This window comes from Engystomops pustulosus, chromosome 2 (genome assembly GCF_040894005.1).
Source record: "Engystomops pustulosus chromosome 2, aEngPut4.maternal, whole genome shotgun sequence".
NCBI lineage: Eukaryota > Metazoa > Chordata > Amphibia > Anura > Leptodactylidae > Engystomops > Engystomops pustulosus.
Genome location: NC_092412.1, coordinates 4,109,076 through 4,397,433, shown reverse-complemented (window position 1 = coordinate 4,397,433; position 288,358 = coordinate 4,109,076). Strand labels below are relative to the sequence as shown.

The 288,358-nt window shown below is 48.2% G+C and overlaps 1 long non-coding RNA gene across 1 annotated transcript; it reads right to left on the bottom strand.

Annotated features, from left to right (window-relative positions):
* Positions 1 to 30,050: 30,050 nt before the first annotated feature.
* LOC140116384 (uncharacterized) lies at positions 30,051 to 31,946 on the bottom strand. The gene is made up of 2 exons (XR_011852745.1): positions 31,661 to 31,946; positions 30,051 to 30,366 (listed from the first exon to the last, which is right to left on the bottom strand). It is a non-coding gene; the product is annotated as an uncharacterized lncRNA (long non-coding RNA).
* Between the last annotated feature and the right edge of the window lie 256,412 nt (positions 31,947 to 288,358).

Here is a 288,358-nt window from a genome sequence, read left to right as displayed (position 1 = left end):
TAATGACTTGGGGGGTGAACACATGGAGACATCATTGTCCCTGCAGATGAATGAGGTTCTACATGGTAATGACTGGGGGCTGGACACATGGAGACATCATTGTCCCTGCAGATGAAGGAGGTCCTACATGGTAATGACTTGGGGCTGGACACATGGAGACATCATTGTCCCTGCAGATGGAGGAGGTCCTACATGGTAATGACTTGGGGCTGGACACATGGAGACATCATTGTCCCTGCAGAAAAAGGAGGTCCTACATGGTAATGACTGGGAGCTGGACACATGGAGACATCATTGTCCCTGCAGATGATGGAGGTCCTACATGGTAATGACTTGGGGCTGGACACATGGAGACATCATTGTCCCTGCAGATGAAGGAGGTCCTACATGGTAATGACTTGGGGCTGGACACATGGAGACATCATTGTCCCTGCAGATGAAGGAGGTCCTACATGGTAATGACTTGGGGCTGGACACATGGAGACATCATTGTCCCTGCAGATGGAGGAGGTCCTACATGGTAATGACTTGTGGCTGGACACATGGAGACATCATTGTCCCTGCAGAAAAAAGAGGTCCTACATGGTAATGACTTGGAGCTGGACACATGGAGACATCATTGTCCCTGCAGATGATGGAGGTCCTACATGGTAATGACTTGGGGCTGGACACATGGAGACATCATTGTCCCTGCAGATGATGGAGGTCCTACATGGTAATGACTTGGGGCTGGACACATGGAGACATCATTGTCCCTGCAGATAAAGGAGGTCCTACATGGTAATGACTTGGAGCTGGACACATGGAGACATCATTGTCCCTGCAGATGAAGGAGGTCCTACATGGTAATGACTTGGGGGTGGACACATGGAGACATCACTGTCCCTGCAGATGAAGGAGGTCCTACATGGTAATGACTTCGGGGGTGAACACATGGAGACATCATTGTCCCTGCAGATGAATGAGGTTCTACATGGTAATGACTGGGGGCTGGACACATGGAGACATCATTGTCCCTGCAGATGAAGGAGGTCCTACATGGTAATGACTTGGGGCTGGACACATGGAGACATCATTGTCCCTGCAGATGGAGGAGGTCCTACATGGTAATGACTTGGGGCTGGACACATGGAGACATCATTGTCCCTGCAGAAAAAGGAGGTCCTACATGGTAATGACTGGGAGCTGGACACATGGAGACATCATTGTCCCTGCAGATGATGGAGGTCCTACATGGTAATGACTTGGGGCTGGACACATGGAGACATCATTGTCCCTGCAGATGAAGGAGGTCCTACATGGTAATGACTTGGGGCTGGACACATGGAGACATCATTGTCCCTGCAGATGAAGGAGGTCCTACATGGTAATGACTTGGGGCTGGACACATGGAGACATCATTGTCCCTGCAGATGGAGGAGGTCCTACATGGTAATGACTTGTGGCTGGACACATGGAGACATCATTGTCCCTGCAGAAAAAAGAGGTCCTACATGGTAATGACTTGGAGCTGGACACATGGAGACATCATTGTCCCTGCAGATGATGGAGGTCCTACATGGTAATGACTTGGGGCTGGACACATGGAGACATCATTGTCCCTGCAGATGATGGAGGTCCTACATGGTAATGACTTGGGGCTGGACACATGGAGACATCATTGTCCCTGCAGATAAAGGAGGTCCTACATGGTAATGACTTGGAGCTGGACACATGGAGACATCATTGTCCCTGCAGATGAAGGAGGTCCTACATGGTAATGACTTGGGGCTGGACACATGGAGACATCATTGTCCCTGCAGATGAAGGAGGTCCTACATGGTAATGACTTGGGGCTGGACACATGGAGACATCACAAGGCTTGTTTTATTGATTTGGTGAAGTTTATATCATTCTCTTTGTGACATAAAATATCAGTGCGGCTCCATGTGTAGGAGTCATACAACTTGTTCTTCTGGTTTAGGATGTGAGATTCCTGATGTCCTAAACTTTAGAGATTTGGAGAATGTGCGACGCATCATATAAAGACAAATTCTCTGTTCTGTTCAGTGATTGGTTTTATTTGGGTCATTCCATGTAAAGTTCCTGATCTCCGGATACACAGGATTCTCACTGCTCTGCAGGATCCATCACCTGAAAGAGAGAAGATAGGGATTCCAGATTTATTACCACGACGTGAGGAGCCCAGATCCCTGCACTTACACACAGAGGAGCCCAGATCCCTGCACTTACACACAGAGGGGCCCAGATCCCTGCACTTACACACAGAGGAGCCCAGATCCCTGCACTTACACACAGAGGAGCCCAGATCCCTGCACTTACACACAGAGGGGCCCAGATCCCTGCACTTACACACAGAGGAGCCCAGATCCCTGCACTTACACACAGAGGAGCCCAGATCCCTGCACTTACACACAGAGGAGCCCAGATCCCTGCACTTACACACAGAGGAGCCCAGATCCCTGCACTTACAAACAGAGAAGCCCAGATCCCTGCACTTACACACAGAGGGGCCCAGATCCCTGCACTTACACACAGAGGAGCCCAGATCCCTGCACTTACACACAGAGGAGCCCAGATCCCTGCACTTACACACAGAGGGGCCCAGATCCCTGCACTTACACACAGAGGGGCCCAGATCCCTGCACTTACACACAGAGGGGCCCAGATCCCTGCACTTACACACAGAGGAGCCCAGATCCCTGCACTTACACACAGAGGAGCCCAGATCCCTGCACTTACACACAGAGGGGCCCAGATCCCTGCACTTACACACAGAGGAGCCCAGATCCCTGCACTTACACACAGAGGAGCCCAGATCCCTGCACTTACACACAGAGGAGCCCAGATCCCTGCACTTACACACAGAGGAGCCCAGATCCCTGCACTTACACACAGAGGAGCCCAGATCCCTGCACTTACACACAGAGGAGCCCAGATCCCTGCACTTACACACAGAGGGGCCCAGATCCCTGCACTTACACACAGAGGGGCCCAGATCCCTGCACTTACACACAGAGGAGCCCAGATCCCTGCACTTACACACAGAGGGGCCCAGATCCCTGCACTTACACACAGAGGAGCCCAGATCCCTGCACTTACACACAGAGGAGCCCAGATCCCTGCACTTACACACAGAGGAGCCCAGATCCCTGCACTTACACACAGAGGGGCCCAGATCCCTGCACTTACACACAGAGGGGCCCAGATCCCTGCACTTACACACAGAGGAGCCCAGATCCCTGCACTTACACACAGAGGAGCCCAGATCCCTGCACTTACACACAGAGGAGCCCAGATCCCTGCACTTACACACAGAGGAGCCCAGATCCCTGCACTTACACACAGAGGAGCCCAGATCCCTGCACTTACACACAGAGGAGCCCAGATCCCTGCACTTACACACAGAGGGGCCCAGATCCCTGCACTTACACACAGAGGGGCCCAGATCCCTGCACTTACACACAGAGGAGCCCAGATCCCTGCACTTACACACAGAGGAGCCCAGATCCCTGCACTTACACACAGAGGAGCCCAGATCCCTGCACTTACACACAGAAGAGCCCAGATCCCTGCACTTACACACAGAGGAGCCCAGATCCCTGCACTTACACACAGAGGAGCCCAGATCCCTGCACTTACACACAGAGGGGCCCAGATCCCTGCACTTACACACAGAGGGGCCCAGATCCCTGCACTTACACACAGAGGAGCCCAGATCCCTGCACTTACACACAGAGGAGCCCAGGTCCCTGCACTTACACACAGAGGGGCCCAGATCCCTGCACTTACACATAGAGGGGCCCAGATCCCTGCACTTACACACAGAGGAGCCCCGATCCCTGCACTTACACACAGAGGGGCCCAGATCCCTGCACTTACACACAGAGGAGCCCAGATCCCTGCACTTACACACAGAGGAGCCCAGATCCCTGCACTTACACACAGAGGAGCCCAGATCCCTGCACTTACACACAGAGGGGCCCAGATCCCTGCACTTACACACAGAGGAGCCCAGATCCCTGCACTTACACACAGAGGAGCCCAGATCCCTGCACTTACACACAGAGGAGCGCAGATCCCTGCACTTACACACAGAGGAGCCCAGATCCCTGCACTTACACACAGAGGAGCCCAGATCCCTGCACTTACACACAGAGGGCCCCAGATCCCTGCACTTACACACAGAGGGCCCCAGATCCCTGCACTTACACACAGAGGAGCCCAGATCCCTGCACTTACACACAGAGGAGCCCAGATCCCTGCACTTACACACAGAGGAGCCCAGATCCCTGCACTTACACACAGAGGAGCCCAGATCCCTGCACTTACACACAGAGAAGCCCAGATCCCTGCACTTACACACAGAGGAGCCCAGGTCCCTGCACTTACACACAGAGGGGCCCAGATCCCTGCACTTACACATAGAGGGGCCCAGATCCCTGCACTTACACACAGAGGAGCCCAGATCCCTGCACTTACACACAGAGGAGCCCAGATCCCTGCACTTACACACAGAGGAGCCCAGATCCCTGCACTTACACACAGAGGGGCCCAGATCCCTGCACTTACACACAGAGGAGCCCAGATCCCTGCACTTACACACAGAGGAGCCCAGATCCCTGCACTTACACACAGAGGGGCCCAGATCCCTGCACTTACACACAGAGGGGCCCAGATCCCTGCACTTACACACAGAAGAGCCCAGATCCCTGCACTTACACACAGAGGAGCCCAGATCCCTGCACTTACACACAGAGGAGCCCAGATCCCTGCACTTACACACAGAGGAGCCCAGATCCCTGCACTTACACACAGAGGGGCCCAGATCCCTGCACTTACACACAGAGGAGCCCAGATCCCTGCACTTACACACAGAGGAGCCCAGATCCCTGCACTTACACACAGAGGGGCCCAGATCCCTGCACTTACACACAGAGGGGCCCAGATCCCTGCACTTACACACAGAGGGGCCCAGATCCCTGCACTTACACACAGAGGAGCCCAGATCCCTGCACTTACACACAGAGGAGCCCAGATCCCTGCACTTACACACAGAGGAGCCCAGATCCCTGCACTTACACACAGAGGAGCCCAGATCCCTGCACTTACACACAGAGGAGCCCAGGTCCCTGCACTTACACACAGAGGGGCCCAGATCCCTGCACTTACACATAGAGGGGCCCAGATCCCTGCACTTACACACAGAGGAGCCCAGATCCCTGCACTTACACACAGAGGAGCCCAGATCCCTGCACTTACACACAGAGGAGCCCAGATCCCTGCACTTACACACAGAGGGGCCCAGATCCCTGCACTTACACACAGAGGAGCCCAGATCCCTGCACTTACACACAGAGGAGCCCAGATCCCTGCACTTACACACAGAGGGGCCCAGATCCCTGCACTTACACACAGAGGGGCCCAGATCCCTGCACTTACACACAGAGGAGCCCAGATCCCTGCACTTACACACAGAGGGCCCCAGATCCCTGCACTTACACACAGAGGGCCCCAGATCCCTGCACTTACACACAGAGGAGCCCAGATCCCTGCACTTACACACAGAGGAGCCCAGATCCCTGCACTTACACACAGAGGAGCCCAGATCCCTGCACTTACACACAGAGGAGCCCAGATCCCTGCACTTACACACAGAGGAGCCCAGATCCCTGCACTTACACACAGAGGAGCCCAGATCCCTGCACTTACACACAGAGGAGCCCAGATCCCTGCACTTACACACAGAGGAGCCCAGATCCCTGCACTTACACACAGAGGAGCCCAGATCCCTGCACTTACACACAGAGGAGCCCAGATCCCTGCACTTACACACAGAGGAGCCCAGATCCCTGCACTTACACACAGAGGAGCCCAGATCCCTGCACTTACACACAGAGGGGCCCAGATCCCTGCACTTACACACAGAGGAGCCCAGATCCCTGCACTTACACACAGAGGAGCCCAGATCCCTGCACTTACACACAGAGGAGCCCAGATCCCTGCACTTACACACAGAGGGGCCCAGATCCCTGCACTTACACACAGAGGAGCCCAGATCCCTGCACTTACACACAGAGGAGCCCAGATCCCTGCACTTACACACAGAGGAGCCCAGATCCCTGCACTTACACACAGAGGAGCCCAGATCCCTGCACTTACACACAGAGGAGCCCAGATCCCTGCACTTACACACAGAGGAGCCCAGATCCCTGCACTTACACACAGAGGGGCCCAGATCCCTGCACTTACACACAGAGGGGCCCAGATCCCTGCACTTACACACAGAGGAGCCCAGATCCCTGCACTTACACACAGAGGAGCCCAGATCCCTGCACTTACACACAGAGGAGCCCAGATCCCTGCACTTACACACAGAGGGGCCCAGATCCCTGCACTTACACACAGAGGGGCCCAGATCCCTGCACTTACACACAGAGGAGCCCAGATCCCTGCACTTACACACAGAGGAGCCCAGATCCCTGCACTTACACACAGAGGAGCCCAGATCCCTGCACTTACACACAGAAGAGCCCAGATCCCTGCACTTACACACAGAGGAGCCCAGATCCCTGCACTTACACACAGAGGAGCCCAGATCCCTGCACTTACACACAGAGGGGCCCAGATCCCTGCACTTACACACAGAGGGGCCCAGATCCCTGCACTTACACACAGAGGAGCCCAGATCCCTGCACTTACACACAGAGGAGCCCAGGTCCCTGCACTTACACACAGAGGGGCCCAGATCCCTGCACTTACACATAGAGGGGCCCAGATCCCTGCACTTACACACAGAGGAGCCCCGATCCCTGCACTTACACACAGAGGGGCCCAGATCCCTGCACTTACACACAGAGGAGCCCAGATCCCTGCACTTACACACAGAGGAGCCCAGATCCCTGCACTTACACACAGAGGAGCCCAGATCCCTGCACTTACACACAGAGGGGCCCAGATCCCTGCACTTACACACAGAGGAGCCCAGATCCCTGCACTTACACACAGAGGAGCCCAGATCCCTGCACTTACACACAGAGGAGCGCAGATCCCTGCACTTACACACAGAGGAGCCCAGGACTGCAGGGATTAACAAACCCAAACCTTAAATTTGGTACTTGCCCCTGTACCTTGATAAACCATCCAACCGTTTGGTACTTGACCTTGTACTTTGATAAACCATCCAACCATTTGGAACTTGACCTTGTACTTTGATAAACCTTCCAACCGTTTGGAACTTGACCTTGTACTTTGATAAACCTTCCATCCGTCTGGTACTTGACCGTGTACCTAGACTAACCACCCAACCGTCTTGTACTTGACCGTGTACCTAGACTAACCACCCAACCGTCTGGTACTTGACCGTGTACCTAGACTAACCACCCATCAACAGACCGGGAAACTAAATGTTTGGGTAATGTGGGAAGGCCACAGCGTTTATTAACAACTAAGATAAATTATTAAATAACGTTATAAATTAAAACATTTCCCAACTTGCTAGGCCCGCTTGTCATCTTAAAATCTTGATAACCAACTTCGCCCGAAATGTCGGCTGCGTCCCTGCAGCCGGCATGTGGGCATCTTCCAGCGCCTTAGAGCCTGTGTAACTTCCGCCTTCGCTGTGACGTCTGTAGGAAAACAGAAGGAAACAGCCAGAACCAAGGAAAGAAAAGCTGAAAAGAAATAATTCTGAGGGCAGGGTGGGAGGGTGACTTCTCGCCTCTTCGGTCCAGGGGGCAGAAGGAAAGAGGCCCCCCCACGTGCTCTCGGACTTTATAAAACCACCGGGCGGGTCCTTACCCGCCCCCAAACACCACCTCCGGTGACCTCACACGGGAGGGGTAAAGGGGCAAGCCCCACCAGCCTACCAGAAGGCTTGAAACCACCCCCTACAGTCCTCAGCCCCTTCGCTATTTGCTTTGGGGCTTGTTAGACTGCAGGGATTAACAAACCCAAACCTTAAATTTGGTACTTGCCCCTGTACCTTGATAAACCATCCAACCGTTTGGTACTTGACCTTGTACTTTGATAAACCATCCAACCGTTTGGAACTTGACCTTGTACTTTGATAAACCTTCCAACCGTTTGGAACTTGACCTTGTACTTTGATAAACCTTCCATCCGTCTGGTACCTGACCGTGTACCTAGACTAACCACCCAACCGTCTGGTACTTGACCGTGTACCTAGACTAACCACCCAACCGTCTGGTACTTGACCGTGTACCTAGACTAACCACCCAACCGTCTGGTACTTGACCGTGTACCTAGACTAACCACCCATCAACAGACCGGGAAACTAAATGTTTGGGTAATGTGGGAAGGCCACAGCGTTTATTAACAACTAAGATAAATTATTAAATAACGTTATAAATTAAAACATTTCCCAACTTGCTAGGCCCGCTTGTCATCTTAAAATCTTGAGAACCAACTTCGCCCGAAATGGCGGCTGCGTCCCTGCAGCCGGCATGTGGGCATCTTCCAGCGCCTTAGGGCCTGTGTAACTTCCGCCACGGAGCAGCCTCCTCCCTCCTACCACCGGCTGCGACCCCCCACACGGACCAAGGCCATGGACCTCTCAGCCTGCTTCCGCAGGCCGAGAAGGAAAATATTCTAAAATATTAACCTCAATGGCATTGAGATGGACCCCGTCGCATTATAAGAGATGGTGGTTATCCTATACGCCAATCCTCCCAGGGACATCAGGTATTTTTGATAATCAGGACTTTCCTTGCTCTCTTTATAGCAGCTGTGAATAGGATGCCTGACCCATTAACTGCTCGAAGACATGCCTGCAAAACCCACAAGACTTCCTTCAAGGGACTAGTTATCCGGGGTGGGATGTGCCTTTTTGTGCTACCCAGGATTATCCTTTACCGACTTTAAGTTACTGCATTCACCCAAAACCGGGGACCGAAACCGCAAAAGCTTGCAACTAGTTATGGAAAGTTTGGAGACTTCCATTTTTCTCTGCACTAAGTCAACCGCCCTATTAAAGGAGACGAACGTAACCGCCACAACCTCCTATATAGCGTCATTGACCGAGGGACCCTTGGGAAAAGACAGGTGGACGATTAATCTGAACTTTCCGGGCTCCTTTTGGTAACTAAGCCTGGCGGTTCTATAAGGGACCGGCCGACCTACCGGGGGAAACCTCATTCCCGACCTTCTCCAGTGCTAATACTGGATTGAACGAAATTAAACTACCGCATTTAACCAACATTGCGGTGGGCTGGTGGCTAACCTGATGCAGTGGATGGGGTGAGAAGTGCCTTTTGTGCTGCCCAGGATTATCCTTCACTGACATTAACCCCTTAACGCCAAAGCCACTTTTCCCCTTACTGACACGGCCCAGTTTTTCAAATCTGCCCTGTGTCACTATAAGTGGTTATAACTTTGAAACGCTTTAACAGATCCAAGTGATTTTAAAATTGTTTTCTCGTGACCCCTTGTACTTCATGTTAGTTGAAAAATTTTGGTGTTATGTTTTGCATCTATTTAGGAGAAAATCAGATATTTGGTGAAATTTGGAAAAATTCTCGATTTTCGAACTTCAAAATGTTCTACTTTTACCATACATGGTCATAACAGCAAAACAAACTTAGTAACTAACATAACCGAATGTCTTCTTTATGACTCAGTGGGTTTTATGCATATTCTTATTTTTGTAGGATGTTCTGGGCCTTAGAACGTAGAACGGGTGCGATTTTTCACATTTTCATAAAAACCGCAAAATCCTGAGGGACCTGCTCTGGTTTCAAATCACTAAATAAAGGAAAACCCCATAAATTACCCCATTATAGAAACTACACCCCTCAATGTATGTGAAACAACTTTTATGAAGTTTGTTAACCCTTTAATTGTTTTACGGGGGTTAAAACAAAATCGGATACAATTATGAAAGTACATATTTTTGGCTAAATTAATGTGATTTTCAAAAAATGAACAAATTCTCAGTGGAGCAGATTATGCATTGTCCCTTTTTATTGGCTATACAATCTTTATTTTAATTTTTTTTTTTTTTTTTTTTGGCAATTTGGACATATAAGGGCTTATTTATTGCGACATGCGATGCACTTTACAAATAAAAAATTATTCTGACTGGGATTTGAACCTAGAACCCGCAGTGTCCATGAACAATAATGACGCAGCGTCTAAACCAACTGAGCTATAACTTCCGTGCTACATTTTAGTGGGTCATTGGCTTATTGATGGGATTTTATTAACTCTTGAATGTATGGGTGAAAGGAAAATTGTCAATTTTGGTTCCTTTTTTTGTGTTTTTTTTTTTTTTTTTTTTTTTTTGGAGGGGGTCGTACACCGAACACTAACAATACTATATTATCTATAACGTACAGATCACTATGATTACGGTGATACCTCATTTATATAGTTTTTCATTTATATTTACAATTTTACTGGAAAAAACTAATATAGAGGAAATCTCATTTGTTTTTGCATCGCCATCTTTTCTGAGACATAACTATAATATTTTTTGGTTGGCAGAGCTAGTTTAGGGCTTATTTTTTACATGTTGAGTTGTCTTTTCCATTGATACCATTTTGGTGCTCTTTTTTTTTTCTTTTTTGATCACGTATTAGAACATTTTTGTGAAGAGATTATATGAAAATTTTACATTTTTTTCGAGTTTTTCGGGTTTGTTTTTACGGCGTTCAGCAAGCGGGTCCAATAATGTTACTAAGTTATTGCCTGTTCAAGATATTCTACACCTTACACAGTGTAATACAGATGTATTCACTGTGTAATGCTCAGTGTGTTACGCATGCTCAGTGTTACAGTCGGGTCCTGCCAGAAGGCACGGACCCGGCTCCCGGAAGGATGATCGCGCAGCCCCAGGCACTGGCAGTCCCTGGGCTGCGATCCCTAAATGTGTTACCCTGTCCTGCGTTAGCTAAATTCCTTAAGCCCACAGGTGTATCCTGACTGGCTTGTAATTGTGTGAGTAGTGATCTAATGGATGTGATGACCTCTGTGTTCTTGTGTGATGAGATAATGGATGTGATGACCTCTGTTCTTGTGTGATGACCTCTGTGTTCTTGTGTGATGAGATAATAGGCGTGATGACCTCTGTTCTTGTGTGATGACCTCTGTGTTCTTGTGTGATGAGATAATGGATGTGATGACCTCTGTGTTCTTGTGTGATGAGATAATGGATGTGATGACCTCTGTGCTCTTGTGTGAGGTGGTAATGGACGTGATGACCTCTGTGCTCTTGTGTGAGGTGGTAATGGACGTGATGACCTCTGTGTTCTTGTGTGATGAGGTAATGGCCGACCACGAGGGGAGGCCACTGAACTCACCGGATGAAGTCTTCGCTGGTGGAGCTGGCGTGTCCTGATGAGAAGACCGTGCTTTGTCCTGTTCAGATGGTTGGTGGTGTTCGGAAGCTGAAGTGATGCGTTGAGGTGGTTTCTTGATGATGTCAGAGCTGCGAGGTGGAGCTTGAGAACCTTGGCTGCCATGACGGGATGACCTCTGGAACTGCAGTGGCTGTAGATGAGCTGAGGATCTGTTTTCGGATTCCTGGCGAGTTGTTGGATGCTCTGATGTCCGCCTGGAGCGCTTGGTCAGGCGGTGAGGGAAGTCTCTGCGGCGTTGTCGGTAGTCTCGGTGCCGGGTGCGTGAGTGCGCCACCTCGCGGCCACTGGAACCCGGTGACGATGGGCTGTTGTAGTGTCTGCGACGTCCTCCGTGATGTCTGGGAGACCATTCTGCTGTGCCGTTGCTGCTCGTTGGACGGGGATCTGTGGCTCCTGTCTCTGTGGTGCATCGTGGGCATAGAGGTCTCTACCGCATCAAGGGTATGCAGAGAGGACTCAGGGGAATAGGAGAAGGGAAAGGGAGCTGCCCAGGGATCCAGGGCTGAGGTGTTGGCTGGGCCGGGGGGCATGGTGGGGGGGGGGGGAGAGGGCCGGGACGCAGGCTGGTGATAGCGCTGCTGGCGGCTGTGTTGGTGGTGGTGGGGGGGGGGGGGGCTGGCTGGGGAGTAGGCCCGAGGCCTAATGTAGGGCCTGGGTGAGGAGCAGGCCTGAGGCCTTGTATGGGGCCTGGGGCTGCATAGGGGGGTAGGCCAGAGGCCTAGTGTAGCAGGCCTGAGGCCTTGTATGGGGCCTGGGGCTGCATAGGGGGGTAGGCCAGAGGCCTAGTGTTGGGCCTGGGGCTGCATGGAGATGAAACAAGGCCTGGGGCTGGCTGACATGTGGGGGAATAGGCCTGAGGCCTAGATTAAGGCCCAGGGCTGTATGCGGCATAGGCCTGAAGCCTGCCGCGCCGAGGAGAGTGCTGGGGGAGGGGGTGGCATTGAGAGGAGGATAGCCTGGGGCTGCCGGTGGGATGCGGAGGCACCGCACGACGGTATGAGTGGGAGCCATGAGGAGAAGGCCTTGTGTCCCCTGTTGGCTGCCGGGTGGGCCGGGCCGCAGCGCTGGATGCTGCTCCCGGCTGGAAACCACGCCGGAGCTGAGGTGAGCGTGGGGGGGGGGGGAGCGGGAGGGGGCGCGGGCTGGCTGGCAGGGGATCGCGGCCTGCATGGATGGCGCTGGGAGGCATGGCCGCAGGGCTGGAAGCGGGAACCGGCTGGAGGACACGCCGGAGCGGAGGAGAGCGCGGAGGTGAGCGCGGAGGTGAGCGCGGAGGTGAGCGCGGGGGGGGGGGGGGGGGCGGCGGTGATCGGGGAGGTGCGGGCTGGCTGGCAGGAGAGCGCGGCCTGCTTGGATGGCGCTGGGAGGCATGGCCGCAGGGCTGGAAGCGGGCACCGGCTGGGGGACCCGCCGGAGCGGAGGTGAGTGCGGGGGGGTGGTCGGGGGGCGGTGCGGGCTGGCACCGGCTGGGTGATTCGCAGAAGCGGTGGAGAGTGGAGGCGTTGACAGGCAGGGGGACGCGGCCTGCTGGGTGAACACAGGGTGGGTGCGGGGCGCAGCGCTTGGATGCCGGGTGGGGGAGCGCGCAGGAGGCAAACACTTACCCTTTAAGGCCTCCTTCCGATCTGTCCCCCGACGATCCGCTGCACTGGCTGCAGCATGGGTCCCACGTGGTCTGGGCGACGCCATCTTTTTTCTGGCCCGGGCCGCGCTACCTGGTTGGTGCAGGCGATCCAGGGCTCAAACTGACAGGAGGCCTGATCTTCCGGATGGGCCTTCCTCTATCTTCTGCCAGCTGCTCCTCAGGCACTGCACTGGAGACGCTGCACACGTGGAGGAGGTGAGGAGCACTGGGTGGGTGGTGGGGACAGGGTGGCGGGCCGCCGGGCAGGGGGTGGTGGCTGTACCCTCCAGGGTGGAAGCCACTGCAGAAGGATTCGGTCCTAGGAGATGGGTGTCCTCTTCAGGGACGTCCGCTTCTTGGACCGACCCCGCAGCAGAGCGCTGCAGGAGGGTATCCAGCCAGGCTGAACCATCCAGGGCCACTTGCTAGAGTACTAGATCTTCTAGGGAAGACATGCTGGGTATTTGCAGAGGTGTCTCTGACTTCTCGCCTCTTCGGTCCAGGGGGCAGAAGGAAAGAGGCCCCCACACGTGCTCTCGGACTTTATAAAACCACCGGGCGGGTCCTTACCCGCCCCCAAACACCACCTCCGGTGACCTCACACGGGAGGGGTAAAGCCCCCTTCGCTATTTGCTTTGGGGCTTGTTAAGCCCTGCACTTACACACAGAGGAGCCCAGATCCCTGCACTTACACACAGAGGAGCCCAGATCCCTGCACTTACACACAGAGGAGCCCAGATCCCTGCACTTACACACAGAGGAGCCCAGATCCCTGCACTTACACACAGAGGAGCCCAGATCCCTGCACTTACACACAGAGGGGCCCAGATCCCTGCACTTACACACAGAGGGGCCCAGATCCCTGCACTTACACACAGAGGAGCCCAGATCCCTGCACTTACACACAGAGGAGCCCAGATCCCTGCACTTACACACAGAGGGGCCCAGATCCCTGCACTTACACACAGAGGGGCCCAGATCCCTGCACTTACACAGAGAGGGGCCCAGATCCCTGCACTTACACACAGAGGAGCCCAGATCCCTGCACTTACACACAGAGGAGCCCAGATCCCTGCACTTACACACAGAGGAGCCCAGATCCCTGCACTTACACACAGAGGAGCCCAGATCCCTGCACTTACACACAGAGGGGCCCAGATCCCTGCACTTACACACAGAGGGGCCCAGATCCCTGCACTTACACACAGAGGGGCCCAGATCCCTGCACTTACACACAGAGGAGCCCAGATCCCTGCACTTACACACAGAGGAGCCCAGATCCCTGCACTTACACACAGAGGAGCCCAGATCCCTGCACTTACACACAGAGGAGCCCAGATCCCTGCACTTACACACAGAGGAGCCCAGATCCCTGCACTTACACACAGAGGAGCCCAGATCCCTGCACTTACACACATATAGGGGAATATTTATCATACGCTGCTGCTCTTGCGCTGGGAGGTTGAAGCCTCTTGATGCAGCCGACGGGGCCTCGCGCAGCGCTTATTTCTATGCCAGAAAAATGATGGTGCCATTTCCAGATCATTTGGGGGGGGAGTGCATATAATGGAGAATGGGCGACAGTATTTAGAGATCTGCTGCTCCCTGCACTTGCAGTCTGCCTCACTTTTGATAAATCTGGGTCCATGACTTTTTTTGCTTCACCTACATCTCCAGGGCTAGATTGCACCTGAGCCGCAAAGGTCTTCTCTCCTCGCACCATCCAAGGACAAGGTCTACAGGGAGAGCCCTAGGAGAACAATCTGACAACTGCTACAGGTATGTGACTCTCCACCGTGTGCAAAAAGAATGGGAGAACCTACAGGTCACAATGACAAGTCCAGTAACCCCCAACCTCTTACCTGCGCTGCCGGTTGCTAATAACAAATTTGCTTATTTTTTTCTTCATTCAATTTAATCTAAACAGACTCCATGTAAAATCAGATCTGAGGGATTCATTCTGCCTACTTAACTGTCCTGTCTTCTACTCACCAGAATTTTCCTGTTTCGTCCATCCAATAGTTTGTATCTTTTGAAAACTTGACCATGCCACTATCGATGGCTATGAGGGAGCGGTTTTTGGGTACGCGCAGGTTATGGCACAGCAGCTCCTCCGTGGTCCCATGCTTAAGTGTGATGGTCATATAGAGGTCTCCCTGACCCTCGATTTCTGACACCTCTCTGGGGGAGCATCTGGTATACTGGATCCTGGTGTCAGCTTTTGGCTGCAAATGCAGTGGTTTTCCAGCTTTCAGAGTGGCTTCCACATCATTATCTTTCACTCCCCCCTTTATTGTAGTATCTGAGCTTATGTCAACAGAAATGTCATCTATATGCAGTTTCATTGACTGGAAGTAGATTCGGATCTCTCCGGTGCACGCGTTGGCGATGTGGGTGCTTTCATTCCCCATTTCTACAAACAAAAAACTAAATAAAAAGAAAAACATAAAACAGTTGTGGGCTTGAAGAATTAAGGTCATTATGATAGATCTGCAGTCCAAAGAGGCACAAAACATCTGATGATACACAGGGGACACAATAAACTGATGCAGGAAAGTTGACCTCTGAGGAAGCCAGACGCTGGCGGAACGCGTGGGGAGCTGAGCCCCTATCCCTTGCTATTGGACATGGTGACATTCTACCTTTCATATACTAAGAATCATTTTCTAGTTGTGCTGCTGTCATGACATTGGTCTTATTGAGTTTAGAACACCTTCATAACTGATTAGATACTCTATCATTTACTCTCACATCATCCACAGCTAGCATTAGATAACACCACCAATAGGCAAACCGGGGGATAGGTAGCCAAAGCATGTAACTGCAGACAACCCCAGCAGTTCATGCCCTGGTACAAGCACATATGTACTGTGCTTTTTAAAGTGTTTTTAAATGTTTGTCAAGTGTGTTATTGTTGGAGATAATAAACATTCATTTTATGGCATTACCACTATCTGGTCATCTTTAGCCATTTAGATGCAATTCCCCTCTTTCTCCTTGTTATTTATGCAGGAAAGTTAAAGTGGCCAAAATCATGAGATGTGCAGGAAGTTGAGAGAACAACCCCTGAAGGCACAACTGTAGATCGAGGATCATTTTACATATTGGCTAAAATTGGCTTAGGGTAGGGGGCCCTCGGTATACTACAATGTGGAAGCACAACAGTCTGTCATGGGGTGGAGAACCATCTGTCTGTCAAAGGGTGGTGGATTATCAGTCCGTCACATGATAGAGGACAATTAGTCCATGACATGGTAGAGGACCATCTTCCAGCCCTGTGTATACATCACCAGCCCTGTGTATACATCACCCAGCTCTGTATATACATCACCAGCCCTGTATATACATCACCAGCCCTGTGTATACATCAACAGCCCTGTATATACATCACCAGCCCTGTATATACATCACCAGGCCTGTATATACATCACCCAGCCCTGTATATACATCACCAGCCCTGTATATACATCACCAGCCCTGTATATACATCACCAGCCCTGTATATACATCACCAGTCCTGTATATACATCACCAGCCCTGTGTATACATCACCAGCACTGTGTATACATCACCAGCCCTGTGTATACATCACCAGCCCTGTATATACATTACCAGCCCTGTATATATACATCACCAGCCCTGTATATACATCACCAGCCCTGTATATACATCACCAGCCCTGTGTATACATCACCAGCCCTGTATATACATCACCAGCCCTGTATATACATCACCAGCCCTGTATATACATCACCAGCCCTGTGTATACATCACCAGCCCTGTATATACATCACCAGCCCTGTATATACATCACCCAGCCCTGTGTATACATCACCAGCCCTGTATATACATCACCAGCCCTGTATATACATCAGCAGCCCTGTATATATACATCACCAGCCCTGTATATACATCACCAGCCCTGTATATACATCACCAGCCCTGTGTATATATCACCAGCCCTGTGTATACATCACCAGCCCTGTATATACATCACCAGCCCTGTATATACATCAGCAGCCCTGTATATACATCACCCAGCCCTGTGTATACATCACCAGCCCTGTATATACATCACCAGCCCTGTATATACATCACCAGCCCTGTATATATACATCACCAGCCCTGTATATACATCACCAGCCCTGTATATACATCACCAGCCCTGTGTATATATCACCAGCCCTGTATATACATCACCAGCCCTGTATATACATCACCAGCCCTGTATATACATCACCAGCCCTGTGTATACATCACCAGCCCTGTGTATACATCACCAGCCCTGTATATACATCACCAGCCCTGTATATATATCACCAGCCCTGTATATACATCACCAGTCCTGTGTATACATCACCAGCCCTGTATACACATCACCAGTCCTGTATATACATCACCCAGCCCTGTGTATACATCACCAGCCCTGTGTATACATCACCATCCCTGTATATACATCACCAGCCCTGTATATACATCACCAGCCCTGTGTATACATCACCAGCCCTGTGTATACATCACCAGCCCTGTGTATACATCACCAGCCCTGTATATACATCACCAGCCCTGTGTATACATCACCAGCCCTGTATATACATCACCAGCCCTGTGTATACATCACCAGCCCTGTATATACATCACCAGCCCTGTGTATACATCACCAGCCCTGTATATACATTACCAGCCCTGTGTATACATCACCAGCCCTGTATATACATCACCAGCCCTGTATATACATCACCAGCCCTGTATACACATCACCAGCCCTGTATATACATCACCAGCCCTGTATATACATCACCAGCCCTGTGTATACATCACCAGCCCTGTATATACATCACCAGTCCTGTATATACATCACCAGCCCTGTATATACACCACCAGCCCTGTATATACATCACCAGCCCTGTATATACATCACCCGCCCTGTGTATACATCACCAGCCCTGTGTATACATCACCAGCCCTGTATATACATCACCAGCCCTGTGTATACATCACCAGCCCTGTATATACATCACCAGCCCTGTGTATACATCACCAGCCCTGTGTATACATCACCAGCCCTGTATATACATCACCAGCCCTGTGTATACATCACCAGCCCTGTGTATACATCACCAGCCCTGTATATACATCACCAGCCCTGTGTATACATCACCAGCCCTGTATATACATCACCAGCCCTGTGTATACATCACCAGCCCTGTATATACATTACCAGCCCTGTATATACATCACCAGCCCTGTGTATACATCACCAGCCCTGTATATACATCACCAGCCCTGTGTATACATCACCAGCCCTGTGTATACATCACCAGCCCTGTATATACATCACCAGCCCTGTGTATACATCACCAGCCCTGTGTATACATCACCAGCCCTGTATATACATCACCAGCCCTGTATATACATCACCAGCCCTGTGTATACATCACCAGCCCTGTATATACATCACCAGCCCTGTGTATACATCACCAGCCCTGTATATACATCACCAGCCCTGTGTATACATCACCAGCCCTGTATATACATTACCAGCCCTGTGTATACATCACCAGCCCTGTATATACATCACCAGCCCTGTGTATACATCACCAGCCCTGTATATACATCACCAGTCCTGTATATACATCACCAGCCCTGTGTATACATCACCAGCCCTGTATATACATCACCAGCCCTGTATATACATCACCAGCCCAGTGTATACATCATCAGCCCTGTATATACATCACCAGCCCTGTGTATACATCACCAGCCCTGTATATACATCACCAGCCCTGTGTATACATCACCAGCCCTGTATATACATCACCAGCCCTGTGTATACATCACCAACCCTGTATATACATCACCAGCCCTGTGTATACATCACCAGCCCTGTGTATACATCACCAGCCCTGTATATACATCACCAGCCCTGTGTATACATCACCAGCCCTGTATATACATCACCAGCCCTGTGTATACATCACCAGCCCTGTATATACATTACCAGCCCTGTGTATACATCACCAGCCCTGTATATACATCACCAGCCCTGTGTATACATCACCAGCCCTGTATATACATCACCAGTCCTGTGTATACATCACCAGCCCTGTGTATACATCACCAGCCCTGTATATACATCACCAGTCCTGTGTATACATCACCAGCCCTGTGTATACATCACCAGCCCTGTATATACATCACCAGCCCTGTGTATACATCACCAGCCCTGTATATACATCACCAGCCCTGTGTATACATCACCAGCCCTGTATATACATCACCAGCCCTGTATATACATCACCAGCCCTGTGTATACATCACCAGCCCTGTATATACATCCCCCAGCCCTGTATATACATCACCAGCCCTGTATATACATCATCAGCCCTGTGTATACATCACCAGCCCTGTATATACATCACCAGCCCTGTGTATACATCACCAGCCCTGTATATACATCACCAGCCCTGTATATACATCACCAGCCCTGTGTATACATCACCAGCCCTGTATATACATCCCCCAGCCCTGTATATACATCACCAGCCCTGTGTATACATCATCAGCCCTGTGTATACATCACCAGCCCTGTGTATACATCACCAGCCCTGTATATACATCACCAGCCCTGTGTATACATCACCAGCCCTGTGTATACATCACCAGCCCTGTATATACATCACCAGCCCTGTATATACACCACCAGCCCTGTATATACAACACCAGCCCTGTGTATACATCACCAGCCCTGTATATACATCACCAGCCCTGTATATAGAGACCTCCAGCCTCTGCACTATCCGGGGGGCTGCACATACATATCTCCCCCCCTCCTTGATGCCATGAGACCCCTTGCTGCCCCTGATGTGTGAGTATATACAGTATATACAGCCTGGAGAGCAGTGAGTGTCACCTTACAATGTACATGATCCGTGTCATACACATACATGTCACATACATGGAGCACTTACCTGCAGCCTCCTGACTATCTCCAGGTGTAAGTGATGCTCCTGCCCGGGGTGGTATATATATGTATACTCAGTGTAAGCCTCGCCCCATCTCCTGAGCTGTGTGGGCTGTGAGGAATGACATCTGTATCCTCCCAAATCTAGTCATGTGTGTAGGTGGTTATATGCAGGAACTGATTGTATAGAAGGGCAGCTCATCTACTGGAGGACCTGTCCCATCTGGTCTATACATGGACACCACACTGTGTTCCTATAGTATATGTATATAGTATATATTGTATAGAAGGGCGGCTCATCTACTGGAGGACCTGTCCCATCTGGTCTATACATGGACACCACACTGTGCTCCTATAGTATATGTATATAGTATATATTGTATAGAAGGGCTGCTCATCTCCTGGAGGACCTGTCCTATCTGGTCTATACATGGACACCACACTGTGCTCCTATAGTATATGTATATAGTATATATTGTATAGAAGGGCGGCTCATCTACTGGAGGACCTGTCCCCTCTGGTCTATACATGGACACCACACTGTGCTCCTATAGTATATGTATATAGTATATATTGTATAGACAGGCGGCTCATCTACTGGAGGACCTGTCCTATCTGGTCTATACATGGACACCACACTGTGCTCCTATAGTATATGTATATAGTATATATTGTATAGATGGGCGGCTCATCTACTGGAGGACCTGTCCCCTCTGGTCTATACATGGACACCACACTGTGCTCCTATAGTATATGTATATAGTATATATTGTATAGAAGGGCTGCTCACCTCCTGGAGGACCTGTCCCATCTGGACTATACATGGACACCACACTGTGTTCCTATAGTATATGTATATAGTATATATTGTACAGAAGGGCTGCTCACCTCCTGGAGGACCTGTCCAATCTGGACTATACATGGACACCACACTGTGTTCCTATAGTATATGTATATAGTATATATTGTATAGAAGGGCGGCTCATCTACTGGAGGACCTGTCCCATCTGGTCTATACATGGACACCACACTGTGCTCCTATAGTATATGTATATAGTATATATTGTATAGAAGGGCGTCTCATCTACTAGAGGACCTTTCCCATCTGGACTATACATGGACACCACACTGTGCTCCTATAGTATATGTATATAGTATATATTGTATAGAAGGACTGCTCATCTACTGGAGGACCTGTCCCATCTGGTCTAAGTATACATCATCAGCCCTATGTATACATCACCAGCCCTGTGTATACATCACCAGCCCTGTGTATACATCACCAGCCCTGTATATACATCACCACCCCTGTGTATACATCACCCTGCCCTGTATATACATCACCAGCCCTGTGTATACATCACCAGCCCTGTATATACATTACCAGGCCAGTGTATACATCACCAGCCCTGTGTATACATCACCAGCCCTGTGTATACATCACCAGCCCTGTATATACATCACCAGCCCTGTGTATACATCACCAGCCCTGTATATACATCACCAGCCCTGTGTATACATCACCAGCCCTGTATATACATTACCAGGCCAGTGTATACATCACCAGCCCTGTGTATACATCACCAGCCCTGTGTATACATCACCAGCCCTGTAAATACATCACCAGCCCTGTATATACATCACCAGCCCTGTATATACATCACCAGCCCTGTATATATATCACCAGCCCTGTGTATACATCACCAGCCCTGTATATACATCACCAGCCCTGTATATACATCATCAGCCCAGTGTATACATCACCAGCCCTGTGTATACATCACCCAGCCCTGCGTATAAATCACCAGCCCTGTATATACATCACCAGTCCTGTGTATACATCACCAGCCCTGTATATACATCACCAGCTCTGTATATACATCACCAGCCCTGTATATACATCACCAGCCCTGTGTATACATCACCAGCCCTGTATATACATCACCAGCCCAGTGTATACATCACCAGCCCTGTGTATACATCACCAGCCCTGTATATACATCACCAGCCCTGTATATACATCACCAGCCCTGTGTATACATCACCCAGCCCTACGTATACATCACCAGCCCTGTATATACATCACCAGTCCTGTATATACATCACCAGCCCTGTATATACATCACCAGCCCTGTGTATACATCACCCAGCCCTGCGTATACATCACCAGCCCTGTATATACATCACCAGTCCTGTGTATACATCACCAGCCCTGTATATACATCACCAGCTCTGTATATACATCACCAGCCCTGTATGTACATCACAAGCCCTGTAAATACATCACCAGCCCTGTATGTACATCACAAGCCCTGTAAATACATCACCAGCCCTGTAAATACATCACCAGCCCTGTATATACATCACCAGTCCTGTGTATACATCACCAGCCCTGTATATATATCACCAGCCCTGTATATACATCACCAGCCCTGTGTATACATCACCAGCCCTGTATATACATTACCAGCCCAGTGTATACATCACCAGCCCTGTGTATACATCACCCAGCCCTGTATATACATCACCCAGCCCTGCGTATAAATCACCAGCCCTGTATATACATCACCAGTCCTGTGTATACATCACCATCCCTGTATATACATCACCAGCTCTGTATATACATCACCAGCCCTGTATATACATCACCAGCCCTGTGTATACATCACCAGCCCTGTGTATACATCACCAGCCCTGTATATACATCACCAGCCCAGTGTATACATCACCAGCCCTGTGTATACATCACCCAGCCCTGTGTATACATCACCCAGCCCTGCGTATACATCACCAGCCCTGTATATACATCACCAGTCCTGTGTATACATCACCAGCCCTGTATATACATCACCAGCTCTGTATATACATCACCAGCCCTGTATGTACATCACAAGTCCTGTGTATACATCACCAGCCCTGTGTATACATCACCAGCCCTGTGTATACATCACCAGCCCTGTATATAGAGACCTCCAGCCTCTCCAATATCCGGGGGGCTGCACATACATATCTCCCCCCCCTCCATGATGCCATGAGACCCCCTGCTGCCCCTGATGTGTGAGTATATACAGTATATACAGCCTGGAGAGCAGTGAGTGTCACCTTACAATGTACATGATCCGTGTCATACACATACATGTCACATACATGGAGCACTTACCTGCAGCCTCCTGACTATTTCCAGGTGTAAGTGATGCTGCTGCCCGGGGTTGTATATATATGTATACTCAGTGTAAGCCTCGCCCCATCTCCTGAGCTGTGTGGGCTGTGAGGAATGACATCTGTATCCTCCCAAATCTAGTCATGTGTGTAGGTGGTTATATGCAGGAACTGATTGTATAGAAGGGCGGATCATCTACTGGAGGACCTGTCCTATCTGGTCTATACATGGACACCACACTGTGCTCCTGTAGTATATGTATATAGTATATATTGTATAGAAGGGCGGCTCATCTACTGGAGGACATCTCCCATGTGGTCTATACATGGACACCACACTGTGCTCGTGTAGTATATGTATATAGTATATATTGTATAGAAGGGCGGCTCATCTACTGGAGGACCTGTCCCATTTGGTCTATACATGGACACCACACTGTGCTCCTATAGTATATGTATATAGTATATATTGTATAGAAGGGCTTATCTTCTGGAGGACCTGTCCCATCTGGTCTATACATGGACACCACACTGTGCTCCTATAGTATATGTATATAGTATATATTGTATAGAAGGGCTGCTCATCTACTTGAGGACCTGTCCCATCTGGTCTATACATGGACACCACACTGTGTTCCTTTATTATATGTATATAGCATATATTGTATAGAAGGGCGGCTCATCTACTGGAGGAGCTGTCCCATCTGGTCTATACATGGACACCACACTGTGCTCCTATAGTATATGTATATAGCATATATTGTATAGAAGGGCGGCTCATCTACTGGAGGAGCTGTCCCATCTGGTCTATACATGGACACCACACTGTGTTCCTTTAGTATATGTATATAGCATATATTGTATAGAAGGGCGGCTCATCTACTGGAGGACCTGTCCCATCTGGACCATACATGGACACCACACTGTGTTCCTATAGTATATGTATATAGTATATATTGTATAGAAGAGCAGCTCATCTACTGGAGGACCTGTCCCATCTGGACTATACATGGACACCACACTGTGCTCCTATAGTATATGTATATAGTATGTATTGTATAAAAGGGCGACTCATCTACCGGAGGACCTGTCCCATCTGGTCTATACACGGACATCACACTGTGCTCCTATAATATATGTATATAGTATGTATTGTATAAAAGGGCGACTCATCTACCGGAGGACCTGTCCCATCTGGTCTATACATGGACACCACACTGTGTTCCTATAGTATATGTATATAGTATATATTGTATAGAAGGGTGGCTCATCTACTGGAGGACCTGTCCTATCTGGTCTATACATGGACATCACACTGTCTTCCTATAGTATATGTATATAGTATATATTGTATAGAAGGGCGGCTCATCTACTGGAGGACCTGTCCCATCTGGTCTATACATGGATACCACACTGTGCCCCTATAGTATATGTATATAGTGTATATTGTATAGAAGGGCGGCTAATCTCCTGGAGGACTTGTCCCATCTGGTCTATACATGGACACCACACTGTGCTCCTATAGTATATGTATATTGTATATATTGTATAGAAGGGCGTCCCATCTATTGGAAGACCTGTCCCATCTGGTCTATATATGACAATACACTGTTAAGGTCATTTCCTAAGGGTCCGATTCACACATTTTCATCGGGTTTCCCGTATTTTTCCGATTTGCACCTCTTTTTCCTGAATTGTCCCGGCATTTTGGAGCATCAGATTGTGGCGCATCGGCGCAGCGCCGGCTTCCAAACGACGCAAATCGGGGGTTGTGGCTGTCGTTAAACCCGACTGATTCGGCAAAACCGCGGAATTTAAAAAAAAAAAATGTCGCTTGACACGTTATCATAGACTGTAAGCTCTTGTGTCCCCCCTCATCCTCATAGACTGTAAGCTCTTGTGTCCCCCCTCATCCTCATAGATTGTAAGCTCTTGTGTCCCCCCTCATCCTCATAGACTGTAAGCTATTGTGTCATCCCCTTATTCTCATAGACTGTAAGCTCTTATGTCACCCCTCATCCTCATAGACTGTAAGCTCTTGTGTCCTCCCCTCATTCTCATAGGCTGTAAGCTCTTGTGCCCCCCTCATCCTCATAGACTGTAAGCTCTTGTGTCCCCCCTCATCCTCATAGATTGTAAGCTCTTGTGTCCCCCCTCATCCTCATAGACTGTAAGCTCTTGTGTCATCCCCTTATTCTCATAGACTGTAAGCTCTTATGTCACCCCTCATCCTCATAGACTGTAAGCTCTTGTGTCCTCCCCTCATTCTCATAGGCTGTAAGCTCTTGTGCCCCCCTTATCCTCATAGATGCTTTCAAAGTAGTTAGTAATTTAGTTATCTGCATATTCCTTGTATGACTCTATCTTGTCTCTGTGTTGTACTTTATATGCAGTTATCATCTTCTCCACTAAATAACAATATGCAGGTGTATTATATAAATTGGCTTGTGGGATTGTTAGAAATAAACAGACACCATGGATGTTTCCAGATGTGGGAGTTTAGTACTTAATTTGGAACACAATTGCTGATATTGAGAGATTTATGTGGCCAAAGACTTCTTGGGAATGGATAAACTATTCTAGTAAAATCAGGATCCAGATGGTCTGTTTGTATTTCCAGTTTTAGGTCTAATAATAATTAAATGAACTTTAGCTGAATTTCTATGACATACATTTGACATATGTGGCAATTAAGTTTCCAATAGGCTATTGTGTGTGATTATATAACTGTCATTTCTAATGATACCACCCAAAAACATTTACACATGAACCATGAACTCTCCTAGATCGAAAGGGTATAAAATAAAGATATAGCAGCCAACAATTCAAAAATATACACAAATGTATTTACCATCAACAATTCATAGCTTAGCAGCACCGAGGTAATTTATAAAATCTCAAATTTATTACAAATTTTCTAAAAATTAGCAACTACTCACTAAGGAACGAGATGCGTTATGTCTTCTTATTTGACACCGCTAATTTACAGAGTCAAAGAGATACATACAGATAGACAAAAGAGTGAACAAAATACGGCTAACAACAAAACAGGTATGTATATATGGGCACAAATATGCTAGGTCAACACCTTGTGTGAACACACGGCTCTACCGAGGGATGAAGGCACTCCTTCCTGTAAATTAGCAGTGTCAAATAAGAAGACATAACGCATCTCGCTCCTTAGTGAGTAGTTGCTAATTTTTATAAAATAAAGATACACTAAGGTCCAGACCAGATCTCCATGGATACAACAACATCTTGGTTGCGTCTATGATATTGGCCGATGCATTAATTTAATTAATTATTCTCTGCCTGATGATTGAAGTACTCTGACAGTTTTGGAGGCCCCAGCGAGATCCTCAAACCTATTCTGAGGACTAAACCTTGAAGGAGCAGACTCTCGGTCGAGGAAGACTGATCCTAAGTAAGTGAGCCATTGACTGCTTTCTGAGGCTGAGTGGTGCATTCTTGATCAGTACAAATTTCAGGTTCCAAGCATAATTGTAGGTAGATTGTGGTTGATTGTTATTTATGCTATTGCTTTTTGTTTTTTTTTAATGCAGAATTTTTCGATGGGATAAATTTATGATTTGCACTATATATACTATAGAAAGGCATATGAAAGAGAATGTCTGTGTTGTCTATGATCTATGCTTGACAGTTTGATGTGTTTTGAGTCTCCTTCAGTGGTTTAAGTGAATATATATGAGGGTTAACTAAGTAAAACTCTTATTGTTATGAAGGAGTTCGACTAAATTAATATGTAATTATTTGGAATGAAGAAAAAGTTTAGGTGAGATCTGTAAAACACCCAGTACTGTTACCCGATCAGAATAAGAACATTCCAAATTGTCCGTTGTCTTATAATGTGTGTTGTAAGAGAAATGGTTGTGCTTTGATGCCTTCAGATCAAGTATTTCTTTATTTTGTGAAGAAGCTGTTCATAAGTCCACATTTGTTGTAAAATGTATTTTATAATTGCATAATGTTGTGCGTAGATACATTCTTTATTCCCAAGAGGAAAAATGGGGGAAGAATATAGAGGATAAATGTTATTTAGATGTTTAGTATTCATTCTGTCTGCTAATGATCAGAAATATAGAAATGGACCATCTGTCTATGGGTTTAGATTAGTAAGTAAGTCATGCATTGAGTGTGGTTAGTAAGGTAAATATAATTTATTTATGGTCATAGACTGTAAGCTCTTGTGTCAACCCTCATCCTCATACACTGTAAGATCCTGTGTCACCCCTTCATCCTCATAGACTGTAAGTTCTTGTGTCCTCCCCTCATCCTCATAGACTGTAAGCTCTTGTGTCCCCCCTCATCCTCATAGACTGTAAGCTCTTGTGTCACCCCCTCATCCTCATAGACTGTAAGCTCTTGTGTCACCCCTTCATCCTCTTAGACTGTAAGCTCTTGTGTCCTCCTTCATTCTCATAGCCTGTAAGCTCTTGTGTCCCTCCTCATAGACTGTAAGCTCTTGTGTCTTCCCCTCATCCTCATAGACAGTAAGCTCTTGTGCCCACCGCTCACCATTAAAGACAGTAATTCCTGTGTCATCCATTTCTCCTAATAGACTGTAAGCTCTTATACCCCCCTTTATCCTCATAGACTTTAAGCTCTTGTGTCCTTCCCCTCATAGTTTCTTTCAAAGTAGTTAGTAATTTAGTTATCTGCATATTCCTTATATGACTCTATCTTGTCCGTGCGTTGTACTTTATATGAACTTATCATCTTCTCCAATAAATAACAATATGCAGGTGTATTATATAATTTGGTATATTATATAAGTTGGCTTGTGGGAGGCTTCCACTGGCCTTGTATCATTGTTAGAAATAAACAGACACCATGGAGGTTTCCAGATGTGGGAGTTTGGTACATAATTTGGAATACAATGGTTGATATTGAGAGATTTATGTGGCCAAAGACTTCTTGGAAATGGATAAATTCATGGTAAAGTCAGGATCCAGATGGTCTGTATGTATAACCAGTTTTAGCTCCAATAATAATAAAAGCAACTTTAGCTGAATTCCTATGACATACATTTGACAGATGTGGCAATGATGTTTCCAATAGGCTATTGTGTGGGATTATATAACTGTTATTTCTAATGTTACTACCCAAAATCATTTATGCCCGAACGTGAACCCTTCTAGATTGAAAGGGTGACAGTTTTGGAGGCCCCAGCAAGATCCTGAAGACTAATCTAAAGACTGAACCTAGAAGGAGCAGAACCTCAGACGAGGAAGGCTGATCCTAGGTAAGTGATCTATTGACTCACTGCTTTCATAGGCTGAGGGGTGATTTCTGGATCAGTCCAGATTTCAGACATTGTAAAAGAATCAAAGCCTTTGTCCTTCGTCCGAAGATTCTAAGATTTTAAGATCGTAACAGTTTGAAATGTCTTTTTGGGATGATTCCTTCTCCCCCCTTCAGAATGGCACAATGGTATATCTGCTAGGCTTGCCAATGTTAAATGTCTCTATTGTTCTATGTATTGTCCTAGACTGTATCCCACCACTGAGGCATCCTAGACTGTATCCCACCACTGAGGCATCCTAGATTGTATCCCACCACTGAGGTGTCCTACACTGTATCCCACCACTGAGGTGTCCTAGACTGTATCCCACCACCGAGGTGTCCTAGACTGCATCCCACCACTGAGGTGTCCTAGACTGTATCCCACCACTGAGGTGTCCTAGACTGTATCCCACCACTGAGGTGTCCTAGACTGTATCCCACCACTGAGGTGTCCTAGACTGTATCCCACCACTGAGGTGCCCTAGACTGTATCCACCACTGAGATGTCCTAGACTGTATCCCACCACTGAGGTGTCCTAGACTGTATTCCACCACTGAGGTGTCCTAGACTGTATCCCACCACTGAGGTGTCCTAGACTGTATCCCACCACTGAGGTGTCCTAGACTGTATCCACCACTGAGGTGTCCTAGACTGTATCCACCACTGAGGTGTCCTAGACTGTATCCACCACTGAGGTGTCCTAGACTGTATCCCACCACTAACTGTATCCCACCACTAGTGAGATGTTACTCTAATAATGATAATCTGGTATGTTCGGAGTCTGATGAGTGTTATATCTACAGCAAGTACATTAGACCTTCCAACCTCCTGCCTTTAGATGTGCAAAGAAAAATAGAGGAACCTGTAATCTCTAAATGTGCAAATACTAAATTTATTTATTTATCTAATCAACTTATTTATTAACTTATATATCTATTTTTCTATTATATGTATTACATTTATCTAGATGATTTAATGTGATATCTGACTACAAACGAACCTGAATGAACCCTGGTCCATCTATTAGTATTTATACTGTCAGAATGAGATATTATTGTATAAATGAATAGACATGGATGTTATTTACTGTTTTACTGTATCTATTGAAGATGATGAATGCACCAATCACACAACTATTTTTAGGTTTTTTACTGACAACGTTATTTAGATATTTATTTGAATATATATATATATATATATATATATATATATATATATATATGAATGTCTTTTACATAAGTTTCTCTGACATATACATATTTTGTACTATTAATTTTAGTTACAACAACTGGATCTGATGAAGGGAATAGTTCACTACCGAAACGCGTTGTCCTAACTTCTGTATATCATCAATAAAGAAGCCTTCATCTGAGCAGCGCAGCTTGTATGGTCTGTTTTTTGTTACTGTAACCAAATACCAGAGAGGCATCATTGTCCCTGCAGATGAAGGAGGTCCTACATGGTAATGACTTGGGGGTGAATATATGGAGACATCATTGTCCCTGCAGATGAAGGAGGTCCTACATGGTAATGACTTGGGGGGTGAGTACATGGAGACATCATTGTCCCTGCAGATGAAGGAGGTCCTACATGGTAATGACTTGGGGCTGGACAAATGGAGACATCATAAGGCTTGTTTTATTGATTTGCTGAAGTTTATATCATTCTCTTTGTGTTTCTGCATCACATAAAATATCAGTGATGTGCGGCTCCATGTGTAGGAGTCATACAACTTGTTCTTCTGGTTTAGGATATGAGATTTCTGGCCGTGACGTCCTAAACTTTTGAGGACTTCAGAGATATGGAGAATGTGTGATGCATCATATAAAGACAAATTATCTGTCCTGTTCAGTGATTGGTTTTATTCCGGTCATTCCTTGTAAAGTTCCTGATCTCCGGATACACAGGATTCTCACTGCTCTGCAGGATCCATCACCTGAAAGAGAGAAGATAGGGATTCCAGATTTATCTTCCCGGACATGAGGAGCCAAGATTCCTGCACTTACACACAGAGGAGCCCAGATCCCTGCACTTACACACAGAGGAGCCCAGATCCCTGCACTTACACACAGAGGAGCCCAGATCCCTGCACTTACACACAGAGGAGCCCAGATCCCTGCACTTACACACAGAGGAGCCCAGATCCCTGCACTTACACACAGAGGAGCCCCGATCCCTGCACTTACACACAGAGGAGCCCCGATCCCTGCACTTACACACAGAGGGGCCCAGATCCCTGCACTTACACACAGAGGGGCCCAGATCCCTGCACTTACACACAGAGGAGCCCAGATCCCTGCACTTACATACAGAGGGGCCCAGATCCCTGCACTTACACACAGAGGGGCCCAGATCCCTGCACTTACACACAGAGGAGCCCAGATCCCTGCACTTACACACAGAGGAGCCCAGATCCCTGCACTTACACACAGAGGGGCCCAGATCCCTGCACTTACACACAGAGGGGCCCAGATCCCTGCACTTACACACAGAGGGGCCCAGATCCCTGCACTTACACACAGAGGAGCCCAGATCCCTGCACTTACACACAGAGGAGCCCAGATCCCTGCACTTACACACAGAGGGGCCCAGATCCCTGCACTTACACACAGAGGGGCCCAGATCCCTGCACTTACACACAGAGGAGCCCAGATCCCTGCACTTACACTCATATAGGGGAATATTTATCATACGCTGCTGCTCTTGCGCTGGGAGGTAGAAGTCTCTGGACGCAGCCGACGGGGCCTCGCGCATCGCTTATTTCTATGACAGAAAAATGATGGTGCCATTTCCAGATCATTTGGGGGGGGGGGGGTATGCACATAATGGAGAATGGGCGACAGTATTTAGAGATCTGATGCTCCCTGCACTTGCAGTCTGCCTCACTTTTGATAAATCTGGGTCCATGCCTTTTTTGCTTCACCTACATCTCCAGGGCTAGATTGCACCTGAGCCGCAAAGGTCTTCTCTCCTCGCACCATCCAAGGACAAGGTCTACAGAGAGAGCCCTAGGAGAACAATCTGACACCTGCTACAGGTATGTGACTCTCCACCATGTGCAAAAAGAATGGGAGAGCCTACAGGTCACAATGACAAGTCCAGTAACCCCCAACCTCTTACCTGCGCTGCCGGTTGCTAATAACAAATTCAATTTAATCTAAACAGACTCCATGTAAAATCAGATCTGAGGGATTCATTCTGCCTACTTAACTGTCCTGTCTTCTACTCACCAGAATTTTCCTGCTTCGTCCATCCAATAGTTTGAATCTTTTGAAAACTTGACCATGCCACTGTCGATGGCTATGAGGGAGCGGTTTTTGGGTACACGCAGGTTATGGCACAGCAGCTCCTCCGTGGTCCCATGCTTAAGTGTGATGGTCATATAGAGGTCTCCCTGACCCTCGATTTCTGACACCTCTCTGGGGGAGCATCTGGTATACTGGATCCTGGTGTCAGCTTTTGGCTGCAAATGCAGTGTTGTTCCAGCGTTCAGATGGGCATCCACATCCTTATTGCTTACTTTCCCCCCAGCATCTGAGGTTATGTCAACAGAAATGTCATCTATATGCAGTTTCATTGACTGGAAGTAGATTCGGATCTCTCCGGTGCACGCGTTGGCGATGTGGGTGCTTTCATTCCCCATTTCTACAAACAAAAAACTAAATAAAAAGAAAAACATGAAACAGTTGTGGGCTTGAAGAATTATAGTCATGATAGATCTGCAGTCCAAAGAGGCACAAAACATCTGATGATACACAGGGGACACAATAAACTGATGCAGGAAAGTTAATGTCACAGTTCTTTGTTTCCAAATTCCTAGATGCAGGGGTGGGGGTAGGTGCAGAGGAGAGGTGACCAAATGGCTTTTGAGGTCACCAGAGAACATTCTGCAGGTCAGAGTTTATCAGGTTGTAAGGATGTCCAGGATGTTGTAAATGAGGCCTGGACGCTTCAATGGATGCCATATATTTCTACAAAGTTTGTAATTGCCCAATAGTTCAACAAATCTTACACATTCAAGAATAATATTTCCTTGACACCTCCCCTTTTTTGATTGTGCCTAGGAGATTGGCTCACTTGCCATCTTCTTGGCGCACTTCTACCTCTGGCTCCCCCTGGCGAGACAGGCCGTCTGCATTCCCATGCTCACTACCTTTCTTGTGTTGAATTGTGAAATCATATTGCTGCAAGACCAGGCTCCATCTGAGCAGCTTCCCATTGTCTCCAGCCACCCTATTAAGCCAGCTAAGTGGATTATGATCTGTGATCACAGTAAAGTTACGCCCATACAGATATGGCTGCAGTTTTTGCAGAGCCCACACAATTGCCAGACACTCTTTTTCAATTGTGGCATATGCAACCTCCCGGGGCAACAGTTTCCTACTTAGGTAAAGTAATGGGTGCTCTTCTCCTTTCGGGTTTACCTGACTAAGGACTGCACCTAGTCCGTATGTGCTGGCGTCAGTTTGTACCAAAAATCTGCGGGTGAAATCTGGGGCCTGGAGAACAGGTGAACTGGCCAATACAGCTTTCAAGGCTGAAAATGATTCCTCACACTGATTGGTCCATGCAACAATTTGGGGGAGTTTTTTCTTGGTTAAGTCTGTCAAGGGTTTAGCCAGCGCACTGTAGTTTGGCACAAATTTCCTATAATAGCCGGCTGTCCCTAGGAAAGACATGACTTGTTTCTTAGTTCTAGGGGTGGGCCATGTGGTTATGGCATCTACTTTCCCCGGTTCAGGCCGTAGCACCCCACCTCCGACACAGTGTCCCAGATATTGCACTTCTGACATTGCTATCTGACATTTCTCCGGTTTGACAGTCAAACCTGCCCTTTTGAGTCTTTCCAGCACCTGTGTCAGATGTTGCAGGTGTTCCCCCCATGAGTTGCTGAAAATGGCTATGTCATCAAGGTATGCAACTGCAAAGCTATCCAGTCCCTCCAGGAGTTGGTTGACCAACCTTTGGAAGGTGGCAGGGGCATTTTTCATACCAAATGGCATGACCAAAAATTCGTACAGCCCAAAGGGAGTTATGAAGGCAGACCTTTCCTGAGCGTCCTTTGTCATAGGGATTTGCCAGTACCCCCTACTTAGATCCATGATGGTAAGGTAGGAAGCACTAGCCAGCTGATCTAATAATTCATCTATTCTTGGCATGGGGTAAGCATCAAATGTGGTAATTAGGTTTAGCTTCCTGTAATCCACACAGAACCGTGTGGTTCTGTCCTTCTTTGGCACAAGGACTACAGGGGAGATTTTTGTATTACGCCCAGGGCCAACATCTCTTCTATTTGATCCTTCATATTAGATTTGACCTCAGTTGAAACCCGATAAGCAGATTGCCTTATTGGCAGGTGATTGCCAGTGTCCACCCTGTGAATAGCTAGATGAGTTCTCCCAGGCTTCTGGGTGAAGGTATCTGTGAAGGCATTGAGTACCTCCCTGAGCTCACACTTCTGAGTATGGGAGAGTTGGGGGTTGAATTGTGCAGTCTCAAGGGACCATTTGCTTTGTGGCTCAGAGACAAGGTCTAATAGGGGATCCCCCTCCCCCTCCTCTGGCAAACTGCAAACAGGCATCACACAAGCTCCCCTGTCATGATGTGCTTTTAACATGTTAACATGAAATACCTTTTGGCGTTTATTTGCCTCATCGAGGGCCACAACATAGTTAACATCATTTAACCGTTTGCATATAGTATAGGGGCCCTCCCATGCAGCCTGTAGTTTGTTTTGCAACATGGGAACCAGCACCCAGACCTTCTGACCTTCTTCATATATCCTCTGTCTAGCATTTCGGTCATACCAAAGTTTCTGATTGGTCTGGGTTATGGACATATTCTCATGCACTAAGTTACTCAAAGTCTGCATCTTCTCCCTGAGTCTCAGTACATATTCTACAACAGAGACTCCTTGTGTCCCTACGTTACCTTCCCAAGTGTCCTTAATCAGATCAAGAGGCCCCCTTACTCTTCTCCCATAAATAAGCTCAAATGGGGAGAAACCAGTGGATGCTTGTGGTACTTCCCGGTAAGCAAACAAGAGATGGGGAAGGTACCGCTCCCAGTCTCTTCCTACAGTCTCAATGAGCATTTTAAGCATTTGTTTCAGGGTCCCATTAAAACGTTCACACAAACCATTAGTCTGAGGGTGATAGGGGGTGGCTACCAAATGTTCTACCTGCATTTTCTTACAGAGGCTTTGCATTAAATTAGACATGAACTGTGTACCTTGATCAGTCAACATTTCCCTGGGAAACCCAACACGAGAGAAAACAGTCAATAATGCATCTGCTACCTTATCTGCACGTACGGAAGACAGGGCTACAGCTTCTGGGTATCTAGTGGCATAGTCCACTACTGTAAGAATAAATTTCTTTCCTGAGCTGCTAGGTATTTTAAGGGGTCCAATGATATCTACAGCCACCCGCTGGAAAGGCTCATCAATTACTGGTAGAGGAATCAGTGGAGCCTTATGAATATTCCCAGTTTTTCCCACCCTTTGGCAAACTGTGCAAGACCGACAGTAATTAGCAATGTCAGTGCCCATCTTGGGCCAATAAAAATTGTGTGTCAAGCGAGCTTTGGTTTTTTGTATCCCTAGGTGCCCAGCTAGAGGGATTTCATGGGCAACCTTCAGCAATCTTTCTCTGAACTGATAGGGAACAACTAGGCGTTTCTCACAATCCCAGAATTTTTGTTTATCAGTGGGAATACCCTCCATATAGAGCTTTCCTTCTTCCCAGAACACCCGTTCTTTGTCAGACTCGGTAGGAGTTTTACCTACAAGAAGTTTTAACTTCTCCAATGTAGTATCTGTCTGCAGTGCCTGCATAAAGCTCTGACTATCAATATGGAAGTCAAGGCCTGATGCAAGCGCTGGACCAGAGCTAGAGTCTTGATTCTCTGGGTGTACTAGCTGAACCCCAGGCAGAAGGTTACACGATTCATCCTCTTCTCCTGTGGACACCACAGTTTGAGGATTAAATTCGCATTGACTGCGAGTCACAGCTGCAACATATGAAGATTCCCCAGCATCCTCTACAGGCAAGTCTAGTATAGCAGTTGGAGGGGAATCTGATCTTAGCCCTCCCTTCACATCATTACATTTCTCAAATTCATTACAATCTACTTGAGGAGAGCAGTGCTCCTCAATTGTTATCAAGTGGTTAGTAGGAACATATTGAGATACCATTCTGCCAAGGTCAGTGCCTAATAACACATTAGTTGGAATAGTGTTGGATACGCCCACAGTCCTCAAACCCCTTCCTGCCCCCCAGTCTAGATACACGTGGGCCATTGGTACAGCAGGGCTAGCTCCCCCAACCCCTATTACAGACAATGTTTTTCCTGGAATAATGTCATTTGAGTCCACCATTTCTGGACGTACAAGGGTCACTTCTGCTCCAGTGTCTCTTAATCCAACGGTGACCCTATTGCCCACGGTAACAGACTGAAGATTATCATTGTTTTTCCCCACTTTTCCAGCCACAAATAAAACAGAGGGTGATGATCCAGACAGTGTTCTGGGAGTATTCTTCCTGTTGGGACATGCAACACTAAGATGTCCCACTTGGTTACAGGTAAAACATTTGCGATTGTCAATAACAGTTTTAGTCCCTGGAGCACCAGAAAAGGGTCGCCCTGGTGGTTGGTTTGCAGAAAAAGGGGAATTCCCCACCGGCTTACCTCCATTCCAGCTGTTTGCAACAGCCTTTCGCGGTTCTGACATCCTGTTGGCGGCATAGGTGTCCGCAATCTGCGCAGCTTCATCCGCAGTTTTAGGCTCCCTGTCACAAACAAACTGTCGTACATCCACAGGACAAATGTGCAAAAACTGATCTTTTATCATGAGATCCTCCAGGTCCTCACGGCTGTTGACAGAAAGTCCTCGGGTCCACTGTAAAAAGGTAGTCCGTAAGTTGCCTACTGCATCAGCGTAGCTGTCAGTTGGTCCTCGCTTTACGCTCCGGAATTTCTTGCGGTACACCTCTGGAGTTAGGTTGTACTTTTTAATCAAAGCAGCTTTTATAGCGTCATAGTCCTCATCAAGCTCAAGAGGAAGGTCAGCAAATACTTCCAGGGCTTTGCCTCTTAGCCCTGGGCTTAAATACTGTGCCCACTGCTCACGGGGCAGATGGTATTGTCTGCAGGTCTTCTCAAAAGACCGCAAAAAAATGTCCAAGTCCCCATCCTTGTCCAGTACTGGAAAACGTTCTTGACGAGGTCTTTTGGGGTCTACATCCTGGGATTGGGGTTGCACAGAATTGATACCCCTTTCAATACGCGCCATTTCCAGCCTGAATTCTCTATCAGCCTGGCGCTCTGCGGCTGCTCTCTCCTTTTCTCTCTCTGCGGCCGCTCTCTCCTTCTCTCTCTCTGCGGCCGCTCTCTCCTTCTCTCTCTCTGCGGCCGCTCTCTCCTTCTCTCGCTCTGCGGCCGCTCTCTCCTTCTCTCGCTCTGCGGCCGCTCTCTCCTTCTCTCGCTCTGCGGCCGCTCTCTCCTCTCGCGCTGCGGCCGCCTGATTAAATTGAAGGATAAGCTGCAGTCGCAGGCTAGGATCACATTCACCTAGCTGCTGTAGGGCCATTTGTAAAGACACATCCATGCCTTCCTGAGGGCTCCTGCTGTGGGTAGCCTCAGGGGAAACTCTTCCAGGATTAATGTCCATATCTTGGCTCCCTTGAGCCGTGCCAGATCCTTGCTCTGCATCTTGCTCCATCAAAGCACAAACCAGCAGCTCTTTGGACTTGTCAGCCGGGTCGATACCTCTCTGCTCACAGAGGTGGACTAGAGCCTCCTTGCTCTGTCTCTTGTAGATGGTTGCCATCACTGAGTGCAACCTTTGCCAAATAAAAGGTAGAAAAGAAAAACGGGGAAGGGAAACTGTTTGCACGTGTGTCTTAGAACAGCACTGATTTGGTCCGTGTAAAACTAGGGTACTCCTCGCAAGGATTCCACTAGTCCTTAAGTGCAGGGGTTAGTTACTTAATCCCAACACTTAATGCTCTGACAAAAATGAATTTATCCCACCGCTGCCAACCAATTTGTCACGGCGAGGGCGCCGCCGCCTCGTCACGTGACGTGGGGTGCAACTGTACGGGTTAATTTAGCCTACTCAAACTTGCGCTCACCTTTCACTCAGGACACAAATTGAGCCTAAATCACACCTCATACAGCTCCAGCACCAGACCAGACCCGCTGCCACCACTTATTGCATTTATACTGGGACCAATAAGTATCCCACTCTACATCAATTCTTGCTCTCAAGCAGTCACTTTGTCACACCACTAGACATGCACACTCAGCACTCCAGCAGTCACACAGTTAACAAGGCTATGAGTTCGCAGAGCATACAGGGACCAAAATTAAAGTGAAAAGCTTTAATTACAAAAAGTTGATCAGTGCATAAAAAGATATTAAAAACAAAAGAATTACAAAATAAAATGACACACAACACGGCAAAACAGTTATAAAATAAAAAGGGAGAAAAATAACAGAAACTTACAAACTTAAAGTAAATCCTGATCCCTGGAGGTGGGAGAAATAAGGGACACATTCAGCTTGTCAAGCAGCCCCCAAAATGTGAACACCAATTCCTGGATTTCATATTGTTTTATATCTTTACAGTTTGGTTCAGATTTCAGAACCTCCCATTCATTAATTAGTCCAGAGGGTCATTCACAATTGGGCAAAGTGTTAATGAGGGGGGAGAGTCCAGGAATATTTAAACAGTTCTTTGTTTCCAAATTCCTAGATGCAGGGGTGGGGGTAGGTGCAGAGGAGAGGTGACCAAATGGCTTTTGAGGTCACCAGAGAACATTCTGCAGGTCAGAGTTTATCAGGTTGTAAGGATGTCCAGGATGTTGTAAATGAGGCCTGGACGCTTCAATGGATGCCATATATTTCTACAAAGTTTGTAATTGCCCAATAGTTCAACAAATCTTACACATTCAAGAATAATATTTCCTTGACAGTTAAAGTGGCCAAAATCATGAGATGTGCAGGAAGTTGAGAGGACAACCCCTGAAGGCACAACTGTAGATCGAGGCTCATTTTACATATTGGCTAAAATTGGCTTAGGGTAGGGGACCCTCGGTATGCTACAATTTGGAAGCTCAACAGTCTGTCATGGGATGGAGAACCATCTGTCTGTCAAGGGGTGGTGGATTATCAGTCCATCACAGGGTGGAGGATTCTCAGTGCATCACATGGTAGAGGACCATCAGTGCATCGCGTGGTAGAAGACCATTACACGGCAGATGACCATCCGTCCATGACATGGTAGAGGACCATCAGTCCAAGATATGGTAGAGGGCCACCAGTCCATCACGAGATAGATGACAATCAGTCCATGACATGCTAGAGGACCATCAGTTTATCAAATGGTAGAGGACCATCATCCAGCCCTGTGTATACATCACCAGCCCTAAGTATACACCACCGGCCCTGTATATACATCACCAGCCCTGTGTATATTTCAGCAGCCTTGTATATACATCACCAGCCCTGTATATACATCACCTGCCCTGTGTATACATCACCTGGCCTGTGTATACATCACCAGCCCTGTATATACATCACCAGCCCTGAGTATACATCACCAGCCCTGTATATACATCACCAGCTCTGTATATACATCACCAGCCCTGTATATACATCACCAGCCCTGTGTATACATCACCAGCCCTGTATATACATCACCAGTCCTGTGTATACATCACCAGCCCTGTGTATACATCCCCAGCCCTGTATATACATCACCAGCCCTGTATATACATCACCAGCCCTGTGTATACATCACCAGCCCTGTGTATACATCACCAGCCCTGTATATACATCACCAGCCCTGTGTATACATCACCAGCCCATTATATACATCACCAGCCCTGTGTATAAATCACCAGCCCTGTGTATACATCACCAGCCCTGTATATACATCACCAGCCCTGTGTATACATCACCAGCCCTGTATATACATCACAAGCCCTGTGTATACATCACCATCTCTGTATATACATCACCAGCCCTGTGTATACATCACCAGCCCATTATATACATCACCAGCCCTGTGTATAAATCACAAGCCCTGTGTATACATCACCAGCCCTGTATATACATCACCCAGCCCTGTGTATACATCACCAGCCCTGTGTATACATCACCAGCCCTGTGTATACATCACCAGCCCTGTATATACATCACCAGCCCTGTGTATACATCACCAGCCCTGTGTATACATCACCAGCCCTGTATATACATCACCAGCCCTGTATATACATCACCAGCCCTGTGTATACATCACCAGCCCTGTATATACATCACCAGCCCTGTGTATACATCACCAGCCCTGTGTATACATCACCAGCCCTGTATATACATCACCAGCCCTGTGTATACATCACCAGCCCTATATATACATCTCCAGCCCTGTGTATACATCACCAGCCCTGTGTATACATCACCAGCCTTGTGTATACATCACCAGCCCTGTATATACATCACCAGCCCTGTATATACATCACCAGTCCTGTATATACATCAGCAGCCCTGTGTATACATCATCCAGCCCTGTATATACATCAGCAGCCCTGTGTATACATCACCAGCCCTGTATATACATCACCAGTCCTGTATATACATCAGCAGCCCTGTGTATACATCATCCAGCCCTGTATATACATCAGCAGCCCTGTGTATACATCACCAGCCCTGTATATACATCACCTGCCCTGTGTATACATCACCAGCCCTGTATATACATCACCTGCCCTGTGTATATATCACCTGCCCTGTGTATACATCACCTGCCCTGTGTATATATCACCTGCCCTGTGTATACATCACCTGCCCTGTATATACATCACAAGCCCTGTGTATACATCAGCATCTCTGTATATACATCACCAGCCCTGTGTATACATTACCCAGCCCAGTATATACATCACCAGCCCTGTATATACGTCACCAGCCATGTGTATACATCACCTGCCCTGTGTATACATCACCTGCTCTGTGTATACATCACCAGCCCTGTATATACATCACCAGCCCTGTATATACATCACCAGCCCTGTGTATACATCACCAGCCCTGTATATACATCACCAGCCCTGTGTATAAATCACCAGCCCTGTGTATACATCACCAGCCCTGTATATACATCACCAGCCCTGTATATACATCACCAGCCCTGTATATACATCACCCAGCCCTGTGTATACATCACCAGCCCTGTGTATACATCACCAGCCATGTATATACATCACCAGCCCTGTATATACATCACCAGCCCTGAGTATACATCACCAGCCCTGTATATACATCACCAGCCCTGTATATACATCACCCGCCCTGTATACATATCACCAGCCCTGTATATACATTACCAGCCCTGTGTATACATCACCAGCCCTGTATATACATCACCAGCCCTGTATATACATCACCAGCCCTGTATATACATCACCAGCCCTGTGTATACATCACCAGCCCTGTATATACATCACCAGCCCTGTATATACATCACCAGTCCTGTGTATACATCACCAGCCCTGTGTATACATCACCAGCCCTGTATATACATCATTAGCCCTGTATATACATCACCCAGCCCTGCGTATACATCACCAGCCCTGTATATACATCACCAGCCCTGTGTATACATCACCTGCCCTGTGTATACTTCACCAGCCCTGTATATACATCACCAGCCCTGTGTATACATCACCAGCCCTGTGTATACATCACCAGCCCTGTATTTACATCACCCAGCCCTGTATATACATCACCTGCCCTGTATATACATCACCAGCCCTGTATATACATCACCAGCCCTGTGTATGCATCACCAGCCCTATATATACATCACCAGCCCTGTATATATATCACCAGCCCTGTGTATACATCATCAGCCCTGTATATACATCACCAGCCCTGTGTATACATCACCAGCCCTGTATATACATCACCAGCCCTGTGTATACATCACCAGCCCTGTATATACATCACCAGCCCTGTATATACATCATCAGCCCTGTATATACATCACCAGCCCTGTGTATACATCACCAGCCCTGTATATACATCACCAGCCCTGTATATACATCATCAGTCCTGTATATACATCACCAGCCCTGTGTATACATCATCAGCCCTGTATATACATCACCAGCCCTGTATATACATCACCAGCCCTGTGTATACATCACCAGCCATGTATATACATCACCAAACCTGTATATACATCACCAGCCCTGTATATACATCACCAGCCCTGTATATACATCACCAGCCATGTATATACATCACCAGCCCTGTATATACATCACCAGCCCTGTATATACATCACCAGCCCTGTGTGTACATTACCAGCCATGTATATATATCACCAGTCCTGTATATACATCACCAGCCCTGTATATCCATCACCAGCCCTGTGTATACATCACCAGCCCTGTGTATACATCACCCAGCCCTGTATATACATCACCAGCCCTGTGTATACATCACCAGCCCTGTATATACATCACCAGCCCTGTGTATACATCACCAGCCCTGTATATACATCACCAGCCCTGTATATACATCACCAGCTCTGTATATACATCACCAGCCCTGTATATACATCACCCAGCCCTGTGTGATGCCCCTGATGTGTGAGTATATACAGTATATACAGCCTGGAGAGCAGTGAGTGTCACCTTACAATGTACATGATCCGTGTCATACACATATATGTCACATACATGGAGCACTTACCTGCAGCCTCCTGACTATTTCCAGGTGTAAGTGATGCTCCTGCCCGGGGGAGTATATATATGTATACTCAGTGTAAGCCTCGCCCCATCTCCTGAGCTGTGTGGGCTGTGAGGAATGACATCTGTATCCTCCCAAATCTAGTCATGTGTGTAGGTGGTTATATGCAGGAACTGATTGTATAGAAGAGCAGCTCATCTACTGGAGGACCTGTCCCATCTGGTCCATACATGGACACCACACTGTGCTCCTATAGTATATGTATATAGTATATATTGTATAGAAGGGCGGCTTATCTACTGGAGGACCTGTCCCATCTGGTCTATACATGGACACCACACTGTGCTCCTATAGTATATGTATATAGTATATTTTGTATAGAAGGGCTGCTCATCTACTGGAGGACGTGTGCTATCTGGTCTATACATGGACTCCACACTGTGTTCCTATAGTGTATGTATATAGTATATATTGTATAGAAGGGCGACTCATCTCCTGGAGGACCTGTCCCATCTGGTGTATACATGGACACCACACTGTGTTCCTATAGTATATGTATATAGTATATATTGTATAGAAGGGCGGCTCATCAACTGGGGGACCTGTCCCATCTGGACTATACATGGACACCACACTGTGCTCCTATAGTATATGTATATAGTATATTTTGTATAGAAGGGCGGCTCATCTACTGGAGGACGTGTCCTATCTGGTCTATACATGGACACCACACTGTGTTCCTATAGTATATGTATATAGTATACATTGTATAAAAGGGCGACTCATCTACTGGAGGACCTGTCCCATCTGGACAATACATGGACACCACACTGTGCTCCTATAGTATATGTATATAGTATATATTGTATAGAAGGGCTGCTCATCTACTGGAGGACGTGTGCTATCTGGTCTATACATGGACACCACACTGTGTTCCTATAGTGTATGTATATAGTATATATTGTATAGAAGGGCGACTCATCTCCTGGAGGACCTGTCCCATCTGGTGTATACATGGACACCACACTGTGCTCCTATTGTATATGTATATAGTATATATTGTATAAAAGGGCGGCTCATCTACTGGAGGAACTGTCCCATCTGGACTATACATGGAAACCACACTGTGCTCCTATTGTATATGTATATAGTATATATTGTATAGAAGGGCGGCTCATCTACTGGAGGACCTGTCCCATCTGGTCTATACATGGATACCACACTGTGTCCCTATAGATTATGTATATAGTATATATTGTATAGAAGGGTGGCTCATCTACTGGAACACCTGTCCCATCTGGTCTATACATGGACACCACACTGTGTTCCTATAGTATATGTATATAGTATATATTGTATAGAAGGGCGGCTCATCTACTGGAGGACCTGTCCCATCTGGTCTATACATGGACACCACACTGTGTTCCTATAGTATATGTATATAGCATATATTGTATAGAAGGGCGAATTGTCTACTAGAGGACCTGTCCCATCTGGACTATACATGGACACCACATTGTGTTCCTATAGTATATGTATATAGTATATATTATATAGAAGGGCAACTTATCTACTGGAGCACCTGTCCCATCTGGATTATACATGGACACCACACAGAGCTCCTATTGTTTATGTATATAGTATATATTGTATAGAAGGGCGGCTCATCTACTGGAGGACCTGTCCCATCTGGTCTATACATGGACACCACACTGTGTTCCTATAGTATATGTATATAGTATATATTGTATAGAAGGCCGGCTCATTTACTGGAGGACCGGTCCCTTCTGGGCTATACATGGACACCACAATGTGTTCCAATAATATATGTATATAGTATATATTGTATAGAAGGGCAGCTCATCTACTGAAGGACCTGTCCCATCTGTTGTATACATGGACACCACACTGTGTTCCTATAGTATATGTATATAGCATATATTGTATAGAAGGGCGGCTTATCTACTGGACGACCTGTCCAACTGGTCTATACATGGACTTCACACTGTGCTCCTATAGTGTATGTATATAGCATATATTGTATAGGAGGGCGATATATCTACTGGAGGACCTGTCCCATCTGGACTATACATGGACACCACACTGTGTTCCTATAGTATATGTATATAGTATATATTGTATAGAAGGGAGGCTCATCTCCTGGAGGACTTGTCCCATGTGGTCTATACATGGACACCACACTGTGCTCCTATAGTATATGAATATAGCATATATTGTATAGAAGGGCGGTTCATCTACAAGAGGACCTGTCCCATCTGGACTATACATGGATACCACACTGTGCTCCTATAGTATATGTATATAGTATATATTGTATAGAAGGGTGGCTTTTTTACTGGAGGACCTGTCCCATCTGGTCTATACATGGACACCACACTGTGCTCCTTTATTATATGTGTATAGTATATATTGTATAGAAGGGCGACATATCTACTGGATGACCTGTCCCATCAGGACTATACATGGACACAACACTGTGTTCCTATAGTATATGTTTATAGTATATATTGTAGAGAAGGTTAGCTCATCTACTGGAGGACCTGTCCCATCTGGTCTATACATGGACACCACACTGTGCTCCTATAGTATATGTATATAGTATATATTGTTTAGAAGGGCGGCTCAACTCCTTTAGGACTTGTCGCATCTGGACTATATATGGACACCACACTGTGCTCCTATAGTAAATGTATATATTACATATTGCATAGAAGGGTGGCTCATTTACTGGAGGACCTGTCCCATCTGGTCTATACATGGACACCACACTGTGCTCCAATAGTATATGTATATAGTATATATTGTACAGAAGGGCAGCTCATCTACTGGAGGACCTGTCCCATCTGGTCTATACATGGACACCACACTGTGCTCCCATAGTATATGTATATAGTATATATTGTATAGACGGGCGGCTCATCTACTGGAGGACCTGTCCAATCTGGTCTATACATGGACACCACACTCTGTTCCTATAGTATATGTATATAGTATATATTGTATATAAATGCGGATCATCTACTAGAGGACCTGTCCCATCTGGACTATACATGGACACCAAACTGTGCTCCTATAGCATATGTATATAGTATGTATTGTATAGAAGGGCGGCTCATCTACTGGAGGACCTGTCCCATCTGGTCTATACATGGACACCACACTGTGCTCCTATAGTATATGTATATAGTATATATTGTATAGAAGGGTAGCTCATCTACTGGAGGACCTGACCCATGTGGACTGTACATGGACATCACACTGTGTTCCTGTAGTATATGTATATAGTATATATTGTATAGAAGGGCGGCTCATCTACTGGAGGACCTACTTTATAACCCTGCGTCAGCATGGGTTTATGAGAGATCGTTCCTGTCAGACTAATCTGATTGGTTTCTATGAGGAGGTAAGTTCAAGACTGGATCTGGGGGACGCTGTGGATGTTGTATATCTGGACTTTTCAAAGGCATTTGACACCGAGTCGCATAAAAGGTTGGTATAGAAAATGAGACTGCTGGGACTAGGGGAAAATCTGTGTATTTGGGTAAGTAATTGGCTTGGTGATAGAAAACAGAGGGTGGTCATTAATGGCACATTATCAGATTGGGTTGATGTTACCAGTGGAGTGCCACAGGGGTCAGAATTGGGGCCACTTATTTTTAATATTTTTATTAATGACCTTGTAGTGGGTTTACACAGTCAAGTTTCTATATTTGCAGATGATACTAAGCTATGTAAAGTAATAAATACTTGAGGATACTTGGGATTTGTAGAAGCTTGAGGAGTGGGCAGAGAAATGGTTGATGAGGTTTAATGTAGATAAATGTAAAGTTATGCACTAGGGCCATGGAAACAAAAAGTATAATTATGTTCTAAACGGTCAATTACTTGGTAAAACTGGAGCTGAAAAGGACTTGGGGGTATTGGTGGATGGTAAACTTAATTTTAGTGACTAGAGCCAAGCGGCTGCTGCTAAAGCAAATATAATTATGGGATGTATCAAGAGAGGAATAGATTCTCATGATAAAGACATAGTTCTGCCCTTATACAAATCCCTGGTCAGACCACACATGGAATATTGTGGACAGTTTTGGGCACCAGTGTATAAAAAGGATATAGTAGAGCTGGAACGGGTGCAGAGGAGAGCAACCAGGATTATTAGGGGAATAGGGGGATTAGAATACACTGACAGATTACAAAATTTGGGATTATTCAGTTTAAAAAAAAGACGACTGAGGGGAGACCTCATTACAATGTACAAATACCTGAACGGACAGTACAAGGATCTCTCCAAAGATCTTTTTATACCTCGGCCTGTGACCAGGACAAGGGGGCATCCTCTACGCCTAGAGGAGAGGAGGTTCTACCATCACCATAGACAGGGGGCATCCTCTACACCTGGAGGAGAGGCGATTTTTCCAACACCATAGACAGGGGCATTCTCTACACCTAGAGGAGATGAGGTTCTACCATCACCATAGACAGGTGGCATCCTCTACACCTAGAGGAGAGGAGGTTCTACCATCACCATAAACAGGGGCATCCTCTACACCTAGAGGAGAGGAGGTTCTACCATCACCATAAACAGGGGAATCCTCTACACCTAGAGGAGAGGAGGTTCTACCATCATCATAGACAGGGGGCATACTCTACACCTAGAGGAGAGGAGGTTCTACCATCACCATAGACAGGGGACATCCTCTACACCTAGAGGAGAGGAGGTTCTACCATCACCATAGACAGGGGCCATCCTCTACACCTAGAGGAGAGGCGATTCTACATCACCATAGACTGGGGCACCCTCTACACCTAGAGGAGAGGAGGTTCTACCATCACCATAGCCAGGGGGCATCCTCTACACCTAGAGGAGAGGAGGTTCTATCAGCACCATAGACAGGGGGCATCCTCTACACCTGGAGGAGAGGCGATTTTACCATCACCATAGACAGGGGCATCCTCTACACCTAGAGGAGAGGAGGTTCTACCATCACCATAGACAGGTGGCATCCTCTACACCTAGAGGAGAGGAGGTTCTACCATCACCATAGACAGGGGCCATCCTCTACACCTAGAGGAGAGGCGATTCTACATCACCATAGACTGGGGCACCCTCTACACCTAGAGGAGAGGAGGTTCTATCAGCACCATAGACAGGGGGCATCCTCTACACCTGGAGTAGAGGCGATTTTACCATCACCATAGACAGGGGCATCCTCTACACCTTGAGGAGAGGAGGTTCTACCATCACCATAGACAGGGGACATCCTCTACACCTAGAGGAAAGGAGGTTCTACCATCACCATAGACAGGGGCCATCCTCTACACCTAGAGGAGAGGCGATTCTACATCACCATAGACTGGGGCACCCTCTACACCTAGAGGAGAGGAGGTTCTATCAGCACCATAGACAGGGGGCATCCTCTACACCTGGAGGAGAGGCGATTTTACCATCACCATAGACAGGGGCATCCTCTACACCTAGATTAGAGGAGGTTCTACCATCACCATAGACAGGGGCATCCTCTACACCTAGAGGAGAGGAGGTTCTACCATCACCATAGACAGGGGCCATCCTCTACACCTAGAGGAGAGGAGGATCTACCATCACCATAGACAGGGGCATCATCTACACCTAGAGGAGAGGAGGTTTTGCCATCACCATAGAAAGGGAGCATCATCTACACCTACAGGAGAGGAGGTTCTACCATCACCATAGACAGGGGGCATCCTCTACACCTAGAGGAGAGGAGGTTCTACCATCACCATAGACAGGGGGCATCCTCTACACCTAGAGGAGAGGAGGTTCTACCATCACCATAGACAGGGGGCATCCTCTACACCTAGAGAAGAGGAGGTTCTACCATCACTATAGACAGGGACATCCCCTACACCTAGAGGAGTGGAGGTTCTACATCACCATAGACTGGGGCACCCTCTACACCTAGAGGAGAGGAGGTTCTATCAGCACCATAGACAGGGGGCATCCTCTACACCTGGAGGAGAGGCGATTTTACCATCACCATAGACAGGGGGCATCCTCTACACCTAGAGGAGAGGAGGTTCTACCATCACCATAGACAGGGGCATCCTCTACACCTAGAGGAGAGGAGGTTCTACCATCACCATAGACAGATGGCATCCTCTACACCTAGAGGAGAGGAGGTTTCTACCATCACCATAGACAGGGGACATCCTCTACACCTAGAGGAAAGGAGGTTCTACCATCACCATAGACAGGGGCCATCCTCTACACCTAGAGGAGAGGCGATTCTACATCACCATAGACTGGGGCACCCTCTACACCTAGAGGAGAGGAGGTTCTATCAGCACCATAGACAGGGGGCATCCTCTACACCTGGAGGAGAGGCGATTTTACCATCACCATAGACAGGGGCATCCTCTACACCTAGATTAGAGGAGGTTCTACCATCACCATAGACAGGTGGCATCCTCTACACCTAGAGGAGAGGAGGTTCTACCATCACCATAGACAGGGGCCATCCTCTACACCTAGAGGAGAGGAGGTTCTATCAGCACCATAGACAGGGGCACCCTCTACAGCTAGAGGAGAGGCGGTTCTACCATCACCATAGACAGGGGGCATCCTCTACACCTAGAGGAGAGGAGGATCTACCATCACCATAGACAGGGGCATCATCTACACCTAGAGGAGAGGAGGTTTTGCCATCACCATAGAAAGGGAGCATCATCTACACCTACAGGAGAGGAGGTTCTACCATCACCATAGACAGGGGGCATCCTCTACACCTAGAGGAGAGGAGGTTCTACCATCACCATAGACAGGGGGCATCCTCTACACCTAGAGGAGAGGAGGTTCTACCATCACCATAGACAGGGGGCATCCTCTACACCTAGAGAAGAGGAGGTTCTACCATCACTATAGACAGGGACATCCCCTACACCTAGAGGAGAGGAGGTTCTACCATCACCATAGACAGGGGGCATCCTCTACACCTAGAGGAGTGGAGGTTCTACATCACCATAGACTGGGGCACCCTCTACACCTAGAGGAGAGGAGGTTCTATCAGCACCATAGACAGGGGGCATCCTCTACACCTGGAGGAGAGGCGATTTTACCATCACCATAGACAGGGGGCATCCTCTACACCTAGAGGAGAGGAGGTTCTACCATCACCATAGACAGGGGCATCCTCTACACCTAGAGGAGAGGAGGTTCTACCATCACCATAGACAGATGGCATCCTCTACACCTAGAGGAGAGGAGGTTTCTACCATCACCATAGACAGGGGACATCCTCTACACCTAGAGGAGAGGAGGTTTTACCATCACCATAGACAGGGGCATCCTCTACACCTAGAGGAGAGGAGGATCTACCATCACCATAGACAGGGGGCATCCTCTACACCTAGAGGAGAGGCGATTCTACTATCACCATAGACAGGGGGGCATCCTCTACACCTAGAGGAGAGGAGGTTCTACCGCCACCATAGACAGGGGCATCCTCTACACCTAGAGGAGAGGAGGTTTTACCATCACCATAGACTGGAGGCATCCACTACACCTAGAGGAGAGGAGGTTCTACCATCACCATAGACAGGGGGCATCCTCTACCCCTGGAGGCAGGAGGTTCTACCATCACCATAGACAGGGGCATCCTCTACACCTAGAGGAGAGGAGGTTTTACCATCACCATAGACAGGGGCATCCTCTACACCTAGAGGAGAGGGGGTTCTATCAGCACCATAGACAGGGGCACCCTCTACACCTAGAGGAGAGGAGGTTCTATCAGCACCATAGACAGGGGGCATCCTCTACACCTGGAGGAGAGGCGATTTTACCATCACCATAGACAAAGGTTCTTTACTGTAAGAGCAGTGAGACTGTGGAACTCTCTGCCGGAGGAGGTTGTTATGGTGGACTCTATGTACATGTTCAAGAGAGGCCTGGATGCCTTTCTGGAGAGAGAAAATATCACGGGTTATGGGGATAAAACATTATTTAATTCTTAAAGGTTGGACTTGATGGACTTGCGTCTTTTTCCAGCCTTATATACTATGATACTATGATACTATGACCTGTCCCATCTGGTCTATAAATGGATACCACACTGTGTTCCTAAAGTTCATGTATATATTATATATTGTATAGAAGGGCGACTCATCTACTGGAGGACCTGTCCCATCTGGTCTATACATGGACACCACACTGTGCTCCTATAGTATATGTATATAGTATATATTGTATAGAAGGGCGGCTCATCTACTGGAGGACCTGTCCCATCTGGTCTATACATGGATACCACACTGTGTTCCTATGGTATATGTATATAGTATATATTGTATAGAAGGGCGGCTCATCTACTGGAGGACCTGTCCCATCTGGTCTATACATGGATACCACACTGTGTTCCTATAGTATATGTATATAGTATATATTATATAGAAGGGCGGCTCATCTACTGGAGGACCTGTCCCATCTGGTCTATACATGGATACCACACTGTGTTCCTATAGTATATGTATATAGTATATATTGTATAGAAGGGCGGCTCATCTACTGGAGGGCCTGTCCCATCTGGTCTATACATGGACACCACACTGTGTTCCTATAGTATATGTATATAGTATATATTGTATAGAAAGGCGGCTCAACTTCTGGAGGACCTGTCCTATTTAGACTATACATGGACACCACACTGTGTGGGTCATTTACTAAGGGCCCGATTCACGTTTTACCCGAATATTTCCGATTTGCGACGATTTCCCCTGTATTGCCCCGGGATTTTGGCGCACGCGATCGGATTGTGGCGCATCGGCCCCGGGATGCACGTGACAGAAATCGGGGGCGTGGCTGAACGAAAACCCGATGGATTCGGAAAAACCGAAGCATTTAAAAAAAAAAAAGTGTCGCGAAAATTGCACTTACCTTCACTCAGCCCAGCTCGGTGTATTCCAGTGCGTTCCGATGCTCTTCAGCGCAGAAGCGCCACCTGGTGGACGGCGGAGGAACTACCTTAGTGAATCCCGGCCGGACCCGAATCCAGCGCAGAGAACGCACCGCTGGATCGCGAATGGGCCGGGTAAGTAAATCTGCCCCACTGTGTTCCTAACATATATTTGTAGCCACACCCAGTTTCTTCAGAGTAATTATGGAAAGCTGGGTGGTTCTTTATTTAGCTCCAGGCTGTAACTGCTGGGGTTGAGTGATCAGGTCCTGTCCAGTCATCTGTTGTGGGGGCATCCTAGGGCTGCATATTCGGCTGCTCCTCAGGTGTCTTAGGGCAGAATATTATACTTGTTATTGGACAAGCCTGTGATCATATCAGCTTTACCTGTGACCCTGAACTCTATTCCTGCCGGTAGCGCTGGACTCGCTTGTGTCCCGCCAGCAGGAAAACATGTACATGGCTCATTCTGCACATACAGAGGACGTGTCCACCCATTGTGTGATCAGTCTGTCACTCCAGTGTGTATCCTGGTGGCAGCGCTGGTCATCCATCAGGCTGGCGTCAGGCGTATCATGTGACCCCTCAGAGTGTGGCCCCTTCTTCAGACCTGATCAGTGACTGTCCCACCACCAATACATGTACAATGGCCAATAGTAAAAGACACAAAATACAAATGTTACAAACTGTAAGCGCTGAACAGTGTCCGGTTCTGAACAAAGTCCCTTTATTGCTTTTATTTCCTAAGTATTTATAACAAGCAACGTTTAGTCTCCAATGATGATATTCCTAGTGCTTAAACAAACGCCGCAGTGTTAGAATGACCGGAAACCTCTGATAACACCACCTAACACTGCGGCGGAGTACAATGTAATCGCCGGACCACTCTCTAAGTGGTCCGATTTATTCATGAGGGGGCGGTCCTGGACCTCACTGCTCAATTCATAGGCTGGCGGTGACTGCTGCACGACGTTTGTTTAAGCACTAGGAGCTGCTTACTTTACTAACATCTCCTAGTGCCCGATTTATAAGTGACAGGTTCTCTTTCAGAAGTGTCCGTGCCACATAGTACACCCCCTGCACATAGTACACACCCTGCACATAGTACACACCCTACACATAGTACACCCCCTTCACATAGTACACCCCCTGCACATAGTACACCCCCTGCACATAGTACACCCCCTGCACATAGTACACACCATGCAAATAGTACCGCCCTGCACATAGTACACAGGACCCTGCACATAGTACACAGGACACTGCACATAGTACACCCCCAGCACATAGTACACCCCCTGCACATAGTAAACACTGCACATAGTAACCCCCTGCACATAGTACACACCCTGCACATAGTACCGCCCAGCACATATTACACACCCTGCACATAGTACACACCCTGCACATAGTACACACCCCATGCACATAGTACACACCCCCTGCACATAGTACACCCTGCACATAGTACCGCCCTGCACATAGTACACACCCTGCACATAGTACACACCCTGCATATAGTACACACCCTGCACATAGTACACCCCCTGCACATAGTACACACCCCCTGCACATAGTACGCACCCTGCACATAGTACACACCCTGCACATAGTACACACCCTGCACATAGTACACCCTGCACATTGTACACCCGCTGCACATAGTACATCCGCTGCACATAGTACACCCCCTGCACATAGTACACACACCATGCACATAGTACACACCCTGCACATAATACCCACTGTACATAGTACACACCCTGCACATTGTAAACCCCCTGCACATAATACGCCCCTTGCACAGAGTACACATTGCACATAGTACACCCCTGCACATAGTACACCCCTGCACATAGTACACACCCTGCACATAGCACACACCCTGCACATAGTACACCCTGCACATAGTACACACTGCATATAGTACACACCCTGCACAAAGTACACACCCTGCACAAAGTACACCCCCTGCACATAGTACACACCCTGCACATAGTACACCCCCTGCACAAAGTACACACCCTGCACAAAGTACACCCCCTGCACATAGTACACACCCTGCACATAGTAAACCCCCTGCACAAAGTACACCCCTTGCACATAGTACACCCCTTGCACATAGTACACCCCCTGCACATAGAACATCTCCCGCAAATAATACACCCCCTGCACATAGTACACCCCCTGCACATAGTACACCGCCTGCACATAGTACACCCTCTGCAAATAGTACACACCCTCCACATAGTACATCCCCTTCACTTAGTACACCCCCTGCACATAGTACACCCCCTGCACATAGAACATCCCCTGCAAATAGTACACCGCCTGCACATAGTACACCCCCTGCACATAGTACAACGCCTGCACATAGTAAACCCCCTGCACATAGTACACCGCCTGCACATAGTACACCCCCTTCAAATAGTACACACCCTGCACATAGTACACACCGCACATAGTACAGCCCCTGCACATAGAGTACAGCCCCTGCAAATAGTACACCCCCTGTACATAGTACACACCCTGCACATAGTACACACACCCTGCACATAGTACACACTGCACATAGTACACAGCCTGCACATAGTACACATCCAGCACATAGTACACCCCCTGCACATAGTACACCCCCTGCACATAGTACACACTGCACATAGTACATCCCCTGCACATAGTACACCCTGCACAAAGTAGACCCCCTGCACATAGTACACTGCCTGAACATAGTACACACCAAGCACATAGTACACACCCTGCACATAGTACACAACCTGCACATAGTACACTCCCTGCACATAGTACACAGGACACAGCACATTGTACACCCTGCACATAGTACAAACCCTGAACATAATACATCCTGCACATAGTACACCCCCTGCACATAGTACACCCCCTGCACATAGTACATACCCTGCACATAATACACACCCCCTGCACATAGTACACCTCCTGCACATAGTACAAACCCCCTGCACATAGTACACACCCTGAACATAGTACACTCCCTACACATAGTACACAGGAAACTGCACATTGTACCCTCTGCACATAGTACACCCCCTGCACACAGTACACCCCCTGCACATAGTACACCCCCTGCACATAGTACACACACTGCACATAGAACACACCCTGCACATAGTACACCCCATGCACATAGTACAAAATGCACATTGTACATCCCCTGCACATAGTACACAACCTGCACATAGTACACAGGACACTGCACATTGTACACCCTGCAAAAAGTACACCCCCTGCACATAGTACACGCTGCACATAGTATACACCCTGCACATAGTACACCCCCTGCACACAGTACACCCCCTGCACATAGTACACCCCCTGCACATAGTACATCCCCTGGACATAGTACACCCACTGCACATAGTACACACCCTGCACATAGCATACACTTCACATAGTACACCCCCTGCACATAGTAAACCCCATGTACATAGTACACACTGCACATAGTACACCCCCTGCACATAGTACACACTGCACATAGTACACACTGCACATAGTGCACACCCTGCACATAGTACACGTCCTCTACACAAAGTACACATCCTGCACAAAGTACACCTGCTGCACATAGTACACCCCCTTCACATAGTACACCCCCTGCACATAGTACACACCCTGCACATAGTACACACACTGCACATAGTACGCAACCTGTACATAGTACACACAATCAACATAGTACACACCCTGCTTATAGTACACAGGACATTGCACATTGTACACCCTGCAAAAAGTACACCCCCTGCACATAGTACACGCAGCACATAGTACACACCCTGCACATAGTACACACCCTGCACACAGTACACCCCCTGCACATAGTACACACCCTGCACATAGTACACACCCTGCACATAGTACACACCCTGCACATAGTACACCCCCTGCACATAGTACACACCCACTGCACATAGTACACTTCCTGCACATAGTACACAACCTGCACATAGTACACACTGCACATAGTACACCCCCTGCACAAAGTACACACTGCACATAGTACACACTGCACATAGTGCACACCCTGCACATAGCACACCCCATGCACATAGTACAAATCCCTTGCACAAAGTACACATCCTGCACAAAGTACACCTGCTGCACATAGTACACCTGCTGCACATAGTACACCCCCTGCACATAGTAAACCCCCTGCACATAGTACACACACTGCACATAGTACACACACTGCACATAGTACACACTACGAATAGTACAGCCCCTGCACATAGTACAAAGCCTGCGCATAGTACACACACTGCATATAGTACACATGCTGCACATAGTACACACCCTGCACATACTACACAATGCACATAGTAACCACTACACATAGTACACACTGCACTTAGTACACCCCTGCACATAGTACACAATGCACACAGTAAACAATGCACATAGTACACACTGCACTTAGTACACCCCCTGCACATAGTACACCCTACACATAGTACACACGGCACATAGTACACAATGCACACAGTACACACCCTGCACATAGTACACCCTGCACATAGTACACACCCTGCACTTAGTACACACCCTGCACATAGTACACACCCTGTACATAGTGCACACCCTGCACATAGTACACACTGCATATAGTACACACTGCACATAGTACACCCCCTGCACATAGTACACCCCCTGCACAAAGTTCACGTCCCCTGCACATAGTAAACACGCTGCACATAGTACACACACTGCACATAGTACACACTACAAATAGTACAGCCCCAGCACATAGTACATACTACCTGCACATAGTACACACCCCCTGCACATAGTACACACACTGTACGTATTACACACCCTGCACATAGTACACACCCTGCACATAGTACACACCCTTCACATATTACACACCCTTTACATAGTACACACCCTGCACATCGTACACACCCTGCACATAGGACACAATGCACGTAGTACACACTGCACATAGTACACACTGCACATAGCACACATACTGCACATAGTACACACTGCACATAGTACACATACTGCACATAGTACACACGGCACATAGTACACAATGCACACAGTACACACCCTGCACATAGTACACCCTGCACATAGTACACACCCTGCACATAGTACACACCCTGTACATAGTGCACACCCTGCACATAGTACACACTGCATATAGTACACACTGCACATAGTACACCCCCTGCACATAGTACACCCCCTGCACAAAGTTCACGTCCCCTGCACATAGTAAACCCGCTGCACATAGTACACACACTGCACATAGTACACACTACAAATAGTACAGCCCCAGCACATAGTACATACTACCTGCACATAGTACACACCCCCTGCACATAGTACACACACTGTACATATTACACACCCTGCACATAGTACACACCCTGCACATAGTACACACCCTTCACATAGTACACACGCTTTACATAGTACACACCCTGCACATCGTACACACCCTGCACATAGGACACAATGCACGTAGTACACACTGCACATAGTACACACTGCACATAGCACACATACTGCACATAGTACACACTCTGCACATAATACACCCCCTGCACATATTTCACACCCTGCACATAGTACACACCCTGCACATAATACACCCCCTGCACATAATACACCCCCTGCACATAATATACCCCCTGCACATAATACACCCCCTGCACATAGTAAACCCCCTGCACATAGTAAACCCCCTGCACATAGTACATAGTACACTCTGCACATAGTACACTCTACACATAGTACACCCCCTGCACAAAGTACACCCCCTGCACATAGTACACCCCCTGCACATAATACACCCCCTGCACATATTACACACCCTGCACATAGTACACACCCTGCACATAGTACACACCCTTCACATAGTACACAGCCTTTACATAGTACACACCCTGCACATCGTACACACCCTGCACATAGGACACACTGCACGTAGTACACACTGCACATAGTACACACTGCACAGTACAATTGACACTGCATATAGTACACACTGTTCATATTACAAACTGCACATAGTACACAGGGCACTACACATTGTACACACCATGCACATAGCACACCCCCTGCACATAGTACACACTGCACATAGTACACAGGACACTGCACATAGTATAAACCCTGCACATAGTACACACCCCCTGCACATAGTACACACACCCTGCACATAGTACACACACCCTGCACATAGTACACACACCCTGCACATAGTACACACCCTGCACAAAGTACACACCCTGCACATAGTACACACCCCCTGCACATAGCACACCCCCTGCATATAGTACACACTGCACATAGTACACCCCCCTGTTCATAGTACACACTGCACATAATACACACTGCACATAGTACACACCTTGCACATAGTACAATGGACACTGCATATAGTACACACTGTTCATATTACAAACTGCACATAGTACACAGGACACTACACATAGTACACATTGCACATAGTACACAGGACACTGCACATAGTACACAGGACATTGCCCTTAGTACAAACTGCACATAGTACACAGGACACTGCACATAGTACACCCTGTACATAGTACACCCCCTGGACATAGTACACACTGCACATAGTACACCCCCTGCACACAGTATACACCCTGCACATATTCCACACCCTGCACATAGTACACACCCTGCACATAGTACACCCCCTTCACATAGTACACACCCACTGCACATAGTACACTTCCTGCACATAGTACACAACCTGCACATAGTACACACTGCACATAGTACACCCCCTGTACATAGTTCACACCCTGCACATATTACACCCTGAAAAAAGTACACCCCTGCACATAGTACACCCCCTGCACATAGTACACCCCCTGCACATAGTGCACCCCCTGCACATGGTACACCCCCTGCACATAGTACATTAACTGCACATAGTACACACCTTGTACATAGTACACACTGCACATAGTACACCTCCTGCACATAGTACACACTGCATATAGTACACACTGCACATAGTACACCCCCTGCACATAGTACACCTCCTGCACATAGTACACCCTGCACATAGTACAACCCCTGCACATAGTACACCCCCTGCACATAGTACACACCCTGCACATAGTACACACTGCACATAGTACACAGGACACTGCACATAGTATAAACCCTGCACATAGTACAACCCCTGCACTTAGTACACACTAGAGATGAGCGAGCATTAAAATGCTCGGGTACTCGTTACTCGAGCCGAACATTTCCTGATGCTCGAGTGCTCGTTTCGAGTAACGAGCCCCATTGAAATCAATGGGAGACCCGAGCATTTTTTAGTAAAATTAAAAACTGAACGAGCACTGTGAAAGAACACAGTGCAGAACAGATTGCAGATGTTCGGGAACATCTGCGATCTGTTCCGGAGACACGCGTGCAGAACGATGTTCTCTGCAATAGTATTTGAAGAACAATATGTGTGAAGAACAACTTGCAGATGTTTGGAAACATCTGCAAGTTGCACATAGTACACACCCTGCACATAGTACATGCCTCCTGCACAAAGTACACACCGCCTGCACATAGTACACACACTGCACATAGTACACACTGCACATAGTACACAATTCCATCAGTGCTAACTACATGCCCCAGGTATTTCACACTAGACTGCAACAGATGGCACTTGGACTGCATAACCTTCAGCCCATGCTGGGTCAGGATTTGGAAGACTTCAGCCATATGTTGGAGGTGATCCCCATACGTCTTGGAGTAGATGATGATATTGTCCAAGTATCGTAGGATAGTCTCAAAGTTTCAATGTCTCAAACATCTCTCTATTAACCGCTGGGATGTGCCCGGGGCATTGCATAGGCCGACGGCCATGTTGTTGAACTTGAACAGGCCTATTGGGGTGGTGAAGACTGTCTTCTCTCTATTGTCAGGCGCCATGGCCACTTGCCATTAAGCTCGGACGAGTATACTCGCTCATCACTAGTACACACTGCACATAGAACACACTGCACATAGTACACCCCCTGCACATAGTACACACTCTGCACATAGTACACACTACACATAGTACAGCCCCTGCACATAGTACATACCCTCTGCACATAGTTCACACCCCCTGCACATAGTAAACACCCTGCACTTAGCACGCCCCCTGCACGTAGTACACACTGCACATAGTACACCCCCCTGCACATAGTACACACTGCACATAGTACACACTGCACATAGTACACCCATTGCATATAGTATTCACCCTGCACATAGTATACACCCTGCACATAGTACACACTGCACATAGTACACCCCCTGCACATAGTACACACTGTAAATAGTACACAGGACCCTGCACATAGTACACCCTGCACATAGTACACACCCTGCACATAGTACACACACTGCACATAGTACACACTACACACAGTACAGCCCCTGCACATAGTACATGCCCCCTGCACATAGTACACACCCCTGCATATAATACATACCCTGCACATAGTACACACCGCACATAGTACACACCGCACATAGTACACCCCCTGCACATAGTACACCCCCTGCACATAGTACACACCCCCCTGCACATAGTACACCCCCCTGCACATAGTACACCCTGCACATTGTACACCTCCTGCACATAGTACACACTGCACATAGTACACCCCTTGCACATAGTACACCCCTTGCACATAGTACACCATGCACATTGTACACACCCTGCACATAGTACACACACTGCACATAGTACACACCGCACATAGCACACCCTCTGCACATAGTACACACTGCACATAGTACACATGCTGCACATAGTACACACCCTGCACATAGTACATGCCTCCTGCACAAAGTACACACCGCCTGCACATAGTACACACACTGCACATAGTACACACTGCACATAGTACACAATTCCATCAGTGCTAACTACATGCCCCAGGTATTTCACACTAGACTGCAACAGATGGCACTTGGACGGCATAACCTTCAGCCCATGCTGGGTCAGGATTTGGAAGACTTCAGCCATATGTTGGAGGTGATCCCCATACGTCTTGGAGTAGATGATGATATTGTCCAAGTATCGTAGGATAGTCTCAAAGTTTCAATGTCTCAAACATCTCTCTATTAACCGCTGGGATGTGCCCGGGGCATTGCATAGGCCGACGGCCATGTTGTTGAACTTGAACAGGCCTATTGGGGTGGTGAAGACTGTCTTCTCTCTATTGTCAGGCGCCATGGCCACTTGCCATTAAGCTCGGACGAGTATACTCGCTCATCACTAGTACACACTGCACATAGAACACACTGCACATAGTACACCCCCTGCACATAGTACACACTCTGCACATAGTACACACTACACATAGTACAGCCCCTGCACATAGTACATACCCTCTGCACATAGTTCACACCCCCTGCACATAGTAAACACCCTGCACTTAGCACGCCCCCTGCACGTAGTACACACTGCACATAGTACACCCCCCTGCACATAGTACACACTGCACATAGTACACACTGCACATAGTACACCCATTGCATATAGTATTCACCCTGCACATAGTATACACCCTGCACATAGTACACACTGCACATAGTACACCCCCTGCACATAGTACACACTGTAAATAGTACACAGGACCCTGCACATAGTACACCCTGCACATAGTACACACCCTGCACATAGTACACACACTGCACATAGTACACACTACACACAGTACAGCCCCTGCACATAGTACATGCCCCCTGCACATAGTACACACCCCTGCATATAATACATACCCTGCACATAGTACACACCGCACATAGTACACACCGCACATAGTACACCCCCTGCACATAGTACACCCCCTGCACATAGTACACACCCCCCTGCACATAGTACACCCCCCTGCACATAGTACACCCTGCACATTGTACACCTCCTGCACATAGTACACACTGCACATAGTACACCCCTTGCACATAGTACACCCCTTGCACATAGTACACCCTGCACATTGTACACACCCTGCACATAGTACACACACTGCACATAGTACACACCGCACATAGCACACCCTCTGCACATAGTACACACTGCACATAGTACACATGCTGCACATAGTACACACCCTGCACATAGTACATGCCTCCTGCACAAAGTACACACCGCCTGCACATAGTACACACACTGCACATAGTACACACTGCACATAGTACACAATTCCATCAGTGCTAACTACATGCCCCAGGTATTTCACACTAGACTGCAACAGATGGCACTTGGACGGCATAACCTTCAGCCCATGCTGGGTCAGGATTTGGAAGACTTCAGCCATATGTTGGAGGTGATCCCCATACGTCTTGGAGTAGATGATGATATTGTCCAAGTATCGTAGGATAGTCTCAAAGTTTCAATGTCTCAAACATCTCTCTATTAACCGCTGGGATGTGCCCGGGGCATTGCATAGGCCGACGGCCATGTTGTTGAACTTGAACAGGCCCATTGGGGGGGTGAAGACTGTCTTCTCTCTATCTTCAGGCGCCATGGCCACTTGCCAGTAGCCACTGGTCAGATCCAGGGTGGAGAAGAAGGCAGCCAACCCTAAGGCTGCGTGGGATTCCTCGATTTGAGGCAGCGGATAGGCGTCCAGGGGCAGCATGCATGGATGCCTCTGAGGCTGCTTAATTGTACCATTATGCCAAAATTATGGGCAACAGCATGGCCATGACAGAGTGACCGAATGAGGCTAGATAGCATCTAAAACATGCAATAATTGACCCTGACACTATAGGGGACGGCATGTGACTTCTGGTTCCGGCGCGGGGATGTGAAGAAGCACCTCAAGGAGCTCCCGCGAACTGACCCCACCCAGGGGGGCAAAGCGACGCTGCCCGATCAGGCCCCCACAGCAGTGGAACACGCTGCGGTACACCCGGTGGCAGCAGAGTCTGTGACAACCACCCCGGAAAGGACAGACAGCCGACCCGGATCCACAGCGCAGCCGTGACTGAAAGTGGGCACACACTACAGCCGGGGATCCCCTGAACGGAACTACCGGCAACCGAGAACAAGCGGTAGGAGAGGGGGGGAAGACACAGGTGTCCGCGGTGGGGATTGATCGCCCGCAGCAGCAGTGCTGAGCAGGCATGAAACGAGGAGCTGAAAGGAAGCACCATATTGGCTATAACATCAGCATGTGCAGCAACACGTGGAGGCTGGGAGACGGGCCAGGCACAAAGCACTGCCGCAGCACCAGACCCCACAGGCGCCACTGAAAAGCACCAACCCAAAACACAACCAGACTGGCCAGAAGTCTAATATATTTCAAAACACAGTAGCATTTGGAAGCTCAAAGTATTAAATAGGAGAGCTAGTCAAGTACCAGAGTCCTTGAGTGTATGGAGCGATATCTCCTTCCCAGCAGTCATAAGACTAAATCTGGCAACGCTACTCCCACAGAACCTGCTTCACAAACAAATCTAGAACCTATGAGAATGAGCACTCAGCAAACTTAAATACCGGCAGATGAGGAAATAGGAGCCTGCTCCCCCACACCGCCAGACCCCGAGATGCTGGTCACCCAGTTCTCTCAAGATTCTACGCCTCAGATAGACTATCAATCACTGGCGGCAGAAGTGATGGCGAAATTGGCGCCTGACATACAAAAGGCCCTAGAGTCGTCAATGCAAAAAGCTCTACAGTCATTGCGCACTGACATAACGAAACAAGGGAGCAGAATAACGGAGGTGGAACGAAGAATCTCACTCACAGAAGACTCACAGGTTGATCTAAAGAGACAACTAGAAGTGGTCACGCTGGAAACTAAGCGGCTGTCGGGAAAACGGGATGACATCGAAAATCGATCAAGGAGAAATAATCTCCGCATAGTGGGCCTGCCGGAATCGGTCCACCCAGGTGACCTGCAGTTGTTCTGTGAACTGGACCTGCCAAAGGTACTAGGGCTCAAAGGCAGGTGCCAGGTGGAAAGGGCGCATCGATTGGGACCAGACCCGAGAGCAACAGAATCCCAGACGTCAAGAACAAACCAGGACATGAGCAGGCCGAGACAAGTAATAATGCGCTATCTGGACTACAATGATAAGACAGACATAATCAGAGCCTTCAGAAGAAGAACACATCCGCTAATGTTTAGGGGCTCCAAAATATTGTTATTTGAGGACTACTCAGCGGAAGTTACCAAGAAAAGAAGAGCCTTCAGCAATATTTGTACAGCTCTGATAGAAAGGAAAATCCGATTCCAATTAGTGTTCCCGGCTACCCTTCGGGTGTTCTATGGAGATGGCTCTATGGGCATCTATGTCAACCCAAAGGAAGCAGAAGAGGCTCTCAAACGTCATCACGTCCTGCCAACTGACCACCAATCAAGAGACAGCAGAAAGCGAATGACCTCACCACAACCTCAAAGGCGCCCACGACGCAGATTCCACAGTCAGGAGTCCAGCACCTCCTCACCAGACCGAGACTTGAGGTTCCCAAGACCCGGCAGAGAACCCTGAACTTGGCACCTGAGGGTAGGGTAAGGGAGCATAGCTCCACAAAATGTAACAACGCAGTTGGTTAAGTCAAGTTGATTTATTTTATGTTATGCTACCATAGAGGGACCTAAACAGTAAGAGACACTCATGCAAGGGACTGTTTTGATTGATAGAACAACCAATCAAGGAAACAAAGGGCACACACAGTTAGAGCAATTTCCCGCAATGAGTTAGCACGAAGTGCCCCCCTGGTGGACACTTCTGGACACAAGGTCGGATTAATGAGGTGCTCTTTATACTCCTGAAAAAAGTGAAGTCCATAAGCCCAGATGAGGACGGTCTGACGGCCCATCTCCTGGCTTCTAAGAATTCTAATGTTGTTATGTTTTTTTTTCTGGGGGGAGAGGGATTTCTGTTATGTAATGCTATTGGCAAACAACAATTATATGCTAAACAAGATACATGTAAAATGCACGGGGGGGCAGCATATTACAGAGACGATCCAACACGTGTCAGACCGATGAAGCGATCTTTACACAGAAAATACTAATTTCTGGTATTTTGTTGAAACCCACCAACCGCTTAAGTTAAAAAGTCATGAAAATCATTACATGGAACGTAAAAGGTCTCCGTTCCACGCAAAAGCACTCTAAGATTCTTCTTCACACCCGCACAACAGTTGGTCGCGCATCGACTATCTCCTCCTATCAGATAAAGCGAGCCAAAGGTTGCTAACGTCAGAAATAGAAGAGTTAGCAATATCAGACCACGCTCCAGTGGTAATCACATTACATGACACACACCCCAAAGGCAGCGACATCCTCTGGCGTTTCCCGACCTTCCTAACAAAAGATGATTCATTCACAGAAACATTAGAGGGATGGTGGGTAGAACACGACTTTGAGAATGGGGTACACAAGGAGGACCCAGTGATGTACCCCATTCTATAAGAGCTATAAGAGGGCGCTATAAGAGGGCGCCTGATGGCCTACACTTCCACACTAAAAAAGAAAATAGAAAAACAATATAGACAAGCCAGTGATGCCCTAAGAGCAGCGTACATGACATTCCTAAATACTCCCACGCCCGCCTCAAAAATAGCATGGGATGAGGCAAGATCAAATTATGATCTCTGGCTGGATAGAAAAGAGGAACAGTACCGAAAGCCATACGAGGCAGAACTTTTCCGCTTTGGAAAGAAGTCTGGGAAATTATTGGCCAGATTGGCAAAAGGAAGGTTCAAACCAAACCACATCCCAGCTATACGAAATAACGCAGGGAAGGTGCTTTCATCTCCTAAAGAGGTGAACGCAACTCTTAGGGAATATTATGCCAAGCTTTATAGGGACGACACGACAGGGAACGGTGAAGTGGAGAATTTTATATCCTCAGTCAAACTACCTAAGCTTAGTCAAACCCAGTTGGACATGTTAAACCAAGACATCACAGAGGAAGAAATAGGAAGAGTGATTAGCACACTAAAAAATGGGAAAGCTCCCGGGTACACCTCAGAGTTCTATAAAGCGCTAAAATTGCAAATAATCCCCATACTGGTGCCATATTTTAATGGAATTCTCCAACATGGAAAACTCCCTCTGCATTCTAAAACGGCGTATATAAAATTAATACCCAAGGATGGTAAAGATTCCCTTGACCCTGGCTCCTACCGCCCGATTTCCTTCATTCTATCGAAAATCATGGCAGACAGACTGTGACTCTGCATGCCAGTACTAGTTGGGGAGTCCCAAGTAGGTTTCATAAAGGGGAGGGCGGCAGTGTCTAATATACGCAAGGTACTGGCAATCCTAGTTAGGGTGAAAAGCTGTCCACAGTCAGGGGAACATCCGACTCTGGTGGCATTAGACGCCGAGAAAGCCTTCGACAACGTGAGATGGCCCTGGCTGTGGACGGTGCTTAAAAGATATGGATTCACTGGAAAGTTCTGCACCCTGCTAAAGGGTCTATATAATGAGCCGATGGTAAGGGTACACACCCCAGGGTTCTTGTCTGCACCATTCAGGCTATAGAAGGGCACAAGACAGGGCTGCCCGTTATCGCCCTTACTCTTCAACTTAGCGCTGGAACCGCTAGCAAGATCTCTAGAGGATGGAGCGCTATTTGAGGGTATTAAAATAGGAAAAGAAACCGTGAAACAGGCGCTTTTTGCAGACGACGTAATCTTGTTTTTTTCCAACCCAGAGCAACACCTAGAGAGGGTACTAAGACATATTGAACGATTCGGAGCATTCACAGGATTCACTATCAATGTAGCAAAAAGTGCAATGTTGGAGTTGAGGCCAGAGAGATCTAGCACTAATTGGCCGTCACCAGACATTCCCATAAAGAAGGCACGTTCGTACTTAACATACCTGGGAATTCACATTTTGCGGCAACCTGAACAGATCTATACACTAAACTATTCTCCCCTAATTGAAAAGATTCTGAAGGAATTAGAGAGGTGGCAACAGCTCCCCTTAACCATGTTAGGGCGGGGTCATCAAATAAAGATGATCTTGTTCCAGAGACTCCTCTATCCCCTACAAACTATCCTAGTCCTATTGACTCACATAGACGTGAACAAGATAACAAAAGCCTTCCAAACATTCCTGTGGCGGGGAAAGAGACCCAGGATCACAGCCAAAAAACTGATGCTCAGTAAATGGGAAGGGGGTATAAACCTACCCAATATTTAGACATGTGGTGGATTGGATCAATGGCACAGCCAAATCCTCCAACACAAACTGGAAAGAGAATTGGTGGCGCCAAATGATGTGGTGACATTGCTCCACACTAGCTTCTCGAAAAGGCCCTTAATAGCCAGGCAGTCATTAGTAATACGTGATACACTGGTAGCATGGAAAGAGGTGAGAAAGCTATACCACTTACCCTTTCTGCTATCCAAACACATGCCACTCTGGAACCATAAAGAATTTATGCCAGGGAAAGAAAGTGCCCTCTATAAGCCCTGGAAGGAATCGGGGGTGGGAAAGGTGGGCGACCTCATACATGACACTGAACCAAGGTGGCGCTCACTAGAAGAACTCAGCGCGAAATTCTCCTTAACCTGCAATATTGAATTCACGTATCACCAAATGCATAATTTTCTCAGGGCAAGAACCGGGGACATTACGAGGGAGGCATCAGACAGTGCTTTCAGTTCGCTATTGGGCACAGCTCAGAGTACTCGCAATATAATATAACCATACTATATGCAGATATCAAAAGCCGTATGTTAAAAGGGATACAAAACAAAGTAGGGAATTGTTGGGTCAAACGATTCCCGGACAAGGAGATCTATGAGGGACTGATGCAAGGGTGGGCCAAAGTGAGACAATGCATATCGAGCGAACAGTGGCGGGAGACATATTTTAGGTTCTTGCACCATGCCTACTATGGCTTTAATTAGCCAAGAACACCGAATAATCGGACAGACTGATAGCCTGCCCAAAATGCAAACAACCTAGTACAGATGTATGGCATGGGATATGGTCATGCGACAATATTCAGACATTTTGGAACCACTGATCAGATTAGACATTTATGCTTTCTTACTAGTGGCCAAAAGATGCATCATGAACCACTGGATAAGGGACTCCTCCCCGACAACCGTGGAGGTAGTTAATCAGATGAAACACTTGATTCGACTAGATAGAATTGAAACACTCAGACATAAGGAAAAACAAACCAAGAGTTTTTTCAGCAAATGGAAGCAATTTATTGTTTCGCATATGACCAGACAAGAAATAATAGAACTAGTTACCCCTTTCAAATTAACAACATGGTATAACACTGGAGTTCTGAAGGGAAACCTGGGTAAGCTACAGGTATGAGGGCCATAGAGGAGTATAATGGCAGATCTGGAGAGGTCATCCCCAGTAAACCGAGCAGCGGGTCAAAAGAGAGATCGCTAGGAACTAGATGAGGCAGTCCACCCCCTGTGCACTAAGGCCGCAAGAAAATGGAAAAATAACCGACATGTAACCTATAAGATATCTGATACATTGCCAAATGCTAAAACGTTTGTAAGAAAATGTCATGCATGTTAAATTTTTGTTTGAAAACCAAATAAAAAAATGTTTTAAAAAAGAAGACGGCATGCAGAGGCAGGCTAGAGAGTGGCACGGCGACATACCCCAAATGGACTCAGGCTTCAAACCAATTTTAAAAATTCCTTTTGGCGAGTATAATGTGTAGCACTGTATGTATCAGTATTTGGCCTGGTAATGGCGGCAGAGAGGAACCAAAGGAGGTGAGCAAGAAGCGCTGAAATGATTTCCTATGTGAACAAAAGGTTGACGGTATATTTAGTCGATAACACAGCATGGTGGCGACATAGTGACCAAGTTCCATAACGTATCTGGTGAAACACCCGAAAAATGAGCCTGACACAGCTCTTTTGATAAGGGGACGACATGTGGAGGCAACAATGGAGACGACTTCCATGATTAACAGTATGGGGCATTCATATTGCGCTGCTATGATTGCAACTTCAGGTCTCCAGCATGGCGGTGACAGATGGGCCGAGTTCCACTATGTATCTGGTGAAACACCTGAAAATTCTGCCTGACACAGCTCGTTTGATAAGGGGACGATGTCTGGAGGCAGTGAACTAGTAGTAGATTAAAGGTGCTGCAGTTAAAACTATGTTAGTTGGATCTTGGGATAGAGCTGGCGCTCCGCTGCCATGCGAGCTTTCTCCTCTCCAAGCCCCTGTCTCTCGGCTCCTCCCCACCCAAAATGGGCCTGTGGGTCAGAAGCGTTTACTTTGAAAAAATTATAATTTTCAAAGCAGGCGGGGGCTACAAATAGCACTTCCAAGAACCTTTTGTATAAGATCAAGTGTAGTACTGTTCTTATAAGTAATTGGCTTAGTTATGGCGGTTATTCAGGTTGAGCTTCTTTCACCTGGTGGAGAATGGAAATCCGGAGAAATCCAGGCTTTATTCATCTTGATAAGCGTCAGCCTGTCAGCGCTGTCAGTCGACAGGCGTGTACGCTTATCGGTGATGATGCCACCAGCTGCACTGAAAACCCGCTCGGACAACACGCTAGCGGCAGGGCAGGCAAGAACCTCCAAGGCGTACAGCGCCAGTTCGTGCCACATGTCCAGCTTTGAATCCCAGTAGTTGTAGGGAGCTGTGTGATCATTTAGGACGATGGTATGGTCAGCTACGTACTCCCTCACCATCTTTCTGTAAAGATCAGCCCTACTCTGCCGAGACTGGGGACAGGTGACAGTGTCTTGCTGGGGTGACATAAAACTGGCAAAGGCCTTGTAAAGCGTACCCCTGCCAGTGCTGGACAAGCTGCCTGCTCGCCTACTCTCCCTCGCTACTTGTCCCGCAGAAGTACGCCCTCTGCTGCTAGCGCTGTCAGAAGGGAAATACTGTTTCAGCTTGCTCACCAGGGCCTGCTGGTATTCATGCATTCTCACACTCCTTTCCTCTCCAGGGATGAGAGTGGAAAGATTTTGCTTGTACCGTGGGTCCAGGAGAGTGAATACCCAGTAATCGGTGCTGGAATAAATTCTTTGAACGCGAGGGTCACGGGATAGGCAGCATGAAATCTGCCATATGCGCCAGAGTCCCAACGTGCAAGAATTCACTCCCCTCACTGGCCTGACTGTCCATTTCCTCCTCCTCCAACTCTTCTTCTGCCCATACACGCTGAACAGTGAAGGACTGAACAATGGTCCCCTCTTCTGTCTCGCCAACATTCTCCTCCTCTTCCTCCTCATCCTCCTCCACCTCCTCCGATATGCGCTGAGAAATAGACCTAAGAGTGCTTTGGCTATCAACAAGGGAATCTTCTTCCCCCGTCTCTTGTTACGAGCACAAAGCTTCCGACTTCATGCTGACCAGAGAGTTTTTCAACAGGCCAAGCAGTGGGATGGTGAGGCTGATGATGACGGCATCGCCACTGACCATCTGTGTTGACTCCTCAAAGTTACTCAGCACCTGACAGATATCAGACATCCACACCCACTCCTCATTGTAGACTTGAGGAAGCTGACTGACCTGACTACCAGTTCCGGTGGAAGTTGACATCTGGCAGTCTACAATCGCTCTGCGCTGCTGGTAAACCCTGGATAACATGGTTAATGTTGAATTCCACCTCGTGAGCACGTCGCACAACAGTCAGGAGGCATAGTAGGCCTGAGAGACCTGGACTGAGCTAGGCCCCGCAATCCTCGGCGTCGGCAGTATATGACCAGCCCCAGGGTCAGACTCGGTCCCAGCCTCCACCAAGTTAACCCATTGTGCCGTCAGCGATATATAGTGGCCCTGCCCGGCAGCACTCATCCACGTGTCCGTGGTCAGGTGGACCTTGTCAGAAACGGCGTTGGTCAGGGCACGGATGATGTTCTCTGACACATGCTGGTGCAGGGCTGGGACGGCACATCGGGAAAAGTAGAGGCGGCTATGTACCGAATACCGAGGGGCGGCCGCCGCCATGAGGTTGCGGAAGGCCTCGGTCTCTACCAGCCTGTAGGGCAGCATCTCCAGGCTAAGTAATCTGGAGATGTGGACGTTGAGGGCTTGGGCGTGTGGGTGGGTTGCACTGTATTTCCTCTTGAACTCCAGTGTCTGGGGTATAGACAGCTGAAAGCTGCGCATGGAGACATTGGTGGATGCTGTGGAGGATCGTGGAGGCGAAGGTGTGGTTTTCAGCAACCACAGAAGATGATGATGATTGCTATGGCTAGTTTCTAACCTACACTGACAGCACACAACAGGATTTTGTGCTGTGTCTGTGATGACTTTCAGTTGTGAAAAAAAAAAAAAAATCGGCAGACTCTGTCTAATTCAATTAAACCCCTAATAAATTGTCCCAACTTCGGTGTTTGAGATGGATATGTGTGTCACTAAGAGCTAAATAGAACGTTCGCAAGTCTCCCTGCAAATTCCTCACAATATGGTACTAGCTGCACTACTAGTGCCAGCAAGCCCAGCCACAAGCAAAGAAAAAAAATATATTGTAGGCCTAAGAAGGGCTGTTGGGTTCTTGTAGAATCACTCCTGCCTAACACTATTCTAATAGAACACCCTAACGCTTTCCCTGACCAGCAGCAGCTCTCTCCCTAGCGGCATCCAGACACAGAATGATCCGAGCAGCGCGGGCAGGGGCTAGTCTATTCCAGGGTCACCTGATCAGGCCAGCCAACCACTGCTATCGACGTGTAAGGGTACCACGTCATGCTGGGTGGAGTGCAAAGTCTCCTGGCTTGTGATTGGCTCTGTTTCTGGCCGCCAAAAATCAAAACGGCGAGGGGGCGAAATACTCGTCCGAGCAACGAGCAGTTTCAAGTACGCTAATGCTCGAACGAGTGTGTTCACTCATCTCTAGTTAAGATCCAGTTCCATAATTAAGAGTATTAATAACTGATCAAAATTCATTCTGGTCACCGACACAGATCATTATACATGTTCTCTATTAAATATTATTTATTCAGCACAGTTCTCTTAAAGTGAACTAAGGGAAATAAGAGAAATAGGCTCTCAATAAGGGGATGTATAAGCGGTATAGAATCCATCCCTATCACTATAGTCAACACAGAAGCAAAGGGTTCCATCCTTCTTCTTCACAAGGACCAGCGGGGCTGCCCGGTTAGAATGCCCAGTTAGAACACCCACTTTCTGTTCTTTTGTGAGTGGGTATAGAATGAAGGTAGCTAGCATCTTAGCTCTAAATTTGGAGAGAATATGTAATTTTCCTTCATAGTGGGGTAACCAGGGGGCCCCAAGATAGTAGGGCATAGTCAGGGGCATAACTGTGGTGTCACTGGTTGTAGTAGAACTAGATGGGCTCGCTGGAGTGTTTGGCAGGTTCCAATACCCTGAGGACAGCCTGGGTGACAAAATCGCGCCAGCACAGTTTCCTCTTCCTGAGATGACATGGTTGGGCTGGTTTTAGTGGCTCTGTGGAGTCTGAGGGGCTAGAAGGCTTAACAATGTCCATTGCTATGGGCGATGGCTGGTAATGGGGACATAGTCCCTTTAAGGCACAGTCACTATTCCCTGGGAGGTGAGCCAATATACACCTAGCTTCGGAAACAATCTCTTCCCCCCCTTTAGCCTCCCAAGAATCACTCACTTAGGATCAGCCGAGAGGACAGGACAGCTGGGGAGCACGATCATCTCCTTTCCAGACGTCTGGCAGGCTGAAGGTGCTCAGCGGGGATCAGCGATGCTCCTTTCCGGTGGCAGGACACGTCCGCCGGCACTCCGGCTGGTGCTCACACGGTCGGCAGGCTTGGTCGCGGCCTGCTCCGAAATCCAAGATGGCCGATCAACTCTCTTCCTTGCTGGGCCACGGTCACTCCGGCTCCTCCTCCAAGGTACTTCATGCCACATGAGCATGGGGGCGAGCTTAGTGAACAGCCTGGGTTTCCCGCCAGTGAGGTTTTTTTGCGGGCTGGAACTACTTGCTGCACCATACAGTCTTCCAGATGTTAACGCTTTGGGTGCTGAAGCACCGGATGTAGCAGGGCTGACACAGTTCTCTTGCAGGGACTAAGCTCTTGGGTTCTGGAGCAGTGCTTGACAGCACGTGGCGTGAAAATAACACAGTACTTTATTAAATTACTTTATTCAATTTTGGCTTAAATATATATCAGGGATTTTTCACCGTGCCGTAGTACGGCGGGCATACATCTGCGCTGTGGAGAGGAAGATACAGCGCACGGCGCCGTATCACGGGAAAAGATAGGACATGCCGCACGTGGGCTGCACCGTACCGCTCCCGTACAGGGCCGTGAGCCCATAGAAGTGTATGGGGGACGTATATCGGCCGCATATACGTCGGCTGTATATATATGTCCCCCATACATGTGTGTGAATGTAGCCTAAGACCTATAACGACCATATAGATTCCTGGTGGAGATACAATCACCTGAAAAATACCTCAAAAAGCCGTTACTCCCGAGGGGCCTGAGAATCTCTATAACTCCCACGGAGAGGTTACAGGATACGACCTTCATGAACAGGTGGGAAAAAGATGTCACAAATACTTCTCTTAGGTTTTTGCAGCTTCTGCTAGAAAATTGGAGATTCTTGAACACCCACTCACCAAGGAATCTGATAAAATCTAACGAGATAAAATGGAGGAATTCAAAATCTCACACGTCCGGAGAAACAAGCTCCTGCTCCCCTTGTACCAGACACTGAAATAAGTGTAAATCCCTCAGGGGGGAATATGGCCATTATGGGTGATGAAAGCTACAGAACCCTCTGTATGGACCTCCCTGCAGATGGGACCACATATAGGAGATTGGAACCAAATCCCACAACTGGGTCCCAAAAACAACTTTTGGTTGATTCTACATAGGATCCTAGACCAGGGATAAATAAACCAGGATGAATCCGATTTCCTCTACATTTCCCAGTGTGGTCACATTTTATTCAATGCCAAACATACGTGGACAAAGGGCTTGGACCCTTTAAAGGGGCGGCCTAAACAAACTAAACTAAATTGTATTACAGAGAGCACTATTCCTCTTAGGAATTCTCACCCTGCCAACTGAAACCTCATCTTGTCAAGACTACGTCTGTTGCACATCAGCGAGAGAAACCAGTAGCAAACGATTTAAGGAATTGCACGTAGAACATTTATATACCACTAGCACCGCCCACATGACCCCGCACCTTATCTTGTGGGACAATCAGGTATTCGAAGGAGCCTACAGTGCGTCCCCCGATCAAAGAAAGATGACATTCATACATCCAGTGAATGGGTTATGTTCCACATTGATTCAAAGATGACATCCGGAGAGAGAGGAAGTCGTCCAGAGCGACCATCGTATTCTGAGCTGTTTGTATCCCTACCAATCATTAATTATTCATCTTTTATACTCATTAGTCCCATATACAGTCACATGATTCCAATCCCACCCATCGAGACTTGTCTTCTGTTATTCTCACTATCGGGACCTTCCGGAATAGCTGTTTCCTTGATTAGATCTGGTGAAGGCTCTTATCAGCCACTGACAACATAACATCTGCCTTTGGTTTAGATTCATTGACATTATTTTTCCTTTGTGGAACACAAAAAAAGAAAAACAATGGAATTCCCAGATGTGCTAAATTATAATGATCTGAATTTGCACTGAATTTTCCTATGAAAGAAAACTTTGGCAAACCGTCACTTAACTGAAATTAAAACTTCACCAGGAGGTTCTACAATCACCATAGACAGGGGGTTTCCTCTACACCAAGAGGAGAGGAGGTTCTATCGTCACCATAGACATGGGGTATCCTCTACACCAAGAGGAGAGGAGGTTCTACCATCACCATAGACAGGGGGCATCCTCTACATCAAGTGGAGAGAAGGTTCTACCATCACCATAGACAGGGGGCATCCTCTACACCTAGAGGAGAGGAGGTTCTACCATCACCATAGACAGGGGGCATCATTTACACCTAGAGGAGAGGAGGTTCTACCATCACCATAAACAGGGGACATCCTCTACACCTAGAGGGGAGGAGGTTCTACCATCACCATAGAAAGGGGGCATCCTCTACACCTAGAGGAGAGGAAGTTCTATCATCACTATAGACAGGGGACATCCTCTACACCTAGAGGAGAGGAGGTTCTACCATCACCATAGATAGGGGGCATCCTCTACACCTAGAGGAGTGGAGATTCTACCATCACCATAGACAGGGGGCATCCTCTACACCTAGAGGAGAGGAGGTTTTATCATCACTATAGACAGGGGACATCCTCTACACCTAGAGGAGAGGAGGTTCTACCATCACCATAGACAGGGGACATCCTCTACAGCTAGAGGAGAGGAGGTTCTATCATCACCATAGACAGGAGGCATCCTCTACACCTAGAGGAGAGGAGGTTCTGCCATCACCATAGACAGGGTGGCATCCTCTACACCTAGAGGAGAGGAGGTTCTACCATCACCATAGACAGGGGGCATCCTTTACACCTAGAGGAAAGGCGGTTCTACCATCACCATAGACAGGGGGCATCCTATACACCTAGAGGAGAGGCGGTTCTACCATCACCATAGACAGGGGCATCCTCTACACCTAGAGGAGAGGGGGTTCTACCATCACCATAGACAGGGGACATCCTCTACACCTAGAGGAGAGGAGGTTCTACCATCAACATAGACAGGGGACATCCTCTACACCTAGAGGAGAGGAGGTTCTACCATCACCATAGACAGGGGGCATCCTCTACACCTAGAGGAAAGGAGGTTCTAACATCACCATGGACAGGGGGCATCCTCTACACCTAGAGGAGAGGAGGTTCTACCATCAACATAGACAGGGGACATCCTCTACACCTAGAGGAGAGGAGGTTCTACCATCACCATAGACAGGGGGCATCCTCTACACCTAGAGGAAAGGAGGTTCTACCATCACCATAGACAGGGGGCATCCTCTACACCTAGAGGAGAGAAGGTTCTATCATTACCATAGACAGGGGGTATCCTCTACACCTAGAGGAGAGAAGGTTCTATCATCACCATAGACATCTACACCTAGAGGAGAGGTGGTTCTACCATAACCATAGACAGGGGCATCCGATACACCTAGAGGAGAGGAGGTTCTACCATCACCATAGACAGGGGGCATCCTCTACACCTAGAGGAGAGGAGGTTTTACCATCACCATAGACAGGGGGCATCCTCTACACCAAGAGGAGAGGAGATTCTACCATCAACATAGACAGGGGGCATCCTCTACACGTAGAGGAGAGGAGGTTCTGCCATCACCATAGACAGGGGACATCCTCTACACCTAGAGGAAAGGAGGTTCTACAATCACCTTAGACAGGGGGCAACCTCTATTCCTAGAGGAGAGGAGGTTCCACCATCACCATAGACAGGGGGCATCCTCTACACCTAGAGGAGAGGAGGTTCTACAATCACCATAGACAGGGGACATCCTATACACCTAGAGGAGAGGAGGTTCTATCATCACCATAGACAGGGGGCATCCTCTACACCTAGAGGAGAAGAGGTTCTGCCGTCACCATAGACAGGGGGCATCCTCTACACCTAGAGGAAAGGAGGTTCTACAATCACCTTAGACAGGGGGCAACCTCTATTCCTAGAGGAGAGGAGGTTCCACCATCACCATAGACAGTGGGCATCCTCTACACCTAGAGGAGAGGAGGTTCTACAATCACCATAGACAGGGGACATCCTAAACACCTAGAGGAGAGGAGGTTCTATCATCACCATAGACAGGGGGCATCCTCTACACGTGGATGAGGCTCTACCATCACCATAGACAGGGGGCATCCTCTACACCTAGAGAAAAAGAGGTTCTGCCGTCACCAAATTTCAGTGGCGTCCTCTACACCTTGCGGAGAGGAGGTTCTAACATCACCATAGACATGGGGCATCCTCTACACCTAGAGGAGAGCGGGTTCTGCCATCACCATAGACAGGGGGCATCCTCTCCACCTAGAGGAGAGGAGGTTCTATCATCACCATAGACAGGGGCATCCTCTACACCTAGAGGAGAGGAGATTCTACCATTACCATAGACAGGGGACATCCTCTACACCTAGAGGAGAGGAGGTTCTACTATCACCATAGACAGGGGACATCCTCTACACCTAGAGGAGAAGAGGTTCTGCCGTCACCATATTTCAGTGGCATCCTCTACACCTTGAGAAGAGGAGGTTCTAACATCAGCATAGACATGGGGCATCCTCTACACCTAGAGGAGATCGGGTTCTGCCATCACCATAGACAGGGGGCATCGTCTACACCTAGAGGAGAGGAGGTTCTACCATCACCATAGACAGGGGGCATCCTCTACACCTAGAGGAGAGGCGATTCTACCATCACCATAGACAGGGGGCATACTCTATTCCTAGAGGAGAGGAGGTTCTACCATCACTATAGACAGGGGGCATCCTTTACACCTAGAGGAGAGGCGGTTCTACCATCGCCATAGACAGGGGGCATCCTTTGCACCTAGAGGAGAGGCGGTTCTACCATCACCATAGACAGGGGCATCCTCTACACCTAGAGGAGAGGGGGTTCTACCATCACCATAGACAGGGCGCATCCTCTACACCTAGAGGAGAGGAGGTTCTACCACCACCATAGACAGGGGACATCCTCTACACCTAGAGGAGAGGAGGTTCTACCATCACCATAGACAGGGGGCATCCTCTACACCTAGAGGAGAGAAGGTTCTATCATTACCATAGACAGGGGGTATCCTCTACACCTAGAGGAGAGAAGGTTCTATCATCACCATAGACAGGGGACATCCTCTACACCTAGAGGAGAGGAGGTTCTACCATCACCATAGACAGGGGGGCATCCTCTACACCTAGAGGAGAGGAGGTTCTACCATCACCATAGACAGGGGGCATCCTGTACACCTAGAGAAGAGGAGGTTCTATCATCACCATAGACAGGGGACATCCTCTACACCTAGAGGAGAGGAGGTTCTACCATCACCATAGACAGGGGGCATCCTCTACACCTAGAAGAGAGGCGGTTCTACCATCACCATAGACAAGGGGCATCCTCCACACCTAGATTAGAGGAGGTTCTACCATCACCTTAGACAGGGGGGCATCCTCTACACCTAGAGGAGAGGAGGTTCTACCATCACCATAGACAGGGGGCATCCTGTACACCTAGAGAAGAGGAGGTTCTACCATAACCATAGACAGGGGACATCCTCTACACCTAGAGGAGAGGAGGTTCTACCATCACCATAGACAGGGGGCATCCTCTACACCTAGAGGAGAGAAGGTTCTACCATCACCATAGACAGGGGACATCCTCTACACCTAGAGGAGAGGAGGTTCTACCATCACCATAGACAGGGGGCATCCTCTACACCTAGAAGAGAGGCGGTTCTACCATCACCATAGACAAGGGGCATCCTCCACACCTAGATTAGAGGAGGTTCTACCATCACCATAGACAGGGGGCATCCTCTACACCTAGAGGACAGGGGGTTCTATCATCACCATAGACAGGGGGCATCCTCTACACCTAGAGGAGAGGAGGTTCTACCATCACCATAGACAGGGGGCATCCTCTACACCTAGAGAAGAGGAGGTCCTACCATCACCATAGACTGGGGACATCTCTACACCTAGAGGAGAGGAGGTTCTACCATCACCATAGACTGGGGACATCTCTACACCTAGAGGAGAGGAGGTTCTACCATCACCATAGGCAGGGGGCATCCTGTACACCTAGAGAAGAGGAGGTTCTATCATCACCATAGACAGGGGACATCCTCTACACCTAGAGGAGAGGAGGTTCTACCATCACCATAGACAGGGGGCATCCTCTACACCTAGAAGAGAGGCGGTTCTACCATCACCATAGACAAGGGGCATCCTCCACACCTAGATTAGAGGAGGTTCTACCATCACCTTAGACAGGGGGCATCCTCTACACCTAGAGGAGAGGAGGTTCTACCACCACCATAGACAGGGGACATCCTCTACACCTAGAGGAGAGGAGGTTCTACCATCACCATAGACAGGGGGCATCCTCTACACCTAGAGGAGAGAAGGTTCTATCATTACCATAGACAGGGGGTATCCTCTACACCTAGAGGAGAGAAGGTTCTATCATCACCATAGACAGGGGACATCCTCTACACCTAGAGGAGAGGAGGTTCTACCATCACCATAGACAGGGGGCATCCTCTACACCTAGAAGAGAGGCGGTTCTACCATCACCATAGACAAGGGGCATCCTCCACACCTAGATTAGAGGAGGTTCTACCATCACCATAGACAGGGGGCATCCTCTACACCTAGAGGACAGGGGGTTCTATCATCACCATAGACAGGGGGCATCCTCTACACCTAGAGGAGAGGAGGTTCTACCATCACCATAGACAGGGGGCATCCTCTACACCTAGAGAAGAGGAGGTCCTACCATCACCATAGACTGGGGACATCTCTACACCTAGAGGAGAGGAGGTTCTACCATCACCATAGACTGGGGACATCTCTACACCTAGAGGAGAGGAGGTTCTACCATCACCATAGGCAGGGGGCATCCTCAGTAGTAGTAAAGCGTCCATACCTTATGTCAAACCGCCCACTTCCTGAAAGTGACAGGTACCACGCCCCTTTGATTCAGAAGTACACGCCCCTTTGATTTAGTCCTATTTCTCTCCCTTTTTTTATGCGGTTCCGTAATGTGAGGGTGCAGGGTTGTTGTAATGTGTGGGTACCTGGAGGCTGTGTAGAGTGAACCCCCTTTTATGTGATCTGTAGCAGATTCATATTATATTGGTTGTCACTAGAGATGAGCGAACACTAAAATGCTCGGGTACTCGTTATTCGAGACGAACTTTTCCCGATGCTCGAGTGCTCGTCTCGAATAACGAACCCCATTGAAGTCAATGGGAGACTCGAGCATTTTTCAAGGGGACCAAGGCTCTGCACAGGGAAGCTTGGCCAAACACCTGGGAACCTCAGAAAAGGATGGAAACACCACGGAAATGGACAGGAAACAGCAGGGGCAGCATGCATGGATGCCTCTGAGGCTGCATAATCGCACCATTATGCCAAAATTATGGGCAACAGCATGGCCATGACAGAGTGACAGAATGAAGCTAGATAGCATCTAAAACATCCAATAATTGACCCTGACACTATAGGGGACGGCATGCAGAGGCAGCGGCAGCAGGCTAGAGAGTGTCATGGCGACATACCCTAAATGGACTCAGGCTTCAAACCAATGGGTGGCAGAGAGGAACCAAAGGAGGTGAGCAAGAAGCGCTCAAATAATATCGGTACATGATAAAAGTTTGCCAGTATATTTTGTGGATTACACAGCAGGGTGGCGACAAAGTTAACATGGAAGCCATGAAAACAACCCAAAATTCTGCCTGACACAGCTCGTTTGATAAGGGGACCATGTATGGAGGCAGTGAACTAGTAGTAGATTAAAGGTGCTGCAGTTAAAACTATGTTAGTTGGATCTTGGCATGGAGCTGGCGCTCCGCTGCCAGGCGAGCTTTCGCCAATCCAAGCCCCTGTCTCTAGGCTACTCCCCAAACAGCACTTCTAAGAACCTTTTGTATAAGATCAAGTGTAGTAGCGTTCTTATAAGTTTAGGATATGGCGGGTGAGGGGAATGTAAACAGATGCGCAAGAAGCGCTGAAATAATATCCCTAAATGGTAAAAGTTTGCAAGTATATTTTGGGGATTACACAGCAGGGTGGCGACAAAGTTAACAACTTTGATGTGGAATGCCCTGTAATAGCTCTTGGGCGGTGTGCCTTTTATCGCCTAGGCTCAGCAGTTTCAGCACCGCCTGCTGTCGCTTAGCGACGGCACTGCTGCTGTGCCTAGAGCTACCGACTGATGGCGCCATGCCCACGGATGGTAATTCGGAGGAGGAGGAGGTGGAGGAGGGGTGGGAGGAGGTATAGTAGGCCTTTGAGACCTGGACCGAGGTAGGCCCCGCAATTCTCTGCGTCGGCAGTATATGACCAGCCCCAGGGTCAGACTCGGTCCCAGCCTGCACCAAGTTAAGTGTAGTAGCGTTCTTATAAGTTTGGGATATGGCGGGTGAGGGGAATGTAAACAGATGCGCAAGAAGCGCATGATGCGCATGGAGCTGGCGTTCCGCTGCCAGGCGAGCTTTCGCCAATCCAAGCCCCTGTCTCTAGGCTACTCCCCAAACAGCACTTCTAAGAACCTTTTGTATAAGATCAAGTGTAGTAGCGTTCTTATAAGTTTAGGATATGCCGGGTGAGGGGAATGTAAACAGATGCGCAAGAAGCGCTGAAATAATATCCCTAAATGGTAAAAGTTTGCCAGTATATTTTGTGGATAACACAGCAGGGTGGCGACAAAGTTAACAACTTTGATGTGGAATCCATGAAAACAACCCAAATTTCTGCCTGACACACCTCGTTTGATAAAGGGACGATGTATGGAGGCAGCTATATGGACGACTTTTGGAGGTAGCAATGGAGACAACGTGTGGAGGCTGCTATGGAGACAATTTAATTTGGATAGTGCCTGTATGTGGCAGTCCCAAACATTTTTCAAACCAGAGGAGCAGGTAGGTGGCCCTCCAGTAAAATGGGATAGATTGAGTGCCTGTATGTGGCAGTCCCAAAAATGTTTCAAACCAGAGGAGCAGGTAGGTGGCCCTCCAGTAAAATGGAATAGATTGAGTGCCTGTATGTGGCAGTCCCAAAAATTGTTCAAACCAGAGGAGCAGGTAGGTGGCCCTGCAGTAAAATGGAATAGATTGAGTGCCTGTATGTGGCAGTCCCAAAAATTGTTCAAACCAGAGGAGCAGGTAGGTGGCCCTGCAGTAAAATGGAATAGATTGAGTGCCTGTATGTGGCAGTCCCAACAATGTTTCAAACCAGAGGAGCAGGTAGGTGGCCCTCCAGTAAAATGGAATAGATTGAGTGCCTGTATGTGGCAGTCCCAAAAATTGTTCAAACCAGAGGAGCAGGTAGGTGGCCCTGCAGTAAAATGGAATAGATTGAGTGCCTGTATGTGGCAGTCCCAAAAATTTTTTAAAACAGAGGACCGGGTAGGTGGCCCTCCAGAAAAATGGAATAGATTGAGTGCCTGTATGTGGCACTCACAAAAATTGTTTCAAACAGAGGACCGGGTAGGTGGCCCTCCAGAAAAATTAAATGCATGAAGTACTATAGCAAGAGCCAGTGGGCCCTGTCAAAAAATAGCCATTTTCCTCTGCTTTACTGTACAAAGAGGAGGAGAAGGAGGAAAATGAGGAGGAGGAGGAGGAGTGGATCAATTATTCAGGTTGAGCTTCCTTCACCTGGTGGAGATTGGAAATTCTGAGAAATCCAGCCTTTATTCATTTTAATAAGCGTCAGCCTGTCAGCGCTGTCAGTCGACAGGCGTGTACGCTTATCGGTGATGATGCCACCAGCTGCACTGAAAACCCGCTCGGACAAGACGCTAGCGGCAGGGCAGGCAAGAACCTCCAAGGCGTACAGCGCCAGTTCGTGCCACATGTCCAGCTTTGAAACCCAGTAGTTGTAGGGAGCTGTGTGATCATTTAGGACGATGGTATGGTCAGCTACGTACTCCCTCACCATCTTTCTGTAAAGATCAGCCCTACTCTGCCGAGACTGGGGACAGGTGACAGTGTCTTGCTGGGGTGACATAAAGCTGGCAAAAGCCTTGTAAAGCGTACCCTTGCCAGTGCTGGACAAGCTGCCTGCTCGCCTACTCTCCCTCGCTACTTGTCCCGCAGAACTACGCACTCTGCCGCTAGCGCTGTCAGAAGGGAAATACTGTTTCAGCTTGTGCACCAGGGCCTGCTGGTATTCATGCATTCTCACACTCCTTTCCTCTCCAGGGATGAGAGTGGGAAGATTTTGCTTGTACCGTGGGTCCAGGAGAGTGAACACCCAGTAATCGGTGCTGGAATAAATTCTTTGAACGCGAGGGTCACGGGATAGGCAGCCTAGCATGAAATCTGCCATATGCGCCAGAGTACCAACGCGTAAGAATTCACTCCCCTCACTGGCCTGACTGTCCATTTCCTCCTCCTCCAACTCCTCCAACTCCTCTTCTTCTGCCCATACACGCTGAACAGTGAAGGACTCAACAATGGTCCCCTCTTGTGTCTCGCCAACATTCTCCTCCTCTTCCTCCTCATCCTCCTCCACCTCCACCTCCTCCGATATGTGCTGAGAAACAGACCTCAGGGTGCTTTGGCTATCAACTAGGGAATATTCTTCCCCCGTCTCTTGTGACGAGCGCAAAGCTTCCGACTTCATGCTGACCAGAGAGTTTTTCAACAGGCCAAGCAGCGGGATGGTGAGGCTGATGATGGCGGCATCGCCACTGACCATCTGTGTTGACTCCTCAAAGTTACTCAGCACCTGACAGATATCAGACATCCACGTCCACTCCTCATTGTAGACTTGAGGAAGCTGACTGACCTGACTACCAGTTCTGGTGGAAGTTGACATCTGGCAGTCTACAATCGCTCTGCGCTGCTGGTAAACTCTGGATAACATGGTCAGTGTTGAATTCCACCTCGTGGGCACGTCGCACAACAGTCGGTGAGCGGGCAGTTGGAGGCGGCGCTGCGCTGCCCTGAGAGTGGCAGCATCTGGACTGGACTTCCTGAAATGCGCACAGATGCGGCGCACCTTCGTGAGCAAATCAGACAGATTGGGGTATGTCTTGAGGAAACGCTGCACTATCAGATTTAACACATGGGCCAGGCATGGCACATGTGTCAGTCTGCCGAGTTGCAGAGCCGCCACCAGGTTACGGCCGTTGTCACACACAACCATTCCCGGCTTGAGGTTCAGCGGTGCCAGCCACAGATCAGTCTGCGCCGTGATGCCCTGTAATAGCTCTTGGGCGGTGTGCCTTTTGTCGCCTAGGCTCAGCAGTTTGAGCACCGCCTGCTGTCGCTTAGCGACGGCACTGCTGCTGTGCCTAGAGCTACCGACTGATGGCGCCGTGCCCACGGATGGTAGTTCGGAGGAGGAGGTGGAGGAGGGGTGGGAGGAGGAGGAGGCATAGTAGGCCTGAAACACCTGGACCGAGGTAGGCCCCGCAATCCTCGGCGTCGGCAGTATATGAGCAGCCCCAGGGTCAGACTCGGTCCCAGCCTCCACCAAGTTAACCCAATGTGCCGTCAGCGATATATAGTGGCCCTGCCCGGCAGCACTCGTCCACGTGTCCGTGGTCAGGTGGACCTTGTCAGAAACGGCGTTGGTCAGGGCACGGATGATGTTGTCTGACACGTGCTGGTGCAGGGCTGGGACGGCACATCGGGAAAAGTAGTGGCGGCTGGGGACCGAATACCGAGGGGCGGCCGCCACCATGAGGTTGCGAAAGGCCTCGGTCTCTACTAGCCTATAGGGCAGCATCTCCAGGCTAAGCAATCTGGAGATGTGCACATTAAGGGCTTGGGCGTGCGGGTGGGTTGCACTATATTTGCGTTTCCGCTCCAGCGTCTGGGGTATGGAGAGCTGAACGCTGGTGGATGCTGTGGAGGATCGTGGAGGCGACGATGGGGTTTTTGTGCCAGGGTCCTGGGCAGGGGGCTGACTAGCAGCTGACACAGGGGAAGGAGCAGTGGTGTGCACGGCCGGAGGTGAACGGGCTTGTTGCCACTGAGTGGGGTGCTTAGCATTCATATGCCTGCGCATACTGGTGGTAGTTAAGCTAGTAGTGGTGGAACCCCTGCTGAGCCTGGTTTGGCAAATGTTGCACACCACAGTCCGTCGGTCATCCGGTGTTTCCTTAAAGAACCTCCACACTTCTGAAGATCTAGCCCTCGCCGCAAGAGCCCTCACCACGCGAGCTTCACTAGTTGACAGTGGCGCTGATGCACCAGCTCTGGCCCTGCCTCTCCGTCTGGCCCCACCACTGCCTCTTCCAACCTGTTCAGGTCGAGGACTCTCCTCCGTCTCAGAAGCACTGTGTTCACCCGGCCTCTCAACCCAGCTTGGGTCTGTCACCTCATCATCCTCCGATCCCTCAGTCTGCTCCCCCCTCGGACTTCCTGCCCTGACAACAACTTCCCCACTGTCTGACAACCGTGTCTCCTCATCGTCGGACACCTCTTTACACACTTCCACTACGTCAAGAAGGTCATCATCACCCACAGACTGTGACTGGTGGAAAACCTGGGCATCGGAAAATTGCTCAGCAGCAACCGGACAAGTGGTTTGTGACTGTGGGAAGGGTCCAGAAAACAGTTCCTCAGAGTATGCCGGTTCAAATGCCAAATTTTCCTGGGAGGGGGCAGACTGGGGGGGAGGAGGCTGAGGTGCAGGAGCTGGAGGAGTGGGGATTTCGGTGACATGGGTGGACTGCGTGGAAGACTGACTGGTGGTGGACAAATTGCTCGAAGCATTGTCAGCAATCCACGACATCACCTGTTCGCACTGTTCTGGCCTCAACAGTGCTCTACCACGAGTCCCAGTAACTTCAGACATGAACCTAGGGAGTGTAGCTCTGCGGCGTTCCCCTGCTCCCTCATCAGCAGGTGGTGTCTCACCCCGCCCAGGACCACGGCCTCTGACCCCTGCAGTAGTTGGACGCCCACGTCCCCGCCCTCGTCCTCTACCCCTAGCCCTCGGGTTAAACATTTTTAAAATGAGAGTTATAACTTTTTTTTTTTTTTTTACTTCTTTTTGTTTTTTTTGGTGTTTTTTTGTGTTTTTTTTTTTTTTTTTGTGTTTTTTGTTTTTTTTTGAGTTTTTAAAACCAAACAATCCTATCCTATTGCTATGGCTATTTTCTAGCCAAGTATCAAAGGAAGCACACTACTATGCCAGATGAGATGACACTGAGTTATTGCCTAATAGAAATCCAACCCCTACTGAATTTTGCCACTTCGGCCTTTGCTATGGATATGTGCGCCACTAAGCGCAGAACACAGCGGTCGCAAGTCTCACTACAAATTGCTCAGAATTGGCAAGTACATGCACTGCAGAAACTACAGCCACCAGCAGATCAACCAGAAATCAAATATATAGAACGCTACTGTAGGCTTCAAGAAGCTGTTTGTATTCTCCTATGGCTATTTTCTAGCCAAGTATCAAAGGAAGCACACTACTATGCCAGATGAGATGACACTGAGTTATTGCCTAATAGAAATCCAACCCCTACTGAATTTTCCCACTTCGGTCTTTGCTATGGATATGTGTGCCACTAAGAGCTAAACACAACGGTAGCAAGTCCCCCTGCTAATTCCTCACAAAATGGTAAAAGATGCAAATTAAAATAAAAAAAGTAGAACGTTATTGTAGCCCTAAGAAGGGCTGTTGGGTTCTTTGAGAATCACTCCTGCCTAACACTATTCTAATAGAACACCCTAACGCTTTCCCTGAGCAGCAGCAGCTCTCTCCCTAGCGGCATCCAGACACAGAATGATCCGAGCAGCGCGGCCAGCGGCTAGTCTATCCCAGGGTCACCTGATCTGGCCAGCCAACCACTGCTATCGACGTGTAAGGGTACCACGTCATGCTGGGTGGAGTGCAGAGTCTCCTGGCTTGTGATTGGCTCTGTTTCTGGCCGCCAAAAAGCAAAACGGCGGGAGCTGCCATTTTCTCGAGCGGGCGAAGTATTCGTCCGAGTAACGAGCAGTTTCGAGTACCCTAATGCTCGACCGAGCATCAAGCTCGGACGAGCATGTTCGCTCATCTCTAGTTGTCACACATAGTTTAATTTAACTTAATTGTGCGTGTATAACATTTAAAAGAATACAATACTGCTATTGGCAGACAAAGATATCCATATCCGGACAATAGATATATTATTAACACATGATAAAACTTAGCGTTTATTAGTCTCAAAGTTAAGAGAGTGTGTTGTTTAGTAGCATTGCTACCAAGTGCTCAAAAGGAAGGTGTGTTAAAAACACAGTAGGGTAGGCTCATTGAGTCACAAAAGGAGCGTTCATGAGTTGTGGGTCAAACTCTTATGAATGACAAATAGGCTACGAACAATGACTGGGATATCAGTATTGTAGTGCTCAAAGGACAGGTGTCCCTACTAGTCCCTGAGACTAATAAACGCTAAGTTTTATCATGTGTTAATAATATATCTATTGTCCGGATATGGGTATCTTTGTCTGCCAATAGCAGTATTTATTCTTTCAAGTAAAAATCCCTGCCGCGACATTTGGTCCATCTCTTTACAATAAAATTTGTATAACATTTATATACAATGTTTAATCATTGATAAAATGACAAAAATGAAACAAAAATGAAACAAAAATGAAACAGACACCTCAATGTTTAACGTTTTTATTGAACAAAAATTTATACAGCAAAGAATAATGGGGGTTTCTGTAATGTGTGGGTGCCTGGAGGTTGTGTAGAGTGAACCCCCTTTTATGCGATCTGTATTATATTGGATGTCACACATAGTTTAATTTAACTTTAATTGTATATTTATCTAATGCAGTGTTCTTACTTGAAGTATAAATTGAAACCCCCTTTGATTCAGTCCTATTTCCCTTTCTCCCTTTTTTCTGATACAAAAAAACAATATCCCAGATAAAAAGAAATATTACTATGTTGTAACACAGAGTTTAATATAACTTTAATACAAAGTTAAATATTGAGCAAAAATGTCTACAGCAAAGAATAAAATGTTGTATGTTTTCTGTAGAAGGTCTGGACAGGAGCCTGTGAGAGGCTCAATAAGTTTAGAGTCTAAGGGTCGCTCTGTCCTTCTGTTCTCAGCTGATAAGATCCCATTAGCACCCGGCCCCTACATTAATTACACTGTATGATGCAATATGATGTATCAGAAAAGAAAAAACGAAGTTACGTGAATGCTGAAGTGCTAAGATAAGGGAAGATCTGTCAGGAAGTACCTGGATATACTTTTTACACAAAAAAACAGAAGTTTAAATACACTTACCCAATATGCTACATCAGCATGTATAAGACTAGTAGAGACAATCGCATTACAGAGTTAGCCACACAGTTTGTAATAAGGGGAGCCCCCTTTTCTTTGGGAGTAAACTGCCCCTGTGTTATCCCCGTTGGGGTGGATGAAATAGATAGGCCTCTGCGTGTAGGAGTGAATGATCCGAATGGTTCAATCAGTGCCATTTTTATTTCTTTAAGATTCTCTCGCGTAGTTGAATTACCCACAACTGTAGAGGGGATATTTAGTTCAGCCATGGCAGAGTCAGATCTCTCAAAATGCTGTACCATGCGTATCTGGAAAGGACATCAATCACAGTTAAAATATATTTCAGGACATCGTTTTCTTAAACCAAGCCCCTTGATTGTGATACATAACTTTAATAGCTACCCTGTTTCCCCTAAAATAAAACATCCCCCAAAAGTAAGACCTAGTACAATTTTGCTCCGGCTTAGAAATACAAGGCCTCCCCTGAAAATAAGACTTAGTGGCAGTCATTGCAGCAGCTCCCCAGGGACATACATGAGTATTAGGAAATCTTTTAAATGCTGCAGAAGGTTGTGACATGGAGCAGAATCCATGGAGTTAGATCACTGACTGTTGTGCTGCAAATGTGATCCCAGCAGCCTCCAGGATAAGGAGGGTCATTTATGGAAAGTGCTTTTACTAAACATCAGAGACTGGGGCCAATGATGCTAATAGAAATGGACTCACAAGAAATTCTGCAAACTCTTAGAGTTTGGAAAGTCATAAGGAGGTTAGAGAAGTTGATTTTTTGCTCAACGATAAATGTAAATTCTTGTTCATGGAAAAATAAGACATCCCCTGGAAATAAGACGTAGTGCAAAAATTAATACAAGACACTGGGGGTCATTTACTAAGGACCCGATTCGCGTTTTCCCGACGTGTTACCCAAAAATTTCCGATTTGCGACGATTCTCCCTGTATTGCCCCGGGTTTTTGGCGCACGCAACGGAAATCGGGGGGGCGTGGCCGAACGAAAACCCGACGGATTCGGAAAAACCGCCGCATTTAAAAAACCGAAAGTGTCGCGGAGCTTGTACTTACCTTCATCCAGGATAGGCCTGTGTATTTGAGTGCGTTCCGATGCTCTTCAGCGCAGCAGTGCCACCTGGTGGACGTCGGAGGAACTACCTTAATGAATCCCGACCAGACCCGAATCCACCGCAGAGAACGCGCCGCTGGATCGCGAACAGACCGGGTAAGTAAATCTGCCCCACTGTCTTATTTTTGGGGAAACAGGGTATATTCAAATATTTCTCAAATTCTTCAACAAAATCACCAGGATGGGTGCCCTATCTTTTAAAAAGAAATGTTTTGCCTTGTTAACTTTGTTCAGACCCCTACGAGTCATATGTAGTCATAAGATCCATCTGTAAATACCTATTCATGCAGGATTTTATTGATGGCGTATTCTGTCAGAAGCGTATATAAAGGCTGTCAAACGGTTTATTCTATTATATATTTCTACAGAGCGCCGTAGTTTTTCTGTATCTGTGTATGTGAGATGTGTTTATTTTTGCAACCCGAAAATTTTTGGTTTTATAAAGTGTGGCTTACCATCAGTATCTTTGTAAGCTTTATTTTCTGGCGCTTCAGGGATTGCAGGTAATGATGGCGATCTTTTAGAGTTTTCTGGCATTTCATTATATCTTCTGCGGCAGGTTCAGCGATGCTAAGTTGCCTATTTTCCTTAAAGTCCAGTTTTAGGTTTCAATTTCCTGGATCACACTGAAAATGTAGTTATAGACACGTTTAATGATCTTAGATATTATTACATTAGCTATATATTTTCACATCCAAAAAAAGTTTTATGTATCTATATTACTTTTTCTACCCGGGCCGCTCTGCTTTTTTCTTCTTGTCATCAGAAGTACAGTTGTCATCTATTACAACAACCTTTCTTTCTACACGAAAAAATGTATATTTAATAATAGTTTTGCGCACAATTATTAAAATATAACTGCTAAATTATATAAGCACTAACCATTAATGAGCAGCTGCGTAGCAGAATCTAAATTTGCTTCCGCGGCTGGCTGGTCATAATTCACTGGCACAAAACACTCTTGAGCCGGGGACTGATCACAATGTAACGCCACCATAAATGCGTCAACAATTTCAGTATTCAGAAATTCCACTTAAACAAGGAGATACCCCGCAATCAATTATAGAAAATATCAAAGGCGACTTGACGGAAAAAAGTAAAAAATAAATAAATAAAGATTCTGGTTACCTAATTGAGTATCTGTGATACTATCGGATAGGGACAATGCAATATTATCCTGATTCTCCATCTAAAAATAATAACTTTACATTAAAAATACACACAGGCACAATTATACTGTAATATAACAAGTAATAAAAAATGTAACTATAACTTACTTTTTGGATGTATTTCTGAACTAGGTCTTGACGAGTTGTCTAAAGACAAGAGTCTCAATAAGCTTAGGATGATTAGACAGGTAAGGAGACCTCTGCTTTGTGTGGTCTTTTATATCCTGGTTTTTCCGCTGATAAGAGGTCGGGGGTTGGAGTGAAGCGTCTGTTAATAACATGTCAGTAATTGCATGTCAGAGGCTTTATTTGATATAATCCTATACTATACTGAATGATATCATATTATATAAAGCCTTGTATAGAAGGTGTAACAGCGATATACAATCATATAGCAGGGGATTTATTGTTTTCACAGGAAATATGTTGAACATGCGCTATGACAATACATAATGCTACTTCACACAGCGCAATACATTTAGGTATGTAGACATTTTACCGGATATGGTATATAAATCATAAATATAGTCAATATTAAATTGATTCTCATGTGGGTGGATATATTTGTAAGTCTTCATTATGTCATAAAATAAATAAATAAACCACATCACGGCACATATTGATGTTTAGTAATTAATTATATGATGTTACTACTCATATTATATATTGTTAAAATGTTATCACAAATGCAAATAGTGAATTTAAAACAAGTTAGCAAATAACTAACACCAAAATGACATTCATGATCAAGAACAGGGACATTAAAGGGTATTCTCGTCTGGGCAGTCACATTCAGTTTCACTAATCTTCCATTTATAAACATTTCTTCAATTGGATGTTATTAAAAAAAAATTTCCAGTTTGAAGATAATTTCTCATAAATGTAGTCATTCTGTCCCTTAGAAACCAGATAGCTTCCTCGGTTACGACCACGTCACACTCTGGCAGCAGTGACCAGACATGCGCTAGTGAGTCCTGTCTGACCTCCTGATTCAGCATTCATTACCACAGGACGGCTGTGGGACATGTAGTAAATCCTGGACATTTCATATACAAAAACAATTTGTTTCTTTGTGCAATCCCTCCAGCAGAGGTGACCGTATCCGAGGAAGCTATCTTGTTTCTAAGGGACAAAATGACTATGTTTCTGAGAAATTATCTTCACACAGGAACATTTTTTCTAATAACATCTAATTGAAGAAATGTTTATATATGGAAGATTTATCAAACTGAATGTGAATGCCCAGACGAGAGGAGAATACCCCTTTAAGGCTCGGATATTTCTAATGATAATGCAACATTATTTCTTTCTCATTCCTGGGGTGAATTTAGTATTTAGCTGCATTATCCAGTAGGCATTGCGATCGAATAGAAGACTCCTCATATCTTCATCTCTTTAAGGTAAGGAAATATTACTGGAAATGAAATGTAATGCATGAAGTATGTAATATAATAGATGGACTAGATACAGTGGATGCTGACAATACGGGCTGCAATGTAGTATCACTCCACCATTCTCACCAAGTAGAGCCATTGGCAAACATGTTATTAATCTCTCTTTAGAATATACTGCATGCAAGGTAAGCTGCCGGCTGCCTCCATGTCTAGTCACTGTGGGCCATGAGACATATTTCTGCCATGGCTGAACTAAATATCCCCTCTACAGTTGTGGGTAATTCAACTACGCGAGAGAATCTTAAAGAAATAAAAATGGCACTGATTGAACCATTCGGATCATTCACTCCTACACGCAGAGGCCTATCTATTTCATCCACCCTAACGGGGATAACACAGGGGCAGTTTACTCCCAAAGAAAAGGGGGCTCCCCTTATTACAAACTGTGTGGCTAACTCTGTAATGCGATTGTCTCTACTAGTCTTATACATGCTGATGTAGCATATTGGGTAAGTGTATTTAAACTTCTGTTTTTTTGTGTAAAAAGTATATCCAGGTACTATCAAAAAGCAGTGAAACGGCACTCACCAATCTTCTTCCTTTAAAATGTTGCTTTTATTGATGCATACTCACGAAAATTTCTTAAAAACAGTTGATCAAATGGCAGGGGTGGGGGAGGACACAAATAGACTCACGAGACAACCAAACACATGACAGCTGTTTCGCGCTGACAGCGCTTCATCTGACTTGTTTGTCAGATGAGAGGAGGTTCTACCATCACCATAGACAGGGGCATCCTCTACACCTAGAGGAGAGGAGGTTCTACCATCACCATAGACAGGAGGCATCCTCTACACCTAGATGAGAGGAGGTTCTACCATCACCATAGACAGGGGGCATCCTCTACACCTAGAGGAGAGGAGGTTCTACCATCACCATAGACAGGGGGCTTCCTCTACACCTAAAGGAGAGGAGGTTCTACCATCACCATAGACAGGGGCATCCTCTACACCTAGAGGAGAGGAGGTTCTACCATCACCATAGACAGGGGGCATCCTCTACACCTAGAGGAGATGAGGTTCTACCATCACCATAGACAGGAGGCATCCTCTACACCTAGAGGAGAGGAGGTTCTACCATCACCATAGACAGGGGCATCCTCTACACCTAGAGGAGAGGAGGTTCTACCATCACCATAGACAGGGGACATCCTCTACACCTAGAGGAGAGGAGGTTCTACCATCACCATAGACAGGGGGCATCCTCTACACCTAGAGGAGAGGAGGTTCTACCATCACCATAGACAGGGGACATCCTCTACACCTAGAGAAGAGGAGGTTCTACCATCACCATAGACAGGGGGCATGCTCTACACCTAGAGGAGAGGAGGTTCTACCATCACCATAGACAGGAGGCATCCTCCACACCTAGAGGAGAGGTTATTCTACCATCACCATAGACAGGGGGCATCCTCTACACCTAGAGAAGAAGAGGTTCTACCATCACCATAGACAGGGGACATCCTCTACACCTAGAGGAGAGGAGGTTCTACCATCACCATAGAGAGGGGGCATCCTCTACACCTAGAGGAGAGGTGGTTCTACCATCACCATAGACAGGGGGCATCCCCTACACCTAGAGGAGAGGAGGTTCTACCATCACCATAGACAGGGGGCATCCTCTACACCTAGAGGAGGGGAGGTTCTACCATCACCATACACAGGGGACATCCTCTACACCTAGAGGAGAGGAGGTTCTACCATCACCATACACAGGGGGCATCCTCTACACCTAGAGGAGAAGAGGTTCTACCATCACTCTAGACAGGGGGCATCCTCTACACCTGGAGGACAGGGGGTTCTACCATTACCATACACAGTGCATCCTCTACACCTAGAGGAGAAGAGGTTCTACCATCACCATAGACAGGGGGCATCCTCTACACCTAGAGGAGAGGAGGTTCTACCATCACCATAGACAGGGGGCATCCTCTACACCTAGAGGAGAGGAGGTTCTACCATCACCATAGACAGGGGGAATCCTCTACACCTAGAGGAGAGGAGGTTCTACCATCAACATAGACAGGGGGAATCCTCTACACCTGGAGGACAGGGGGTTCTACCATCACCATACAATGGGGGCATCCTCTACACCTAGAGGAGAAGAGGTTCTACCATCACCATAGACAGGGGGCATCCTCTACACCTAGAGGAGAGGAGGTTCTACCATCACCATAGACAGGGGGCATCCTCTACACCAAGAGGAGAGGAGGTTCTACCATCACCATAGACATGGGACATCCTCTACACCTAGAGGAGAGGAGGTTCTACCATCACCATAGAGAGGGGGCATCCTCTACACCTAGAGGAGAGGAGGTTCTACCATCACCATAGACAGGAGGCATCCTCCACACCTAGAGGAGAGGTTATTCTACCATCACCATAGACAGGGGGCATCCTCTACACCTAGAGAAGAAGAGGTTCTACCATCACCATAGACAGGGGACATCCTCTACACCTAGAGGAGAGGAGGTTCTACCATCATCATAGAGAGGGGGCATCCTCTACACCTAGAGGAGAGGTGGTTCTACCATCACCATAGACAGGGGGCATCCCCTACACCTAGAGGAGAGGAGGTTCTACCATCACCATAGACAGGGGACATCCTTTACACCTAGAGGAGAGGAGGTTCTACCATCACCATAGACAGGGGACATCCTCTACACCTAGAGGAGAGGAGGTTCTACCATCACCATAGACAGGGGGCATGCTCTACACCTAGAGGAGAGGAGGTTCTACCATCACCATAGACAGGAGGCATCCTCCACACCTAGAGGAGAGGTTATTCTACCATCACCATAGACAGGGGGCATCCTCTACACCTAGAGAAGAAGAGGTTCTACCATCACCATAGACAGGGGACATCCTCTACACCTAGAGGAGAGGAGGTTCTACCATCACCATAGAGAGGGGGCATCCTCTACACCTAGAGGAGAGGTGGTTCTACCATCACCATAGACAGGGGGCATCCCCTACACCTAGAGGAGAGGAGGTTCTACCATCACCATAGACAGGGGGCATCCTCTACACCTAGAGGAGGGGAGGTTCTACCATCACCATACACAGGGGACATCCTCTACACCTAGAGGAGAGGAGGTTCTACCATCACCATACACAGGGGGCATCCTCTACACCTAGAGGAGAAGAGGTTCTACCATCACTCTAGACAGGGGGCATCCTCTACACCTGGAGGACAGGGGGTTCTACCATCACCATACACAGGGGCATCCTCTACACCTAGAGGAGAAGAGGTTCTACCATCACCATAGACAGGGGGCATCCTCTACACCTAGAGGAGAGGAGGTTCTACCATCACCATAGACAGTGGGCATCCTCTACACCTAGAGGAGAGGAGTTTCTACCATCACCATAGACAGGGGGAATCCTCTACACCTAGAGGAGAGGAGGTTCTACCATCAACATAGACAGGGGGAATCCTCTACACCTGGAGGACAGGGGGTTCTACCATCACCATACAATGGGGGCATCCTCTACACCTAGAGGAGAAGAGGTTCTACCATCACCATAGACAGGGGGCATCCTCTACACCTAGAGGAGAGGAGGTTCTACCATCACCATAGACAGGGGACATCCTCTACACCTAGAGGAGAGGAGGTTCTACCATCACCATAGAGAGGGGGCATCCTCTACACCTAGAGAAAAGGAGGTTCTACCATCACCATAGACAGGAGGCATCCTCCACACCTAGAGGACAGGTTATTCTACCATCACCATAGACAGGGGGCATCCTCTACACCTGGAGAAGAAGAGGTTCTACCATCACCATAGACAGGGGACATCCTCTACACCTAGAGGAGAGGAGGTTCTACCATCACCATAGAGAGGGGGCATCCTCTACACCTAGAGGAGAGGTGGTTCTACCATCACCATAGACAGGGGGCATCCCCTACACCTAGAGGAGAGGAGGTTCTACCATCACCATAGACAGGGGACATCCTCTACACCTAGAGGAGAGGAGGTTCTACCATCACCATAGACAGGGGGCATCCTCTATACCTAGAGGAGAGGAGGTTCTACCATCACCATAGACAGGGGACATCCTCTACACCTAGAGTAGAGGAGGTTCTACCATAACCATAGACAGGGGGCATCCTCTACACCTAAAGGAGAGGAGGTTCTACCATCACCATAGACAGGAGGCATCCTCCACACCTAGAGGAGAGGTTATTCTACCATCACCATAGAGAGGGGGCATCCTCTACACCTAGAGAAGAAGAGGTTCTACCATCACCATAGACAGGGGACATCCTCTACACCTAGAGGAGAGGAGGTTCTACCATCACCATAGACAGGGGGCATCCTCTACACCTAGAGGAGATGAGGTTCTACCATCACCATAGACAGGAGGCATTCTCTACATCTAGAGGTGAGGAGGTTCTACCATCACCATAGACAGGGGCATCCTCTACACCTAGAGGAGAGGAGGTTCTACCATCACCATAGACAGGGGACATCCTCTACACCTAGAGGAGAGGAGGTTCTACCATCACCATAGACAGGGGGCATCCTCTACACCTAGAGGAGAGGAGGTTCTACCATCACCATAGACAGGAGGCATCCTCCACACCTAGAGGAGAGGTTATTCTACCATCACCATAGACAGGGGGCATCCTCTACACCTAGAGAAGAAGAGGTTCTACCATCACCATAGACAGGGGACATCCTCTACACCTAGAGGAGAGGAGGTACTACCATCACCATAGAGAGGGGGCATCCTCTACACCTAGAGGAGAGGTGGTTCTACCATCACCATAGACAGGGGGCATCCCCTATACCAGTGATGGCGAACCTTTTAGCGGCCAAGTGCCCAAACTGAACCCCAAACCCCCCTTATTTATCACGGGGTGCCAACTAAAAATTAGAGCAGTAACTTATTGCTCCCTGTTCAACAACTTTCAATCATATTGGCCTCCTGAGGACAGCAACACAGTAGAAAGATGAAAAATTTACAGCTGTAGGTCCTCCAAAGATAATTCAGCCCTGTCTATTCATTCTCCCTCTTCCTACAGTCCCAAGTAGCGAAGGAAGTATCAAAATATGACTGAAAAACGCATCTTTTAAGTTGCTTGGAACTGCAGGAAGATTCTTTGAGTCTTGTCTGGTGTGCCTGGGCGATATCCCGGGTGCCCACAAAAAGGGCTCTGAGTGCCGCCTCTGGCACCCGTGCCATAGGTTCGCCATCACTGCCCTATACCTAGAGGAGAGGAGGTTCTACCATCACCATAGACAGGGGACATCCTCTACACCTAGAGGAGAGGAGGTTCTACCATCACCATAGACAGGGGGCATCCTCTACACCTAGAGGAGAGGAGGTTCTACAATCACCATAGACAGGGGGCATCCTCTACACCTAGAGAAGAAGAGGTTCTACCATCACCATAGACAGGGGACATCCTCTACACCTAGAGGAGAGGTTATTCTACCATCACCATAGAGAGGGGGCATCCTCTACACCTAGAGGAGAAGAGGTTCTACCATCACCATAGACAGGGGGCATCCCCTACACCTAGAGGAGAGGAGGTTCTACCATCACCATAGACAGGGGACATCCTCTACACCTAGAGGAGAGGAGGTTCTACCATCACCATAGACAGGGGGCATCCTCTACACCTAGAGGAGAGGAGGTTCTACAATCACCATAGACAGGGGGCATCCTCTACACCTAGAGAAGAAGAGGTTCTACCATCACCATAGACAGGGGACATCCTCTACACCTAGAGGAGAGGTTATTCTACCATCACCATAGAGAGGGGGCATCCTCTACACCTAGAGGAGAAGAGGTTCTACCATCACCATAGACAGGGGGCATCCCCTACACCTAGAGGAGAGGAGGTTCTACCATCACCATAGACAGGGGACATCCTCTACACCTAGAGTAGAGGAGGTTCTACCATAACCATAGACAGGGGGCATCCTCTACACCTAAAGGAGAGGAGGTTCTACCATCACCATAGACAGGAGGCATCCTCCACACCTAGAGGAGAGGTTATTCTACCATCACCATAGACAGGGGGCATCCTCTACACCTAGAGAAGAAGAGGTTCTACCATCACCATAGACAGGGGACATCCTCTACACCTAGAGGAGAGGAGGTTCTACCATCACCATAGACAGGGGGCATCCTCTACATCTAGAGGAGATGAGGTTCTACCATCACCATAGACAGGAGGCATTCTCTACACCTAGAGGTGAGGAGGTTCTACCATCACCATAGACAGGGGCATCCTCTACACCTAGAGGAGAGGAGGTTCTACCATCACCATAGACAGGGGACATCCTCTACACCTAGAGGAGAGGAGGTTCTACCATCACCATAGACAGGGGGCATCCTCTACACCTAGAGGAGAGGAGGTTCTACCATCACCATAGACAGGAGGCATCCTCCACACCTAGAGGAGAGGAGGTTCTACCATCACCATAGACAGGGGGCATCCTCTACACCTAGAGGAGAGGAGGTTCTACCATCACCATAGACAGGAGGCATCCTCCACACCTAGAGGAGAGGTTATTCTACTATCACCATACACAGGGGGCATCCTCTACACCTAGAGAAGAAGAGGTTCTACCATCACCAGAGACAGGGGACATCCTCTACACCTAGAGGAGAGGAGGTTCTACCATCACCATAGAGAGGGGGCATCCTCTACACCTAGAGGAGAGGTGGTTCTACCATCACCATAGACAGGGGGCATCCCCTATACCTAGAGGAGAGGAGGTTCTACCATCACCATAGACAGGGGACATCCTCTACACCTAGAGGAGAGGAGGTTCTACCATCACCATAGACAGGGGGCATCCTCTACACCTAGAGGAGAGGAGGTTCTACAATCACCATAGACAGGGGGCATGCTCTACACCTAGAGGAGAGGAGGTTCTACCATCACCATAGACAGGAGGCATCCTCCACACCTAGAGGAGAGGTTATTCTACCATCACCATAGACAGGGGGCATCCTCTACACCTAGAGAAGAAGAGGTTCTACCATCACCATAGACAGGGGACATCCTCTACACCTAGAGAAGAGGAGGTTCTACCATCACCATAGAGAGGGGGCATCCTCTACACCTAGAGGAGAGGTTATTCTACCATCACCATAGAGAGGGGGCATCCTCTACACCTAGAGGAGAAGAGGTTCTACCATCACCATAGACAGGGGGCATCCCCTACACCTAGAGGAGAGGAGGTTCTACCATCACCATACACAGGGGGCATCCTCTACACCTAGAGGAGAAGAGGTTCTACCATCACTCTAGACAGGGGGCATCCTCTACACCTGGAGGACAGGGGGTTCTACCATCACCATACACAGGGGCATCCTCTACACCTAGAGGAGAAGAGGTTCTACCATCACCATAGACAGGGGGCATCCTCTACACCTAGAGGAGAGGAGGTTCTACCATCACCATAGACAGGGGGCATCGTCTACACCTAGAGGATAGGAGGTTCTACCATCACCATAGACAGGGGGAATCCTCTACACCTAGAGGAGAGGAGGTTCTACCATCAACATAGACAGGGGGAATCCTCTACACCTGGAGGACAGGGGGTTCTACCATCAACATACAATGGGGGCATCCTCTACACCTAGAGGAGAAGAGGTTCTACCATCACCATAGAAAGGGGGCATCCTCTACACCTAGAGGAGAGGAGGTTCTACCATCACCATAGACAGGGGACATCCTCTACACCTAGAGGAGAGGAGGTTCTACCATCACCATAGAGAGGGGGCATCCTCTACACCTAGAGGAGAGGAGGTTCTACCATCACCATAGACAGGGAACATCCTCTACACCTAGAGAAGAAGAGGTTCTACCATCACCATAGACAGGGGACATCCTCTACACCTAGAGGAGAGGAGGTTCTACCATCACCATAGAGAGGGGGCATCCTCTACACCTAGAGGAGAGGTGGTTCTACCATCACCATAGACAGGGGACATCCCCTACAACTAGAGGAGAGGAGGTTCTACCATCACCATAGACAGGGAACATCCTCTACACCTAGAGGAGAGGAGGTTCTACCATCACCATAGACAGGGGGCATCCTCTACACCTAGAGGAGGTTCTACCATCACTCTAGACAGGGGGCATCCTCTACACCTAGAGGAGGTTCTACCATCACTCTAGACAGGGGGCATCCTCTACACCTAGAGGAGGTTCTACCATCACTCTAGACAGGGGGCATCCTCTACACCTGGAGGACAGGGGGTTCTACCATCACCATACACAGGGGGCATCCTCTACACCTAGAGGAGAGGAGGTTCTACCATCACCCTAGACAGGGGGCACCCTCTACACCTGGAGGAGAGGAGGTTCTACCATAACCATAGACAGGGGGCATCCTCTACACCTAGAGGAGAGGAGGTTCTACCATAACCATAGACAGGGGGCATCCTCTACACCTAGAGGAGAGGAGGTTATACCATCACCATAGACAGGAGGATCCACTTCACCTAGAGGAGAGGAGAATCTACCATCACCATACACAGGGGGCATCCTCTACACCTAGAGGAGAAGAGGTTCTACCATCACTCTAGACAGGGGGCATCCTCTACACCTAGAGGAGAAGAGGTTCTACCATCACCATAAACAGGGGCAACCTCTACACCTAGAGGAGAGGAGGATCTACCATCACCATAGACAGGGGGCATCCTCTACATCTAGAGGAGAGGAGGTTCTACCATCACCATAGACAGGGGGCATCCTCTACACCTAGAGGAGGTTCAACCATCTCTCTAGACAGGGGGCATCCTCTACACCTGGAGGACAGGGGGTTCTACCATCACCATAGACAGGGGGCATCCTCTACACCTAGAGGAGATGAGGTTCTACCATCACTCTAGACAGGGGGCATCCTCTACACCTGGAGGAGAGGAGGTTCTACCATCACCATAGACAGGGGGCATCCTCTACACCTAGAGGAGAGGAGGTTCTATCATCACCATAGACAAGGGGCATCCTCCACACCTTGAGGAGAGGAGGTTCTACCATCACCATAGACAGGGGGCATCTTCTACTCCTAGAGAAGAGGCGGTTCTACCATCACCATAGACAGGGGACATCCTCTACACCTAAAGGAGAGGAGGTTCTACCACCACCATAGACAGGGGCATCCTCTACACCCAGAGGAGAGGAGGTTCTACCATCAGCATTGACAGGGGGCATCCTCTACACCTAGAGGAGGTTCTACCATCACCATAGACAGGGGGCATCCTCTACACCTAAAGGGGAGGCGGTTCTATCATCACCATGGACAGGGGGCATCCTCTACACCTAGAGGAGAGGAGGTTCTACCATCACCATAGACAGGAGGATCCACTTCACCTAGAGGAGAGGAGAATCTACTATCACCATACACAGGGGGCATCCTCTACACCTAGAGTAGAAGAGGTTCTACCATCACTCTAGAAAGGGGGCATACTCTACAACTGGAGAAGAGGAGGTTCTACCATCACCATAGACAGGGGGCATCCTCTGCACCTAGAGGAGAAGAGGTTCTACCATCACCATAGACAGGGGGCATCCTCTACACCTAGAGGAGAGAAGGAACTACCATCACCATAGACAGGGAGCATCCTCTACACCTGGAGGAGAGGAGGTTCTACCATCACCATAGACAGGGGGCATCCTCCACACCTAGAGGAGGTTCTACCATCACTCTAGACAGGGGGCATCCTCTACACCTGGAGGACAGGGGGTTCTACCATCACCATAGACAGGGAGCATCCTCTACACCTAGAGGAGATGAGGTTCTACCATCACTCTAGACAGGGGGCATCCTCTACACCTGGAGGAGAGGAGGTTCTACCATCACCATAGACAGGGGGCATCCTCTACACCTAGAGAAGATGCGGTTCTACCATCACCATAGACAGGGGACATCCCCTACACCTAAAGGAGAGGAGGTTCTACCACCACCATAGACAGGGGCATCCTCTACACCTAGAGGAGAGGAGGTTCTACCATCACCATAGACAGGGGACATCCTCTACACCTAGAGGAGAGGAGGTTCTACCATCACCATAGACAGGGGGCATCCTCTACACCTAGAGGAGAGGAGGTTCTACCATCACCATAGACAGGGGACATCCTCTACACCTAGAGGAGAGGAGGTTCTACCATCACCATAGACAGGGGGCATGCTCTACACCTAGAGGAGAGGAGGTTCTACCATCACCATAGACAGGAGGCATCCTCCACACCTAGAGAAGAGGTTATTCTACCATCACCATAGCCAGGGGGCATCCTCTACACCTAGAGAAGAAGAGGTTCTACCATCACCATAGACAGGGGACATCCTCTACACCTAGAGCAGAGGAGGTTCTACCATCACCATAGAGAGGGGGCATCCTCTACACCTAGAGGAGAGGTGGTTCTACCATCACCATAGACAGGGGGCATCCCCTACACCTAGAGGAGAGGAGGTTCTACCATCACCATAGACAGGGGGCATCCTCTACACCTAGAGGAGGGGAGGTTCTACCATCACCATACACAGGGGACATCCTCTACACCTAGAGGAGAGGAGGTTCTACCATCACCATACACAGGGGGCATCCTCTACACCTAGAGGAGAAGAGGTTCTACCATCACTCTAGACAGGGGGCATCCTCTACACCTGGAGGACAGGGGGTTCTACCATCACCATACACAGTGCATCCTCTACACCTAGAGGAGAAGAGGTTCTACCATCACCATAGACAGGGGGCATCCTCTACACCTAGAGGAGAGGAGGTTCTACCATCACCATAGACAGGGGGCATCCTCTACACCTAGAGGAGAGGAGGTTCTACCATCACCATAGACAGGGGGAATCCTCTACACCTAGAGGAGAGGAGGTTCTACCATCAACATAGACATGGGGAATCCTCTACACCTGGAGGACAGGGGGTTCTACCATCACCATACAATGGGGGCATCCTCTACACCTAGAGGAGAAGAGGTTCTACCATCACCATAGACAGGGGGCATCCTCTACACCTAGAGGAGAGGAGGTTCTACCATCACCATAGACATGGGACATCCTCTACACCTAGAGGAGAGGAGGTTCTACCATCACCATAGAGAGGGGGCATCCTCTACACCTAGAGGAGAGGAGGTTCTACCATCACCATAGACAGGAGGCATCCTCCACACCTAGAGGAGAGGTTATTCTACCATCACCATAGACAGGGGGCATCCTCTACACCTAGAGAAGAAGAGGTTCTACCATCACCATAGACAGGGGACATCCTCTACACCTAGAGGAGAGGAGGTTCTACCATCATCATAGAGAGGGGGCATCCTCTACACCTAGAGGAGAGGTGGTTCTACCATCACCATAGACAGGGGGCATCCCCTACACCTAGAGGAGAGGAGGTTCTACCATCACCATAGACAGGGGACATCCTCTACACCTAGAGGAGAGGAGGTTCTACCATCACCATAGACAGGGGGCATCCTCTACACCTAGAGGAGAGGAGGTTCTACCATCACCATAGACAGGGGACATCCTCTACACCTAGAGGAGAGGAGGTTCTACCATCACCATAGACAGGGGGCATGCTCTACACCTAGAGGAGAGGAGGTTCTACCATCACCATAGACAGGAGGCATCCTCCACACCTAGAGGAGAGGTTATTCTACCATCACCATAGACAGGGGGCATCCTCTACACCTAGAGAAGAAGAGGTTCTACCATCACCATAGACAGGGGACATCCTCTACACCTAGAGGAGAGGAGGTTCTATCATCACCATAGAGAGGGGGCATCCTCTACACCTAGAGGAGAGGTGGTTCTACCATCACCATAGACAGGGGGCATCCCCTACACCTAGAGGAGAGGAGGTTCTACCATCACCATAGACAGGGGGCATCCTCTACACCTAGAGGAGGGGAGGTTCTACCATCACCATACACAGGGGACATCCTCTACACCTAGAGGAGAGGAGGTTCTACCATCACCATACACAGGGGGCATCCTCTACACCTCTAGGAGAAGAGGTTCTACCATCACTCTAGACAGGGGGCATCCTCTACACCTGGAGGACAGGGGGTTCTACCATCACCATACACAGCGGCATCCTCTACACCTAGAGGAGAAGAGGTTCTACCATCACCATAGACAGGGGGCATCCTCTACACCTAGAGGAGAGGAGGTTCTACCATCACCATAGACAGGGGGCATCCTCTACACCTAGAGGAGAGGAGTTTCTACAATCACCATAGACAGGGGGAATCCTCTACACCTAGAGGAGAGGAGGTTCTACCATCAACATAGACAGGGGGAATCCTCTACACCTGGAGGACAGGGGGTTCTACCATCACCATACAATGGGGGCATCCTCTACACCTAGAGGAGAAGAGGTTCTACCATCACCATAGACAGGGGGCATCCTCTACACCTAGAGGAGAGGAGGTTCTACCATCACCATAGACAGGGGACATCCTCTACACCTAGAGGAGAGGAGGTTCTACCATGACCATAGAGAGGGGGCATCCTCTACACCTAGAGAAAAGGAGGTTCTACCATCACCATAGACAGGAGGCATCCTCCACACCTAGAGGACAGGTTATTCTACCATCACCATAGACAGGGGGCATCCTCTACACCTAGAGAAGAAGAGGTTCTACCATCACCATAGACAGGGGACATCCTCTACACCTAGAGGAGAGGAGGTTCTACCATCACCATAGAGAGGGGGCATCCTCTACACCTAGAGGAGAGGTGGTTCTACCATCACCATAGACAGGGGGCATCCCCTACACCTAGAGGAGAGGAGGTTCTACCATCACCATAGACAGGGGACATCCCCTACACCTAGAGGAGAGGAGGTTCTACCATCACCATAGACAGGGGGCATCCTCTATACCTAGAGGAGAGGAGGTTCTACCATCACCATAGACAGGGGACATCCTCTACACCTAGAGAAGAAGAGGTTCTACCATCACCATAGACAGGGGACATCCTCTACACCTAGAGGAGAGGAGGTTCTACCATCACCATAGACAGGAGGCATCCTCCACACCTAGAGGAGAGGTTATTCTACCATCACCATAGACAGGGAGCATCCTCTACACCTAGAGAAGAAGAGGTTCTACCATCACCATAGACAGGGGGCATCCTCTACACCTAGAGGAGATGAGGTTCTACCATCACCATAGAGAGGAGGCATTCTCTACACCTAGAGGTGAGGAGGTTCTACCATCACCATAGACAGGGGCATCCTCTACACCTAGAGGAGAGGAGGTTCTACCATCACCATAGACAGGGGACATCCTCTACACCTAGAGGAGAGGAGGTTCTACCATCACCATAGACAGGGGGCATCCTCTACACCTAGAGGAGAGGAGGTTCTACCATCACCATAGACAGGAGGAATCCTCCACACCTAGAGGAGAGGTTATTCTACCATCACCATAGACAGGGGGCATCCTCTACACCTAGAGAAGAAGAGGTTCTACCATCACCATAGACAGGGGACATCCTCTACACCTAGAGGAGAGGAGGTTCTACCATCACCATAGAGAGGGGGCATCCTCTACACCTAGAGGAGAGGTGGTTCTACCATCACCATAGACAGGGGGCATCCCCTATACCTAGAGGAGAGGAGGTTCTACCATCACCATAGACAGGGGACATCCTCTACACCTAGAGGAGAGGAGGTTCTACCATCACCATAGACAGGGGGCATCCTCTACACCTAGAGGAGAGGAGGTTCTACAATCACCATAGACAGGGGGCATCCTCTACACCTAGAGAAGAAGAGGTTCTACCATCACCATAGACAGGGGACATCCTCTACACCTAGAGGAGAGGTTATTCTACCATCACCATACAGAGGGGGCATCCTCTACACCTAGAGGAGAAGAGGTTCTACCATCACCATAGACAGGGGGCATCCCCTACACCTAGAGGAGAGGAGGTTCTACCATCACCATAGACAGGGGACATCCTCTACACCTAGAGGAGAGGAGGTTTTACCATCACCATAGACAGGGGGCATCCTCTACACCTAGAGGAGAGGAGGTTCTACCATCACCATAGCCAGGGGGCATCCTCTACACCTAGAGAAGAAGAGGTTCTACCATCACCATAGACAGGGGACATCCTCTACACCTAGAGGAGAGGAGGTTCTACCATCACCATAGAGAGGGGGCATCCTCTACACCTAGAGGAGAGGTGGTTCTACCATCACCATAGACAGGGGGCATCCCCTACACCTAGAGGAGAGGAGGTTCTACCATCACCATAGACAGGGGGCATCCTCTACACCTAGAGGAGGGGAGGTTCTACCATCACCATACACAGGGGACATCCTCTACACCTAGAGGAGAGGAGGTTCTACCATCACCATACACAGGGGGCATCCTCTACACCTAGAGGAGAAGAGGTTCTACCATCACTCTAGACAGGGGGCATCCTCTACACCTGGAGGACAGGGGGTTCTACCATTACCATACACAGTGCATCCTCTACACCTAGAGGAGAAGAGGTTCTACCATCACCATAGACAGGGGGCATCCTCTACACCTAGAGGAGAGGAGGTTCTACCATCACCATAGACAGGGGGCATCCTCTACACCTAGAGGAGAGGAGGTTCTACCATCACCATAGACAGGGGGAATCCTCTACACCTAGAGGAGAGGAGGTTCTACCATCAACATAGACAGGGGGAATCCTCTACACCTGGAGGACAGGGGGTTCTACCATCACCATACAATGGGGGCATCCTCTACACCTAGAGGAGAAGAGGTTCTACCATCACCATAGACAGGGGGCATCCTCTACACCTAGAGGAGAGGAGGTTCTACCATCACCATAGACAGGGGGCATCCTCTACACCAAGAGGAGAGGAGGTTCTACCATCACCATAGACATGGGACATCCTCTACACCTAGAGGAGAGGAGGTTCTACCATCACCATAGAGAGGGGGCATCCTCTACACCTAGAGGAGAGGAGGTTCTACCATCACCATAGACAGGAGGCATCCTCCACACCTAGAGGAGAGGTTATTCTACCATCACCATAGACAGGGGGCATCCTCTACACCTAGAGAAGAAGAGGTTCTACCATCACCATAGACAGGGGACATCCTCTACACCTAGAGGAGAGGAGGTTCTACCATCATCATAGAGAGGGGGCATCCTCTACACCTAGAGGAGAGGTGGTTCTACCATCACCATAGACAGGGGGCATCCCCTACACCTAGAGGAGAGGAGGTTCTACCATCACCATAGACAGGGGACATCCTCTACACCTAGAGGAGAGGAGGTTCTACCATCACCATAGACAGGGGACATCCTCTACACCTAGAGGAGAGGAGGTTCTACCATCACCATAGACAGGGGGCATGCTCTACACCTAGAGGAGAGGAGGTTCTACCATCACCATAGACAGGAGGCATCCTCCACACCTAGAGGAGAGGTTATTCTACCATCACCATAGACAGGGGGCATCCTCTACACCTAGAGAAGAAGAGGTTCTACCATCACCATAGACAGGGGACATCCTCTACACCTAGAGGAGAGGAGGTTCTACCATCACCATAGAGAGGGGGCATCCTCTACACCTAGAGGAGAGGTGGTTCTACCATCACCATAGACAGGGGGCATCCCCTACACCTAGAGGAGAGGAGGTTCTACCATCACCATAGACAGGGGGCATCCTCTACACCTAGAGGAGGGGAGGTTCTACCATCACCATACACAGGGGACATCCTCTACACCTAGAGGAGAGGAGGTTCTACCATCACCATACACAGGGGGCATCCTCTACACCTAGAGGAGAAGAGGTTCTACCATCACTCTAGACAGGGGGCATCCTCTACACCTGGAGGACAGGGGGTTCTACCATCACCATACACAGGGGCATCCTCTACACCTAGAGGAGAAGAGTTTCTACCATCACCATAGACACGGGGCATCCTCTACACCTAGAGGAGAGGAGGTTCTACCATCACCATAGACAGTGGGCATCCTCTACACCTAGAGGAGAGGAGTTTCTACCATCACCATAGACAGGGGGAATCCTCTACACCTAGAGGAGAGGAGGTTCTACCATCAACATAGACAGGGGGAATCCTCTACACCTGGAGGACAGGGGGTTCTACCATCACCATACAATGGGGGCATCCTCTACACCTAGAGGAGAAGAGGTTCTACCATCACCATAGACAGGGGGCATCCTCTACACCTAGAGGAGAGGAGGTTCTACCATCACCATAGACAGGGGACATCCTCTACACCTAGAGGAGAGGAGGTTCTACCATCACCATAGAGAGGGGGCATCCTCTACACCTAGAGAAAAGGAGGTTCTACCATCACCATAGACAGGAGGCATCCTCCACACCTAGAGGACAGGTTATTCTACCATCACCATAGACAGGGGGCATCCTCTACACCTAGAGGAGAGGAGTTTCTACCATCACCATAGAGAGGGGGCATCCTCTACACCTAGAGGAGAGGTGGTTCTACCATCACCATAGACAGGGGGCATCCCCTACACCTAGAGGAGAGGAGGTTCTACCATCACCATAGACAGGGGACATCCTCTACACCTAGAGGAGAGGAGGTTCTACCATCACCATAGACAGGGGGCATCCTCTATACCTAGAGGAGAGGAGGTTCTACCATCACCATAGACAGGGGACATCCTCTACACCTAGAGTAGAGGAGGTTCTACCATAACCATAGACAGGGGGCATCCTCTACACCTAAAGGAGAGGAGGTTCTACCATCACCATAGACAGGAGGCATCCTCCACACCTAGAGGAGAGGTTATTCTACCATCACCATAGAGAGGGGGCATCCTCTACACCTAGAGAAGAAGAGGTTCTACCATCACCATAGACAGGGGACATCCTCTACACCTAGAGGAGAGGAGGTTCTACCATCACCATAGACAGGGGGCATCCTCTACACCTAGAGGAGATGAGGTTCTACCATCACCATAGACAGGAGGCATTCTCTACATCTAGAGGTGAGGAGGTTCTACCATCACCATAGACAGGGGCATCCTCTACTCCTAGAGGAGAGGAGGTTCTACCATCACCATAGACAGGGGACATCCTCTACACCTAGAGGAGAGGAGGTTCTACCATCACCATAGACAGGGGGCATCCTCTACACCTAGAGGAGAGGAGGTTCTACCATCACCATAGACAGGAGGCATCCTCCACACCTAGAGGAGAGGTTATTCTACCATCACCATAGACAGGGGGCATCCTCTACACCTAGAGAAGAAGAGGTTCTACCATCACCATAGACAGGGGACATCCTCTACACCTAGAGGAGAGGAGGTACTACCATCACCATAGAGAGGGGGCATCCTCTACACCTAGAGGAGAGGTGGTTCTACCATCACCATAGACAGGGGGCATCCCCTATACCAGTGATGGCGAACCTTTTAGCGGCCAAGTGCCCAAACTGAACCCCAAACCCCCCTTATTTATCACGGGGTGCCAACTAAAAATTAGAGCAGTAACTTATTGCTCCCTGTTCAACAACTTTCAATCATATTGGCCTCCTGAGGACAGCAACACAGTAGAAAGATGAAAAATTTACAGCTGTAGGTCCTCCAAAGATAATTCAGCCCTGTCTATTCATTCTCCCTCTTCCTACAGTCCCAAGTAGCGAAGGAAGTATCAAAATATGACTGAAAAACGCATCTTTTAAGTTGCTTGGAACTGCAGGAAGATTCTTTGAGTCTTGTCTGGTGTGCCTGGGCGATATCCCGGGTGCCCACAAAAAGGGCTCTGAGTGCCGCCTCTGGCACCCGTGCCATAGGTTCGCCATCACTGCCCTATACCTAGAGGAGAGGAGGTTCTACCATCACCATAGACAGGGGACATCCTCTACACCTAGAGGAGAGGAGGTTCTACCATCACCATAGACAGGGGGCATCCTCTACACCTAGAGGAGATGAGGTTCTACCATCACCATAGACAGGAGGCATTCTCTACATCTAGAGGTGAGGAGGTTCTACCATCACCATAGACAGGGGCATCCTCTACTCCTAGAGGAGAGGAGGTTCTACCATCACCATAGACAGGGGACATCCTCTACACCTAGAGGAGAGGAGGTTCTACCATCACCATAGACAGGGGGCATCCTCTACACCTAGAGAAGAAGAGGTTCTACCATCACCATAGACAGGGGACATCCTCTACACCTAGAGGAGAGGAGGTTCTACCATCACCATAGAGAGGGGGCATCCTCTACACCTAGAGGAGAGGTGGTTCTACCATCACCATAGACAGGGGGCATCCCCTATACCTAGAGGAGAGGAGGTTCTACCATCACCATAGACAGGGGACATCCTCTACACCTAGAGGAGAGGAGGTTCTACCATCACCATAGACAGGGGGCATCCTCTACACCTAGAGGAGAGGAGGTTCTACAATCACCATAGACAGGGGGCATCCTCTACACCTAGAGAAGAAGAGGTTCTACCATCACCATAGACAGGGGACATCCTCTACACCTAGAGGAGAGGTTATTCTACCATCACCATACAGAGGGGGCATCCTCTACACCTAGAGGAGAAGAGGTTCTACCATCACCATAGACAGGGGGCATCCCCTACACCTAGAGGAGAGGAGGTTCTACCATCACCATAGACAGGGGACATCCTCTACACCTAGAGGAGAGGAGGTTTTACCATCACCATAGACAGGGGGCATCCTCTACACCTAGAGGAGAGGAGGTTCTACCATCACCATAGCCAGGGGGCATCCTCTACACCTAGAGAAGAAGAGGTTCTACCATCACCATAGACAGGGGACATCCTCTACACCTAGAGGAGAGGAGGTTCTACCATCACCATAGAGAGGGGGCATCCTCTACACCTAGAGGAGAGGTGGTTCTACCATCACCATAGACAGGGGGCATCCCCTACACCTAGAGGAGAGGAGGTTCTACCATCACCATAGACAGGGGGCATCCTCTACACCTAGAGGAGGGGAGGTTCTACCATCACCATACACAGGGGACATCCTCTACACCTAGAGGAGAGGAGGTTCTACCATCACCATACACAGGGGGCATCCTCTACACCTAGAGGAGAAGAGGTTCTACCATCACTCTAGACAGGGGGCATCCTCTACACCTGGAGGACAGGGGGTTCTACCATTACCATACACAGTGCATCCTCTACACCTAGAGGAGAAGAGGTTCTACCATCACCATAGACAGGGGGCATCCTCTACACCTAGAGGAGAGGAGGTTCTACCATCACCATAGACAGGGGGCATCCTCTACACCTAGAGGAGAGGAGGTTCTACCATCACCATAGACAGGGGGAATCCTCTACACCTAGAGGAGAGGAGGTTCTACCATCAACATAGACAGGGGGAATCCTCTACACCTGGAGGACAGGGGGTTCTACCATCACCATACAATGGGGGCATCCTCTACACCTAGAGGAGAAGAGGTTCTACCATCACCATAGACAGGGGGCATCCTCTACACCTAGAGGAGAGGAGGTTCTACCATCACCATAGACAGGGGGCATCCTCTACACCAAGAGGAGAGGAGGTTCTACCATCACCATAGACATGGGACATCCTCTACACCTAGAGGAGAGGAGGTTCTACCATCACCATAGAGAGGGGGCATCCTCTACACCTAGAGGAGAGGAGGTTCTACCATCACCATAGACAGGAGGCATCCTCCACACCTAGAGGAGAGGTTATTCTACCATCACCATAGACAGGGGGCATCCTCTACACCTAGAGAAGAAGAGGTTCTACCATCACCATAGACAGGGGACATCCTCTACACCTAGAGGAGAGGAGGTTCTACCATCATCATAGAGAGGGGGCATCCTCTACACCTAGAGGAGAGGTGGTTCTACCATCACCATAGACAGGGGGCATCCCCTACACCTAGAGGAGAGGAGGTTCTACCATCACCATAGACAGGGGACATCCTCTACACCTAGAGGAGAGGAGGTTCTACCATCACCATAGACAGGGGACATCCTCTACACCTAGAGGAGAGGAGGTTCTACCATCACCATAGACAGGGGGCATGCTCTACACCTAGAGGAGAGGAGGTTCTACCATCACCATAGACAGGAGGCATCCTCCACACCTAGAGGAGAGGTTATTCTACCATCACCATAGACAGGGGGCATCCTCTACACCTAGAGAAGAAGAGGTTCTACCATCACCATAGACAGGGGACATCCTCTACACCTAGAGGAGAGGAGGTTCTACCATCACCATAGAGAGGGGGCATCCTCTACACCTAGAGGAGAGGTGGTTCTACCATCACCATAGACAGGGGGCATCCCCTACACCTAGAGGAGGGGAGGTTCTACCATCACCATACACAGGGGACATCCTCTACACCTAGAGGAGAGGAGGTTCTACCATCACCATACACAGGGGGCATCCTCTACACCTAGAGGAGAAGAGGTTCTACCATCACTCTAGACAGGGGGCATCCTCTACACCTGGAGGACAGGGGGTTCTACCATCACCATACACAGGGGCATCCTCTACACCTAGAGGAGAAGAGTTTCTACCATCACCATAGACACGGGGCATCCTCTACACCTAGAGGAGAGGAGGTTCTACCATCACCATAGACAGTGGGCATCCTCTACACCTAGAGGAGAGGAGTTTCTACCATCACCATAGACAGGGGGAATCCTCTACACCTAGAGGAGAGGAGGTTCTACCATCAACATAGACAGGGGGAATCCTCTACACCTGGAGGACAGGGGGTTCTACCATCACCATACAATGGGGGCATCCTCTACACCTAGAGGAGAAGAGGTTCTACCATCACCATAGACAGGGGGCATCCTCTACACCTAGAGGAGAGGAGGTTCTACCATCACCATAGACAGGGGACATCCTCTACACCTAGAGGAGAGGAGGTTCTACCATCACCATAGAGAGGGGGCATCCTCTACACCTAGAGAAAAGGAGGTTCTACCATCACCATAGACAGGAGGCATCCTCCACACCTAGAGGACAGGTTATTCTACCATCACCATAGACAGGGGGCATCCTCTACACCTAGAGGAGAGGAGGTTCTACCATCACCATAGAGAGGGGGCATCCTCTACACCTAGAGGAGAGGTGGTTCTACCATCACCATAGACAGGGGGCATCCCCTACACCTAGAGGAGAGGAGGTTCTACCATCACCATAGACAGGGGACATCCTCTACACCTAGAGGAGAGGAGGTTCTACCATCACCATAGACAGGGGGCATCCTCTATACCTAGAGGAGAGGAGGTTCTACCATCACCATAGACAGGGGACATCCTCTACACCTAGAGTAGAGGAGGTTCTACCATAACCATAGACAGGGGGCATCCTCTACACCTAAAGGAGAGGAGGTTCTACCATCACCATAGACAGGAGGCATCCTCCACACCTAGAGGAGAGGTTATTCTACCATCACCATAGAGAGGGGGCATCCTCTACACCTAGAGAAGAAGAGGTTCTACCATCACCATAGACAGGGGACATCCTCTACACCTAGAGGAGAGGAGGTTCTACCATCACCATAGACAGGGGGCATCCTCTACACCTAGAGGAGATGAGGTTCTACCATCACCATAGACAGGAGGCATTCTCTACATCTAGAGGTGAGGAGGTTCTACCATCACCATAGACAGGGGCATCCTCTACTCCTAGAGGAGAGGAGGTTCTACCATCACCATAGACAGGGGACATCCTCTACACCTAGAGGAGAGGAGGTTCTACCATCACCATAGACAGGGGGCATCCTCTACACCTAGAGGAGAGGAGGTTCTACCATCACCATAGACAGGAGGCATCCTCCACACCTAGAGGAGAGGTTATTCTACCATCACCATAGACAGGGGGCATCCTCTACACCTAGAGAAGAAGAGGTTCTACCATCACCATAGACAGGGGACATCCTCTACACCTAGAGGAGAGGAGGTACTACCATCACCATAGAGAGGGGGCATCCTCTACACCTAGAGGAGAGGTGGTTCTACCATCACCATAGACAGGGGGCATCCCCTATACCAGTGATGGCGAACCTTTTAGCGGCCAAGTGCCCAAACTGAACCCCAAACCCCCCTTATTTATCACGGGGTGCCAACTAAAAATTAGAGCAGTAACTTATTGCTCCCTGTTCAACAACTTTCAATCATATTGGCCTCCTGAGGACAGCAACACAGTAGAAAGATGAAAAATTTACAGCTGTAGGTCCTCCAAAGATAATTCAGCCCTGTCTATTCATTCTCCCTCTTCCTACAGTCCCAAGTAGCGAAGGAAGTATCAAAATATGACTGAAAAACGCATCTTTTAAGTTGCTTGGAACTGCAGGAAGATTCTTTGAGTCTTGTCTGGTGTGCCTGGGCGATATCCCGGGTGCCCACAAAAAGGGCTCTGAGTGCCGCCTCTGGCACCCGTGCCATAGGTTCGCCATCACTGCCCTATACCTAGAGGAGAGGAGGTTCTACCATCACCATAGACAGGGGACATCCTCTACACCTAGAGGAGAGGAGGTTCTACCATCACCATAGACAGGGGGCATCCTCTACACCTAGAGGAGATGAGGTTCTACCATCACCATAGACAGGAGGCATTCTCTACATCTAGAGGTGAGGAGGTTCTACCATCACCATAGACAGGGGCATCCTCTACTCCTAGAGGAGAGGAGGTTCTACCATCACCATAGACAGGGGACATCCTCTACACCTAGAGGAGAGGAGGTTCTACCATCACCATAGACAGGGGGCATCCTCTACACCTAGAGGAGAGGAGGTTCTACCATCACCATAGACAGGAGGCATCCTCCACACCTAGAGGAGAGGTTATTCTACCATCACCATAGACAGGGGGCATCCTCTACACCTAGAGAAGAAGAGGTTCTACCATCACCATAGACAGGGGACATCCTCTACACCTAGAGGAGAGGAGGTACTACCATCACCATAGAGAGGGGGCATCCTCTACACCTAGAGGAGAGGTGGTTCTACCATCACCATAGACAGGGGGCATCCCCTATACCAGTGATGGCGAACCTTTTAGCGGCCAAGTGCCCAAACTGAACCCCAAACCCCCCTTATTTATCACGGGGTGCCAACTAAAAATTAGAGCAGTAACTTATTGCTCCCTGTTCAACAACTTTCAATCATATTGGCCTCCTGAGGACAGCAACACAGTAGAAAGATGAAAAATTTACAGCTGTAGGTCCTCCAAAGATAATTCAGCCCTGTCTATTCATTCTCCCTCTTCCTACAGTCCCAAGTAGCGAAGGAAGTATCAAAATATGACTGAAAAACGCATCTTTTAAGTTGCTTGGAACTGCAGGAAGATTCTTTGAGTCTTGTCTGGTGTGCCTGGGCGATATCCCGGGTGCCCACAAAAAGGGCTCTGAGTGCCGCCTCTGGCACCCGTGCCATAGGTTCGCCATCACTGCCCTATACCTAGAGGAGAGGAGGTTCTACCATCACCATAGACAGGGGACATCCTCTACACCTAGAGGAGAGGAGGTTCTACCATCACCATAGACAGGGGGCATCCTCTACACCTAGAGGAGAGGAGGTTCTACAATCACCATAGACAGGGGGCATCCTCTACACCTAGAGAAGAAGAGGTTCTACCATCACCATAGACAGGGGACATCCTCTACACCTAGAGGAGAGGTTATTCTACCATCACCATAGAGAGGGGGCATCCTCTACACCTAGAGGAGAAGAGGTTCTACCATCACCATAGACAGGGGGCATCCCCTACACCTAGAGGAGAGGAGGTTCTACCATCACCATAGACAGGGGACATCCTCTACACCTAGAGGAGAGGAGGTTCTACCATCACCATAGACAGGGGGCATCCTCTACACCTAGAGGAGAGGAGGTTCTACAATCACCATAGACAGGGGGCATCCTCTACACCTAGAGAAGAAGAGGTTCTACCATCACCATAGACAGGGGACATCCTCTACACCTAGAGGAGAGGTTATTCTACCATCACCATAGAGAGGGGGCATCCTCTACACCTAGAGGAGAAGAGGTTCTACCATCACCATAGACAGGGGGCATCCCCTACACCTAGAGGAGAGGAGGTTCTACCATCACCATAGACAGGGGACATCCTCTACACCTAGAGTAGAGGAGGTTCTACCATAACCATAGACAGGGGGCATCCTCTACACCTAAAGGAGAGGAGGTTCTACCATCACCATAGACAGGAGGCATCCTCCACACCTAGAGGAGAGGTTATTCTACCATCACCATAGACAGGGGGCATCCTCTACACCTAGAGAAGAAGAGGTTCTACCATCACCATAGACAGGGGACATCCTCTACACCTAGAGGAGAGGAGGTTCTACCATCACCATAGACAGGGGGCATCCTCTACATCTAGAGGAGATGAGGTTCTACCATCACCATAGACAGGAGGCATTCTCTACACCTAGAGGTGAGGAGGTTCTACCATCACCATAGACAGGGGCATCCTCTACACCTAGAGGAGAGGAGGTTCTACCATCACCATAGACAGGGGACATCCTCTACACCTAGAGGAGAGGAGGTTCTACCATCACCATAGACAGGGGGCATCCTCTACACCTAGAGGAGAGGAGGTTCTACCATCACCATAGACAGGAGGCATCCTCCACACCTAGAGGAGAGGAGGTTCTACCATCACCATAGACAGGGGCATCCTCTACACCTAGAGGTGAGGAGGTTCTACCATCACCATAGACAGGGGACATCCTCTACACCTAGAGGAGAGGAGGTACTACCATCACCATAGAGAGGGGGCATCCTCTACACCTAGAGGAGAGGTGGTTCTACCATCACCATAGACAGGGGGCATCCCCTATACCAGTGATGGCGAACCTTTTAGCGGCCAAGTGCCCAAACTGAACCCCAAACCCCCCTTATTTATCACGGGGTGCCAACTAAAAATTAGAGCAGTAACTTATTGCTCCCTGTTCAACAACTTTCAATCATATTGGCCTCCTGAGGACAGCAACACAGTAGAAAGATGAAAAATTTACAGCTGTAGGTCCTCCAAAGATAATTCAGCCCTGTCTATTCATTCTCCCTCTTCCTACAGTCCCAAGTAGCGAAGGAAGTATCAAAATATGACTGAAAAACGCATCTTTTAAGTTGCTTGGAACTGCAGGAAGATTCTTTGAGTCTTGTCTGGTGTGCCTGGGCGATATCCCGGGTGCCCACAAAAAGGGCTCTGAGTGCCGCCTCTGGCACCCGTGCCGTAGGTTCGCCATCACTGCCCTATACCTAGAGGAGAGGAGGTTCTACCATCACCATAGACAGGGGACATCCTCTACACCTAGAGGAGAGGAGGTTCTACCATCACCATAGACAGGGGGCATCCTCTACACCTAGAGGAGAGGAGGTTCTACAATCACCATAGACAGGGGGCATCCTCTACACCTAGAGAAGAAGAGGTTCTACCATCACCATAGACAGGGGACATCCTCTACACCTAGAGGAGAGGTTATTCTACCATCACCATAGAGAGGGGGCATCCTCTACACCTAGAGGAGAAGAGGTTCTACCATCACCATAGACAGGGGGCATCCCCTACACCTAGAGGAGAGGAGGTTCTACCATCACCATAGACAGGGGACATCCTCTACACCTAGAGGAGAGGAGGTTCTACCATCACCATAGACAGGGGGCATCCTCTACACCTAGAGGAGAGGAGGTTCTACAATCACCATAGACAGGGGGCATCCTCTACACCTAGAGAAGAAGAGGTTCTACCATCACCATAGACAGGGGACATCCTCTACACCTAGAGGAGAGGTTATTCTACCATCACCATAGAGAGGGGGCATCCTCTACACCTAGAGGAGAAGAGGTTCTACCATCACCATAGACAGGGGGCATCCCCTACACCTAGAGGAGAGGAGGTTCTACCATCACCATAGACAGGGGACATCCTCTACACCTAGAGTAGAGGAGGTTCTACCATAACCATAGACAGGGGGCATCCTCTACACCTAAAGGAGAGGAGGTTCTACCATCACCATAGACAGGAGGCATCCTCCACACCTAGAGGAGAGGTTATTCTACCATCACCATAGACAGGGGGCATCCTCTACACCTAGAGAAGAAGAGGTTCTACCATCACCATAGACAGGGGACATCCTCTACACCTAGAGGAGAGGAGGTTCTACCATCACCATAGACAGGGGGCATCCTCTACATCTAGAGGAGATGAGGTTCTACCATCACCATAGACAGGAGGCATTCTCTACACCTAGAGGTGAGGAGGTTCTACCATCACCATAGACAGGGGCATCCTCTACACCTAGAGGAGAGGAGGTTCTACCATCACCATAGACAGGGGACATCCTCTACACCTAGAGGAGAGGAGGTTCTACCATCACCATAGACAGGGGGCATCCTCTACACCTAGAGGAGAGGAGGTTCTACCATCACCATAGACAGGAGGCATCCTCCACACCTAGAGGAGAGGAGGTTCTACCATCACCATAGACAGGGGGCATCCTCTACACCTAGAGGAGAGGAGGTTCTACCATCACCATAGACAGGAGGCATCCTCCACACCTAGAGGAGAGGTTATTCTACTATCACCATAGACAGGGGGCATCCTCTACACCTAGAGAAGAAGAGGTTCTACCATCACCAGAGACAGGGGACATCCTCTACACCTAGAGGAGAGGAGGTTCTACCATCACCATAGAGAGGGGGCATCCTCTACACCTAGAGGAGAGGTGGTTCTACCATCACCATAGACAGGGGGCATCCCCTATACCTAGAGGAGAGGAGGTTCTACCATCACCATAGACAGGGGACATCCTCTACACCTAGAGGAGAGGAGGTTCTACCATCACCATAGACAGGGGGCATCCTCTACACCTAGAGGAGAGGAGGTTCTACAATCACCATAGACAGGGGGCATGCTCTACACCTAGAGGAGAGGAGGTTCTACCATCACCATAGACAGGAGGCATCCTCCACACCTAGAGGAGAGGTTATTCTACCATCACCATAGACAGGGGGCATCCTCTACACCTAGAGAAGAAGAGGTTCTACCATCACCATAGACAGGGGACATCCTCTACACCTAGAGAAGAGGAGGTTCTACCATCACCATAGAGAGGGGGCATCCTCTACACCTAGAGGAGAGGTGGTTCTACCATCACCGTAGACAGGGGGCATCCCCTACACCTAGAGGAGAGGAGGTTCTACCATCACCATAGACAGGGGGCATCCTCTACACCTAGAGAAGGGGAGGTTCTACCATCACCATACACAGGGGGCATCCTCTACACCTAGAGGAGAGGAGGTTCTACCATCACCATACACAGGGGGCATCCTCTACACCTAGAGGAGAAGAGGTTCTACCATCACTCTAGACAGGGGGCATCCTCTACACCTGGAGGACAGGGGGTTCTACCATCACCATACACAGGGGCATCCTCTACACCTAGAGGAGAAGAGGTTCTACCATCACCATAGACAGGGGGCATCCTCTACACCTAGAGGAGAGGAGGTTCTACCATCACCATAGACAGGGGGCATCGTCTACACCTAGAGGATAGGAGGTTCTACCATCACCATAGACAGGGGGAATCCTCTACACCTAGAGGAGAGGAGGTTCTACCATCAACATAGACAGGGGGAATCCTCTACACCTGGAGGACAGGGGGTTCTACCATCAACATACAATGGGGGCATCCTCTACACCTAGAGGAGAAGAGGTTCTACCATCACCATAGAAAGGGGGCATCCTCTACACCTAGAGGAGAGGAGGTTCTACCATCACCATAGACAGGGGACATCCTCTACACCTAGAGGAGAGGAGGTTCTACCATCACCATAGAGAGGGGGCATCCTCTACACCTAGAGGAGAGGAGGTTCTACCATCACCATAGACAGGGAACATCCTCTACACCTAGAGAAGAAGAGGTTCTACCATCACCATAGACAGGGGACATCCTCTACACCTAGAGGAGAGGAGGTTCTACCATCACCATAGAGAGGGGGCATCCTCTACACCTAGAGGAGAGGTGGTTCTACCATCACCATAGACAGGGGGCATCCCCTACAACTAGAGGAGAGGAGGTTCTACCATCACCATAGACAGGGAACATCCTCTACACCTAGAGGAGAGGAGGTTCTACCATCACCATAGACAGGGGGCATCCTCTACACCTAGAGGAGGTTCTACCATCACTCTAGACAGGGGGCATCCTCTACACCTAGAGGAGGTTCTACCATCACTCTAGACAGGGGGCATCCTCTACACCTAGAGGAGGTTCTACCATCACTCTAGACAGGGGGCATCCTCTACACCTGGAGGACAGGGGGTTCTACCATCACCATACACAGGGGGCATCCTCTACACCTAGAGGAGAGGAGGTTCTACCATCACCCTAGACAGGGGGCACCCTCTACACCTGGAGGAGAGGAGGTTCTACCATAACCATAGACAGGGGGCATCCTCTACACCTAGAGGAGAGGAGGTTCTACCATAACCATAGACAGGGGGCATCCTCTACACCTAGAGGAGAGGAGGTTATACCATCACCATAGACAGGAGGATCCACTTCACCTAGAGGAGAGGAGAATCTACCATCACCATACACAGGGGGCATCCTCTACACCTAGAGGAGAAGAGGTTCTACCATCACTCTAGACAGGGGGCATCCTCTACACCTAGAGGAGAAGAGGTTCTACCATCACCATAAACAGGGGCAACCTCTACACCTAGAGGAGAGGAGGATCTACCATCACCATAGACAGGGGGCATCCTCTACATCTAGAGGAGAGGAGGTTCTACCATCACCATAGACAGGGGGCATCCTCTACACCTAGAGGAGGTTCAACCATCTCTCTAGACAGGGGGCATCCTCTACACCTGGAGGACAGGGGGTTCTACCATCACCATAGACAGGGGGCATCCTCTACACCTAGAGGAGATGAGGTTCTACCATCACTCTAGACAGGGGGCATCCTCTACACCTGGAGGAGAGGAGGTTCTACCATCACCATAGACAGGGGGCATCCTCTACACCTAGAGGAGAGGAGGTTCTATCATCACCATAGACAAGGGGCATCCTCCACACCTTGAGGAGAGGAGGTTCTACCATCACCATAGACAGGGGGCATCTTCTACTCCTAGAGAAGAGGCGGTTCTACCATCACCATAGACAGGGGACATCCTCTACACCTAAAGGAGAGGAGGTTCTACCACCACCATAGACAGGGGCATCCTCTACACCCAGAGGAGAGGAGGTTCTACCATCAGCATTGACAGGGGGCATCCTCTACACCTAGAGGAGGTTCTACCATCACCATAGACAGGGGGCATCCTCTACACCTAAAGGGGAGGCGGTTCTATCATCACCATGGACAGGGGGCATCCTCTACACCTAGAGGAGAGGAGGTTCTACCATCACCATAGACAGGAGGATCCACTTCACCTAGAGGAGAGGAGAATCTACTATCACCATACACAGGGGGCATCCTCTACACCTAGAGTAGAAGAGGTTCTACCATCACTCTAGAAAGGGGGCATACTCTACAACTGGAGAAGAGGAGGTTCTACCATCACCATAGACAGGGGGCATCCTCTACACCTAGAGGAGAAGAGGTTCTACCATCACCATAGACAGGGGGCATCCTCTACACCTAGAGGAGAGAAGGAACTACCATCACCATAGACAGGGAGCATCCTCTACACCTGGAGGAGAGGAGGTTCTACCATCACCATAGACAGGGGGCATCCTCCACACCTAGAGGAGGTTCTACCATCACTCTAGAAAGGGGGCATACTCTACAACTGGAGAAGAGGAGGTTCTACCATCACCATAGACAGGGGGCATCCTCTACACCTAGAGGAGAAGAGGTTCTACCATCACCATAGACAGGGGGCATCCTCTACACCTAGAGGAGAGAAGGAACTACCATCACCATAGACAGGGAGCATCCTCTACACCTGGAGGAGAGGAGGTTCTACCATCACCATAGACAGGGGGCATCCTCCACACCTAGAGGAGGTTCTACCATCACTCTAGACAGGGGGCATCCTCTACACCTGGAGGACAGGGGGTTCTACCATCACCATAGACAGGGAGCATCCTCTACACCTAGAGAAGATGCGGTTCTACCATCACCATAGACAGGGGACATCCTCTACACCTAAAGGAGAGGAGGTTCTACCACCACCATAGACAGGGGCATCCTCTACACCTAGAGGAGAGGAGGTTCTACCATCACCATAGACAGGGGACATCCTCTACACCTAGAGGAGAGGAGGTTCTACCATCACCATAGACAGGGGGCATCCTCTACACCTAGAGGAGAGGAGGTTCTACCATCACCATAGACAGGGGACATCCTCTACACCTAGAGGAGAGGAGGTTCTACCATCACCATAGACAGGGGGCATGCTCTACACCTAGAGGAGAGGAGGTTCTACCATCACCATAGACAGGAGGCATCCTCCACACCTAGAGAAGAGGTTATTCTACCATCACCATAGCCAGGGGGCATCCTCTACACCTAGAGAAGAAGAGGTTCTACCATCACCATAGACAGGGGACATCCTCTACACCTAGAGCAGAGGAGGTTCTACCATCACCATAGAGAGGGGGCATCCTCTACACCTAGAGGAGAGGTGGTTCTACCATCACCATAGACAGGGGGCATCCCCTACACCTAGAGGAGAGGAGGTTCTACCATCACCATAGACAGGGGGCATCCTCTACACCTAGAGGAGGGGAGGTTCTACCATCACCATACACAGGGGACATCCTCTACACCTAGAGGAGAGGAGGTTCTACCATCACCATACACAGGGGGCATCCTCTACACCTAGAGGAGAAGAGGTTCTACCATCACTCTAGACAGGGGGCATCCTCTACACCTGGAGGACAGGGGGTTCTACCATCACCATACACAGTGCATCCTCTACACCTAGAGGAGAAGAGGTTCTACCATCACCATAGACAGGGGGCATCCTCTACACCTAGAGGAGAGGAGGTTCTACCATCACCATAGACAGGGGGCATCCTCTACACCTAGAGGAGAGGAGGTTCTACCATCACCATAGACAGGGGGAATCCTCTACACCTAGAGGAGAGGAGGTTCTACCATCAACATAGACATGGGGAATCCTCTACACCTGGAGGACAGGGGGTTCTACCATCACCATACAATGGGGGCATCCTCTACACCTAGAGGAGAAGAGGTTCTACCATCACCATAGACAGGGGGCATCCTCTACACCTAGAGGAGAGGAGGTTCTACCATCACCATAGACATGGGACATCCTCTACACCTAGAGGAGAGGAGGTTCTACCATCACCATAGAGAGGGGGCATCCTCTACACCTAGAGGAGAGGAGGTTCTACCATCACCATAGACAGGAGGCATCCTCCACACCTAGAGGAGAGGTTATTCTACCATCACCATAGACAGGGGGCATCCTCTACACCTAGAGAAGAAGAGGTTCTACCATCACCATAGACAGGGGACATCCTCTACACCTAGAGGAGAGGAGGTTCTACCATCATCATAGAGAGGGGGCATCCTCTACACCTAGAGGAGAGGTGGTTCTACCATCACCATAGACAGGGGGCATCCCCTACACCTAGAGGAGAGGAGGTTCTACCATCACCATAGACAGGGGACATCCTCTACACCTAGAGGAGAGGAGGTTCTACCATCACCATAGACAGGGGGCATCCTCTACACCTAGAGGAGAGGAGGTTCTACCATCACCATAGACAGGGGACATCCTCTACACCTAGAGGAGAGGAGGTTCTACCATCACCATAGACAGGGGGCATGCTCTACACCTAGAGGAGAGGAGGTTCTACCATCACCATAGACAGGAGGCATCCTCCACACCTAGAGGAGAGGTTATTCTACCATCACCATAGACAGGGGGCATCCTCTACACCTAGAGAAGAAGAGGTTCTACCATCACCATAGACAGGGGACATCCTCTACACCTAGAGGAGAGGAGGTTCTATCATCACCATAGAGAGGGGGCATCCTCTACACCTAGAGGAGAGGTGGTTCTACCATCACCATAGACAGGGGGCATCCCCTACACCTAGAGGAGAGGAGGTTCTACCATCACCATAGACAGGGGGCATCCTCTACACCTAGAGGAGGGGAGGTTCTACCATCACCATACACAGGGGACATCCTCTACACCTAGAGGAGAGGAGGTTCTACCATCACCATACACAGGGGGCATCCTCTACACCTCTAGGAGAAGAGGTTCTACCATCACTCTAGACAGGGGGCATCCTCTACACCTGGAGGACAGGGGGTTCTACCATCACCATACACAGCGGCATCCTCTACACCTAGAGGAGAAGAGGTTCTACCATCACCATAGACAGGGGGCATCCTCTACACCTAGAGGAGAGGAGGTTCTACCATCACCATAGACAGGGGGCATCCTCTACACCTAGAGGAGAGGAGTTTCTACAATCACCATAGACAGGGGGAATCCTCTACACCTAGAGGAGAGGAGGTTCTACCATCAACATAGACAGGGGGAATCCTCTACACCTGGAGGACAGGGGGTTCTACCATCACCATACAATGGGGGCATCCTCTACACCTAGAGGAGAAGAGGTTCTACCATCACCATAGACAGGGGGCATCCTCTACACCTAGAGGAGAGGAGGTTCTACCATCACCATAGACAGGGGACATCCTCTACACCTAGAGGAGAGGAGGTTCTACCATGACCATAGAGAGGGGGCATCCTCTACACCTAGAGAAAAGGAGGTTCTACCATCACCATAGACAGGAGGCATCCTCCACACCTAGAGGACAGGTTATTCTACCATCACCATAGACAGGGGGCATCCTCTACACCTAGAGAAGAAGAGGTTCTACCATCACCATAGACAGGGGACATCCTCTACACCTAGAGGAGAGGAGGTTCTACCATCACCATAGAGAGGGGGCATCCTCTACACCTAGAGGAGAGGTGGTTCTACCATCACCATAGACAGGGGGCATCCCCTACACCTAGAGGAGAGGAGGTTCTACCATCACCATAGACAGGGGACATCCCCTACACCTAGAGGAGAGGAGGTTCTACCATCACCATAGACAGGGGGCATCCTCTATACCTAGAGGAGAGGAGGTTCTACCATCACCATAGACAGGGGACATCCTCTACACCTAGAGAAGAAGAGGTTCTACCATCACCATAGACAGGGGACATCCTCTACACCTAGAGGAGAGGAGGTTCTACCATCACCATAGACAGGAGGCATCCTCCACACCTAGAGGAGAGGTTATTCTACCATCACCATAGACAGGGAGCATCCTCTACACCTAGAGAAGAAGAGGTTCTACCATCACCATAGACAGGGGGCATCCTCTACACCTAGAGGAGATGAGGTTCTACCATCACCATAGAGAGGAGGCATTCTCTACACCTAGAGGTGAGGAGGTTCTACCATCACCATAGACAGGGGCATCCTCTACACCTAGAGGAGAGGAGGTTCTACCATCACCATAGACAGGGGACATCCTCTACACCTAGAGGAGAGGAGGTTCTACCATCACCATAGACAGGGGGCATCCTCTACACCTAGAGGAGAGGAGGTTCTACCATCACCATAGACAGGAGGCATCCTCCACACCTAGAGGAGAGGTTATTCTACCATCACCATAGACAGGGGGCATCCTCTACACCTAGAGAAGAAGAGGTTCTACCATCACCATAGACAGGGGACATCCTCTACACCTAGAGGAGAGGAGGTTCTACCATCACCATAGAGAGGGGGCATCCTCTACACCTAGAGGAGAGGTGGTTCTACCATCACCATAGACAGGGGGCATCCCCTATACCTAGAGGAGAGGAGGTTCTACCATCACCATAGACAGGGGACATCCTCTACACCTAGAGGAGAGGAGGTTCTACCATCACCATAGACAGGGGGCATCCTCTACACCTAGAGGAGAGGAGGTTCTACAATCACCATAGACAGGGGGCATCCTCTACACCTAGAGAAGAAGAGGTTCTACCATCACCATAGACATGGGACATCCTCTACACCTAGAGGAGAGGTTATTCTACCATCACCATACAGAGGGGGCATCCTCTACACCTAGAGGAGAAGAGGTTCTACCATCACCATAGACAGGGGGCATCCCCTACACCTAGAGGAGAGGAGGTTCTACCATCACCATAGACAGGGGACATCCTCTACACCTAGAGGAGAGGAGGTTTTACCATCACCATAGACAGGGGGCATCCTCTACACCTAGAGGAGAGGAGGTTCTACCATCACCATAGACAGGGGACATCCTCTACACCTAGAGTAGAGGAGGTTCTACCATAACCATAGACAGGGGGCATCCTCTACACCTAAAGGAGAGGAGGTTCTACCATCACCATAGACAGGAGGCATCCTCCACACCTAGAGGAGAGGTTATTCTACCATCACCATAGACAGGGGGCATCCTCTACACCTAGAGAAGAAGAGGTTCTACCATCACCATAGACAGGGGACATCCTCTACACCTAGAGGAGAGGAGGTTCTACCATCACCATAGACAGGGGGCATCCTCTACACCTAGAGGAGATGAGGTTCTACCATCACCATAGACAGGAGGCATTCTCTACACCTAGAGGTGAGGAGGTTCTACCATCACCATAGACAGGGGCATCCTCTACACCTAGAGGAGAGGAGGTTCTACCATCACCATAGACAGGGGACATCCTCTACACCTAGAGGAGAGGAGGTTCTACCATCACCATAGACAGGGGGCATCCTCTACACCTAGAGGAGAGGAGGTTCTACCATCACCATAGACAGGAGGCATCCTCCACACCTAGAGGAGAGGTTATTCTACTATCACCATAGACAGGGGGCATCCTCTACACCTAGAGAAGAAGAGGTTCTACCATCACCATAGACAGGGGACATCCTCTACACCTAGAGGAGAGGAGGTTCTACCATCACCATAGACAGGGGACATCCTCTACACCTAGAGGAGAGGAGGTTCTACCATCACCATAGACAGGGGGCATCCTCTACACCTAGAGGAGAGGAGGTTCTACAATGACCATAGACAGGGGGCATGCTCTACACCTAGAGGAGAGGAGGTTCTACCATCACCATAGACAGGAGGCATCCTCCACACCTAGAGGAGAGGTTATTCTACCATCACCATAGACAGGGGGCATCCTCTACACCTAGAGAAGAAGAGGTTCTACCATCATCATAGACAGGGGACATCCTCTACACCTAGAGAAGAGGAGGTTCTACCATCACCATAGAGAGGGGGCATCCTTTACACCTAGAGGAGAGGTGGTTCTACCATCACCATAGACAGGGGGCATCCCCTACACCTAGAGGAGAGGAGGTTCTACCATCACCATAGACAGGGGGCATCCTCTACACCTAGAGAAGGGGAGGTTCTACCATCACCATACACAGGGGGCATCCTCTACACCTAGAGGAGAGGAGGTTCTACCATCACCATACACAGGGGGCATCCTCTACACCTAGAGGAGAAGAGGTTCTACCATCACTCTAGACAGGGGGCATCCTCTACACCTGGAGGACAGGGGGTTCTACCATCACCATACACAGGGGCATCCTCTACACCTAGAGGAGAAGAGGTTCTACCATCACCATAGACAGGGGGCATCCTCTACACCTAGAGGAGAGGAGGTTCTACCATCACCATAGACAGGGGGCATCGTCTACACCTAGAGGAGAGGAGGTTCTACCATCACCATAGACAGGGGGAATCCTCTACACCTAGAGGAGAGGAGGTTCTACCATCAACATAGACAGGGGGAATCCTCTACACCTGGAGGACAGGGGGTTCTACCATCAACATACAATGGGGGCATCCTCTACACCTAGAGGAGAGGAGGTTCTACCATCACCATAGACAGGGGACATCCTCTACACCTAGAGGAGAGGAGGTTCTACCATCACCATAGAGAGGGGGCATCCTCTACACCTAGAGGAGAGGAGGTTCTACCATCACCATAGACAGGAGGCATCCTCCACACCTAGAGGAGAGGTTATTCTACCATCACCATAGACAGGGAGCATCCTCTACACCTAGAGAAGAAGAGGTTCTACCATCACCATAGACAGGGGGCATCCTCTACACCTAGAGGAGAGGAGGTTCTACCATCACCATAGAGAGGGGGCATCCTCTACACCTAGAGGAGAGGTAGTTCTACCATCACCATAGACAGGGGGCATCCCCTACACCTAGAGGAGAGGAGGTTCTACCATCACCATAGACAGGGGACATCCTCTACACCTAGAGGAGAGGAGGTTCTACCATCACCATAGACAGGGGGCATCCTCTACACCTAGAGGAGGTTCTACCATCACTCTAGACAGGGGGCATCCTCTACACCTAGAGGAGGTTCTACCATCACTCTAGACAGGGGGCATCCTCTACACCTAGAGGAGGTTCTACCATCACTCTAGACAGGGGGCATCCTCTACACCTGGAGGACAGGGGGTTCTACCATCACCATACACAGGGGGCATCCTCTACACCTAGAGGAGAGGAGGTTCTACCATCACCCTAGACAGGGGGCATCCTCTACACCTGGAGGAGAGGAGGTTCTACCATAACCATAGACAGGGGGCATCCTCTACACCTAGAGGAGAGGAGGTTCTACCATAACCATAGACAGGGGGCATCCTCTACACCTAGAGGAGAGGAGGTTCTACCATCACCATAGACAGGAGGATCCACTTCACCTAGAGGAGAGGAGAATCTACCATCACCATACACAGGGGGCATCCTCTACACCTAGAGGAGAAGAGGTTCTACCATCACTCTAGACAGGGGGCATCCTCTACACCTAGAGGAGAAGAGGTTCTACCATCACCATAAACAGGGGCAACCTCTACACCTAGAGGAGAGGAGGATCTACCATCACCATAGACAGGGGGCATCCTCTACATCTGGAGGAGAGGAGGTTCTACCATCACCATAGACAGGGGGCATCCTCTACACCTAGAGGAGGTTCAACCATCTCTCTAGACAGGGGGCATCCTCTACACCTGGAGGACAGGGGGTTCTACCATCACCATAGACAGGGGGCATCCTCTACACCTGGAGGAGAGGAGGTTCTACCATCACCATAGACAGGGGGCATCCTCTACACCTAGAGGAGAGGAGGTTCTATCATCACCATAGACAAGGGGCATCCTCCACACCTTGAGGAGAGGAGGTTCTACCATCACCATAGACAGGGGGCATCTTCTACTCCTAGAGAAGAGGCGGTTCTACCATCACCATAGACAGGGGACATCCTCTACACCTAAAGGAGAGGAGGTTCTACCACCACCATAGACAGGGGCATCCTCTACACCCAGAGGAGAGGAGGTTCTACCATCAGCATTGACAGGGGGCATCCTCTACACCTAGAGGAGGTTCTACCATCACCATAGACAGGGGGCATCCTCTACACCTAAAGGGGAGGCGGTTCTATCATCACCATGGACAGGGGGCATACTCTACACCTAGAGGAGAGGAGGTTCTACCATCACCATAGACAGGAGGATCCACTTCACCTAGAGGAGAGGAGAATCTACTATCACCATACACAGGGGGCATCCTCTACACCTAGAGTAGAAGAGGTTCTACCATCACTCTAGAAAGGGGGCATACTCTACACCTGGAGAAGAGGAGGTTCTACCATCACCATAGACAGGGGGCATCCTCTACACCTAGAGGAGAAGAGGTTCTACCATCACCATAGACAGGGGGCATCCTCTACACCTAGAGGAGAGAAGGAACTACCATCACCATAGACAGGGGGCATCCTCTACACCTGGAGGAGAGGAGGTTCTACCATCACCATAGACAGGGGGCATCCTCTACACCTAGAGGAGGTTCTACCATCACTCTAGACAGGGGGCATCCTCTACACCTGGAGGACAGGGGGTTCTACCATCACCATAGACAGGGAGCATCCTCTACACCTAGAGGAGATGAGGTTCTACCATCACTCTAGACAGGGGGCATCCTCTACACCTGGAGGAGAGGAGGTTCTACCATCACCATAGACAGGGGGCATCCTCTACACCTAGAGAAGATGCGGTTCTACCATCACCATAGACAGGGGACATCCTCTACACCTAAAGGAGAGGAGGTTCTACCACCACCATAGACAGGGGCATCCTCTACACCAAGAGGAGAGGAGGTTCTACCATCAGCATTGACAGGGGGCATCCTCTACACCTAGAGGAGGTTCTATCATCACCATAGACAGGGGGCATCCTCTACACCTAAAGGGGAGGCGGTTCTATCATCACCATGGACAGGGGGCATCCTCTACACCTAGAGGAGAGGAGGTTCTACCATCACCATAGACAGGAGGATCCACTTCACCTAGAGGAGAGGAGAATCTACTATCACCATACACAGGGGGCATCCTCTACACCTAGAGTAGAAGAGGTTCTACCATCACTCTAGACAGGGGGCATACTCTACACCTGGAGGAGAGGAGGTTCTACCATCACCATAGACAGGGGGCATCCTCTACACCTAGAGGAGAAGAGGTTCTACCATCACCATAGACAGGGGCAACCTCTACACCTAGAGAAGAAGAGGATCTACCATCACCATAGACAGGGGGCATCCTCTACACCTGGAGGAGAGGAGGTTCTACCATCACCATAGACAGGGGGCATCCTCTACACCTAGAGGAGGTTCTACCATCACTCTAGACAGGGGGCATCCTCTACACCTGGAGGACAGGGGGTTCTACCATCACCATAGACAGGGAGCATCCTCTACACCTAGAGGAGATGAGGTTCTACCATCACTCTAGACAGGGGGCATCCTCTACACCTAGAGGAGAGGAGGTTCTACCTTCACCATAGACAGGAGGATCCACTTCACCTAGAGGAGAGGAGAATCTACCATCACCATACACAGGGGGCATCCTCTACACCTAGAGGAGAAGAGGTTCTACCATCACTCTAGACAGGGGGCATCCTCTACACCTAGAGGAGAGGAGGTTCTACCATCACCATAGACAGGAGGCATCCTCCACACCTAGAGGAGAGGTTATTCTACCATCACCATAGACAGGGGGCATCCTCTACACCTAGAGAAGAAGAGGTTCTACCATCACCATAGACAGGGGACATCCTCTACACCTAGAGGAGAGGAGGTTCTACCATCACCATAGACAGGGGACATCCTCTACACCTAGAGGAGAGGAGGTTCTACCATCACCATAGAGAGGGGGCATGCTCTACACCTAGAGGAGAGGAGGTTCTACCATCACCATAGACAGGAGGCATCCTCCACACCTAGAGAAGAGGTTATTCTACCATCACCATAGACAGGAGGATCCACTTCACCTAGAGGAGAGGAGAATCTACTATCACCATACACAGGGGGCATCCTCTACACCTAGAGTAGAAGAGGTTCTACCATCACTCTAGACAGGGGGCATCCTCTACACCTGGAGGAGAGGAGGTTCTACCATCACCATAGACAGGGGACATCCTCTACACCTAAAGGAGAGGAGGTTCTACCACCACCATAGACAGGGGCATCCTCTACACCCAGAGGAGAGGAGGTTCTACCATCAGCATTGACAGGGGGCATCCTCTACACCTAGAGGAGGTTCTATCATCACCATAGACAGGGGGCATCCTCTACACCTAAAGGGGAGGCGGTTCTATCATCACCATGGACAGGGGGCATCCTCTACACCTAGAGGAGAGGAGGTTCTACCATCACCATAGACAGGAGGATCCACTTCACCTAGAGGAGAGGAGAATCTACTATCACCATACACAGGGGGCATCCTCTACACCTAGAGTAGAAGAGGTTCTACCATCACTCTAGACAGGGGGCATACTCTACACCTGGAGGAGAGGAGGTTCTACCATCACCATAGACAGGGGGCATCCTCTACACCTAGAGGAGAAGAGGTTCTACCATCACCATAGACAGGGGCAACCTCTACACCTAGAGGAGAAGAGGATCTACCATCACCATAGACAGGGGGCATCCTCTACACCTGGAGGAGAGGAGGTTCTACCATCACCATAGACAGGGGGCATCCTCTACACCTAGAGGAGGTTCTACCATCACTCTAGACAGGGGGCATCCTCTACACCTGGAGGACAGGGGGTTCTACCATCACCATAGACAGGGAGCATCCTCTACACCTAGAGGAGATGAGGTTCTACCATCACTCTAGACAGGGGGCATCCTCTACACCTAGAGGAGAGGAGGTTCTACCTTCACCATAGACAGGAGGATCCACTTCACCTAGAGGAGAGGAGAATCTACCATCACCATACACAGGGGGCATCCTCTACACCTAGAGGAGAAGAGGTTCTACCATCACTCTAGACAGGGGGCATCCTCTACACCTAGAGGAGAGGAGGTTCTACCATCACCATAGACAGGAGGCATCCTCCACACCTAGAGGAGAGGTTATTCTACCATCACCATAGACAGGGGGCATCCTCTACACCTAGAGAAGAAGAGGTTCTACCATCACCATAGACAGGGGACATCCTCTACACCTAGAGGAGAGGAGGTTCTACCATCACCATAGACAGGGGACATCCTCTACACCTAGAGGAGAGGAGGTTCTACCATCACCATAGAGAGGGGGCATGCTCTACACCTAGAGGAGAGGAGGTTCTACCATCACCATAGACAGGAGGCATCCTCCACACCTAGAGAAGAGGTTATTCTACCATCACCATAGACAGGAGGATCCACTTCACCTAGAGGAGAGGAGAATCTACTATCACCATACACAGGGGGCATCCTCTACACCTAGAGTAGAAGAGGTTCTACCATCACTCTAGACAGGGGGCATCCTCTACACCTGGAGGAGAGGAGGTTCTACCATCACCATAGACAGGGGACATCCTCTACACCTAAAGGAGAGGAGGTTCTACCACCACCATAGACAGGGGCATCCTCTACACCCAGAGGAGAGGAGGTTCTACCATCAGCATTGACAGGGGGCATCCTCTACACCTAGAGGAGGTTCTATCATCACCATAGACAGGGGGCATCCTCTACACCTAAAGGGGAGGCGGTTCTATCATCACCATGGACAGGGGGCATCCTCTACACCTAGAGGAGAGGAGGTTCTACCATCACCATAGACAGGAGGATCCACTTCACCTAGAGGAGAGGAGAATCTACTATCACCATACACAGGGGGCATCCTCTACACCTAGAGTAGAAGAGGTTCTACCATCACTCTAGACAGGGGGCATCCTCTACACCTAGAGGAGAAGAGGTTCTACCATCACCATAGACAGGGGCAACCTCTACACCTAGAGGAGAAGAGGATCTACCATCACCATAGACAGGGGGCATCCTCTACACCTGGAGGAGAGGAGGTTCTACCATCACCATAGACAGGGGGCATCCTCTACACCTAGAGGAGGTTCTACCATCACTCTAGACAGGGGGCATCCTCTACACCTGGAGGACAGGGGGTTCTACCATCACCATAGACAGGGAGCATCCTCTACACCTAGAGGAGATGAGGTTCTACCATCACTCTAGACAGGGGGCATCCTCTACACCTGGTGGAGAGGAGGTTCTACCATCACCATAGACAGGGGGCATCCTCTACACCTAGAGGAGAGGAGGTTCTACGATCACCATAGACAGGAGGATCCACTTCACCTAGAGGAGTGGAGAATCTACCATCACCATACACAGGGGGCATCCTCTACACCTAGAGGAGAAGAGGTTCTACCATCACTCTAGACAGGGGGCATCCTCTACACCTAGAGGAGAGGAGGTTCTACCATCACCATAGACAGGAGGCATCCTCCACACCTAGAGGAGAGGTTATTCTACCATCACCATAGACAGGGGGCATCCTCTACCCCTAGAGAAGAAGAGGTTCTACCATCACCATAGACAGGGGACATCCTCTACACCTAGAGGAGAGGAGGTTCTACCATCACCATAGACAGGGGACATCCTCTACACCTAGAGGAGAGGAGGTTCTACCATCACCATAGACAGGGGGCATGCTCTACACCTAGAGGAGAGGAGGTTCTACCATCACCATAGACAGGAGGCATCCTCCACACCTAGAGAAGAGGTTATTCTACCATCACCATAGACAGGAGGATCCACTTCACCTAGAGGAGAGGAGAATCTACTATCACCATACACAGGGGGCATCCTCTACACCTAGAGTAGAAGAGGTTCTACCATCACTCTTGACAGTGGGCATACTCTACACCTGGAGAAGAGGAGGTTCTACCATCACCATAGACAGGGGGCATCCTCTACACCTAGAGGAGAAGAGGTTCTACCATCACCATAGACAGGGGCAACCTCTACACCTAGAGGAGAGGAGGATCTACCATCACCATAGACAGGGGGCATCCTCTACACCTGGAGGAGAGGAGGTTCTACCATCACCATAGACAGGGGGCATCCTCTACACCTAGAGGAGGTTCTACCATCACTCTAGACAGGGGGCATCCTCTACACCTGGAGGACAGGGGGTTCTACCATCACCATAGACAGGGAGCATCCTCTACACCTAGAGGTGAGGAGGTTCTACCATCACCATAGACAGGGGACATCCTCTACACCTAGAGAAGAGGTGGTTCTACCATCACCATAGACAGGGGGCATCCTCTACACCTGGAGGAGAGGAGGTTCTACCATCACCATAGACAGGGGGCATCCTCTACACCTAGAGGAGGTTCTACCATCACTCTAGACAGGGGGCATCCTCTACACCTGGAGGACAGGGGGTTCTACCATCACCATAGACAGGGCACATCCTCTACACCTAAAGGAAAGGAGGTTCTACCACCACCATAGACAGGGGCATCCTCTACACCCAGAGGAGAGGAGGTTCTACCATCAGCATTGACAGTGGGCATCCTCTACACCTAGAGGAGGTTCTATCATCACCATAGACAGGGGGCATCCTCTACACCTAAAGGGGAGGCGGTTCTATCATCACCATGGACAGGGGGCATCCTCTACACCTAGAGGAGAGGAGGTTCTACCATCACCATAGACAGGAGGATCCATTTCACCTAGAGGAGAGGAGAATCTACTATCACCATACACAGGGGGCATCCTCTACACCTAGAGTAAAAGAGGTTCTACCATCACTCTAGACAGGGGGCATACTCTACACCTGGAGGAGAGGAGGTTCTACCATCACCATAGACAGGGGGCATCCTCTACACCTAGAGGAGAAGAGGTTCTACCATCACCATAGACAGGGGCAACCTCTACACCTAGAGGAGAGGAGGATCTACCATCACCATAGACAGGGGGCATCCTCTACACCTGGAGGAGAGGAGGTTCTACCATCACCATAGACAGGGGGCATCCTCTACACCTAGAGGAGGTTCTACCATCACTCTAGACAGGGGGCATCCTCTACACCTGGAGGACAGGGGGTTCTACCATCACCATAGACAGGGAGCATCCTCTACACCTAGAGGAGATGAGGTTCTACCATCACTCTAGACAGGGGGCATCCTCTACACCTGGTGGAGAGGAGGTTCTACCATCACCATAGACAGGGGGCATCCTCTACACCTAGAGGAGAGGAGGTTCTACCATCACCATAGACAGGAGGATCCACTTCACCTAGAGGAGAGGAGAATCTACCATCACCATACACAGGGGGCATCCTCTACACCTAGAGGAGAAGAGGTTCTACCATCACTCTAGAAAGGGGGTATCCTCTACACCTAGAGGAGAGGAGGTTCTACCATCACCATAGACAGGAGGATCCACTTCACCTAGAGGAGACGAGAATTTACCATCACCATAGACAGGGGGCATCCTCTACACCTAGAGGAGAGGAGGTTCTATCATCACCATAGACATGGGGCATCCTCTACACCTAGAGGAGAGTGGGTTCTGCCATCACCATAGACTGGGGGCATCATCTACACCTAGAGGAGAAGAGGTTCTACCATCACCATAGACAGGGGCAACCTCTACACCTAGAGGAGAGGAGGATCTACCATCACCATAGACAGGGGGCATCCTCTACACCTGGAGGAGAGGAGGTTCTACCATCACCATAGACAGGGGGCATCCTCTACACCTAGAGGAGGTTCTACCATCACTCTAGACAGGGGGCATCCTCTACACCTGGAGGACAGGGGGTTCTACCATCACCATAGACAGGGAGCATCCTCTACACCTAGAGGAGATGAGGTTCTACCATCACTCTAGACAGGGGGCATCCTCTACACCTGGTGGAGAGGAGGTTCTACCATCACCATAGACAGAGGGCATCCTCTACACCTAGAGGAGAGGAGGTTCTACCATCACCATAGACAGGAGGATCCACTTCACCTAGAGGAGAGGAGAATCTACCATCACCATACACAGGGGGCATCCTCTACACCTAGAGGAGAAGAGGTTCTACCATCACTCTAGACAGGGGGTATCCTCTACACCTAGAGGAGAGGAGGTTCTACCATCACCATAGACAGGAGGATCCACTTCACCTAGAGGAGACGAGAATTTACCATCACCATAGACAGGGGGCATCCTCTACACCTAGAGGAGAGGAGGTTCTATCATCACCATAGACAGGGGCAACCTCTACACCTAGAGGAGAGGAGGTTCTACCATCACCATAGACAGGGGGCATCCTCTACACCTAAAGGAGAGGAGGTTCTACCACCACCATAGACAGGGGCATCCTCTACACCCAGAGGAGAGGAGGTTCTACCATCAGCATTGACAGTGGGCATCCTCTACACCTAGAGGAGGTTCTATCATCACCATAGACAGGGGGCATCCTCTACACCTAAAGGGGAGGCGGTTCTATCATCACCATGGACAGGGGGCATCCTCTACACCTAGAGGAGAGGAGGTTCTACCATCACCATAGACAGGAGGATCCACTTCACCTAGAGGAGAGGAGAATCTACTATCACCATACACAGGGGGCATCCTCTACACCTAGAGTAGAAGAGGTTCTACCATCACTCTAGACAGGGGGCATACTCTACACCTGGAGGAGAGGAGGTTCTACCATCACCATAGACAAAGGGCATCCTCTACACCTAGAGGAGAAGAGGTTCTACCATCACCATAGACAGGGGCAACCTCTACACCTAGAGGAGAGGAGGATCTACCATCACCATAGACAGGGGGCATCCTCTACACCTGGAGGAGAGGAGGTTCTACCATCACCATAGACAGGGGGCATCCTCTACACCTAGAGGAGGTTCTACCATCACTCTAGACAGGGGGCATCCTCTACACCTGGAGGACAGGGGGTTCTACCATCACCATAGACAGAGAGCATCCTCTACACCTAGAGGAGATGAGGTTCTACCATCACTCTAGACAGGGGGCATCCTCTACACCTGGTGGAGAGGAGGTTCTACCATCACCATAGACAGGGGGCATCCTCTACACCTAGAGGAGAGGAGGTTCTACCATCACCATAGACAGGAGGATCCACTTCACCTAGAGGAGAGGAGAATCTACCATCACCATACACAGGGGGCATCCTCTACACCTAGAGGAGAAGAGGTTCTACCATCACTCTAGACAGGGGGCATCCTCTACACCTAGAGGAGAGGAGGTTCTACCATCACCATAGACAGGAGGATCCACTTCACCTAGAGGAGACGAGAATTTACCATCAACATAGACAGGGGGCATCCTCTACACCTAGAGGAGAGGAGGTTCTATCATCACCATAGACATGGGGCATCCTCTACACCTAGAGGAGAGTGGGTTCTGCCATCACCATAGACTGGGGGCATCATCTACACCTAGAGGAGAGGAGGTTCTACCATCACCATAGACAGGGGCAACCTCTACACCTAGAGGAGAGGAGGTTCTACCATCACCATAGACAGGGGGCATCCTCTACACCTGGAGGAGAGTAGGTTCTACCATCACCATAGACAGGGGCCATCCTCTACACCTAGAGGAGGTTCTACCATCACTCTAGACAGGGGGCATCCTCTACACCTGGAGGACAGGGGGTTCTACCATCACCATACACAGCGGGCATCCTCTACACCTAGAGGAGAAGAGGTTCTACCATCACTCTAGACAGGGGGCATCCTCTACACCTGGAGGAGAGGAGGTTCTACCATCACCATAGACAGGGGGCATCCTCTACACCTAGAGGAGAGGAGGTTCTACCATCACCATTAACAGGAGAATCCACTTCACCTAGAGGAGAGGAGAATCTACCATCACCATAGACAGGGGGCATCCTCTACACCTAGAGGAGAGTGGGTTCTGCCATCACCATAGACTGGGGGCATCATCTTCACCTAGAGGAGAGGAGGTTCTATCATCACCATAGACAGGGGCAACCTCTACACCTAGAGGAGAGGAGGTTCTACCATCACCATAGACAGGGGGCATCCTCTACACCTGGAGGAGAGGAGGTTCTACCATCACCATAGACAGGGGGCATCCTCTACACCTAGAGGAGGCTCTACCATCACTCTAGACAGGGGGCATCCTCTACACCTGGAGGACAGGGGTTTCTACCATCACCATACACAGGGGGCATCCTCTACACCTAGAGGAGAAGAGGTTCTACCATCACTCTAGACAGGGGGCATCCTCTACACCTGGAGGAGAGGAGGTTCTACCATCACCATAGATAGGGGGCATCCTCTACACCTGGTGGAGAGGAGGTTCTACCATCACCATAGACAGGGGGCATCCTCTACACCTGGAGGACAGGGGTTTCTACCATCACCATACACAGGGGGCATCCTCTACACCTAGAGGAGAAGAGGTTCTACCATCACTCTAGACAGGGGGCATCCTCTACACCTGGAGGAGAGGAGGTTCTACCATCACCATAGACAGGGGGCATCCTCTACACCTAGAGGAGAGGAGGTTCTACCATCACCATAGACAGGAGAATCCACTTCACCTAGAGGAGAGGAGAATCTACCATCACCATAGACAGGGGGCATCCTCTACACCTAGAGGAGAGGAGGTTCTATCATCACCATAGACCTGGGGCATCCTCTACACCTAGAGGAGAGTGGGTTCTGCCATCACCATAGACTGGGGGCATCATCTCCACCTAGAGGAGAGGAGGTTCTACCATCACCATAGACAGGGGCAACCTCTACACCTAGAGTAGAGGAGTTTTCTCCATCACCATAGACAGGGGGCATCCTCTACACCTGGAGGAGAGGAGGTTCTACCATCACCATAGACAGGGGACATCCTCAACACCTAGAGGAGATGAGGTTCTACCATCACTCTAGACAGGGGGCATCCTCTACACCTGGTGGAGAGGAGGTTCTACCATCACCATAGACAGGGGGCATCCTCTACACCTAGAGGAGAGGAGGTTCTACCATCACCATAGACAGGAGGATCCACTTCACCTAGAGGAGAGGAGAATCTACCATCACCATACACAGGGGGCATCCTCTACACCTAGAGGAGAAGAGGTTCTACCATCACTCTAGACAGGGGGCATCCTCTACACCTAGAGGAGAGTGGGTTCTGCCATCACCATAGACTGGGGGCATCATCTACACCTAGAGGAGAGGAGGTTCTACCATCACCATAGACAGGGGCAACCTCTACACCTAGAGGAGAGGAGGTTCTACCATCACCATAGACAGGGGGCATCCTCTACACCTGGAGGAGAGGAGGTTCTACCATCACCATAGACAGGGGGCATCCTCTACACCTAGAGGAGGTTCTACCATCACTCTAGACAGGGGGCATCCTCTACACCTGGAGGACAGGGGGTTCTACCATCACCATACACAGGGGGCATCCTCTACACCTAGAGGAGAAGAGGTTCTACCATCACTCTAGACAGGGGGCATCCTCTACACCTGGAGGAGAGGAGGTTCTACCATCACCATAGACAGGGGGCATCCTCTACACCTAGAGGAGAGGAGGTTCTACCATCACCATAGACAGGAGAATCCACTTCACCTAGAGGAGAGGAGAATCTACCATCACCATAGACAGGGGGCATCCTCTACACCTAGAGGAGAGGAGGTTCTATCATCACCATAGACCTGGGGCATCCTCTACACCTACAGGAGAGTGGGTTCTGCCATCACCATAGACTGGGGGCATCATCTTCACCTAGAGGAGAGGAGGTTCTACCATCACCATAGACAGGGGACATCCTCAACACCTGGAGGAGGTTCTACCATCACTCTAGACAGAGGGCATCCTCTACACCTGGAGTAGAGGAGTTTTCTCCATCACCATAGACAGGGGGCATCCTCTACACCTGGAGCAGAGGAGGTTCTACCATCACCATAGACAGGGGACATCCTCAACACCTAGCGGAGGTTCTACCATCACTCTAGACAGAGGGCATCCTCTACACCTGGAGGACAGGGGGTTCTGCCATCACCATAGACTGGGGGCATCCTCTACACCTAGAGGAGAAGAGGTTCTACCATCACTCTAGACAGGGGGCATCCACTTCACCTAGAGGAGAGGAGAATCTACCATCACCATAGACAGGGGGCATCCTCTACACCTAGAGGAGAGGAGGTTCTACCATCACCATAGACAGGAGGATCCACTTCACCTAGAGAAGAGGAGAATGTACCATCACCATAGACAGGGGGCATCCTCTACACCTAGAGGAGAGGAGGTTCTATCATCACCATAGACATGGGGCATCCTGTACACCTAGAGGAGAGTGGGTTCTGCCATCACCATAGACTGGGGGCATCATCTACACCTAGAGGAGAGGAGGTTCTACCATCACCATAGACAGGGGGCATCCTCTACAACTGGAGGAAAGGGGGTTCTACCATCACCATGCACAGGGGGCATCCTCTACACCTAGAGGAGAAGAGGTTCTACTATCACTCTAGACAGGGGGCATCCAATTCACCTAGAGGAGAGGAGAATCTATCATCACCATAGACAGGGGGCATCCTCAACACCTAGAGAAGAGGAGGTTCTACCATCACCATAGACAGGAGGATCCACTTCACCTAGAGGAGAGGAGAATCTACCATCACCATAGACAGGGGGCATCCTCTACACCTAGAGGAGAGGAGGTTCTATCATAACCATAGACATGGGGCATCATATACACCTAGAGGAGAGTGGGTTCTGCCATCACCATAGACTGGGGGCATCTTCTACACCTAGAGGAGAGGAGGTTCTACCATCACCATAGACAGGGGCAACCTCTACACCTAGAGGAGAGGAGGTTCTACCATCACCATAGACAGAGGGCATCCTCTACACCTAGAGGAGAGGAGGTTCTACCATCACCATAGACAGAGGGCATCCTCTACACCTAGAGGAGAGGAGGTTCTACCATCACCATAGACAGGAGGATCCACTTCACCTAGGGGAGAGGAGAATCTACCATCACCATAGACAGGGGGCATCCTCTACACCTAGAGGAGAGGAGGTTCTATCATAACCATAGACATGGGGCATCATATACACCTAGAGGAGAGTGGGTTCTGCCATCACCATAGACTGGGGGCATCTTCTACACCTAGAGGAGAGGAGGTTCTACCATCACCATAGACAGGGGCAACCTCTACACCTAGAGGAGAGGAGGTTCTACCATCACCATAGACAGGGGGCATCCTCTACACCTAGAGGAGAGGAGGTTCTACCATCACCATAGACAGAGGGCATCCTCTACACCTAGAGGAGAGGAGGTTCTACCATCACCATAGACAGGAGGATCCACTTCACCTAGAGGAGAGGAGAATCTACCATCACCATAGACAGGGGGCATCCTCTACACCTAGAGGAGAGGAGGTTCTATCATAACCATAGACATGGGGCATCATATACACCTAGAGGAGAGTGGGTTCAGCCATCACCATAGACTGGGGGCATCTTCTACACCTAGAGGAGAGGAGGTTCTACCATCACCATAGACAGGGGCAACCTCTACACCTAGAGGAGAGGAGGTTCTACCATCACCATAGACAGGGGGCATCCTCTACACCTAGTGGAGAGGAGGTTCTACCATCACCATAGACTGGGGGCATCATCTTCACCTAGAGGAGAGGAGGTTCTACCATCACCATAGACAGGGGCAACCTCTACACCTAGAGGAGAGGAGGTTCTACCATCACCATAGACAGGGGGCATCCTCTACACCTGGAGGAGAGGAGGTTCTACTATCACCATAGACAGGGGGCATCCTCTAAACCTAGAGGAGGTTCTACCATCACTCTAGACAGGGGGCATCCTCTACACCTGGAGGACAGGGGTTTCTACCATCACCATACACAGGGGGCATCCTCTACACCTAGAGGAGAAGAGGTTCTACCATCACTCTAGACAGGGGGCATCCTCTACACCTGGAGGAGAGGAGGTTCTACCATCACCATAGACAGGGGGCATCCTCTACACCTGGTGGAGAGGAGGTTCTACCATCACCATAGACAGGGGGCATCCACAACACCTGGAGGACAGGGGTTTCTACCATCACCATACACAGGGGGCATCCTCTACACCTAGAGGAGAAGAGGTTCTACCATCACTCTAGACAGGGGGCATCCTCTACACCTGGAGGAGAGGAGGTTCTACCATCACCATAGACAGGGGGCATCCTCTACACCTAGAGGAGAGGAGGTTCTACCATCACCATAGACCTGGGGCATCCTCTACACCTAGAGGAGAGTGGGTTCTGCCATCACCATAGACTGGGGGCATCATCTCCACCTAGAGGAGAGGAGGTTCTACCATCACCATAGACAGGGGCAACCTCTACACCTAGAGTAGAGGAGTTTTCTCTATCACCATAGACAGGGGGCATCCTCTACACCTGGAGGAGAGGAGGTTCTACCATCACCATAGACAGGGGACATCCTCAACACCTGGAGGAGATGAGGTTCTACCATCACTCTAGACAGGGGGCATCCTCTACACCTGGTGGAGAGGAGGTTCTACCATCACCATAGACAGGGGGCATCCTCTACACCTAGAGGAGAGGAGGTTCTACCATCACCATAGACAGGAGGATCCACTTCACCTAGAGGAGAGGAGAATCTACCATCACCATACACAGGGGGCATCCTCTACACCTAGAGGAGAAGAGGTTCTACCATCACTCTAGACAGGGGGCATCCTCTACACCTAGAGGAGAGGAGAATCTACCATCACCATAGACAGGGGGCATCTTCTACACCTAGAGGAGAGGAGGTTCTATCATAACCATAGACATGGGGCATCATATACACCTAGAGGAGAGTGGGTTCTGCCATCACCATAGACTGGGGGCATCTTCTACACCTAGAGGAGAGGAGGTTCTACCATCACCATAGACAGGGGCAACCTCTACACCTAGAGGAGAGGAGGTTCTACCATCACCATAGACAGGGGGCATCCTCTACACCTAGAGGAGAGGAGGTTCTACCATCACCATAGACAGAGGGCATCCTCTACACCTAGAGGAGAGGAGGTTCTACCATCACCATAGACAGGAGGATCCACTTCACCTAGAGGAGAGGAGAATCTACCATCACCATAGACAGGGGGCATCCTCTACACCTAGAGGAGAGGAGGTTCTATCATAACCATAGACCTGGGGCATCCTCTACACCTAGAGGAGAGTGGGTTCTGCCATCACCATAGACTGGGGGCATCATCTCCACCTAGAGGAGAGGAGGTTCTACCATCACCATAGACAGGGGCAACCTCTACACCTAGAGTAGAGGAGTTTTCTCCATCACCATAGACAGGGGGCATCCTCTACACCTGGAGGAGAGGAGGTTCTACCATCACCATAGACAGGGGACATCCTCAACACCTAGAGGAGATGAGGTTCTACCATCACTCTAGACAGGGGGCATCCTCTACACCTGGTGGAGAGGAGGTTCTACCATCACCATAGACAGGGGGCATCCTCTACACCTAGAGGAGAGGAGGTTCTACCATCACCATAGACAGGAGGATCCACTTCACCTAGAGGAGAGGAGAATCTACCATCACCATACACAGGGGGCATCCTCTACACCTAGAGGAGAAGAGGTTCTACCATCACTCTAGACAGGGGGCATCCTCTACACCTAGAGGAGAGTGGGTTCTGCCATCACCATAGACTGGGGGCATCATCTACACCTAGAGGAGAGGAGGTTCTACCATCACCATAGACAGGGGCAACCTCTACACCTAGAGGAGAGGAGGTTCTACCATCACCATAGACAGGGGGCATCCTCTACACCTGGAGGAGAGGAGGTTCTACCATCACCATAGACAGGGGGCATCCTCTACACCTAGAGGAGGTTCTACCATCACTCTAGACAGGGGGCATCCTCTACACCTGGAGGACAGGGGGTTCTACCATCACCATACACAGGGGGCATCCTCTACACCTAGAGGAGAAGAGGTTCTACCATCACTCTAGACAGGGGGCATCCTCTACACCTGGAGGAGAGGAGGTTCTACCATCACCATAGACAGGGGGCATCCTCTACACCTAGAGGAGAGGAGGTTCTACCATCACCATAGACAGGAGAATCCACTTCACCTAGAGGAGAGGAGAATCTACCATCACCATAGACAGGGGGCATCCTCTACACCTAGAGGAGAGGAGGTTCTATCATCACCATAGACCTGGGGCATCCTCTACACCTACAGGAGAGTGGGTTCTGCCATCACCATAGACTGGGGGCATCATCTTCACCTAGAGGAGAGGAGGTTCTACCATCACCATAGACAGGGGACATCCTCAACACCTGGAGGAGGTTCTACCATCACTCTAGACAGAGGGCATCCTCTACACCTGGAGTAGAGGAGTTTTCTCCATCACCATAGACAGGGGGCATCCTCTACACCTGGAGCAGAGGAGGTTCTACCATCACCATAGACAGGGGACATCCTCAACACCTAGAGGAGGTTCTACCATCACTCTAGACAGAGGGCATCCTCTACACCTGGAGGACAGGGGGTTCTGCCATCACCATAGACTGGGGGCATCCTCTACACCTAGAGGAGAAGAGGTTCTACCATCACTCTAGACAGGGGGCATCCACTTCACCTAGAGGAGAGGAGAATCTACCATCACCATAGACAGGGGGCATCCTCTACACCTAGAGGAGAGGAGGTTCTACCATCACCATAGACAGGAGGATCCACTTCACCTAGAGAAGAGGAGAATGTACCATCACCATAGACAGGGGGCATCCTCTACACCTAGAGGAGAGGAGGTTCTATCATCACCATAGACATGGGGCATCCTGTACACCTAGAGGAGAGTGGGTTCTGCCATCACCATAGACTGGGGGCATCATCTACACCTAGAGGAGAGGAGGTTCTACCATCACCATAGACAGGGGGCATCCTCTACAACTGGAGGAAAGGGGGTTCTACCATCACCATGCACAGGGGGCATCCTCTACACCTAGAGGAGAAGAGGTTCTACTATCACTCTAGACAGGGGGCATCCAATTCACCTAGAGGAGAGGAGAATCTATCATCACCATAGACAGGGGGCATCCTCTACACCTAGAGAAGAGGAGGTTCTACCATCACCATAGACAGGAGGATCCACTTCACCTAGAGGAGAGGAGAATCTACCATCACCATAGACAGGGGGCATCCTCTACACCTAGAGGAGAGGAGGTTCTATCATAACCATAGACATGGGGCATCATATACACCTAGAGGAGAGTGGGTTCTGCCATCACCATAGACTGGGGGCATCTTCTACACCTAGAGGAGAGGAGGTTCTACCATCACCATAGACAGGGGCAACCTCTACACCTAGAGGAGAGGAGGTTCTACCATCACCATAGACAGAGGGCATCCTCTACACCTAGAGGAGAGGAGGTTCTACCATCACCATAGACAGAGGGCATCCTCTACACCTAGAGGAGAGGAGGTTCTACCATCACCATAGACAGGAGGATCCACTTCACCTAGGGGAGAGGAGAATCTACCATCACCATAGACAGGGGGCATCCTCTACACCTAGAGGAGAGGAGGTTCTATCATAACCATAGACATGGGGCATCATATACACCTAGAGGAGAGTGGGTTCTGCCATCACCATAGACTGGGGGCATCTTCTACACCTAGAGGAGAGGAGGTTCTACCATCACCATAGACAGGGGCAACCTCTACACCTAGAGGAGAGGAGGTTCTACCATCACCATAGACAGGGGGCATCCTCTACACCTAGAGGAGAGGAGGTTCTACCATCACCATAGACAGAGGGCATCCTCTACACCTAGAGGAGAGGAGGTTCTACCATCACCATAGACAGGAGGATCCACTTCACCTAGAGGAGAGGAGAATCTACCATCACCATAGACAGGGGGCATCCTCTACACCTAGAGGAGAGGAGGTTCTATCATAACCATAGACATGGGGCATCATATACACCTAGAGGAGAGTGGGTTCAGCCATCACCATAGACTGGGGGCATCTTCTACACCTAGAGGAGAGGAGGTTCTACCATCACCATAGACAGGGGCAACCTCTACACCTAGAGGAGAGGAGGTTCTACCATCACCATAGACAGGGGGCATCCTCTACACCTAGTGGAGAGGAGGTTCTACCATCACCATAGACTGGGGGCATCATCTTCACCTAGAGGAGAGGAGGTTCTACCATCACCATAGACAGGGGCAACCTCTACACCTAGAGGAGAGGAGGTTCTACCATCACCATAGACAGGGGGCATCCTCTACACCTGGAGGAGAGGAGGTTCTACTATCACCATAGACAGGGGGCATCCTCTAAACCTAGAGGAGGTTCTACCATCACTCTAGACAGGGGGCATCCTCTACACCTGGAGGACAGGGGTTTCTACCATCACCATACACAGGGGGCATCCTCTACACCTAGAGGAGAAGAGGTTCTACCATCACTCTAGACAGGGGGCATCCTCTACACCTGGAGGAGAGGAGGTTCTACCATCACCATAGACAGGGGGCATCCTCTACACCTGGTGGAGAGGAGGTTCTACCATCACCATAGACAGGGGGCATCCACAACACCTGGAGGACAGGGGTTTCTACCATCACCATACACAGGGGGCATCCTCTACACCTAGAGGAGAAGAGGTTCTACCATCACTCTAGACAGGGGGCATCCTCTACACCTGGAGGAGAGGAGGTTCTACCATCACCATAGACAGGGGGCATCCTCTACACCTAGAGGAGAGGAGGTTCTACCATCACCATAGACCTGGGGCATCCTCTACACCTAGAGGAGAGTGGGTTCTGCCATCACCATAGACTGGGGGCATCATCTCCACCTAGAGGAGAGGAGGTTCTACCATCACCATAGACAGGGGCAACCTCTACACCTAGAGTAGAGGAGTTTTCTCTATCACCATAGACAGGGGGCATCCTCTACACCTGGAGGAGAGGAGGTTCTACCATCACCATAGACAGGGGACATCCTCAACACCTGGAGGAGATGAGGTTCTACCATCACTCTAGACAGGGGGCATCCTCTACACCTGGTGGAGAGGAGGTTCTACCATCACCATAGACAGGGGGCATCCTCTACACCTAGAGGAGAGGAGGTTCTACCATCACCATAGACAGGAGGATCCACTTCACCTAGAGGAGAGGAGAATCTACCATCACCATACACAGGGGGCATCCTCTACACCTAGAGGAGAAGAGGTTCTACCATCACTCTAGACAGGGGGCATCCTCTACACCTAGAGGAGAGGAGAATCTACCATCACCATAGACAGGGGGCATCTTCTACACCTAGAGGAGAGGAGGTTCTATCATAACCATAGACATGGGGCATCATATACACCTAGAGGAGAGTGGGTTCTGCCATCACCATAGACTGGGGGCATCTTCTACACCTAGAGGAGAGGAGGTTCTACCATCACCATAGACAGGGGCAACCTCTACACCTAGAGGAGAGGAGGTTCTACCATCACCATAGACAGGGGGCATCCTCTACACCTAGAGGAGAGGAGGTTCTACCATCACCATAGACAGAGGGCATCCTCTACACCTAGAGGAGAGGAGGTTCTACCATCACCATAGACAGGAGGATCCACTTCACCTAGAGGAGAGGAGAATCTACCATCACCATAGACAGGGGGCATCCTCTACACCTAGAGGAGAGGAGGTTCTATCATAACCATAGACATGGGGCATCATATACACCTAGAGGAGAGTGGGTTCTGCCATCACCATAGACTGGGGGCATCTTCTACACCTAGAGGAGAGGAGGTTCTACCATCACCATAGACAGGGGCAACCTCTACACCTAGAGGAGAGGAGGTTCTACCATCACCATAGACAGGGGGCATCCTCTACACCTAGAGGAGAGGAGGTTCTACCATCACCATAGACAGAGGGCATCCTCTACACCTAGAGGAGAGGAGGTTCTACCATCACCATAGACAGGAGGATCCACTTCACCTAGAGGAGAGGAGAATCTACCATCACCATAGAAAGGGGGCATCCTCTACACCTAGAGGAGAGGAGGTTCTATCATAACCATAGACATGGGGCATCATATACACCTAGAGGAGAGTGGGTTCTGCCATCACCATAGACTGGGGGCATCTTCTACACCTAGAGGAGAGGAGGTTCTACCATCACCATAGACAGGGGCAACCTCTACACCTAGAGGAGAGGAGGTTCTACCATCACCATAGACAGGGGGCATCCTCTACACCTAGAGGAGAGGAGGTTCTACCATCACCATAGACAGAGGGCATCCTCTACACCTAGAGGAGAGTAGGTTCTACCATCACCATAGACAGGAGGATCCACTTCACCTAGAGGAGAGGAGAATCTACCATCACCATAGACAGGGGGCATCCTCTACACCTAGAGGAGAGGAGGTTCTATCATAACCATAGACAGAGGGCATCATATACACCTAGAGGAGAGTGGGTTCTGCCATCAACATAGACTGGGGGCATCTTCTACACCTAGAGGAGAGGAGGTTCTACCATCACCATAGACAGGGGCAACCTCTACACCTAGAGGAGAGAAGGTTCTACCATCACCATAGACAGGGGGCATCCTCTACACCTAGAGGAGAGGAGGTTCTACCATCACCATAGACAGAGGGCATCCTCTACACCTAGAGGAGAGGAGGTTCTACCATCACCATAGACAGGAGGATCCACTTCACCTAGAGGAGAGGAGAATCTACCATCACCATAGACAGGGGGCATCCTCTACACCTAGAGGAGAGGAGGTTCTATCATAACCATAGACATGGGGCATCATATACACCTAGAGGAGAGTGGGTTCTGCCATCACCATAGACTGGGGGCATCTTCTACACCTAGAGGAGAGGAGGTTCTACCATCACCATAGACAGGGGCAACCTCTACACCTAGAGGAGAGGAGGTTCTACCATCACCATAGACAGGGGGCATCCTCTACACCTAGAGGAGAGGAGGTTCTACCATCACCATAGACAGAGGGCATCCTCTACACCTAGAGGAGAGGAGGTTCTACCATCACCATAGACAGGAGGATCCACTTCACCTAGAGGAGAGGAGAATCTACCATCACCATAGACAGGGGGCATCCTCTACACCTAGAGGAGAGGAGGTTCTATCATAACCATAGACATGGGGCATCATATACACCTAGAGGAGAGTGGGTTCTGCCATCACCATAGACTGGGGGCATCTTCTACACCTAGAGGAGAGGAGGTTCTACCATCACCATAGACAGGGGCAACCTCTACACCTAGAGGAGAGGAGGTTCTACCATCACCATAGACAGGGGGCATCCTCTACACCTAGAGGAGAGGAGGTTCTACCATCACCATAGACAGGGGGCATCCTCTACACCTAGAGGAGAGGAGGTTCTACCATCACCATAGACAGAGGGCATCCTCTACACCTAGAGGAGAGGAGGTTCTATCATAACCATAGACATGGGGCATCATATACACCTAGAGGAGAGTGGGTTCTGCCATCACCATAGACTGGGGGCATCTTCTACACCTAGAGGAGAGGAGGTTCTACCATCACCATAGACAGGGGCAACCTCTACACCTAGAGGAGAGGAGGTTCTACCATCACCATAGACAGGGGGCATCCTCTACACCTAGAGGAGAGGAGGTTCTACCATCACCATAGACAGGGGGCATCCTCTACACCTAGAGGAGAGGAGGTTCTACCATCACCATAGACAGAGGGCATCCTCTACACCTAGAGGAGAGGAGGTTCTACCATCACCATAGACAGGAGGATCCACTTCACCTAGAGGAGAGGAGAATCTACCATCACCATAGACAGGGGGCATCCTCTACACCTAGAGGAGAGGAGGTTCTATCATAACCATAGACATGGGGCATCATATACACCTAGAGGAGAGTGGGTTCTGCCATCACCATAGACTGGGGGCATCTTCTACAACTAAAGGAGAGGAGGTTCTACCATCACCATAGACAGGGGGCATCCTCTACACCTAGAGGAGAGGAGGTTCTACCATCACCATAGACAGAGGGCATCCTCTACACCTAGAGGAGAGGAGGTTCTACCATCACCATAGACAGGGGGCATCCTCTACACCTGGAGGAGAGGAGGTTCTACCATCACCATAGACAGGGGACATCCTCTACACCTAAAGGAGGTTCTATCATCACTCTAGACAGGGGGCATCCTCTACACCTGGAGGACAGGGGGTTCTACCATCACCATACACATAAGGCATCCTCTACACCTAGAGGAGAAGAGGTTCTACCATCACTCTAGACAGGGGGCATCCACTTCACCTAGAGGAGAGGAGAATCTACCATCACCATAGACAGGGGGCATCCTCTACACCTAGAGGAGAGGAGGTTCTACCATCACCATAGACAGGAGGATCCACTTCACCTAGAGGAGAGGAGAATCTACCATCACCATAGACAGGGGGCATCCTCTACACCTAGAGGAGAGGAGGTTCTATCATCACCATAGACATGGGGCATCCTCTACACCTAGAGGAGAGTGGGTTCTGCCATCACCATAGACAGGGGGCATCCTCTACACCTGGAGGAGAGGAGGTTCTACCATCACCATAGACAGGGGGCATCCTCTACACCTAGAGGAGGTTCTACCATCACTCTAGACAGGGGGCATCCTCTACACCTGGAGGACAGGGGGCATCCTCTACACCTAGAGGAGATGAGGTTCTACCATCACTCTAGACAGGGGGCATCCTCTACACCTAGAGGAGAGGAGGTTCTATCATCACCATAGACAAGGGGCATCCTCCACACCTTGAGGAGAGGAGGTTCTACCATCAACATAGACAGGGGGCATCTTCTACACCTAGAGAAGAGGCGGTTCTACCATCACCATAGACAGGGGACATCCTCTACACCTAAAGGAGAGGAGGTTCTACCACCACCATAGACAGGGGCATCCTCTACACCCAGAAGAGAGGAGGTTCTACCATCAGCATTGACAGGGGGCATCCTCTACACATAGAGGAGGTTCTACCATCACCATCGACAGGGGGCATCCTCTACACCTAAAGGGGAGGCGGTTCTATCATCACCATGGACAGGGGGCATCCTCTACACCTAGAGGAGAGGATGTTCTACCATCACCATAGACAGGAGGATCCACTAAACCTAGAGGAGAGGAGAATCTACCATCACCATACACAGGGGGCATCCTCTACACCTAGAGTAGAAGAGGTTCTACCATCACTCTAGACAGGGGGCATCCTCTACACCTGGAGGAGAGGAGGTTCTACCATCACCATAGACAGGGGGCATCCTCTACACCTAGAGGAGAAGAGGTTCTACCATCACCATAGACAGGGGCAACCTCTACACCTAGAGGAGAGGAGGATCTACCATCACCATAGACAGGGGGCATCCTCTACACCTAGAGGAGAGGAGGTTCTACCATCACCATAGACAGGGGGCATCCTCTACACCTAGGGGAGAGGAGGTTCTACCATCAGCATAGACAGGGGGCATTCCTCTACACCTAGAGGAGAGGAGGTTCTACCATCACCATAGACAGGGGACATCCTCTGCACCTAGAGGATAGGAGGTTCTACCTCCACCATAGACAGGGGACATCCTCTACACCTAGGGGAGAGGAGGTTCTACCATCAGCATAGACAGGGGGCATCCTCTACACCTAGAGGAGAGGAGGTTCTACCATCACCATAGACAGGGGACATCCTCTGCACCTAGAGGATAGGAGGTTCTACCACCACCATAGACAGGGGACATCCTCTGCATGCCGTGTACTGGGAAGTGTTAGGATCAGTGGATCCTCTGGACCACCGCTGGAGATGTAACTAGCCAACACCCAGGAACCAGAGCCTAGCGGCACCTGGTATTCACCAGAGCCCGCCGCAAAGCGGGTTGGACTTGCTGCGGCAGGATACCACTAGGTCGTTCCCAGGTGTGACTAGCCCACGGTGGCAGCTGAGGTCGAGGTACCTTAGCGGATGACAATCTCGTAGACAGGTCCAGGCACAGGGTCAGGGCAGGCGGCAGAGATGCAACGTCAGGTCCAAGTCCAGGGTCAGCAACAGGAGGTCCAGGCAGGTGGGAACGGGAACACAGGCACACAGAACACAGCAACACGGAGGAACTCAGGTAACACGGCAACACAGCACTCAGGAGCGGGCACACAGGAATACAGGAATACACAGGAACGCAGGAATACTCGCTTGGAAGCTTTCTCTAAGGCTATAAGGCACAAAGATCTGGCAGGGGACACAGGAAGAGGCAGGATTCTTAAAGGTGAGGTGTTCAGCCAGTGCACCAATTAGCGGTGCGCTGGCCCTTTAAATTTTCGGCAGGAGCCGCGCGCGTCCCCACCTCCTAGGGCGCGTGCGCACGGCAGTCCGGGAAAGAGCAGGAGCCGGGAGAGGTGAGTGAGGAGACCGGGCTGAAGCGGGGGCACACGGGGGAGCACGGATGCGCCCGCGATCCGAGACAGGGTTCGCGGGAGTACCCGTGACAGTACCCCCCCTCCTTCGGCCTCCCTCTCTTCTTGGGCCTGAGAAAACGTTGGAGCAAGCTCTTGTTCAAGATGTTATCCTCTGGCTCCCAAGATCTCTCCTCAGGACCAAATCCCTTCCAGTCTACCAGAAACAACCGCCTACCTCTCACTGTCTTAGTATCCAGGATCTCCTTCACCTCGAAGACATCAGTACAGTCCGCTTGTGGTGCCGGTGGGAGAGGAACTTGTCAGGTGAAGCGGTTTAAGATGACTGGCTTGAGGAGGGAAACGTGGAAGGAGTTGGGTATGCGCATGCAAATGCGACTTCAAATGGACCCAAGAACCGGGGTCCCAATTTGTAGCCAGGGATCTTCAGTCGGACGTACCTTGAGGATAACCAGACCCTGTCACCAGGAGCTAAGACAGGAAAAGGCCGACGTTTCTTGTCCGCTTGATGCTTGGTCTTAGCAGAGGTTTAGAGCAATGAGGTACGGACTTGTTCCCTGATGGCTTTTAGATCCTGTACCAAGTCCTCCACAGCAGGAACTGCAGACACAGGTAACGGAAGAGGAGGCCATGGGTGCAGTCCGTAATTAATAAAGAAGGGAGCAGAACCAGCAGAAGTGGAGTCCTGGGAATTGTAGGAAAACTCCGCCCATGGTAAAAGAGAAGCCCAGTCATCCTGACGAGCGGACACAAAGTGGCGGAGATAGCACCCCAAAGTCTGATTCACCCTCTCTACTTGGCCGTTGGACTGAGAATGATAGGCAGAGGAAAAGTCCAATTTCACTTGCAGCTGATTGCACAGAGATCTCCAGAACTTGGACACGAACTGAACACCTCGATCAGAAACGATGTGCCGGGGAAGGCCATGAAGCCGGAAGATGTGCTGGAAGAAGAGACTGGCAAGACGTGGGGCTGAAGGCAAACCTGGTAGAGGGACAAAATGGGACATCTTAGAGAAGCGGTCTGTTACCACCCAGATAACGGTATTGCCAGATGATGGCGGCAGATCAGTAATGAAGTCCATAGCCACGTGAGACCACAGGCAGGTAGGCACGGGTACCGGCAACAGAAGACCAGCTGGTTTTTGTCGTGAGGGCTTATTGCGAGCACAAGAGGCACAAGACCACACAAAATCCCGAACGTCCATGATCAAATCAGGACACCAATAGAAATGGGAAATCAGGGCCACAGAGCGCTGCACCCCAGGGTGCCCAGCCACTCGAGAAGAATGTCCCCAGGTCAGGATCCTCTTTCGAAGTCCAGGTCGTACATAGGTCTTGCCGGGAGGTAATTGCTGAAGGTCCACCGGCGCTGCCAGCACAAGCCTCTCTGGAGGAATGATGTGTCTCGGAGCATAGTCCTCCCCCATAACATCGGAAGCACGTGACAGGGCGTCAGCCTTGAGGTTTTTCTCGGCTGGGCGAAAATGGATCTGGAAGTCAAAACGGGAAAAGAAGAGGGACCACCGGGCTTGACGTGGGTTCAACCGTTGAGCTGTCTGTAGGTACTGGAGGTTCTTGTGGTCCGTGAAAATACTGACTGGAAATCGAGCTCCCTCCAGCAGATGACGCCATTCCTCCAAGGCAAGCTTGATAGCCAGAAGCTCATGATCCCCTATAGAATAATTCCTCTCTGTGGAGGAAAATGTTTTGGAGAAGAAGCCGCAGGAGAGAGTTCGGCCCCTAGGCCCCTTCTGGGTAAGAACCGCTCCAGCTCCTACGGAAGAGGCATCGACTTCCAGAAAGAATGGCTTCTCGGTATCAGGTCTGGTAAGAGCAGATGCAGAGGAAAACGCCGTCTTTAATCTGGTGAAGGCCTCCTCAGAGACGAGAATTGACACCTTTCCTTGTTAGCGCCACCAGTGGAGCTACCAGGGATGAAAAATGTGGAATGAATTGCCCATTATAATTGGCAAAGCCCAGGAATCTTTGGATAGCACGCAGTCCCACTGGGCGTGACCACTGAAGAACTGCAGATAGTTTAGCGGGATCCATCTGCAGGCCTCTGTCGGAAATAATGTAGCCCAGGAATGGAAGGCTCCTTTAATGAAAGTGGCATTTTTCCAGTTTGGCATAGAGATGGTTAGTCCTGAGGCGACTGAGCACTTGCCGTACATGGGACTGATGGGACTCGAGATCAGCAGAAAACACGAGGATGTCATCCAGGTAAACCACAACACAGCTGTACAATAAGTCCCTGAAGATATCATTAACAAATTCCTGGAAAACGGCTGGTGCATTGCAAAGTCCAAAGGGCATAACTAAATATTCAAAATGCCCATCACGGGTGTTAAAGGCAGTCTTCCACTCGTCACCCTTCCTGATGCGAATAAGATTATAGGCACCACGAAGATCCAACTTGGTAAAGACTCTCGCGCCCCGTAGACAATCAAACAACTCCGTGATCAGCGGCAAGGGGTAGCGATTCTTAACGGTGACTTTGTTAAGACCGCGATAGTCTATACAGGGGCGGAGAGAGCCATCTTTCTTGGTGACAAAAAAGAAACATGCGCCAGCTGGAGAGGAGGATTTACGTATGAAACCTCTTTGCAGATTTTCCTTAATATATTCAGACATGGCGGCTGTTTCGTGTACCGAGAGCGGGTACACCCGACCCCGTGGAGGAGAAGAGCCGGGCAGCAAGTCGATGGGGCAATCGTAGGGACGATGTGGAGGAAGAGTCTCAGCCTGTTTTTTGGAGAACACATCTGCGAAATCCAAGCATGGAGCGGGGAGCCCCTCCAGGGGCTTGGGAGACAAGGTGGAAGTCAAGACAGGGAGCGGACAAGGGATCTCCATACAATGAGAAGAACAAGCCGGGCCCCAACTGGGAATCTCCCCAGAGGACCAGTCCAGCACAGGGGCATGTTGCTGCAACCAAGGGAGACCCAACAGGAGGGTGGAAGTGCTTTGGGGTAGTACAAAAAAAGAAAGTCTTTCTTTATGCAAGGCTCCAACTTGCAGAAGCAGGGGTTCCGTGCGAAACCGGATGGGCACGGAAAGAATCTGGCCACTGACTGTGGCAATGGACAATGGTTTCTCAAGACGAACCACTGGGAAGTGATGCCGGGAGACCAGGGCTGCGTCCATAAAGTTCGCTGTAGAGCCTGAATCCAGGAAAGCAGAAACTTGGATCTGGGTGCCGGTGTCTACGCTGAGGAGCACAGGAATAATCAGACGTGGAGAAGCTTGGCACACACCAAGGGACGCTTCTCCCAAGAGCCCTAGGTGCTGGCGTTTCCCGGACGTTGGGGACGAACAGGACAAGTCCCGATGAAGTGCCCTGGACTGGCACAATACAGACAAAGGTTCTCCTGTCGTCTTCTGGAACGCTCTTGTAGAGAGAGCCGGATTCTGTCCACCTGCATGGGTTCCTCAGCAGACGATACAGGTGGAGGCTGGAGCGGTCTTTGGAAGGCAGGTGCGAGGCGAGGAAAACGTCTTACCTGAGCTTGAGGATGCTCAGAGCGAAGTTCCTCGGCGCGCTCCTTAAACCGGACATCTATCCGAGTGGCCAGTGTGATGAGACCACCCATAGTTGACGGTAGATCCCGAGCCGCCAGCGCATCTTTGACCTGCGGCGAGAATCCTTTCTTAAAGGTGGCGATGAGAGCTGCATCGTTCCAGGCAAGTTCAGAGGCCAGGGTGCGGAACTGAACAGCATACTCTCCCACAGATGAGTTGCCTTGGTGCAGGTTCAACAACGCAGTCTCGGCAGAAGAAGCCCGTGCTGGTTCCTCAAAAACGGCCCGGAAATCCGCCAGAAAAGCCGCAAGAGTAGCCGTGACCGGGTCGCCTCTGTCCCAAAGAGGAGTGGCCCAGGCCAGGGCCTTCCCAGAGAGAAGACTGACAAAAAATGCCACCTTGGAACGCTCCGTGACAAATTGCGAAGGCATAAGTTCTATTTGTAGGGAGCATTGAGTAATAAAACCCCTGCACTGTTTGGGGTCTCTGTCAAATTTGCTGGGCATAGACAGCCGTAGTCGTGGTTCAGCAGCAAGAAGGCAGACTGGGGTTGCAGGAGCCACGGGAGCAGACACGGGAACCTGTTGCTGTTGCTGGGCGGCTAGCAGCTGTTGCAGCATGGTGGTGACTTGATCCAGCTGCTCCCGAGATTGCTGGACCACTATGGCGGCAAATTTTGGTCAAGTGGGAAGCGGAACCTCGGCGGGATCCATGGCCGGATCTTACTGTTAGGATCAGTGGATCCTCTGGACCACCGCGGGAGATGTAACTAGCCAACACCCGTAACCGGAGCCTAGCGGCACCTGGTATTCACCAGAGCCCGCCGCAAAGCGGGTTGGACTTGCTGCGGCAGGATACCACTAGGTCGTTCCCAGGTGTGACTAGCCCACGGTGGCAGCCGAGGTCGAGGTACCTTAGCGGATGACAATCTCGTAGACAGGTCCAGGCACAGGGTCAGGGCAGGCGGCAGAGATGCAACGTCAGCTCCAAGTCCGGGGTCAGCAACAGGAGGTCCAGGCAGGTGGGAACGGGAACACAGGCACACAGAACACAGCAACACGGAGGAACTCAGGTAACACGGCAACACAGGACTCAGGAGCGGGAACACAGGAATACAGGAATACACAGGAATACTCGCTTGGAAGCTTTCTCTAAGGCTATGAGGCACAAAGATCCGGCAGGGGACACAGGAAGAAGCAGGATTCTTAAAGGTGAGGTGTTCAGCCAGTGCCTCAATTAGCGGTGCGTTGGCCCTTTAAATTTTCGGCAGGAGCCGCGCGCGCGCCCTAGGAGGCGGGGACGCGCGCGCACGGCAGTCTGGGGAAGAGCAGGAGCCGGGAGAGGTGAGTGAGGAGACCGGGCTGTAGCGGGGGCACATGGGGGAGCACGGTTGCGCCCGCGATCCGAGACAGGGATTGCGGGAGCACCCGTGACAAGAAGCTGGAAAAGAATTTCAAATTTGGTGAAATTGTCAAAAACTCACATTTGTGTCACTTTGTTATGGGCTCAGTTTTTATGACTTTGACCATCCGGTACAAATGATACATCTATTTTATACTTTGGTTTGGTGCAATCACAGTCATACCACATATATATCAGTTTTATTTTCAAAAAATAAACGAACGTGTACAGAATTTTTTTTTATTTCACCATCTTCTGACTCTAATAACTTTTTCATACTTCGGTGCACGGATCTGTGTGGTTGTTAATCTCTTTCTAAATGAGCGGCTGTTTTCACTGCTGCTATTTTGAGGACTGTGCAACATTTTGATGACCTTTTATTACGTGTTTTTGTGATGTAAAATTGTGTCAAAGTGACGTGTCGGACATTCGGGCGCTACTTTCTGTTATAACCGTTTTATATTTTGATAGATCGGTCATTTTGGGAAGTGGTGATATCTAAAATATTTGTGATTTTTGCTTTTTATTCAGTTTTTATATCAGTTCTAAGGGGGAATGATTTGAGTTTTTTATAGTTTTTTTTTACTATTTGTTAACCTTACACAGTCTGATCGCAGGGGACAGATACACATAAAACAATAAATAACAGAGTAATAACATAATCAGATGAAACAATAGGAATGAGGGTCCTGCTCCCCAGAGCTCACAATCTATGGGGTGACTTGAGTGAATTGCTCTTTGTGCTGAGATCTTTCCTGTCTGTGTCCTCGGGGGCATTTACTGGAGTTATCAATAAAATATACATTTCATTTTCACCAAATTGTAGCTGGACCTCAGTGTCATCCAGTAGGTTTGGATGCTCCTTGTAGTGCGGGGCCACATCTCACCCTCTTGGTGCACATTGCCCGATCCGGCTGTTATTTCTCAGACTGGGGAAGTTTATGGAGGGTTTTCATGACGGAGGAGCCGGATCTTGAGAAATGCAACACAGTAGCCAAGGAAGAAGCCAACACCACAGATAACGTCTTCCAATATCAGGACAGCTCTTTATGAACTTTCCAAGACCTATAACGACCATATAGATTCCTGGTGGAGATACAATCACCTGAAAAATATCTCAAAGAACCGTTACTCCCGAGGGGCCTGAGAATCTCTATAACTCCCACGGAGAGGTGGTGAAATACAACCCTGATGAACTGGTGGGGACAAGATGTCACAAATACTTCTCTTAGGTTTTTGCAGCTTCTGCTAGAACTTCGGACATTCTTGAACACCCACTCACCAAGGAATCTGATCAAATCTAACGAGAGAAAATGGCGGAATTCAGAATCTCACACGTCCGGAGAAACAAGCTCCTGCTCCCGTTATAAGTGTAAATCCCTCAGGGGGGAATATGGTCATTATGGGTGATGAAAGCTACAGAGCCCTCTGTATGGATCTTCCTGCAGATGGGACCACATATAGGAGATTGGAACCAAATCCCACAACTGGGTCCCAAAAACAACTATTGGAGATTCTATGGAGGATCCTAGACCAGGAGATAGTAAACCAGGATGAAATCAATTTTCTGTAAGTTTCCCAGTTTTGTGACATTTTATTAGCTGCCAGCAATATCCAAGGTCTTAAGAATATAGAAGATTGTGTCTGAGGTTATCTGTGATGGAGGAAGATGTGTTACCGGTGTCTGTAGTTCTGTCCCTCACGATGTAGAACTGAGGGCAGCGAGACATTTCCCAAGCACTGGTGGCGCTGCTGCGCTGAAGAGCATCGGAACGCACTAAAATACACCGAGGCCGGCTGAGTGAAGGTAAGTGAAAGCTTCGCAACACATTTTCCGTTTTTAAATGCGGCGGTTTTTCCGAATACGTCGGGTTTTCGATCAGCCACGCCCCCCCGATTTCCGTCAAAATCCCGGGGCAATACAGGGAAAATCGGCGCAAATCGTAAATATTCGGGTAACACGTCGGGAAAATGCGAATCGGGCCCTTAGTAAATGACCCCCAATGTTATTTTGTCAAACAAAACTCATTTTGCCTCCCAAATTCACTCAATACATTGTCCCACAGAATTCATTTTGTCTGATAAAGTTTGTTGTGTCACTTAGAATTTATTTTGTTGCAGAAAAAACTTTTGTGACAAAATTGGAAAAGAAATCTTGTTTACACAAACCTAAAGGATCTAACAAAATGCAGTAACTGGATGGACAGGAAGCCACATGAGGAGGCTGGAGGACAGGAGGCCACACGAGGAGGCTGGAGGACAGGAGGCCACAGGAAGAGGAGGCTGGAGGACAGGAGGTCACAGGAAGAGGAGGCTGGAGGACAGGGGGCTACAGGAAGAGGAGGCTGGAGGACAGGGGCTACAGGAAGAGGAGGCTGGAGGACAGGAGGCTACAGGAGGAGGCTGGAGGACAGGGGCTACAGGAAGAGGAGGCTGGAGGACAGGAGGCCACTGGAGGAGGCTGGAGGACAGGAGGCTACAGGAGGAGGCTGGAGGACAGGAGGCCACAGGAGGAGGCTGGAGGACAGGGGCTACAGGAAGAGGAGGCTGGAGGACAGGAGGCCACATGAGGAGGCTGGAGGACAGGAGGCTACAGGAAGAGGAGGCTGGAGGACAGGAGGCCACAGGAGGAGGCTGGAGGACAGGGGGCTTCAGGAAGAGGAGGCTGGAGGACAGGAGGCCACAGGAGGAGACTGGAGGACAGGAGGCCACAGGACGAGGCTGGAGGACAGGAGGCCACAGGATGAGGCTGGAGGACAGGAGGCTACAGGAGGAGGCTGGAGGACAGGAGGCCACAGGAGGAGGCTGGAGGACAGGAGGATACAGGAGGAGGCTGGAGGACAGAGGGCCACAGGATGAAGCTGAAGTACAGGAGGCCACAGGAGAAGGCTGGAGGACAGGAGGCTACAAGAGGGGGCTGGAGGACAGGAGAAGGCTGGAGGACAGGAGGCCACAGGAGAAGGCTGGAGGACAGGAGGCTACAAGAGGGGGCTGGATGAAAGGAGAAGGCTGGAGTACAGGAGGATACAGGAGGAGGCTAGAAAACAGTGGGCTACAGGAGGTTGCTGGAGGAAAGGAGGATGCTGGAGGACAGGGGGCTACAAGAGGGGGCTGGAAGAAAGGAGAATGCTGGAGGACAGGTGAAACAGGAGGAGGCTGTAGGACAGAGCGACAGAGGAGGAGGCTGTAAGATAGGGGCTACAGGAGGTTTCTGGAGGAAAGGAGGAGGCTGGAGGACAGGAGGCTACAGGAGGAGGAAGATGGAGGACACAGGCTACAAGAGGAGGCTGGAAGAAAGGATAAAGCTGGAGGAAAGGATGATACAGGAGGAGGCTGGAGGACAGGAGCCAAAGGAGGAGGCTGGAAAACAGGGGCCAAAGGAGGAGGCTGGGGGACAGGTAGAGGCTAAAGGATATTAGGAGCCTGGGGGACAGGGGGCTAAAGGTGGAGGCTTGAGGACAGGAGGCCAAAGGAGGAGGATGGAGGACAGGGGCAACAGGAGGAGGCTGGGGGACAGGTAGAGGCTAAAGGATATTAGGAGCCTGGGGGACAGGGGGACGCTTGTAGCACATTGTCATATTTCCTTCATAAAGCAGGAGATCTTACTAATAGATTCAGAGAGAGAGAGGTTTCCCCCCGTACATTCTCTTATCACCAGAACCTCAGATTATACCAAGACAAAAAGAATGCGATAATGGAGGTTCACGTATCATAGGGACCTCTGATGATTTGTTATAGGGCCTAAGCATTTGTATGAGTAAAAAGTACATCTTATACACAGACTAATAAAAGTTACATTTTAGCGATCGTTATCAAATTTTTTCACCTAATATCCAAAAATATTACTACCTGATTGTTTATCTTGTTCACCCACTTTTGCGCCGAAAAAGAACTTATTCTTGTAAGTCGGCAGGTCTTTGCGCCGCAATCGTTGACTAGGGTATCAACCTCTTTCCACACTTGCATTTTCTGCAGGACTTGGTTAAATTCAAATTCTTACGCCGTAAAGGTATCTACTCTTGTAAGTCGGCGGTTTTTGTGCCGCGATCGACGAGATGTGTTTTAACTTTCTTCATATATGTGTTTCTTGCCTGATCTGATCACATACATCAGTGATCATATATATTGTCATATGTCACTTATACCAGCGACCCTATGAGTAGGCGATATTCATCATTGTAACCTATTCCTTGTAACTATTATTGCGTCGTTACATTAATATATCTCTTCACCTTTTCCTTTAAATATCGATACCTTTATTTGATATGTTATAAACAGGGACATAGTGACTATCGATTCCCATCCATATATCTGGGTGTAACTATACTCGGTGTTCTTTCAATCATGTACCTTATTTGCATCTATTGGACACTTACAACCCGAGCCACGCGCTCTTAATACTTATTCTATGCGCATGAGCGCTCTGCGACTTCCGGCTACCGGGTATGCCACTTCCGGTACTTGGAACGCACGCCGACATCAGAATTGGGAGGCGCGCGGCATGAGGGCTTAATCTGGAGGTGGGTCCTTCCCCTATATATATCTTCCTATGTACTGTTCACATTTACCCCTGAGACTGGCGAAATGCATAACCACCTTCTCCCTATACTCCCGGGGCACTTTCTTGAATAACCCACATAAAACACCATTTTCCTGAAATAATTGACACTGAGGCTCATGTTGGGTGGTGGAAACCGGTCACAGCTTTACTATCACATATCTTGATATTAATCGTTATAAAACTCAAATTTCAGCATTATACACATTTTAATGTAAATCGCCACAGCGAAGAAAACGGCTCGACTGCACTATGCCCATCCGGACTCCCAGATGACAAGTCGACCAGACGAGCAAAGCAGCATTCCATTATCTCTCCATTTCTCTCCGCCAGCTGTGACTTCGTTATGAAACCCGGAAATCTCATCATATACCTTCCAAAGTATATCTCCACAGTGAAAAACATGACTCAAATGCACATCTGGACTCCCAGATGACACCATTATTTCTCCATTTCTCACTTACTTATAAAAGCGGTAATCTCAACAGCATATACATTTTTAGGTAAATCTCCATAAGAAAAAACGGCTCGTACTGCACTATGCCCATCCGGACTCCCAGATGACAAGTCGGCCAGACGAGCAAAGCAGTATTCCATTATCTCTCCATTTCTCACTTCTTTATAAAACCTGGAAATCTCATCATACACATTTTTAGGTAAATCTCTGTAAGAAAAACGGCTCGTACTGCACTATGCCCATCCGGACTCCCAGATGACAAGTCGGCCAGATGAGCAGCACATCCATCCTCTCTCCATTTCTTTCCGCCATCTGTGACTTCAGGGCTATAAAACATGGAAAATATTAACAGTACAACATAAAACTGCAACTTGTAGGGAGGGAGGGTGGGACTGCTTTGGTGCCACAGATCAAAGAGGAAGAGGAGTAGCTGACAGCCCCTTATAAAACCAGGAAACAGGAAGCAGAGGGGAGGAGAAAACACTCTAGCAACACCCAGCTCAATAAAGTGCCAAGTTAACCCTGTAGTGCAGAGACTAACCTAAAAACAGCATTCACCAGTCCAGGTGCACCTTCCCTAATTGGTCAGGAGTACACCACAGGAAGCCTGCCTGCACAGGCGATACGCGTGGGGCATCTCTCCTCCTCCTCCATGCACTTTAGGTAAATATTCCCATCATTTTTCTCATGGCCAAGCTACTTGTATTCATATGCCTGCAAATTTATTAGGGTTACTTTTTGACTGTTAGTCTTGTGCCAAACCAGGTTTTTTGGCCTGATATGTACATCATATTCACTTCTCACCTTGCATTGAGATCAGGGTTGGTTGCTGGACCACAGCACATTCAGTGCTTTTTAAGTGTTTTTATGTACTTTTTTTGATCTAATAAAGGATTTGTTACAATTCATATACATCCTGTCTTGTTTTTGCGATTGATTCGTTATCAAATCAGTGACACATTATTATTCTAAACGGACGTTTACATTGATGTATTAAATTGATTCAGTGCATTAGGCTAGCGGAGAAGGCTGGAGGACAGGGGGCCACAATATGAGGGAGGCTGGAGGACAGGGGGCCACTGGAGGACAGAGGCTACAGGAGGAAACTGGAGGACAGGAGGCCACAATATGAAGGAGGAAGCTGGAGGACAGGAGGCCACTGGAGGACAGAGGCTACAGGAGAAGGCTGGAGGACAGGAGGCTACTGGAGGACAGAGGCTACAGGAGAAGAATGGAGGACAGGAGGCCACAATATGAAGGAGGATGGAAGACAGGAGGAGGCTGGAGGACAGGAGGCCACTGGAGGACAGAGGCTACAGGAGAAGGCTGGAGGACAGGAGGCTACTGGAGGACAGAGGCTACAGGAGGAGGCTGGATGACAGGAGGCCACAATATGAGGGAGGATTTAGGACAGGAGGCCACTGGAGGACAGAGGCTACAGGAGGAGGCTGGAGGACAGGAGGCAACAATATTAGGGAGGATGGAGGACAGGAGGCCACTGGAGGACATAGGCTATTGGAGGAGGCTGGATGACAGGAGGCAAAAATATGAGGAAGGATGGAGGACAGGAGGCCACTGGAGGACAGAGGCTACAGGAGGCTGGATGACAGGAGGCAACAATATTAGGGAGGATGGAGGACAGGAGGCCACTGGAGGACATAGGCTATTGGAGGAGGCTGGATGACAGGAGGCAAAAATATGAGGAAGGATGGAGGACAGGAGGCCACTGGAGGACAGAGGCTACAGGAGGCTGGATGACAGGAGGCAACAATATTAGGGAGGATGGAGGACAGGAGGCCACTGGAGGACATAGGCTATTGGAGGAGGCTGGATGACAGGAGGCAAAAATATGAGGAAGGATGGAGGACAGGAGGCCCCTGGAGGACAGAGTCTACAGGAGGAACCTGAAGGACAGAAGGCGACAATATGAGAAAGGATGGAGGACAGGGGACCACAATATGAGGATAATCGAGCACAGGAGGAGGCTGGAGGACAGATAGTATTATGTATATAAAGAGGGATTTTATATGTTGCAGATCTGAATTAGGGGGTATTACAATGTAAGAAGTGACGGCCGGCACAACGAAAACAGATTAACATCCAATTGTGGGTGCAAGCTTGTGGGGGTCCGGCTCAAGATCCCTGAAATCCAAAAATCACGCTGACCAGCAGCACTGCGCATTGTTGAATATTTATTCACAATGCATTTCCACTTGTGAATAGATACAGAGTGCTGCTCGTATGCGTGATTTTAGGGGGTATTATATAGATCCATAGGAAGGGTGGCCAGTGTAATGGGGGATCATACTATGTGGGGGCCATCAAGGTTGATATTATTGTATTCTTGGGGCAATAGGCGTGGCTTCTTCCTGCTACTAGCCAGACTTCTGACAACTGGATCAAGGCTGAGGTGCTTTCCACAACAGAGCCAACCAATCCACCACCTTGTTTGAGCCTGTCGGAAGGATCATCATTAGCCTGTTATCTACTGCTGTGTGGGTTGTGTTGAGGTATTACAAGATTTCTGTTGTGTAGTGTGATCCCTGGCTACTGCTAACATCATGGACCTCACCCTCTGCCTGGGGATCTGTTACCACACGCACACACTGGGACTGCACCATTGGATACCTATTATGTTACAGCAACCCACTTCTGACCCTGAAGGACGTAAACAAAACCTCAATTATTGGAGATCTCGGGAGAAGCAGTGTTATTTCAAGGGGGTACCATTTACTTTCTGAAACAAAGTTATGGGGACTTCACCAATATTTCATCTGAACTTCTCCAACACCCTTACTCCAGCCCAGACCAGATCCAAACACTAATGTGTTACTACAAATATGAGAGTCTGTTGTGTCTGAAATCGGAAAAGTGTTTAAATGTACAACAAGCTAATTGAACCTTATACGCTTCAAAGAAGAATGGGGAAACCTCCAGCCTCTAGATGTACAGAGAAGAATGGGGGAACCTCCAGCCTCTAGATGTACAAAGAAGAATGGGGGAACATCCAGCCTCTAGATGTACAAAGAAGAATGAAGGAACCTCCAGCCTCTAGATGTACAAAGAAGAATGGGGGAACCTCCAGCCTCTAGATGTACAAAGAAGAATGGGGGAACCTCCAGCCTCTAGATGTACAAAGAAGAATGGGGGAACATCCAGCCTCTAGATGTACAAAGAAGAATGGGGGAACATCCAGCCTCTAGATGTACAAAGAAGAATGGAGGAACCTCCAGCCTCTAGATGTACAGAGAAGAATGGAGGAACCTCCAGCCTCTAGATGTACAAAGAAGAATGGAGGAACCTCCGGCCTCTAGATGTACAAAGAAGAATGGGGGAACATCCAGCCTCTAGATGTACAAAGAAGAATGGAGAACCCTCCAGCCTCTAGATGTACAGAGAAGAATGGGGGAACATCCAGCCTCTAGATGTACAGAGAAGAATGGGGGAACCTCCAGCCTCTAGATGTACAGAGAAGAATGGGGAAACCTCCAGCCTCTAGATGTACAAAGATGAATGGGGGAACATCCAGCCTCTAGATGTACAAAGAAGAATGGAGGAACCTCCAGCCTCTAGATGTACAGAGAAGAATGGAGGAACCTCCAGCCTCTAGATGTACAAAGAAGAATGGAGGAACCTCCGGCCTCTAGATGTACAAAGAAGAATGGGGGAACATCCAGCCTCTAGATGTACAAAGAAGAATGGAGAACCCTCCAGCCTCTAGATGTACAGAGAAGAATAGGGGAACCTCCAGCCTCTAGATGTACAGAGAAGAATGGGGGAACATCCAGCCTCTAGATGTACAGAGAAGAATGGGGGAACCTCCAGCCTCTAGATGTACAGAGAAGAATGGGGAAACCTCCAGCCTCTAGATGTACAAAGAAGAATGGGGGAGCTCCAGCCTCTAGATGTACAAAGAAGAATGGGAGGACCTCCAGCCTCTAAATGTACAAAGAAGAATGGGGGAACCTCCAGCCTCTAGATGTACAAAGAAGAATGGAGGAACCTCCAGCCTCTAGATGTACAGAGAAGAATGGGGGAACCTCCAGCCTCTAGATGTACAAAGAAGAATGGGGGAACCTCCAGCCTCTAGATGTACAGAGAAGAATGGAGGAACCTCCAGCCTCTAGATGTACAGAGAAGAATGGGGGAACCTCCAGCCTCTAGATGTACAAATAAGAATGGGGGAACCTCCAGCCTCTAGATGTACAAAGAAGAATGGGAGGACCTCCAGCCTCTTAATGTACAAAGAAGAATGGGGGAACCTCCAGCCTCTAGATGTACAAAGAAGAATGGGGGAACATCCAGCCTCTAGATGTACAGAGAAGAATGGGGGAACCTCCAGCCTCTAGATGTACAAAGAAGAATGGGGGAAGCTCCAGCCTCTAGATGTACAAAGAAGAATGGGAGGACCTCCAGCCTCTAAATGTACAAAGAAGAATGGGGGAACCTCCAGCCTCTAGATGTACAAAGAAGAATGGGGGAACATCTAGCCTCTAGATGTACAAAGAAGAATGGGGGAACCTCCAGCCTCTAGATGCACAAAGAAGAATAGGGGAACCTCCAGCCACTAGATGTACAGAGAAGAATGGGGGGAAACTCCAGCCTCTAGATGTACAAAGAAGAATGGGGGAACCTCCAGCCTCTAGATGTATAAAGAAGAATGGAGGAACCTCCAGCCTCTAGATGTACGAAGAAGAATGGGAGGACCTCCAGCCTCTAGATGTACAAAGAAGAATGGAGGAACCTCCAGCCTCTAGATGTACAAGGAAGAAGAAGGAACTTCCAGCCTCTAGATGTACAAAGAAGAATGGAGGAACCTCCAGCCTCTAGATGTACAGAAAAGAATGGAGGAACCTCCAGCCTCTAGATGTACAAAGAAGAATGGGGGAACCTCCAGCCTCTAGATGTACAAAGAAAAATGGAGGAACCTCCAGCCTCTAGATGCACAAAGAAGAATGGGGGGAAACTCCAGCCTCTAGATGTACAAAGAAGAATGGGGGGAAACTCCAGCATCTAGATGTACACAGAAGATAGGTGGAACCTCCAGCCTCTAGATGTACAAAGAAGAATGGGGGGAAACTCCAGCATCTAGATGTACACAGAAGATAGGTGGAACCTCCAGCCTCTAGATGTACAAAGAAGTATGGAGGAACCTCCAGCCTCTAGATGTACAAAGAAGAATGGAGGAACCTCCAACCTCTAGATGTACAAAGAAGAATGGAGAAACCTGAGCCTCTAGATGTACAAAGAAGAATGGAGGAACCTCCAGCCTCTAGATGTTCAAAGAAGAATGTAGGAACCTCCAGCCTCTAGATGTACAAAGAAGAATGTAGGAACCTCCAGCCTCTAGATGTACAAAGAAGAATGTAGGAACCTCCAGCCTCTAGATGTACAAAGAAGAATGGGGGAACCTCCAGCCTCTAGATGTACAAAGAGGAATGAAGGAACCTCCAACTTCTAGATGTACAGAGAAGAATAGAGGAACCTCCAACCTCTAGATGTACAGAGAAGAATGGAGGAACCTCCAACCTCTAGATGTACAAAGAAGAATGTAGGAACCTCCAGCCTCTAGATGTTCAAAGAAGAATGTAGGAACCTCCAGCCTCTAGATGTACAAAGAAGAATGTAGGAACCTCCAGCCTCTAGATGTACAAAGAAGAATGTAGGAACCTCCAGCCTCTAGATGTACAAAGAAGAATGGAGGAACCTCCAGCCTCTAGATGTACAAAGAAGAATGAAGGAACCTCCAACTTCTAGATGTACAGAGAAGAATGGAGGAACCTCCAGCCTCTAGATGTACAGAGAAGAATGGGGAAAACTTCAGACTCTAGAAGTGCAAAGAAGAATGGGAGAACCTCCAGCCTCTAGATGTACAAAGAAGAATGGGGGAACCTCCAGCCTCTAGATGTACAAAGAAGAATGAAGGAACCTCCAACTTCTAGATGTACAGAGAAGAATGGAGGAACCTCCAACCTCTAGATGTACAGAGAAGAATGGAGGAACCTCCAACCTCTAGATGTACAAAGAAGAATGTAGGAACCTCCAGCCTCTAGATGTTCAAAGAAGAATGTAGGAACCTTCAGCCTCTAGATGTACAAAGAAGAATGTAGGAACCTCCAGCCTCTAGATGTACAAAGAAGAATGTAGGAACCTCCAGCCTCTAGATGTACAAAGAAGAATGGGGGAACCTCCAGCCTCTAGATGTACAAAGAAGAATGAAGGAACCTCCAACTTCTAGATGTACAGAGAAGAATGGAGGAACCTCCAGCCTCTAGATGTACAGAGAAGAATGGAGGAACCTCCAGCCTCTAGATGTACAGAGAAGAATGGGGGAACCTGCAGCCTCTAGATGTACAGAGAAGAATGGAGGAACCTCCAGCCTCTAGATGTACAGAGAAGAATGGGGGAACCTCCAGCTTCTAGATGTACAGAGAAGAATGGAGGAACCTCCGGCCTCTAGATGTACAAAGAAGAATGGATGAACCTCCAGCCTCTAGATGTAAAGAGAAGAATGGAGGAACCTCCAATCTCTAGATGTACAAAGAAGAATGGATGAACCTCAAGCCGAACGAAAACCCGATGGATTCGGAAAAACCGCCGCATTTAAAAAGAAAAGTTTTTCGCAAAAATTGCACTTACCTTCACTAGGTATTGGCCGGTGAATTTCAGGGCATTCCAGGGCGCCTCCTGGAACTTCAGCGCAGCAGCGCCACCTGGTGGACGGCGGAGGAACTACCTTAGTGAATCCCGTCCGGACCCGAATCCAACGCAGAGAACGCGCCGCTGGATCGCGAACGGACCGGGTAAGTAAATCTGCCCCATTATGTACAAAGAAGAATGGGGGGAACCTCCAGCCTCTAGATGTACAGAGAAGAATAGGGGAACCTCCAGCCTCTAGACGTACAAAGAAGAATGGAGGAACCTCCAGCCTCTACACGTACAGAGAAGAATGGGGGAACCTCCAGCCTCTACACGTACAAAGAAAATGGGGAGACCTCAAGCCTCTAGATGTACAAAGAAGAATGGGGGGAATATCCAGCCTCTAGATGTGTAAACAAGAATGAGGGGGAACCTCCATCCTCTAGATGTACAAAGAAGAATGGGAGGAACCTCCAGTCTCTAGAAGTACAAAGAAGAAAGGAGGAACCTCCAGCCTCTAGATTTACAAAAAAGAATGGGGGAACCTTCAGCCTCTAGATGTACAAAGAAGAATGGGGGGAACCACCAGTCTCTAGATGTACAAAGAAGAATAGGGGGAACCTCCAGCCTCTAGATGTACAAAGAAGAATGGAGGAACCTCCAGCCTCTAGATTTACAAAAAAGAATGGGGGAACCTCCAGCCTCTAGATGTACAAAGAAGAATAGGGGGGACCATCAGTCTCTAGATGTACAAAGAAGAATAGGGGGAACCTCCAGCCTCTAGATGTACAAAGAAGAAAGGAGGAACCTCCAGCCTCTAGATTTACAAAAAAGAATGGGGGGAAATCCAGCCTCTAGATGTACAAAGAAGAATGGGGGACCTCCAGCCTCTAGATGTACAAAGAAGAATGGGGGGAACCACCAGTCTCTAGATGTACAAAGAAGAATGGGAGAACCTCCAGTCTCTAGATGTACAAAGAAGAATGGAGGGACCTCCAGCCTCTAGATGTACAAAGAAGAATAGGGGGAACCACCAGTCTCTAGATGTACAAAGAAGAAAGGAGGAACCTCCAGCCTCTAGATTTACAAAAAAGAATGGGGGAACCTCCAGCCTCTAGATGTACAAATTAGAATGGGGGGAAATCCAGCCTCTAGATGTACAAAGAAGAAGGGTGGAACTTCCAGCCTCTAGATGTACAAAGAAGAATGAAGGAACCTCCAGCCTCTAGATGTACAAAGAAGAATGGGGGGACCTCCAGCCTCTAGATGTACAAAGAAGAATGGGGAACCTCCAGTCTCTAGATGTACAAATTAGAATGGGGGGAAATCCAGCCTCTAGATGTACAAAGAAGAAGGGTGGAACTTCCAGCCTCTAGATGTACAAAGAAGAATGAAGGAACCTCGAGCCTCTAGATGAACAAAGAAGAATGTAGGAACCTCCAGCCTCTAGATGTACAAAGAAGAATGCGGGGACCTCCAGCCTCTAGATGTACAAAGAAGAATGGGGGGACCTCCAGCCTCTAGATGTACAAAGAAGAATAGGGGGAACCTCGAGCCTCTAGATGAACAAAGAAGAATGTAGGAACCTCCAGCCTCTAGATGTGCAAAGAAGAATGGGGGGACCTCCAACCTCCAGATGTACAAAGTAAAATGGGGGAAAATCCACCCTCTAGGTGTACAATGAAGAATAGGGAAAACTTCAGCCTCTAGATGAAGAAAGAAGAAGGGAGGAACCTCCATCCTCTCGATGTACAAATAAGAATGGGGCAACCTCCAGCCACTAGATGTAAAGAGAAGATTGGGGTAAACTCCAGTCTCGAGAATTACAAAGAAGAATGGGCGAACTTCCAGCCTTCAGAAAAACAAAGGAGAATGAGGGAAAATCCACTCTCTAGATGTAAAGAGAAGACTGAGGGAACCTCCAGCCTCTAGATGTACAAAGAAGAATGGAGGAACCTCCAGCCTCTAGATGTACACAGAAGAATGGAGGAACCTCCAGCCTCCAGATGTACAAAGTAGAATGGGGGAACCTCCAGCCTCTCGATGTACAAAGAAGAATGGGGGAACCTCCAGCCTCTAGATGTACAAAGTAGAATAGGGAAAATCCACCCTCTAGATGGACAAAGAATAATGGAGGAACCTCCAGCCTCTAGATGTACAAAAAACAATAGGGGAACCTCCAGCCTCTAGATGTACAAGTAATAATGGGGGGAACCTCCAGCCTCTAGAAGTACAAAGAAGAATGGGGGAACCTCCAGACTCTAGATATACAAAGAAGAATGGGAGGAACCTCCAGATTTTAGATGTACAAAGAAGTACAGTGGGACTTCCAGCCTCTAGATGTACAAAGAAGAATGCTGGAATCTCCAGTCTTTAGAAGTACAATGAATAATGGGGCAACCTCCAGCCTCGAGAAGTACAAAGTAGAATGGGGGAAAATCCACCCTCTAGATGTACAACGAAGAATGGTGAAAATGTCAGCCTCTAAATGTAAAAAGAAGAATGGGGGAACCTCCAGCCTCTAGATGTACAAAGAAGAATGTTGGAACCTCCAGCCTCTAGATGTACAAAGAAGAATGGAGGAACCTCCAGCCTCTAGATGTACAACGAAGAATGGTGAAAATGTCAGCCTCTAAATGTAAAAAGAAGAATGGGGGAACCTCCAGCCTCTAGATGTACAAAGAAGAATGTTGGAACCTCCAGCCTCTAGATGTACAAAGAATAATGTTGGAACCTCCAGCCTCTAGATGTACAAAGAAGAATGGAGGAACCTCCAGCCTCTAGATGTACAAAGAAGAATGGGGAGACCTCCAGCCTCTAGATGTATAAAGGAGAATGGAGGAACCTCCAGCCTCTAGATGTACAAATAATAATGGGGGAACCTCCAGCCTCTAGATGTACTAAAAATAATGGGGGAACCTCCAGCCTCCAGAAGTACAAAGTAGAATGAGGGAAAATCCCCCCTCTAGATGTACAAAGAAGAGTGCGGGAACATCCAGGCTCTACATGTACAAAGAAGAATGGAGGAACCTCCACCATCTAGATGTACAATGAAGAATGGGGAAAACGTCAGCCTCTAGATTTAAAGAGAGGAATGGGGGAACCTCCAGCCTCTAGATGTACAAAGAAGAATGTTGGAACCTCCATCCTCTAGATGTACAAAGAAGAATGGGGAGACCTCCAGCCTCTAGATGTTTAAACCTCGGAGACACATCATTGTCCCTGCAGATAAAGGAGGTTCTACATGGTAATGACTTGGGAGGTGAACACATGGAGACATCATTGTCCCTGCAGATGAAGGAGGTCCTACATGGTAATGACTTGGGGGTAGACACATGGAGACATCATTGTCCCTGCAGATGAAGGAGGTCCCACATGGTAATGACTTGGAGGTGGACACATGGAGACATCATTGTCCCTGCAGATGAAGGAGGTCCTACATGGTAATGACTTGGGAGGTGAACACATGGAGACATCATTGTCCCTGCAGATGAAGGAGGTCCTACATGGTAATGACTTGGGGGTAGACACATGGAGACATCATTGTCCCTGCAGATGAAGGAGGTCCTACATGGTAATGACTTGGAGGTGGACACATGGAGACATCATTGTCCCTGCAGATGAAGGAGGTCCTACATGGCAATGACTTGGGGGTGAATACATGGAGACATCATTGTCCCTGCAGATGAAGGAGGTCCTACATGGTAATGACTTGGGGGTGAATACATGGAGACATCATTGTCCCTGCAGATGAAGGAGGTCCTACATGGTAATGACTTGGGGGTAAATACATGGAGACATCATTGTCCCTGCAGATGAAGGAGGTCCTACATGGCAATGACTTGGGGGTGAATACATGGAGACATCATTGTCCCTGCAGATGAAGGAGGTCCTACATGGTAATGACTTGGGGGTGAATACATGGAGACATCATTGTCCCTGCATATAAAGGAGGTCCTACATGGTAGTGACTTGGGGGTGAATACATGGAGACATCATTGTCCCTGCAGATGAAGGAGGTCCTACATGGTAATGACTTGGGGGTAAATACATGGAGACATCATTGTCCCTGCAGATGAAGGAGGTCCTACATGGTAATGACTTGGGGGGTGAACACATGGAGACATCATTGTCCCTGCAGATGGAGGTCCTACATGGTAATGACTTGGGGGTAGACACATGGAGACATCATTGTCCCTGCAGATGAAGGAGGTTCTACATGGTAATGACTTCGGGGTGAATACATGGAGACATCATTGTCCCTGCAGATGAAGGAGGTCCTACATAGTAATGACTTGGGGGTGAATACATGGAGACATCATTGTCCCTGCAGATGAAGAGGTCCTACATGGCAATGACTTGTGGGTGAATACATGGAGACATCATTGTCCCTGCAGATGAAGGAGGTCCTACATGGTAATGACTTGGGGGGTGAACACATGGAGACATCATTGTCCCTGCAGATGAAGGAGGTCCTACATGGTAATTACTTGGGGGGTGAATATATGGAGACATCATTGTCCCTGCAGATGAAGGAGGTCCTATATGGTAATGACTTGGGGCTGGACACATGGAGACATCATTGTCCCTGCAGATGAAGGAGGTCCTACATGGTAATGACTTGGGGGGTGAATACATGGAGACATCATTGTCCCTGCAGATGAAGGAGGTCCTACATGGTAATGACTTGGGGGTGAATACATGGAGACATCATTGTCCCTGCAGATGAAGGAGGTCCTACATGGTAGTGACTTGGGGGTGAATACATGGAGACATCATTGTCCCTGCAGATGAAGGAGGTCCTACATGGTAATGACTTGGGGGTAAATACATGGAGACATCATTGTCCCTGCAGATGAAGGAGGTCCTACATGGCAATGACTTGGGGGTAAATACATGGAGACATCATTGTCCCTGCAGATGAAGGAGGTCCTACATATTAATGACTTGGGGGTGAATACATGGAGACATCAATGTCCCTGCAGATGAAGGAGGTCCTACATAGTAATGACTTGGGGGTGAATACATGGAGACATCATTGTCCCTGCAGATGAAGGAGGTCCTACATGGCAATGACTTGGGGGTGAATACATGGAGACATCATTGTCCCTGCAGATGAAGGAGGTCCTACATGGTAATGACTTGGGGGTGAATACATGGAGACATCATTGTCCCTGCATATAAAGGAGGTCCTACATGGTAGTGACTTGGGGGTGAATACATGGAGACATCATTGTCCCTGCAGATGAAGGAGGTCCTACATGGTAATGACTTGGGGGTAAATACATGGAGACATCATTGTCCCTGCAGATGAAGGAGGTCCTACATGGTAATGACTTGGGGGGTGAACACATGGAGACATCATTGTCCCTGCAGATGGAGGTCCTACATGGTAATGACTTGGGGGTAGACACATGGAGACATCATTGTCCCTGCAGATGAAGGAGGTCCTACATGGTAATGACTTGGGGGGTGAATACATGGAGACATCATTGTCCCTGCAGATGAAGGAGGTCCTACATGGTAATGACTTGGGGGTGAATACATGGAGACATCATTGTCCCTGCAGATGAAGGAGGTCCTACATGGTAATGACTTGGGGGTAAATACATGGAGACATCATTGTCCCTGCAGATGAAGGAGGTCCTACATGGCAATGACTTGGGGGTGAATACATGGAGACATCATTGTCCCTGCAGATGAAGGAGGTCCTACATGGTAATGACTTGGGGGTGAATACATGGAGACATCATTGTCCCTGCATATAAAGGAGGTCCTACATGGTAGTGACTTGGGGGTGAATACATGGAGACATCATTGTCCCTGCAGATGAAGGAGGTCCTACATGGTAATGACTTGGGGGTAAATACATGGAGACATCATTGTCCCTGCAGATGAAGGAGGTCCTACATGGTAATGACTTGGGGGGTGAACACATGGAGACATCATTGTCCCTGCAGATGGAGGTCCTACATGGTAATGACTTGGGGGTAGACACATGGAGACATCATTGTCCCTGCAGATGAAGGAGGTTCTACATGGTAATGACTTCGGGGTGAATACATGGAGACATCATTGTCCCTGCAGATGAAGGAGGTCCTACATAGTAATGACTTGGGGGTGAATACATGGAGACATCATTGTCCCTGCAGATGAAGAGGTCCTACATGGCAATGACTTGTGGGTGAATACATGGAGACATCATTGTCCCTGCAGATGAAGGAGGTCCTACATGGTAATGACTTGGGGGGTGAACACATGGAGACATCATTGTCCCTGCAGATGAAGGAGGTCCTACATGGTAATTACTTGGGGGGTGAATATATGGAGACATCATTGTCCCTGCAGATGAAGGAGGTCCTACATGGTAATGACTTGGGGCTGGACACATGGAGACATCATTGTCCCTGCAGATGAAGGAGGTCCTACATGGTAATGACTTGGGGGGTGAATACATGGAGACATCATTGTCCCTGCAGATGAAGGAGGTCCTACATGGTAATGACTTGGGGGTGAATACATGGAGACATCATTGTCCCTGCAGATGAAGGAGGTCCTACATGGTAGTGACTTGGGGGTGAATACATGGAGACATCATTGTCCCTGCAGATGAAGGAGGTCCTACATGGTAATGACTTGGGGGTAAATACATGGAGACATCATTGTCCCTGCAGATGAAGGAGGTCCTACATGGCAATGACTTGGGGGTAAATACATGGAGACATCATTGTCCCTGCAGATGAAGGAGGTCCTACATATTAATGACTTGGGGGTGAATACATGGAGACATCAATGTCCCTGCAGATGAAGGAGGTCCTACATGGTAATGACTTGGGGGTGAATACATGGAGACATCATTGTCCCTGCAGATGAAGGAGGTCATACATGGTAATGACTTGGGGGTGAATACATGGAGACATCATTGTCCCTGCAGATGAAGGAGGTCCTACATGGCAATGACTTGGGGGTGAATACATGGAGACATCATTGTCCCTGCAGATGAAGGAGGTCCTACATGGTAATGACTTGGGGGTGAATACATGGAGACATCATTGTCCCTGCATATAAAGGAGGTCCTACATGGTAGTGACTTGGGGGTGAATACATGGAGACATCATTGTCCCTGCAGATGAAGGAGGTCCTACATGGTAATGACTTGGGGGTAAATACATGGAGACATCATTGTCCCTGCAGATGAAGGAGGTCCTACATGGTAATGACTTGGGGGGTGAACACATGGAGACATCATTGTCCCTGCAGATGGAGGTCCTACATGGTAATGACTTGGGGGTAGACACATGGAGACATCATTGTCCCTGCAGATGAAGGAGGTTCTACATGGTAATGACTTCGGGGTGAATACATGGAGACATCATTGTCCCTGCAGATGAAGGAGGTCCTACATGGTAATGACTTGGGGGTGGACACATGGAGACATCATTGTCCCTGCTGATGAAGGAGGTCCTACATGGTAATGACTTGGGGGTGAATACATGGAGACATTATTGTCCCTGCAGATAAAGGAGGTCCTACATGGCAATGAGTTGGGGGTGAATACATAGAGACATCATTGTCGCTGCAGATGAAGGAGGTCCTACATGGTAGTGACTTGGGGCTGAATACATGGAGACATCATTGTCCCTGCAGATGAAGGAGGTCCTACATGGCAATGACTTGGGGGTAAATACATGGAGACATCATTGTCCCTGCTTATGAAGGAGGTCCTACATATTAATGACTTGGGGGTGAATACATGGAGACATCATTGTCCCTGCAGATGAAGGAGGTCCTACATGGTAATGACTTGGGGGGTGAATACATGGAGACATCATTGTCCCTGCTTATGAAGGAGGTCCTACATGGTAATGACTTGGGGGTGAATACATGGAAACATTATTGTCCCTGCAGATAAAGGAGGTCCTACATGGCAATGACTTGGGGGTAAATACATGGAGACATCATTGTACCTGCAGATGAAGGAGGTCCTACATGGTAATGACTTGGGGCTGGACACATGGAGACATCATTGTCCCTGCATATGGAGGAGGTCCTACATGGTAATGACTTGGGGCTGGACACATGGAGACATCATTGTCCCTGCAGATGAAGGAGGTCCTACATGGTAATGACTTGGGGGGTAAATACATGGAGACATCAATGTCCCTGCAGACAAAGGAGGTCCTACATGGTAATGACTTGGGGCTGGACACATGGAGACATCATTGTCCCTGCAGATGAAGGAGGTCCTACATGGTAATGACTTGGGGGTGGACACATGGAGACATCTTTGTCCCTGCAGATGAAGGAGGTCCTACATGGTAATGACTTGGGGGGTGAATACATGGAGACATCATTGTCCCTGCAGATGAAGGAGGTCCTACATGGCAATGACTTGGGGGGTGAATACATGGAGACATCATTGTCCCTGCAGATGAAGGAGGTCCTACATGGTAATGACTTGGGGGGTAAATACATGGAGACATCATTGTCCCTGCAGATGAAGGAGGTCCTACATGGTAATGACTTGGGGGGTGAATACATGGAGACATCATTGTCCCTGCAGATGATAGAGGTCCTACATGGTAATGACTTGGGGCTGGACACATGGAGACATCATTGTCCCTGCAGATGAAGGAGGTCCTACATGGTAATGACTTGGGGATGGACACATGGAGACATCATTGTCTCTGCAGATAAAGGAGGTCCTACATGGCAATGACTTGGGGGTAAATACATGGAGACATCATTGTCCCTGCAGATGAAGGAGGTCCTACATATTAATGACTTGGGGCTGGACACATGGAGACATCATTGACCCTGCAGATGAAGGAGGTCCTATATGGTAATGACTTGGGGGGTGAATACATGGAGACATCATTGTCCCTGCAGATGAAGGAGGTCCTACATGGTAATGACTTGGGGGGTGAATACATGGAGACATCACAAGGCTTGTTTTATTGATTTGGTGAAGTTTATATCATTCTCTTTGTGACATAAAATATCAGTGACGTGCGGCTCCATGTGTAGGAGTCATACAACTTCTTCTTCTGGTTTAGGATGTAGAGATTCGTAGAAAGTTGCGAAGACAAATTCTCCGTCCTGTTCAGTGATTGGTTGTATTCCGGTCATTCCATGTAAAGTTCCTGATCTCCGGATACACAGGATTCTCACTGCTCTGCAGGATCCATCACCTGAAAGAGAGAAGATATGGGATTCCAGATGTATTCCCCCGGACATGAGGAGCCCAGATCCCTGCACTTACACACAGGATCTGTATCTGCAGCTCACATTCCCACCTATGGATTTCTCTGCCTGTATCTCCAGTTCTGTGGATCACAGAACCACAAGCCTAAGATCTGATCCATGGTTCCAGGTGCTGGAGAGGTGAGAGCTTTTATCTTTATGACCTTGGATATCTCCCATGCACTTACACTGCAGTGACAGCTGGGTGCAGGGGGCTCCCCCCCCCCCAGTGGTGGGGTGCAGGGGGCTCTTCCCCCAGTGGTGGGGTGCAGGGGGCTCTTCCCCCAGTGGTGGAGTGCAGGGGGCTCTTCCCCCAGTGGTGGGGTGCAGGTGGCTCTTCCCCAGTGGTGGGGTGCAGGGAGCTCTTCCCCCAGTGGTGGGGTGCAGGGGGCTCTTCCCCCAGTGGTGGGGTGCAGGGGGCTCTTCCCCCAGTGGTGGGGTGCAGGGGGCTCTTCCCCCAGTGGTGGGGTGAAGGGGGCTCTTCCCCCAGTGGTGGGGTGAAGGGGGCTCTTCCCCCAGTGGTGTGGTGAAGGGGGCTCTTCCCCCAGTGGTGGGGTGCAGGGGGCTCTTCCCCCAGTGGTGGGGTGCAGGGGGCTCTTCCCCCAGTGGTGGGGTGCAGGGAGCTCTTCCCCCAGTGGTGGGGTGCAGGGGGCTCTTCCCCCAGTGGTGGGGTGCAGGTGCAGGGGGCTCTTCCCCCAGTGGTGGGGTGCAGGGGGCTCTTCCCCCAGTGGTGGGGTGCAGGGGGCTCTTCCCCAGTGGTGGGGTGCAGGTGCAGGGGGCTCTTCCCCCAGTGGTGGGGTGCAGGGGGCTCTTCCCCCTTGATGCCTTACAGGGGTGAACCTAAACTCTCTGCTGCTTGGGGTGAGCTACAGAACGGCGCCCCCTGTGTCCCATCCAATAGTAATGTATCAGGCTATATGTAATGACTAGGGTCTCCATGCAGCGTCTTCCTTGCTGGAGTGAAAGGACATTAGTTATGAATGACAAGTTCTGCCTTGTAGGGATAACTGTGCCATGTGCTGCCCCCATATTCCCATAGTAATTGCTGCCCTGAGGCAAGAGGCTCAACTCACCTCATGCCTGTTGCCCCAGCATCCATGATATACAAGCTCCTGTGGTAAAGCAGCCTCCAATACTACAACTCCCAATCTCTCACCTGGGCTATCGACTGCTGTTTTATCATGAAGATTTTTGATAATCACAAATGTAACAATTTATTTCTCCATTCAATGTGATCCAATCAGACTCAATGAGAAACTCGTCCCTAAGGCTTCATTCTGCCAACTGAACTGTCCTGTCTGCTACTCACCAGTAATGTTGCTCCTCGTCCTTCCACAAGGATCCATAATTTGCAAACTTGACCATGCCGTTGTTGATGGCTATGATGGAGCGGTCCGAGGGTACGTACAGGTTATGGCACAGCACCTCCTGCCTGGAGCCGCGGTTACATGTGATGGTGACAAAAATGGATCCCTGATCGGCGATATTTGCCACCTGCCTGACGAAGCATCTGAGATTCGGGATACAGATGTTGGGTTTTAGATCCACATAGAATTTTGAGTCAGGATCTTGCGATAAACTACTGGCAAAATCCCTTAGAGACACCATCCCGGACTGGAAGAAGATCCGGATCTCTCCGGTGCAGGCGTTGGCGATGTGAGTGTTCACTCCCATTTCTAAGGAAGAAATAGGAAAAAAAGACAAGAAATAGAGAAATAAACTTATCATCATACACCAAAATATCTATATATCATCCAGCCCTGTGTATACATCACCAGCCCTGTGTATACATCACCAGCCCTGTGTATACATCACCAGCCCTGTATATACATCACCAGCCCTGTATATACATCACCTGCCCTGTATATACATCACCAGCCCTGTATATACATCACCAGCCCTGTATATACATCACCAGCCCTATATATACATCACCAGCCCTGTGTATACATCACCAGCCCTGTATATACATCACCAGCCCTGTATATACATCACCAGCCCTGTATATACATCACCAGCCCTGTATATACATCACCAGCCCTGTATATACATCACCAGCCCTGTATATACATCACCAGTACTGTATATACATCACCAGCCCTGTATATACATCACCAGCCCTGTATATACATCACCAGCCCTGTATATACATCACCAGCCCTGTATATACATCACCAGCCCTATATATACATCACCAGCCCTGTGTATACATCACCAGCCCTGTATATACATCACCAGTACTGTGTATACATCACCAGCCCTGTATATACACCACCAGCCCTGTATATACATCACCAGCCCTGTATATACATCACCAGCCCTGTGTATACATCACCAGCCCTGTATATACATCACCAGCCCTGTATATACATCACCAGCCCTGTATATACATCACCAGCCCTGTGTATACATCACCAGCCCTGTATATACATGACCAGCCCTGTAGATACATCACCCAGCCCTGTGTATACATCACCAGCCCTGTATATACATCACCAGCCATGTATATATATCACCAGCCCTGTATATATATCACCAGCCCTGTATATACATCACCAGCCCTGTGTATACATCACCAGCCCTGTATATACATCACCTGCCCTGTATATACATCACCAGCCCTGTATATATATCACCAGCCCTGTATATACATCAACAGCCCTGTATATACATCACCAGCCCTGTGTATACATCACCAGCCCTGTATATACATCACCAGCCCTGTATATACATCACCAGCCATGTATATACATCACCATCCCTGTATATACATCACCAGCCCAGTGTATACATCACCAGCCCTGTGTATACATCACCAGCCCTGTATATACATCACCAGCCCTGTGTATACATCACCAGCCCTGTATATACATCACCAGCCCTGTATATATATCACCGGCCCTGTATATACATCACCAGCCCTGTGTATACATCACCAGCCCTGTATATACATCACCTGCCCTGTATATACATCACCCAGCCCTGTATATACATCACCCAGCCCTGTATATACATCACCAGTCCTGTATATACATCACCAGCCCTGTGTATACATCACCAGCCCTGTGTATACATCACCTGCCCTGTGTATACATCACCAGCCCTGTATATACATCACCAGCCCTGTATACATCACCAGCCCTGTGTATACATCACCAGCCCTGTATATACATCACCAGCCCTGTGTATACATCACCAGCCCTGTATATACATCACCAGCCCTGTGTATACATCACCAGCCCTGTATATACATCACCAGCCCTGTGTATACATCACCAGCCCTGTATATACATCACCAGCCCCTTATATACATCACCAGCCCTGTGTATATATCACCAGCCCTGTGTATACATCACCAGCCCTGTATATACATCACCAGCCCTGTATATACATCACCAGCCCTGTGTATACATCACCAGTCCTATATATACATCACCAGCCCTGTATATACATCACCAGCCCTGTGTATACATCACCAGCCCTATATATACATCACCAGCCCTGTGTATACATCACCATCCCTGTATATACATCACCAGCCCTGTGTATACATCACCAGGCCTGTATATACATCACCAGCCCTATATATACATAACCAGCCCTGTATATACATCACCAGCCCTGTGTATATATCACCAGCCCTGTATACATCAATAGCCCTGTGTATACATCACCAGCCCTGTGTATACATCCCCAGCCCTGTATATACACCACCAGCCATGTATATACATCACCAGCCCTGTATGTACATCACCAGCCCTGTGTATACATCACCAGCCCTGTATATACATCACCAGCCCTGTATATACATCACCAGCCCTGTATATACATCACCAGCCCTGTGTATACATCACCAGCCCTGTATATACATCACCATCCCTGTATATACATCACCAGCCCTGTGTATACATCACCAGCCCTGTATATACATCACCTGCCCTGTATATACATCACCAGCCCTGTGCACATCACCAGCCCTGTATATACATCACCAGCCCTGTATATACATCACCAGCCCTGTATATGCATCACCAGCCCTGTGTATACATCACCAGCCCTGTGTATACATCACCAGCCCTGTGTATACATCACCAGCCCTGTATATACATCACCAGCCCTGTATATACATCACCAGCCCTGTATATACATCACCAGCCCTGTGTATACATCACCAGCCCTGTGTATACATCACCAGCCCTGTATATGCATCACCAGCCCTGTGTATACATCACCAGCCCTGTGTATACATCACCAGCCCTGTGTATACATCACCAGCCCTGTATATACATCACCAGCCCTGTATATACATCACCAGCCCTGTATATACATCACTAGCCCTGTGTATACATCACCAGCCCTGTGTATACATCACCAGCCCTGTATATACATCACCAGCCCTGTATATACATCACCAGCCCTGTATATACATCACCAGCCCTGTATATACATCACCAGCCCTGTATATACATCACCAGCCCTGTGTATACATCACCAGCCCTGTGTATACATCACCAGCCCTGTATATGCATCACCAGCCCTGTGTATACATCACCAGCCCTGTGTATACATCACCAGCCCTGTGTATACATCACCAGCCCTGTATATACATCACCAGCCCTGTATATACATCACCAGCCCTGTGTATACATCACCAGCCCTGTGTATACATCACCAGCCCTGTATATGCATCACCAGCCCTGTATATACATCACCAGCCCTGTATATACATCACCAGCCGTGTATATACATCACCAGCCCTGTGTATACATCACCAGCCCTGTATATACATCACCAGCCCTGTATATACATCACCTGCCCTGTGTATACATCACCAGCCCTGTATATACATCACCAGCCCTGTAAATACATCACCAGCCCTGTATATACACCACCAGCCCTGTATATACATCACCAGCCCTGTATATACATCACTAGCCCTGTATATACATCACCAGCCCTGTGTATACATCACCAGCCCTGTATATACATGACCAGCCCTGTGTATACATCACCAGCCCTGTATATACATCACCAGCCCTGTATATACATCACCAGCCCTGTATATACATCACCAGCCCTGTGTATACATCACCAGCCCTGTATATACATCACCAGCCCTGTATATACATCACCAGCCCTGTGTATACATCACCAGCCCTGTATATACATCACCAGCCCTGTGTATACATCACCAGCCCTGTATATGCATCACCAGCCCTGTGTATACATCACCAGCCCTGTATATACATCACCAGCCCTGTATATACATCACCAGCCCTGTATATACATCACCAGCCCTGTGTATACATCACCAGCCCTGTGTATACATCACCAGCCCTGTATATGCATCACCAGCCCTGTGTATACATCACCAGCCCTGTATATACATCACCAGCCCTGTATATACATCACCAGCCCTGTATATATATCACCAGCCCTGTATATACATCACCAGCCCTGTGTATACATCACCAGCCCTGTGTATACATCACCAGCCCTGTGTATACATCACCAGCTCTGTATATACATCACCAGCCCTGTATATACATCACCAGCCCTGTGTATACATCACCAGCCCTGTGTATACATCACCAGCCCTGTATATGCATCACCAGCCCTGTATATACATCACCAGCCCTGTGTATACATCACCAGCCCTGTATATATATCACCAGCCCTGTATATACATCACCAGCCCTGTGTATATACATCACCAGCCCTGTGTATACATCACCAGCCCTGTATATACATCACCAGCCCTGTGTATACATCACCAGCCCTGTGTATACATCACCAGCCCTGTATATGCATCACCAGCCCTGTATATACATCACCAGCCCTGTATATACATCACCAGCCCTGTATATACATCACCAGCCCTGTATATACATCACCAGCCGTGTATATACATCACCAGCCCTGTGTATACATCACCAGCCCTGTATATACATCACCAGCCCTGTATATACATCACCTGCCCTGTGTATACATCACCAGCCCTGTATATACATCACCAGCCCTGTGTATACATCACCAGCCCTGTATATACATCACCAGCCCTGTGTATACATCACCAGCCCTGTATATACATGACCAGCCCTGTGTATACATCACCAGCCCTGTATATACATCACCAGCCCTGTATATACATTACCAGCCCTGTATATACATCACCAGTCCTGTATATACATCACCAGCCCTGTATATACATCACCAGCCCTGTGTATATATCACCAGCCCTGTATATACATCACCAGCCCTGTATATATATCACCAGCCCTGTATATATATCACCAGCCCTGTATATACATCACCAGCCCTGTATATACATCACCAGCCCTGTATATACATCACCAGCCCTGTGTATACATCACCAGCCCTGTGTATACATCACCAGCCCTGTATATACATCACCAGCCCTGTGTATACATCACCAGCCCTGTATATACATCACCAGCCCTGTGTATACATCACCAGCCCTGTATATACACCACCAGCCCTGTGTATACATCACCAGCCCTGTATATACATCACCAGCCCTGTATATACATCACCCAGCCCTGTGTATACATCACCAGCCCTGTATATACACCACCAGCCCTGTGTATACATCACCAGCCCTGTGTATACATCACCAGCCCTGTATATACATCACCCAGCCCTGTGTATACATCACCAGCCCTGTATATACATCACCAGCCCTGTGTATACATCACCAGCCCTGTATATACATCACCAGCCCTGTGTATACATCACCAGCCCTGTATATACATCACCAGCCCTGTGTATACATCACCAGCCCTGTATATACATCACCAGCCCTGTGTATACATCACCAGTCCTGTGTATACATCACCAGCCCTGTGTATAGAGACCTCCAGCCCCTTCACTATCGGGGGGCTGCACATACATATCTCCCCTCATCCCTGATGTCATGAGACCCCCTGCTGCCCCTGATGTGTGAGTATATACAGTATATACAGCCTGGAGAGCAGTGAGTGTCACCTTACAATGTACATGATCCGTGTCATACACATACATGTCACATACATGGAGCACTTACCTGCAGCCTCCTGACTATCTCCTGGTGTAAGTGATGCTCCTGCCCGGGGGAGTATATATATGTATACTCAGTGTAAGCCTCGCCCCATCTCCTGAGCTGTGTGGGCTGTGAGGAATGACATCTGTATCCTCCCAAATATAGTCATGTGTGTAGGTGGTTATATGCAGGAACTGATTGTATAGAAGGGCGGATCATCTACTGGAGGACCTGTCCCATCTGGACTATACATGGTCACCACACTGTGCTCCTATAGTATATGTATATGGTATATATTGTATAGAAGGGCAGCTTATCTACTGGAGGACCTTTCCCATCTGGTCTATACATGGACACCACACTGTTCTCCTATAGTATATGTATATAGTATATATTGTATAGAAGGGCGGCTCATCTACTGGAGGACCTGTCCCATCTGGACTATACATGGACACCACACTGTGCTCCTATAGTATATGTATATAGTATATATTGTATAGAAGGGTGGCTCATCTACTGGAGGACCTGTCCCATCTGGACTATACATGGACACCACACTGTGCTCCTATAGTATATGTATATAGTATATATTGTATAGAAGGGCTGCTCATCTCCTGGAGGACCTGTCCCATCTGGTCTATACATGGACACCACACTGTGCTCCTATAGTATATGTATATAGTATATATTGTATAGAAGGGTGGCTCATCTACTGGAAGGACCTGTCCCATCTGGTCTATACATGGACACCACACTGTGCTCCTATAGTATATGTATATAGTATATATTGTATAGAAGGGCTGCTCATCTCCTGGAGGACCTGTCCCATCTGGTCTATACATGGACACCACACTGTGCTCCTATAGTATATGTATATAGTATATATTGTATACAAGGGCTGCTCATCTCCTGGAGGACCTGTCCCATCTGGTCTATACATGGACACCACACTGTGCTCCTATAGTATATGTATATAGTATATATTGTATAGAAGGGTGGATCATCTACTGGAAGGACCTGTCCCATCTGGTCTATACATGGACACCACACTGTGCTCCTATAGTATATGTATATAGCATATATTGTATAGAATGGCGGCTCATCTACTGGAGGACCTGTCCTATCTGGTCTATACATGGACACCACACTGTGTTCCTATAGTATATGTATATAGTGTATATTTTATAGAAGGTCGGCTCATCTACTGGAGGACCTGTCCCATCTGGGCTATACATGGACACCTCACTGTGTTCCTATAGTATATGTATATAGTATATATTGTATAGAAGGACGGCTCATCTACTGGAGGACCTCTCCCATCTGGTCTATACATGGACACCACACTGTGATCCTATAGTATATTTATATAGTATATATTGTACAGAAGGGTGGCTCATCTACTGGAGGACCTGTCCCATCTGGACTATACATAGACACCACACTGTGTTCCTACAGTATATGTCAATAGTATATATTGTATAGAAGGGCGGCTCATCTACTGGAGGACCTGTCCCATCTGGACTGTACATGGACACCACACTGTGTTCCTATAGTATATGTATATAGTATATATTGTATGGAAGGGCGGCTCATCTACTGGAGGACCTGTCCCATCTGGTCTATATATGGACACCACACTGTGCTCCTATAGTATATGTATATAGTATATATTGTACAGAAGGGCGGCTCATTTACAAGAGGACCTGTCCCATCTGGTCTATACATGGACACCACACTGTGTTCCTATAGTATATGTATATAGTATATATTGTATAGAAGGGTGGCTCATCTACTGGAGGACCTGTCCCATCTGGACCATACATGAACACCACACTGTGTTCCTATAGTATATGTATATAGTATATATTGTATAGAAGGGCGGCTCATCTACTGGAGGACCTGTCCCATCTGGACTATACATGGACACCTTACTGTGTTCCTATAGTATATGTATATAGTATATATTGTATACAAGGGGGGCTCATCTACTGGAGGACCTGTCCAATCTGGTCTATACATGGACACCACACTGTGTTCCTATAGTATATGTATATAGCATATATTGTATAGAAGGCGGCTCATCTACTGGAGGACCTGTCCCATCTGGGCTATACATGGACACCACACTGTGCTCCTATAGTATATGTATTTAGTATATATTGTATAGAAGGGCTGCTCATCTCCTGGAGGACCATTCCCATCTGGTCTATACATGGACACCACACTGTGATCCTATAGTATATTTATATAGTATATATTGTACAGAAGGGTGGCTCATCTACTGGAGGACCTGTCCCATCTGGAATATACATAGACACCACACTGTGTTCCTACAGTATATGTATATAGTATATATTGTATAGAAGGGCGGCTCATCTACTGAAGGACCTGTCCCATCTGGTCTGTACATGGACACCACACTGTGTTCCTATAGTATATGTATATAGTATATATTGTATAGAAGGGCGGCTGATCTACTGGAGGATCTGTCCCATCTGGACTATACATGGACACCACACTGTGTTCCTATAGTATATGTATATAGTATATATTGTATAGAAGGGCGGCTCATCTACTGGAGGACTTGTCCCATCTGGTCTATACATGGACACCACACTGTGTTCCTATAGTATATGTATATAGTATATATTGTATGGAAGGGCGGCTCATCTACTGGAGGACCTGTCCCATCTGGTCTATATATGGACACCACACTGTGCTCCTATAGTATATGTATATAGTATATATTGTACAGAAGGGCGGCTCATTTACAAGAGGACCTGTCCCATCTGGTCTATACATGGACACCACACTGTGTTCCTATAGTATATGTATATAGTATATATTGTATAGAAGGGTGGCTCATCTACTGGAGGACCTGTCCCATCTGGACCATACATGGACACCACACTGTGTTCCTATAGTATATGTATATAGTATATATTGTATAGAAGGGCGGCTCATCTACTGGAGGACCTGTCCCATCTGGACTATACATGGACACCTTACTGTGTTCCTATAGTATATGTATATAGTATATATTGTATACAAGGGGGGCTCATCTACTGGAGGACCTGTCCAATCTGGTCTATACATGGACACCACACTGTGTTCCTATAGTATATGTATATAGCATATATTGTATAGAAGGCGGCTCATCTACTGGAGGACCTGTCCCATCTGGGCTATACATGGACACCACACTGTGCTCCTATAGTATATGTATTTAGTATATATTGTATAGAAGGGCTGCTCATCTACTGGAGGACCATTCCCATCTGGTCTATACATGGACACCACACTGTGCTCCTATAGTATATGTATATAGTATATATTGTATAGAAGGGTGGCCCATCTACTGGAAGGACCTGTCCCATCTGGTCTATACATGGACACCACACTGTGCTCCTATAGTATATGTATATAGCATATATTGTATAGAAGGTCGGCTCATCTACTGGAGGACCTGTCCCATCTGGACTATACATGGACACCTCACTGTGTTCCTATAGTATATGTATATAGTATATATTGTATAGAAGGACGGCTCATCTACTGGAGGACCTATCCTATCTGGTATTTTAAAGGACACCACACTGTGATCCTATAGTATATTTATATAGTATATATTGTACGGAAGGGTGGCTCATCTACTGGAGGACCTGTCCCATCTGGACTATACATAGACACCACACTGTGTTCCTATAGTATATGTATATAGTATATATTGTATAGAAGGGCGGCTCATCTACTGGAGGACCTGTCCCATCTGGACCATACATGGACACCACACTGTGTTCCTATAATATATGTATATAGTATATATTGTATGGAAGGGCGGCTCATCTACTGGAGGACCTGTCCCATCTGGTCTATATATGGACACCACACTGTGCTCCTATAGTATATGTATATAGTATATATTGTACAGAAGGGCGGCTCATTTACTGGAGGACCTGTCCCATCTGGTCTATACGTGGACACCACACTGTGTTCCTATAGTATATGTATATAGTATATATTGTATAGAAGGGTGGCTCATCTACTGGAGGACCTGTCCCATCTGGTCTATACATGGACACCACACTGTGTTCCTATAGTATATGTATATAGTATATATTGTATAGAAGGGCGGCTCATCTACTGGAGGACCTGTCCCATCTGGACTGTACATGGACACCACACTGTGTTCCTATAGTATATGTATATAGTATATATTGTATGGAAGGGCGGCTCATCTACTGGAGGACCTGTCCCATCTGGTCTATATATGGACACCACACTGTGCTCCTATAGTATATGTATATAGTATATATTGTACAGAAGGGCGGCTCATTTTCTGGAGGACCTGTCCCATCTGGTCTATACGTGGACACCACACTGTGTTCCTATAGTATATGTATATAGTATATATTGTATAGAAGGGTGGCTCATCTACTGGAGGACCTGTCCCATCTGGTCTATACATGGACACCACACTGTGTTCCTATATTATATGTATATAGTATATATTGTATAGAAGGGCGGCTCATCTACTGAAGGACCTGTCCCATCTGGTCTATACATGGACACCACACTGTGTACCTATAGTATATGTATATAGTATACATTTTATAGAAGGGTAGCTCATCTACTGGAGGACCTGTCCCATCTGGTCTATATATATGGACACCACACTGTGTTCCTTTAGTATATGTATATAGTATATATTGTACAGAAGGGTGGCTCATCTACTGGAGGACCTGTCCCATCTGGTCTATACGTGGACACCACACTGTGTTCCTATAGTATATGTATATAGTATATATTGTATAGAAGGGTGGCTCATCTATTGGAGGACCTGTCCCATCTGGACCATACATGGACACCACACTGTGCTCCTATAGTATGTGTATATAGTATATATTGTATAGAAGGGCGGCTCATCTACTACAGGACCTGTCCCATCTGGTCTATACATGGACACCACACTGTGCTCCTATAATGTATGTATATAGTATATATTGTATAGAAGGGTGGCTCATCTACTGCAGGACCTGTCCCATCTGGTCTATACATGGACACCACACCGTGTACCTATAGTATATGTATATAGTATATATTGTATAGAAGGACGGCTCATCTACTGGAGGACCTATCCTATCTGGTATTTACAAGGACTACACACTGTGATCCTATAGTATATTTATATAGTATATATATTGTATAGAAGGGTGGCTCATCTACTGGAGGACCTGTCCCATCTGGTCTATACATGGACACCACACTGTGTTCCTATAGTATATGTATATAGTATATATTGTATAGAAGGGCGGCTCATCTACTGGAGGACCTGTCCCATCTGGACTATACATGGACACCACACTGTGCTCCTATTGTGTATGTATATAGTATATATTGTACAGAAGGGCGGCTCATTTACTCGAGGACCTGTCCCATCTGGTCTATACGTGGACACCACACTGTGTTCCTATAGTATATGTATATAGTATATATTGTATAGAAGGTTGGCTCATCTACTGGAGGACCTGTCCAATCTGGTCTATACATGGACACCACACTGTTTTCCTATAGTATATGTATAGAGCATATATTGTATAGAAGGCGGCTCATCTACTGGAGGACCTGTCCCTTCTGGTCTATACATGGACACCACACTGTGTTCCTATAGTATATGTATATAGCATATATTGTATAGAAGGGCGGCTCATCTACTGGAGGACCTGTCCTATCTGGTCTATACATGGACACCACACTGTGTTCCTATAGTATATGTATATAGCATATATTGTATAGAAGGCGGCTCATCTACTGGAGGACCTGTCCCATCTGGTCTATACATGGACACCACACTGTGTTCCTATAGTATATGTATATAGCATATATTGTATAGAAGGGCGGCTCATCTACTGGAGGACCTGTCCTATCTGGTCTATACATGGACACCACACTGTGTTCCTATAGTATATGTATATAGCATATATTGTATAGAAGGGCGGCTCATCTACTAGAGGACCTGTCCCATCTGGACTATACATGGACACCACACTGTGTTCCTATAGTATATGTAAATAGTATATATTGTATAGAAGGGCGGCTCATCTACTGGAGGACCTGTCCCTTCTGGTCTATACATGGACACCACACTGTGTTCCTATAGTATATGTATATAGTATATATTGTATAGAAGGGCGGCTCATCTACTGAAGGACCTGTCCCATCTGGTCTGTACATGGACACCACACTGTGTTCCTATAGTATATGTATATAGTATATATTGTATAGAAGGGCGGCTGATCTACTGGAGGATCTGTCCCATCTGGACTATACATGGACACCACACTGTGTTCCTATAGTATATGTATATAGTATATATTGTATAGAAGGGCGGCTCATCTACTGGAGGACTTGTCCCATCTGGTCTATACATGGACACCACACTGTGCTCCTATAGTATATGTATATAGTATATATTGTATAGAAGGGCGGCTCATCTACTGGAGGACCTGTCCCATCTGGTCTATACATGGACACCACACTGTGCTCTTATAGTATATGTAAATAGTAAATATTGTATAGAAGGGCGGCTCATCTCCTGTAGGACCTGTCCCATCTGGACTATACATGGACACCACACTGTGTTCCTATAGTATATGTAGATAGTATATATTGTATAGAAGGGCAGTTCATCTCCTGGAGGACCTGTCCCATCTGGTCTACACATGGACACCACACTGTGCTCCTATAGTATATGTATATAGTACATATTGTATAGAAGGGCGGCTCATCTCCTGTAGGACCTGTCCCATCTGGACTATACATGGACACCACACTGTGTTCCTATAGTATATGTAGATAGTATATATTGTATAGAAGGGCAGTTCATCTCCTGGAGGACCTGTCCCATCTGGTCTACACATGGACACCACACTGTTCCCATACCATTTGTATATAATATGTATTGTATAGATGTTTGAGGGCAGTAGAACGGGCACTATTTCAGTTAAGTAGACTGTCAATTTCAGTTTCCTTTATAGGTAAAGTGCAGATCATTATAATTTAGGAGATTTAGTTGATAAATCCAAACCAAGGACACATGTTATCTTGCCAGTGGTCTAGTTTAGCTGAATACTATTAACCCCTCTTCTCCTACATAAAAGTTTGGGACCCAGTTGTGGGATTTGGTTCCAATCTCCTATATGTGGTCCCATCTGCAGGAAGGTCCATACAGAGGGTTCTGTAGCTTTCATCACCCATAATGACCATATTCCCCTTGTCTGAGGGATTTACACTTATTTCAGTGTCTGGTACAAGGGGAGCAGGAGCTTGTTTCTCCGGACATGTGAGATTTTAAATTCCTCCATTTTATCTTGTTTGTATCAGATTCCTTGGTGAGTGGGTGTTCAACAATGTCCAATTTTCTAGCAGAAACTGCAAAAGAGAGAGAAGTATTTGTAACCTCTTGTCCCCAACCATTCATTAAGGTGACATTTCGCAACGTCTCCGTGGGAGTTATAGAGATTCTCAGGTGATTTACACTTATTTCGGTGTCTGGTATAAGGGGAGCAGGAGCTCGTTTCTCCGGACGTGTGAGATTTTGAATTCCTCCATTTTCTCTCGTTAGATTTTATCAGATTCCTTGGTGAGTGGGTGTTCAGCAATGTCCAATTTTCTAGCAGAAGCTGCAAAAATCTATGAGAAGTGTTGGACATCTTTTTCCCACCTGTTCATGAAGGTCGTATCCTGTAACGTCTCCGTGGGAGTTATAGAGATTCTCAGGCCCCTCGGGAGTAACGGCTCTTTGAGATATTTTTCAGGTGATTGTATCTCCACCAGGAATCTATATGGTCGTTATAGGTCTTAGAAAGTTCATAAAGGGATGTCTTGATATTGGAAGACGTTATGTGATGGTTCAGCTTCTTCTTTTGCTATCATGCTCCAATTCTCAAGATCCGGCTCCTCCATCATAAAAATCCCCCATAAGCCACAATACAATAAGCTCAGATATTCACCAAAACCACAACCAATCCCCAGTCTGAGAAATAACAGCCGGATCGGGCAATGTGCACCAAGACGGTGAGATGTGTCCCCACACTACAAGGAACATCCAAACCTGCTGGATGACACTGAGGTCCAGCTACAATTTGGTGAAAATGAATTATATTATTATTATTGATTAATCTTTATTCTGAGCAGCACTGCGGAATATGATGGTGCCACATATATATATATTATAATCCGGCACCTCCCTTCCTACGCTCCTGGGTCTCCAGCGTTCCGAAGCTCCTATGTCTCCAGCGTTCCTACGCTCCTGTGTCTCCAGCGTTCCTACGCTCCTGTGTCTCCAGTGTTCCTACGCTCCTGTGTCTCCAGTGTTCCTACGCTCCTGTGTCTCCAGCGTTCCTGCGCTCCTGTGTCTCCAGTGTTTCTGCGCTCCTGTGTCTCCAGTGTTTCTGCGCTCCTGTGTCTCCAGCGTTCCTACGCTCCTGTGTCTCCAGCGTTCCTACGCTCCTGTGTCTCCAGCGTTTCGAAGCTCCTGTGTCTCCAGCGTTCCTACGCTCCTGTGTCTCCAGCGTTTCGAAGCTCCTGTGTCTCCAGCGTTCTGAAGCTCCTGTGTCTCCAGCGTTCCGAAGCTCGGGGCTCGAACTGTGTCCTGCATCTCCTGCTACCTCTACCTTGACTGCCACTGTGGGCCTAGTTACACCCGTGGAATGACCTGGTGGCAAACCGCCGCAGCAAGACCATCCCACTTTGCGGCAGGCTCTGGTGAAGACCAGGTGCCATGTAGATTCTGGTCCCGGATGTCGGCTAGTACCACCAGCGCCGGCCGCGCCAGCAAGTGCCAGGACCATCTCTTAAAAGTGTTTCAGCTTGGGGATGGGGTTCCCAGCAGTGCAGAGCTTGCTCAGGTATGGCAGCAGGCAGGTATGAGTGCATCTGCACGCACTGTGAGACTGCGGAGACTCTTGGAGCAAGGCCTGGTGTCCAGGAGGCTTCTCTCCAGAAACCATCAGGGACAGACTGATATTCTGCAGAAAGTACAGGGAGTGGACTGCTGAGGACTGGGGGAAAGGCATTTTCTCCGAATCCCCTTTCCGATTGTTTGGAACATCTGAAAAACAGAGAAGACAAGGTGAGTGATACCAACATTCTTGTCTCATGCCAACTGTAAAGCCTCCTGCAGCCATTCATGTGTGTTGCGGCTTCTCAGCCAAGGGAATTGGCCTAAAAACACCTCCATCAATAAAGAATGGGACCAGAATGTCCTCCAAGAGCAACTTCTCCCAACCCTCCAGGAGCAGTTTGGTGATGAACAAAAATGGCTCACAGAACAAAACATAGAGATTTTGGGTCCATGGCCTGGAAACTCCCCAGATCTTAATCCCATTGAGAACTTGTGGTCAATCATCAAGAGACGGGGACAAACAAAACCAACACATTGTGACAAAATGCAAGATATCAGTCAGGATTTGGTCCAGAAGGTGACTGAGAGCTGCCAGGGAGAATTGCAGAGGTCCTGAAGAAGAAGGGGCAACACTGCAAATATTGAGTTGCTTGAGTAACGCATTCTAACTGTCCATAAAAGCTTTTGTTACTCATAATATGATTGCACTTGTATTTCTGTATGTGATAGAAACATCTGACAAACCAGAGGGTAATGTCTATGTATTTTTGGCATTGAATAAAATGCACCACACTGGGAAATGTACAGGAAATCGAATACAACCTGGTTTATTAATCCCAATTCTGGAGCCTTTCATTAATTCCCCAAAAGCTGTATTTTAAAAAAAAACATGGAGGCAAGGTACCAGGAACTACCTTCTTTGGAATTAAACAGGTTAAATATGATAAACCCCGGGGCAACTACATAAATAAGATGTCGCAGTGTGAAAGCAAGTGAATTTTCGACTTGAATATTTTGGCCCAATCTCGATTAAACAATGAAATTGAAATTTTTTTAAGACAATTTAGAGCTGTTGATTGACGGAAGAAAACCTGGAATGGGGCGGCACTCGGAATTCTCTGAGTGTCAGACCACCAGGGAACAAGCACAAAGAAGGGCCAACCCTAGGGTAATACTGTCAGATAAAAGTGAATAAATGGAAAATTCACAATAAGACTCTCCCCTTGTTCCAGATGAGTGTCAGCCTTAAGTCAAATAGTGGCAGCCCGTCCAACCTGCAGCCTTGTCTCGAGCAGATCCAGGAATCCACGTCGTCATGCCTGATGAAAACTCCGGTCCGGAGCTGAAACACGTTGCATTGTTAGCGTTGTTACAATAAAAGCTTCTCACTGCCAACGGGGTTTTGAGATTTCATTAAAAAACTTGAGCGCCGAACCTCGATCATCTTCCTTCTGTACAGGTTCATACAGAGCTGTTGATTGGTTAATGAGGAACTCACAGGAAACGCCTCCCCTACTAAGGTATAAAAAAGGTTAAGATACGGCTCAGCATCCCTGACGAAGGAAGAAACTTCTTCCGAAATGCGTTGGAGAAGTTTGACCCACATCACAATCTGTGGCTGAGGTGATGTCAGAATGTAGCGCTGTGACACCTTATTATCCGGATGATGGCACCTGCCGGGGCGAGTCTGCAGGTGAATAATCATTTAGCTTAAGTTTGTGTTTTACCAGGGAAGCGACAAATTGAATTTAGTAAAAGAAAACTACCATATATACTCGAGTATAAGCCAACCCGATTATAAGTGAACCCAGGTATGAGCGAGGCCCCTAATTTTAACACAAAAAACTGGGAAAACCTATTGACTCGAGTATAAGCCTAGTGTGTGAAATACATTTGTCAGAGTCTCCTGCCAGTATATAGCTAGCCAGTCCCCTGCACCCAGTATATAGCCAGCCAACCCCTGCCCCCCAGTATATAGCTTGACCACTGCCCCTGAGTGTATAGCCAGCCCATCCAACCAGTATATAGCAGCCAGCACATGCCCTCTAACTAGCCTGTCCCCCAATATATGGCCAACCTCCTTCCCCCAGTATATAGCCACCCCCTGCCCTCAGTAAATAGCCAGCAGCCACTGTCCCCAGTATATAGCCAGCAGCCCATGTCAACTAGTATTAAACCTGATAGCCCCTGCCACCTAATATATAGCCAGCAGCCTCTGCCCCATTATATAGCCAGAGTGCCCCTGCCCCCAGTATATAGCCAACCCCCCCCCAGTATATAGGCAGCCAGCACATGCCCTCTAGCTAGCCTGTCTCCCAATATATGGCCACCCCACTACCCCCAGTAAAAAGCCACCCCGCTGCCCCTAGTATATAGCCTGCAGCCACTGTCCCCAGTATATAGCCTGTAGCGACTGTCCCCTAGTATTAACCTGAGAGCCCCAGACCCCCTAGTATATAGCCAGAAGCCCATGTCCCCTCGTATTTAGCCTGATAGCCCTTGCACCCTAGTATATAGCCAGCAACCTCTGCCCCCAGTATATAGCCAGCCCATCCCCCCAGTCCCTGTATATATCCAGAAACCCCTGCTCCAGTATATAGCCAGCAGACCCTGCCACCAGTATAAAGCCAGCAGCCCCTACCCCGGTATATAACCATTTAGCCCCAGTATATATCAGGTTGTCCCTTGCTCCCAGTATATAGCCAATTAGTCCCAGCATATATCCAGCAGGCCCTTCCCACAGTATATAGCAATTTAGCCCCAGTATACAGCCAGCTGCTTGCTGTCCCCACTAAATATGTTAAGGTAAACCTAACATAGGTAAACCTACTTGTCCTATTTTCCTAAAATCATTGTAACAGAGAATGCATTTTAAGATGGCGCTGACATCGTGGATCATAACCAAAACATCGAGGCTAAAGGAATGTGGGCGTGACATGAACATGACGTCAACGTGCAACTGCAGGATAGTTCTCCTATCCAAAGACTACATGAGCTGGGAATTTTCTCCCACTTCTGCTTCTTTCCGAATTTCTATATAGATTTGTGGATCCAAATAAAGCTTGCACAGTGCTGATTTTTGCCCTGGGCAACAGCATTAGCAAATCTTGCATTAGCAATTTGTCTGAGTCATCCTTTGCATGCTTATTGATTAGAAACACAGCCAACACACACTAAAAGAGGATATCTTAAATCCTACCCCAACATTTGGAGGCACTGCTGAGATCCCCGTGAGCAGAACCAGGAAGCCCCCTCGTTCCAGCACTATCTGCAGCCTCAGGGTCACCACTTCCCGATGGGGACTGATCAACCCAGATCACGGTAAGTTTCAGATTACATATGTTAACCTGTGACTTGCCTGTGACTCGAGGGTTGGTGATACCTGTGGCTGTAGAAAGCTGGGATTGGAGAGTAAATAATCCGGGGTTTGAATTGTTAGACACTTCTGTGTGAAATTGAAACAAGTGCCTTGTCTGCTGTGTGTAATCGCTTTGCTGAGCCAGAACAGAAAGGGAGGGGGAGGTCATTGAAGGACAGTGGAGATCAGACATAGGGGCCGTTAGAATTAGGAGGAAAATAAAGGACGGGTGTCTGCACATCAGACATAGGGGCCGCCAGAATAAGGAGAATAGGATGGATGTCTGCACATCAGATATAGGCCGTCAGAATAGGAGAACGGGTAAAGAACGTGTGTCTGGGGATTTTGACAGGAATTAGGAGAAGAGGGAGATCATTAAGGGGGCCTTCTGATAAACCTCTGTAACCGGTGATCGGTGAGCTTGAAGGTCCGCCCTTAGGCCGGTGAGCAGCTGCACTGGTAAGGGTCTCGGACAAATTATGCTGCGGTTTTGGAATAGAAAGGACATCCTCCTGGAGGGAACCACTGGTGCGCTAGCGATAGTTCAGTGCAGGGAAGGGAAAAATGACACAGATAGAAGATTGGATTGATGTAAGTAGACAGAAGGTTGTTGAGTTAAGTAGGACTGATGGAAAAGTGCAAGTTGATATAATGGAACAGAAGGGCTTGTAGCATTGTGGTGAAAAGAAAAGTAATAGTGAAGGTTTGAAGGTTTTGGGATATGTGTCAAAGGATCTGATGATTGTACAAGTGAGAAAACTTGATCAAATTTGCAAACAGACACTTAGAGCCTCTGGCTTTGACAGACGGACCAGGACAGAGTGACAGGAATCCTTTTATGCCCATTGAGAAAGAGACAGACAATAAGGGTCATTTCAATGTTTTTGATATGGATAGAATTTGAGATAAAGAGATTTTACTATATTTACTTGGGAGGGAAAGATGGCGTTTGGTATGCAGACTCCACACCTGTATCTGGTGAATAGAAAAGATGACACGCCCTACCATCCTACAGTGGCGGCCATCTTAGAACAGTTATACTCCCTTCAAGTCCCTGAAAGTTTATTGCCTATGACTCTACTCTGTTGGCAGCCATAAAGGGTAATTTAGCAGCTGAGCACCCTTCGGGATTCTTGGTAGATGTCTGAAATAAATGCCGGCATGGGTAACTTTACCTAATTTCAGACTTCTGCTAAAGATTTTGGAGTGTGGGACGTTGTTTGTTTGGGTATGGTCTAGTTAAAACTTATTTGATCCTGACGATTAGAGAAAAATTCCATAAAAAGTGTTACAATGTCTCTGGTACCTGCTTTCTGGAGTTTAGAGAGTTAATGTGGGTCAGACCATGGGGGCAGAAATCTGCACAGTTTGGATTGGAGTTCTGTGTCTACGTTATCTACAAGAGAGACAGTGACCTTCAGATTGTTTAGAGAAGGTGGGAGGGAGCAGCGCTGCTTCGATGTCTTCTTCTGACAGCCTAAGAAGACTTGAAGGAATTTGCTTGCGATAAAGAATACAGAAAGCCATGTGCTGGTGATGTCCCCCTGTGTTCTCCACGAACAGACTAAGGAAGAACAAACCCCCCAGTCCTATGACAGAACCTTTGACTTCTGTTTCCTCTGTACCTGGATTTTGTTTAGACGTTGCAGTCTGGCCAGAACTTTATAGAGAGCACAAGAACGCTGGGAAAGGAGAGAGTCCCGTGAGTATACATGAGATAAAGCAGAGACGTAAACGGTAATGGAAGAGTTGCAGCTTTCGGATACTTGGGGGAGGACCTGACAGTGTAGTGTACTCAAACTGTACTTTGTTACCAAAGGTGTTAGCGGACTAGAGACATCTCTGCCGGACTTGCGTACAGAGGGACTAATAAGACTCTGACAGAGTGACGTACAGAGGGAACAGAGACCAGGGTCGGTAGTTTCACAGACCACGCCAAAGTGATACTGGCAACATTTCCGGAAGTCTCAACCGGCCGACCCAAATGGGCGTGTTTTAACTGCTGGGAGGAGACATTACTGAAGTGACTGAAGTGACTGGCCACGTTCTAGGGAAATGAAGACGGGGGTGGTAACTAACAAGGACGTCAGCAAGTACATTCCCCCCAGACAGAGTTAGCTCCTCTCATTGTAGAACTGAAGTTTAACTCCTCCCCAGCTAGCCCGATGATGATTTAACCCATTTCCAGTCAAGATAAAGACCCAGAAAGAACAGCTGGATACATGTAGGATGGTCTATGACCTCTAAGCTGCCAATGAGTGTACTGAAGCCCAATGGTCCCTAGCCCAAACTGGCAGCAGTCCCCATGAGTGACATATTATTCACTGTTATTAATTTGGCAAATGCTCTCCTCTCTGTGCCCCTACATGAAGATTGACAGTACCTATTTGCCCTTACCAGTTCAGTATTCCAGTATAACTGATGCAGATTCCCACAAGGGGGGTAAAACTCACCCAGCCAGTACTCCACGGCCCTACAGGGAGTAGATTGACAGACTAGCCCATTACTGGATCATGTCCTTTTACAGTATGTGGATGACCTACTGTTTCTGTGCCTCCATTTTACAGATTTGACAGAATGCATTTATTGACCTTATGTGTTTTCTGTTCCAGAAGGGTTGCAAAGTTTCCGGAGACAAACTCCAGTCCTGCCAGGAGAAGGTGTTCTTCCTAGGCCACTGCTTCTCAGCCACAGGCAGACACCTGACAGAGGAAAGAAAGCTGGCAGTCCAGAATGTGCCCCTGCCCTGAGGCCCTAAGCCTCTTCACACATTTCTAGGACTGGCCAACTACTGCAGGCCTGAGACAAGGTCTGCTGCCTCCAACCTGATGCTGCCCCCTAGTGACTGAATTGCCTTTTCCCCATTTGCCCTTAGTCAGGAGGCAATTGATGCATTCCATAGCCTTAAGCTGGAAAATCCTATCTGCCCCGGCCCTAGGCACATCCCACTGGATCAAACTTTTGGGTTTTTTTGCACTATCTAGCCCACGTCACAGGTATCTTAGCCCAGAAACGTGGTGGCCTCCCCAGTGGTCCACTATTAAGCCCGGTTAGACTCAGTCATGGGGGGAGCCCCTCTTGTGTCAGTAGCTACAGCCCAAGCATCTGAGCAAAGACCAGACAGCTCAGACTCCAGTGTGCACTCCTGATGCCCCGTCACCCTGAATCCTGACATTCTGTCACCAGTCTTACAGGATTTAGAGGGGGGGGGAGGGTGATTAACCCAGGTCATCACAGGAGGTGGATTAACCCAGGTCAGCGCAGGAGGTGGAGTGATGGCACTCAGGGAAGTGCTACAGGTGTTGGAAGGTAAAAGGGCAAACATCTATACTCAAGGTATAGTTTTGGGGTCTAAACATGACTATGAACCCATATGGAAGGCTAGAGATTTCCTCACCTCTGCAGGGACCCCCTTTTAAGCATGGCACACTGATTAAAGAGCTCATGGATGCCCTCTTACTTCCACAAGAGGTGGGGATAGTAAAAGTAAAAGCACACAAAGTATGTGGTTGACAGGATGGCGAAGGCAGCTGCACAGATGGAACCCCGGAGACTGTGCGGTGAGTTCTGAGTTGGAAAGTTTGATCCACAGGTGTTCCAGTCCCTGGTGGCCCGAGTGTCATCAGAAGTGAAGGGAGTGTGGAGAAAAGCTGGAGCCCAGATGCCTATGGGACCTGGATGCTGGGAGAGAGGGTGTGCCTGCCAGGAGCCCTGCACCCGACAGTAAGTCAAGTAACCCATGGACATACACACACATCCAAAATGGCCATGCTAGTGCTCATAAACCGCCAGTGGTTTGCCCTGGGAATTACTACCCCTGTCACTAGACTAGTGAAACCCTAGTCTAGTCTGTGCTCGCCACAACCCAGGTAAGGTGGTAAAGACCCCACAGAAGGTGACACCCAAGCCACTGTATCCCTTCCAGAGACTACAGATTTTATCCAGCTACCAAAAAGTGGTACGTAGGAGTACGTGCTTGTGTGCATTGATCTCTTTCCAGGGTGGCCAGAAGCTTCTCCCATGACCAAGGCTACTGCCAGAGCTGCAGCCAAGAAGTTGGTGAGTGAGATTTTTTCTGCAGGTTTGGACTCCCAGAGACCATAGAGTCCGGTCACAGAACCCACTTCACCCGACAGGTAAATTCTGAAACCTTGTCCCTCCTGGGTGTAGAACAGGCCCTGCACACCCCTTACCTTTCCCAAGTTAGTGGTGGGGTTGAGAGACTAAACGGCACTCTTAAATTAGAGATCCGGGAGGCCATGGAAGAAACAGGGAAACCATGGCCCGAGTGCCTTCTTGCTGCCCATTATTTAGTTAGGACCACACCCAACAGAAAGATGGGATTGTCCCTCTTTGAGATACTTTTTGGCTGTGCACCCAGACTAGGCCTCTAATTCCCAAAGACCCTATAGCTGATGGCAGGAAACCAGGTGGAATATGCCACACAGTTGAGCCAGGCCTTGGAGAAGGTCGGCAAAAGTGTTTCTGATTCCTTTTCAGATCCAGACAGAGACCTCAGGACGCATAACCTGAAGCCCGGAGACTACGTGGTGGTAAAGAGACACCAGAGAGAGAGTCTGGAGCCTCGCTAAGATGGTCCTCTCCAAGTCCTGCTGACCAGTGCCACGTCTGTGAAGCTAGAGAGAAGTCAGCATGCTTCCACGCTTTCTATTGCAAACTTAATTATTCTTCTTGCTAGTTGGTCTCTTCTGACTGACTGTATGCTCAGGGACACCCCAACCATGACCATCACTGTAACTATAGGACTGACTGTATGCTCAGGGGCACCCCAACAACTATCACTGTATCTATAGGACTGACTGTATGCTCAGGGACACCCCAACCAGGACTATCACTGTATCGATAGGACTGACTGTATGCCCAGGGACACCCCAGCCATGACTATCACTGTATCTATAGGGCTGACCAGGATGCCCCCAGGGTAGGAGACTTTACCTACGGTTGGTGCAACAAAACAATGACCTTCTTTAACATTGACATTAGCATTAGCAAATCTTTCATCAGCAATTTGTCTGAGCTATCCTTTGCATGCTTATTGATTAGAAACATGCAGCCAACGCACACTAAAAGAAGATATCTTAAATCCTACCCCAACAAATAGCCAGTAGCTCATGAGCTCATGTCCCCCAGTATATAGCCAGCCAGCTCCCTGCCCGAAGTATACCCAGTCTATAAGAAAAAAAATCACTGTACTCACCTTTCCAACACCTCCCCAAGGTCTTCTTCTTGTTCCGGCTTTGCGTCCCTGTGCGCTGCCACCGCGCACCCCATGGTGGCTGAAGTCATGATCTGTGCGATGGCAGCGCTCAGGGACTTGAATCCAGAGCAAGAAGAAGACCTGCGTGAGGAGTTGGAAAGGTGAGTACATTGGCTTTATTGAGTATAGACTTGAGTATAAGCTCGGGCATATACGGTACATCCGTTAAGCGGATACCGAGAACAAGGAAAGGAAGACATTATTCCAGGTGTTTTTTCTTTAAAACTCAAGATATTACCGCGCTCTCCAATTTTTACCAAATTGTAGCTGGACCTCAGTGTCATCCAGCAGGTTTGGATGTTCCTTGTAGTGTGGGGACACATCTCACCCTCTTGGTGCACATTGCCCGATCCGGCTGTTATTTCTCAGACTGGGGATTGGTTGTGGTTTTGGTGAATATCTGATGTTATTGTATTGTGGCTTCTGGAGGGTTTTTGTGATGGAGGAGCCGGATCTTGGGAAGTGGAACATGATAGAAAAAGAAGCTGAACCATCAGATAACGTCTTCCAAAATGAACTTTCTAAGACCTATAACGACCATATAGATTCCTGGTGGAGATACCATCACCTGAAAAATACCTCAAAAAACCGTTACCCCCGAGGGGCCTGAGAATCTCTATAACTCCCACGGAGACGTTGCGAAATGTCACCTTGATGAATGATTGGGGATAAGATGTCACAAATACTTCTCTCTCTTTTGCAGCTTCTGCTAGAAAATTGGACATTGTTGAACACCCACTCACCAAGAAATCTCACACGTCCGGAGAAACAAGCTCCTGCTCCCGTTATATGAGACACTGAAATAAGTGTAAATCCCTCAGGGGGGAATATGGTCATTATGGGTAATGAAAGCTACAGAACCCTCTGTATGGACCTCCCTGCAGATGGGACCACATATAGGAGATTGGAACCAAATTCCAACAACTGGGTCCAAAATACAACTTTTATGGATTCTACGTAGGATCCTAGACCAGGGATTAATAAACCTGGATGAAATCAATGTTCTGTAAGTTTCCCAGTTTTGTGACATTTTATTAGCTGCCAACAATATTCAAGGGCGTAAGAATATAGAAGATTGTGTGTGAGGTTATCTGTGATGGAGGAAGATGTGTTACCGGTGTCTGTAGTTCTGTCCCTCACGATGAAGAACTGAGGGCAGCGAGACATTTCCCAAGCACCAGAGACACCGACTGGTTCTCCACAATGAGTTTCCCCTGGAGCTTTTAGTATCTTCTATGACAAGTAACTATTATGTATCTCAGGGAAGATTTCACTACCAGTTCAGAGGCACCGCGATGGGGACCCCCTGTACCCCTTCATATGATAACTTACTCCTAGACTGGTGAAAGACCGACCACAGTCATTTCTTCTGATGAAATAGACCACGGGCAAGATGAGATCAGTCTCTGGTTCAGATTCATCATCACCATTTTTGTTTAGAAAAGGGGCAGGGAAGAAAGAGCAGTGAAGTTGCTGTATCTGCATGTTAACTTTGTAAGAAAACTGTAACAAAAAGTCTACTTAACTGGAGTAGTGCTCATTCTACTGTCCTCAAAACTACATCCTATCTATACAACACCAACTATATACATATACTGTAGGAACACAGTGTGGTGTCCATGTATAGTCCAGATGGGACAGGTCCTCCAGAAGATGAGCCGCCCTTCTATACAATATATACTATATACATATACTATAGGAGCAGAGTGTGGTGTCCATGTATAGTCCAGATGGGACAGGTCCTCCAGAAGATGAGCCATCCTTCTATACAATATGTACTATATACATATACTATAGGAGCACAGTGTGGTGTCCATGTATAGACCAGATGTGACAGGTCCTCCAGTAGATGAGCCACCCTTCTATACAATATATAATATATACATGAACTTTAGGAACACAGTGTGCTGTCCATGTATAGACCAGATGGGACAGGTCCTCCAGTAGATGAGCTGCCCTTCTATACAATATACACTATATACATATACTATAGGAACACAGTGTGGTGTCCATGTATAGACCAGGAGGGACAGGTCCTCCTGTAGATGAGCCGCCCTTCTATACAATATATACTATATACATATACTATAGGAGCACTGTGTGGTGTCCATGTATAGACTACAAAGGACAGGTCCTTCAGTAGATGAGCTGCCCTTCTATAAAATATATACTATATACATATACTATAGGAGCACAGTGTGGTGTCCATGTATAGACCAGATGGGACAGGTCCTCCAGTAGATGAGTCGCCCTTCTATACAATATATAATATATACATGAACTTTAGGAACACAGTGTGCTGTCCATGTATAGACCAGATGGGACAGGTCCTCCAGTAGATGAGCTGCCCTTCTATACAATATACACTATATACATATACTATAGGAACACAGTGTGGTGTCCATGTATAGACCAGGAGGGACAGGTCCTCCTGTAGATGAGCCGCCCTTCTATACAATATATACTATATACATATACTATAGGAGCACTGTGTGGTGTCCATGTATAGACTACAAAGGACAGGTCCTTCAGTAGATGAGCTGCCCTTCTATAAAATATATACTATATACATATACTATAGGAGCACAGTGTGGTGTCCATGTATAGACCAGATGGGACAGGTCCTCCAGTAGATGAGTCGCCCTTCTATACAATATATAATATATACATGAACTTTAGGAACACAGTGTGCTGTCCATGCATAGACCAGATGGGACAGGTCCTCCAGTAGATGAGCCACACTTCTATACAATATATAATATATACATGTACTTTAGGAACACAGTGAGCTGTCCATGTATAGACCAGATAGGACAGGTCCTCCAGAAGAAGAGCCGCCCTTCTATACAATATATACTATATACATATACTATAGGAACACAGTGTGGTGTCCATGTATAGACCAGAAGGGACAGGTCCTCCTGTAGATGAGCCACCCTTCTATACAATATATACTATCTACATATACTATAGGAGCACAGTGTGGTGTCCATGTATAGTCCAGATGGGACAGGTCCTCAAGTAGATGAACCGCCCTTCTATACAATATATACTATCTACATATACTATAGGAGCACAGTGTGGTGTCCATGTATAGACCAGATGGAACAGGTCCTCCAGAAGATGAGCCGCCCTTCTATACAATATATACTATATACATACACTATAGGAGCAGAGTGTGGTGTCCATGTATAGTCCAGATGGGACAGGTCCTCCAGAAGATGAGCCATCCTTCTATACAATATGTACTATATACATATACTATAGGAGCACAGTGTGGTGTCCATGTATAGTCCAGATGGGACAGGTCCTCCAGTAGATGAGCCACCCTTCTATACAATATATAATATATACATGAACTTTAGGAACACAGTGTGCTATCCATGTATAGACCAGATGGGACAGGTCCTCCAGTAGATGAGCTTCCCTTCTATACAATATACACTATATACATATACTATAGGAACACAGTGTGGTGTCCATGTATAGACCAGATGGGACAGGTCCTCCTGTAGATGAGCCGCCCTTCTATAAAATATATACTATATATATATACTATAGGAGCACAGTGTGGTGTCCATGTATAGACCAGATGGGACAGGTCCTCCAGTAGATGAGTCGCCCTTCTATACAATATATAATATATACATGAACTTTAGGAACACAGTGTGCTGTCCATGCATAGACCAGATGGGACAGGTCCTCCAGTAGATGAGCCACACTTCTATACAATATATAATATATACATGTACTTTAGGAACACAGTGAGCTGTCCATGTATAGACCAGATAGGACAGGTCCTCCAGAAGAAGAGCCGCCCTTCTATACAATATATACTATATACATATACTATAGGAACACAGTGTGGTGTCCATGTATAGACCAGAAGGGACAGGTCCTCCTGTAGATGAGCCGCCCTTCTATACAATATATACTATCTACAGATACTATAGGAGCACAGTGTGGTGTCCATGTATAGTCCAGATGGGACAGGTCCTCAAGTAGATGAACCGCCCTTCTATACAATATATACTATCTACATATACTATAGGAGCACAGTGTGGTGTCCATGTATAGACCAGATGGAACAGGTCCTCCAGAAGATGAGCCGCCCTTCTATACAATATATACTATATACATATACTATAGGAGCAGAGTGTGGTGTCCATGTATAGTCCAGATGGGACAGGTCCTCCAGAAGATGAGCCATCCTTCTATACAATATGGACTATATACATATACTATAGGAGCACAGTGTGGTGTCCATGTATAGTCCAGATGGGACAGGTCCTCCAGTAGATGAGCCACCCTTCTATAAAATATATAATATATACATGAACTTTAGGAACACAGTGTGCTATCCATGTATAGACCAGATGGGACAGGTCCTCCAGTAGATGAGCTGCCCTTCTATACAATATACACTATATACATATACTATAGGAACACAGTGTGGTGTCCATGTATAGACCAGAAGGGACAGGTCCTCCTGTAGATGAGCCGCCCTTCTATACAATATATACTATATACATATACTATAGGAGCACTGTGTTGTGTCCATGTATAGTCCAGATGGGACAGATCCTCCTGTAGATGAGCCGCCCTTCTATACAATATATACTATATACATATACTATAGGAGCACAGTGTGGTGTCCATGTATAGACCAGATGGGACCGGTCCTCCAGTAGATGAGCCGCCCTTCTATACAATAAATACTATATACATATACTATAGGAACACAGTGTTGCGTCCATGTATAGTCCATATGAGACTGATCCTCCAGTAGATGAGCTGCCCTTCTATACAATATATGCTATATACATATACTATAGGAGCACAGTGTGGTGTCCATGTATAGACCAGATGGGACAGGTCTTCTAGTAGATGAGCCGTCCTTCTATACAATATATACTATATACATATACTATAGGAGCACAATGTGGTGTCCATGTATAGACCAGATGGGACAGGTCCTCTAGTAGATGAGCCGCCCTTCTATACAATATATACTATATACATATACTATAGGAACACAGTGTTGTGTCCATGTATAGTCCAGATGGCACAGATCCTCCTGTAGATGAGCCGCCCTTCTATACAATATATACTATATACATATACTATAGGAGCACAGTGTGGTGTCCATGTATAGACCAGATGGGACAGGTCCTCCAGAAGATGAGCCGCCCTTCTATACAATATATACTATATACATATACTATAGGAGCACAGTGTGGTGTCCATGTATAGACCAGATTGGACAAGTCCTCCAGTAGATGAGTCCCCCTTCTATACAATATATACTATATACATATACTATAGAAGCACATAGTGGTGTCCATGTATAGACCAGATGGGACAGGTCCTCCAGTAGATGAGCTGCTCTTCTATACAATATATACTATATACATATACTATGGGAACACAGTGTGGTGTCCATGTATAGACCAGATGGGACAGGTCCTCCAGTATCTGACCTGCCCTTCTATACAATATATACTATATACCTATACTATAGGAGCACAGTGTGGTGTCCATGTATAGACCAGATGGGACAGGTCCTCCAGCAGATGAGCCGCCCTTCTATACAATATATACATATACTATAGGAACACAGTGTGGTGTCCATGTATAGACCAGATAGGACAGGTCCTCCAGTAGATGAGCCACCCTTCTAAACAATATATACTATATACATATACTATAGGAACACAGTGTGGTGTCCATGTACAGACCAGATGGGACAGGTCCTCCAGTAGATTAGATGCCCTTCTATACAATATATACTATATACATATACTATAGGAGCACAGTGTGGTGTCCATGTATAGACCAGATAGGACAGGCCCTCCAGTAGATGAGCTGCCCTTCTATACAATATATACTATATACATATACTATAGGAACACAGTGTGGTGTCCATGTATAGACCAGATGGGACAGGTCCTCCAGTAGATGAGCCGCCCTTCTATACAATATATACTATATACATATACTATAGGAGCACAGTGTGGTGTCCATGTACAGACCAGATGGGACAGGTCCTCCAGTAGATTAGATGCCCTTCTATACAATATATACTATATACATATACTATAGGAGCACAGTGTGGTGTCCATGTATAGACCAGATGGGACAGGTCCTCCAGTAGATGAGCCGCCCTTCTATACAATATACACTATATACATATACTATAGGAGCACAGTGTGGTGTCCATGTATAGACCAGATGGGACAGGTCCTCCAGTAGATGAGCCGCCCTTCTATACAATATATACTATATACATATACTATAGGAGCACAGTGTGGTGTCCATGTATTGACCAGATAGGACAGGTCCTCCAGTAGATGAGCCGCCCTTCTATACAATATATACTATATACATATACTATAGGAGCACAGTGTGGTGTCCATGTATAGACCAGATGGGACAGGTCCTCCAGTAGATGAGCGGCCCTTCTATACAATATATACTATATACATATACCATAGGAGCACAGTGTGGTGTCCATGTATAGACCAGATGGGACAGGTCCTCCAGTAGATGAGCCGCCCTTCTATACAATATACACTATATACATATACTATAGGAGCACAGTGTGGTGTCCATGTATAGACCAGATGGGACAGGTCCTCTAGTAGATGAGCCGCCCTTCTATACAATATATACTATATACATATACTATAGGAGCACAGTGTGGTGTCCATGTATTGACCAGATAGGATAGGTCCTCCAGTAGATGAGCCGCCCTTCTATACAATATATACTATATACATATACTATAGGAGCACAGTGTGGTGTCCATGTATAGTCCAGATGGGACAGGTCCTCCAGTAGATGAGCAGCCCTTCTATACAATATATACTATATACATATACTATAGGAGCACAGTGTGGTGTCCATGTATAGACCAGATGGGAAAGGTCCTCCAGTAGATGAGCCGCCCTTCTATACAATATATGCTATATACATATACTATAGGAGCACAGTGTGGTGTCCATGTATAGACCAGATGGGACAGGTCCTCCAGTAGATGAGCGGCCCTTCTATACAATATATACTATATTCATATACTATAGGAGCACAGTGTGGTGTCCATGTATAGACCAGATGGGACAGGTCCTCCAGTAGATGAGCCGCCCTTCTATACAATATATACTATATACATATACTATAGGAGCACAGTGTAGTGTCCATGTATAGACCAGATAGGACAGGTCCTCCAGTAGATGAGCCGCCCTTCTATACAATCAGTTCCTGCATATAACCACCTACACACATGACTAGATTTGGGAGGATACAGATGTCATTCCTCACAGCCCACACAGCTCAGGAGGTGGGGCGAGGCTTACACTGAGTATACATATATATACCACCCCGGGCAGGAGCATCACTTACACCTGGAGATAGTCAGGAGGCTGCAGGTAAGTGCTCAATGTATGTGACATGTATGTGTATGACACGGATCATGTACATTGTAAGGTGACACTCACTGCTCTCCAGGCTGTATATACTGTATATACTCACACATCAGGGGCAGCAGGGGGTCTCATGACATCAGGGATGAGGGGAGATATGTATGTGCAGCCCCCCGGATAGTGCAGAGGCTGGAGGTCTCTATACACAGGGCTGGGTGATGTATACACAGGACTGGTGATGTATATACAGGGCTGGTGATGTATATACAGGGCTGGTGATGTATATACAGGGCTGGTGATATATATACAGGGCTGGTGATGTATACACAGGACTGGTGATGTATATACAGGGCTGGTGATATATATATACAGGGCTGGTGATGTATATACAGGGCAGGTGATGTATACACAGGGCTGGTGATATATATACAGGACTGGTGATGTATACACAGGGCTGGTGATGTATATACAGGGCTGGTGATGTATATACAGGGCTGGTGATGTATACACAGGGCTGGTGATGTATACACAGGGCTGGTGATGTATATACAGGGCTGGTGATGTATATACAGGGCTGGTTATGTATATACAGGGCTGGTGATGTATACACAGGGTTGGTGATGTATATACAGGGCTGGTGTTGTATATACAGGACTGGTGATGTATATACAGGGCTGGTGATGTATATACAGGGCTGGTGATGTATACACAGGGCTGGTGATGTATACACAGGGCTGGTGATGTATATACAGGGCTGGGTGATGTATATACAGGGCTGGTGATGTATATACAGGGCTGGGTGATGTATATACAGGGCTGGTGATGTATATACAGGGCTGGTGATGTATACACAGGGCTGGTGATGTATATACAGGGCTGGTGATGTATACACAGGGCTGGTGATGTATACACAGGGCTGGTGATGTATACACAGGGCTGGTGATGTATATACAGGGCTGGTGATGGATATACAGGGCTGGTGATGTATATACAGGGCTGGTGTTGTATATACAGGGCTGGTGTTGTATATACAGGGCTGGTGATGTATACACAGGGCTGGTGATGTATACACAGGGCTGGTAATGTATATACAGGGCTGGTGATGTATACACAGGACTGGTGATGTATATACAGGGCTGGTGATGTATACACAGGGCTGGTGATGTATATACAGGGCTGGGTGATGTATATACAGGGCTGGTGATGTATACACAGGGCTGATGATGTATATACAGGGCTGGTGATATATACACAGGGCTGGTTATGTATATACAGGGCTGGTGATGTATATACAGGGCTGATGATGTATATACAGGGCTGGTGATGTATATACAGGGCTGGTGATGTATACACAGGGCTGGGTGATGTATACACAGGGCTGGTGATGTATACACAGGGCTGGTGATGTATATACAGGGCTGGTGATGTATATACAGGGCTGGTGATGTATATACAGGGCTGGTGATGTATACACAGGGCTGGTGATGTATATACAGGGCTGGTGATGTATATACAGGGCTGGGTGATGTATATACAGGGCTGGTGATGTATATACAGGACTGGTGATGTATATACAGGGCTGGTGATGTATATATACAGGGCTGGTGATGTATATACAGGGCTGGTGATGTATACACAGGGCTGGTGATGTATATACAGGGCTGGTGATGTATATACAGGGCTGGTGATGTATATACAGGGCTGGTGATGTATACACAGGGCTGGTGATGTATATACAGGGCTGGTGATGTATATACAGGGCTGGTGATGTCTACACAGGGCTGGTGATGCATATACAGGGCTGGTGATGTATACACAGGGCTGGGTGATGTATACACAGGGCTGGGTGATGTATACACAGGGCTGGTGATGTATACACAGGGCTGGTGATGTATATACAGAGCTGGGTGATGTATACACAGGGCTGGTGATGTATATACAGGGCTGGTGATGTATATACAGGGCTGGTGATGTATATACAGGGCTGGTGATGTATATACAGGGCTGGTGATGTATAAACAGGGCTGTTGATGTATATACAGGGCTGGTGATTTATATACAGGGCTGTTGATGTATACACAGGGCTGGTGATGTATACACAGGGCTGGTGATGTATATACAGGGCTGGTGATGTATATACAGGACTGGTGATGTATATACAGGGCTGGTGATGTATATACAGGGCTGGTGATGTATACACAGGGCTGGTGATGTATACACAGGGCTGGTGATGTATATACAGGGCTGGTGATGAATATACAGGTCTGGTGATGTATATACAGGGCTGGTGATGTATACACAGGGCTGGTTATGTATATACAGGGCTGGTGATGTATACACAGGGCTGGTGATATATATACAGGGCTGGTGATGTATATACAGGGCTGGTGATGTATACACAGGACTGGTGATGTATATACAGGGCTGGTGATGTATATACAGGGCTGGTGATGTATATACAGGGCTGGTGATGTATATACAGGGCTGGTGATGGATATACAGGGCTGGTGATGTATACACAGGGCTGGTGATGTATACACAGGGCTGGTGATGTATACACAGGGCTGGTGATGTATATACAGGGCTGGTGATGTATACACAGGGCTGGTGATGTATATACAGGACTGGTGATGTATATACAGGGCTGGTGATGTATACACAGGGCTGGGTGATGTATATACAGGGCTGGGTGATGTATATACAGGGCTGGTGATGTATACACAGGGCTGGTGATGTATATACAGGGCTGGTGATGTATACACAGGGCTGGGGATGTATATACAGGGCTGGTGATGTATATACAGGGCTGGTGATGTATATACAGGGCTGGTGATGTATACACAGGGCTGGTGATGTATATACAGGGCTGGTGATGTATATACAGGGCTGGTGATGTATATACAGGTCTGGTGATATATACACAGGGCTGGTTATGTATATACAGGGCTGGTGATGTATATACAGGGCTGGTGATGTATACACAGGGCTGGTGATGTATATACAGGGTTGGTGATGTATACACAGGGCTGGTGATGTATACACAGGGCTGGTGATGTATACACAGGGCTGGTGATGTATATACAGGGCTGGTGATGGATATACAGGGCTGGTGATGTATATACAGGGCTGGTGATGTATATACAGGACTGGTGATGTATATACAGGGCTGGTGATGTATATACAGGGCTGGTGATGTATACACAGGGCTGGTGATGTATATACAGGGCTGGTGATGGATATACAGGGCTGGTGATGTATATACAGGGCTGGTGATGTATATACAGTGCTGGTGATGTATACACAGGGCTGGTGATGTATACACAGGGCTGGTGATGTATATACAGGGCTGGTGATGTATACACAGGGCTGGTGATGTATATACAGGACTGGTGATGTATATACAGGGCTGGTGATGTATACACAGGGCTGGTGATGTATATACAGGGCTGGTGATGTATATACAGGGCTGGTGATGTATACACAGGGCTGGTGATGTATATACAGGGCTGGTGATGTATATACAGGGCTGGTGATGTATACACAGGGCTGGTGATGTATATACAGGGCTGGTGATGTATATACAGGGCTGGTGATGTATACACAGGGCTGGTGATGTATTTACAGGGCTGGTGATGTATATACAGGGCTGGTGATGTATACACAGGGCTGGTGATGTATACAGGGCTGGTGATGTATATACAGGGCTGGTGATGTATACACAGGGCTAGTGATGTATATACAGGGCTGGTGATGTATATACAGGGCTGGTGATGTATACACAGGGCTGGTGATGTATATACAGGGCTGGTGATGTATATACAGGGCTGGTGATGTATACACAGGGCTGGTGATGTATATACAGGGCTGGTGATGTATATACAGGGCTAGTGATGTATATACAGGGCTGGTGATGTATATACAGGGCTGGTGATGTATATACAGGGATGGTGATGTATATACAGGGCTGGTGATGTATACACAGGGCTGGTGATGTATATACAGGGCTAGTGATGTATATACAGGGCTGGTGATGTATATACAGGGATGGTGATGTATATACAGGGCTGGTGATGTATACACAGGGCTGTTAATGTATATACAGGGCTAGTGATGTATATACAGGGCTGGGTGATGTATATACAGGGCTGGTGATGTATATACAGGGCTGGTGATGTATACACAGGGCTGGTGATGTATATACAGGGCTGGTGATATATACACAGGGCTGTTAATGTATATACAGGGCTGGGTGATGTATATACAGGGCTGGGTGATGTATATACAGGGCTGGTGATGTATATACAGGGCTGGTGATGTATACACAGGGCTGGTGATGTATACACAGGGCTGGTGATATATACACAGGGCTGTTAATGTATATACAGGGCTAGTGATGTATATACAGGGCTGGTGATGTATACACAGGGCTGGTGATGTATATACAGGGCTGGTGATGTATACACAGGGCTGTTAATGTATATACAGGGCTAGTGATGTATATACAGGGCTGGTGATGTATACACAGGGCTGGTGATGTATATACAGGGCTGGTGATGTATATACAGGGCTGGTGATGTATACACAGAGCTAGTGATATATATACAGGGCTGGTGATGTATATACAGGGCTGGTGATATATATACAGGGCTGGTGATGTATACACAGGGCTGGTGATGTATATACAGGGCTGGTGATGTATACACAGGGCTGGTGATGTATACGCAGGGCTGGTGATGTATACACAGGGCTGGGTGATTTATATACAGGGCTGGTGATGTATATACAGGGCTGGTGATGTATACACAGGGCTGGTGATGTATACACAGGGCTGGTGATGTATATACAGGGCTGGGTGATGTATATACAGGGCTGGTGATGTATACACAGGGCTGGGTGATGTATATACAGGGCTGGTGATGTATATACAGGGCTGGGTGATGTATATACAGGGCTGGTGATGTATACACAGGGCTGGTGATGTATATACAGTGCTGGTGATGTATACACAGGGCTGGTGATGTATACACAGGGCTGGTGATGTATACACAGGGCTGGTGATGTATATACAGGGCTGGTGATGTATACACAGGGCTGGTGATGTATACACAGGGCTGGTGATGTATACACAGGGCTGGTCATGTATACACAGGGCTGGTAATGTATATACAGGGCTGGTGATGTATACACAGGGCTGGTGATGTATATACAGGGCTGGTGATGTATACACAGGGCTGGTAATGTATATACAGGGCTGGTGATGTATACACTGGACTGGTGATGTATATACAGGGCTGGTGATGTATATACAGGGCTGGTGATGTATACACAGGGCTGGTAATGTATATACAGGGCTGGTGATGTATATACAGGGCTGGTGATGTATATACAGGGCTGGTGATGTATATACAGGGCTGGTGATGTATATACAGGGCTGGTGATGTATACACAGGGCTGGTGATGTATATACAGGGCTGGTGATGTATACACAGGGCTGGTGATGTATACACAGGGCTGGTGATGTATACACAGGGCTGGTGATGTATATACAGGGCTGGTGATGTATACACAGGGCTGGGTGATGTATATACAGGGCTGGTGATGTATATACAGGGCTGGTGATGTATAGATATTGGACTGTAATTTGATGATTATGTCTATTATTTTCTTTCTGTTTTAGACATGGGGAGAGAGAACACCCACATCGCCAATGCCTGCAATTCGGATATCCTCATCTTCTACCAGTCGGGGCAGATGTTCCCGCAGAATGTTTCTTGTGTAAGTACTGGGGAGCTTAGACTTCCTCAGTACCTGCGCTGCACCCCCCGGAACGTGGTAAATATCGCCGGTCGGGGAGATCTGTATATCACCGTCTTCTGTGTCCAGGGCTCCAGCACCCAGCAATTGTGTTATAATCTGTACGTCCCCAGCGACCGCTCCGTCATAGCCGTTAAGGACTGCATGGTGAAGTATGTCAGATATGGATCCCTGTGGGTGGACGATGATGGAATCAACTGGTGAGTAGCAGACAGGACAGTTCAGTTGCCATAATGGACTCTTAGGGGCTGAGGTTACATTGAGTGCAATTGAATTACATGAGATGCAGAAAAAATGATCAAATTTGTGATTAGGAAACATCTTTATGATTATACAGCAGCAGGTAGCACAGGTAGGAGGTTGGGAGTTGTAGTACAAATGTCATTGTCACCGGATCCTGGGGTAACAGACATGAGAGGTGACATAACCAGGGGTGCACCAGCCATGAGACCGCATGTCAGCGAGGGACTCATTACATATAACCCCGTACATTACTACTGGATGGGACCGAGGGGGCGCAGAGAGTTTAGTTTCACTACACTGGTACCCACACCGGCACGTACACTGTCACGTGCACCCATCACACACACCGTCACACACACGGTCACGTACAATTTCATGTGCACCCATCACACACACCGTCACCCACACGGTCACGTACAATGTCATGTGCACCCATCACACACACCGTCACATATACCCGTCATGCACACTGTCATGTGCACCCATCACACACACCGTCACATACACCCGTCATGCACACCATCATGTACACCATCACACCCAGACCATGACACACACTGTTACATACACTGTCATGCACACGTCACTCATTCTGTCACGTACACTGTCACCTACAATTTCACACTCACTGTCACCCACACCGTGACCCACACTGTCATCCACACTGTCACCCACATTGTCACCCACACCGTCACCTGCAATTTCACACTCAATGTCACCCACACCGTGACCCACACTCTCACCCATACTGTCACCCACACTGTCACCCACACCGTCACCTGCAATTTCACACTCAATGTCACCCACACCGTGACCCACACTCTCACCCATACTGTCACCCACACTGTCACCCACACCGTCACCTGCAATTTCACACTCAATGTCACCCACACCGTGACCCACACTCTCACCCATACTGTCACCCACACTGTCACCCACACCGTCACCTGCAATTTCACACTCAATGTCACCCACACCGTGACCCACACTCTCACCCATACTGTCACCCACATTGTCACCCACACCATCACCTACAATTTCACCCTCAATGTCACCCACACCGTCACCCACACCGTCACCCACACCGTCACCCACAGCCGCCATCACCCTCCTCCCACCTGTCCGGAGAGACAAATCCTGCTTCCACACGGAGGGGAAGACGCAATGGGGCTCAATAAAGTAGATGTGACTGTTATTATCAGAGTCGTTCTGCCAGTCCCGTCCTGTGGTCTACAAGGTTGATAGCATTCGGTGATTCCTGCAGCCTCCATGTTCTGCACGGAGGGAACTTACCTGGTGCAGTGCTGTAGGCAGAGATCAGCGGTGTCTGCAAAACCAACCAATACTGCACCTCTCAGAAGACATTCGGGGCACTAAGGAAAAGATCCTGGGCTCGAAGCTCAAATCATTCACCCTAGCGACGCCCCTGGATTACAGGCTTGTGGTTCTGTGATCCACAGAACCGGAGATACAGGCAGAGAAATCCATAGGTGGGAATGTGAGCTGCAGATACAGATCCTGTGTGTAAGTTCAGGAATGTCCCCTCATGTCCGGGGTAATAAATCTGCAATCCCTATCTTCTCTCTTTTAGGTCATGAGAGACATCAGCAGAGCAGTGAGAATCCTGTGTATCCAGAGATCAGGAACTTTACATGGAATGACCCGAATAAAACCAATCACTGAACAGAACAGAGAATTTGTCTTCGCAACTTTCTAAGAATCTCTACATCCTAAACCAGAAGAACAAGTTGTATGACTCCTACACATGGAGCCGCACGTCACTGATATTTTATGTCACAAAGAGAATGATGTAAACTTCACCAAATCAATAAAACAAGCCTTATGGTGTCTCCATGTGTCCAGCCCCAAGTCATTACCATGTAGGACCTCCTTCATCTGCAGGGACAATGATGTCTCCATGTGTCCAGCCCCAAGTCATTACCATGTAGGACCTCCTTCATCTGCAGGGACAATGATGTCTCCATGTGTCCAGCCCCAAGTCATTACCATGTAGGACCTCCTTCATCTGTAGGGACAATGATGTCTCCATGTGTCCAGCCCCAAGTCATTACCATTAAGGACCTCCTTCATCTGCAGGGACAATGATGTCTATATGTGTCCAGCCCCAAGTCATTACCATGTAGGACCTCCTTCATCTGTAGGGACAATGATGTCTCCATGTGTCCAGCCCCAAGTCATTACCATTAAGGACCTCCTTCATCTGCAGGGACAATGATGTCTCCATGTGTCCAGCCCCAAGTCATTACCATGTAGGACCTCCTTCATCTGCAGGGACAATGAGGTCTCCATGTGTCCACCCCCAAGTCATTACCATGTAGGACCTCCTTCATCTGCAGGGACAATGATGTCTCCATGTATTCACCCCCCAAGTCATTACCATGTAGGACCTCCTTCATCTGCAGGGACAATGATATCTCCATGTATTCACCCCCAAGTCATTACCATGTAGGACCTCCTTCATCTGCAGGGACAATTATGTCTCCATGTATTCATCCCCCAAGTCATTACCATGTAGGACATCCTTCATCTGCAGGGACAGAGATGTCTCCATGTATTCACCCCCAAGTCATTACCATGTAGGACCTCCTTCATCTGCAGGTACAATGATGTCTCCATGTATTCACCCCCAAGACATTACCATGTAGGACCTCCTTCATCTGCAGGGACAATGATGTCTCCATGTATTCACCCCCAAGTCATTACCATGTAGGACCTCCTTCATCTGCAGGGACAATGATGTCTCCATGTATTCACCCCCAAGTCATTACAATGTAGGACCTCCTTCATCTGCAGGGACAATGATGTCTCCATGTATTCACCCCCAAGTCATTACCATGTAGGACCTCCTTCATCTGCAGGGACAATGATGTCTCCATGTATTCACCCCCAAGTCATTACCATGTAGGACCTCCTTCTTCTGCAGGGACAATGATGTCTCCATGTATTCACCCCCAAGTCATTACCATGTAGGACTGGAGGTTCCCCCATTCTTCTCTGTACATCTAGAGGCTGGAGGTTCCTCCATTCCTCTCTGTACATCTAGAGGCTGGAGGTTCCCCTATTCTTCTCTGTACATCTAGAGGCTGGAGGTTCCCCCATTCTTCTCTGTACATCTAGAGGCTGGAGGTTCCCCCATTCTTCTCTGTACATCTAGAGGCTGGAGGTTCCTCCATTCTTCTTTGTACATCTAGAGGCTGGAGGTTCCTCCATTCTTCTCTGTACATCTAGAAGCTGGAGGTTCCCCCATTCTTCTCTGTACATCTAGTGACTGGAGGTTCCTCCATTCTTCTCTGTACATCTAGAGGCTGGAGGTTCCTCCATTCTTCTCTGTACAGCTAGAGGCTGGAGGTTCCTCCATTCTTCTTTGTACATCTAGAAGCTGGTGGTTCCCCCCATTCTTCTCTGTACATCTAAAGGCTGGAGGTCCCCCATTCTTCTTTGTACATCTAGAGGCTGGAGGTTCCCCCATTCTTCTTTGTACATCTAGAGACTGCAGATTCCCCTATTCTTCTTTGTACATCTAAAGGCTGCAGATTCCCCCATTCTTCTTTGTACATCTAGAGCCTGGAGGTTCCCCCATTTTTCTTTGTACATCTAGAGGCTGGAGATTCCTCCATTCTTCTTTGTACATCTAGAGGCTGGAGGTTCCCCCATTCTTCTCTGTACATCTAGAGGTTGGAGGTTCCCCCATTCTTCTCTGTACATCTAGAGTTTGGAGGTTCCTCCATTCTTCTTTGTACAACCGGCGGTTGGAGGTTCCCCCATTCTTCTTTGTACATCTAGAGGCTGGATGTTCCCCCATTCTTCTTTGTACATCTAGAGGCTGGAGGTTCCTCCATTCTTCTTTGTACAACCAGCAGTTGGAGGTTCCCCCATTCTTCTTTGTACATCTAGAGGCTGGATGTTCCCCCATTCTTCTTTGTACATCTAGAGGCTGGAGGTTCCCCCACTCTTCTCTTTACATCTAGAGGCTGGAGGTTCCTCCATTCTTCTTTGTACATCTAGAGGCTGGAGGTTCCTCCATTCTTCTTTGTACATCTAGAGGCTGGAGGTTCCCCCATTCTTCTTTGTACATCTAGAGGCTGTAGGTTCCCCCATTCTTCTTTGTACATCTAAAGGCTGAAGGTTCCCCCATTCTTCTTTGTACATCTAGAGGCTGCAGATTCCCCCATTCTTCTTTGTACATCTAGAGGCTGGAGGTTCCCCCATTCTTCTCTTTACATCTAGAGGCTGAAGGTTCCCCCATTCTTCTTTGTACATCTAGAGGCTGGAGGTTCCCCCATTCTTCTCTGTACATCTAGAGGCTGCAGGTTCCCCCATTCTTCTTTGTACATCTAGAGGCTGGAGGTTCCCCCATTCTTCTTTGTACATCTAGAGGCTGGAGGTTCCCCCATTCTTCTTTGTACATCTAGAGGCTGCAGGTTCCCCCATTCTTCTTTGTACATCTATAGGCTGAAGGTTCCCCCATTCTTCTTTGTACATCTAGAGGCTGGAGGTTCCCCATTCTTCTTTGAACATCTAGAGGCTGGAGGTTCCTCCATTCTTCTCTGTACATCTAGAGGTTCGAGGTTCCCCCATTCTTCTTTGTACATCTAGAGGCTGGATGTTCCCCCATTCTTCTTTGTACATCTGGCGGTTGGAGGTTCCTCCATTCTTCTTTGTACATCTAGAGGCTGGATGTACCCCCATTCTTCTTTGTACATCTGGCGGTTGGAGGTTCCTCCATTCTTCTTTGTACATCTAGAGGCTGTAGGTTTCTCCATTCTTCTTTGTACATCTAGAGGCAGGAGGTTCCTCCATTCTTCTCTGTACATCTGGCGGTTGGAGGTTCCTCCATTCTTCTTTGTACATCTAGAGGCTGGAGGTTCCCCCATTCTTCTTTGTACATCTAGAGGCTGGATGTTCCCCCATTCTTCTTTGTACATCTAGAGGGTGGATGTTCCCCCATTCTTCTCTTTACATCTAGAGGCTGGAGGTTCCTCCATTCTTCTTTGTACATCTAGAGGCTGGAGGTTTCCCCATTCTTCTTTGTACATCTAGAGGCTGGAGGTTCCCCCATTCTTCTTTGTACATCTAGAGGCTGGAGGTTTCTCCATTCTTCTTTGTACATCTAGAGGCAGGAGGTTCCTCCATTCTTCTCTGTACATCTGGCGGTTGGAGGTTCCTCCATTCTTCTTTGTACATCTAGAGGCTGGAGGTTCCCCCATTCTTCTTTGTACATCTAGAGGCTGGATGTTCCCCCATTCTTCTTTGTACATCTAGAGGGTGGATGTTCCCCCATTCTTCTCTTTACATCTAGAGGCTGGAGGTTCCTCCATTCTTCTTTGTACATCTAGAGGCTGGAGATTCCCCCATTCTTCTTTGTACATCTAGAGGCTGGAGGTTCCCCCATTCTTCTTTGTACATCTAGAGGCTGGAGGTTCCCCCCATTCTTCTCTGTACATCTAGAAGCTGGAGGTTCATCCATTCTTCTCTGTACATCTAGAGGCTGGAGGTTCCCCCCATTCCTCTCTGTACATCTAGAGGCTGGAGGTTCCCCCATTCTTCTTTGTACATCTAGAGGCTGCAGGTTCCCCCATTCTTCTTTGTACATCTAGAGGCTGAAGGTTCCCCTATTCTTCTTTGTACATCTAGAGGCTGGAGGTTCCTCCATTCTTCTTTGTACATCTAGAGGCTGGAGGTTCCCCCATTCTTCTTTGTACATCTAGAGGCTGGAGGTTCCCCCAATCTTCTTTGTACATGTGGCGGTTGGAGGTTCCTCCATTCTTCTCTGTACATCTAGAGGCTGGAGGTTCCCCCATTCTTCTTTGTACATCTAGAGGCTGGAGGTTCCCCCATTCTTCTTTGTGCATCTGGCGGTTGGAGGTTCCTCCATTCTTCTTTGTACATCTAGAGGCTGGAGATTCCCCCATTCTTCTTTGTACATCTAGAGGCAGGAGGTTCCTCCATTCTTCTTTGTACATCTAGAGGCTGAAGGTTCCCCTATTCTTCTTTGTACATCTAGAGGCTCGAGATTCCCCCCATTCTTCTTTGTACATCTAGAGGCTGAAGGTTCCCCTATTCTTCTTTGTACATCTAGAGGCTGGAGATTCCCCCCATTCTTCTTTGTACATCTAGAGGCTGCAGGTTGTCCCATTCTTCTTTGTACATCTAGAGGCTGGAGGTTCCCCCATTCTTCTTTGTACATCTAGAGGCAGGAGGTTCCTCCATTCTTCTCTGTACATCTGGCGGTTGGAGGTTCCTCCATTCTTCTTTGTACATCTAGAGGCTGGAGGTTCCCCCATTCTTCTTTGTACATCTAGAGGCTGGATGTTCCCCCATTCTTCTTTGTACATCTAGAGGGTGGATGTTCCCCCATTCTTCTCTTTACATCTAGAGGCTGGAGGTTCCTCCATTCTTCTTTGTACATCTAGAGGCTGGAGGTTCCCCCATTCTTCTTTGTACATCTAGAGGCTGGAGGTTCCCCCATTCTTCTTTGTACATCTAGAGGCTGGAGGTTCCCCCCATTCTTCTCTGTACATCTAGAAGCTGGAGGTTCATCCATTCTTCTCTGTACATCTAGAGGCTGGAGGTTCCCCCCATTCCTCTCTGTACATCTAGAGGCTGGAGGTTCCCCCATTCTTCTTTGTACATCTAGAGGCTGCAGGTTCCTCCATTCTTCTTTGTACATCTAGAGGCTGAAGGTTCCCCTATTCTTCTTTGTACATCTAGAGGCTGGAGGTTCCTCCATTCTTCTTTGTACATCTAGAGGCTGGAGGTTCCCCCATTCTTCTTTGTACATCTAGAGGCTGGAGGTTCCCCCATTCTTCTTTGTACATGTGGCGGTTGGAGGTTCCTCCATTCTTCTCTGTACATCTAGAGGCTGGAGGTTCCCCCATTCTTCTTTGTACATCTAGAGGCTGGAGGTTCCCCCATTCTTCTTTGTGCATCTGGCGGTTGGAGGTTCCTCCATTCTTCTTTGTACATCTAGAGGCTGGAGATTCCCCCATTCTTCTTTGTACATCTAGAGGCAGGAGGTTCCTCCATTCTTCTTTGTACATCTAGAGGCTGAAGGTTCCCCTATTCTTCTTTGTACATCTAGAGGCTGGAGGTTCCTCCATTCTTCTCTGTACATCTAGAGGTTCGAGGTTCCCCCATTCTTCTTTGTACATCTAGAGGCTGGATGTTCCCCCATTCTTCTTTGTACATCTGGCGGTTGGAGGTTCCTCCATTCTTCTTTGTACATCTAGAGGCTGGATGTACCCCCATTCTTCTTTGTACATCTGGCGGTTGGAGGTTCCTCCATTCTTCTTTGTACATCTAGAGGCTGTAGGTTTCTCCATTCTTCTTTGTACATCTAGAGGCAGGAGGTTCCTCCATTCTTCTCTGTACATCTGGCGGTTGGAGGTTCCTCCATTCTTCTTTGTACATCTAGAGGCTGGAGGTTCCCCCATTCTTCTTTGTACATCTAGAGGCTGGATGTTCCCCCATTCTTCTTTGTACATCTAGAGGGTGGATGTTCCCCCATTCTTCTCTTTACATCTAGAGGCTGGAGGTTCCTCCATTCTTCTTTGTACATCTAGAGGCTGGAGGTTTCCCCATTCTTCTTTGTACATCTAGAGGCTGGAGGTTCCCCCATTCTTCTTTGTACATCTAGAGGCTGGAGGTTTCTCCATTCTTCTTTGTACATCTAGAGGCAGGAGGTTCCTCCATTCTTCTCTGTACATCTGGCGGTTGGAGGTTCCTCCATTCTTCTTTGTACATCTAGAGGCTGGAGGTTCCCCCATTCTTCTTTGTACATCTAGAGGCTGGATGTTCCCCCATTCTTCTTTGTACATCTAGAGGGTGGATGTTCCCCCATTCTTCTCTTTACATCTAGAGGCTGGAGGTTCCTCCATTCTTCTTTGTACATCTAGAGGCTGGAGATTCCCCCATTCTTCTTTGTACATCTAGAGGCTGGAGGTTCCCCCATTCTTCTTTGTACATCTAGAGGCTGGAGGTTCCCCCCATTCTTCTCTGTACATCTAGAAGCTGGAGGTTCATCCATTCTTCTCTGTACATCTAGAGGCTGGAGGTTCCCCCCATTCCTCTCTGTACATCTAGAGGCTGGAGGTTCCCCCATTCTTCTTTGTACATCTAGAGGCTGCAGGTTCCCCCATTCTTCTTTGTACATCTAGAGGCTGAAGGTTCCCCTATTCTTCTTTGTACATCTAGAGGCTGGAGGTTCCTCCATTCTTCTTTGTACATCTAGAGGCTGGAGGTTCCCCCATTCTTCTTTGTACATCTAGAGGCTGGAGGTTCCCCCAATCTTCTTTGTACATGTGGCGGTTGGAGGTTCCTCCATTCTTCTCTGTACATCTAGAGGCTGGAGGTTCCCCCATTCTTCTTTGTACATCTAGAGGCTGGAGGTTCCCCCATTCTTCTTTGTGCATCTGGCGGTTGGAGGTTCCTCCATTCTTCTTTGTACATCTAGAGGCTGGAGATTCCCCCATTCTTCTTTGTACATCTAGAGGCAGGAGGTTCCTCCATTCTTCTTTGTACATCTAGAGGCTGAAGGTTCCCCTATTCTTCTTTGTACATCTAGAGGCTCGAGATTCCCCCCATTCTTCTTTGTACATCTAGAGGCTGAAGGTTCCCCTATTCTTCTTTGTACATCTAGAGGCTGGAGATTCCCCCCATTCTTCTTTGTACATCTAGAGGCTGCAGGTTGTCCCATTCTTCTTTGTACATCTAGAGGCTGGAGGTTCCCCCATTCTTCTTTGTACATCTAGAGGCAGGAGGTTCCTCCATTCTTCTCTGTACATCTGGCGGTTGGAGGTTCCTCCATTCTTCTTTGTACATCTAGAGGCTGGAGGTTCCCCCATTCTTCTTTGTACATCTAGAGGCTGGATGTTCCCCCATTCTTCTTTGTACATCTAGAGGGTGGATGTTCCCCCATTCTTCTCTTTACATCTAGAGGCTGGAGGTTCCTCCATTCTTCTTTGTACATCTAGAGGCTGGAGGTTCCCCCATTCTTCTTTGTACATCTAGAGGCTGGAGGTTCCCCCATTCTTCTTTGTACATCTAGAGGCTGGAGGTTCCCCCCATTCTTCTCTGTACATCTAGAAGCTGGAGGTTCATCCATTCTTCTCTGTACATCTAGAGGCTGGAGGTTCCCCCCATTCCTCTCTGTACATCTAGAGGCTGGAGGTTCCCCCATTCTTCTTTGTACATCTAGAGGCTGCAGGTTCCTCCATTCTTCTTTGTACATCTAGAGGCTGAAGGTTCCCCTATTCTTCTTTGTACATCTAGAGGCTGGAGGTTCCTCCATTCTTCTTTGTACATCTAGAGGCTGGAGGTTCCCCCATTCTTCTTTGTACATCTAGAGGCTGGAGGTTCCCCCATTCTTCTTTGTACATGTGGCGGTTGGAGGTTCCTCCATTCTTCTCTGTACATCTAGAGGCTGGAGGTTCCCCCATTCTTCTTTGTACATCTAGAGGCTGGAGGTTCCCCCATTCTTCTTTGTGCATCTGGCGGTTGGAGGTTCCTCCATTCTTCTTTGTACATCTAGAGGCTGGAGATTCCCCCATTCTTCTTTGTACATCTAGAGGCAGGAGGTTCCTCCATTCTTCTTTGTACATCTAGAGGCTGAAGGTTCCCCTATTCTTCTTTGTACATCTAGAGGCTGGAGGTTCCTCCATTCTTCTCTGTACATCTAGAGGTTCGAGGTTCCCCCATTCTTCTTTGTACATCTAGAGGCTGGATGTTCCCCCATTCTTCTTTGTACATCTGGCGGTTGGAGGTTCCTCCATTCTTCTTTGTACATCTAGAGGCTGGATGTACCCCCATTCTTCTTTGTACATCTGGCGGTTGGAGGTTCCTCCATTCTTCTTTGTACATCTAGAGGCTGTAGGTTTCTCCATTCTTCTTTGTACATCTAGAGGCAGGAGGTTCCTCCATTCTTCTCTGTACATCTGGCGGTTGGAGGTTCCTCCATTCTTCTTTGTACATCTAGAGGCTGGAGGTTCCCCCATTCTTCTTTGTACATCTAGAGGCTGGATGTTCCCCCATTCTTCTTTGTACATCTAGAGGGTGGATGTTCCCCCATTCTTCTCTTTACATCTAGAGGCTGGAGGTTCCTCCATTCTTCTTTGTACATCTAGAGGCTGGAGGTTTCCCCATTCTTCTTTGTACATCTAGAGGCTGGAGGTTCCCCCATTCTTCTTTGTACATCTAGAGGCTGGAGGTTTCTCCATTCTTCTTTGTACATCTAGAGGCAGGAGGTTCCTCCATTCTTCTCTGTACATCTGGCGGTTGGAGGTTCCTCCATTCTTCTTTGTACATCTAGAGGCTGGAGGTTCCCCCATTCTTCTTTGTACATCTAGAGGCTGGATGTTCCCCCATTCTTCTTTGTACATCTAGAGGGTGGATGTTCCCCCATTTTTCTCTTTACATCTAGAGGCTGGAGGTTCCTCCATTCTTCTTTGTACATCTAGAGGCTGGAGATTCCCCCATTCTTCTTTGTACATCTAGAGGCTGGAGGTTCCCCCATTCTTCTTTGTACATCTAGAGGCTGGAGGTTCCCCCCATTCTTCTCTGTACATCTAGAAGCTGGAGGTTCATCCATTCTTCTCTGTACATCTAGAGGCTGGAGGTTCCCCCCATTCCTCTCTGTACATCTAGAGGCTGGAGGTTCCCCCATTCTTCTTTGTACATCTAGAGGCTGCAGGTTCCCCCATTCTTCTTTGTACATCTAGAGGCTGAAGGTTCCCCTATTCTTCTTTGTACATCTAGAGGCTGGAGGTTCCTCCATTCTTCTTTGTACATCTAGAGGCTGGAGGTTCCCCCATTCTTCTTTGTACATCTAGAGGCTGGAGGTTCCCCCAATCTTCTTTGTACATGTGGCGGTTGGAGGTTCCTCCATTCTTCTCTGTACATCTAGAGGCTGGAGGTTCCCCCATTCTTCTTTGTACATCTAGAGGCTGGAGGTTCCCCCATTCTTCTTTGTGCATCTGGCGGTTGGAGGTTCCTCCATTCTTCTTTGTACATCTAGAGGCTGGAGATTCCCCCATTCTTCTTTGTACATCTAGAGGCAGGAGGTTCCTCCATTCTTCTTTGTACATCTAGAGGCTGAAGGTTCCCCTATTCTTCTTTGTACATCTAGAGGCTCGAGATTCCCCCCATTCTTCTTTGTACATCTAGAGGCTGAAGGTTCCCCTATTCTTCTTTGTACATCTAGAGGCTGGAGATTCCCCCCATTCTTCTTTGTACATCTAGAGGCTGCAGGTTGTCCCATTCTTCTTTGTACATCTAGAGGCTGGAGGTTCCCCCATTCTTCTTTGTACATCTAGAGGCAGGAGGTTCCTCCATTCTTCTCTGTACATCTGGCGGTTGGAGGTTCCTCCATTCTTCTTTGTACATCTAGAGGCTGGAGGTTCCCCCATTCTTCTTTGTACATCTAGAGGCTGGATGTTCCCCCATTCTTCTTTGTACATCTAGAGGGTGGATGTTCCCCCATTCTTCTCTTTACATCTAGAGGCTGGAGGTTCCTCCATTCTTCTTTGTACATCTAGAGGCTGGAGGTTCCCCCATTCTTCTTTGTACATCTAGAGGCTGGAGGTTCCCCCATTCTTCTTTGTACATCTAGAGGCTGGAGGTTCCCCCCATTCTTCTCTGTACATCTAGAAGCTGGAGGTTCATCCATTCTTCTCTGTACATCTAGAGGCTGGAGGTTCCCCCCATTCCTCTCTGTACATCTAGAGGCTGGAGGTTCCCCCATTCTTCTTTGTACATCTAGAGGCTGCAGGTTCCTCCATTCTTCTTTGTACATCTAGAGGCTGAAGGTTCCCCTATTCTTCTTTGTACATCTAGAGGCTGGAGGTTCCTCCATTCTTCTTTGTACATCTAGAGGCTGGAGGTTCCCCCATTCTTCTTTGTACATCTAGAGGCTGGAGGTTCCCCCATTCTTCTTTGTACATGTGGCGGTTGGAGGTTCCTCCATTCTTCTCTGTACATCTAGAGGCTGGAGGTTCCCCCATTCTTCTTTGTACATCTAGAGGCTGGAGGTTCCCCCATTCTTCTTTGTGCATCTGGCGGTTGGAGGTTCCTCCATTCTTCTTTGTACATCTAGAGGCTGGAGATTCCCCCATTCTTCTTTGTACATCTAGAGGCAGGAGGTTCCTCCATTCTTCTTTGTACATCTAGAGGCTGAAGGTTCCCCTATTCTTCTTTGTACATCTAGAGGCTGGAGATTCCCCCCATTCTTCTTTGTACATCTAGAGGCTGAAGGTTCCCCTATTCTTCTTTGTACATCTAGAGGCTGGAGATTCCCCCCATTCTTCTTTGTACATCTAGAGGCTGCAGGTTCTCCCATTCTTCTTTGTACATCTAGAGGCTGGAGGTTCCCCCATTCTTCTTTGTACATCTAGAGGCTGGAGGTTCCCCCATTCTTCTTTGTACATCTAGAGGCTGGAGGTTCCTCCATTCTTCTTTGTACATCTAGAGGATGGAGGTTCCCACCATTATTCATATGGGATTTTCTCTTAACCTATCTGTAGCCCAGCGTTCCATGCTATCTATAAAGTGCTGGCCAGACTGCAACATCTCAACAAAAGGTGCCTCTTCTTGAGGGAGATAGTTATGCAAGTATGCCTATAATTGTGGTCTAATCCTCTCTTTGACAAGGTCCCACATTCCCCGGGGGAAACACATACTACTTAAGGTGTGAAAGAGACAAAATTTATAGGCTCTGCTGTAGGGTTGGGGGCTTGCCTTTGCTTGGCATCTCGCTCTGTTGCAGACCAGGGTCTATAGAAACTCACACGGCCATATTGTGCAACTCCCCTTCCCTCAATATGTGTCCTTGTCCATCTACTAACAGGGCTACTGCAGCATTTTCTAGTCTCACTTCAGTACGGATGGGTCTTATGGAATGGTGGGGTCTAGGAGCTCCACAGTTCCCGGAAGTTTCAGTCCAGTCCAGGTTTTGCAGACCACATCTACAATAGGTCCATCCGTCTGGACCCTTTGAAGTTGTACTGCCCTCTGCGGTACAGCTTGGCTCTGGTTTACTGCCCTTGGTATACGCTGGTCGGATTGGGGCTGGGTGGGTGGTCTGTCCACTTGAGACTTTAACAGAGGATTTTTAACCAAGTCAATTCTCTTACTGACTCATTACCAAGTCACTACTAGTTCTTGCAGTCATCCACAAGGCCGTTCAGACTCTCCAGAGAGTAGAATGCACACCTGGCCAGGACGGGTCTCCGCTAAACATGCACAAATTGAGCTCTATATCCCTATGGGGAACCCTCATGGCACCAGTCAAACAGTATTAAAGACACTATGATAATCTGACAATCCGTCACTGTTCAGTCACCTTACAAGTGGTTCTTTGCTAAAGCTATGAGCTTAGGTTACAGTGAACAATAGTGGCAAATACATAACACAGAGACAGTCTTACCCGGTCCGTCCAGCTAGTGAAACAGAAGTGACATATCAATGTAGACAATATAAATAGCTTACCTTGGGAGCTCTCTTGTAGATCTGTTCACCAGGCTGGTGGGGTCTCTTCATGGAGATTGTCTCGGTGTTGTTTTTGCTTACTCCTAAGCCCACCAAGGAGACGCCAGAAAAACTGTTAGGGATTTTATGCAGGGCTCTACCAACCCTCCTGATTTTGTAAGGTGATTCCGAATAAACCCTTTAAGGGAGGATGAGATAGCTGCCGGCAGCCCAGATGGCAGAGTATAGCAAAGACACAGACACGGTCTACAGCTGAACCCAAATCACACCGCAGTCATGTATAAAAAAACTGAAAAAGCTTGCAGAGGGCATGAAAAGGAGATAAGGTGCTTAGATGGTATAGGTTAGTTTAAATACACAAGAACCTCCCCTTTAAGATATTTTACCAAAAGTTTGATGAACTGTGCACTGTTTTCTCTGAGGCCTTGTTCCCAGATAAACATTACCGAGAATGGCTCTAAACGCTTCTAGCTAACCAAAACAAGATAAGGGGAAGAAATCAGGCTGAAGGACAACAACCTCTAACAAGTGTCAAGGGGAAGCTGCCAAACAAGCAGGTTACACAAAATGGCTGAATCATGACATGAATAGACATGTAACAATATAGCTTCTGAGTGGACAACACAACCCCCATCCCCCAGGCTAAGACAAAATGGCTCCAGTCATTCTGATGGCATCTGGAGAAAAATATCTCTCTCAAAATAAATCATTATTTTACATAAATAAAAATTATGATTTTATACCTATTTCATACCACAAAAAATGCAATAAAAAGTGATAAAAATACATATGTACTCCAGAATGATTCTGGTGAAAAGTACGAGTCCTGCAAAACACAAGCCATCAACCAGCTCCATATACAAATAACAAAAATGTCCTGCCACTTGGAAGATGGCAATGCAAAAATTTGATCTCCACATTAGGTCGTAATTATGCTGACCCATAGAATAGAAGGCTATAATATAAGGCTATACGGGTGTCAAGGAGATATTAATTGTGAATGTATAAGATTGGTTTAACTACAGGGTAATTACAAACTTTGTTTAAATATTTGGCATCTATTGAAGCGTCCAGGCAGCTTTTATGACATCCTGGAGCTTTAACAGCCTGATAACCTCTGAACTGAAGACTGGTCTGTTCAGACCCCAAAGGACATTTGGTCTCCCTACCCCCCCTCTTCTGCATCAGGATTTGGAAACAAAGAACTGTTTAAATATTCCTGGACTCTCCCCCTCATTAACACTTTGCCCAATCGTGAATGACCCTCTGGACTAATTAATGAATGGGAGGTTCTGCAATCTGAACCAAACTGAGAAGTTATAAAACAATATGAAATCCAGGAATTGGGGGTCACATTTTGGGGGCTGCTTGACAAGCTGAGTGTGTCCCTTATTTCTCCCACCTCCAGGGATCAGGATTTACTTTAAGTTTGTAAGTTTCTGTTATTTTTCTCCCTTTTTATTTTATAACTGTTTTGCCGAGTTGTGTGTCATTTTATTTTGTAATTCTTTTGTTTTTAATATCTTTTTATGCACTGATCAACTTTTTGTAATTAAAGCTTTTCACTTTAATTTTGGTCCCTGTATGCTCTGCGAACTCATAGCCTTGTGAAGTGTGGTTAACTGTGTGACTGCTGGAGTGCTGAGTGTGCATGTCTAGTGGTGTGACAAGGTGACTGCTAGAGTGCTGAGTGTGCATGTCTAGTGGTGTGACAAGGTGACTGCCTGAGAAGCAAGAGTTGTTGTAGAGTGGGATACTTATTGGTCCCAGTATAAAGGCAATAAGTGGTGGCAGCGGGTTTGGTTCTGGTGCTGGAGCTATATGAGGTGTGATTTATGCTCAATTTGTGTCCTGAGTGAAAGGTGAGCGCAAGTTTGAGTAGGCTAAATTAACCCGTACAGTTGCACCCCACGTCACGTGACGAGGCGGCGGCGTCCTCGCCGTGACAACGGGGAACACCACAACAAAAAAATGTAAAAAGTTCACTACAGAATTGAGGCTCTTCTACTCCTTGTTAAAGGGGTTTTCCCACAAAGCAAAGTTAGGCCCTATCCCAGCCACCCAGTTACCCCAGTTACCTCCGTCGGACCCCTCGTCGCTACATTGAGATGTATGGAGCAGAACGCTCATGCACGGCCGTCTGCTCCTTTACTCTCAGGGAGTGACGAGGGGTCCGACGGAGGTTACAGGGACCCTTAGTTTTTCTGATCTGTGGAGGTCTCTTCACTATCCTGTGGATAGGACCTAACTTGATAAGGGCACGGGTGAGCACATGACCTGCGATATGGGTCGTGGGACCACCCATGACACACATATCTCCATTAACAGAAACACGAAAATGTTATAGCCTACAAAAGGCACCAATGTCTATAGGACAAGCCTGGCAGCTGCAGGCCGCTTCTTCTGTGCCCATAAAACAAGTAACACCCACATGAGGGGGGTCTCTGTACTGGGGAGAAGTAACGGCCACATGTGGGGGGGTCTCTGTACTCGGGAGAAGTAACGGACACATGTGGGGGATCTCTGTACTCGGGAGAAGTAACGGACACATGTGGGGGGTCTCTGTACTCGGGAGAAGTAACGGCCACATATGGGGGTTCTCTGTACTCGGGAGAAGTAATGGCCACATGTGGGGGGTCTCTGCACTCGGGAGAAGTAACGGTCACATGTGGGGGGTCTCTGCCCTAGGGAGAAGTAACGGACACATGTGGGGGGTCTCTGCACTCGGGAGAAGTAACGGTCACATGTGGGGGGGTCTCTGTACTCAGGAGAAGTAACGGCCACATGTGGGGGGGGGGTCTCTGTACTCGGGAGAAGTAACGGCCACATGTGGGGGAGTCTCTGCACTCGGGAGAAGTAACGGCCACATGTGGGGGGGTCTCTGTACTCGGGAGAAGTAACGGCCACATGTGGGGGGGTCTCTGCACTCGGGAGAAGTAACGGCCACATGTGGGGGGGGGGGTCTCTGTACTCGGGAGAAGTAACGGCCACATGTGGGGGGTCTCTGTACTCGGGAGAAGTAACGGCCACATGTGGGGGGTCTCTGTACTCGGGAGAAGTAACAGCCACATGTGGGGGGTCTCTGCACTCGGGAGAAGTAACGGAAACATGTGGGGGGTCTCTGCACTCGGGAGAAGTAACGGCCACATGTGGGGGGTCTCTGTACTCGGGAGAAGTAACGGTACTCTGGAGAAATTGCATGACAAATTGTAAGATGGGTTTTCTCTGTTTATCTTTTGGAAATGTGTAAATTTAAAGGTCAATGAAAATATAACCGACAAAATCGGACCATTGTAAATTTCACCTCCATTTTGTTTTAATTAATTTGCAGCGCTCAAAGGGTTAAAAATCTCCCTAGAAGCAGTTTCTAGTAGATTGAGGGGTGCACTTTTGAAAATGGGGAGGGGGGGGCACATAGGGGGAGTCTAATGACTTCTATGACTATTTAAAATATCCCAAAACTTTCAATTGAGAAAATCTCTGTTCTATTTGTGAGCGTCTGGCGTCACGTACGGATAAGAGGACTTAAAAAAAAAAGTAAAAATATGGAGTTGAGATTTAGGAAATGTTAGTGGTGACTCATTTTGGTAGTGAAACTAGAAACCTTAAAAGCCGATCATTTCAAACTTTGAAAATGAGGAATTTCTCCAAAAAATACCCGCAAAACATATCGACCAAAGATTACTACTGTGAGAGATCTCATAGTTCTCCCCAGACGCCATCTTGTTCCCTAGAGATACGTGGTGGTGGCTGCTGGTCTCCTTCTTCTCCTGCCTGAAGGTCATGTTTGACTAGTGGGGGGCTTCGCAGTACATTTACTGCTAAGACCTTGTTTCCCTGATAACAGGCTTGTTAGAAGGAATGAAACCTGGAGTTCACTTGGGCAAAACACTTAAGGGGGTTTCTGGGAGGTGCTCATAGTATATTCCAGGCCCCATGCACTTGACCGTATAAAAATGGGTGTATATACAGCCCCATGCACATGACCATATAAAAACGGGCATATATACAGCCCCATGCACATGACCGTATAAAAACGGGCATATATACAGCCCCATGCACATGACCGTATAAAAACGGGCGTATATACAGCCCCATGCACATGACCATATAAAAACAGGCATATATACAGCCCCATGCACATGACGGTATAAAAATGAGCGTATATACAGTCCCATGCACATGACCGTATAAAAATCGGGCGTATATACAGTCCCATGCACATGACCGTATAAAAATGGGCGTATATACAGTCCCATGCACTTGACCGTATAAAAATGGGTGTATATACAGCCCCATGCACATGACCGTATAAAAATGGGTGCATATACAGCCCCATGCACATGACCATATAAAAACGGGCGTATATACAGCCCCATGCACATGACGGTATAAAAATGGGCGTATATACAGTCCCATGCACATGACCGTATAAAAATCGGGCGTATATACAGTCCCATGCACATGACCGTATAAAAATGGGCGTATATACAGCCCCATGCACATGACCGTATAAAAACGGGCGTATATACAGCCCCATGCACATGACCATATAAAAACGGGCGTATATACAGCTCCATGCACATGACCATATAAAAACGGGCGTATATACAGCCTGTCACGGGTGGACCCGCGACCCACATCGCGGGTCGCGGGCTCACCCGTGCCTCTCGCTCCCCGCAGGCGCCGCTCCAGCGCGTCTCACCTCTCCCGAGTCCCGGCCTCGCTCTGTGTGCGTGCGGTCCCGCACCTTAGGGCGCGCACGGCACTTCCAGGAAATTTAAAGGGCCAGCGCGCCGTTAATTGGCGCTGGCCATATTGCCCAAATCTATTTAGCCTGCCTCTTCCTGCAAAGCCCTGCCGGATCTTTGTGCCTCACTGCCTTAGAGAAAGCTCTGTTGTGATTTGCCTGCGTTCCAGTGTCTCCTGCGTTCCTGTGTCTCCTGCGTGCCTGACTCCCTCCGTGTTGCTGTGTTGCCTGACTACCTCCGTGTTCCCGTGTACCAGTGTCCCTCCGTATTGCTGTCGTGAGTTCTGTGTTCCCGTACCCTTCTGCTTGGACCTCCTGTTGCTGACCCCGGTTTGGATTCTGACGTTGCATCTCTGCCGCCTGCCCTGACCCTGTGCCTGGACTGTGACCTCAAGCTTGACTGCTGTTTCTGTACCTCAACCTTGGCCGCCACTGCAGACAAGTCACGCCTGAGGAACGACCTGGTGGTACCACGCCGCAGCTTGTCTAACCCGCTTTGCGGCGGGCTCTGGTGAAAACCGGGTACCACTTAGACTCCGGTCCCAGGTAGTGGCTTGAGTCATCGTCTGCAGTGGTCCAGCGGATCCACATCCCGCAAGCCTGACACAGCCCATGCACATGACCGTATAAAAACAGGTGTATATACAGCCCCATGCACATGACCGTATAAAAACAGGTGTATATACAGCCCCATGCACATGACCGTATAAAAACAGGTGTATATACAGTCCCATGCACATGACCGTATAAAAACAGGTGTATATACAGTCCCATGCACATGACCGTATAAAAACAGGCGTATATAAAGCCCCATGCACATGACCGTATAAAAACAGGTGTATATACAGCCCCATGCACATGACCATATAAAAACAGGTATATATACAGCCCCATGCACATGACGCTATAAAAACAGGCGCATATACAGTTCCATGCACATGACGGTATAAAAATGGGCGTATATACAGTCCCATGCACATGATAGTATAAAAACGGGCGTATATACAGCCGCATGCACATGACCGTATAAAAACAGGTGTATATACAGCCCCATGCACATGACCGTATAAAAATGGGCGTATAAACAGCCCCATGCACATGACCGTATAAATATCGGGCGTATATACAGTCCCATGCACATGACCGTATAAATATCGGGCGTATATACAGTCCCATGCACATGACCGTATAAAAACGGGTGTATATACAGCCCCATGCACATGACCGTAGAAAAATGGGCGTATATACAGCCCCATGCACATGACCGTATAAAAACGGGCATATATACAGCCCCATGCACATGACCGTATAAAAACGGGCGTATATACAGCCCATGCACATGACCGTATAAAAACAGGCGTATATACAGCTCCACGCACATGACCGTATAAAAACGGGTGTATATACAGCCCCATGCACATGACCGTAGAAAAATGGGCGTATATACAGCCCCATGCACATGACCGTATAAAAACGGGCATATATACAGCCCCATGCACATGACCGTATAAAAACGGGCGTATATACAGCCCATGCACATGACCGTATAAAAACAGGCGTATATAAAGCCCCATGCACATGACCGTATAAAAACAGCGGTATATACAGTCCCATGCACATGATAGTATAAAAACGGGCGTATATACAGCCCCATGCACATGACCGTATAAAAACAGGCGTATATACAGCCCCATGCACATGACCGTATAAAAACAGGCGTATATACAGCTCCACGCACATGACCGTATAAAAACGGGCGTATATACAGCCCCATGCACATGACCGTATAAAAACAGGCGTATATACAGCTCCACGCACATGACCGTAGAAAAACGGGCGTATATACAGCCCCATGCACATGACCGTATAAAAACGGGCGTATATACAGCCCATGCACATCACCATACAAAAACAGGCGTATATAGCCCCATGCACATGACCGTATAAAAACAGCTGTATATACAGCCCCATGCACATGACCGTATAAAAACAGGCGTATGTACAGCCCCATGCACATGACCGTATAAAATCGGGCGTATATACAGCCCCATGCACATGACCATATAAAAACGGGTGTATATACAGCCCCATGCACATGACCGTATAAAAACGGGCGTATGTAAAGCCCCATGCACATCACCGTATAAAATCGGGCGTATACACAGCCCCATGCACATGACCGTATAAATACGGGCGTATATACAGCCCCATGCACATGACCATATAAAAACTGGTGTATATACAGCCCCATGCACATGACCGTATAAAAACGGGTGTATATACAGCCCCATGCACATGACCGTATAAAAACGGGCGTATGTACAGCCCCATGCACATGACCGTATAAAATCGGGCGTATATACAGCCCCATGCACATGACCGTATAAATACGGGCGTATATACAGCCCCATGCACATGACCGTATAAAAACAGGCGTATATACAGCCCCATGCACATGACCGTATAAAAACAGGCGTATATACAGCTCCACGCACATGACCGTATAAAAACGGGCGTATATACAGCCCCATGCACATGACCGTATAAAAACAGGCGTATATACAGTCCCATGCACATGAGCATATAAAAACAGGCGTATATACAGCTCCACGCACATGACCGTATAAAAACGGGCGTATATACAGCCCCATGCACATGACCGTATAAAAACGGGCGTATATACAGCCCATGCACATCACCATATAAAAACAGGCGTATGTACAGCCCCATGCACATGACCGTATAAAAACAGCTGTATATACAGCCCCATGCACATGACCATATAAAAACAGGTGTATATACAGCCCCATGCACATGACCGTATAAAAATGGGTGTATATACAGCCCCATGCACATGACCGTATAAAAACGGGCGTATATACAGCCCCATGCACATCACCATATAAAAACAGGCGTATATAAAGCCCCATGCACATGACCGTATAAAAACGGGCGTATATACAGCCCCATGCACATGACCGTATAAAAACAGGCGTATATACAGCCCCATGCACATGACGGTATAAAAACGGGCGTATATACAGCCGCATGCGCATGACCGTATAAAAACAGCCGTATATACAGCCCCATGCACATGACCGTATAAAAACAGGCGTATATACAGCCCCATGCACATGACCGTATAAAAACAGGCGTATATACAGCCCCATGCACATGACCGTATAAAATCGGGCGTATACACAGCCCCATGCACATGACCGTATAAATACGGGCGTATATACAGCCCCATGCACATGACCATATAAAAACGGGTGTATATACAGCCCCATGCACATGACCGTATAAAAACGGGTGTATATACAGCCCCATGCACATGACCGTATAAAAACGGGCGTATGTACAGCCCCATGCACATGACCGTATAAAATCGGGCGTATATACAGCCCCATGCACATGACCGTATAAATACGGGCGTATATACAGCCCCATGCACATGACCGTATAAAAACAGGCGTATATACAGCCCCATGCACATGACCGTATAAAAACAGGCGTATATACAGCTCCACGCACATGACCGTATAAAAACGGGCGTATATACAGCCCCATGCACATGACCGTATAAAAACAGGCGTATATACAGCTCCATGCACATGACCGTATAAAAACGGGCGTATATACAGCCCCATGCACATGACCGTATAAAAACGGGCGTATATACAGCCCCATGCACATGACCATATAAAAACCGGTGTATATACAGCCCCATGCACATGACCGTATAAAAACGGGTGTATATACAGCCCCATGCACATGACCGTATAAAAACAGGCGTATGTACAGACCCATGCACATGACCGTATAAAATCGGGCGTATATACAGCCCCATGCACATGACCATTTAAAAACAGGCGTATATACAGCCCCATGCACATGACCGTATAAAAACAGGCATATATACAGCCTCATGCACATGACCGTATAAAAACGGGCGCATATACAGCCCCATGCACATGACCGTATAAAATCGGGCGTATATACAGCCCCATGCACATGACCGTATAAAAACGGGCGTATATACAGCCCCATGCACATGACCGTATAAAAACGGGCGCATATACAGCCCCATGCACATGACCGTATAAAAACGGGTGTATATACAGCCCCATGCACATGACCGTATAAAAACGGGCGCATATACAGCCCCATGCACATGACCGTATAAAAACGGGTGTATATACAGCCCAATGCACATGACCGTATAAAAACGGGTGTATATACAGCCCCATGCGCATGACCGTATAAAAACGGGCGTATGTACAGCCCCATGCACATGACCGTATAAAATCGGGCATATATACAGCCCCATGCACATGACCATATAAAAACGGGTGTATATACAGCCCCATGCACATGACCGTATAAAAACGGGTGTATATACAGCCCCATGCACATGACCGTATAAAAACGGGCGTATGTACAGCCCCATGCACATGACCATATAAAAACGGGTGTATATACAGCCCCATGCACATGACCGTATAAAAACGGGCGTATATACAGCCCCATGCACATGACCGTATAAAAACAGGCGTATATACAGCCCCATGCACATGACGGTATAAAAACGGGCGTATATACAGCCGCATGCGCATGACCGTATAAAAACAGCCGTATATACAGCCCCATGCACATGACCGTATAAAAACAGGCGTATATACAGCCCCATGCACATGACCGTATAAAAACAGGCGTATATACAGCCCCATGCACATGACCGTATAAAATCGGGCGTATACACAGCCCCATGCACATGACCGTATAAATACGGGCGTATATACAGCCCCATGCACATGACCATATAAAAACGGGTGTATATACAGCCCCATGCACATGACCGTATAAAAACGGGTGTATATACAGCCCCATGCACATGACCGTATAAAAACGGGCGTATGTACAGCCCCATGCACATGACCGTATAAAAACGGGCGTATATACAGCCCCATGCACATGACCGTATAAAAACGGGCGTATATACAGCCCATGCACATCACCATATAAAAACAGGCGTATGTACAGCCCCATGCACATGACCGTATAAAAACAGCTGTATATACAGCCCCATGCACATGACCATATAAAAACAGGTGTATATACAGCCCCATGCACATGACCGTATAAAAATGGGTGTATATACAGCCCCATGCACATGACCGTATAAAAACGGGCGTATATACAGCCCCATGCACATCACCATATAAAAACAGGCGTATATAAAGCCCCATGCACATGACCGTATAAAAACGGGCGTATATACAGCCCCATGCACATGACCGTATAAAAACAGGCGTATATACAGCCCCATGCACATGACGGTATAAAAACGGGCGTATATACAGCCGCATGCGCATGACCGTATAAAAACAGCCGTATATACAGCCCCATGCACATGACCGTATAAAAACAGGCGTATATACAGCCCCATGCACATGACCGTATAAAAACGGGCGTATATACAGTCCCATGCACATGACCGTATAAAAATGGGTGTATATACAGCCCCATGCACATGACCGTATAAAATCGGGCGTATATACAGCCCCATGCACATGACCGTATAAAAACGGGCGTATATACAGCCCATGCACATCACCATATAAAAACAGGCGTATATACAGCCCCATGCACATGACCGTATAAAAACAGGCGTATATACAGCCCCATGCACATGACGGTATAAAAACGGGCGTATATACAGCCGCATGCGCATGACCGTATAAAAACGGGCGTATGTACAGCCCCATGCACATGACCGTATAAAATCGGGCATATATACAGCCCCATGCACATGACCATATAAAAACGGGTGTATATACAGCCCCATGCACATGACCGTATAAAAACGGGTGTATATACAGCCCCATGCACATGACCGTATAAAAACGGGCGTATGTACAGCCCCATGCACATGACCATATAAAAACGGGTGTATATACAGCCCCATGCACATGACCATATAAAAACGGGTGTATATACAGCCCCATGCACATGACCGTATAAAATCGGGCGTATATACAGCCCCATGCACATGACCGTATAAATATCGGGCGTATATACAGCCCCATGCACATGACCGTATAAAAAAGGGTGTATATACAGCCCCATGCACATGACCGTATAAAAACGGGTGTATATACAGCCCCATGCACATGACCGTATAAAAACGGGCGTATGTACAGCCCCATGCACATGACCGTATAAAATCAGGCGTATATACAGCCCCATGCACATGACCGTATAAAAACAGGCGTATGTACAGCCCCTTGCACATGACCGTATATAAACGGGTGTATATACAGCCCCATGCACATGACCGTATAAAAACGGGCGTATGTACAGCCCCATGCACATGACCGTATAAAAACGGGCGTATATACAGCCCCATGCACATGACCGTATAAAAACGGGCGTATATACAGCCCCATGCACATGACCATATAAAAACCGGTGTATATACAGCCCCATGCACATGACCGTATAAAAACGGGTGTATATTAGAGATGAGCGAACATGCTCGTCCGAGCTTGATGCTCGGTCGAGCATTAGGGTACTCGAAACTGCTCGTTACTCGGACGAATACTTCGCCCGCTCGAGAAAATGGCAGCTCCCACCGTTTTGCTTTTTGGCGGCCAGAAACAGAGCCAATCACAAGCCAGGAGACTCTGCACTCCACCCAGCATGACGTGGTACCCTTACACGTCGATAGCAGTGGTTGGCTGGCCAGATCAGGTGACCCTGGGATAGACTAGCCGCTGCCCGCGCTGCTCGGATCATTCTGTCTCTGGATGCCGCTAGGGAGAGAGCTGCTGCTGCTCAGGGAAAGCGTTAGGGTGTTCTATTAGCTTACTGTTAGGCAGGAGTGATTCTCAAAGAACCCAACAGCCCTTCTTAGGGCTACAATAACGTTCTACTTTTTTTATTTTAATTTGCATCTTTTACCATTTTGTGAGGAATTAGCAGGGGGACTTGTTTAGCTCTACCGTTGTGTTTAGCTCTTAGTGGCACACATATCCATAGCAAAGGCTGAAGTGGGAAAATTCAGTAGGGGTTGGATTTCTATTAGGCAATAACTCAGTGTCATCTCATCTGGCATAGTACTGTGCTTCCTTTGATACTTGGCTAGAAAATAGCCATAGGAGAATACAAACAGCTTCTTGAAGCCTACAGTAGCGTTCTATATATTTGATTTCTGGTTGATCTGCTGGTGACTGTAGTTTCTGCAGTGCATGTACTTGCCAATTCTGAGCAATTTGTAGTGAGACTTGCGACCGCTGTGTTCTGCGCTTAGTGGCGCACATATCCATAGCAAAGGCTGAAGTGGCAAAATTCAGTAGGGGTTGGATTTCTATTAGGCAATAACTCAGTGTCATCTCATCTGGCATAGTACTGTGCTTCCTTTGATACTTGGCTAGAAAATAGCCATAGGAGAATACAAACAGCTTCTTGAAGCCTACAGTAGCGTTCTATATATTTGATTTCTGGTTGATCTGCTGGTGGCTGTAGTTTCTGCAGTGCATGTACTTGCCAATTCTGAGCAATTTGTAGTGAGACTTGCGACCGCTGTGTTCTGCGCTTAGTGGCGCACATATCCATAGCAAAGGCTGAAGTGGCAAAATTCAGTAGGGGTTGGATTTCTATTAGGCAATAACTCAGTGTCATCTCATCTGGCATAGTACTGTGCTTCCTTTGATACTTGGCTAGAAAATAGCCATAGGAGAATACAAACAGCTTCTTGAAGCCTACAGTAGCGTTCTATATATTTGATTTCTGGTTGATCTGCTGGTGGCTGTAGTTTCTGCAGTGCATGTACTTGCCAATTCTGAGCAATTTGTAGTGAGACTTGCGACCGCTGTGTTCTGCGCTTAGTGGCACACATATCCATAGCAAAGGCTGAAGTGGCAAAATTCAGTAGGGGTTGGATTTCTATTAGGCAATAACTCAGTGTCATCTCATCTGGCATAGTACTGTGCTTCCTTTGATACTTGGCTAGAAAATAGCCATAGGAGAATACAAACAGCTTCTTGAAGCCTACAGTAGCGTTCTATATATTTGATTTCTGGTTGATCTGCTGGTGACTGTAGTTTCTGCAGTGCATGTACTTGCCAATTCTGAGCAATTTGTAGTGAGACTTGCGACCGCTGTGTTCTGCGCTTAGTGGCGCACATATCCATAGCAAAGGCTGAAGTGGCAAAATTCAGTAGGGGTTGGATTTCTATTAGGCAATAACTCAGTGTCATCTCATCTGGCATAGTACTGTGCTTCCTTTGATACTTGGCTAGAAAATAGCCATAGCAATAGGATAGCATTGTTTGGTTTTAAAAACTCAAAAAAAAACAAAAAACACAAAAAAAAATAAAAAAACACAAAAAAAACAAAAAAAAGTAAAAAAAAAAATAAAGTTATAACTCTCATTTTAAAAATGTTTAACCCGAGGGCTAGGGGTAGAGGACGAGGGCGGGGACGTGGGCGTCCAACTACTGCAGGGGTCAGAGGCCGTGGTCCTGGGCGGGGTGAGACACCACCTGCTGATGAGGGAGCAGGGGAACGCCGCAGAGCTACACTCCCTAGGTTCATGTCTGAAGTTACTGGGACTCGTGGTAGAGCACTGTTGAGGCCAGAACAGTGCGAACAGGTGATGTCGTGGATTGCTGACAATGCTTCGAGCAATTTGTCCACCACCAGTCAGTCTTCCACGCAGTCCACCCATGTCACCGAAATCGCCACTCCTCCAGCTCCTGCACCTCAGCCTCCTCCCCCCCAGTCTGCCCCCTCCCAGGAAAATTTGGCATTTGAACCGGCATACTCTGAGGAACTGTTTTCTGGACCCTTCCCACAGTCACAAACCACTTGTCCGGTTGCTGCTGAGCAATTTTCCGATGCCCAGGTTTTCCACCAGTCACAGTCTGTGGGTGATGATGACCTTCTTGACGTAGTGGAAGTGTGTAAAGAGGTGTCCGACGATGAGGAGACACGGTTGTCAGACAGTGGGGAAGTTGTTGTCAGGGCAGGAAGTCCGAGGGGGGAGCAGACTGAGGGATCGGAGGATGATGAGGTGACAGACCCAAGCTGGGTTGAGAGGCCGGGTGAACACAGTGCTTCTGAGACGGAGGAGAGTCCTCGACCTGAACAGGTTGGAAGAGGCAGTGGTGGGGCCAGACGGAGAGGCAGGGCCAGAGCTGGTGCATCAGCGCCACTGTCAACTAGTGAAGCTCCCGTGGTGAGGGCTCTTGCGGCGAGGGCTAGATCTTCAGAAGTGTGGAGGTTCTTTAAGGAAACACCGGATGACCGACGGACTGTGGTGTGCAACATTTGCCAAACCAGGCTCAGCAGGGGTTCCACCACTACTAGCTTAACTACCACCAGTATGCGCAGGCATATGAATGCTAAGCACCCCACTCAGTGGCAACAAGCCCGTTCACCTCCGGCCGTGCACACCACTGCTCCTTCCCCTGTGTCAGCTGCTAGTCAGCCCCCTGCCCAGGACCCTGCCACAAAAACCCCATCGTCGCCTCCACGATCCTCCACAGCATCCACCAGCGTTCAGCTCTCCATACCCCAGACGCTGGAGCGGAAACGCAAATATAGTGCAACCCACCCGCACGCCCAAGCCCTTAATGTGCACATCTCCAGATTGCTTAGCCTGGAGATGCTGCCCTATAGGCTAGTAGAGACCGAGGCCTTTCGCAACCTCATGGCGGCGGCCGCCCCTCGGTATTCGGTCCCCAGCCGCCACTACTTTTCCCGATGTGCCGTCCCAGCCCTGCACCAGCACGTGTCAGACAACATCATCCGTGCCCTGACCAACGCCGTTTCTGACAAGGTCCACCTGACCACGGACACGTGGACGAGTGCTGCCGGGCAGGGCCACTATATATCGCTGACGGCACATTGGGTTAACTTGGTGGAGGCTGGGACCGAGTCTGACCCTGGGGCTGCTCATTTACTGCCGACGCCGAGGATTGCGGGGCCTACCTCGGTCCAGGTGTTTCAGGCCTACTATGCCTCCTCCTCCTCCCACCCCTCCTCCACCTCCTCCTCCGAACTACCATCCGTGGGCACGGCGCCATCAGTCGGTAGCTCTAGGCACAGCAGCAGTGCCGTCGCTAAGCGACAGCAGGCGGTGCTCAAACTGCTGAGCCTAGGCGACAAAAGGCACACCGCCCAAGAGCTATTACAGGGCATCACGGCGCAGACTGATCTGTGGCTGGCACCGCTGAACCTCAAGCCGGGAATGGTTGTGTGTGACAACGGCCGTAACCTGGTGGCGGCTCTGCAACTCGGCAGACTGACACATGTGCCATGCCTGGCCCATGTGTTAAATCTGATAGTGCAGCGTTTCCTCAAGACATACCCCAATCTGTCTGATTTGCTCACGAAGGTGCGCCGCATCTGTGCGCATTTCAGGAAGTCCAGCCCAGATGCTGCCACTCTCAGGGCAGCGCAGCGCCGCCTCCAACTGCCCGCTCACCGACTGTTGTGCGACGTGCCCACGAGGTGGAATTCAACACTGACCATGTTATCCAGAGTTTACCAGCAGCGCAGAGCGATTGTAGACTGCCAGATGTCAACTTCCACCAGAACTGGTAGTCAGGTCAGTCAGCTTCCTCAAGTCTACAATGAGGAGTGGACGTGGATGTCTGATATCTGTCAGGTGCTGAGTAACTTTGAGGAGTCAACACAGATGGTCAGTGGCGATGCCGCCATCATCAGCCTCACCATCCCGCTGCTTGGCCTGTTGAAAAACTCTCTGGTCAGCATGAAGTCGGAAGCTTTGCGCTCGTCACAAGAGACGGGGGAAGAATATTCCCTTGTTGATAGCCAAAGCACCCTGAGGTCTGTTTCTCAGCGCATATCGGAGGAGGTGGAGGTGGAGGAGGATGAGGAGGAAGAGGAGGAGAATGTTGGCGAGACACAAGAGGGGACCATTGTTGAGTCCTTCACTGTTCAGCGTGTATGGGCAGAAGAAGAGGAGTTGGAGGAGTTGGAGGAGGAGGAAATGGACAGTCAGGCCAGTGAGGGGAGTGAATTCTTACGCGTTGGTACTCTGGCACATATGGCAGATTTCATGCTAGGCTGCCTATCCCGTGACCCTCGCGTTCAAAGAATTTATTCCAGCACCGATTACTGGGTGTTCACTCTCCTGGACCCACGGTACAAGCAAAATCTTCCCACTCTCATCCCTGGAGAGGAAAGGAGTGTGAGAATGCATGAATACCAGCAGGCCCTGGTGCACAAGCTGAAACAGTATTTCCCTTCTGACAGCGCTAGCGGCAGAGTGCGTAGTTCTGCGGGACAAGTAGCGAGGGAGAGTAGGCGAGCAGGCAGCTTGTCCAGCACTGGCAAGGGTACGCTTTACAAGGCTTTTGCCAGCTTTATGTCACCCCAGCAAGACACTGTCACCTGTCCCCAGTCTCGGCAGAGTAGGGCTGATCTTTACAGAAAGATGGTGAGGGAGTACGTAGCTGACCATACCATCGTCCTAAATGATCACACAGCTCCCTACAACTACTGGGTTTCAAAGCTGGACATGTGGCACGAACTGGCGCTCTACGCCTTGGAGGTTCTTGCCTGCCCTGCCGCTAGCGTCTTGTCCGAGCGGGTTTTCAGTGCAGCTGGTGGCATCATCACCGATAAGCGTACACGCCTGTCGACTGACAGCGCTGACAGGCTGACGCTTATTAAAATGAATAAAGGCTGGATTTCTCAGAATTTCCAATCTCCACCAGGTGAAGGAAGCTCAACCTGAATAATTGATCCACTCCTCCTCCTCCTCCTCATTTTCCTCCTTCTCCTCCTCTTTGTACAGTAAAGCAGAGGAAAATGGCTATTTTTTGACAGGGCCCACTGGCTCTTGCTATAGTACTTCATGCATTTAATTTTTCTGGAGGGCCACCTACCCGGTCCTCTGTTTGAAACAATTTTTGTGAGTGCCACATACAGGCACTCAATCTATTCCATTTTTCTGGAGGGCCACCTACCTGCTCCTCAGGTTTGAACAATTTTTGGGACTGCCACATACAGGCACTCAATCTATTCCATTTTACTGGAGGGCCACCTACCTGCTCCTCTGGTTTGAAACATTTTTGGGACTGCCACATACAGGCACTCAATCTATCCCATTTTACTGGAGGGCCACCTACCTGCTCCTCTGGTTTGAAAAATGTTTGGGACTGCCACATACAGGCACTATCCAAATTAAATTGTCTCCATAGCAGCCTCCACACGTTGTCTCCATTGCTACCTCCAAAAGTCGTCCATATAGCTGCCTCCATACATCGTCCCTTTATCAAACGAGGTGTGTCAGGCAGAAATTTGGGTTGTTTTCATGGATTCCACATCAAAGTTGTTAACTTTGTCGCCACCCTGCTGTGTAATCCCCAAAATATACTGGCAAACTTTTACCATTTAGGGATATTATTTCAGCGCTTCTTGCGCATCTGTTTACATTCCCCTCACCCGGCATATCCTAAACTTATAAGAACGCTACTACACTTGATCTTATACAAAAGGTTCTTAGAAGTGCTGTTTGGGGAGTAGCCTAGAGACAGGGGCTTGGATTGGCGAAAGCTCGCCTGGCAGCGGAACGCCAGCTCCATGCGCATCATGCGCTTCTTGCGCATCTGTTTACATTCCCCTCACCCGCCATATCCCAAACTTATAAGAACGCTACTACACTTAACTTGGTGCAGGCTGGGACCGAGTCTGACCCTGGGGCTGGTCATATACTGCCGACGCAGAGAATTGCGGGGCCTACCTCGGTCCAGGTCTCAAAGGCCTACTATACCTCCTCCCACCCCTCCTCCACCTCCTCCTCCTCCTCCGAATTACCATCCGTGGGCATGGCGCCATCAGTCGGTAGCTCTAGGCACAGCAGCAGTGCCGTCGCTAAGCGACAGCAGGCGGTGCTGAAACTGCTGAGCCTAGGCGATAAAAGGCACACCGCCCAAGAGCTATTACAGGGCATTCCACATCAAACTTGTTAACTTTGTCGCCACCCTGCTGTGTAATCCCCAAAATATACTTGCAAACTTTTACCATTTAGGGATATTATTTCAGCGCTTCTTGCGCATCTGTTTACATTCCCCTCACCCGCCATATCCCAAACTTATAAGAACGCTACTACACTTGATCTTATACAAAAGGTTCTTAGAAGTGCTGTTTGGGGAGTAGCCTAGAGACAGGGGCTTGGATTGGCGAAAGCTCGTCTGGCAGCGGAGCGCCAGCTCCATGCCAAGATCCAACTAACATAGTTTTAACTGCAGCACCTTTAATCTACTACTAGTTCACTGCCTCCATACATGGTCCCCTTATCAAACGAGCTGTGTCAGGCAGAATTTTGGGTTGTTTTCATGGCTTCCATGTTAACTTTGTCGCCACCCTGCTGTGTAATCCACAAAATATACTGGCAAACTTTTATCATGTACCGATATTATTTCAGCGCTTCTTGCTCACCTCCTTTGGTTCCTCTCTGCCACCCATTGGTTGGAAGCCTGAGTCCATTTAGGGTATGTCGCCATGACACTCTCTAGCCTGCTGCCGCTGCCTCTGCATGCCGTCCCCTATAGTGTCAGGGTCAATTATTGGATGTTTTAGATGCTATCTAGCTTCATTCTGTCACTCTGTCATGGCCATGCTGTTGCCCATAATTTTGGCATAATGGTGCGATTATGCAGCCTCAGAGGCATCCATGCATGCTGCCCCTGCTGTTTCCTGTCCATTTCCGTGGTGTTTCCATCCTTTTCTGAGGTTCCCAGGTGTTTGGCCAAGCTTCCCTGTGCAGAGCCTTGGTCCCCTTGAAAAATGCTCGAGTCTCCCAATGACTTCAATGGGGTTCGTTATTCGAGACGAGCACTCGAGCATCGGGAAAAGTTCGTCTCGAATAACGAGTACCCGAGCATTTTAGTGTTCGCTCATCTCTAGTGTATATACAGCCCCATGCACATGACCGTATAAAAACAGGCGTATGTACAGACCCATGCACATGACCGTATAAAATCGGGCGTATATACAGCCCCATGCACATGACCGTATAAAAACGGGCGCATATACAGCCCCATGCACATGACCGTATAAAAACGGGTGTATATACAGCCCAATGCACATGACCGTATAAAAACGGGTGTATATACAGCCCCATGCACATGACCATATAAAAACGGGTGTATATACAGCCCCATGCACATGACCGTATAAAAACGGGTGTATATACAGCCCCATGCACATGACCGTATAAAAACGGGCGTATGTACAGCCCCATGCACATGACCATATAAAAACGGGTGTATATACAGCCCCATGCACATGACCATATAAAAACGGGTGTATATACAGCCCCATGCACATGACCGTATAAAATCGGGCGTATATACAGCCCCATGCACATGACCGTATAAATATCGGGCGTATATACAGCCCCATGCACATGACCGTATAAAAAAGGGTGTATATACAGCCCCATGCACATGACCGTATAAAAACGGGCGTATATACAGCCCCATGCACATGACCGTATAAAAACGGGCGTATGTACAGCCCCATGCACATGACCGTATAAAATCAGGCGTATATACAGCCCCATGCACATGACCGTATAAAAACAGGCGTATGTACAGCCCCATGTACATGACTGTATAAAAACGGGTGTATATACAGCCCCATGCACATGACCGTATAAAAACGGGTGTATATACAGCCCCATGCACATGACCGTATAAAAACGGGTGTATATACAGCCCCATGCACATGACTGTATATAAACGGGTGTATATACAGCCCCATGCACATGACCGTATAAAAACGGGCGTATGTACAGCCCCATGCACATGACCGTATAAAAACGGGCGTATATACAGCCCCATGCACATGACCGTATAAAAACGGGCGTATATACAGCCCCATGCACATGACCATATAAAAACCGGTGTATATACAGCCCCATGCACATGACCGTATAAAAACGGGTGTATATACAGCCCCATGCACATGACCGTATAAAAACAGGCGTATGTACAGACCCATGCACATGACCGTATAAAATCGGGCGTATATACAGCCCCATGCACATGACCGTTTAAAAACAGGCATATATACAGCCCCATGCACATGACCGTATAAAAACAGGCATATATACAGCCTCATGCACATGACCGTATAAAAACGGGCGCATATACAGCCCCATGCACATGACCGTATAAAATCGGGCGTATATACAGCCCCATGCACATGACCGTATAAAAACGGGCGTATATACAGCCCCATGCACATGACCGTATAAAAACGGGCGCATATACAGCCCCATGCACATGACCGTATAAAAACGGGTGTATATACAGCCCAATGCACATGACCGTATAAAAACGGGTGTATATACAGCCCCATGCACATGACCGTATAAAAACGGGCGTATGTACAGCCCCATGCACATGACCATATAAAAACAGGCGTATATACAGCCCCATGCACATGACCATATAAAAACAGGCGTATATACAGCCCCATGCACATGACCGTATAAAAACGGGCGTATATACAGCCCCATGCACATGACCGTATAAAAACGGGCGTATATACAGCCCCATGCACATGACCATATAAAAACGGGCGTATATACAGCCCCATGCACATGACCGTATAAAAACAGGCGTATATACAGCCCCATGCACATGACCGTATAAAAACGGGCGTATATACAGCCCCATGCACATGACCGTATAAAAACGGGCGTATATACAGCCCCATGCACATGACCATATAAAAACGGGCGTATATACAGCCCCATGCACATGACCGTATAAAAACAGGCGTATATACAGCCCCATGCACATGACCATATAAAATCGGGCGTATATACAGCCCCATGCACATGACCGTATAAAATCGGGCGTATATACAGCCCCATGCACATGACCATATAAAAACAGGTGTATATACAGCCCCATGCACATGACCGTATAAAATCGGGCGTATATACAGTCCCATGCACATGACCGTATAAAAACAGGCGTATATACAGCCCCATGCACATGACCGTATAAAAACAGGCGTATATACTTTACATCAACACCCTATAAAACCCATAACAACAAATTATTTTACACGCGCAGAACACTGAAAACCAATCACAGCATTTATTTTATATTACTATATTACTTATATATCATTCTCTCAAAACATAAAATATAAGACGGTCGGCACTTTTTAAACTCATTTCTTATTAATGATCTCATAAGTCAGATCACAAATCAAGCATGAACATTGTCTAGTGAACAAGTGTCCTGACATGCCAAGACAATCAGCATCAGAAGACATTTTAGTACAGGCTAAGGCGACGTGCACACTGCCGTTGACCACTGGACCGTAGTACCCCATAATACCGTAGTACCCCATAATACCGTAGTACCCCATAATACCGTAGTATCCCATAATACCGTAGTATCCCATAATACCGTAGTACCCCATAATACCATAGTACCATATAATACCGTAGTACCCCATAATACCGTAGTACCCTATAATACCGTAGTACCCCATAATACCGTAGTACCCTATAATACCGTAGTACCCCATAATACCGTAGTATCCCATAATACCGTAGTATCCCATAATACCGTAGTACCCCATAATACCATAGTACCATATAATACCGTAGTACCCCATAATACCGTAGTACCCTATAATACCGTAGTACCCCATAATACCGTAGTACCCCATAATACCATAGTACCATATAATACCGTAGTACCCCATAATACCGTAGTACCCTATAATACCGTAGTACCCCATAATACCATAGTACCATATAATACCGTAGTACCCCATAATACCGTAGTACCCTATAATACCGTAGTACCCCATAATACCGTAGTACCCCATAGTACCATAGTACCCCATAATACCGTAGTACCCTATAATACCGTAGTACCCCATAATACCGTAGTACCCCATAATATCATAGTACCCCATAATACCGTAGTACCCTATAATACCGTAGTACCCCATAATACCGTAGTACCCCATAGTACCGTAGTATCCCATAGTACCGTAGTATCCCATAGTACCGTAGTATCCCATAGTACCGCAGTACCCCATAGTACCATAGTACCGTAGCACCCCATAGTACCGTAGTATCCCATAGTACCGCAGTACCCCATAGTACCATAGCACCGTAGCACCCCATAGTACCATAGTATCCCATAATACCGTAGTACCCCATAGTACCGTAGTATCCCATAGTACCGTAGTACCCCATAGTACCATAGTACCCCATACTACCGTAGCACCCCATAGTACCGTAGTACCCCATAGTACCGTAGTACCCCATAATACCGTAGTACCCAATAGTACCGTAGCACCCCATTATACCGTAGCACCCCATAGTACCGTAGTACCCCATAGTACCGTAGTACCCCATAATTCCATAATACCCCATAGTACCGTAATACCCCATAGTACCGTAGTACCCCATAATACCGTAGCACCCCATAGTACCGTAGTACCCCATAGTACCGTAGTACCCCATAATTCCATAGTACCCCATAGTACCGTAGTACCCCATAGTACCGTAGTACCAAAGTACCGAAGTACCCCATAGTACCGTAGCAGCATAGTACCCCATAGTACCGCAGTACCCCATAGTACCGTAGTACCATAGTACCGTAGTACCCCATAGTACCGAAGTATCCCAAAGTACCGTAGTACCCCATACAACCGTAGTACCCCATAGTACCGTAGTACCCCATAAAACCGTAGTACCCCATAGTACCATAGTACCCCATAAAACCGTAGTACCCCATAGTACCGTAGTATCCAATAGTACCGTAGTACCCCATAGTCCCATAGTACCCCATAATACCGTAGTACCCCATAGTACCGTAGCACCCCATAATACCGTAGTACCCCAAAGTACCCCATAATACCATAGTACCCCATAGTACCATAGTACCCCATAGTACCGTAGTACCATAGTACCGTAGTACCCCATAATACCATAGTACCCCATAATACCATAGTACCCCATAGTACCATAGTACCCCATAGTACCGTAGTACCATAGTACCGTAGTACCCCATAATACCGTAGTACCCCATAATACCATAGTACCCCATAGTACCATAGTACCCCATAGTACCGTAGTACCATAGTACCGTAGTACCCCATAATACCGTAGTACCATAGTACCGTAGTACCCCATAGTACCGTAGTACCCCATAGTACCGAAGTATCCCATAGTACCGTAGTATCCCATAATACCGAAGTACCCCATAGTACCGTAGTATCCCATAGTACCATAGTACTGTAGTATCCCATAATACCATAGTACCCCATAGTTACGTAGTACCCCATAGTACCGTAGTACCCCATAGTACCGTAGTATCCCATTATACCGTAGTACCCCATAGTACCATAGTATCCCATAGTACCCCATAGTACCGTAGTATCCCATAGTACCGTAGTACCCCATAGTACCGTAGTACCTCATAGTACCGTAGCACCCCATAGTACCATAGTACCCCATAGTACCGTAGCACCCCATAATACCATAGCACCCCATAATACCGTAGTACCCCATAGTACCGTAGTACCCCATAGTACCGTAGTACCCCATAGTACCGTAGCACCCCATAGTACCTTAGTACCCCATAGTACCGTAGCACCCCATAGTACCGTAGTACCATAGTACCGTAGTACCCCATAATACCGTAGTACCATAGTACCTTAGTACCCCATAAAACCGTAGTATCCATAAGTACCGTAGTACCCCATAGTACCGTAGTATCCCATAGTACTGTAGTACCCCATAATACCGTAGTACCCCATAGTCACATAGTACCCCATAATACCGTAGTATCACATAGTACCGTAGTACCCCATAGTACCATAGTATCCCATAGTACCGTAGTATCCCATAGTACCGTAGTACCATAGTACCGTAGTATCCCATAGTACCGTAGTATCCCATAGTACCGTAGTATCCCATAGTACCGTAGTACCATAGTACCGTAGTACCCCATAGTACCGTAGTATCCCATAGTACCGGAGTATCCCATAGTACCGTAGTACCATAATACTGTAGTACCCCATAGTACCGTAGTATCCCATAGTACCGTAGTACCATAGTACTGTAGTATCCCATAGTACCATAGTATCCCATAGTACCGTAGTACCATAATACCGTAGTACCCCATAGTACTGTAGTATCCCATAGTACCATAGTATCCCATAGTACCGTAGTACCATAATACCGTAGTACCCCATAATACCGTAGTACCCCATAGTCACATAGTACCCCATAATACCGTAGTATCACATAGTACCGTAGTACCCCATAGTACCATAGTATCCCATAGTACCGTAGTATCCCATAGTACCGTAGTACCATAGTACCGTAGTATCCCATAGTACCGTAGTATCCCATAGTACCATAGTATCCCGTAGTACCCCATAGTACCGTAGTACCCCATAGTACCGTAGTATCCCATAGTACCGTAGTACCATAGTACCGTAGTACCCCATAGTACCGTAGTATCCCATAGTACCGGAGTATCCCATAGTACCGTAGTACCATAATACTGTAGTACCCCATAGTACCGTAGTATCCCATAGTACCGTAGTACCATAGTACTGTAGTATCCCGTAGTACCGTAGTACCCCATAGTCCCATAGTACCCCATAATACCGTAGTACCCCATAGTACCGTAGTATCCCGTAGTACCGTAGTATCCCATAGTACCGTAGTACCATAGTACCATAGTATCCCGTAGTATCCCATAGTACCGTAGTACCATAGTACTGTAGTATCCGTAGTACCGTAGTACCCCATAGTACCGTAGTATCCCATAGTACCGTAGTATCCCATAGTACCGTAGTATCCCATAATACCGTAGTACCATAATACTGTAGTACATCATAGTACCGTAGTATCCCATTGTACCGTAGTACCATAGTACCGTAGTATCCCATAGTACCGTAGTATCCCATAGTACCGTAGTACCATAATACCGTAGTACCCCATAGTACCGTAGTATCCCATAGTACCGTAGTATCCCATAGTACCGTAGTACCATAATACCGTAGTACCCCATAGTACCGTAGTATCTCATAGTACCATAGTACCGTAGTATCCCATAGTACCGTAGTACCCCATAGTCCCATAGTACCCCATAATACCGTAGTACCCCATAGTACCGTAGTATCCCGTAGTACCGTAGTACCCCATAGTACCGTAGTACCATAGTATTGTAGTACCCCATAGTACCGTAGTACCTTAGTACTGTAGTTCCCCATAGTACCGTAGTATCCCGTAGTACCGTAGTACCCCATAGTACCGTAGTACCATAGTATTGTAGTACCCCATAGTACCGTAGTACCATAGTATTGTAGTACCATAGTACCGTAGTACCATAGTACCCCATAGTACCGTAGTACCATAGTACCGTAGTACCCCATAATACCGTAGCACAGCGGGCACACGGCGGCACGCGGGGAGAAGAGGAGGAGGTGAGCGCTGCTCACCCCCGGCCCTCTCCATAGGAACATATGGCGCACGGCGCCGTAACACGAGAAGAGATAAGACATGTCCTATCTTTTCCCGGGCTACGGATCGGTACATGTGCTGCACCGTACCACTCCCATACAGGGCTGTGAGCCGATAGAAGTGTATGGGGGACGTATATCGGCCGTATATACGTGCCCCATACGTATGTGTGAATGTAGCCTAAAGTAAACATAACATACTTGCTACTTTCTGGATCACTTTCAGCGGAGGGAAGAGAAAGGGCACGCTCAGTTATTGCGCTGCGCGTCATTGCGCACCACCACAGGGCATCAGAGGGTAAGTCAGGAGTCCGCTTCCTAATTACAGCTTCTAAGTCATCAGGCCAAGTTTCTAATAGCCGCTGTGAGGTTTGGCGGCTCTGGGACCGTATCAGTCGATTCGCACCATCTGTCCCATATTTTGGGCACTTTCTATGTTTGTAAACCACCTTTTCATATGGTATGATGGTATTAAAGAGAACCTACCACCCCGATTGTACCTATAAAGGTAGATCGAGGTGGTAGGTGGATGAATGGGACGTGAGGAGAGACCTTTTTTGGGCTAAACCTCACGTCCCGGGGGTCTTTTAGAAAACTTTATTGCAGGTATATGCTAATTTTTTTATGCGGCTACCGGGGCGTGGAGTAGCTGTGACTAGTAGCCTCATGTCCGGCTACTCCACGCCCCGGTAGCCGCATAAAAAAATTAGCATATACCTGCAATAAAGTTTTCTAAAAGACCCCCGGGACGTGAGGTTTAGCCCAAAAAAGGTCTCTCCTCACGTTCCATTCATCCACCTACCACCGATCTACCTTTACAGGTACAATCGGGGTGGTAGGTGCCCTTTAACTAAATTCTCCCACATACTGCAGGTGGGAGGCCTAGAATCCATCCATCTTAATACAATGGATTTCCTGGCTAAGAACAAGGTCTCTCGCGTGGTGGACCCAGAGCTCCTCGTCCAGCAAGCCGAATAGACACACCTCCGGAGAGTGCGGAATGAGCCTCTCCATTACCCAGGATAGTAAGGCAAGGACCTCCGACTAGAAACTCTGTGTAGTGGGGCACTCCCATATCATGTGGTGGGGCATCTATGGCATTCTGGGGGTCCGGTAACTTTGGTGTATAATGTGCAGTTGTATCATCTTGTTATGTGCAGACCTCTGTATCCAGATTAGGCATTGATGTATCCATTTCTCCGGCCTGCAGTGGCATGGAGGATGCTCTTGCATTAAGTGCGAGTATATTAGGGAAATAAGCCCAGCTGAGCCCTGGCAGCGGATATTTGGAAATATCTGTATTGGGAAACTGAGCAGACAGGGCATGGCAGAGTCGTAAGTATCTATAAAACTGCCTGTGGGGTATTTCACAGCATTCCCATAGGGCATTGGTGGCGAACCTATGGCACGGGTGCCAGAGGTGGCACTCAGAGGCATTTCTGTGGGCACTCACACCATCGCTCCAGGACAGAGTTCACCAAATAGGACCAAATCCACCTGCAGTCCCAGGCAACATTTCCCAAAGCGACATTTCATTGGCTGTTTGGAACTGCCTGAAAAGCGAGAAGGTGCCGACAGAACTGCAATGTCTTTGGAGGTCCTGCTGCTGGACCCACCATTCTTCTACAGTGAGACCCTGGAGAGAAGCTACAATGATGTCTGAATTTGCCTTCCTTCTTTCAACTGTATTAGTGGCCTCAGAGGTCGATACGATTGAAAGATGAGGAAGAACAGGGAGCAATAAGTTACTGCTTAACACGCCATGTTGGCACTTTGCGGTAAATAAGTGGGTTCTGGTTGTAGTTTGGGCACTCGGTCTCTAGAAGGTTCCCCATCACTGCCGTAGGGAATCAAAGGATATGAGTAGGTCATCAAGTGTCTCCCAGTCCCGACCAGAATTGACCCTCTTGCAGATGGGCTAAGTGTGGAAGTGAGATGTTACCCCATAATGGAGTTTGAGCTATGATGCAACGGTAGGCGCTGTTATAGAAACTCTTCATCCAAAGGTAAAACGGCTCGGAACTGCCCTATGCTTATCTGGACTCCCAGATGGCAAGTCGGCCAGACGAGAAAGGCACTAATCTCTGATCTCCATTTTTCCGCCAGCTGTAACTACAAAACACAGAATTTCCAAAAACAGTAAAACAAAACATTAAATTATGGAGGGAGGGACTGCTTCTTGTGTGCCGCAGTCCAGAGAGGAAGAAGGACGGGGGAGGAGGTAAGTGCACTGCAGCAAACCTCCTCCCCTTAAAGTGAAAATTTAGGTCATTAACCCCTGCGTCTACAGCATCCTCCACCAGTCCAGGTGCACCCTCCGTAAACCGTCGGCATATGGGCTGTGCACTGTATGCTGCCGTATATACCTGCAGTATCCTGAACCAGTGGGAGGAGCTTTCTGTCATCCAGGCAATAGTCATCAGCCGTCATCTGCCAGCCCACCATATTTTTTATGGATACGGTACAGATACGGTGCAATACGTATTTACGGGCCAGAGCACAGCCGTATATACAGAACGGGAAAGACCATGGAGTCGTGTGAATGAGGCCTAAACTATAGCATCTCAGTATTTTATCACCGTTTCACGCCTTCTGCAAAGCATTTTGGTTTTCTATATACACGGCCGCGCACCCTGAATAAAGTGCGATTGGGTGCAGTTACGAGCTTGAGTGGAGTTGTCTTTCTGTTATACTCCGGGGGCCGGCGGCCGTCTTATTCTCCCCTGTAACAATTAATTTGGGGATAAAATCTCTACTAACATGAAGGACAATGGGGGTCATTTACTAAGGGTCTGAATAACGTTTTTCCACCGGGTTTCCTGAATTTTTTCCGATTTGCGAAAAATTGCCCCCGGGATTTTGGCGCACGCGATCGGATTGTGGTGCATCGGCGCCAGCTTTCACGCCACAGAAATCTGAGGGGCGTGGCCGTCGGAAAACCCGACAGATTTGGAAAAACCGCGGAATTTTAAAAAAATATTTGTGTTGCAAAAATAGCACTTACATGCACCGAGACGGAGAAGGTGATTGCCAGCGGACTTCAGCGCAGCAGCGACACCTGGTGGACATCGGGCGCATGAACTTAGAGAATCCCGGCAGACCCGAATCTGCATCAGAGAGCGAACCGCTGGATCGCGACTGGACCGGGTAAGTAAATGTGCCCCACAGTGTCATGGAAAAACAGTCTCAAAATCTTAAAAAGTTTCTGCATCTCATTTGTGTCACACGCAACCATTTTGTGGCGCAGCTGCACTAGTCCTCATGCAACACAAGTTTCTGCACTGAAGGGGGCGCTCTGGTGCTCAGTCGGACCATGCACCAGATTTATCATGCAAAAACAGACAGAAAAGTGTGGCACGCCCCATGTTACAAGGGCATCAAAAACAAAGTTGGTGCACTTGGTCCGGGTAGTGCAGGGGGCAAAAAATTCATAAGAAAAAGGGCACCATAAATCCTGAATTTGGCGCCCCCTGCACACTACACAGGCAACTGCACATAGTACACCCCCTACACATTACACAGGCAACTGCACATAGTACACACACTGCACATAGTACACCCCCTGCACATAGTACACCCCCTGCACATAGTACACACCCTGCACATAGTACACACTGCACATAGTACACTCCCTGCACATAGTACACACCCCCTGCACATAGTACACACTGCACATAATACACATCCTGCACATAGTACACAGTGCACATAGTACATAACCTGCACATAGTACATACTGCACATAGTACACCCCCTGCACATAGTACACACTGCACATAGTACACCCCCTGCACATAGTACACACCCTGCACATAGTACGCACCCCCTGCACATAGTACACACCGCACATAGTACAGCCCCTGCACATAGTACACACCCTGCACATAGTATACACCCTGCACATAAGACACCCTCTGCACATAGTACACACACCGCACATAGTATACACCCTGCACATAAGACACCCCCTGCACATAGTACACACACCCTGCATATAGTACACACCCTGCACATAGTACACCCCCTGCACATAATACACCCCCTGCACATAATACACCCCCTGCACATAGTACACACCCTGCACATAGTACACCCCCTGCACATAGTACACCCCCTGCACATAGCACGCCCCCTGCACATAGCACGCCACCTGCACATAGTACACCCGGCACATAGTACACTACCCCTGCACATAGCACGCCCCCTGCACATAGTACTCTCCCCCTGCACATAGTCCACACTCCCCTGCACATAGTACACACCCTGCACATAGTCCACATTCCCCTGCACATAGTCCACATTCCCCTGCATATAGTCCACATTCCCCTGCACATAGTCCACACTCCCCTGCACATAGTACAATCCCTGCACATAGTACACCCCCTGCACATAGTACACACCCCCTGCACATAGTACAATCCCTGCACATAGTACACACCCTGCACATAGTACACACCCTGCACATAGTACACCCCCCTGCACATAGTACACATTGCACATAGTACACACCCTGCACATAGTACACATCCTGAACATAGAACACACCTCCTGCACATACTACAAACCCCCTACACATAGTACACCCCCCTGCACATAGTACACCCCCTGCACATAGTACACACCCCCTGCACATGGTACACACCCTGCACATAGTACACACCCCTGCACATAGTACACACTGCACATAATACACCCCCTGCACATAGAACACACCTCCGTCACATACTACAAACCCCCTACACATAGTACGCCCCCTGCACATGGTACACACCCTGCAAATAGTACACCCCCCTGCACATAGTACACACCCCCTACACATAGTACATCCCCTGCACATGGTACACACCCTGCACATAGTACACCCCCTGCACATAGTACACCCCCCTGCACATAGTACACACCCCCTGCACATAGTACACCCCCTGCACATAGTACACCCCCTGCACATAGTACACTCCGTGCACATAGTACACCCCCTGCACATAGTACAACCCCTGCATATAGTAAACCCCCTGCACATAGTAAACCCCCTGCACATAGTACACCCCCTGCACATAGTACACACACCCTGCACATAGTACACACCCCTGCACATAGTACACACAGCACATAGTACACACACCCTGCACATAGCACACAGGACCCTGCACATAGTACACCCCCTGCACATAGTACAACCCCTGCACATAGTAAACCCCCTGCACATAGTACACCCCCTGCACATAGTACACACACCCTGCACATAGTACACACCCCTGCACATAGTACACACCCCCCTGCACATAGTACACACTGCACATAGTAAACACACCCTGCACATAGCACACAGGAGCCTGCACATAGTACACCCCCTGCACATAGTACATACCCTGCACATAGTACACCCCCTGCACATAGTACACACCCTGCACATTGTACACACCCCCTGCACATTGTACACACCCCTGCACATAGTACACCCCCCTGCACATAGTACACACTGCACATAGTACACACACCCTGCACATAGCACACAGGACCCTGCACATAGTACACCCCCTGCACATAGTACAACCCCTGCACATAGTAAACCCCCTGCACATAGTACACCCCCTGCACATAGTACACACACCCTGCACATAGTACACACCCCTGCACATAGTACACACCCCCCTGCACATAGTACACACCCCCCTGCACATAGTACACACTGCACATAGTAAACACACCCTGCACATAGCACACAGGAGCCTGCACATAGTACACCCCCTGCACATAGTACATACCCTGCACATAGTACACCCCCTGCACATAGTACACACCCTGCACATTGTACACACTGCATATAGTACACCCCCTGCACATAGTACACACTGCACATAGTATACCCCCTGCACATAGTACACCCTCTGCACATAGTACACCCCCTGCACATAGTACACACTGCACATAGTACACCCCCTGCACATAGTACACACTGCACGTAGTACACCCCCTGCACATAGTACACACCCTGCACATAGTATACACCCTGCACATAGTACACACTGCACATAGTATACCCCCTGCACATAGTACACCCTCTGCACATAGTACACCCCCTGCACATAGTACACACTGCACATAGTACACCCCCTGCACATAGTACACACTGCACGTAGTACAACCCCTGCACATAGTACACACCCTGCACATAGTACACCCCCTGCACATAGTACACATGCTCCCTCTATCAATAAGGATACAAGACTTCATGACTTACCTGTAGGGATGACCCTCCCTCTATCAATAAGGATACACGACTTCATGACTTACCTGTAGGGATGACCCTCCCTCTATCAATAAGGATACATGACTTCATGACTTACCTGTACGGATGACCCTCCCTCTATCAATAAGGACACACGACTTCATGACTTACCTGTAGGGATGACCCTCCCACTATCAATAAGGACACACGACTTCATGACATACCTGTAGGGATGACCCACCCTCTATCAATAAGGACACACGACTTCATGACTTACCTGTAGGGATGACCCTCCCTCTATCAATAAGGACACACGACTTCATGACTTACCTGTAGGGATGACCCTCCCTCTATCAATAAGGATACACGACTTCATGACTTACCTGTAGTGATGACCCTCCCTCTATCAATAAGGATACACGACTTCATGACTTACCTGTAGGGATGACCCTCCCACTATCAATAAGGACACACGACTTCATGACATACCTGTAGGGATGACCCACCCTCTATCAATAAGGACACACGACTTCATGACTTACCTGTGGGGATGACCCTCCCTCTATCAATAAGGATACATGACTTCATGACTTACCTGTAGGGATGACCCTCCCTCTATCTATAAGGACACATGACTTAATGACTTACCTGTAGGGATGACCCTCCCTCTATCAATAAGGATACACGACTTCATGACTTACCTGTAGGGATGACCCTCCCTCTATCAATAAGGACACACGACTTCATGACTTACCTGTAGGGATGACCCTCCCTCTATCAATAAGGACACACGACTTCATGACTTACCTGTATTGATGACCCTCCCTCTATCAATAAGGACACACGACTTCATGACTTACCTGTAGGGATGACCCTCCCTCTATCAATAAGGACACACGACTTCATGACATACCTGTAGGGATGACGCTCCCTCTATCAATAAGGACACCCGACTTCATGACTTACCTGTAGGGATGACCCCCCCTCTATCAATAAGGATACACTACTTCATGACTTACCTGTAGGGATGACCCTCCCTCTATCAATAAGGACACACGACTTCATGACTTACCTGTAGGGATGATGCCCCCTCTATCAATAAGGACACACGACTTCATGACTTACCTGTAGGGATGACCCTCCCTCTATCAATAAGGACACACGACTTCATGACTTACCTGTAGGGATGACCCTCCCTCTATCAATAAGGACACAAGACTTCATGACTTACCTGTAGGGATGACCCTCCCTCTATCAATAAGGACACACGACTTCATGACTTACCTGTAGGGATGACCCTCCCTCTATCAATAAGGACACACGACTTCATGACTTACCTGTAGGGATGACGCCCCCTCTATCAATAAGGACACACGACTTCATGACTTACCTGTAGGGATGACCCTCCCTCTATCAATAAGGACACACGACTTCATGACTTACCTGTAGGGATGACCCTCCCTCTATCAATAAGGACACAAGACTTCATGACTTACCTGTAGGGATGACCCTCCCTCTATCAATAAGGACACACGACTTCATGACTTACCTGTAGGGATGACCCTCCCTCTATCAATAAGGACACACGACTTCATGACTTACCTGTAGGGATGACCCTCCCTCTATCAATAAGGATACACGACTTCATGACTTACCTGTAGGGATGACCCTCCCTCTATCACTAAGGATACACTACTTCATGACTTACCTGTAGGGATGACCCTCCCTCTATCAATAAGGATACAAGACTTCATGACTTACCTGTAGGGATGACCCTCCCTCTATCAATAAGGATACAAGACTTCATGACTTACCTGTAGGGATGACCCTCCCTCTATCAATAAGGACACAAGACTTCATGACTTACCTGTAGGGATGACCCTCCCTCTATCACTAAGGATACACTACTTCATGACTTACCTGTAGGGATGACCCTCCCTCTATCAATAAGGACACACGACTTCATGACTTACCTGTAGGGATGACCCTCCCTCTATCAATAAGGACACACAACTTCATGACTTACCTGTAGGGATGACCCTCCCTCTATTAATAAGGACACATGACTTCATGACTTACCTGTAGGGATGACCCTCCCTCTATTAATAAGGACACATGACTTCATGACTTACCTGTAGGGATGACCCCCCCTCTATCAATAAGGACACATGACTTCATGACTTACCTGTAGGGATGACCCTCCCTCTATTAATAAGGACACATGACTTCATGACTTACCTGTAGGGATGACCCTCCCTCTATCAATAAGGATACAAGACTTCATGACTTACCTGTAGGGATGACCCTTCCTCTATCAATAAGGACACACGACTTCATGACTTACCTGTAGGGATGACCCTCCTTCTATCAATAAGGACACACGACTTCATGACTTACCTGTAGGGATGACCCTCCCTCTATCAATAAGGACACACGACTTCATGACTTACCTGTAGGGATGACCCTCCCTCTATCAATAAGGACACACGACTTCATGACTTACCTGTAGGGATGACCCTCCCTCTATCAATAAGGACACACGACTTCATGACTTACCTGTAGGGATGACCCTCCCTCTATCAATAAGGACACACGACTTCATGACTTACCTGTAGGGATGACCCTCCCTCTATTAATAAGGATACAAGACTTCATGACTTACCTGTAGGGATGACCCTCCCTCTATCAATAAGGATACACGACTTCATGACTTACCTGTAGGGATGACCCTCCCTCTATCAATAAGGACACATGACTTCATGACTTACCTGTAGGGATGACCCCCCCTCTATCAATAAGGACACATGACTTCATGACTTACCTGTAGGGATGACCCTCCCTCTATTAATAAGGATACAAGACTTCATGACTTACCTGTAGGGATGACCCCCCTCTATCAATAAGGACACATGACTTCATGACTTACCTGTAGGGATGACCCTCCCTCTATTATTAAGGACACATGACTTCATGACTTACCTGTAGGGATGACCCTCCCTCTATTAATAAGGATACAAGACTTCATGACTTACCTGTAGGGATGACCCTCCCTCTATCAATAAGGACACACGACTTCATGACTTACCTGTAGGGATGACCCTCCCTCTATCAATAAGGACACACGACTTCATGACTTACCTGTAGGGATGACCCTCCCTCTATACATAAGGACACACGACTTCATGACTTACCTGTAGGGATGACCCCCCCTCTATCAATAAGGACACACGACTTCATGACTTACATGTAGGGATGACCCTCCCTCTATCAATAAGGACACACGACTTCATGACTTATCTGTAGGGATGACCCTCCCTCTACCAATAAGGACACACGACTTCATGACTTACCTGTAGGGATGACCCTCCCTCTATCAATAAGGACACATGACTTCATGACTTACCTGTAGGGATGACCCTCCCTCTATCAATAAGGACACACGACTTCATGACTTACCTGTAGGGATGACCCTCCCTCTATCAATAAGGATACACGACTTCATGACTTACCTGTAGGGATGACCCTCCCTCTATCAATAAGGACACACGACTTCATGACTTACCTGTAGGGATGACCCTCCCTCTATCAATAAGGACACACGACTTCATGACTTACCTGTAGGGATGACGCTCCCGGGGAGATCCTTCCATGCAAAAGAAATCAGACTCTTTGTGACCCCAATCACGGTCTGTAGTTCTATCAAGAAAAGAAAATTCTCTCAAATTATCCGGCCCTGCATTTCCCTAATCCCAACATAAGAGGGCGACATCTGACAAGTTTCAGCCGCTTTCCAAACCAATACCCCAAATAGCACACAAGAGGGCGCTGCTATACCCTCCTAATAATCCGGGACACTAGTGCTCTCTGAGTGGATACACCAGGGGGTGTCGCTATACCCTCCTAATAATCCGGGACACTATCTAGTGCTCTCTGAGTGGATACACCAGGGGGCGTCGCTATATCCTCCTAATAATCCGGGACACCATCTAGTGCTCTCTGAGTGGATACACCAGGGGGCGCTGCTATACCCTCCTAATAATCCGGGACACCATCTAGTGCTCTCTGAGTGGATTCACCAGGGGGCGACGCTATACCCTCCTAATAATCCGGGACCATACCTAGAACTCTCTGAGTGGATACACCAGGGGGTGTCGCTATACCCTCCTAATAATCCGGGACACCATCTAGTGCTCTCTGAGTGGATACACCAGGGGGTGTCGCTATACCCTCCTAATAATCCGGGACACTATCTAGTGCTCTCTGAGTGGATACACCAGGGGGCGCTGCTATACCCTCCTAATAATCCGGGACACTATCTAGTGCTCTCAGAATGGACACACCATGGGGCATCGCTATAACCTCCTAATAATCCGGGACACTAGTGCTCTCTGAGTGGATACACCAAGGGACGACGCTATATCCTCCTAATAATCCAGGACACCATCTAGTGCTCTCTGAGTGGATACACCAGGGGGCGACGCTATATCCTCCTAATAATCCGGGACACCATCTAGTGCTCTCTGAGTGGATACACCAGGGGGTGTCGCTATACCCTCCTAATAATCCGGGACACTATCTAGTGCTCTCTGAGTGGATACACCAGGGGGCGACGCTATACCCTCCTAATAATCTGGGACACTAGTGCTCTCTGAGTGGATACACGAGGGGGTGACGCTATATCCTCCTAATAATCCGGGACACTATCTAGTACTCTCTGAGTGGATACACCAGGGGACGACGCTATACCCTCCTAATATTCCGGGACACTATCTAGTGCTCGATGAGTGGATACACCAGGGGGTGTCGCTATACCCTCCTAATATTCCGGGACACTATCTAGTGCTCTCTGAGTGGATACACCAGGGGGTGTCACTATATCCTCCTAATAATCCGGGACACCATCTAGTGCTCTCTGAGTGGATACACCAGGGGTTGTCGCTATACCCTCCTAATAATCCGGGACACTATCTAGAGCTCTCTGAGTGGATACACCAGGGGGTGTCGCTATATCCTCCTAATAATCCGAGACACTATCTAGTGCTCTCTGAGTGGATACACCAGGGGGTGTCGCTATACCCTCCTAATAATCCGGGACCATACCTAGAACTCTCTGAGTGGATACACCAGGGGGTGTCGCTATACCCTCCTAATAATCTGGGACACTATCCAGTGCTCTCAGAATGGATACACCATGGGGCATCGCTATAACCTCCTAATAATCCGGGACACTAGTGCTCTCTGAGTGGATACACCAGGGGCGTCGCTATAACCTCCTAATAATCCGGGACACTATCTAGTGCTCTCTGAGTGGATACACCAGGGGACGACGCTATACCCTCCTAATAATCCGGGACAATATCTAGTGCTCTCTGAGTGGATACATCAGGAGGTGTCGCTATACCCTCCTAATAATCCGGGACACTATCTAGTGCTCTATGGGTGGATACACCAGGGTGTGTCGCTATACCCTCCTAATAATCCGGGACACTATCTAGTGCTCTCTGAGTGGATACACCAGGGGGTGTTGCTTTACCCTCCTAATAATCCGGGACACTATCTAGTGCTCTCTGAGTGAATACACCAGGGGTTGTCGCTATACCCTCCTAATAATCCGGGACACTATGTAGTGCTTTCTGAAAGGACACACCAGGGGGTGTCGCTATACCCTCCTAATAATCCGGGACACCATCTAGCGCTCTCTGAGTGGATACACCAGGGGGCGTCGCTATAACCTCCTAATAATCCGGGACACTATCTAGTTCTCCCTGAGTTGATACACCAGGGGACGACGCTATATCCTCCTAATAATCCTGGACACTATCCAGTGCTCTCAGACTGGATACACCATGGGGCATCGCTATAACCTCCTAATAATCCGGGACACTAGTGCTCTCTGAGTGGATACACCAAGGGACGACGCTATATCCTCCTAATAATCCGGGACACTATCTAGTGCTCTCTGAGTGGATACACCAGGGGGTGTCGCTGTACCCTCCTAATAATTCGGGACACTATCTAGTGCTCTCTGAGTGGATACACCAGGGGCGTCGCTATAACCTCCTAATAATCCAGGACACTATCTAGTGCTCTCTGAGTGGATACACCAGGGGGTGTCGCTATACCCTCCTAATAATCGGGGACACTATCTAGTGCTCTCTGAGTGGATACACCAGGGGGTGTCGCTATAAACTCCTAATAATCCGGAACAGTAGTGCTCTCTGAGTGGATACACCAGGGGACGACGCTATATCCTCCTAATAATCCGGGACACTATCTAGTGCTCTCTGAGTGGATACACCAGGGGGTGTCGCTATACCCTCCTAATAATCCGGGACACTATCTAGTGCTTTCTGAGTGGATACACCAGGGGGTGTCGCTATACCCTCCTAATAATCCGGGACACTATCTAGTGCTCTTTGAGTGAATACACCAGGGGTTGTAGCTATACCCTCCTAATAATCCGGGACACTATCTAACGCTCTCTGAGTGGATACACCAGGGGACGACCCTATATCCTCCTAATAATCCGGGACACTATCTAGTGCTCTCTGAGTGGATACACAAGGGGTAGTCGCTATACCCTCCTAATAATCCGGGACACTATCTAGTGCTCTCTGAGTGGATACACCAGGGGGCGTCGCTATACCCTCCTAATAATCCGGGACACTATCTAGTGCTTTCTGAGTGGATACACCAGGGGACGACGTTATATCCTCTTAATAATCCAGGACACTATCTAGTGCTCTCTGAGTGGATACACGAGGGGGTGTCGCTATACCCTCCTAATAGTCTGGGACACTATCTAGTGCTCTCTGAGTGGATACACCAGGGGCGTCGCTATAACCTACTAATAATCCGGGACACTATCTAGTGCTCTCTGAGTGGATACACCAGGGAACGACGCTATACCCTCCTAATAATCCGGGACACTATCTAGTGCTCTCTGAGTGGATACACCAGGGGGCGTCGCTATAACCTCCTAATAATCCGGGACACTATCTAGTTCTCCCTGAGTGGATACACCAGGGGACGACGCTATATCCTCCTAATAATCCTGGACACTATCTAGTGCTCTCTGAGTGGATACACCAGGGGGTGTCGCTATACCCTCCTAATAATCCGGGACACTATCTAGTGCTTTCTGAGTGGATACACCAGGGGACGACGTTATATCCTCCTAATAATCCAGGACACTATCTAGTGCTCTCTGAGTGGATACACGAGGGGGTGTCGCTATACCCTCCTAATAATCCGGGACACTATCTAGTGCTCTCTGAGTGGATACACCAGGGGCGTCGCTATAACCTACTAATAATCCGGGACACTATCTAGTGCTCTCTGAGTGGATACACCAGGGAACGACGCTATACCCTCCTAATAATCCGGGACACTATCTAGTGCTCTCTGAGTGGATACACCATGGGGCGTCGCTATAACCTCCTAATAATCCGGGACACTATCTAGTTCTCCCTGAGTGGATACACCAGGGGACGACGCTAAATCCTCCTAATAATCCTGGACACTATCTAGTGCTCTCTGAGTGGATACACCACGGGGTGTCGCTATACCCTCCTAATAATCCGGGACACTATCTAGTGCTCTCTGAGTGGATACACCAGGGGACGACCCTTTATCCTCCTAATAATCCTGGACACTATCTAGTGCTCCCTGAGTGGATACACCAGGGGGTGTCGCTATACCCTCCTAATAATCCGGGACACTATCCAGTACTCTCAGAATGGATACACCATGGGGCATCGCTATAACCTCCTAATAATCCGGGACACTAGTGCTCTCTGAGTGGATACACTAAGGGACGACGCTATATCCTCCTAATAATCCGGGACACTATCTAGTGCTCTCTGAGTGGATACACCAGGGGGTGTCGCTATACCCTCCTAATAATCCGGGACACTATCTAGTGCTCTCTGAGTGGATACACCAGGGGCGTCGCTATAACCTCCTAATAATCCGGGACACTATCTAGTGCTCTCTGAGTGGATACACCAGGGGGTGTCGCTATACCCTCCTAATAATCCGGGACACTATCTAGTGCTCTCTGAGTGGATACACCAGAGGGAGTCGCTATAAACTCCTAATAATCCGGGACACTAGTGCTCTCTGAGTGGATACACCAGGGGACGACGCTATATCCTCCTAATAATCCGGGACACTATCTAGTGCTCTCTGAGTGGATACACCAGGGGGTGTCGCTATACCCTCCTAATAATCCGGGACACTATCTAGTGCTTTCTGAGTGGATACACCAGGGGGTGTCGCTATACCCTCCTAATAATCCGGGACACTATCTAGTGCTCTCTGAGTGAATACACCAGGGGTTGTAGCTATACCCTCCAAATAATCCGGGACACTATCTAACGCTCTCTGAGTGGATACACCAGGGGACGACCCTGTATCCTCCTAATAATCCGGGACACTATCTAGTGCTCTCTGAGTGGATACACCAGGGGGTGTCGCTATACCCTCCTAATAATCCGGGACACTATCTAGTGCTCTCTGAGTGGATACACCAGGGGGCGTCGCTATACCCTCCTAATAATCCGGGACACTATTTAGTGCTTTCTGAGTGGATACACCAGGGGACGACGTTATATCCTCCTAATAATCCAGGACACTATCTAGTGCTCTCTGAGTGGATACACGAGGGGGTGTCGCTATACCCTCCTAATAATCTAGGACACTATCTAGTGCTCTCTGAGTGGATACACCAGGGGCGTCGCTATAACCTCCTAATTATCCGGGACACTATCTAGTGCTCTCTGAGTGGATACACCAGGGAACGACGCTATACCCTCCTAATAATCCGGGACACTATCTAGTGCTCTCTGAGTGGACACACCAGGGGGCGACGCTATACCCTCCTAATAATCCGGGACACTATCTAGTGCTTTCTGAGTGGATACACCAGGGGGTGTCGCTATACCCTCCTAATAATCCGGGACACTATCTAGTGCTCTCTGAGTGAATACACCAGGGGTTGTAGCTATACCCTCCAAATAATCCGGGACACTATCTAACGCTCTCTGAGTGGATACACCAGGGGACGACCCTGTATCCTCCTAATAATCCGGGACACTATCTAGTGCTCTCTGAGTGGATACACCAGGGGGTGTCGCTATACCCTCCTAATAATCCGGGACACTATCTAGTGCTCTCTGAGTGGATACACCAGGGGACGTCGCTATACCCTCCTAATAATCCGGGACACTATCTAGTGCTCTCTGAGTGGATACACCAGGGGGCGTCGCTATACCCTCCTAATAATCCGGGACACTATCTAGTGCTTTCTGAGTGGATACACCAGGGGACGACGTTATATCCTCCTAATAATCCAGGACACTATCTAGTGCTCTCTGAGTGGATACACGAGGGGGTGTCGCTATACCCTCCTAATAATCTAGGACACTATCCAGTGCTCTCTGAGTGGATACACCAGGGGCGTCGCTATAACCTCCTAATAATCCGGGACACTATCTAGTGCTCTCTGAGTGGATACACCAGGGAACGACGCTATACCCTCCTAATAATCCGGGACACTATCTAGTGCTCTCTGAGTGGACACACCAGGGGGCGACGCTATACCCTCCTAATAATCCGGGACACTATCTAGTGCTCTCTGGGTGGACACACCAGGGGGTGTTGCTATACCCTCCTTATAATCCGGGACACTAGTGCTCTCTGAGTGGATACACCAGGGGGCGACTCTATACCCTCCTAATAATCCGGGACACTATCTAGTGCTCTCTGATTGGACACACCAGCGGGCGTCGCTATACACTCCTAATAATCCGGGACACTAGTGCTCTCTGAAAGGATACACCAGGGGATGTCGATATTCCCTCCTAATAATCCGGGACACTATCTAGTGCTCTCTGAGTGGATACACCAGGGGGCGACGCTATATTCTCCTAATAATCCGGGACACTTTCTACTGCTCTCTGAGTGGATACAACAGGGGGCGCTGCTATACCCTCCTAATAATCCGGGACACTATCTAGTGCTCTCTGAGTGGATACACCAGGGGGCGTCTCTATAACCTCCTAATAATCCAGGACACTAGTGCTCTCTGAGTGGATACACCAGGGGCGTCGCTATAACCTCCTAATAATCCGGGACACTAGTGCTCTCTGAGTGGATTCACCAGGGAGCGACGCTATATCCTCCTAATAATCCGGGACACCATCTAGTGCTCTCTGAGTGGATACACCAGGGGGCGACGCTATATCCTCCTAGTAATCCAGGACACTTTCTACTGCTCTCTGAGTGGATACACCAGGGGGCGCTGCTATACCCTCCTAATAATCCGGGACACTATCTAGTGCTCTCTGAGTGGATACACCAGGGGGCGTCGCTATAACCTCCTAATAATCCGGGACACTAGTGCTCTCTGAGGGGATACACCAGGGGTTGTCGCTATACCCTCCCAATAATCCGGGACACTATCTAGTGCTCTCTGAGTGGATACACCAGGGGGTGTCGCTATACCCTCCTAATAATTCGGGACACCATCTAGTGCTCTCTGAGTGGACACACCAGGGGGCGTCGCTATACCCTCCTAATAATCCGGGACACTATCTAGTGCTCTCTGAGTGGATACACCAGGGGGCGTCGCTATACCCTCCTAATAATCCGGGACACTATCTAGTGCTCTCTGAGTGGACACACCAGGGGGTGTCGCTATACCCTCCTAATAATCCGGGACACCATCTAGTGCTCTCTGAGTGGATACACCAGGGGGCGTCGCTATACCCTCCTAATAATCCAGGACACTATCTAGTGCTCTCTGAGTGGATACACCAGGGGGCGTCTCTATACCCTCCTAATAATCCGGGACACTATCTAGTGCTCTCTGAGTGGATACACCAAGGGGCGTCTCTATACCCTCCTAATAATCCGGGACACTATCTAGTGCTCTCTGAGTGGATACACCAGGGGGTGTCGCTATACCCTCCTAATAATCCAGGACACTATCTAGTGCTCTCTGAGTGGACACACCAGGGGGTGTCGCTATAACCTTCTAATAATCCGGGACACTATCTAGTGCTCTCTGAGTGGACACACCAGGGGGTGTCGCTATACCCTCCTAATAATCCGGGACACTATCTAGTGCTCTCTGAGTGGACACACCAGGGGGTGTCGCTATACCCTCCTAATAATCCGGGACACTATCTAGTGCTCTCTGAGTGGACACACCAGGGGGTGTCGCTATACCCTCTTAATAATCCGGGACCATACCTAGAACTCTCTGAGTAGATACACCAGGGGGTGTCGCTATACCCTCCTAATAATCCGAGACACTATCTAGTGCTCTCTGAGTGGATACACTGAGTGTTAGACCGTGTGTTATCGGTGCTAGGCGCTTCCATATAAATTTCAACAATTTGCGCTTTTGTCAGGAATGAAGATTGCTTCGCTGATTGATGTTTAATGTAATTTTTCTATTATCTATGAGCGACGTCCTTTCATCTTCCTTTTTCCACCATGACTGATCCCTGATACCACGACAAGGTGACGTCATCTACTCCATGTGGCGCCATTTTCCTCTATATCAGCGTCTGCATACGCTACATGTGGCTTCATAAAGTGGCAATGAGGCCCCGAAACGCGTAGCAGGCATTCGGAGAAAGATGAAATATTGACTTTGCATTCAGTAAGTTCAAGGAAAGTTTTCGAGCAATGGAAGACAAGAAGAATCTAATGCTCAGTCACATAACATCGCAACGGGCGCCAAGAAGTCCTTTGACAGGGTGAACTGGACGTTTCTTTGTATGTTCTCATCCGATTTGGCACAGGCCCCATTCTTTTAGGGAAAATCTTGGCCTCCTACACCTCTGCCCTGGTTTGGGGGAGGGTCAATGGGCAGTTGTCCGCATCATTCTGGATCTACAATGGCGCCCTCCGTCCCTGCTTCTCTACACCTTGGTGGTGAAACTTCCAGGGAATGTTGACATCTATGGTATTCCAGTTGGTCGTTTTAGCTGTAAACTTGACCTTTATGCGGACAACCTATTGCTGTACGTCATGAACCTCCTGACCTTCTTCCCCTCTATAATTTCGGAATTGGAGCGTTTCAGCATGCTCAGTAACTTTAAGGCAGCAACGAGCTATTACATACCTGGGCATGTGTGTCTATCAGACTTTTTATCTCTTGAACTACCCACCGATACTTCAGAAAACCCTACAAGCATTGGAATCAATGTCATCATAATGGACATCCTTCCCAAGTTTCTGTACATTTTCCCAGCAGCCCCAATTATTCCTCCATCTTCCATCATCAAATGGTTGGAAAAGGCTATAAGTGTATTTTTTACTTGGGGTCATCAAAACCAAGGATTAAACTATCTGTAGTTTGTCCTTCTTCAGGTCCAAAGTAAAGTTCTGTAAAAATAGTATCTAAAAGGATTTTTTGACAGTATTTTTGTGACAAATACAATTGTCATTAAAAGAATATAATGGGGCACATTTACTTACCCGGTCCCTGCGCGATCCCCGATCCGGACTGTCCAACGAGGATGAAATCTGCCGCGATTTCCCGATCAGGTCTGCCGGAGTTCACCATCTTCTTCCCGGTGCATGTAAGTGCATTGGATGCAACACAAATTTAAATGTTATATCCCGCACTTAGTCCGAATCCGTTGCGTTGTCCGACAGCCCCCCCCCCCCCGACTTCTGTCACATGAAAGCCAAAATCCCTGGCGCGATCCGCGAAAAGTAGGAAAACCTGAAAAAATATGGACACGGGACCCTTAGTAAAAAAAAAAAACAATGTACAAAAAAAAGATATAAAACATATAAAAAGAAATTGTTCTCTTCTAGGCCATTAGTATGTATATTTGGTTAACCAAAAATTGTCATTTCAATAATTTTTGAATAAAAATTCTTGAATAAAAATTATAATTTAATTCAAAAATCACTGTTAGGCAAATTTTTGGTAAACCAAATATACATACTGCCTGCCTAGAACTTTAATGACAACTCTTATTTCTGGTGCTGCTCCCAAGGTCTCCCTCCTTGCAGGGCAGCAGTTGGGGCAGTACTCCAATTACGGAGATTTTTGTAACAGTTTTCCTGCCAGTGGTCCAGTGCATCGGAAGAAATACCCATGGCCTTCCAGCAGACTAGGAGTAAGTTTTCATATGAAGGGGTACAGGGGGTCCCCATCGCGGTGCCTCTGAACTGGTAGTGAAATCTTCCCTGAGACACATAATAGTTACTTGTCATAGAAGATACTAAAAGCTCCAGGGGAAACTCATTGTGGAGAACCAGTCCGGTGTCTCTGGTGCTTGGGAAATGTCTCGCTGTCCTCAGTTCTACATCGTGAGGGACAGAACTACAGACACCAGTAACACATCTTCCTCCAGAAGTTTCCCCTCCAGTTATATTAGATCCAACGTGTCCCAAATGTATGAGAGAAGTGATTCCATGAGGAGCCTCAGGAGAACGTCAGTATAGACCCCCAGGTTTTGGATAAGGACATCAACCCCAGACACCATAGACCAGTGATGGCAAACCTTTTAGACACCGAGTGCCCAAAGTACAAACAAAACCGACATATTTTTTGCAATGTGCCAATGCAACAATTTAAGCAGTAACCTCTGACTCACACCTCTTTCACAGGTTTAAATTGTACTGGCACCTGAGGACACCAATACAGTAGAAAGAAGGAGAGGAATTTTGGATTATCATTGTAGCTTCCTTCTAGGGTCCTGGGCTGCCTGGGACTGCAAGAGGCCTCGAGTCCTGTCTGTCGATTTCTGCGGTGGGGTGATGGCGAGGGTGCCCATAGAGAGGGCTCTGAGTGCCACCTCTGGCACCCGTGCCATAGGTTCGCCACCACTGCCATAGACCACCCCTTTAGGTCACAGACCTTGAGTAGTTTTGGCAATGAGTAAAATGTCACCACATTGGGAAATATAGAGGAAATCAGATACATCCGGGTTTATTAATGCAACAAAAAAATCGATGAACATGTCCCTTCCAGTTAAACGTCCCAGTATTATCCGGAGGTGCCAGTTGTGGAGCAGACGCCTATGGATATTGCTTTTAAAGGTTACCCAATAAAAGGAGGAAGTGTTACTGGAAGGCCACGTTCATCGATTTTTTTTTTTGTTGCATTTATTCCGTCTGATGTCCAAGCCGACCTCGCGACCAGCACTCCATTACTCCATCACTACACCTGGAATACGTCTAGTGTCCTGCAAACTTGAGGACCCGAGGCGATGGTGAGCCGCACTCAGGACTTCTGTTTACTGTTTTATTTTATTTATTTTTATCGTATAAAATTTTATTCATTTTTCAAAAGTATTAACAAACGGCAACAAGACAAAAAACAAACAAACATTTACAATAATATGTGGCCCAGCTCTTCTGAGTTGGGACCAATTATAAAACACTCATCAGATAAGGTAACGGAATCAGAGTAACCTCAGTAAGATATGGGGCACACTCATCAGGAAGATGAAAGGAAACAGGATGGGGGGGGGGGGCAGAAGGGGAAGATAGGCAAAGGGAAATCGGGTAGAATAGTAGGGGATAGGAAGAGAGGGGAGGTGACCTTTTTAGATCCTATCTCCTCTACCTCCTCCGGGGCATCACCGATCAGGGTATTATAGGCCGATGATGATTTCAAGATAAGCCAGTATTGCCAAGTCTTCTGGAAAAGTGCCACACTCCAGATTCTCCATCTGACTCACCTCCTCCACTCTCCGCAACTATGGGTGGTTCAGTAGAGAGCCAATAGGCTGGTATGCACGCGTTCAATAAGAGTGGAACCAGAGATCGCTGTATGTGGCATGGGACACATTGTTATGGTGTAAAAGGGCCCAGGCCGGGTCACTTTGTGGTGCTTTACCTGTCACCTCGTGAATCACCTAAAGATTGGGATCCCAAATAGGGGTGAGCTTAGGACACTCCCAAAATATATGTATGATCGTTCCCTCTTCCACCCCACATTGCCAACAACATGAGGGTCTCATGGAAACATTTTGTGGCACTCTGCACCACCTAGTGAGAATCTTATCGTTAGTAGGTCGTACTTATTGTTGTTTTGTGGGCTAAAAGGAATATCTTTTCACGCTGAGGCTAATGTCCAAATCCCTCTCCCACTTTAGCATGTAGGGGGCGGGACATGATCCTGCAAAGGGGCCGTCAACTTTTTATAAGAAGATGAGAGAGCTCCCCTAACCACTTCCGCGTGCAGAGACCCTCACTCCCAGTTTGTTGTCTTCTAACCAAAGAAGGGGCTGGTAGGGAGGTCCAGCAGTGAGTCAGTTGAATGCACTGCCACAGAGATGCCCGTGGCAGGTCTCCGGGGGCCGTTAGAGTCTCCCCACTTCACCTTTCACCCTCCACATTGAAGTGACGCCCTAAAATGGTCAGAGGCCAGTCAGCGAAAGCCCGAGAGCCTCCTGGAGACACATCCCGGGTTTGTCTGCATCTTTCAAACACCATTAGGGTGGCGCAGAATGTGGGGTGTCAAGTAAGTTCACTCCACCACTTCCTTCGTATCCATGGAAGGCCGGACAGTGGATCCTGAGTAGCATAATGTTCCAGTGAAGCCCATGCTTTGGCCCGTTGATGGTTCTGCCAGGTGTCTGTTTACCCCAAAAGTTGTTTTTGTGACCCAGTTGTGGGATTTGGTTCCAATCTCCTATATGTGGTCCCATCTGCAGGAAGGTCCATACAGAGGGCTCTGTAGCTTTCATTACCCAAATCCCCCCCCCCTCGCCTCAGGGATTATTTTACTATCTCGTACAAGGGGAGCTTGTGAGATTTTGAAACTGACCATTTTCTCTCGTTAGATCTTATCAGATTCCTTGGTGAGTGGGCGTTCAACAATGTCCAATTCTCTAGCAGAACCTGCATAAATCTAAGAGAAGTGTTTGTGTTTTCTTGTCCCCACCTGCTCATCAGGGTTGTATTTCACCACTTCTCCGTGGGAGTTATGGAGATTCTCAGGCCCCTCAGGACTATGTGACTTACTTTTCAGGTGATTGTATCTCCAGCAGGAATCTATATGGAGGTTACAGGTCTTAGAAAGCTCTTATAAGGCAGACGTTACGTTGGGTAGATACATCCTTTGCTCCTGTGTTCCTCCTCTTCTTAGTCCAAAAACTTTCCATACATGGTTAAGCCAAATAGCAAAAAGTAATGGAATAGGTTGAGCATTCAAAGTCACCCCAGGTGTCGCCCCCTACTGATCTGTGATTAAACTGCTGGGGGGGGGGGGGTCAGTGTGTAAGTAATAAAACATAACTGCAGTGCACATCTGTCTCTCTTCCTTCTCTAACTATTTGCATTAAAGTATAATCATGTGTTATAACTTACCTTGCACCCAGGCAGAATCCTCTGTGTAGTCTCAGGGGTTGGGCTTTGGTTTGGATGCATTTCCAAAAACAACATGTGACTTGTCTGTGCTGCCGACTCCTCAGATCTCAGCCCCCAACTTTGTGCTCCTGTACAGCTCCTCCCCAACTGATGTCATCTCACCAAGCCGTGACCTCTGTGAAGAAAAAGGAGGGAGGAGCTGTACAGGAGCACAAAGGTGGGGGCCGAGATCTGAGGAGTCTGCAGCTCTGACAAGTCACATGTTTTTTGAAATGCATCCAAACCAAAGCCCAACACCTGGGACTACACAGAGGATTCTGTCGGGGTGCAAGGTGAGTTATAACACACAATTATATTGTAATACAAATGCATTCTTTACACCACTTCTCTATGTCTTCACACATTCCTGTCGAATAGAGCCATCTTCTGTCTTATATACCATGAAGCGACCAGATCTGTTGTGATAACCATCAGGTACAATTGTGACATCTCTCCTCGGAAATACAAAAATACCATTTGATGGATCCTGTGTATGGATTATACGAATTTGTCATGATAATTCACTTTTCTCTGTCTCCATTGTCTCGGGGTTATGGCCGCCTCATCTTTGGTCCTGCAGCTCTCCCAGTTCTCAGCTTTCAGATTACAATTGTCACCACTGGTTTTGCTCAGAACATGAATAAATAGTCGTCTGTTGTAGAAAATCGAAGGCCTTCTTCTCTCTGGTGGTCTCAGGATTTTGCTGAGGGTCTTTAGTAACATGTATCCAGGACAAGGCGCTCGCTGTGATGTTGGACTGGTCCGGTTTGTATTTCATAGTGAAATTATAGTTGGTTAATCTTGACGTCCATCTTTGTTCCAGAGCTTCTGATCTGCTGTGTTCTCCAGAGGATTATTGTCTTGGTAAACTTCAAAATGAACTTCAGGTCAAGGGCAGATCCTGTCTGAAGAGCGAGATCGACAAGAAGAAAAGTCCGGTGAGTGTCCAGACACCCCAAGACTGAGGAAAAACCAGGGAGAACTTGTTACATTTCTGAAGAAGAAGCTTGGTTCCCCGCAGGCAGCGGCAAGCAAGATGGCGCCGGCTGCTGTTTAAGCACAAGACTCCGACGCAGTTGACTAGTTGAGCCTCCAAGGCTTTGACGAAGCAGCAGTGTGAAATTCCCCTGTCAAGGGACTTCTTAAAAAAGACTCTTTTCCAGGTCATGTCATCAGTTTTAAAGGACTAACTAGAAATGTAAGCAGATCCAGGTCATATAGGAGACAAGGTGGACACCATTGAATCCAGTCAGGAGGTTGTCGTTAATGACGCTTTGGCTACAAAGTGCGGCTGAAGGCAGTGAATGGAGCTTATTCACATCAGGGAGATCAGGAGAACAAGGAAACATGTTAGATTAAAGGAATCCCTGAAACCCTACGACACAAGGAACTGCCAGACATTAAGGTGTCCTCCGAATTGCTTGGAAAAGAACTTGCAGATTAAGATCGATAAACCATGTACTACGGCCAGTACCTAAGCAAGACGACCCCCCCTAAGGATGTTATATGTGGCCTTTTAAGCTGTATAGATACAGCGAGATTAGCAAGAAAAAGGAGAAATACTTCACATGGAGGACAAAATTGGCCAATTTCAAGATCTCGCCACTTCCACACGTAAGAAACGCTAATACCTCTTACAGACCAAGTACGTAACAACAAAATTCTGCTGGTTATTTCCTTCCGGGCTCTCCTGTCAATACAGAGGGAAAAGATGTACCATTAGAGGCCCAGAAGACTTACCACAAGGTAAGTTACCGGCAAAGGGGATGTGCTGGACATAGACCAGATGGATATCCCATCAGGGCCTGTCTCTCCCGAAGCAATATCTGGACCAACCAGCACTTAATAACATAGAACGATGGACACTGCTGGGAAAACGGAGTCTCCAAGAGCAAAAATGTTTCCATGGTAGAGGTCCCCTGCAGCAGGCGAGCTAGAAAGCCCTTACTCTTCTATGCCATTGGAGCTTTCCGTTTCTTCTTGTTCTTGTTTATTGCACGGTTCCTAGGATAGTAAGAGCCTGACTATGCTACGGCACGTGGTAGTGTTATTCTGAAGCTCCACCTGAATCTGAGCCACACGTGGGCGGCTCGGGACTGGTCTTCCCCTCCTCTGCTACTGTGAGAATGGTAGCGCCGCTTGCTTACCCTTTCTTGGCTGCGATACAACCGCTATTATTGGACACTGTTATATGTCTTGAGCTTTATTGGTTATTCAGACCTGTTTTTCCCGAATTACTCCTCTCCCTGATCCTGAGGGACGTTTCCTTCTTCTTGTATTAGGGAAATTCTGCAATATTAAAGTAGAACTTGCCAATCTCTGAGCCTTGAATACGGGACACATTGAATGGACTCAGTCCACGTTACATAAGTTAGACAGTCCTGCAGAAGGGGTCCGTATAGTGGGCACAACCCGGCCCTGGATGCTTCTTCTGCTAAATCAGCCCATTCTCGGAAGGTCATTGCAGGTTTGCATAGAGTGTTCCCGGATTATTCCCTGGTGGATGCCGGCACCAGGATAGATCGCTTCCTGATTTCCAGTGATCATTTAAAAGCAATCAATAATTAGATCCATTAGTCTCTGATCAATGTATTCTCAACCCCTTACCGACATGTGAAGCATATTGCAGCCTACACCCACCGGTAATACCCGCGGTCGGTGCTGGCACAGTTACCGGAGGCATTTAAATCAAGGCGGCGAATCGGCACCACCATATTTGATTTTATTGCTGCCCTCTGTGGAGTCATCTGGGGCCAGGCTGTCGATATTAACCCATGTATTACAACAGATGATGTAAAATCCCCATATACTGAAGTACGGCTATAAATTATCAAATCAATCAGACAACCTTGGGTTAAAGTACCCTAAGGGGTCTGAAAAATAGTAAAAAATTAAATAATAAAAAGAAAAAAAATTTAATTAAAAAAAAATCTAATAATTCTTATCACCCCCTTTCCCAGGAACTGATATAAATATAAATAACCAGTAAAAATCATAAACACATCAGGTATCGCCGCGTCCCAAAATGTCCGATCTATCAAAATATAATAACGTTTTTTCCAACTGTTTAACCCCGTAATGGAAATAGCGCCCAAAGTCGAAAATGCCACTTTTTGCCATTTATCAAAAGACCGTACAGTTCTCAAAACTCAATAAAATGAATAAAAACGTCATAGAAAGTCGCGAAAAAAGACACCACCTACAGCGACAGACACTGAAGTGTGAAGAAGTTATTAGCGAGAAGATGGCACATTTTTTTTTGTAGAGGAGGTTTTAATTTTTGCAAATATATAAAAACATTATTAAAGCTGTATAATATGGCGCAAATGCATTTTTTCACCAATTTCACTGCTTCCCAGTACAATTTTTCCTACTTCCCAGTACATGGTATGGAAAATCGTCACTAGGAAGTGCTATTCGTTACGCAGAAAACAAGCTCTGGACACGAAAAATTTAAAAAGTTCTAGGTTTTTGAAGGTGGGGAGTGAAAAATGGAAACGACAAAACAAAAAAGGGCCTGGGCGTTAAGGGGTTAACAGTACCTCCTCCTACTTGGGCCTGGCATTGAAATGAATGCCGACTGGACTCTTAGGAGCAAATCCCGGAGTTTCAGGAGAATATTGAGATCTTACTTTGATCCCTCCAAACTTGCGGGCTCTACTTTGACCAACATGTAGGAAGACCACAAGATCTTTTTTAGGACGTGAACTTATAGCATAAGGGACTAAGCCAAAAAATATCGGGACAAAACGAATGGATTTGTGGCCAGAATCTACTCCCTGAAAACCAAGAATAAGAAGGTCCCGGTGGATTCAGTGTTACAGGAGCGGAGCAGCCGGTGGGGACAAATCTCTGACCTGCGGGATCGGGATGAGGAAACTTTCTGATTCAGAAGCATCAAGAAACCTCCGAACCAAAATCTGCAGCATAACGAGTGATAACAGGGAACAAGAGAAGCCAAATAGCTGAAGAGTCTCAGAAATTGTAAGAAGAGTTCTGTAATTTATGGCCTGTCACCCTGGATAGGAGCAGAGGACCCTTGAGGCTATGAAAAAATTCCTTAAGTCATGATATTTACCTCTTCTGAGCCCCACAGACATTTGGTCTGACCCAGTTACAGAGCGAGAAGTTGAAGTCAATACCATTTGCTTTTATGCAGTGTGAACCAAACATACCTTGAGAATGCTGTAACTACACTGACGCAGGAACATATCTTGTTTAATCCATGAGCTGAGTGATTTTGCTGAAAAAAACTATTATAATGTTATGATAATCAGGCTCTGTAACTCCTCTGGCTGCCCCGGCACTTCTAATTTTACCCTAATTATGCTACAGCCTTGTCCTGCCCAGCAGAAGCCGAGGATACGTCATCAATGAGTTGTCCCTGACAGGCAGAAGTAATCAATCGCTGCACCATCCCTCAGCTGCTGTGTACGAGTCATCCAGCTCCAGTTGATTTGTCCTGTCTGGACAGTGCAATGTAGGCAGCCTGCTTTCCCACGGTCCTGAATTTTATAATTGTGCTTGGATCAGGGATTAAACAAGATATGTCTCTGCATCAGTGTAGCTACAACATGCAGAAACAATGTTTGGTTCACAATGCATGAAAACAAATGGTAGATTCCCTTTAAGCAGTTGATACCTATGAACAAGTCCAGGTCCTGATGGTCTACGTCCAGGGTATTATTGTAAGCTTGCTCCGGTTCTTCTTCCCCAACTTGTTATTTGGTGTGAAGCCTATAGGTTGGGAGCCACCGCACCCATTCAAACTCTTGAGGCCACCATCATTACCATTCCCAGAGGGAGAAAGGACCCAGAAGCAAGACGTCATTATCTCAACGCCGATGCGGAAATATGGGCTAAAATATTAGTATTATGACTTAGGAAGTATCTTATTAAGTCCATACATCCAGAGCAAGTGGCATTTGTTATGGGAAGGGAGGGAGAATATTACATGCTGTATCCCATGCCAGAGAACTTAATGGGGTCATTTACTAAGGGCCCGATTCGCGTTTTCCCGACGTGTTACCCGAATATTTCCGATTTGCCCCGGGATTTTGGCGCACGCGATCGGATCGTGGCGCATCGGCGCTGGCATGCACGTGACGGAAATCAGGGGGTGTGGTGAATGAAAACTCGACGGATTCGGAAAAACCGCCGCATTTTTAAAAAAAAAGTGTCGCGGGACTCGCACTTACCTTCACCAAGCATAGGCCGGTGAACTTCAGTGCATTCCGGCGTGCCTCGGCGGACTTCAGCGCAGCAGCGCCACCTGGTGGACGGCGGAGGAACTACCTTAGTGAATCCTGGCCGAACCCGAATCTACCGCAGAGAACGCGCCGCTGGATCGCGAATGGACCGGGTAAGTAAATCTGCCCCAATATTTCTTTAGTTCCTCTCGGCACCGAGGCCGAGGCAGCGTTTGATCGCATCACCTGGGAATATATGTATGCGACGCTAAGGAGATTCCAGATACAAGACACTTTCACTACCGCAGTACAAGGGATTGTTGTCCTGTCACCTCCTCTCATGATCATGAATGGCACGAGGCCTGGGACCCTCAGCTGCCATCCTTGTCTGTGTAGATAATGGAGACCCTACTGTAGGCCATTAGCCAGAGGTTTGAATGTAGGACCCAATTACCATTTCTTGCTGCATTTACAGGTGACTTGTTGATGACGATCACGGAGACGGCTTTCCCACACATCAAGTCTCTTCTGGATGAGTTTGGACGACCCTCTAATTTCTGCATCAGCTTCCGGAAGTCAGAAGCATAAATTATAAGTGCACCTAAAGCCCCGGTGTCTGATTTACAGCATACGTTCCCTTTTATGTGGCAGCCTCATGAGATTATTATTCCTAATTCCTTGCTCTATAGTAACTTTTAACCTTTACGTTGCTCGATAGAAGTACAACTCAAGACCTTGGCGATCCCATTGGTCTCACGATTGGGGAGGAAAAACTTCTCGAAAGCTTTTTTTCATGCAGAGACTGTGATGTGTTACGTAGATTGTAGCCATCGCTGTACCTCGTAGATTTATCCTATCACTAAAGTTGGTTTCTAGCCGATTTCATTGGCCGAGACGTAAGTCAAGGTTAACATATATAAACCTGACTCATGTATATATAAAATAGAAGGAGGCATTGGTCTGTTGGACTCCCTTTTGTATCATAAGACTATTAATCTAAGATGTTGGTCTCACCTTAATAGGACCCGGGACATTTCCTTGGGCGGACATCTTGAAGTTGCTAACCTTTCTCCAGAACAATTGGACTGGGCTTGTTGGAAAAAAAAAACCTGGTACCCCAAACACTTTGCTTTCAAATGGGACAATACAGGTAACCAGCGCTATCTCCTCATCTGATACAAAAATATATCACCCCCCTCTGCTACAAGACCGGCTAATTTGCTCTGTTTTTATGTTTTTATGGAAGGCAAAAAGGGCTCCTGGTATCTGGTCAAAGCTAGAATCTATTACTATCAAAGACCTTCTACAACTGAAAGACTTGGAAGAGCTCAGACAAATGATGCAGATGGTCTGGAGTAAATGATCACATCCTCAACGTAAAGCAAAACCATCTCAAAATCTTTATGACCATCAGCCCCTGGAATGTTTCAGGGGTGGCAAATAGACCCGTAGCCATGGCTACTTGCCAATATCCATTCGTCAAATCAAGAGTGGGGAAAATTTGCAGCTAAGGACTCTTCTATCCTTGGCATCGGATGGGCATCTTTATGACTAATATTATTGAGATTTCTATAGTCTCCACTAAATCTGTGACTTGTTTCTTGAATTACATTGGGGTCTTTCATTTCCTGGTTCATTTTCTTAACAGGCTGGTACAGGGCAGGGGGATCGGTCTGTTTCTCTGGATATGAGGATGGAAACCTATAGGAATAGTGGGCTCAATATCTTTGACTCCCCCAAGATCTTGTGGGTGTTTACTAAAGGCTTCATGATACTTTCTGCCCACCACCGATTTGGTCAGCTGGTGTTGTCATCTCTTCGGCATCTCAGGCCACCTTGGTGTGGTGGCAGCATCTTCTTGTGGTCTCTGTGTCTGAATAGGTTACTTCCCCGTTATCTGAGAGGTTTACAATTATTTCAGTGTCTCCTTCAAGGGAAACAGGAACTTGTTTTTCTGGACGTGTTTGAAACTGACCATTTTCTCTAGAAAGACAAATGTAACACATTCCTTGGTGAGTGGGTGTTCTACAATGTCCAAACCGCTTGTGGCATCGAGTTCCCACCTGTTCATCAAGGTCGTATCTCGCAACTTCTGTGTGGGAGTTGTAGTGACAATTTGTCCCCTTGAGGTATTTTTCACCGTATCTCCCACGGTCGTTGTAGATCTTAGAAAGTGATTTAAAGGCTGAAGTTCATTTGTGGTATTTTCTCTGGAAATACATCCTTCTCTACTGTGATCCACTTCTCCTTGTTCTAAAAACTTTCCATACACATTATATAAGCCAAAATATAATAAACTAAGGTAATAGGTGGAGCATTCAAAGTCCCCCCAGGTGTCGCCCCCTACTGATCTGTGATTAAACCGCTATGGTGGGGGTGGGGATGGGGGGGGGGTCAGTGTGGGTTTAGTGAATAAAACATAATTTTTGGTTTAGACCCAAGGAAAACAAATGGTGGCGGATAAATAGTGAGTAGTGTAAGACCATTTATCACTCAGGTTTTGTTACTTTCTTTACAATCCCCAGAGAAGCTGTTCTGTAGGAAGACGGTATATGTGGTGTCTGCCCAATGCCCAATAGCAGGGGATAGTCCAGACCACGTGAGCCCCTCATATACAGTGATATAGAGACCCTCATACATCGCTCTCAGAGCGAGGAGAAGACTCCGGGGCTGTAGATCCCTGACCAGAATATTAGGGGTTATAGTCCCCACATTGACCAAGCTGATCAGTATCACAGAGAGGACTATCCCTCCTAGGAAGTCTCTCCCGACCAACCAAACACTCACCCTGTCGTGTCTACATCTCCTATGCGTCTCATCACGCGAGGTTCTGGGGCTCATCAGAGATGTAAGATAGAAACCAGTAGCAAATGATTAAGGCAATTACCCTGGACGCATGGGCACGGCCAGTTAATATACCAACCACATGACCATCTCACCTCATCTGGTGGGCCAATCAGGTGCCTGAAGGAGAGCAGAGAGTTATCCCGCAACGCAGATAGAAAGGGGTTGAAGTGATGTCAGTGTTTGTTGTGGGGCCCCAGCATCGTATCCAGACAAGGATCCCCCATTGCTGTATGAGGGAGGAAACCAAACAGCGACCTCCTCATTACTGCACAAAGCCAAAGAGAAGAGGATCCAGGACAGAAGGAAAACTGAGATATCCGATGAAATTACACGGATATTACTGCCTAAAGCACCTTCAGCAGATCCCCTCAAACAAATGGCTATTCCAGAAGATCCAGATACTGAGAATAACGTAAAACAAATAAACATGGGTTGGTTTGGAATCATGTGACTGCATAAGAAAGTAAGGAGTATATATTGGTCCTAGGATCGCTGTGATTGGTCAGTGATGTCACACTGACCAATCATGGCTGTATACTGGGAGAGGAGGCAGAAATTCCACGTGTGGTCTGAATAGTGATTTGTAAAAGTCCTTATCATGAGAATCTATTTCTATTGATACATCCAATAATTTTCTTTGTTTAAGCAGCATCTGTCTGGCCCTAGTCACTAAAATTAAGTTTACCATCCACCAAAACCCCCAAGTCTCATTCAGCTCCAGATTACCAAGTAATTGACCAGTTAGAACATAATTGTAATTTTTTCGATGGCCCAAGGGCATAACTTTAAATTTAACTACATTAAACCTCATAAACAATTTCTCCTCCCATTCCTCCAGCTTCCACAAATCACGCTGTAATACTACACTATCCTTCTCTGTATTAATTACTTTACACAGCTTAGTATCATCTGCAAATATTAAAACTTGACTGTGTAATCCCCCTACAAGGTCATTAATAAAAAATATAAAAAAAGAAGTGGCCCCAATACTGACCCCTGTGGCCCCAATACTGACCCCAGTGGCACTCCACTGGTAACGTCAACCCAATGTGAGAATGTGCCATGAATGACCACCCTCGGTTTTCTATCACTAAGTCAATTATTTACCCAAATATTCCCCTAATACCAGGAGTCTTTATGTACCAAGCTCTTAATTGGGCGCTGTATCAAATGACTTAGAAAAGATATAATCCACAGCCTCCGCAAGGTTATTCTAGAACTTAACTCCTGATAGAAGCTGATCGAAACTCTCCTCTTCTCCTTTCCGATTAAATCATTGTTACAGTGTTATTTATGTACCCCTTCCTGTACACCACCTCCCCCTATCTCAGTACTAACCTGATCCTATCACTGAGTAATATCCAGGAAAGTTTTGAGTGCTCTGTAAACAGCTTCCAGTAATACCGTGATTGCTCCTGTCAGTGACTAGCCTCCAGTAATACTGTGATTGCTCCTGTCAGTGACTAGCCTCCAGTAATACTGTGATTGCTCCTGTCAGTGACTGGCGTCCAGTAATACCGTGATTGCTCCTGTCATTGACTAGCCTCCAATAATACCGTGATTGCTCCTGTCAATGACTGGCGTCCAGTAATATCGTGATTGCTCCTGTCAGTGACTAGCCTCCAGTAATACTGTGATTGCTCCTGTCAGTGACTGGCCTCCAGTAATACCGTGATTGCTCCTGTCAGTGACTAGCCTCCAGTAATACCGTGATTGCTCCTGTCAGTGACTGGCGTCCAGTAATACCGTGATTGCTCCTGTCAGTGACTGGCGTCCAGTAATACCCTGATTGCTCCTGTCAGTGACTGGCGTCCAGTAATACCCTGATTGCTCCTGTCAGTGACTAGCCTCCAGTAATACCGTGATTGCTCCTGTCAGTGACTGGCGTCCAGTAATACCGTGATTGCTCCTGTCAGTGACTAGCCTCCAGTAATACCGTGATTGCTCCTGTCAGTGACTGGCGTCCAGTAATACCGTGATTGCTCCTGTCAGTGACTAGCCTCCAGTAATACCGTGATTGCTCCTGTCAGTGACTGGCGTCCAGTAATACCGTGATTGCTCCTGTCAGTGACTAGCGTCCAGTAATACCGTGATTGCTCCTGTCAGTGACTGGCCTCCAGTAATACCGTGATTACTCCTGTCAGTGACTAGCCTCCAGTAATACCGTGATTGCTCCAGTCAGTGACTAGGGTCCAGTAATACAGTAATTGCTCCTGTCAGTGACTAGCATCCAGTAATACCGTGATTGCTCCTGTCAGTGACTAGAATCCAGTAATACCGTGATTGCTCCTGTCAGTGACTAGCCTCCAGTAATACCGTGATTGCTCCTGTCAGTGACTAGCCTCCAGTAATACCGTGATTGCTCCTGTCAGTGACTAGCCTCCAGTAATACTGTGATTGCTCCTGTCAGTGACTGGCGTCCAGTAATAACATGATTGCTCCTGTCAGTGACTAGCGTCCAGTAATACCGTTATTGCTCCTGTCAGTGACTGGTGTCCAGTAATACCACGATTGCTCCTGTCAGTGACTAGCCTCCAGTAATACCATGATTGCTCCTGTCAGTGACTAGCCTCCAGTAATACCGTGATTGCTCCTGTCAGTGACTAGCCTCCAGTAATACCGTGATTGCTCCTGTCAGTGACTGGCGTCCAGTAATAACATGATTGCTCCTGTCAGTGACTAGCGTCCAGTAATACCGTGATTGCTCCTGTCAGTGACTGGCGTCCAGTAATACCGTTATTGCTCCTGTCAGTGACTGGTGTCCAGTAATACCTTGATTGCTCCTGTCAGTGACTGGTCTCCAGTAATACCGTGATTGCTCCTGTCAGTGACTAGCGTCCAGTAATACCGTGATTGCTCCTGTCAGTGACTAGCCTCCAGTAATACCGTGATTGCTCCTTTCAGTGACTAGCATCCAGTAATACCGCGATTGCTCTTGTCAGTGACTAGCCTCCAGTAATACCATGATTGCTCCCGTCAGTGACTAGCCTCCAGTAATACCGTGATTGCTACTGTCAGTGCCTGGCATCCAGTAATACCGTGATTGCTCCTGTCAGTTCCTGGCCTCCAGTAATACCGTGATTGCTCCTGTCAGTGACTAGCATCCAGTAATACCGCGATTGCTCTTGTCAGTGACTAGCCTCCAGTAATACCATGATTGCTCCCGTCAGTGACTAGCCTCCAGTAATACCGTGATTGCTCCTGTCAGTGCCTGGCGTCCAGTAATACCGTGATTGCTCCTGTCAGTGCCTGGCCTCCAGTAATACCGTGATTGCTCCTGTCAGTGACTAGCCTCCAGTAATACCGTGATTGCTCCTGTCAGTGCCTGGCGTCCAGTAATACCGTGATTGCTCCTGTCAGTGACTGGCCTCCAGTAATACCGTGATTGCTCCTGTCAGTGACTAGGGTCCAGTAATACCGTGATTGCTCCTGTCAGTGACTAGCCTCCAGTAATACCTTGATCTCTCC